Source organism: Ceratotherium simum, chromosome 15 (assembly GCF_057802395.1).
Source record: "Ceratotherium simum simum isolate JZ-2026a chromosome 15, ASM5780239v1, whole genome shotgun sequence".
NCBI classification, from domain to species: domain Eukaryota; kingdom Metazoa; phylum Chordata; class Mammalia; order Perissodactyla; family Rhinocerotidae; genus Ceratotherium; species Ceratotherium simum.
Genome location: NC_141914.1, coordinates 13,836,231 through 14,124,588, shown reverse-complemented (window position 1 = coordinate 14,124,588; position 288,358 = coordinate 13,836,231). Strand labels below are relative to the sequence as shown.

Below are 288,358 nucleotides of genomic sequence, written 5' to 3'. Positions count from 1 at the left end.
CGTCCCATTTGGAACAACATGGATGGGCCTGGAGCGTATTATGTTAAGTGAAATAAGCCAGAAAGCGAAAGACAAACACTGTATGATCTCACTCATATGTGGAATATAAACCAACACATGGACAGAGAAAACTGGACTGTGGTTACCAGGGGCAGTGGGGGTGGGTGGTGGGGACAAGGGGTGAAGGAAGTCATATATTTGGTGATGGACAAACAAAAATGTACAACCCAAAATTTCACAATGTTAGAAACCATTAAAACATCAATTAAAAAAAAAAAAGGCATAATCTTCAAATGAACTTTTATTCAATAGTCTGAGGGGTTTTTATTCCCCAGAAATTCCTCTTACAGCTGAATCCCCTAACCTATTTTTCTCCGGTATACACATAGAAAAACTCTCCTAAACCATCATGTATCTTTTGTGGTTCCGTGGTTTTTAGTGGTTTGCAAAGCATACAAATTGAAGAAAGAAATTGTGACTCAGGCAAAAGTAAAATAGAAAATTAAAAAAAAAGCAGTGAGAGGGAAAATGGCATGAAAAGAATATTGCTGTCGTGGTATGCTCTTCTGTGCCTGTGCTTTTGGATAATTATCATCCTTATTCCTAAGATTTGTATTCAAAGAATATTTGTCATCTTAAATCATGCATCGTTCATTATGTAAGTTGCAAAGTAAGTGCACAGAAAACCCCGCAGCGTGGGAAGGCGCCATTCAACTTTGGTGGAGGCCAGGGACGTGAGAGACCAGTGTAGTGGGATGTGATCACACTCCACTAAATCATTCTGTGGAACCCATTTCTTCTGAGAGGTATTTATAAACCATGAAAATCTCTAATAGAAAAAAATGGCCTATCATTCCTAGAAACTCAGTTCTTCTCATAGGCTGCCTCCATCTTTTTCCTTTGAGAAACATTGATCCACCTTCCTCTTAATTTATTTTTGTCCCAGGCTGTTAGTTGGTCCACAATGAATGGCAAGAATAATCAGGTGATCAATACTGGTTAGTCCACAGTAATAGAGAATTTTCTTACATTCACAGGACCGAGGAAGAAGCAATAACACAATTGCCCTTCTCACTGACAAGTGAGCAAGTCAGGCAATGGCGCACCAAACTCCATTACATTCTGCCTCTTTACCCAAGGAGAAAGCAGCACTGCACCCTCACAAACCCTTAAGTGGACAAGATCTCCTCTCCGTATCCTCCTTTGAATCTCCAAGGTGACTGGGTACATGCCTTCCACTCCTCAATAACTACAACTTTCTCTGTAATAGCTCCTTTCTGTTCTCAAAGTGTATTCACATATATGAGCTTACTTGGTCTTTACCCATTTTGCTCTCTCTAGGTGAAGAAAGTCCCAGAGATAATAAGTGGCTTGCTCAAGATTGCCTGCCCAGTAAGAAGGGGCTCGGGGCCAGGAATCCAGGTTTCTTCACATTATACCCCTGGCTGAACTATACCCACAAAGCTGCTGTGAAAACAGCATTTTGGGCTGGGTAATAGACAAGAAAAAGTCCTCATCTAAAAAAGATCAGCAGGAAATGTAGCTGAGATTAAATCTCTTGGCCCTAGGTATAAGCCCAAAACAAGAGTCGGGGGGGTTGGGAATAATTCTCCGCTTATTCAAAAATAACTTGGTTTCCTTGTTTTTAAATTGATGGAGGGAGTGGAAGAAAGAGTTATGATAGAACTCCTAGTCCCACAAATAAAGTTAATCAGCGCACATTTTAGTGGCTGAAATTTCCTTAAAGCTATGGACAACATACTAGTGTTTTTTAAGTTATGCCCATCGTAATCAAAGATATGATTGTGTGGTTATGCGTGATCAATGAGGAAGAAAGCAATCATGAATTTTTATGTCCCCATTCCTATGGTATATGGAAATTAAATAATTATGAGCTTTATGCAAGAAAGAGTGTACCCCTAGTTGGCACTTCTTCCTACTCTCCTAAGCAAACTCTCTCACCATTACTTAACTTTCTCCCCATCCTTTCACAACCACTGCTTTATCTTATTCTGTTTCTGCTATTGCAAACTGAAATATGCCTTTTCATCAGCCCTTCAGTCAGCATATCTATTTATGGAGAATGTTGCATGCCAGGCACCAAAGGTACAACAGTGATCAAGGCATTAAAAGTCATCATTCCTACCATGATGGAGAGGAAAATATACCTGTTTTACACAAAGTCACTATTATTATCGAAAGTTGTGTGTTTTTGTTTTATTTTGTTTTTTTATCCATCTGGGGATGACTATGCTCCAGGGTTAATAAAAAAGTGGCTATGGTGACCCTGTCCAAGGTACCACCATAAACACTTACCCCTCACCCCCCAAGCAGATAAGTCAATGCTTAGATTAAAGTGCAAAACCTAGCAAGACTAAACACATAGGAACCTTAATTATAAGTACATAAATAAAGTAGATGATGTGGAATAAAATCTCAAACCCTAATAAAGTAGGTATGTACTTCAGGTGGCAACTTCGCCTTCCTTGCGATGCACCACAGACTGCATTTAAAGTTTTCATTCCATCAATAGGAGATTTTTTTTTTGTGAATGGTATATAAATCCATTGATCTGTTATCAATAATAACCCTAGGGATTATTAGAAATTTTTCTTCCAAGTTTCATTCCTTTTGAAGTTTATTGCTGGTAATTATTACAGCACATTCAGCAGAGCAAGAGAAGATGGAGCCAGGTCAGATTCACAAAAACACCCATATTTCAAACATCACGGATTCTCTGGAATTTCTTATTATATTAACTGACTCGATAGCCTTGTGGTTCAGGAGGTGTCTCCTTCATTCCCCCACTTTCATACATTTGAATTTTATCTGCTTCTAAAAAGAATGTTTTATGATTTAAATACAAATACTTAAAACAAAGGTTAAAGAAACAGTTTAGGGGAGAAAGAATAATTTTATCCATACACAGGTTGAGATCATTACTGCTATTAAACACTTTTATCTCCCAGCTTCCTAGAAATCAAGGCTAACATTAAATGCAACATTACATGGTTATCTTAAAAGGAAGCCCACAATTTTACCTGGGGAGATATTTTCATGGCACTAAATTCCTGGACAATGGTTTTCCATTCCGCATCATATAACAAACAGTAAGCTATCAAGTAGGCACAATGAAAAATAACAGTTTTGTGGGGGATCACGAAATAGTCTTCAAATAGTCCTTCCTTATATCAAAATAAAAATTCAACAGCATAAAGTAAAGTTTGACATAGAAGTAGCTTTGTGGGAAGTTAAGACAGCAGTCCTGGTATATAGCATCCTGATAATCTTATTTTATACAAGGATAGAGTTTAAAAAACCTAGAGAAATAAATAGATACCTCTTAGCCTGTCTCTTTCGATTATAATTTGTCAGCTGTGCTTTGAGTGGATGCTTTATAGGGGCCACTTCAAGACCAAGATCTTTTAAACGTGTCTAAAATGGTGATTTTCTGTGCTGTGGATTGATGACGGTCCTGAGGTTTTGATGTGGACATGAGACGGATTTTTGCTAAGTAAAATGGAGGTGAGATTCCCTAATGTTTATTACAAGACGCTAACCTTGACATCCCCTGCTCTTCTGGTATCACAACCAGAATGAGCTGCCCTGTTCAAGAAAGTGATTACCTCCCCCATCACACTGAACGTCATCAAGAAAAAAAAGAAAAATCTTAGTTTTAACAGTATATGTGTTAAGCATCAAATCTCTGTCAATAATTCATTTGTTTTTTAAAAGACCAAATAGCTCAAAGTTATAGTCACAGAACTGGAATCTTAAAATTGGAAGACACTCCTTCAATGTTGAAATGTGAACACCTCCGGTGACAGGTAACTTACTGCTAACTGAGACAGCTTGTCTAGCTTTTAAAACATTCTAAATGTGAGAATGTTCCTTTATATAATGTGCTTCTATAAAATTTACTTCTGCCTAACTTTTAGCTACAATCCTTTCTTCTCCCCTCTAACGCATGTAGGATATGTACGATAAATAGTACGCATCCGTGCAAACGGCCCTATACTGAAATTTTAATTATGCCATGGGTCAAAAGTTCATCTTTGCCCTTAGTGATGTGTAGTGAACCTGTATTATTTTCAACACGGAAATTGTTGCACAGCACTATTGTTTTTCATGGTGTTAATAGTATAATTATGGTATTTTCCCCTATTGACTTAACACTTCTCTTCTTTCCCCTGTGGTGGGAACTCAATCTATATGTTTTGTGCACCTGCCCTTCCTACAGTTCCTAAAAGGTCAGTGCTATGCACTACATGCTTCCACCCCATCCTAGGCTATGACTGCTTGGAATATGAATAGATATCCCAGCAAAAGGGTACCAGTCCATGACCGGAATGCTCTGACTTAAGCAGAGGAACTGGTCCCATAAGACGTTTTCTCTTAGACAAATACCATATGATTTCACACATATCTAGAAGAGAAACAAACACAGGGATACAAAGAACAGATTGCCGGTTACCAGGGGAAAGGAGAGTGGGGGAAGGACAAAAGGGATAAAGGCGCACACGTGTAGGGTGATGGATGAAAATGAGACTTTGGGTAGTGAACATGCTGCAGTCTAGACAGAAGTCAAAATATAATGATGTACACCTGAAATTTATATAATGTTATACACCAATGTGACTTCAATTTAAAAAAAAAAGATTCTCTCTTCTAATATATCAAGCTAAAGTATTTTGTACTTTAGTTTGAAATATTAAAAGTTGTTAGTGGTGAATGTTAGAGTAGGAAGATCGTGAAGATTAGAAAATGTCTTAGCAATTTGAGGGGTCACTGAGAAGCTGATGAATACTTCAAATAAAATGGATATTTGAAGAAAGGAGAATGCAGAGTATGTGCAGAGAAAGACTGAGCTGGTAGTTCATCAGGCCCCAAGTAATGGAGAAAGCAGCTTTGATTCCTGGTGACTTTTGTTTTCAAAAGCCCTAGTTACAGTGTTTCCAATCCTTGGATCCCTATGTGGGCTCTGTATCTTTACAATACCCTCCCACCTTACTTGATCTGATCTGACTGGGTCTCTGTTCCTTAAAAATGATATATCCCTGACTGAAGAAGAATGAAATACAAGCATCCCAGTGTACAGATGGAGAATCTAAGCTACAGAATGAGATTTGAGGTAACTTAAGAGCATGGTTAGCTGTATGCAGCATTGGCAATTGAAATCCTCCCATCTAAGTTCCATTTTACATGGGCTAATTTCAATGACAGATTGTTTTGTATGCTTTTATGCACAATAAAAAGACAGAGAGATGATTAAAACAGATTAACCATGACTCCAGTCGGCTTGTGTGCTCAGAATGCAAGTATATGCATATAAAGAATTAAGTGCACTTTGTACCATAGATCATCATCACCAGGACCTTGACTCTTTCATGGTAAGATGCTGGTCCAACATGCAACTTCTCCCAGTTTCGTACTCTGATAAGCAGGAGTTCAGACTGATGTTAGAAAGCCCCACTTCATGTGAACAGAGCAGATCACAGAGTTTATGGAAACCTCCATGGGGACTCCTCTTCACACACCTTTCATCTTTGGATGTGCTAGAATTCTAGGAGGATAGATTGCATCTGTTTGAGGGACAGTGAGGACAAATGAGGACAGAGCAGGTCATGATTCCTGTGAGAGGAAGATATGGATGACATTTGAGAGCCACTGGTTTGGAACATGATTCATAGTATTTTCTAAAAGGGAGTTAGTACATCATGGAACACACTTTTACACTATGCAGTATGTATTCATTTTCAAGCTCCTTCTCCATTCTATTACAGACTTTCAATGAGTCATTCTTGACAGATGTTGTATTGTTCCAGACACCAGTTATTTTGAAAAACACTATGGAATAAAATGCGCTCTCATCACTCCATATTCCTCAGAGCTATTGGTAATTTCATTTCGTTTGTAATATTTCTTTTTTTGGTTCATAAAATGTACCAATCATTGAAGCCCCAAAGTAATCATGTGTGAAAATAAAAATATTAGAAAGCGAAAATTTACCCCACAAAATTCACATTTTCTCCATACCCAAGGGAGGTTTTCTATGGGGAATTAGAGTGGGAAGCAAGAGGAGAGACAGGAAAGACAAGGACTTCATAGTTAAAGTGATTTCTAGCAGGCACAGGAAAAAAAAAATGGCATAAATTACATTCAGTAAAACCAAAGCAAAAAGGCAGAGCAAAATGAATCACAGAAATAACTTCTGCTCAGATCTGAAAATTAAAATACTGCTCTGAATAGAACAGATATGATTCCCAACTGAACAATGAGCTGAAATCCAGGAAGCTTTCAAAAATAAATAAAAGGAAATCACAGTGAAGAATAAAGATAAGTGCACCTTCTCATTTACATGAGCGGACAGTAGTTCCACAGTCACTTGCTTATTAAAATTGATTATTAACCAGACTGCAAGGAGCAAAATGAAATGGATCATAAAGTTGCTCATTTTAATGCTATGTTCTCTCAATGCAAATGTATTTTTAAATTAAGATATAATGTGCAAGATGAAATCGCAACCTCTGAGTGATCACAGAACTGAGAGGGATTTTGAATTAGCCAACAATCTACTGTTTGGGGCAAAGGGAGTTTTTCTCTAAGTGACCCATCGTTATAATTCAAGAGCTTGTTAGGAGATCCCTGTGTATCCCTCCCTCATAGACAATGGCTGACTCCAGGTAAGTGTTCTTACCTTTTCAGGTAACTGTAGCTCTACCCTCGTTGCTGCAGATGGACTGAATCAGCCATGAGGTTACATATCTAGACACACAGAAGATAAGCCCTAGCCTCAATGAGTGTGCTGTCTGCGAATAAGTTATCTATTGCTGTTCAGCAAACTATTCCAAAACTTAGAGACTTAAAATAAAAACAACTTGTTGGCTCAAGATTCTGCCAATTTGGGCTGGTCTCAGTTGGACAGTTCTTCTGCTCATCTTGCCTAGGGTCACTCATGGTGGCCTGACTAGGGTGGACAGTTCAAGATGGCCTTATTTAACTAGACCTAGGATGTCTCAGTTCTCTTCCAGATGACCTAGCCATGTTTCTTACATGGAGGCAGCAGCATTCCAGGAGGGCAAGCCCCAATACCCAAGTGCACAGTAAGCCTCTGCTTGCAGCATGTTTATCGATGTTCCACTGGCCAAAGTCACACAGCAAGTCACACAGCCAAACTCAGACTCAACATGGGAGAGAAATCACACAAAGTCATGAAATTCCAGAAGCCTTAATTCACCTGGGGCTATTAATGTAACAATATACTAAAACTTCCATTTGAGGTCGAGCATAGAATAAAGTGCAAACTTCTTAGCCTGGCATTCATAGCTCTGTATATTCTTATCCCAAATCATCTTTCCTTTTGTTGTCCCACTGAGTCCCACAGAAATGTTACAATAGCAAAAACAACCGTATGCTTCAACTCAAAGACTAATTTGCACGTCATGTCCAGAATTCTTTCTTTTTCTGTTGCTGAAATGCACTCTCATGGCCTCCACTCTCTCTATCCAGCTCTTTCTATCTACCAAGAATCCTGGCCATTCTTCAGGGCCAAGGTCATAGGTTACCCCTTCCATGAACACTTCCATGATTGGCCCAAATGGGTATTTCTCTCTTCTCTGAACTTAGTATCAAGGTGGAAGTAGAAATGACCCAGGCTTTGGAATCAGACAGATCTAGTTGCAAACCCCAGCTCTTCCAATATTACTTATGTGATTATGGCCACACTCCTTCAGTTTCCTTAACTGTAAACTAGGTCTATTTTGTAGGGTTGTTGTGGGGAGATTAAGAGAGAGAATATGATAAAGCCTCTAGTAGATTAAGTAGCACATGGTAGCCCTGTGGATCTAACTAGCATTAGGAGACAGACACATCAATTTTATGACACTGAGGTTTTGCTTTTTATCCTCTTATTTTGTGAACAAATGTGTCTCATCATAGAATGTGAATAATTAAAGACATTAATAAGTGTTATACACCATTTTATTGCTCAAGCCCACCTCTCTGTCACTCCAGTGTCCAGTGCTTACTCAATGTTAGTTGAAGGTAGAAAAAGAGGAAAGAAGGAAAGTAGAGAAAGAAGAATGGTTGATACTCACTTACTTAAAACAAATGACAGTGAGTGTAGTACTTCTATTTATGAAGGAGGAAGTTAATGATCACTGCCTGGTAAGTATCAAAACTGCTAAGTTGCTAACACATACTAAGTGTCATTGCAGGAAAACATTTTTTTTTTTAATTCTTTTTTTTTTTTTTTGTGAGGAATATCAGCCCTGAGCTAACATCCATGCTAATCCTCCTCTTTTTGCTGAGGAAGACCGGCTCTGAGCTAACATCTATTGCCAATCTTCCTCCTTTTATTTCCCCAAAGTCCCAGTAGATAGTTGTATGTCATAGTTGCACATCCTTCTAGTTGCTGTATGTGGGACGCGGCCTCAGCATGGCCGGAGAAGCGGTGCATCGGTGCGCCCCGGGATCCAAACCCGGGCCGCCAGTAGCAGAGGGTGCGCACTTAACCGCTAAGCCACGGGGCCGGCCCGAAAACATTTTTTTTTTTTAACCATAGTATGTTTCTATTTGATAAGGAAAAATGTCGTGGATTTATAGACCTAGAATGGATGCTAAGTTAACTTAGCGTCTCCCTTCAAATAGAGTTGCACCAGATTCATGAAGACAAAGGCGAGGTGCCTTAGCACTGGAGGAAAGTGAAGATTCTGCTGAGAAGGGGCATGGCAGGCCCATCACCTAGACTGACTCCCATTGCTGAGACACTGTGAGGAAGATGCTGATTGTGGATATGTAATCTTTAGCAGGCCACCGTTAAAACTATTTGTATTTTGCCCAATCACAGGGATTTGTCTACCAGCCTGGTTTGGAGAAGTGCCAGAAAGTTATTGGGGAAATAAGAGGAGGCAAGGAAGCTAACAGGCAGGAAAGCTTAGGAAAATCTGATTCTATTAGGGGGAAAGAGCACTCAGGTAAATGAGTTAAAAAGTTCCAACAGAAGAAAGTTATCAAAACTAAATTTCTTTTTCTATATAGACTTCCAAATATCCTGATCTTGTGCAGAACTATGTAAAAATTTCTAAGGCCATCCATTGATGCAAAAAGACAAATACTGCATGGATCACTTATACGTGGAATCAAAAAAAAAAAAATGTCGAATTCATAGAAACAGAGAGTAGAAAATTGGTTGCCAGGGCCTGAGGAGTGGCGGAAATAGGGAGAGGTTGGTAAAGGGTACAAACTTTCAGCTATAAGATGAATAAGGACTGAGGATCTGATGTATAACTATAGTTGATAACTCTGTACTGTATACTTGAAACTTGCTAAGAGAGTAGAACTTAAATGTTCCCACAAAAAAAAGTAAATATGTGAGGTGATGGATATGTTAATTAACTCGATGGTGGGAATCCTTTCAAAGTGTATACATATATCAAATCATCACATTGTACACTTGAAATATCTTAAAATTGTATTTGTCAATTATACCTCAATAAAGTTGAAAAAAGAAAACAAAAAAATCAGTCTCTAAACATTTCAATATTCCTTATTACAAAGGTCTTCAAGGTAAGATGAAGAAAATTAATTTTAAGAAAGCCTCTTTCTGTTGTAAACCAATGTTACCACAATAAAAAAAAGAAAAAAAAAAGAAAGCCTCTTTCAGCTTTATAGCTCAAATAAATTATTCAACAGGATCATTAGAGCTGACAATTTTGTCAATTATACCTCAAAAAGCTTAAAAAAATATAAAGAAACCATTGCCAAAGCCAATGCCATGAAGATTTTCCTCTTTTCCTCTATGTTTTTTTGTAGGTGTTTCATAGTTTTAGGTCTTATATTTAGATCTTTAATTCATTTTGAGTTAATTTTTTTATATAGCATAAGGTAAGGGTCCAACTTCATTCTTTTACGTGGCTACCCAGTTTTCCCAACACCATTATTGAAGAGAATGTCCTTTCCCCATTGTGTAGTCTTAGAACCTTTGTCAAAGACCATTTGACAGTACACACAGGGGTTTACTTTATTTCTGGGCTCTCTATTCTGTTCCATTGGTCTGTATGTACGTCTTTATTCCAGTACCATGCTGTTTTGATTGCTGTAGGTTTGTCATGTTTTAAAATCAGGAAATGTGAGACCTCCAACTTTGTTCTTCTTTTTCAAAATTGTTTTGGCTATTTGGGGTCCCTTGAAATTTCATATGAATTTAAGAATTTTCTTTTTCTATATCTGCAAAAAAGCCATTGAGATTTTGATAGAGATTGTATTGTATCTATAGACTGCTTTGGGTAGTATGGACCTTTTAACAATATTAAGTCTTCCAATCCATGAGCATGGGATACATTTCCATTTATTTGTGCCTTCTTTAATTTCTTTCAACAATATTTTGCACTTTTCAGTGTACAAGTCTTTCACCTTGGTTAAATTCATTCATAAACATTTTTTGAGACTATTGTAAATGGGATTGTTTCCTTAATTTCATTTTTGGATTGTTCATTGTTAGTGTATCGAAATGCATCTGATTTTTGTGTGTTGATTTTGTATCCTGCTACTTTGCTGTATTTGTTTGTTAATTCTAACAATTTTTTGTGGAATCTTTAGGGCTTTTTACATATAAAATCATGTCATCTGCAAAAAGAGACAATTTTACTTCTTCCTTTCCAATTTGGATGTCTTTTATTTCTTTTTCTTGTCTAATTGTTCTGGTTAAGACTTCCTGTACTATGTTAAATAGAAGTAGTGAGAGTGAGCATCCTTGCCTTGTTCCTGATCTTAGAGGAAATGTTTTCAGTTTTTCCCCACTGGATATGTTGTGAGCTGTGGGCTTGTCGTATATGGCCTTCATTATATTGAGGTAGTTTTTTTCTATTCCTAGTTTGTTGAGTATTTTTATCATGAAAGGGTGTTGAATTTTGTCAAATGCTTTTTCTGCCTCAATTGTAATGATCACGTGGGTTTTGTCCTTTATTCTGTTAATATACTATATCACATTGATAGATTTTTGTATGTTGAAGCATTCTTGCATTCCAGGAATAAATTTCACTTTGTCATGGTGTATAATCCTCTTAATATGCTGTTGAATTCAGTTTGCTATTATTTTGTTGAGGATTTTTGCATTAATGTTTATCAAGGATGTTGGTCTCTAGCTTTCTTTTCTTACCGTATCTTTGTCTGGCTTTGGTATCAGGCTCAGGGTAATGCTGGCCTCATAAAACGAGTTTGGAAGTATTTCCCTTCCTTTTAATTTTTTGGAAGAGTGTGAGGAGGACTGGTGTTAATTCTTCTTTAAATGTTTGGTAGAATTCTCCAGTGAAGCCATCTGAAGCTGGGCTTTTTGGGGGGGGGGGGGGCGGTTGAATACTTACTCAGAATCCTTACTGGTTATAAGTCTGTTCAGATTTTTTATTTCTTCATGATTCATTCTCAGAAGGTTAAATATTTCTAGGAATTTAACCATTTCTTCTATATTATCTATTGTTGACATATAATTGTTCATAGTAGTCACTTACGATCCTCTTCTCCCCCTGTGACATCAGTTGTAATGTCTCCTCTCTCATTTCTGATTTTAGTTATTTGAGTCATCTCCCTTTTTTCTTAACCTAGCTAAAAGTTTGTCAATTTTATTGATCTTTTCCAAAAAACAACTCTTAGCCTTGCTAATTTTTTCTCTTGTTTTTCTACTCTCTATTTTATTTATTTATACCTAATCTTTCTTATTTCCCTCCTTCTGCTAGCTTTGGGTTTACTTCATCTTTTTCTAGTTCCTTGAAGTGTAAAAGTTAGGTTGTTGATTTGAGATAGTCCTTCTTTTTTAATAGATTTATTTACCACTATAAACTTACCTCTTTTTACTGCTTTCACTGTATCTCATAAGTTTTGGTATGTTGTGTTTTCATTTTTATTTGTCTCAAAATATTTTCTAACTTCCTTTGTGATTTCTTCTTTGACCTACTGATTGTTTAAGAGTATGTTGTTTAATTTCCACATAATTGTAAATTTTCCAGTTTTCCTTCTGTTATTGAATTCTAATTTCATTCTATTGTGGTCAGAAAAAATACTTATTGTAATATATTATGAGTTTAAAAAGCCAGTCTCCAAAAGTTACATAGTAGATGATTCCATTTATACAACATTCTTGAAATGACAAAATTACACAAATGGCAAAGAGATTAGTAGTTGCCAGGAGTTAGGGATGGGAGTGAGAGCGAAGTGAGTGCATAAAAGGGTAGCAGGAGGGGTCCTTGTAATGGAACTCTTACGTATCTTGACTGTATCAATGCCAATATCCTGGTTACAATATAGTGTATAGTTTGCAAGGTATTATTGGGGAAACTGGGTAAATGGAACACAGGATTTTCTCTGTATTGTTTCTTACAATTGCATGTAAATCTACCATTATTGCAAATGAAAATTGTAATTAAAAAAATTCTCTAAAAAGGCAAGTATAGAAGTTGAGAATACACAGTTTGTTGTCAGACAGAACAAGTTTCCAGTCCCAATACCATCATTAGTACTTGTTTGACTTTGGCCAACTCTTAATATCCCTGAACTGAAAGTCCCTTGTTGGTTGAATGGAGTAAATAGTAGCAGCTATGTTATAGGGATATGGCAAGGATTCAATGAATTAAGGTATAAGAAGTCTTATCCCAGAGCCAGGCACATGGTAAGTACTCTATAGACTGCAATTCCTAATTATTATTATATATTTCCTCTCTCTCAATATAGCCCATAGTCGGTGAGCATCAATTTAAGGACACAGGAGAAATAGCAAGATAGAGAAATAGAAAGACTTGGTTTTTTTACACTGAAGCTGGGCAAAGATATGGTGTGAATATCTTACATGTATAAATTACGATGAGATACAAGTGCATTTATAATTAAACTAAGCAATTTTATGAACTAGAAACAAAATCACTGCCCAGGTTTATGCATCCCTCTTTTTTTTTCATGAGACAGAGACCCAATTAGACAGCCTGAGTGAAAGCCTGAATGAGCATTAAACAGAGGCACAAACTGATAAAGAGAACTCCTTGCTAGTTTCCCAAATTGCTAGCAATAATAAGCAAAATCAATTAAAATTTTCCTAAGATGAACTTTTCTCTTCCTTGGAAAGAAATTTCTGAGATATTCACACTTATATAAATTGAATTCCCCGGGTTTTTGTGCTGCCTCCCTTTAAGGAGAATTCTTTTCAAAACCAGGAGAGGCTGGAGGCTGACCACGGCATGTGGACCATTGCTTTTCCAGAATAGTGGTGGATGGGGATAACACAGGCAACTGAAGTCCCTTAAAAAAATGTAAATTTGCTTTAGCAATTCTTTTTGTCTTCTCTAACAAACACCTAACCATCAACCTAATGGACTGATTAGCATTTTGCATGTTTATTCTTCCCTGATCACCAATTGCTACAAAGGGAGGAAAAGAAACACTGCAGGTCAGGATGAAATTTAAACAGTCTGTAGAGCTGAGGATATCATGACATCCTTTGTACTTTACACCATCACGGATTCAAGAATTCATAGAACACGAGAATTAAACTATGAAACAGAGAAGAAAAGAATCCTGTATAACATGGAGAATATGATTTTCTCGATGAGGTTTTACTGTTTATGAAGATGAATCTATTACCCTGGTGAAATGGACAGAACACACACTGAAATCAGACACACTTTAGTCAAAGCCCAAGCTCACCAATTACTTGCTGTGTGACTTCAGACAAATTGTTAACCTCTTCGAGCTGCAGATTTTTCATCTGTAAAACTAGGGTTAAAGTAACTGTCTTGCTGGTAGTTCTGGAACCAAGTGAGAGCACGTGGATTACGTGCCTACCTCAGTGCCTAGCTCCTGACAGGAGCTGAGGACAGTGTTAGATCACTTCTTTCTTTGCTCTTGTATCTTTTGTTTCTCTTGTTATTGTTGCTTATTATTGGGCTCAAGTTACTCCCCACCTTTGATTATGAAACCATTCCTCAAGAACCAAATCCTGACTTTTCACGGCAATGCTGAAGGAAGATGCGATGCCGTCAAATCTGAATATTCCATTTCGAGGTTATTATTGACAAGAAACTCCTCTGAATCGGTTGCAACTCACACATACCAAAACTCACGTAACATTCACTCTTTGGAATATTAAAAAGGAGAGAGAGAGAGGTAAAGGGAATAGAGGTTGGAGAAGAGCTCAAATCCACAGAGAGGAGGTGCTTCATAGATCAAAGAGTTCATCACCATAATCTGGTAAGGTGAATGGTCTCTCCTATAACTTAAGTGAGGGTCTTTGACTGATGCAGAAGCTTAAAGATCTGCTTCTAACCCAGTTTCAACCACCCAAAATTCAGAAAACTGATAGTGGCAAGTTATCTCCTTGAAAGAGAGAAAGCAGATGAGTCTCTCGTGAGTCAAGAAGCAGGAATCTGGGTTTAAGCCAAGATCAGAGGCTCCTTTGGTTATCTCTCCACTATGCCTTCACTTCACTTATGCATTAGCTTTTCCTAATTGAACAGAAATGACATGCCATTGTAGGAGGTATTTTGACATGAATAAATGTTAACAATAATGTGCATGAAATAGCACAGATTTAGAAAATTCTAATCCTTTTATAAGTTTCTGGTTGTCCATCCTAGTGCATTGGGTAGATTTTTACAATAATGGCTCCCAATGAATGACGTTTCCATGCTGCACTTCTCTTTGTAATGTGACTTGCCACTCCTCCCATTAAGAAGTAGTATCTACTTCCCCATCATCTGAATGTGGGCTGGCCTTGTGACTTCCTTGGACCAACAGAATGTGGTAAAGTCATCGTGTGTGACTTCCAAGGCTAAGCCTGAAGATGCCTTGCAGCTTGTGAAAACAGAAGCCCATCAAGAGCCAATACCAACCACCAGACATGCAAATGAGGTCATCTAGGAGCAGCTAGCCCTGAGCTGATCAACGAACTTTCTGGGAACATGTAAATGAGTCCAGCTACCACTAGAGGAGCAAAGGATTTCCCAGCTGAGTTCAGTCTTACGATTGATTTAACCAATCATGCCTATGTAATGAAGCATCCATAAAAACCCAAAAGGGTAGGGTTCAGAGCGATTCCGAGTTGGTGAACATGTAGAGGTGCAGGGAGAGTGGCACGCTCTCAGCTCTCAGAGAGGGCATGGAAGCTCTGCGCCCTTTCCTCATATCTTGCCCTACGCATCTCTTCCATCTGGCTGTTCCTGAGTTTTGTCCTTTCATAATAAACTGGTAATGTAGTAAGCAAAATACTTCTCTGAGATCTGCGAGCTGCTTTAGCAAATTAAGTGCACCCAAGGAGGGGGTTGCTGGAACCTCCAATAGTCAGAAGCACATGTGACAACCTGGACTTGCCGTTGGCATCTGACGGGGGTGTGGGCAGTCTTATAGAACTGAGCCCTTAGCCTGTGGGACCTGATGCTGTCTCCAAGTAAATAGTGACAGAATTGAGTTGACTTGTAAGACACCCAGCTGGCATCAGAAAATTGCCTGGTGTTGTGGGAGGAAAACCCACACCTTGTAAATGGGTGCAGAATCATAAGCCCAAATTGCCAATGCACAGAATTGTGACCAAATACACAGTTATAGCTTTAAGCCACCAATTTCTTACCCAGCAATAGGTAACTGACACAGTAGGCAAAAGGACCTTGGTAAACTTTTGATGCAAAATAAAACCGAACACGGAAAATCTATCACCCCCTCACCTCCCATTTTTGTTATATCTAGTTTTTTTCCTTGATATTTCTGCAACTTTTAAGATTGTTGACCACTCTCTTTTTGAGACGCCTCCCTAATTTTCTTCACTGCTCTTTCCTGGGCATCCCCCTACCTCATAGTCTACTCCCTCTCAATCACCTTTGCTAGCTTCCTTTCCTCTAGATTGTCAGCACACCAGTTCTCGCCCCTCTGCTCTTCTCTCCCTGTCTCGCTCCTTTGGTGAACTTGCTCACTCTTATGGCTTTATCCTGAGAATTATGCTCTCCATTCTGAAGACACATAGTGTTAACCTATAGCCTTGATCTCCATATATCGTTGGTTTTCAATAAGTACCTGTGAGCTGCTTTTCATATGGACAATAAAATATGCACATTGACTGTGATTCTCAGAATTACTTTCGACAAAACTGAAAACGTCTGGAAATCTCTTAAGGGGTCCTGATTTTAAAAGATTTCCCACCCGACTGTGAAAATTTGCATCTTAAATTTAGGTCAAAATATTTCTCATCTTCAACGAGGAAGCCAAAAAAAAACCAATAAGAGTTCAACTCTTCTTGCAAACGCAAAGGCACAAGATGAAAGGTTCAAGTATCCCATACTCACATGTAACTGCTGCTTCAACACCTTTTGCAATCCTCACTTACGCATTCAAGGATGCTTCTGCCCGTTCCAAATAAGAATCCCCATGTAGCTCTGAGCTTCAAAGAATGAAATGAAACAATGATTTCAATTTTATAAGTCCTCAGAGTGAAAACAACTGAGATGTAGCCTTTTTCTGGCTGTTGCGTGTTCCAATCCCTGCAGGCCAATTAAGTTCTTTCAGAGCCCAGCAAGGGCTTGAAGGTTAATTAAAATGTGTGATTTAGGAAAAGAGAGAAAAACCAAACTGAGGCTAGTATATAGCGCACATATTCCACCAGCCGCCTTGGAAGCAACATTTAATTAACCAGCAGTGAGGCTGCGCACCTGCTTTCTCCCCCATTCCTGCACAGACTCCACAGATGCACAGCGCCAAGGTCTCAGCAGGTGACGTTTGCAAAGACGCTGAATGGAATGTCTCTCCATTCCCCACTCCCGCTCTATCTCCTCCTCTTAGACAGGGATTCTGCGTTTTGGTGTCTCTATCCTCATACTGTCCTAAGACCTCCTCCCACAAATAGTAGATCCTTTCCCACTGACCCACCTCCAGAACTCCCCAGAGAAAGTTTTCTCTCGTCTCTCGTTCCCCCTCCACACACAACTTGTCCATCTACTATCTGCTTTTCACAGTGGCAACTACCTGGTTAATCAGCTAATATCTTGGTAATATGCTAACCCTCTCTGGAAATACTTTCATTTTAACTGAAGGGCCCATAGGACTTGAAAGCCCATTAGTGGAAAGTGGTAGCCAGCCTCAAAGATAGCCTCAATGACCCCTGCCTCCTGGCATTCACACCCTTGTATAATCCTCTCCACATTCTACCAGGGTTGGTCTGGGTCCTTGATAGCATATCTCAGAAGAGATAGAGTGTCACCTCTAAGATTAGGTGACTAAAAAAATAATTTCCATCTTAGGTTCTTTCTCTCTCTCTTTTGTGTATTACGTGCTCTGGGGGAAACTATACAGCACTAGCCCTGTGGAGAGACCTGCATGGTAAGGAACTGAAGAGCTGCCCAGTGAGCATGACAGTGGTTCCTTTAGCCCCAGTTCAGCCTTCAGAGACTGCAGACTTGATTGATTGCTTGGCTGTGACTTCATAAGAGATATTGATCTAGAACCACTCAGCTAAGCCACTCTCAGATTCCTAACTGACAGGAACCGTGATTCTGTTATTTTAAGCCACTAAGTTTTAGAATAATTTGTTATGCAGCAATACATAGCAAATACAGAAAGTTTGGGTCTTTCCCACAGGGTGGAGCCATGTAGCAGCACACAGAGGTGACTTGCTGAGGTCGAGTGAATTGAGCACCCCATTCTGGGTGCTTCTAGGAGGAAAAGAGAAGGAGAGCCGACACTTCAAGAAAAGTGTCACATGAGGGTTGGGGACCAATAAGGGACTGTGGCTGGACAGAGTTGGCACCCCTGGAGAAGGAGAGGGGTAGTTGTTTGGGAGTCCAGTGTTGTTCCCTTGTCAGGCTGGGCTTTGAAGCCTTCTCTGTCCCACCCTCTCTCTTCTTCAGGCCTCAGCCACCTGAGGCTACAGCCTGGCCACCTGTTGCTCTGTCAGTCTGCCTGTCTCACATTATCTCTGTCAAGGTGTGTATCTCCTTTCTTTCTCTTAAATTTTTTTTGAGGTGATGACACGCGTCTTTGTTCCTTATGCTTGAAATGAGACTTTGTGTGATGATTCCCAAATTGTTAGTCAGGAGGAAGGATCTATGGCATGTCAGAGAGGAAGAGGCCAGTCCTGTTTGGTGGACCAACTGGCAGAATTACATGGGAAGCTTTACTAAAATGCGAATTTCTCAGTCCTATTCACACATTCATTCATTTAACATATCGTTGCCAAAAGGTTACAGGCATTGGTATAGGTGCAAGGATACGCAAGTAAAGGAATCAAATATCTCTGCCTGAACGGAGCTTACATCAGAGATTTTAATTCAGGAGAACTGACTCTTCCTTCTGTGGCTCTGAAGTGCAACCAGGCTGGTCAACTACTGGCCTAATCCAACCTTAGACTCAAAGATGTGACTTTCTTTTTTTAAATTCACTGTTTTTTATTATGCAATATTTGATATTTACTAAAGAATGTAACATATATATGTTATAGAATGTAATAATAGAATGAATGCCTGTGAACCCACTATTGATTTATGTGCTAGAACATCACCAGAACTGTCCCATCTACCTTTGCTTTCACCTCCCACCTTCTCCTACTTCCACCGGAATCTTTAACCTCTTTGGTTAAGTTTATTCCTAAGTATTTTATTCTTTTCGATGCTATTGTAAATGGAATTGTTTTCTTAATTTCTTTTTAGGAAACAATGAACTCATTATTAATGTATAGATAAGCAACTGATTTTTTAATGTTGATTTTATACTCTGCAACTTTACTAAATTCATTTATTATTTCTAACAGTTTAGGACCATACACCATGACCAAATGGGATTTATCTCTGTGATGCAAGTATGATTCAACATACGCAAATCTATCAGTGGGCCATACCACATTAACAGAAACAAGGATGAAAACCACACTATCATCTCAATAGATACAGAAAAAGCATTTGACACAATTCAACACTATTTCATGATAAAAACTCTCAACCAACTAGGTATAGAAGGAACTTATCTCAACACAATAAAGGCCACATATGAAAAACCCACAGCTAACATCATGCTAAAATTGAAAGCTTTTCCTCTAAGATCAGGAACAAGACAAAGATGCCCACTCTTGCTACTTCTGTTCAACACAGCACAGGAGGTTCTAGCCAGAGCAATCAGTTAAGAAAAAGAAATTAAAGGGATTCAAATCGGAAAAGAAGAGGTAAAGTTATCTCTGTTTACAGATGACATGATCTTATATGTAGAAAACTTTAAAGACTCCATAAAAAGAAATGTATTAGAACTAATAAATGAATGCAGTAAAATTTTAGGATACAAAATTAACATATAAAAATCAGTTGCATTTCTATGACTTTCAAGTATGGTAAATTAGTGGCAGTGGGTTACTTTGAGATGTTTTTGGACTGAACTTCAGAGGAAGAAAAGCTGCCTGCCCACCTACGGCATTTTACAGTTGGTTTGGGGTTCAGGTATTTTGTTTTTTTTCCTTTTCTTTTCTTTGGGGGTGGTAGTGCAGGTATTTTAAATAAAGCACTGTGTAGCAGAAATAGCATGGACTTTGGAACCAGGCAGACCTGAGTTCAGATTCTCTTCCTACCACTCCAGAGTTTCTGACTTTGAGAAATCTCTTTTCTCTCCCTGAGCCATTGTTTCTCATCTGTAAGAAGAGGTTATTAATATTTACTTCACAGCCGTGTCAGAATGAGATATGACATGGCATATATGAATACAGAATGCCTAAAATTTAGTAGAGTTCCTTAACATTTGGCTGTGGTGGTGGCAATAGTAGAATAAGGAGTAGATGTACAGGCAAAAACCTTCATCAAGCACCCAAACCTCATGTAAGAATTCCTCCCTCTGAATGCCCAGACTTTGGGGACACTCCTTCTTCTTCAAATTTCTTAGAAGCTCTGGACAGAAGAGAGGATGTGGGCATGCTGGTGTAGAAGGGGCTAACAAGGTACCAATATATCTAATCCACATGGTGTCCTTGAACTTGGTCAAACTCCAGTAGATCCAGGTGTTCGTGATGGAGGAGCAATATGGTAGAGCTAGAAGAGCATGTTGGGTACCAGATGCCTCTGGGTTCTAATATATTCTCTAGAGCTTAGTAGTGGTGTTGGGTGGGTAATTCCTCTGAGTATTGGTTTACTCATCGATAAAATGGAAATAATATCTAGCTCACTGCAAGCATTAAGTGAGATAAACACATAAATCTCCAAACACAGTTCCTGGCATCTAGAAAATGCTCACCAAATAGTAATGTCCTTCCTTTCTATTCTTTCATCTGAATCATTCAGAGCAACTCTAATAGCTCACAGAGATTTAGAACGAACTCCAGGATTTATTTATGATTCAAGAAGGAAAAGAGGTATATTTTAACTTTTGAATGTGCAATCACTTGCCAAGAAAGAGGAAATCATTTGTGTGCCCTAATTTTTATCTTATTTGTGCTCTGTCTCCAGATAATACTTAAAATACACAGGATTCAAATAAATTTACAAAATTATCCAAAGCACAAATGAAGCATAGATGGATTTTCAACCGTTACTTTTATAACAAGGGCTATCTCTACAAAAAAGACTTAGAGATGGAAGGGAACTTAGAGTCTATACCAGCTAAATGCACACCCCAGAGGGAAAATCCATCCAGTACACCTTTTAGAGACAGCATGAGACTGGAATGCCCGGATTCAAATCCCAGCTCTGCTCCTAATTCTCTGAGTCTCAGTCTCCTCCTCTGTAGAATAGAAACAATTATAATACCTAACTTATAGGGCTGTTGTGAGAATTAAAAAAAAAGGAAAAGCATGTATGAAAAGTGCTTTTTTATACCAGTGCCTGGTGATGAGTAAAGGTAAATGGTCACTATCATTTTCAGTTGGCCACTGAGCTCTAGCCTGAAACTTCAGGAAACTCAGTGCCCTGCAAGGCAGGCCTTCCAGTATTGGATAGCGCTGGTTCTGTCCTCTGGGATGGAATAAAGCACGGCTACTCTTTCCCCAGAGAGACAGACCTCCTGGTACTCAGGGCAGCTCAAGCCTCTCTCTGGACTGTGCGACGTGTCATGAAGGGTTTTGAGACCCTCCATTCCCTGGCTGCCCTCCTCTAACTGCTCCTAATTTGTCAGTGACCTTTCTGGGTGTGTCATGCAGCATTAACCCCGTTCTCCAGATGTGGCTAAGTAAAATGGGACTAGAGTTTCATGACTCTCTACCTTTACCAACACGGAATCCCATTGTGTTAGGTTTTTGTGGATTTTTTTTCTGTGTAATATAAGATCAAGCTTATGTGGTGCTAAATATAGGCCTTTATCTCTTGGGTTTTACCTTCTTAGTTGATTCCAGTGTTCTGTCTGTTCTATCCTACTAATAGCACTTCGAATTCTCTTTATTTTTCCCACTTTTGTGTCAGCTACAAATCTGCAAACCAGACAAGAAGCTTTTATCCAAATCATGTGGAGAAGAGCATTTTTTTAAAATGCTAACAGTAAGAAAGGAGCACTACTCCATCCCAGTGTGGAACAGAATGAGGGTGTTGGGCATCTTTTGTACCCACTTACCTACGGATGGTGTGGCCTGGAGAGGTATAATCACTGCAAGACAAGAAAAGCCATTGATCAACACAAAATCAATCAATCATTAGGTAGATGCCTTAAAGAAGAAATACCCAGGCTAAAATTCACACTGGGTGAGAAATGACCAATATCAGATACTTTCTGAGAAAATGTTTTTGTGTGTATGTGTGTGTGTGAGGAAGATTAGCTGTGAGCTAACATCTGCTGTCAAGCCTCTTCTTTTTGCTGAGGAAGATTGGCCCTGGGCTAACATCCGTGCCCATCGTCCTCTACTTTATATGCAGGACACCCGCCACAGCATGGCCTGATAAGCGGTGCGTAGGTCTGTGCCCAGGATCTGAAACTGCGAACCCTGGGCCGCCAAAGCGGAGCACACAAACTTAACCACTAAGCCAGTGATTGGATTCCTGAAGAGGGTAGAAAAGTCTTGCAAAACAGAATAACTGGAACCATTTAACAGAAACCTCAGTTAGTTCACAATTCACTGGGCTCTGCTAATACAAGCAGGACTTCGTTTGTAGAACCATTGAAGGAAAAAGGCATTTTTATCTCATATTAGATATAGATTTTCAGGCTACATGATTTACATCTTCCATATATACAGATAACTAAGAGATAAAAGACATAGATTCCTTTCCTTGAGGAATTTGCTTTAGAATTAAGGAGAGAGAATGAAAACACGCAAATAGAGCCTAATAATATTGAACAGCAACAAGAAGGCATGGGAGACAAAAAAAGGGAAAATGAGGAGGAAACCAAAATACTAATGAGAGCTTACTGTGCACAAAGGGCTTTCCATGCATGATCTCTTTTCTTCCTTCCCAAGATTCTTTAGTGTAAATGACCCATTTTTATAGATGAGAAAACTGATGCTCAATGAGTTTCAGTAATTTTCTCAAGGCACACAGGTAATAAGCCAAATATGGCTCAAACCAGGTTTGTCTGCCTCTAAATCCTCCACTCCCTCAATGCGATGTGTTGCCTCCTTGGGTTACAGTCTATCTGGGGAGAAGAGATATATACCAATTAAACAAAATGAATCATGTTAGAGAGAACTGAATTGACAAATTAATAGTTGATGATGTTGATAATTTTTGTAGCACAGATTAGAAACAGTTTTGGAGTTCAAAAGCAAAGAAAACCAAAGAAATGTGGAAACGTCAGAGAAGTTTGTTTTGCGGCAAAGTTGACTATGTGCTGGGTGTTGAAAGATGAGTACAGAACTTGACTGATGAGGGCAGTGGGTAAGGAAAACAAAAGCATTGTTAGGAAGAAAAGGAGAGTTATTTCTTAAGAAAATGTGTTAAGACCTAGTGTGGCACATGATATGGAGTATGAAGGATAGAGAATAAAAAATGACCACTCCAGAGTGAAATGGTGGAACTACTGATAAGGGCCAAAGAAAGTGGGGAGAAAAGATGCTTTTAGGTAAAAGATGATAAATTATTTTTAGAATTGTTGAATCTAAAGTGATAGTGAATTATCCAAATTAAAATCTCAGCAGAGGAAACACACTAAAACTGATAAGAAAACAGGCCTAAGTAGAGATCTGAGAGATACTTCAACAGTGAGGTAATAATTGAGTTTAAGGATCTTATTGATGAAGAGAAGAGCATAGAACAAGAGACAGTGTATTGCTGAAAATCCAGAGTTATATAATTAGAGGTGCTGGTTCATAAACAAGTCCCCATACACAGAGGGCAAGGAGAGATTGAAGAAAGAGGCAGCCACTCTAGATTGGTAGGTGGCAGGTTTAATGAGCAAGGGAACCTACTTACGAGGCTTGGCTTGGGCACCACAAAACAAGTAGATCTTTGCATCTGCCAGCCAGAATCTTGAAGTTTACCTAGAGGCTTTACCTGGTTTCAGTTACGTATACAGTCCAGATAGTTTCAACAACACGTTGCTCTCTCTGGGCTGTGTCCTTGAAAATGGCTCTGCCTGTGGGAACGGTGGGCAGAACATATATTCCAAGGACAAGGGAGGAGGGGAAAGGCCTCTGATCGCCAGGTCCAGCTTGCAGGTCAACTGGCAGTCATGTCCCCTCAATGACCTCCTCCTACAAGAGGATCCAGTGACAGGTCACCAGAACCTTATAACAGTCTCAGAATAGTGCAGACTCACAAAAGCCAAAGTAGGAGAGGGTTTCAGATGTGGTCAACTGAATGAATGGCTTCAATTCTCCACCACTCCCTACATCCACACCTTTGCTACAGTCTCAACACAGGCAAATGTACTTCCCTGCCCCTAGACTTTGGGTTTATCCGTGTGACTTGTTTTGGCCAATAGCATGTGGGAAGAAGTAACAGTGTGCCAAGTCTAGGCCTTAAAAAGCTTTGCATGTTTCTGTTCAGCTTCCTGTGTCTGTGCCATTACCTTGAGAAGAACATGCCCCAGCTTGCTCACTGATCGTGGGAAAAGGATGAAATAAATGTGGAGAAGAGCCTCCCCGGCTGACCCTAGTGTACTACAGAGCCACCCCAGCAGCCACAGCCTGAAGAAAGAGGCACCAGCCAAATTCATCCTATATCAGATGAACTCCTAACAACCTGCAAAATGAGTGAGCAATAATATCTGATTGTTGTTTTATGTCACTGAGTTTGGGGTTATGCAGTTACTGCTAAGCGTCAGGTTAGTTGACTTTGGCAAATATGTCAGAGATGATATGGCAAAAGAACTATTGAATTTGGAAACAGGGTAGTCACTAGAGATCTTTAAGAATGAATGATAACGTTTCAGGAAAATTGCAAGTGCCAAACCTGGATTTTGAGGAATTAAGAACAGGGAAAGGGGTCAGGAAATGCAGTCATAAGTGAGAGATCATTTAGTTAGGAAGCCTGGAGGTTAAAATAAAAAGGATAATTGTTAGCAACATAACCAAACATCATATCCCAATAGAAGTGCCTTGTGCATATTTGAAAGCATAGGGAAGGAGTCTGCGGGTTGGGATGGGCATAGGGAGGCTGATGATTGTCGAGCATGAGAGCCTCACTTGTGTGAAATCAGAGAGGAATGGGGTACAGCACAGAGCATAAAATAAGTGATTCTGCAATTACCAAGGGGACATAATGAAGGAATCGAAGTCAGTTCCTGAATCAAGAGGCCACATTTCACAGAGGAGGTATTTTTCCAGGGAAATCCTTAGATTGTGTAGATGGCAATTATGGGAGTGTGAACGAGTATTACCTATTTATCTGTGAATTTTCTGTTTTCCTTACATTGAATAGGATTCTGAAGAGTCAAACATCTAACCAAGAGATGTATCCAAAGAATTCTAATACAGTTTTTGTGGCGAGAGAAGGAATTTGACATTCTGTGTAAAATTCAAGTCCATGGTTTTGAGTATTTCAGGGTATTTCTAAGTGACCAATTGTGATGTCAAATGAGGAAGTGAAAGTTCATAGGGTCACCATGAGAGGAGAGAAGCATGCTGTATTGGTGTGTTGGAAGAGAAATATGACACCTAATGCTGTGAGCTGTTACTGGACCACTCCAGGCTAACAAGAGTGGCGCTATCTCAGTGTTCTATTACCCAGGAGTTCATGAGATTTCCTTTTGTTGACCTGACTTCACAATCTCCAGCCGACTATATGAATGTATCTGTCTGAAGGCCTTTTAAAATGACAAAATAGGACCGTGGAAAATGGCTATGAGCAATTCATAGATGAGGCTGGTTCTATTTTTGAACACTGGTTTGCAGTGATGTGCCCGAAACTAGCTGAGACCAATATGTCAGAGGTATCTGAGCAAAACGGAATAGGAGCCATCTTTGGAAGATCCATTCCTGTCAGGGCTGCTGCTGCTGCACCAGGAGAGATGGTGAGCGCCACAGCAACAATGCCATCGCCCGCCAGCGAATCGTTCCGCCTCATTTCTGCTCTAATGGGGAGTCAGGACAATATTTACTTTGCCTGCTCTGACCCCACTGGAGTATTATGAAGGCTTCCTTGAGGCTCAGCACGCCTTCCTGCCTTCTCCCCTCAGGCTGTGTCTGGATTGTCAGTGAAAAGTTGAGATCTGGATGTTTGGTGCTACTGGCCCATTGGCTGCAGCCATACCTGCAAGCAATTGAAGCCAACGTTATTCCCAGAGCACCTGTCAGGTGGGAGAAGCATAGTTGTTAGGGAAGGGGACAGTGCAAGAGGGTGGAGGGAAGCATCTCTTGGGTTTTCCAGTGAAGGGAAAACAAATACACTGTAATTTGAGGAGATGAGAATTCAGTGGTCCAGCATGCTCCTAGACAGTCATTTCCACTGGCACATTTGGAAGCACTACCTGGGGCAGGGAAGAAGCATGTGGACCTAGTGATGTTAGCTAGGATACTCCTAGCTACCCTAGGTTCAAGTTTTAAAATTTGCCATTGCAAATTTCAGGTGGCTTACCATTGGCAGGAATAGACTACACCCACCATAAATTACACTGGTTCACTAATCAATGAGTGAACAATCTGTGCCAGATATGTTTGCTGAAAATCAGAACTTCCTACCTTTCTAAGCTCTCCTCTGTACTGCAGTGATGCAAAGCTCAAAAACTACAGTTCCTAGATTCCCTTGCCAGTAGGCCCAGTTAGATTCGGCCAATGAGAAGCATTTGTTTGAGGTTTCGAGGACAGAAGAGAAGAGCCCTTTATTCCCTAAGTGGCAGCTGCAGATCAGAATGTGAGCATCAGCAGATGACAGATATGGTGGGGATTTTACCTGATGCTTTCAGGCGTCCTGCTGGGAGTCACCCACTTCTCCATGCAGAAGTCAGCTGGTGCCATAGTGATGGCTTCCTATGAGCCTGTTCTTCCTGGTTTCTAGAAAGCAATCTGGCTTGCCTTTACTTCCCCTGCCTTCCAACCTAAGGCTTCACTTACGCAGACTCCAATTCCCTTTATTCAACCTTTCCCTACTTCAAACACTAGAGAGGTTTTTATCGATCAAACGCTGACTGATACACAATGTACATGCTTCTGATTAAAGAGTGTTTGCAAATATTGGGATCTCCTGGTTCTTGACCAAAACTAAGCCCCAACAAGCCACATCCTTATCTCGGTTGTAAAAGCATAGTTCGTGCTCAAGAATCCATGAACAATATATGCCTTCATCCACAGAAAGAATATTTATTGAATGCTTCTTGTTGCTAGCACTGTTTCAGCAGTACAAAGAGCTTACATTGTAGGGAGAAGAGACAGATCATAAACAAGTAAAAATGTAACGTATCAGATGACGATGAGTGTTATGGTAAAGGGGGGGGGGCAGCCCCAAGGCGTAGTGGTTAAGTCCGGTGTGGTCTACTTCAGCGGCCCAGGTTCGTGGGTACGGATCCCGAGCGTGGACCTATACCACTTGTCAAGCCACGTTCTGGTGGCTACCCACATATAAAATAGAGGAAGATTGGCACAGATGTTAGCTCAGAGCAAATCTTCCTCACCAAAAAAAAAAAGGAGAGAGATAGGGAATATATATGCACATGTATAAGGCAGACTAAAGGGGACAGTGTACCGTAGGGAGGGAGTTCTTTAATGTATGGTGGTCAGGAAAGGCCTCATGGATAAGGTGATATTTGAGGAAAGATCTGAAAGAAATGAGATAGTGAGTCATGGAGATATGTATTAGAAGAGCTTTCTCCTGGGGTAGTCTTAAAGGCATGAACATGCTTAGCCTGAATGAGGGAACTATATGCCTGAAGCCAAGTGAATAATAGGGAGAATAGAAAGAGATTCGATTGGAAAAGTGACAGGGGTCCATATTACATAGTGTCTCATTGATCGTGGGAAGGTTTCCAGCTTTTACTCCGAGTGAGATGGGTAACTGCTGAATAGTTTTGAGCATGTATTGCTTTTGTACTAAGGAGACAACAAAGAAAACTTTATTTTTAAAACAATGGAACCATAAAAGGAACCTCACCAAAGAAGATATACAGATGGCAAACAAGCATATGAAAAGATGATTCACATCACATGCCATCAGGGAAATTCAAATTAAAACAACAACGAGATACCACTACATACCTGTTGGAATGGCCAAAATCCAAAACACAGACAACACCGAATGCTGGTGAGGATGTGGAGCAACAGAAACTCTGGTTCATTGCTGGTGAGAACACAAAATGGTATAGCCATTTTGGAAGACAGTTTGGTGGTTTCTTACGAAACTAAACATAGTCCTAACCGTACAATCCAGCAATCACAATCTTTAGTATTTATCTAAAGGAGCTGAAAACTTACGTCCACATGAAAATGTGCATACAGATGTTTATAGCAGCTTTATTCATAGTTGCCAAAGCTTGGAAGCAACCAAGATGTCCAACACTATGTGAGAGAATAAATAAAGTATGATATATCCAGACAATGGAATATTATTCAGCACTAAAAAGAAATGAATATCGAGCCACAAAAAGACATGGAGGAAACTTAAATGCCTATTACTAAGTGAAACAAGCTATCTGAAAAGGCTACATACTGTATGATTCCAACCATATGACATTCCGAAAAAGACAAAACTATAGAGACAGTAAAGAGATCAGTGGGTTGGAGGGGTTGGGGGAGAGGGAGGGATGAATAGATGAAGCAGAGATTTTTTAGGGCAGTGGAAATTCTCTGTATGATACTATAATGGTGGATACATGTCATCATATATTTGTCTAAAGCCTTAGAATGTTCAGCACCAAGAGTGACCCCTAATGTAAACTATGGACTCTGGGTGATGATGATGTGTCAATGTTGGTTCATCAATTGTAACAAATGTATCACTCTGGTGGGGGATATTGATAATGGGGGAGGCTGTGCATGTATGGGAGCAGGGGGTAAATGGAAATCACAGAACCTTCTGCTCAATACTGCTGTAAACCTAAAACTGCTCTAAAAAATAAAGTGTATTTAAAAAATAGAGCATGCGAGAACACAGACACAGCCTTCTATCCTCAAAAGCCACACTGCACTCTACTTCCCACTATCCAGCTTCTCCTCAAATGTAATCTATTGGCTTCTTGGTTTTTGTTTGAAAACATCAGCTTTTGCCATCCTAACAATCTGGCTTATAAAGTGATTATGAATTCTACATCAAGATCTTACCAGAATGTTCTGCAAATTGCAAAATAAAGGCTCAGTTGCCTGGATGTCTACAAGATAATATTGGATTTAAGAAGAAGCAAGAGACTGAAAAACAATAATAACTTAATGCTAAGAGGGAAAATGCCTGTAATTTGGCTGAGATGATTTCCCTGGGAAGAATGCCCGCTTGATATTAAAGAATGTCTCCTTGGAGGAGGCTCCAGCACCACAAGAACCGTGAAAGTTCCCATAGCTGCTCTCCAGATTCCACTGCACTGAAGAAGACATCAAGATAAAGAGGCACTCTCCTCCGAGGAGTTCACTTCAGTTCTTAAGAGCTCACACAAATACTCCGCTGAGATTCGTCCAATCCCAGGGCCTCCTGCACAAAAACAAGCCCCTGAAACAAGCAGCTGAATGCCAAGGAGATTGCAGAGAAATGATAAGAAAAGGAGAGGAGGGGAAGAAGGGGAGGGAAAAGGGGGAGAGGAGAGGAGAAGGGGAAAGGAAAAAGATAAAGAAAAGGAGAATTTAGACTGTCCTAGGTTAATACTCAGGGGTTGTTGTGAGAGAAAAATACCTGAGTTTGCTTAACTGACTTTAGCCAGAACTAACACAGAGAGGAATTCCAGTCTGACTTTAGAGACATTTTTAACTGAATGGACAAGAGAGGTTATCAGAGCTTCTATTTGCTGTTTGGTTCAGTCAAACCCTTTCCCCAACAAGCTTCTCATCTGAAGCCTCATTTGGGAAAATAACATACAGTCATTAAAAAGAAATCTTCCTGCTCTATGTCGGCAGGAAAATAGTTTAAAACAGTAATTGTACAGCCAGAATTCAGAGGGCTGTTGACACACAAATAACCTAGTTTTTAAAAAGGCACTCCTGGCTCTGACAGCACACCTTGTCAAGACCTTCCTGCCCACCCCCACACATACACACAACACACACCTCACTCCTTCCACTCCTCCCATCAGCTTTGGGTTACAATATTTGCAGATCCCCCCACACAAGCTTGTTCCCCTCATCTACTTCGATGCTTGACGCATGTTGAACAGGGGTGTTCAACAGCAGGGGTGACCTTCTGCCTCAGTTACTGTGTTCATGGCATGATTTGAGAAGCATTGAAAGCCTCCTGCCCAAATTACTGGTTTCTGCTCATGTTCTAGAGATTCTTGGTCTTCAGAGTAGGTACATGGACCAGCAGCATCAGCATCACCTGGGAGCTTGTTACAAATAAAGAATCTCGGGTCCCACCCTCAGATCTACTGAATCAGAGCAGGCATTTTAAGAAGACCTGCGAGTGTTCTGTGTGCAACTGAAATCTGAGAAGCACTGTTCCACAGGGACCCACATTTGAAGCCATACAGAGTCAGTCATTGGATAAAGGTGCCGCTCTCATCAGCGCTCTAACTGGAAAGAGACCGGGGGGCCTTCTTTTACATCTTCACCCTGATCTATCTGACTATGGACTTGAGGCAAGTCTAAGGGATGTAAAGGCAAGCTGCTTATGTGATCTTACAGTTTCTAGTAGCCACATCAAAAAGTAAAAGGAAACAGCTGAAAATAATTTTAACAATATATTTTATTTTACCCAACATATAAAAAGTATAATTATTTCAACAGGTAGTCAATATAAAAACTTATTAAAGAGATAGTTTACATTTTCTTTTGTACTGTGTCCTTGAAACTTAGTGTGGATTTTATACTTACAACACATCTCAACGTGGGCTACCCACGTTTCAAGTGCTCGATAGTCCACTGTGGCCAGTGGCTTCAGTACTGCCCTATGTCTCACAAGATTGCTGTGTATGATGAGATAATATATGGGAACACACCTTTAAGCTCTAAGTGCTGTTACATGGATGGAATTCATAAATTCAAAGATCACTTGAGTCTGCCACATATTATGCCAACTATCATGCCTAGTTCCCCATAGTACTTTCCTCTATGACAGTGAGCTGTGAACTGGATACGCTGCCACATGCAGTGTATTTGTTGCCACAGTTGTGGTCTCCTGGAAAGAGCACAGAATGTGGAGTCAGGATACATAGGGTTGGGTTTTGACCACATCCTAGCTATATGACTTTGGGCAAGTCCAATTTCACTTTTCGGCCTCAGTTTCCATTACTGTAACAATAATATCTCTTCTGGGTACACCACAAAGTTGATGTGAAGATAAATGAATATAGTATGTGCAAGTAAACTATTACATATTTTAAAATGCTGGATATTGTCATTCTTGTATTTATTAAACCTAGCATGCCCTCACATAATTGTTGATTGTATACTAGGAACATTGTTAATTATAGATCTTTCAAATTTTTAAACAAATTTCCTACTCATTGCCACCTCTAGCACAGAACTACTTTTAAGGTTTGGTGTGCTGGGCTATGCTCTCAGGTGGGATGCCTGCAAATTCCCCTCTGCTGGAAAATGCACCCCTGTGTCGATCACTTCTGTAGTGGGTAGAGGATGGTCAAGGCAAATTCAGATTAGACAGATGTTAAGAACGTGGGTTCGGAGTCAGAAATAGCCAGGTGAGAATACTGGCAAATGATTTTCATTTTTGAAACCCAGTTTCCCTGTATGTGAAATAAGCTACTGCCTAGAATTGTTGTGAAGCTTACAAGAAAAAGTAGAGTAAAACAGATATAGCACTCTACCTGGCCCTTCATCCACCCCCATTACTTTGTAACTGTTTTTATTATTATCTCAGCATACTAGATGCCCAACACGTCATCCTGGGATAGGGAGGAGCTGCGAGGAGATTCCCAAGTGGCCTGGCCATGCATCTTGTTTGAGGGGTTTGTGTGGAAGCCGTTGGCAGGTTTGTTTAGTGGGGCTGGGCCCTCAGTCGGCACTCAGCTTTATAACTTCAAGCCATTTAGTCACACCTCATTGGACAGACTCATTATTTCTGAAGAGCTAGAGAAGCAGCTCACAAGATTGATGGCTCCTTCCGGTCTGGCTGGCTCCCACAGGGCTTCTTGGGGAGAACCTTTCTTTTTTTATTTTATTTTATTTTATTTATTTATTTATTTATTTATTTATTTATTTTTTATTCCCCCCCCCCCAAAGCCCCAGTAGATAGTTGTACGTCATAGCTGCACATCCTTCTAGTTGCTGTACGTGGGACACGACCTCAGCATGGCCAGAGAAGCGGTGCCCCGGTGCACGCCCGGGATCCGAACCTGGGCCGCCAGCAGCGGAGCGCGTGCGCACTCAACCGCTAAGCCACGGGGCCGACCCGGGAGAACCTTTCTGCTTGATCGACTTGGGCAGAATGAGTCCTGCCTCCTGAGTCCTCATATCTGACACGCACTCTACAAGTTTATGCTAGCAATGGTCATCATTCTGGTTGGATATTTGCAAGAAGTCCTTTCATCCCAAAGGACCTCAAATCACTTTCTATAGCTCACCTCTTGTGAGGAGCCTTATGTGGGAATCCCCTGGTGACAGTGGGAGCCCCGCAGGGAATGGCACAGGGCAGAGAGGTGACCTCTAGGAGGTGTTTACAACTGTAACACCGTGCCTTGGATGACGGAAGGCTGGGCAACCAACTGTCCTCATTTGCCCAAGACTCCGGGGGTTTCCTTGGATGCAGAACTTTCACCAGATTGTTGAGAAGCCTCAACAATAAGTCTCATCCTCAGGGGCAATTAGGTAGAGCAGGGCTCCTCCAACTTTAACACACAGACAAGTCACCTGTGGATCTTGATAACATGCAGATTCTGATTCAGGAGTTTTGAGGTGAGACCCAAGATTCTTCATGTCCAACAAGCTCCCAGGTAATACTGATGCTGTGAGTTCATGGGCCACACTTTGAATACCATTGGTTTAGTGGACCCACCTGAGGCTTTGGGAAGGTCTGGGTTGGCATCCTGGCCACATCTCTTCCCACGTGATGATTCTTTGAACCTCATTTTCCTCACTTGCTTTACCCCTGCTGCCCCTGAGGATGAACCCCACTGTGCAGGCTGCACACAATTCTGTGTTCCTGATCCCCTGATCTTCAGCTCCTACCCCTTCTGTCTCTCACCCTCCCTGGTCATACAGTGCTCACATTTTCTAGGAGGATAGCCATGATCATGTCCAACAAATGTAAACTTCCTCTTTCTATTTCCCACGCCTCCGTCAGTGGTGATTCAAGGTTATAACTGTTAAAACTCCCATTCTCCTCATCCTTAACCAACATAAATTTGGATGATAAAAGCCTGAGTGTGCCACAAACCTTCCCCTCCTACACACAGTGTGTTCCAGTTGTAGGTTTTCCCACTGTGGTACACAGAACTCTAAGATGGCCTCCAAGATTCCTGGTCCCTCTTCTATACACACCTTCTCCCAGAAATTCAAGGAAACACTAATCTGGGTGCTGCTATGAAAGGATTTTGCAGATGTAATTACTTTCCTTAATCTGTTGACTTTAAGATACAGAGACTTTCCTTGGTGGACCTGACCTAGTCAGATGAGCCCTTGAAAGGTACTGAGCCCTTCTTGGCATAAGAGATTGGAAGTGTGAGAGGCAGCTGATGTGAGGAAGATTCTCTATGGCTGGCTTTGAAGTTAGAGGGTGCCATGTGGCAGGGAACTGTAGGGAACTCTAGAAACTGAGAGTGGCCCCTGGCTGACAGCCAGCAAGGAAAGGAAGACCTCAGTCCTCCAACTGAAGGGAACTAATTTGGCCAACCATCTGAATGTTTGGAAGCAGATTTTTCCCTAGAGCCTCCAGATAAGAACCTAGACCAGTCAACATCTTGATTTTGGCTTGTGAGACCCAGAATAGAGGCTCTAGTTAATTCACGCCTGGACTTCTGACCCACAGAAATTGTAGATGATAAACAGGCATTGTAGTAAGCTGCCAAATTTGTGGTTATTTGTTATGCAGCAATGGAAAATGAACACGCTAATACACCCACTCAGATGACCAAAATAGAAGAACTAATGACCACCAGTCCATTTGGCTAGACTTTCTCTGGTACAGTTTTCCCCAGGAATCAAAGCACAAAGTAGGAATGAAATGATACACACATAGCATCTGGAAGAAATGTTACTAAAGTTGAGGAGCATGGTATCAGAACACCCTGATTCCTCTGACCTCACCTCTTCCCATTTTCCCCTCACTTCTCATATTCTAGCCATTCTGGCCTCCTTGCCTTTCCTCAGATACATCAAGTGTGTATCTCCCGCAGGGACTTTGCACATACTGATCCCTCTGCCTACATCGTTCTTCCTCCAGACAGCTACGTGACTCCCTTCCTCATGTTCTATAGGTCTCCACTCACATCCCTCCTTATCACTCATGTTTATAGTGTACGTGATTTGTCACCTGCAGTCAGGCCTTCCCTAACCACATGATTTGGAATAGCCACTCTCCAACCCTTCCCCACCAACACCCTCCGATGTTCATACACACTCCCTATCCCCCTGCTGTATCATCTCTCCTCCTTTTTGTCTCTCCCAACTAGTCATTAACGTCTATTTTATTTCTTTCTTTGCTTTTTGTTTGCCTCTCTCCACTGGATCATAAATTCTGGGAGAGCAGAGGGTGGTCTATTTGCTCCCTGCTGTGGCCCCAGTGCCTGGTAGAGTGCCCATCACACAGCGTGCCCTCCATAAATATGAGTAAATAGATGACGATGGTAAATTGAATGACATACTTAGCCAGATTGATGCATATATCAAGCACAAAAAGCAAATGCATTCTGACTTCAAATCCATTTAAAATTCCTTCTATACTTGTATAACTTGAGCTAATGTACTTAAAAATGCCTATGCGTCTATGAACTCTCACAAGTGTTCGCGGGCACATATTTATACACATACGCACACACACACGCACACGGTGCTTAATAAGAAGTACAAATAATACGCACCATAAATGTGTTTTTTGGGGGGAGAGCGAATTCTCTATGAACCCTGAACAGCATGGCACCCATTGCCTCAGCACAAAGTACTAGAAACTTCTCTTGCAAGGAAAGGTGGTCCTGTGACCGTGCCTCTTCAAATAGCCACCTGACCAACTCAGCCGAACTTGGATGAATTCACCAGATCTCTGTGTCAAGCAGAAAGACAGAGAAGAAAGCGCATTTGTGTCTAAAAGGTGTCTTAACTCTTTCACGATGGCCTTCATTTAGGGATAATGATTTAATTTCCAGGCTGCACATCTTCCCTGCTTAAATAGCACTTAGTGTAATTGATGCCAGGTTAATCACTGTGCCAGCCAAGGAAGTGTCCACGGGGCAGGAGCCACATGCTGTTTTACCTGTGCTTAAAGAGGAACATGTCACGCCTCTCTGATGAAACAGTGCTGCCTGAAAATAGCGCTGAGTCTCAAACGAGATCTTTGAGAACAATAAAGCACAAAGCACAATGTGGCAAAGAGAGAAAGATTCACCACTATCTGAGAATTAAGGTGAAGATCAAGGTGATTATTTTTTCTTCTTTATATTATTAAGTAGTTTCCAAAATTATAAAAATGGATATATATTATTTTATAATTGTTGACAACACAGTGTTATGTAAAAGAAAAGAAAAGACATATTATATGGAAAGTATTCTCAATTTTAGCTGGGACTTGTCTTGGTCCATTCGGCCTGCTATAACAGACAGCCATAGACTGGGCGGCTTACAAACAATAGAAATTCATTTTGCACGGTTCTGGTGGCTGGGAAGTTCAAGCCCAAGGTGCTACCTGATTCGTGTCTGGTGGGACCAGCTTCCTCATTCATAGATGGCCATCCTCTCCCTGTGTTCTCACATGGTGGGAGGGGTGGGGAGCTCTCTGGGGCCTCTTTTATAAGGGCACTGATCCCATTCGTGAGGGCTCCACCCTCATGATCCAATCACTTCCCAAAAGCCCCCACCTCCTAACACCATCACATTGGGGCTTAGGCTTCAACATATAAATTTGGGGAGGGAGGCACAAACATTCAGTCCATGGCAGGACTATAAAAAACTATAAGACTATGGAAGCACACTAGAATGTTGACAGTGGATACCTCTGGACAGTGGGATTATTGCTAAATTTTATCCCTCCCCCTTTGCTTTTTATTATTTTCTAAATTTTTGACAGTGAGTATATGCTACCTTTCTAATTTAAAAAAAGTTGGTTAATTTTCTAAAAATTGCTACTATCCTGTTTTTGTAATAACTAAGCATTTCATTTGTTTGCCTTGGGTTTATTTTAAACAGGTTTCATCTCTGATTCCTGGCATTATACTAAAAGAGGGGAAAGCTTTTATCTTGGAGAAATAAAGGGAGTGTTCCCCTTAAAGTGATTCAGCTTTTAGAAGGAATCTTTCCATCCCCCCTCCTCCTAAGATTTCCCATCACTAGCTGAAACAGGGCAGGCCCAAAGAGCCGCACCCTTGGCCTTACACTCATTTGAATCCAGAGCTGGAGTGACCCTGGGGATCCACCAGCACCACCCTCTTTCACAATGGAGAAAGCAGAGTTCCTGAGAGAGGATGAGATTTACTCAAGGTCACAGTGTGTTGGCAACATCATGACAAACCCAGGGCTAGAATCTCAGAGAGAATCTGTGTTCTCTCCTTTCTGTGTGTTCATGCTACTTATTTCTTAGAGTCGGATATAGAATCCTTATGAATTCCAAGCACAGAGCCTTGTATGTAGTAGACCCTCAATAAATGAAGGTTGGAAGAATAGAAAAATTAACTCAAAAAGTTTTGAACAGTAATGATCAATACTTTACATGGGGAAAAAGAGGTTCTGGAAAAAGCATCAATTCCTTTTTCTTGACTTGACAGGAGAAAAGGAAAAGCAGAGACAAAACTACCTTAGAAGTAGAAGATCTACCACTGTCTGCAACACACGTTGGCATCAGGTGCCAGGACCTGTCCCTGAGAGGAAGTGAAAGTGACTCTGATGATGGAAATGTCCAGGGAGGCCTGCACAGATCCTTCTTTGGGTTGAAGAGGTCCAAAGAACTTGGAAGAAATGTAAATATGTATATCTCTTCCTAGTGGGTAAAGAGAAAACCTAACTCAGTGGCATCAAGGGAGCTCTAGTGAGCAATTGATTGAGGAGCCTCAGAAACCCAATGGGACATCGCTCAGCTCAGCAACAACCAAGCGGCCAACACATGACAAACTTCACCTAGTAAAGGGAGGTTTAAATGCACCCTGGAGGCAGTGAAAGGAACAGAAGGATCATTTAGTCTCAAAAGCAGGGACAGTTTTAGAAGCAAAAGGAACATTTTCAGGATTTAGGAAGGCTTACTAATAACAATGCACAGGCTTCTCCAATGACAGGCTGTACATAACAGGCAGGGCTTGCCTTTCTTCTGCCATTTCTCCATCATTCACACCAACTAGGTCCCCCTCGGTAGAGGGGCTTACTCTGAGAGGAACAGTCACTTCATACAACTCGGTAACCCACATCACTCACAGAACATGGCAGCTGCCAGAGTTGACGGGAATTTCTCCATCATCCCCACTACGTGAGCCTCCAATGCTAGTTTTCATATGTTTCCATCCAGAGATGCCTTTTCTGAAGATTCCAACTTGTCTTTTTAACCTCAGTCTTTGACCCAGGTGAACTGTAATGCGAACATGATAACCTTGGAATACCAGGTATTCTTCCTTTGAACGTTTTCTCTCCCAATTCTGAGATTAAGGATTTGAATTTTCTTTATGGGATGAGAGAATAAAAGGTCACTGAAGACGATCTCGAGGCATCCTGTCCTGTGTATCATGGGGTGGGTGCACCGGGCAAAGATATGCATCTAGTTCGCATAGAGCTCCAATTTACTTAGATGCTTCTCTTATAGGAGGATGGGCTCCTCTTCTCAAGATAATCTCTCTTTCTTTTCATTTACTAAAACTATTAACTAGACTTATTTGGTAAAAAGATGGCTTTCCAGACAGAGTTGTCCGGCTGAAAGGTAATCCCTTTAGAAAAGGGCTTACACACACAAGTTGCTTAACGCCCTTTCATTAGATAAATAATCTGCAGAAGGCACAATGGCTCCCCCAAAGATGTCCATGTCCTCATCCCTGGAACCTGTGAGAATGAAACCTATGGCAAACGGACTTTGCAGATGTGACTAAGTTAAGGATCTTGGGATGGGGAGACTGCTCTGTATTTTCTTGGTGGGTTCTATGTAATCACAAGAGTTCTTACAAGTGAAAGATGGAGGCAGGAAGGTCAGAGTAAGAGAAAGTTTGAAGATGCTACACTGCTGGTTTTGAAGATGGAGGAAGGATCGTGAGTCAAGGAATGCAGGCGTCCTTTAGAAACTGGAAACCGCAAGGAAACGATTCTTCCCTGAAGCCTCCAGATGGAATGCAGCTCTGTTGACACCTTAATTTTAGCCCAGTAAGACCCATTTCAGACTCTGACCTCCAGAACTGTAAGATACTAAATTTGTGTTGTTTTAAGCCACTCAATATGTGGTGATTTGTTGCAGCAGCAACAGGAAGCTGCTGCATAACCCAACTGAAAAGGAACATTTGAGAATTACCCGTTGAAATTATGCCTCACCCCTTTCTCTAAAGAGATGATTCATAAACCGGAAAAGCAACCCCAGAGACTTCTAGTGTGGACTCTTCTGTAGCCTCTTGCAACAAAATCGAACCACAATGTCCTGTGAGCATGAGCACTCATAACCACGGCCACCCTCACTTTGGCTAACACGCATTTCACACAGCCGTATGCAATCAGAACAATCAGTTCTAAATTATAGAGCTTTTTGCTCTGCAAATCAGCTCTCTGGTCTCCTTTTTACTCCAGATTATAACAAATTTAAATACCTCCATAGCACATGAAACAAAGACATTCCTAATGTGTAATTTGGGAGGGAATTTAATGATACATCTGTCTGTTTTGACAAAGCACAGTCTTGAAGTATCTATTTAAAATAAAATCAGCAGATTGGCAGCGATTAAAAATGAAAGGCTATAAAAAGTTTAGGGAAAAAAGCATTAAAGTCTAATAGCTCTTGGTTTCTGTGCCAGCACTATAGTAAATATTTCCAGCACCAAATTTCTCTCTTGAAATCTCGGCATTAGATACTACAAAAGCTACCACCATTAAACACATACCAAAAATCCATCTTTTATAAAGATTAGGCAATGAGTCCATCTGGAACCCAGTAAGACTGAGTATGCATAATATTTCAAGATATTTTATTGGACATTGCTGAGCACTATCTTTCAAATCAGTTAGGCAGAAACAATATGCTATTACTTTGTATAAAGATTGCCATGAAACCTTTTTGATACTTCACTAATGTTAATTTGCCTGAGCAATTTGTTAATGAATTTTGGAAGTTTGTGAGTTTAGGATATTCTATATGATCATTTGGAAATTTACTAAATAACCATATAATGTATTGATATCTCAAAAGCTTTAATATAGTTTACACCTTAAAGCAGCCAGCCCTGGGGTGGTCTAGTGGATAAGATTCAGTGCTGTCACCGCCATGCCCCAGGTTCATTTCCCTGTCAGGGAAGCACATCACCCGTCTGTCCGTTGTCATCCTGTGGCAGCTGCGTGTTGCTGTGATGCTGAAAGCTACACCCCTGGTATTTCAGATCCCAGCTGGGTCACCCATGGTGGACAGGTTACAGCAGAGCTTCCAGACTAAGACAGACTAAGAAGAAGGACCTGGCCACCCACTTCCAAAAAATTGGCCACAAAAACCCCACAAATAGCAGCAGAGCATTGTCTGATATGGCACTGGAGGGTGAGAAGATGGCATAAAAAGACAAGGCAGGGTTCCGCTCTGCTGTGCACAGGGTCACTGGGAGTCAGAATCGACTGAACAGCACTAACAACAACAAACACCTCAAAGCAATAACATGATGACCAGAGACACCTACTACCAAAATGCACTTTTAACTAAAGTCGTCACGAAATCGCAGGAATTACCAGTGACTGAATGACACCAGTAAGAACCCTCGGGGTAAAGCTAATGCGTATGCAACAGCCGTGGACCCAGAGCCCCACCCTGAGGCCCACCCCAGCATAGACCTCAGTTCCCTCCTCAGATTAAGCTTCCCTCACCTTCTGGCTCCAATCACACTTAATGTCTCTATAGGTCCCCTGCTTCCTTTCCCCAACTCAGCTTGTTGAAATTGTTGGGCATTGGAAGAATCTAGTCCTTACCTTATGTATCTCTTACCTGGTATCGACCCAGTGATATAAATTCTCTTGCACGAGTTCCTTACGCTATGGTGAAGCCTTATATTCAGTGACTCTCCCAAGAACTACAACGGGGACTTCGAAACAATCCTACAGCTTTATAAAACTGTTTACTTGTGTAAATGGCTAGAGATGATTTATGGCATGGCATAGGACTGTGCAAATGTGGACCTTTAATACTTCTATGATTATAGCTACTTCCTTAGAATATAGTTGTCCCAAGTGTCTCCAAGACGAAAATAGAGGAAGTAGAGAGTATGATCAAAGAAATCATATTTATTCATTTAGTCAGTAAATATTTATGGTATATCTATTATATGCTATGTCTTGTGTTAAGTGTTGAAATACAGTGAAGGATAAGATGGTCATGGTTGTGGTCTTTTTCCTCATGGTCTAAAATGATTGCTAAAGCTCCAGCCTTCACAAATGTATTCCAGGCATTAGGATATAGGGAGGGATAAAGAAGAGCATGTCTCCTCCCTTTACGGGAGGAATTTTCCACACTATCACTTAAATCTCATTGACAAAAACTTAGTCGCCTATTCACACTAAGCTGCAAATGAGATGAGAAAAATAGACTCTTAGCTATGTGGTCTGTGTCTAGCTCAAATTCAGTGTTCTTATTTCTAAGGAAGAAGAAGAAATGGATCTGGGAGTTTAACTAGCATACTCTGACCAGTATGCTTATTTCTTTTATATTCTTTAGCATATAGCCTGACTTCAAGCATAGGAAATTCTCCATTTAGTCTGAATAATAATAAAGTGTGACAATGTAAGAAAAAGCCACATAAACATAAAATATTATCATTGAAGATAAAAATCTACTAGCTATTAATTCAGGAAGTTGGTACTTTCAACACCCAGAGTCTGAAAGGTGTTTTGGGACAGGACCAAGATCAATCCCATAATATATTGACTTCTTTTCTGTTAAATTAACAGTTATTTCAATTTCAGATTTATTTGGTTGCTAATTTTTGTAGAGTTATTTCTATTCACAGATTGTTTTTCTTTTTAAAATACTTAAATATTATTCCTGTGTAAAACATCTGTCCTCAGGAGTCCTCTTGATGACTCCTCCAACACTCCACCTCTTGTATCCAGCTCTTATAATCTTGTATGCACCCCTCCTCTGCAATGGTCCTGAGCGGTCAGCAAGGGGTTCACTAACACGGAGGAGGCTCCTTTGGCAGATATCCCGCTGCACTGGAGGCAGATACCTCAGCAGCAATAGATGCATGTGCAAGAGAAAACACAGATCAAGATAATGATTTCCAGAATAAGTAACAATTTTTTTCACCAAGAGCCCCATGATCCGGACCACCGATTTATTAAGTCCCCTAGGCTGGGGGTTAAATCACTCAGAGCATTCACTTGTGGTTTTGTGGTGTTTTGTGGTGGGGGGGGGGGTGGCGGGGCGGGGGAGATCAGCCCTGTGCTAACATCTGCCAATCCTCCTCTTTTTTTGCTGGGGAAGACCGGACCTGGGCTAACATCCGTGCCCAACTTCCTCCACTTTATATGGGACGCCGCCACAGCATGGCTTGCCAAGCAGTGCGTTGGTGCGCGCCCGGGGTTCCAAACTGGCAAACCCCCGGCCGCCGCAGCGGAGCGCACGCACTTAACCGCTTGCGCCACCGGCCGGCCCCTCACTTGTGTTTTTATGTGATTTAATAAAGATGATACATTAGCAGATTCATCAGGCGTGAACACACAACATTCTGTTTGGATAATGGCACAGGTGCCTTCTTGTGAGGCAGTAATAATGCCCGAGGCCATTCTATTTTGGAGGACAACTTTTCTCAGTAGAGATATTTCAGTGTTCAGTAAGGACAGGCTTTGTTGGCTATCATTTAAGGCTTGCTGGGTGAATTTAGTAAGGGCTTCTATGTGTGCTATGACGTCCTCCAGGCCAACAGAGGGAACAAAGATGGCAGCACTAATGGAAAACAGAATGTGCCCACCTGGTCTTAAGGGAAGGGAGATTGGCAACTTGTGGGGCAGGTTTTCTCCACAGAAAGCCTAGGGTGTAGGGACCTAACCACCCAGGTAGAAGCCACACCCAAAGATCTATGCCACCCAACCATTCGGTCCCATTCAGGGTTATCCTATAAACACCTGGGTGATGCGACCAGTCAGTGACAAACCATGGGCTGTCCTTCAATGTGACAGAACAACTACACAGTTCTGGAGATATCCACTCCATATCCCTGGTACAATTGTGTTGGTTCTATTTAGAGTGGTTTTTTGGTTCCCAACAAAGGGGTGCACAAGAGTGAAACCCGAGGTAAGTCACATTGAACCCATCCCAAATCTGGCTCTGATGGTAGTAGTTTTTTTTTTTTTTTTGATGAGGAAGATGAGCCATGAGCTAACATCTATTGCCAATCCTCCTCTTTTTGCTCAGGAAGATTGGCCCTGGGCTAGCATCTGTGACCACCCGCCACAGCATGGCTTGATAAGCGGTGAGTAGGTCTGCACCCAGTATCCAAACCGGCAAACCCTGGGCCGCTGAAGCGGAGTGCAGGAACTTAACTGCTACGCCACCGGGCCAGCCCCTGATGGCAATATTTTTAGGACCCTTCCGGTCAGCAGTTTGACAAGCTGCCTGTGTTTGATGGACAGAAAAAGAATAGCCATACCCAATGTTATTGATAGTGTATGCCACAGTCCAGGTTTCTGGGTCAGTATTGGTAATATCTGATGAATTCAGAGTACTAGTCTTAGTTTGTTCTTCCCTAATGTACTGCTTTAGGGCCTTCCAATCCCCTCCCTTGAGTGGTGATGCCACCATGGCAATCCTGATGAGCTAGAGAGGGGCAGCTGCCCACACAACCAACAGCTGGATTGATGTCTTTGTTGGGCATATGAGTGAGCCCACTGTAGATAGGTGTTTCCATCAGGTGCCCATCTCATGACCAGACACCACAGAAACAGCAGAAGTCTAAGGCTGAAAAGACAGATATTTAGTAGGGACTTGTATGGGAAGGTCTTCCCCTTCTAGAAGAATTACACCTCTGGCCTGATCCTTAGATATTAATGTGGCTGCAGCTTTAGGAATTTGACCTGCTTGTGCACACCGTACACATTGGCGGAGGGGGGGCAGCACTGGGTGTGAGGAGATGGACTGGGGGCCAGATATGCCAGGCCAGAACCTCCACCTTCTCCCCTCTTTCAATGTGCGTGTTCCAGTCCAGGTATAGTGCGTTTCCACAGGTCCAGCTTACAGCAGAACAAGGGGATCCCAGTGGAGATTGAGTAGTTTCCCCCTCACCCAGAGGTATGATAACTCACCCATCCCAGTGGGATGTGCCACTGCAAACTCCAGTAGATAAAGCCTCTCCCGGCGTGATGGTGCTTGTGTTCTGAGCAGCACAGCTTGTTGATCCAAGGTTGAGAGTCGGGACCATGGCTGTCTCCTGCAACATCTGTGTGTGCCTTGGCTGGGGTTTCTAGTCTGGCGTATGGGGCAACAGGCCCTACTGGTTGATCATTTAAATGTATTAAAGCCTGGGACAGTGCTTTAGTCCACCCGGCCAAGGCGGTTTTACCTCTTAGTAATTTAATCTGCTGCTTTAATATTCCATTTTTCCTTTCTACTAACCCTGCTGCTTGCATTCAGTGTCATGTTCTTTTGCCTAGTCTTGCACACCATGACCTTTGAAATGTGACCCCTCAATCACTGTCTATTTGACAAGGGTATTTGTACATGGTACTCAGATTCTCTAATCCTCTAATGGCGGCAGTCTGGTTTGCACAATGACAGGGGGAAGCTTGGGTTAAGCCAGATGTGGTGTCCACATGAACCAAGTCATGTTTAGAACCTTCATTTGAAGAGAAAGGGCCCATATAATCAATTTGCCAAGCCCTCATTGGTTGGGATCTCGGGTGGATGACCCCAGACTCCTTTGGCAGTTGCCTCGGGCATTGTTTAGAACATACAGGACATGCTATTACCACGTTAACCACGTCATTGTATTTCAAGGGCAATGTGGCATCCTTGGCAATATGCCATCCCACCTGGGCACTCTGGTGATTGCTCTTTCTATGCACCCAATCTTCTGTATCTACTGAAGGGGCAGTTGCTAGGACACGTATCTGAGCTAGGGCATCAGCTTCCTGATTGTCAAGGAGTATCAGTGCCTTATGAGCTGGGACATGAAAGACAGCGAGGACTGCCTCAGGCCCTTGTAGGTGAACCCAAATATCTTTCCATATATCTTGACCCCACTCGCACTTCTAGAGACAGTGGGCTGGCAGACAGGGTGCTCTTTTGCTGCAAATAGGCATGCCACGTAGTCAAAGTGGGAGTTTGAGCCATGGCAGAGGTGGATCGGTGGAACAAATTCTCAGCCCTATCCTTGCTAGGAAGGGAAGTTCTTATCATGATGTGCTGTTCCTTCATGAGAGGCTCTCCTGGAGGAGTGCTGTATACACTGCTAGGAGCTGTTGCTTTCTGGAGGTATGTCGGGTTTCTGCCCCCTTCCAGACCAAAATCCTAAGGGTACTGTCTCCTTTTGTTGTCTCTGCTACAGTGCCTAATCCATATCTTTTGGAGTAGCAGACACATCTAACTCAAATGGTAGCCCTGCTTGGGAGATGCCCAGAGCTTTAATCTGCTTCCCTAGTATGTTTGCCTTCTCAAAGGCAGCTTGCTGCTCTGATCCCCAGTCCCACACATGCCCCTTCTTTACCACGTGGTATAAGGGATGGAGGCACTGTGCCAGGTGGGGAATAAAAGTCCTCCAAAACTCCAAAATTCCTACAAAGGCTTGCACTTTGTTCACGTTCTTAGGAGTTGTATAGGCTTGTATCTTGTCAATAACAGCCTCTGGGACAACATGCATCTTATCTGGCCATATGATTCACAGAAACTTTACAGTGGTGCCTGTGCCTTGAATTTTGTGAGTTCCCTGCCCAGCCTTTCATTCACAGATATTTCAAGAAAGTCTGCAGAGTGTCCTGCAGTAGACGCAAGTCTTCACATGTCCAGTCAATGCAATTTATTCCTCCATTCATTCAATGTGCTGCTGAGGTAGAGGTAAACAAAATAGACACAGTCCCTGTCCTCGTGTGGTGTCTAGTCTAATAAGGGTTGTGGACATTAAATAGGAACAAAACAAAATATATATCCATAAATTATATATAGCAGTCTGAAGGAAAAGTAAAGACTGTGATAAGAAATTATGACGTGGTCCTGTGTTAAATTGCATGTATGTAGGGGAGGGGGAGTGGTCAGTGGAAACTAAGAGACATCTGAACACAGATCAAAAGAATGAATAGACCTTAGATGGGGGACAAGTGGGCTACTTTTGGGAAAGCATTAAAATTAGAGTTTACTGGTAAGAAAATAGATTTTCAAGACTGAAGTCATTCAAAAACTCCCAATGTCCATGTGCAGATAACTCATTTGAATTTTGATATACATTGTAGAACATTTTCCATTCGTTAGATTTAATATATCCCTAGCCCTGGTGTGCTGGAGCTAGCTCGCACTGGCTCACTAAAACCTACTGTAAGCATCTCTTCCTGAATCTGCACTCAATGATATCAAAATGGTAGCCTGAAATTGGCCATGGTCGGACTATTTACATCATGGAAATTGGTAAAGCTACACCTCAGGGCTTCTGTTTTTCCTTTCAGAGAGCCAGTTGTTAAATATTCACGAGCACATCGCTGCTCTTATGTCAACTAATGCCAGGATGGCTGGCAAGAAACACCTGACATAAGGCCATAAAAAGCAGGAATTTAATTAAGCCATTCTAATTAAAAATTTGATACAGTATTTTGCTATTTCTCTAATGGTTTAACATCTTAGTAGAGAAAGTATCAATATTATTTTGCTAACAAAATAGAATAATCACACATTTAGTTTGCTGGATCCATAGCGAGTTACTTAAAACAATAGTTCTAGAATTTACCTAAGTCTGATAATATCACTTCTAAAGAGAAAGTTGGTAATTCTTTGAAACCTGCAACACAGTTTATTGATTCACATTGCTTTATATCTATTGAACTTTAATCATTCAAAAACTATTTTCTTATTACTAATTATTGTGCCAAGCTCGGCCAGGAAACTGCCAAAGGAAAATAACAATCCTAGGACTCAGAGAATTTTAGTTGGAAAGAGGAAACTTTAAAATAAGAAGTATTTAAATATTGGAAGGTTACAAATGTTAATGAATGGTTCAAATATTATGAGATGTAAGACAGAAAGAGGTAAGCAAAGAGAAAAATGACGAGAGAAGGAAGACATCACTGAGAACTTGAATTGATCTGGGCTATTAGAGGTATGTGAACTGTCATTTTACTATCATCAGAACGATGCAACGTATTGCTGGTGGGAATGCAAAATGGTGCAGCCACTCTAGAAAAGAGTATGGAAGTTTCTTACAAAACTCAATATGCGCCAACCATAAAACCCGCCAATGCACAAAGGTAATATACTGTATGATTCCATTTATATAGCATTCTTGAAATGACAAAAGTATAGAGATGGAGAACAGATTAGTGATTATCAAGGGTTAGGGAGTGAGGAGAGGGAGGGATGTGGCTCTAGCTATAAAGGGACAGTATGAGGAGTCCTTATGATGGAACTGTTTCCTATCTTGACTGCGGTAGACATATATGAATCTATACATGTGATAAAATATAGAACTAAATGCATACACACACACACACAAATAAGTGTGTGTAAAACTGGTGAAATATGAATTATATCAATGACAACTTCTTGTTTGTGACCTTGTATTATAGTTCTTTCAATTTTGTCGTTAGGGTGAAGTGTATACAGACAATCCTCTATATTGTTTCTTCCAAATGCACGTGAATCTATAATTATCTCAAAATAAAATACTAAAACATTATAACATAATAGTAAACAGGAAAGAGAAAATTATCTCCATAATGCCATGACACTATTATAACAATAATGCCCATTGGCATTTTTCACAGAAATAGAACAAACAATCCTAAAATTTGTATGGAACCACAAAAGATCCCAAATATCCAAAGCAATCTTGAGAAAGAAGAACAAAGGGAGGCATCGCACTCCCTGCTTTCAAATCATATAACAAGCCTATAGTCACCAAAACAGTATGGTATTGGCATAAAAACAGACGTATAGATCAATGGAACAGAACAGAGAGCCCAGAGATAAACCCATGCATATATGGTCAATTAATTTCTGACAAAGGAGCTAAGAACACACAATGGAGAAAAGACAGTCTCTTCAATAAGTGGTGTTGGGAAAACTGGACAGCCACATGCAAAAGAATGAAACTGGAACACTATTTTATATCATACACAACAATCAACTCAAAATGAATTAAAGACTTGAATCTAAGACCAAAAACCATAAAACTCCTAGAAGAAAACATGGGTAAGCTCCTTGATCTAAGTCTTGGTGATGATTTTTTTAATCTGACACCAAAAGGAAAGGCAAAAATAAACAAGTAGGACTATATCAAACTAAAAAGCTTCTGCATAGCAAAGGAAACCATCAACAAAATGAAAAGGGAAGCTAGTCAATGGGAAAAATTTTTTGCAAATCGTATATCAGATAAGAAGTTAATATCCAAATTATGTAAAGAACTCACACAACTCAATAGCAAAAAAAAAAGGAAGAAATTTTAATTAAAAAATGGGCAAAGGATCTGAATAGACACTTTTCCAAAGAAGACATACAGATGGCCAACAGGTGCATGAAAAGATGCTCAACATCACTAATTATCAGGGAAACGCAAATTGAAACCACAATGAGATATCACCTCATATCTGTTAGAATGGCTATTTTCAAAAAGACAAGAAATGACAAGTGTTGGCAAGGATGTGGAGAAAAGGGAACCCTCGTGCACTATTGGTGGGGATGCAAATTGTGCAGCCACTATGGAAAACAGTATGGAAGTTCCTCAAAAATTTAAAAATAGAGCTACCATATGATCCAGCAATTCCATTTCTGGGTACTTATCCAAAGACAACGAAAACATTAACTCAAAAAGATATAGGCACTACCATGTTCATTGCAGCATTGTTTACAATAGTCAAGATATGGAAACAACCTAAGTGTCCATTGATGGATGAGTGGATAAAGAAAATGTGAGATACACATACACACACACACACACACACACACAATGGAATATTATTAAGACACAAAAAAGAAAGAAAACCTGCATTTGCAACAACATGGATGGATCTCGAGCACATTATGCTAAGTGAAATAAGTCAGACAGAGAACGACAAATACTGTATGATTTCACTTATATGTGGAATTTAAAAAAACAAAAGACAAAAAATACCAAGCTCATGGACACAGAGAACAGATTGGTGGTTGCCAGAGGCAGGGGCTGTGGGGGTGGGAGAAACGGGTGAAGGGGGTCAAAAGGTACAAACTTCCAGTTATAAAATAAATAAGTCATGGGGATGTAATGTACAGCATGGGGACTATAGTTAATAAAATTGTATTGCATGTTTGAAAGTTGCTAAGAGAGTAGATCTTAAAAGTTCTCATCACAAGAAAAAAAATTTTTTTAACTATGTAAGTTGGCTGATGTTAACTAGAGTTATTATGATGATCACTTTGCAATGTATACAAATATCAAATTATTATGTTGAACACCTGAAACTAATATAATGTTATATGTCAGTTATACCTCAATTAAAAAAAAACCAATAATGCCCATTTCTTTTATTCTTGTAGGTAGTAGTTGGATAAACACAAAAACTAGGATGGGGTTTATTAGAATATCTCAAATAATGAATGATTTTAACAATACAAAAAATTTCAGTCTTATTTATTCTTGTAAACATAAAACGTGAGAAGAAAATAGTACCAAACTGCATTGCTAACTCTGTTTTCTCTCTTATTCATCCTCTCCCACCTTTGATAAATATATCATCCTATCTACATCACCCTTGGCTCTCCTGGGAAGAATCACATGAGAAGTCACAGCTACAACATCCAATCACCATTTAGGGCAGAATGCTATATAAACTGAGTGCTTCTTTCTCTACTTCCTCTTAATTTTTTAAGATACAGTGACAATCAGCAACTTTATTACAGAATGGATTCCAGAGTCTTGGCCTGCTGTTGTGTTGGAATACGAAATCTCAGGCTCAGAATGGGAGTGGAGTATATTTTTCATGTGATAAGGCTCAAACCCATGCATTAATCTGTCTGTTTAGTTGTAAATCAGAATCATCGAGTTTGAATCTTTATGTATAATATTCCCCGTCCCCCCCCGACACATCCAAAATATATATATGTTTTAAGTTCTTCTTATAAATGAACATAGACAATGATGTAGAACTTACTGATGAAACGCTGCACTAATTTGACATTTGAATGCTGTCTCCTGAACAGCCCCAGGTAACTTCCAAAAGCCACAATTTAATTTTAGACCCAGAGTGAAAGGTTTATGATCATGTTATTCAAACAAACACATGTTGCTGTGGAATACCACCCTGGCCAGGCCGTCCACTTATCTGGGAGATTTCACTTAGTACACAGATCTGACGGATAAATCAGCTGCTTTTTAGCATAACAGGGCCTGCAGAGAAGGCCAGAGTCAGTAAGTCAGCTTCCGCTCACCACTGGTCAAGCAAGAAGCCCTAATCAGAGTAGAGTAGCAAACGGCTGATTTGAGACAGCAGGGTCTGGTCTCTATTTCTCAAATCTCTTTCTAGAAGGTCCTTCAAGTTAGATTAGATATACAATTATATGTATGTCTCTGGTGCTTGGATGACCCAACCAGGAATTATCTTGTGAATGTTAATTATATCGTTTATCCCTCCAGATATTTCTCACGCTATTGCCTTCAAAGAAAATGTGTTCAAGATCTCAGGTCAAAACAGAGCAGTGTTAACAGGTCTTGGTTATGTTGTTCAATAAAGATTTCATGTGTAAATTTAATAAATATATATTTTTAAAACGGAAAATCTGGAGAGCAAAACAAATTCGGATATTAGGTCATTTGCCTGTATTTCGTAGTGTAGGATAGTGGAAGGAATACGAATTTGAAATCCAATGACACATCTTCAAATAAATGTTCGCTCTCTTTCTTGAACAGCGGGAACTTGGGCGAGTTACTTCACCTCTCTGAACTTTACCTCTCCGAATCTATTTCCTAATTTGTAAAACAGGGTTAAGGAAAACTACCCCTCAAAGTTTTGTGAGAATTGACCCAATAACGGTGTACACAGTAGGAGCTGGATAAATGCTCCCTCAAGTCTTTTACTGAGATTTTCTTGAGTAACAGATTTCCTTGAGTTGTGAGAATTGGTCCAATAATTGGCGCCCAGTAGGTGCTCAATAAATGCTTGTTCTAGTCCTTTATTGAGATTTTCTCAGGTAACAGAGTGGAACTATTGAACAGGAACTACCATCAATTCAAGGCAGAGTGTGTGTGGTGGTGAAGACCGCAGATCCTAAAGCCAGACTGCTGAGCTATGAATACCAGCTCCAACACTTTCTACGTATATAACTTTGGACAAGTTCTTTCATCTCTCTATTCAGCAGTGTCCTCATCTGTAAAGTGTGCAATAACAATAGCACACCTACTGCATAAGGATTAAATGAGTTAACATAAATATAAAGCACTCAGAGCAATACATGGTACCGAGCAAGTGCGAGATAAGGGTTAGCCATCACTGTTATTACCACGTTTGAAAACTTACATTTCATGGAAAAGAAAGTGAATTCTCAGAGAGGAGTCAAGATGGCGGCGTAAGCAGACTCGGAACTCACCTCCTCCCATGGACACAGCCAATTTACAACTACACGTGGAAAAATTACCCCTGAGACAGAACTGAAAACTGGATGAGAGGAACTCCTGCAACCACGGACAATCCTAACTGAGGTGGAAGAGGCAGAGACTCCCTTCCGGAGAGGAAAACGCCGCCTTCACAAGCCGCCAGCTTCACGGCCGCCGGGAGCAGCGCACAGGTACGCAGCCTCCCTGGAGGCCGGGGCCCTGAGCCGGGGAGCACCCCCGCTGTGGGCATATTGTGGACCCAGCACAATTGAGACCAGCGGCATAATATCTGACTTTGCTGCTACTAAAGCATTGGGGAGCACCCCCAGAAAACCCGGTTCACAAAGAAACTAAAACTGGCTCTTAAAGGGTCCAGGCGCAAACTCACCCGTTTCAGGAAGCACCCTAAAATCACCAGAAAGAAAGGTGTACAGTGCTTTGGTGACAAGAGACTCACCTAATAGGCCCTGAGTGCATCTCGGTGAGGGGTGAGACCTCTCCAGGGACTGGGACATTGGCGCGGCCATTGTTGTGGCCTGGTGTGGGCGTGCTGACACAGACACCATTGGAGTTCTCCCTGAGGCCTGCTAGCCCAGGGTCTGCCCCACCCACTAGAGCACCGATTTAATCCAGCTCAGCCAGGGCAGGCAGCCCACCCTAGAGACTGGCCCCACCCAACAACAAGCCCTCAGGCAACTTGTGGGCCTGCATAGATTGGTGACTGGATTCTCTGCAGCCTGGCAACTGAGCCGACTTGAGCGGGGCAGGGTGTGCACAAGGAGCGGGTGGAGAGTGTGGGGTGGTGGCAGAGTGTGTGGGGCTCCCGCCGTGGAGAGACTGGGTCCACTTGGGGAGGTCGGGGTACTCACATGGGGCAGGACTGTGTTGACTGTGTGTGTGGACCGGTGGGCGGCAGGGCTTCTCAGCAGCAGAAGACTTCTCAAAGACCCACATAGGAGGTTTGCTCCACCTTCCAAAATCTGAAACAATTGGGTGCTCCTGTGCCTGAGGCCAGCCCCACCCAGCTGCAATCCTCAGAGAGCTGACAAGAGACCTAATAGGCTAGAGGCTTACAGCAATTGTAAGGCCCTGAGCCTAACAACCTGCCACGGCGGGGGCCTACTCACTTAAAAGAAATACTGCAACACAGATGTGGTATTAGAACTTGCAGCCAACTGTGCTGGGGCTCCCCACACTTGATAAAGAGACTGAAGGGCCCACAACAACTACAAGCAGCTGAGCATTACAACAGCTGGCCAGGAGCATAACTCAGCCTCCCTGGGCGCCTACAGGGAGGGCAAACAGGCCACAGCAGAAGGATACACGTAGCCCACATAGGGGTCACCCCTGGAACTTTGAGAACTGAGGGAAGCACACTGGAAGCCTCCTAAGTCATCAGTTACATAAGGTCACCTATCCAAGAGCAGGAGACGTAGCTGACCTACCTAATACGTAGACACAAGCACAGGGAAAGAGGCAAAATGAAGAGGCAAAAGAATACATTCCAAGTAAGGGAACAGGACAAAACCCCAGAAAGGGAACTAAGTGAAACAGAAATGAGCAACCTACCTGACAGAGAGTTCAAACTAAGAGTGTTAAGGATGCTCACTGATCTGGGGAGAAGAATAGATGAACTCAGTGAGAACGTCAACAAAGAAATGGAAGATATAAAAAAGAACCAATCAGAAATGAAGACTACAATACTGGAAATGAAAAATTCACTAGAGGGACTCAAAAGCAGAGTAGAGGATACAGAAGAACGGATCTGTGAGCTGGACGAAAGACTAGAAGAAATTACCCGAGGTGAACAGGTAAAAGAGAAAAGAATTAAAAAGACTGAGGACAGTCTAAGGGACCTCTGGGACAACATCAAGCGCACTAACATCCGTGTTATAGGTGTCCCGCAAGGAGAAGAGCGAGACAAGGGGTCAGAGAATCTATTTCAAGAAATAATAGATGAAAACTTCCCTAACCTAAGGAAGGAAACAGACATCCAGGTACAGGAAGCACAGAGAGCCCCAAACAAGATAAACCCAAAGAGGCCCACACCAAGACACATCATAATCAAAATGTCCAGAATTAAAGATAAAGAGAGAATCCTAAAAGCCGCAAGAGAATGTCAAGTTACGTACAAAGGAAACCCCATAAGGCTATCAGCTGACTTCTCTGCAGAAACCTTACAGGCTAGAAGAGAATGGCACGATATATTTAAAGTGCTAAAAGGAAAAAACTTACAGCCAAGAATACTCTACCCAGCAAGGTTATCATTCAAAATGGAAGGAGAGATCAAAATTTTCCCAGATAAGCAAAAATTAAAGGAGTTTGTCACCAAGAAACCAGTGCTACAAGAAATGTTAAAGGGACTGATTTAAGGGGAAAAGAAAAGACCACAAATAGGAAAAATTATCTATTTCCATGATTAGAACGTAATGGGTACAAATGCACAAAAAAGAGGTTAGATATGATATCAAAAACATGAGGGAGGAGGGGAGTTAAAGAGTACAGCTTTCAGACAGAGGTCAAACTAAAGTGACCATCAATTCTGTATAGAAGAAGTAAGGAACAGAGAAGGACTACTAAAACACTGAGAAAAAAAAAAAAAGTTAAAAAATGGCAGTAAGTACATACTTATCAATAGCTACTTTAAACGTCAATGGACTAAATGCTCCAATTAAAAGGCATAGGGTGGCTGACTGGATAAAAAAACAAGACCCATATATATGCTGCATACAAGAGACACACTTCAGACCTAAAGACACTCACAAACTGAAAGTGAAGGGATGGAAAAAGATACTACACGCAAATGGCAATGAAAAGAAAGCTGGGGTAGCAGTACTCATATCAGACAAAATAGACTTTAAAACAAAAACTGTAAAAAGAGACAAAGAAGGGCGTTACATAATGATCAAGGGAACAATCCAACAAGAGGATATAACACTTGTAAATATCTACGCACCCAATGTAGGTGCACCTAAATATATAAAGCAATTATTAACAGACATAAAAACAGAAATAGACAGTAACACAATAATAGTAGGGGACTTTAACACTCCACTTACACCAACGGATAGATCATCCAAACAGAAGATCAATAAGGAAACATTGGCCTTAAACGACACACTACAACAGATGGACCTAGTAGATATATACAGAGCATTCCATCCAAAAACCGAAGAATACACGTTCTTTTCAAAGGCACATGGAACATTCTCCAGGATTGATCACATATTAGGCCACAAAACAAGTCTCCATAAATTTAAGAAGATTGAAATAATACCAAGCATCTTTTCTGACCACAACGGTATGAAACTAGAAATCAACTATAGGAAGAAAATCAGAAAAGCCACAAATACGTGGAGATTAAACAAAATGCTACTGAACAACGACTGGGTCAATGAAGAAATCAAAGAAGAAATCAAAAAATACCTGGAGACAAATGAAAATGAAGATACGACATGCCAGAATTTATGGGATACAGCAAAAGCAGTTCTAAGAGGGAAGTTTATAGCAATACAGGCCTATCTCAACAAACAAGAAAAATCTCAAATAAACAATCTAACAATGCACCTGAAGGAACTGGAAAAAGAAGAACAAACAAAGCCCAAAATCAGTAGAAGAAGGGAAATCATAAAAATCAGAGCAGAAATAAATGAAATAGAGACCAAAAAAACAATAGAAAAAATTAATAAAACCAAGAGCTGGTTCTTTGAAAAGATCAACAAAATTGACAAACCTTTAGCTAGACTCACCAAGAAAAAAAGAGAGAAGGCACAAATAAGTAAAATCAGAAATGAAAGAGGAGAGGTTACAACAGACACCTCAGAAATACAAAAGATTATAAGAGAATACTATGAAAAGCTATATGCCAACCAATTCGACAATCTGAAAGAAATGGATAAATTCTTAGAATCATACAACCTTCCAAAACTGGATCAAGAAGAAGTAGAGAATTTGAATAGACCAATCACCAGTAAGGAGATCGAAACAGTAATCACAAACCTCCACAAAAATAAAAGTCCAGGACCAGACGGCTTCCCTGGTGAATTCTACCAAACATTCAAAGAAGACTTAATACCTATCCTTCTCAAACTCTTCCAAAATTGAGGAGGGGGAAGCTCCTAACTCATTCTACTGAACCTGACATTACCCTGATACCAAAACCAGACAAGGACAACACAAAAAAAGAAAATTATAGGCCAATATCACTGATGAACATCGATGCAAAAATCCTCAATAAAATACTAGCAAATCGCATGCAACAATACGTTAAAAAGATTATACACCATGATCAAGTGGGATTTATTCCAGGGATGCAGGGATGGTTTAACATTCGCAAATCAATCAACGTAATACACCACATTAATAAAATGAAGAATAAAAATCACATGATCATCTCAATAGATGCAGAGAAAGCATTTGACAAGATACAGCATCCATTTATGATAAAAACTCTGAATAAAATGGGTATAGAAGGAAAGTACCTCAACATAATAAAGACCATATATGGGAAACCCACAGCTAATATCATCCTCAATGGTGAAAAACTGAAAGCCATCCCTCTAAGAACAGGAACCAGACAAGGATGCCCACTGTCACCACTCCTATTTAACATAGTACTGGAAGTCCTAGCCAGAGCAATCAGGCAAGAGAAAGAAATAAAAGGGATCCAAATTGGAAAGGAAGAAGTGAAACTGTCACTATTTGCAGATGACATGATTTTATATATAGAAAACCCTAAAGAATCCACCAGAAAACTTTTAGAAGTAATAAACGAATATGGTAAAGTTGCAGGATACAAAATCAACATACAAAAATCAGTTGCATTTCTGTACACTAACAACGAGGTAGCAGAAAGAGAAATTCAGAATACCATCCCATTTACAATGGCAACAAAAAGAATAAAATACCTAGGAATAAACTTAACCAAAGAGGTGAAATATCTGTACACCGAAAACTATAAAACATTTCTGAAAGAAATTGAAGAAGACACAAAGAAATGGAAAGATATTCCGCGCTCTTGGATTGGAAGAATTAACATAGTTAAGAGGTCCATACTTCCTAAAGCCATCTATAGATTCAATGCAATCCCTATCAAAGTTCCAACAACATTTTTCACAGAAATAGAACAAAGAATCCTAAAATTTATATGGAACAACAAAAGACCTCGAATAGCTAAAGGAATCCTAAGAAAAAAGAACAAAGCTGGAGGTATCACACTCCCTGATTTCAAAATATACTACAAAGCTGTAGTAACCAAAACAGCATGGTACTGGCACAAAAACAGACACACAGATCAATGGAATAGAATCGAAAGCCCAGAAATAAACCCACACATCTATGGACAGCTAATCTTTGACAAAGGAGCCAAGAACATACAATGGGGAAAAGAAAGTCTCTTCAACAAATGGTGTTGGGAAAACTGGATAGCCATATGCAAAAAAATGGAAGTAGACCCTTACCTTACACCATACACAAAAATTAACTCCAAATGGATTAAAGACTTGAATGTAAGACCTGAAACTGTGAAACTTCTAGAAGAAAACATAGGCAGTACGCTCTTCGACATCAGTCTTAGCAACATCTTCTCAAACACCACGTCTGACCGGGCAAGAGAAACAATAGAAAAAATAAACAAATGGGACTACATCAAACTAAAAAGCTTATGCACAGCAAAGGAAACCATCAACAAAACGAAAAGACAACCTAACAATTGGGAGAAGATATTTGCAAACCATACTTCTGATAAGGGCTTAATCTCCAAAATATATAAAGAACTCATGCATCTTACCAACAAAAAAACTACCAACCCAATTAAAAAATGGGCAAAGGACCTGAACAGACATTTCTCCAAAGAAGATATACAGATGGCCAACAGACACATGAAAAGATGTTCAAAATCATTAACTATCAGGGAAATGCAAATCAAAACTACAATGAGATATCACCTGATGCCCGTCAGAATGGCTATAATTAACAAGACAGGAAACAACATGTGTTGGAGAGGATGTGGAGAGAAGGGAACTCTCATACACTGCTGGTGGGAGTGCAAACTGGTGCAGCCACTGTGGAAAACAGTATGGAGATTCCTCAAAAAATCAAGGATAGAACTACCATATGATCCAGCCATCCCACTGTTGGGTATTTACCCAAAGAACTTGAAAACACCAATTTGTAAAGGTACATGCACCCATGTGTTCATTGCAGCGTTATTCACAATAGCCAAGACTTGGAAGCAACCTAAGTGCCCATCAAAGGACGGATGGATAAAGAAGCTGTGGTATATATACACAATGGAATACTACTCAGCCATAAGAAATGATGAAATCCAGCCATTTGTGACATCATGGATGGACATTGAGGGTATAATGCAAAGTGAAATAAGTCAGAGGGAGAAGGTCAAATACCGCATGATTTCCTTCATTAAGTAGTAGATAATAACAACAATAAACAAACACATAGGGACAGAGATTGGATTGGTGGTTACCAGAGGGGAAGAGGGGAGGGAGGAGGGTGAAAGGGATAATTCGGTACATGTGTGTGGTGATGGGTTGTATTTAGTATTTTGGTGGTGAACATGATGTAATCTATGCAGAAATAGAAGTACAATGATGTACACCTGAAATTTTTACAATGTTATAAACCAATGTTACTGCAATAAACAAAAAATTAAAAAAAAAAAAAAAAGAAAACTTACATTTCATGGCTTGTATCTACTACTTTAAAGGCCTTTTTTTCCTATTTGTCATTTAATAAAACTGTTTCTTTTTGCACTGTTTTATATTAAAGATACCTGAATAGATATGGCTGTCTTCCTTCCTGCCTCATCAAGTCTTCCTGGGTGAAATTATGCTTCAAATGAGGGGGTCGATGACCTTTCCGAGTCTCTCTCAGGAGAGGGAGCTAGCTCTGAGGTTCTTTTGAATGTCTGAAAAAAGTGGGTTTTTTTTCTGGTAAATCTACCCTCAGGCTTGACATTCTCTAGGGTTCCTTCCTGCATTAAAATTCTGTGAGGAAATCCTTTTCCACTCTTGGAGATGATTAGGGAGAAAGAAACAAGTTTATCTAAATCTCCATGGGAAAGAAATGAATAATAAAAATGGAACTAAGACATCCTTACTCCCTCTTCTTCTTCAATATGAGTCCATTAATGTATTTCAAGGCCATTCTATCACAATAGCTTTAAAGCAAACTTCCTTTTTGCTTTCCATTTTTATGAAACAACACATTTAATTATATTAAATAAAAACTTGTACAACTCAGAAAAATAGCAATGATCTCCTCTGCAGAGAGAAAGGTGGCACTGCTGTTTTCCAACTGCAGGACAAGTATTTTGAGTGAATTTTACTTTGGGGTAACAGATTTGCACTCTTGCTGAATACAGTCATGCATTGCTTAATGATGGGGATACGTTCTGAGAAATGCGTCATTAGGCAATTTCATTATCGTGCGAATATTATAGAATGTACTTAGGAAGAACAAAATTTGCCACCTCAAAATGTGTCTCCTTAACATAAGGATTATTTTAGGCTGATTATCTTTAAGAAACAAAAGACTCAGAAAGTTTTTCTTGTTACCTCCCCCTTAACTGCCTAGAAGACTTCAGATGAAAAAACTTGTCTCAGGTAGCGAGCTATCACCTTAGCATAACATGAGCTAGGTGGTAGACAGGGAGGAACATAGGAAAGCCTGTTTATTGGGCTCCTCTCTGTGTTCTTCTGTTTCTGTGTGGCCAAACACTTGTTATGCAAACATTTGTTCCTTTTCCCCTACCCATGAATTGCCTTCCTTCCCTTTGAAGTCCCTGAATCTCCCCACTTGCAACATCTTCTTTTGTCCTAGGTTGAGGATGGTATTTAAGATGAGGGCTTTAGCCATTTTGGTGAGTTACTCAGTTTTCCCGGGTTTCTCCTATGTATGTGTTACTAAACTTTTGTTTGTTTTTCTCCTGTTAATCTGTCACATGACAATTTAATTCTTAGACCAGCCAGAATAACCTAGAAGAGTGGAGTAAAATTCTTTCTCCCCTACAGTACTCACACAAACCTAGATGGTGTAGCCTACTACTCAACTAGGCTATATGGTGTTAATCTTATTGGACCACTGTCATATATGTGGTCCATAGTTGACTCAAACGTCATTAAGTGGCTCATGACTGACCCCTTAAACTCTGTTTCTCTTTGACCAAGGTAATATGTTTTCAAGATGGCTCCCTCAGATTACAAACATGGGTTTTCTCCATAGCCATGGCACAAATCACAGTTGCCAGTCTACGCTACTAAACCCCTAGATTGATGGTGACAGTTCTGTCTTTATCGACCAGCCACAGACTCAAAGACAGCATGAGCCAAAGGAGGGCAGGGGTGGGGGCTCATCTTGTTCAGTTTGGCTTTCTTCTAAAGTTAAGGTACCAAGACAGGGAATTATCTTTAAAAGAACATCCTGAGACTTTTCTTTCTTTTCTAGGAAAAGTTCCTGCACTCTCATCCTATTTCAGATCCCGTGTCACATCACGACATCCACAGTATTTGAACCCTCCTAGGACTCATGAAAGACAGTTTATAGCTCAAAGAAAGAGTTCTTAGTGGTGAAGCTGACTTTACACGGACGGGGGTGCCCACCCACCCAGTATGGCTCTAGAGGCTGTGAGAAGCCCCTGAAGTGCCTCTCTTCCTGCCTGCTCCCCCATGAGAACTGATTATTCAGATAGTCACTGCAAATAATTTGTAATTTGAGATAAATCGTTTCTGTCTTTAGTTGACCTTTGAGAAAATGAAGCTACCACTGAAAAACAGGAGAGGACAGATTTAATTTTTTTTTTTACTGCTTATCAAATAGATAGACTGTTTTAAAAGCTTAGTAGTGAAAATAATAAAGATCCTTTAGGAATAAGCTTGGAGATGGCTGAAAACTGCTAGCCTCTTAGTTTATAGGTGGCCAAGTAATTCTGCACACAGTTCTCACGGGCACGGGAGCATCAGAGGGGAGAAGGCGCTGCTGCCCCATCTAGGCTGGAGGGACCTGCCCTGGGTTGGGAGAGAGACTCGGGGAAGATTCCACTGATTCTCCAGGGCTTCCTCAGGACAGTCAGCAGAAGTACAGTGACCCTAAGAACCAGATGTGCAGGGACAGCTCAATTTCTTGCATTTTTTCCTCAAAAGAAGCATTTTGCTAAATATAACTAAATATGATCTAATTTTTATAATGAAAAGACTTTTCTAAGACAAATAGAAAAAAAGTGTCCTGTCCCACATGTTCTGGTTTGAGGTTGGGAAAATATAGCCTTTATAGTAAGGAATGCGTAAGTCAGAGCTGGGCAGCTTGGTGCTGAGAGAAGAGAAGCATTGCTGACAGCTACCAAACCAAGACGAGCAAGGAGCTGTGGGGGCAGAGATGCCTCGTCTGCCGAGAGATCTGGGCGGGAAAGGCAAAGAGTTCAAAAAGGCAGCCTGCAAGGCCTTCCAACTGGAGCGAGTCCGCCGGGACAGGGAGGGAGGTGGTATCCTGAAGCAGCATTTTATTCTACAGTTTCAGTGCGGCTCAGAAAACCAAAACCACGTGTGGGACCAGCCCAGGAAGGCGGCTGAGGTTGGCTCCCTTGCCTGCATGCCTGACTCCTCCATCCATTCTCTTCCTCCTCACACAAAAGACTTGAGGGCAGTTTCTCTAGGAAGGTACTCAAAGAAAGTTTGTTTCAGGGAACACAAAGAAATGTTTTAAATAGAAGACACTCATAGTTCTAGGAGTTCAAAATTACTTTCAATCTGCCTATAAATGTTCTGAGCTTATTTGCACCTCCTTTAGTGAAAGTCTCCACACGGTAGACCTAGTCTGCACACTCTCCCTGGAACTCTGGCAGGAATCAGGAGGACACAATGGTCAAAATTAGCTGCTCAGTTTAATTTCCAGCATTTTTGCTGCATGGAGTTCACCTCAACAAACACAATTTTATACCATTATGCTTGTCATGCTCAACCCCTTAATTGTTCCTCTTGAACATGAGAAAATCTGAGTTACATACGTAAGCTCAGAAGCTGAAAGGGTTTAATTTCTCAAGCAATTGTAACAAGAAACCTCCCTGATGTGTGCACATTACTATTCCACTTGAATGTCTCTCCTATCAACATTGGAGGGATCCATTTCTCAATAGCTCTAGTCGCTAGAAATATTTACATTCAACTCAAGTCTAACCACATACGTGTTTTTAACGCTGCTTTTGAGACTATAAAAGTAATACGTGTTTATTATAGAAAATCTGAGAAAACACAACATAAATCTAAAATAAAAATCAATTCTAACCCCATAAAGGAGCACTGTTAACCTTTTAATGCATGTCTCCCAGCCTTATTTATAAAGCACACATACACAAACACGTATACACACCACACCACTTATGACATAATTGAGATCACAGAATATAGTATTTTGAATCTTACTGTTTTCACTTAATATAATTAATATTTTCCTATGATTTAAAATATTCTTTGAAAACATTTCAATGTATGCATAATGTTCCATAGTATAAATATATCGCTATATGTTAACTTTTCTCTATTAATGAGTTTTGTATTTTTTCCAAATATTTGCTCTTTTAAACAATGATTTAATAAACATCTTAATACATGAATCTTTGTCTGATTGTTTTACTATATCCGTAGGGTAGATTGCTAAATGGGAAATCATTGGGTCGGAGAGAATGTGCTTTGTTTTTTTTTTAGAAAGATGCATTAGTTTATATTCCTAGAAGCAGCATATGAGAGTGTTATTTTACTATCCTGTTTTCAATGTTGAATATTATAATTTAAAAATTCTTTATTACTATAAGGAGTGAAAAATGGCTATTTCATTGTTGTTTGAAGCCTAGTAGTGTTTAAGAGGTCTCATTTTTCTAGGAAAAAAGAAGCATGATTGCGTGTATGGTGTGTTTTCTTCACAATACCTACGGTAGGTCTCTCCATAAGGCCTTCCTTACCTCTCATAGATGGAACCATGTAGTGGTAAGTATGAGAGTCGCGGTGCAGAGTTGCGAGAGGAACTCTGAGGCTGTGCCTTGTGGAATCAACACGTCAGAGCACTGGCTGCAAAAGGAGAGGAAGGGGGCAGGTGTGAGGAAGGGGAGGTGCTTGAGCCTGGAGCAGACCACCGACCACGGGAGGGCAGGCCTTGTCAGAGCTGTGCAGCAGCAGGGGGACTTTGGACACTGGGGAGGGAGGTGCTGCAGGGTAGAAAAGAGTCTTGGAGGATGTTAAGGTCTGAGACAAATACTGTCTACCAGCTCATCTTACTGAGGACATTCCTACTGAGAGGAAAGCCTGGAGAAGACACTGGAATGGGCAGAAGTCATCAAACACTCTTATAGCAGTGGGGGTCAGATTGAAATGCTTGCTAGGAATGTAGCAGGTCAGACCTATCCATCGGGTGAGCAGCCTCCTGTCAAGCAGCAGACTGTGGAAAGATGTCCATCCAAGAGGGCAGAGCACGCCATCCAGAGTATAAGGATGTAGACAGCACTTGGCATTGAGAAGTTCCTCGAGGGGTCCCTGGTGGGAGCCCCTGACCTTGATAGGACATTGAGAGCTAAACATATTGTCTGCCCAAACATGAGGCTAGATCAGGGTGTTGCAACATGCAAAGGCAGACCACGGGCCCTTAGTTGCGGTTCAGGGAAGGACTAGCAGGGTAAGGGGGACTCTGGATGATCTGAGGATATGGACAATTTCCGTCAGATCCTTGGGCCCAGACATCCAAACAGGAGGCCAGTTGTGCGCAGAGCATATGCGCAAGGTAAGGGCTGGGCGAGGCTATCATCAAGTCCTCTGACACTGATTTCATACATTCTTCCAGCAAGGCCTGGGATTGAGCCCAGATTCTGCCTCCAGATGGGGGTTGAGAGGTCTCAGCTATGGGGACTGGCAGACTGAGGTGGCGAGGAGCCAGGAATGTCATCAGAGAAACAAGCAGAGAGCTCTTGAGGACACCCCAAATGAAACTCAAAATACTGCATTTCATTCTTGCCATTCAAGTTCATGATCAACTGGAAACTTCAAATGATGAATTGCAAGAGACTTATGGGTACAGAAAAAAATATGTATTAGAAGAGGCCGAGTGGGGAATGAACAAAAACTGTAACTGTTAAAGTAGGCTAAAAGGAATGAAATGAGCAGCCAAAATGAAGTGTATGTTGATACCAGCAAGGGGGGGACTAAAAAGCAAGAGAAGGATTTGTTGGGACACTTTTTTTTTTTGAAGCTAGCTTGTAAACCAAGAGCATGAGATTAATGATGACTTTAAAATGGCTGAGGTATTGAACTGATTTTCTTAACCTGTCTTTAATAAGAGAAATGGAACCAAGCAGCCGTTTCAATTAGGTGGTAATGTGGAGTTTGCAAAAACGTCCACAGCTGGTAAGAAAAACGTGGAGACTGTATAAATAGGCAGCTCAGCAGGTCTTGATAAAATTCATCCTTGAAGTGATGCCTGCAAATAATCCACAGACTGCGGGGAAGGGGTGGGCGGAGCGGGGAGGAGGCGGGAGGAGTGGGGAAGGGAAGAAGGGAAGGTGGCCTGCTATTTAGCACGTAGTAGAGTACGCGCAGCAAGGTGGAGGAGACAGGTTACGTAAGATAGCTGTGAGCCGTCCTCGTTACAGTCCTAGGAAGCGGGCACTAAAGTGTGTCACACGCCAGGAAACACGCATTACGGTAAAGTAGTCGGAACACGGGTAAGGAGTTGTAGGTGGCAGTCAATGTCATCATGTTTTCCCCAGTGTCTTTAACACATTCAACACAGTTTGCCAGATCACTCCGGAAGGCGTTTTTGGAAAGAACTACCTTAGTTTTGAAGAGCATGTGTTATATTTTGTTCGGTCCAGCAAATATTTGCCAAATACATATTACATGCCTCACTTGTGCTGGGGGGAATGGAGGATGTAAAAATACATTCTATCCAGGCCCTGCCTTTGTGGAGCTAATGAATTCATGGAGGCACCAAAAGCCAAATGAGAAAATAGTGCAAAATGGTGTAAGCTAAACTGTCAGCAAGTGAGGGCCAGGCCCTAGGGTCCAGGCCAGAGAACAGAAGTGCTCACGTGGACTGTGGACATTAGGGAAGACAGCTAGAAGGGGGCACGTGAAGAGGGCTTGAAGGATGGGAAGGATCTAGGGAAAGAAGAGAGGTGGGCTCTCCTTGCCAAGGTGGGAATAGCGGGGAGCGTGTGTGTTGGGGGAACAGTAAATCAGCTGGTAGGAATACAGAGCTCATGCTGGAAGGTGAGAGGGGAAAGAGCAGACAGGAAGAATGCCAGCCTGCAAAAGGTTAGAGCACTAGAAAAAGGGATCAGGACATGATGTGGGCAGCCAGGAGTGATTTGGGTATTCTTGAGTAACAGAGTGACCTGAGAAGAGTGGACTTTTAGAAAGAGGGTCAGCCCTGGAGAACGCACGAAGGACTAGAGCAGGGCAGGTGGTTAGGAGGGAATGCCTTCCGTGTACACCTTACTTCTCCTGCCACCACCCTGCGCTAAGCCACCAGAGCCTCTCAGCTAAATGACTGAATTGGCCTCTAAACTGGGCTCCCTGCTGCTGCCTTTGCCCTCTTTGGTCAATTTCAACATGGCAGCCAGAGTGATCCTGTTAACATATAAGCAGACTACGTTGCTCCTCTGTTGAGAACACTTCAATGGCTCCTAAATTATGCAAAGAGAAGCCCACGAAGTAGTACCTGATCCACTGCCCACCTCCCATTCCTTCTCAGACCTCATCTTCCACTTCTTGCCCTCACTCTCTCATTGCTGTTCTTCCAATGTGGTGGCCACAGTCCTGCCTCAGGACCTTTGCACTTGCTGCCCCCTCTGCCTGGATGGTTCTTTCCCCAGATGCATGCTTTCCACCCCTTCACGTCTTTACTTAAATATCACCTTCTCAGTGAGGCCTTCCCTGGCCACCCTATCTGAAACTGTAAACCCTGGACCCTCAATACTTTCTAACTCCCTTCCCTACTCTGTTTTTCATTCATACTTATCGCTCTTAAATTGTTTACTGTCTCTCTCCTCCTCTACCCCCAGGAGGCAGAGATTTTGTCTGTTTTATTCAATGCCGTGTTCCCAGCACCTAGAGCAGAACTTGGCAGACACTCAGTCATATGTACTGAATGGAAGCACGAGTGAATGAATGAATGAACGAATGACTATCACAGAAACCTGAGGAGGGCTGAGGGTGTAGAGCGGCGGAGAGCTGTAAGGATGGAGAAAAGGAAGATGACTATGGAGGGACTGTACAAAGACGCCAGACCCTTTGCATTACCCATGGCGGGATTAAGGAAATGCACGTCTGCCCCACTGTTACTCAAAGTGTCTGAGCCCTGGGCTGTAAGGCCAGGGTTTACAACGAAGATCATCTCCGAAGCATCGACATCTGAATGAGACCCATGAAGAGACCTGCCACATGAATAAATCTCAACTTTTTCTTTCCAGGATATTCCTAATGAGGTTTTGAAACATGTACTTTTTTCCCTTCTATCTTTAATTCTGCTTGATATTACCGCAAAAAATCCATTTTAATACCGGTCAGAATTCTAAAATCAGTATCAGTATGTTCTATTCACTTCAAAAGTTCATTTTTAAAGTAGCATTTTGAGGTTTCTTATGACAAATATTAGAATCCATTGTTTTATAATTAGAAATCTCAAAGAACCTCACATATATGGAAATTGAAAAAAAGAAAAAAGATATGAGGTGAGCGATATGAAGGAAGGGAATATGAACGTGCAAGTGAAAAAAAAAATTGATGCTATAAACAAGAAAGGGGTGGACCCAGGTTTTCTCCTCAAGTGTGGCTATAGGAAAACATGGTGGGATCAGAGCTGAGGTTAGATGGATGGGAGAATGAGCATATGGGGTGGCGGTGGGGACAGTGTGGACCTGCTCGGGCTCTCAGGTGGACAAGGAGGAGCTGGAGGGAGGCTTTGCACAAAGTTCTTAACACTCTCTCAGCATCCATCTGGCAATCTGTGGTCCAGATGGCCTAAGGACACAGAAGGTATGCATGGAAGGAATTGGGAGGCTGAGAGGACCTGACCAATTAAGAGAGGGGGAGGGATGGAGAGATAGACCTGACAGAGTCCTTTACGTGTGTGAAGCAGGTAAGAATCGGTCTACACACTGAGATGTGCACGAAGTCTCACATCTCTTTATTTTCTTCTAGTCAACTTCCAAAGCCATGCTTCCATGCCAACAGGTGAGTTGCAAATTTGAAGCTATTCTTGCAATGTTCTGCTGCTTACCTTTTCTATTGCAGGGTTGTTTCAAAGTCCTGACGTCCTACACGGTGCCGTGGTGGTGGTAGTGGCAGCAGCGATTGGAAGTTACTCCTCAGAGGCCTGCTGGGTCAGCCCACACGTCTCTTCAGGCCACCACTGTGCTGCCTCTGAGCCAGGACAAGGACACAGGACAGTCCTGCCTCCCATATTTACTGGGTAACCATTCCCTCTGAGGCTCTGCTACATACGCAGGGAAATTCCAGAAACGACCTGCATGTCCGTATTTCTTACGGGACCTACCAGGCTGGAGCAGCTTTCTCAGTTTGAGAGAAACTGCCTTCTCTTCACACTCTATTCTCAGAACAACGGTTTTAGGCTTCTAGGGAAAAAATCCAGAAAAGAATAGAATGAACCTCCTCTGAGATGAGGGAGCATCACTGCCCTCTTCAATGGGGAAAGAGAAAGGGGGAAAACACAGGGAGAAAACATAAGTTATAACTTAAACACTATCTTGCCATCTACAGAGTCTCCCTAGCCTATAAATAAATCAATAGTAGCCAATCTAACGACAGGAACTAGCTTCCTTCAGCTTCACTCCTCGTGTGGGCAGTGGAAACACATTGCCCACATCCCTTTTTAAGGAAGGATTTGTTGCCCCAGCTCTCAGCCTCCAGGGTTGCAGAGGGCCTCCTCACCCCAAGAACGTGCCCTTCCCGGGGCAGCCCACGTCTAGCGACTGAGGGATGCAGGGGTATGGCAACCTGCCCATTTCAGCCCAATGCAGGACAACTCTGATGGGCCATATACACCTCAGAACTCCCTGGGCGCGGGAGGGCGGGGGGAAGCTTTGCAGACCTGCCACAGTTCTTCTGTCTCTCTGCCCAATCTTGCTTCTGCTCCCTCCCTTCCACAGGTGTTCATCTCTGTAAAAGGACCCTGCACACCAAAATCCATCTCAGCATCGCTTCCAGAGAACCCAACCCGCCACATTCGTCTAGGAGTGGTCCTAGAAAGTAGTCAATAAAATAGGAGTTTGGAGCCGAATCATTAGCCACCTGGCCATCGAGGAGGATCCATTGGTGACAATTGGAACATGGCATCCCCTGGCCCAGGGCGACAGTCCCGTGGGTCGTGGAATGGAATCATTTATCTATGGGGGGAATGCACTAACAGGTCTCCCTGGTAGTTTACAAAGAGGCTCTCACAGCCTTGCAGCTGAGGCCCAACCCAGGACTCAATCTAGCACTGATTTCCAGAGACAGTAAATACCCAACTAAGCATGCCTGTTACCCAGGCCTGGTTGGGAAAAATGGGACCCTGACACTTAGGACACGAATACTGGGAAGATGCCCCTGAAAATTTTGAATCCCCCAAATCCTAGGGTGATCAGCTGTCCCGGTTTCCAGTGACTGAGGGGTTTCCTGGGAGGTGGGACTTTCCATGCTTAAAGCAGGACAATCCTGGGCAAATCAGGGCTATTGTTCACCCTCTAAATCCTCTGAACTCTCCGAGCCTGCAGAAGTGGGCTACCCTCCCTACATGGAGCTCGCACTCCCCTCTTGCTTGAAAACAAGTCAGTTTCTCCCTCTTTGAGACAGCATGTGTCCCCTCAAGATCTACCCCCACCTCTCCTCCTGGCTTCTAGGCTTATAAGTAGGATTAAATCGCAGCATAATCACCCAGGGACATGCTGGTCCTGATAAGGGAGTAGAAGGACCCTACTCCAAAGGACCTGTAGGCCTAGCCACCATATACTGGCAGATGCCAGGGCCGTACCAGTGGGCCTGGATGCTGAGGCTGCTTAACCACAAGGGCCTGGAACATAAGATTGGAGAAGGGTTCATTGACTTGGGAGCACTTTCTGGAGATACAGGATTTACATCTTGGCAAGAACCCCGGGGTTGGTGTCACCTTGCTACTAGGATGGTTCCTAGAAGCATGGAAAAAGCAATGGCCTCTCCTAAGCGAAGTTGGAAGGCCAAAATTTCCTTGACAGATTGAGGAAGAAAGAATTAAAAGGTTCAGGGACAAGCTGGAGCAGATATATTATATATCATGTGAGGCCCGAAAACCAACCAAAGGATGACATTCCACAGAAAGGCTGGAGGACACACCATTTACCAAGGCCATTGCGAATAGCTGTCAGGAATACGCTGGTGAGAGGGGCTGACGCATCCCTGAAATGTTCAGCAATGAGGAAAGGACCACAAACAGTGATAGGACAGGACCCCAAAATAACAGAGGCCACATGTAACAGCCTGAAGCAAGCCAGGCAGATGCAACCATCCTAGTGAGCAGCAAGGTGAGAGGAGCAGGCGAGGGGGCCTGACCTGCAGCAAGTTCTGGAGAAGATTACAGGGGTTCCTGGACCAGCAGCGGCAGCATCTCCTGGAAACTTCTTAGAAACGCAACTTCTCAGGACTCTCCCCAGGCCTGAATCAGAAACTCTGGCGGAGTGGGACCCGGAAATCTGAGTTTTAACAAGCTCTCCGGGTAATTCTAATGCAAGCTAAACTCTGGGAATCTGAGTTGGTAGAACACAGGTATAACAGGATGCACTTTGGGAAGCGGGACCATGCCAAGAAACCCAGGAAGTCAGAATGAAATTACAGCATTCATCCTGTGCCAGAATGTCTTTTGCATTTTAGAGAGTCTTTGCTTTCTCTTTAGCCAACAGAAGAAAAGGACAGTTTAGAGAGAAGTCGCAGATTCTTCAGGTCCCTTTGCCCTGCATATTTCTACTTAGGAAATCGCAAGTTTGGGGCATTAGCAATTGTGAGTTCTGAGCAATGGAGATCTCTACCCTTGCCACACTGAGCAAGGTAAGATGAGGACCACTTCTGCCAGCAAAGCTGCTTCTCCGCTTTGATTTTAGCTGACAAATCTGGGTCAAAGGCACCATCCCACACTGTAACTTTGGGCTTTACCATAAGCAGGAAGGGAAGTGTTTAGAAAAGGCAGGGGAGCCCCAGGAGACTGTGGACAGGAAGGCTGGGTTATTCTTACACACAGTTCATGAACTAATACCAATCTGGAAACACATTAGACCAGAATGTCAAAGGGCTATTTAAAGTCTGAGATATGAACTACTTATTAACTGGATGATCCATCATCTAATTTCTCTACAACCTTCTTGCAGCAATTTCAGAGGGTGTCGAAGGAAATTTTTTTCCTTACATCGTGCTTTTTGGTGAAAGCATAAATCTAAAGTTGAGGCTTTTCCCAGAAGCTCTGGGGAGAAGAAACTCATGGGGAAAATATCTGATCGCAAGAGTTTGTGATTGCATATCTAACCACCAAGACACATCTTTTCCAACTCTTTTTTCACTCCTAGTTTTGAACTCTTGCACAAACCATCTATACGTTTGGAACACGTCTGGTCTTTTGTTTACCTGGCCACTTCCTATCTATTCGAAACCCAGGTAAAATACATTTTCCAGGAAGTTTTCTGGATGGATCAGAATATGTTCCCCTTTGTTGCTTTGATTTTATTCCAACACTTTTTTTTACATTCTGGGGAGTGGGCATGTGTGTGCAGTTATCGGCCTTGTGGAAACACGGCTACGATTCCAGAGTAACAAGGCTGAGAAAGAGCTCAAGGCTATTCGGGAGTCTAATAACACAATGGGAAACGGCAGGTATTCTCCCTCCTACTGGTTGGTCGTAGGAGTAGAGAAGACGGATGACAGCCTTGATGATGGAGCTGTAGTTCCTGCTCACTATATGTGACGTGCACGCTTAGAGATGGCTGATGTCAGCGATGTGCTAGAGTCAGCCAGCATCAGCTTGCAGTGCCAATTGTCCACGTCCCTTCCCAGCTTCAGTGGTGTCACGTCAATAGCTTGGAATTGGCCATGATGGGAGTATTTACACCACGGGAATCAGCAAATGTTGCAAAACAAGTTGTTGTTTTTTTTAAATCCAGCAAGCAGATTTATCAGCACTCTACCACATGTACTCTTTTTAATGTTCCACATCTCCCTTTAACAGGCTTGTGCTTTCCTCTATGTTCTGGAACAAGAGAGTGTATTTATGACGCCATTTGAATGTATTTGTCTACTAATTCTGTCCTCGAGGTCAGAGGTTGGTTAACTGTGGGTCAAATCCAGCCCGCAGCCTGTTTTCACATGGTTCATGAACTAAACTTAAAGGGTTGTAGAAAACAAACGTCACTAACCGTCAGGGAAATTCAAGAAAAGACACAGTGAGACAGCACTTCACACTTACTAGGATGGCTATAATCACAAAGACAGATAATAGTAAGTGTTGGGGAGGATGTGGAGAAATGGGAACCCTCATAACACTGTTGGTGGGAATGTGAAATGTGCAGCAGCTTTGGAAAACAGTTTGGCAGCCCCTCAAAAGTTTACGCTAGAGAGTTGCCATATGATCCAGCAATTTCACTCCCAGGTATATACGCAAGAAAAATAAACACATATGTTCACACACAGACTTGTACACGAATGCTCATAGCAGCATTGTTCAGTCATTCATAACTATTTCCCCAAAGTGAACACAACCCTAATGTCCATCAACTGATGAATGCATAAAATGTGGTATATCCATACAATGGAATATTATTCAGCAATAAAAAGAAATGAATGATAAATGCTAGAGCATGGATGAACCTTGAAAACATTATGCTAAGTGAAAGAAGGAAGATACAGAGGACCACTTATTATAGATTCCATTTATATGAAATGCCCAGAATAGGCAAATCCACAGAGACAGAGAGTAGACTGGTGGTTGCCAGGGTTTGGGGAGGTGGGTGAGGAGTGGATGACAGTGGGTTTCTTTCTGGAGTGATGAAACTATTCTAAAATTTATTGTGGTGATGATTGCACAACTCTGTGAATATACTAAAAACCACTGAGTTTTATACTTTAAAAGGATGAATTTTATGGTATCTCAATAAAATGTGTTTTTTTAGTGGTTCCCAGACCTTGAGATTTCACAGACCAGTAAAACATACATTTCCTAAAACAAAATTCAAGGATCCATCACACATGCCAGCTTTTTTTTTTTTTGTAAAGAAGAACACTTAAAAAGTCACCATCTAGTACCAAAATTGTTTCATAAAAGAAAGCAAATTTTAACACCCAAGGATTAATCAGGCATGAAAAACAATTCTTTAAGTGGAATAAATTTAGCTTCATAAAAAAAAGTATTAAGTAATTTTCACAAGTAGTTACAACATGTAACTTGTTACATGTTTTAAAAGACATTTCTGATACTGCTTGAAGAATCAAAGTACTTCTGTTACTATTTTTAAAATCTTTTTTAAAAAAGGACTCCAGTATGGAAACTTACCATTTTTATAAAAGATGTTCTTCAAATCTTGAATTTTACAGTTATGTAATTAGGTTATTAATTTACATATATATTTTAATCATAACTGATTTATTGACAGTAATGTAAAGGAAAAACTTTAGTTGATAAAAAACCTTTATTCGAAACACGTCAAGAACTATATAGTTCAAAACTGCAAAAATAAAAGACAATTTCTGGTAACTTAAAGAATACTTAAAAACAACCACATTAACATCCACTGTTTATGATATAATCTCAAAATCAATGCTAATCTTCCTATTTATCTGTTTCACCACATTTGAGCTAGAATCCTCCCCTTACTCCACTACATTGTTATGCAACTCTTTCAGTTTTAACACGTAAAATACAACTTAGGTATTTTCTGACCAACAAGAATATATACTATTGATTTCTTCCTATACCTCAAATTAAAAATAGTTCAAATGACTAGAAACTAATTTTCTGTCTTAAAAAAAAAAAAAGAACAGGTTAGTAAAACATTTCATTTAAGAACAATGAGTGGATGCGTATTCCGAACTGAGCTACACAAGAACCCATTTCTATGCGAGGACTCTCCAGATCATTCACTATGTGTTTATGTGGGGAGAGGACATTTGCAAAATGCTTCCCACCATTCATTAGTCAGGACTCCAACACCCAGGTGCTGTGAAATAGCAGAGTTAACCTCAGTTTACACGGGGAGAACCAAGGCACACGGTGAGATCTCACCAGGGCAGAATGAAACCTCATCAGCTCTGACCTCTTGTGTCGAGAGCCAGATGCCTCTTTATGGAGGACGTTAATTTGCTCTAAGATGGAAGTAAAACTATGTGGGATCTGTTGGGGGAGAACTAGTTTAGGTTCTGTATGTAAAAAGCTCAAAGCATTCAGATAAGGTAAATATCAGTGCGAAAAGGGTTAACGGGAAGAAAGTTAAAACCAGAGTAAAGACTATTCAAACAGAGATCACTTTTCAGAAATAAAAATAGCAAAACAAGAATAGGAAAAAAATAATAGCTATAGAGTTTCTCATTTCTAAGCCAAGAGGCGTTTATAAAATCACTTTAAAAGTAGGACGTCTCTTGAAGACAAACCTTCAACATCTTATTTTTCCCTCCATAAAACCCCTGTGAAGTAGAGAGTGCTAATTTACAGGGGTGAAACTGAGAAGGAAAGAGGTTAAGAGGTTAAGACCACATGGAGAGGGAATAGGCTGGAGCAGATGTTATGTCTTAAAGCATTGGCTTAGAAATAGAAACAGAAGGGAGAGGATAAACAGGAACTTTTCTGGATGGACAAGTGGAATAATCCAGGGGTCCAGTAGCAACACCAGCTACTTAACATTTTTTTTACAAAGGACTTGGAATTCCAAGCACACAATGAAAACTAAGGTGCCAAATGCTCTTCGGGGTATTGAAATGCTTAGCCGAATATACACATTAAGTTCTCATAGGTCCACGTGAAAATGCAGAGGCATACAGGAGCTACAGTGTGGGCAAGTGCAAACTAATGCATTTAGGACAAAATACTGCTGCCTGTAGTTAAAATAGGATGGACACTGAGCCATCAACATGATGTAAGAGAGGAATTTAATTTAGCCTGATCAATGTGTTAGGGTGGATTAAAAAAAAATACTGGTCATCATTGGAAAGAATATTGAAAACCAAAACAGTGGTGCCCCTTCACTTGGAAAATCATGTGCAACCCTGGGCTTCACAGATCCCTTGTGAGTTATTAAGGGACATTGTGAATGTTTGAAGTACATTCCTAACCCCTGGAGGAGAAACATAAAACATCTCTTTTTGGCTGGCAGACCTATTTGTAGAAGGACAGGCCACAGTGCTGAGCCAGTGTAGCAAATCCGATATTCTGGATTCCCAGGAAGGCTTTCCCTCAAGGTCTCCTCTAATCGACTTTCACAGTCCCATCCCACGCCATGATAATAAATACAACCAGTTCGGGCCACGATACCAAGGATCTTGCTGGGCCACAGGGCACCTGATCATACAACTGTAAATGGCAGTGCTGAGAAAAACCTCAAGAGGGCAGCTATTTGGTCTCCCACCTCCAAATGGAGTGAAAGAGTGAACTATCTCAGGAAGCTGGTTTTTGTTTATTGAAGATTGTTTGGGATGGCAGTTATAATCGATTAATAATTTTAAGTCCAAGAGTCTCTCTCCTTGGTTCCAGCTGACATGTCTCCTGTGTAAATCGTGTGCAAGTGGCAACTATAATCAACATAGATCTCAAACGGGAGCACTGAGAGGACAGGGCCCGTCCATTGTTAATTCATGGAGATGTTGCTGTTTTCTGTAAATATTCACAACATTTGTTCCCTGGAAACTCAGGCATTTGTCCCTAAACCTCACAGCTTCAGGAAAAGGATACAGAATATAACTAGTACTTTTTGGTGTAGGAGGGTATGTAATTTGATACACACCATGGCCGTGGCCCCCAAATACTGATTAGACTATTCTGGGGAACGGACCAATGGAAGGCATTTATTCCCAATGGTGGAATGGAGAATCCTTTTATTTGTCAATGGTGGTTTCCTTTCCCTTCATATATAGAAGGAATTTCTACACCATGGTCTCAATGGATAATGTATGATAAAAAAATGTTTAGTGTCATCTCATCTGAATTTTTGACATTCTCTTTTATTCTAGTCTACTCAGCTCCCAATTTCCACAATCAAACTGAAACTTGAGTAGAGAATAACTAAACTAATAATGGAAATACAGTAGAAATAAACCTAATATTTTACATATTTATTTCAGCTGTCAAGGTAAGTATGGCCTCTCTGTTTCCACCTCTAACCTTTTTGCAGAGATAATGTTAAAGCAAATATAAGGAAATAAGACTGAAATAGTGAGATGTTTGCAGATGTGAGGGTTCTCTTGTACATGTGAAATGCAAAATTATTTTAAACTGTAAATTTTAAGTAGGCTCCCCTCCCCTTCTGTCTGTCTGTTTGTCACACACACACACACACACATCCCTAGGAAGGTAAAGGCTGTCACTAAGGAGAAATGTCAGTAAGACTCTACTCAGCAGGTGGTTGACTTTAGAGCAGTGAATACATCTCCCTCACCCCAGTGCGAGGAATCCTTAATAACTTCTGTATATTTGGTGTAATTTAAATTATTTTGGCATATGTTAATTAGTCATCATATATACTCTAGGAGTGGTTAGTTAACATTTAAGGTTGCTAGTCAGCATTTGAAAAGCTCAAGTCACTTCAGAGGCTACTACCACAAGAGCTTTATCTGTAGCTCAACACCAGAGACTTTGTTAATAAGTGATTACTTTCAAGGTCAAATTAGTGGTGTTCAAGGTACACAGATCGGCCCAAATACTGTACGGGACTTCCACGAACAGGGTGTAAGACTCTAGCAAGCCCACTAGCCCTGGGATTCCCAGATTCCTAACCTGTTCTGTGTCTAGAAGTTAAATGCAATCAGGTCACCTGACACTGAATCTGCTGGAATATTATTGGATTCACTTCTAATAACTGTTTTACATAAGATATTGTTGAGTTCCTTAAAAGGACAGAGTGGGGACTTTTTCAAGCTTACAAGACAGGTTGACTGTTACAGGATGTCTGTTCTGGTGCGTGCTTGTTTATAAACAGGAATGATGCAGAAATTGGTCTAAAACCTGATTTCAGTGTAAAGTACCACCTGGTGACATTGTGGGGAGGAGACCTACAGCTCTCACCCACCTCTACCTACTGAAGGCCACCAAAACAACCTCATAATCACAAGTGACCAAAGTGGCCAAGTGCAGCTTACAGCACTTTTCCTTAATGGAGGAAACACAAATAACTTTATAGGTGGTCATGGTCATGGTCTATAGCCGAATAGGCTTGCAAATAGCAGTTGCTAGTTTAGCAGAAGAACTGGAAGTCCCTGGTCCTCCTATAAGGTCTTCAAACATCCAAAGAAGAAGGGCCTTGTCAATTAAGAACAGGAACAAGAGAAAGACAGAGCTGAACCACTAGTGGAGGCCCTGACATTTCTACTTCACACCCTTGCTATTCTTCTTCTGGCTTTCTAGCAAAGCCAGCTTTCTTCCAGCTGTCTACTCTAAGAGTGTCACCACCCCTGAGAATTCAATAAAGGTGAAGCAAACTAGTGATGAAAGACAGAGTGATGAATATGTCAAAGAACTCAGCTGAGGAAGAAGTGTTAGTTTGTGCCCACCCAAGCTGAACTACCTGGGATGGAGTGGTTAATTATTTGGTTGGTTGTTTTTGCAGCTATGATTAATCTAACAGATATGAGAGTTTTTCTGAGCATTTTGAAAAGTTCAAAAACTAAATGAAAATGAGCATATGCACTTGCTCTCATTGTAATAAACATTTCTCACGGTTTTCTTCCATGTACTCTTATACCTCTGCTTAAAAAGAAAAATCAAGAAAACCTCTTCCCTAACACTACTCCTCAAAAGTATATTTGAAAGAAGTAACAGCTGACTGATGATTAGCGTGATCTGTGGGTATGCAGCATAGGAGTGCGAGCCTTTGTCCCCATGGGGGCTCCTGGAAAGGGGACAGAATAGGAGGTGGCCCTAGTCATTGAGACGATTCATGTAAGGTGCTTGCCCTGGAATCCAGTCCCTACTATACACTCAATAACGGTAGCTGTTATTAGTAGTAACCTGTAGAACAAGAGCACCCACTGGTTACGGCAACAAGCATTTTCAATTCTAGATAAAGCTTAAAAGGCTAAGATCCAGATATCAAGCTGCCCATCTGACAAATGTTTATTATGGTAAAAGCAATGTCTCCCACTTGCACTTGGCTATACTCAAATTAGGTCTAACTAAATGTTCATGTTGCCACTTAGTTCTCTCTGGGGACACTAGGGTATTCAAATGTTGGCCAGGACGCTGGGAGTTTAGGTTCAACATACAACAGTCATAGAGTCATAGGCATTTTCAGTTTGAAGAACTTACAGTCCCCATCCATTATTATCTTGTTTAACTCTCCCCACATTTCTGAGAGGCTGACAGGAAGGTGTTGATGTCTGCTTTATGGGTAGGGGCAACTGATGCCCTAGACAGCTTCAATGGTTGCCTAAGTTCCCATGGCTGGACAGGGCTGACGCTGGGAGTAGAACCTGTTCTTTTGATTCTTGGTATAATGGTCTATCCTCTACACACAGGGAAGGCTCCATTGTATATAAAGAACAGCCCTGGGAGACCAGCACAGGGCAGGGAAAGACTGCACAATGAAAAAGAAAACAGTGCATTTTAGACCACTGTGAAAGAGGACCTAGTAAGCGCTCTGGGGACTTATTTCTGTTTCGGTGAGTTTTAGTAAACCAGTTATGGGAAGAGGCTCTAGTATCAGCTGTGGCTTATGTCCCTAAGCCTCACTCACTGACCTTTAAGAGTCTAACTTCCAAATCACTCTCAAAAGATGGACAAAGAAACTACTATCCCAATGAGTAAACAAGGCCATTAAAAATAATGAGGGGACCAGTTCACTTAGTTTACAGCCCTTTCGTTAGTATCTACTATGTGTATGTTACAAGGAAGACTAGCACAGGTAAGAATTTTATATTGCATGCCCCAAAGAGCATGGACTTCCACAAACTTAGAATATACAAGACCAGGGATAGGGGAACCCACATAGAACAGAAAACAAGTTATTACCATTTAAGGATTAATCTAAATTCTTATTCCATTATGTCAGATCAATCCTAAGCAGTGTGGATGATTTATTTTCGTGTGGTGTGCAAAGAACCTGGTGATCTGCTGCTGCAGCAACAATGCACACTCCTGGAGCCTGGGCTGCCTACAAAACAGGCGATAAAGGCTGTGAGGTTAAGATGGAGCGTGCACATCCCGCCTGAAATGCAAAGCCGCGACCATAAGTGGATAAGCGCTCTGGGGACTTATTTCTGTTTCGGTGAGTTTTAGTAAACCAGTTATGGGAAGAGGCTCTAGTATCAGCTGTGGCTTATGTCCCTAAGCCTCACTCACTGACCTTTAAGAGTCTAACTTCCAAATTTAAATAGCCATCGTCAAGTAGTCTAGGCTCCAAATTTAGAGATCAAGAGGCTAATTTTGGATGGCATTTTTAGGTTGAGGGGGCTGGTTGATCAAACCCTTTTAAAGCTCCTTTCTACTCCACTCAGTGTTTAGAGAGAACAGATGAGAGGCACCAAGATAAGCAATCATATAGCTTATGTGACCCATGTTAGGGGCCAAGAGCTATGAAATCCACCAGTTCGTTAAAGAAATATCATAGCTGACAGAGAGGCAAAGGGGATATTGAACTCTCTGGCTGTGAGGGAGGTGTGTACATCCTGAAATTTCTTTTCCATAACTACACTGAGAATGTTAAAAATGCAATACAGGATTCTCCTTGGCAGACAGGGTGCTGCAGACAGGTCAAAGGGCTCCTGAAACCCAGTGCTTCCAAATCTCTCTCCCTAGTGCAAGAGATTTGCACTCCCCCTAGGGGGGAGGAGATGTCTCTACTCCCCCCTAGGTCCAGGGTGAGCTTTTGTGTTGCTAATTCAACCACCTGCTTCCCAGCGGGACCCTAGAAACCATCCCCAATGTGTAAGACATTTTTAAAGCTTTCTAAAGGGGGTGATGCACCACAGTATCTCCTCCTCTGTAACATCAAGCATTTATAAAACACTTCCCTGTCAAGGAGAGCTCTGACCAGTCATCTTTCTGTTGGAAAACAATTTCAAGTTCCTACACATTCAGTTACTCACCGATGGGATTCTAAGTAATAAAGTCAAATATCTTCTTTCTGCATCAGCTTGCTACAAGGGGCAATAATCTCTAACTCTGAGGTAGCACAGCCATACAGTAATGAGTCTCCTTGGAATTTATCCTTTGATCCCATAGAACTATCCCCTTTTAAATTGCTAATTACCTGGCTAAAGCATTGAGTTAGAATTTAATCATCTTTTCTCCCAGAATTATTGGTCACCCAGGTAATAGGGAGAGAGTATATCACTACTGCAGAACCACCGGGATAATTTGTCTGACAAAGCATGGCAACTAAAAAAGGAAACACACAAGCAAGAACTAGAGCCCGCACAACACAAATCATAACGTATCTTTGGTATCTCGTTAGAAATCATGTTAATATTCTCCCATCTCCTTGAAGCTTAGGTTGGAAACGTGTACTGTTTTATGTTAGTGCTCATTTCACTCTTCCTAACATATGACAAGTCTGTAGTGTTTTTTATGTCTGTGACATACCTCTAATCTTCCAGAACACACAGTAAAACAATGCTTTCCTTAAGAAGTGAGGGAGGGTGACTGACATTTGCATGAGTACCTGTGCTCCCCGGCTCACCCCACTATAATTACTACCTTCGATCTCAGCGAAGAAAAGTCGGCAAAGGGAAGCGAGAGGAGTCAAGAGAGACACTGGTGGGCACCAGAGTGTCGCAGGATACACTGGCAGGTAAGTCACTATATTATTTGCTTTTTAGCATCTCATGACTCTTGTGGTTGACCAGGCAAAGTAGGGGAGGAGAGACAAAGGACAACGTGTTGGTTTAGCACATATGTCATACTGAAGTGGCTTTTTTTTTTAAGTTTTCAAATTTTCCACCTGGCTTTTTAAGAGCAGGAGTTATTTCATGGTGATTTTCCAGCAGGCTTTTCTGAGGTAGATAAAACACGAACAGTAAGTAGTCTGACTGAATGCAGAGGGTAGCGAAAGCCTGTGTGGGTAGGATTAGTTTGAAAGAAATGTCAGTGGTGAAAGCTGAGCCTGTCATATACAACACTACAGAAAAGAGGGACAGGGTCAAGGCTGTCTGCCATCTACACAGGGCTTTTAGAATTTAACAGGTGGGAGATAGGCTCATCTGACTAGTAAAGAACAGAGCTGTGGGAACAATACAGAGCAAGAGAAGAGCCTTGGTTAGTGCACAGCTAATCAAGACAAGGCAGATAACAGCAAGAAATAGGTATCCCTCAGGGACTTAGTGATCAAGAAGGAACGTACACTACAATATCTTAAGAGTCTAAAAGCAACCAACAGGCCTGAAGTTTTAAACTGCCTTGTGTTGTTGGCTATGTTTGGATACAGAACAAGTTTTGCCTCCTTCCTGAGGCCTCTCGTTTGTACACAGCTATTGCAATTGAATTAAGCACGCCAGGGAAAACCAAACCCCAACTAAATAATCAGTGACATGGATTTTGAACTCCTTTTTCTGCCCATTTGAGTTGGTGATGAACAGGCTGGCCTGGCTGAGACCCAGCAAGGTTAATACTCCCAGCTGGGGCCCTTCTTTCTGGAGAATCACCATTGTCGTCACAGGCAGATGCTCTACTTTTAAATGAACATGCCATTGTAGGCCAAATGTTAGTAGTTAAACACCATCGTCACAGAAACACACAAAGCTATAGTCAAGTTCACAAACACAGCTGGTGGATAAGAAACTCTTAATGAAAGAAAGAAACTTGCTATTGGCTCCAAGTCACTCATCACGACTTCTGAAACACTTAGACTGAGATGGTTTTATAGGAGAGAGAATAAAATAATAATTATTGGCCTCAGTTTCTCTCCCCGGTCTACGAATAAACATTTGTCAGAACACCCACTAGAACAAGAGGACAATTACACATAGTGTTCTCGTGAGTTGATGTAGACTCTCTGAGGGCTGCTGCTCTGATGACGGCTGTCGGGGCTCCCGTCATGGTGGCACATCTGACTGTAAAGGGGGTACATCTGCTGAATCCCGTCTTCCCCCACTGGATTCTCTGCTTCATAGTCAAATCTCCTGCTATTGAGTCCATTCTGGAAATGCAAACATTGCTTACATTAGCAGAGCAGCTGTTTGCCTTTCTCTAGCACTTTGGTAAAAACAGGTAAGAATAGAATTCATTACAGTCTGTGTCTCTGATTCATTACCCCACGAGCTATTCAATGGCAAGGTAAAGTTCAACAACTTATCATTTTCCAGTCATTTGTTACGTACAATACCTGAAGAAGAGTGATGGCAGCTCTTAAATAGAAAATTGTGACTAATGGGGACTGTAGTCAGTTTCAGGTTTCAAAATTTGGAATTGGTATCGGCTAAGGTAAACTGGAGAAAAACAAGGCTGTGAACTTCAGGAGTCCCTCGGCAAGGTTCAAGCTCGGCAGGAGTGCATGAGACATACAGAGGATTAAATCAAACAACCAAAACAAAACCAAAAGAGACCTCGGGATTCAGCACTGGGGAATCAAGGAAAAGACACAGCGAAATGAACTGGTATTTGACCGTGTGCCTGATACAACTGAGACTAAGAAACGCTGTCAAAAATATCCTTGTCTTGATCTTTTTTCCTTGCTGGACCTTAGGTCACAGTTGACACTATAAAATGAACCCCCCTGATGCTCTGTGGTGTCTCTGATACTGACTCATCTGCCTGATTATTCATCTCATAAAACTTGATTACTTCTAAGAGGGACAAGCAACTCAAGGACTTTACAAAATCATACTATAGATGCTCAAATAGCAGAGTGATGAATAAAGTGAAATTTCATGGAAATCAGATGATATTTTAACAAGCAATGTGGCCACCAGCTACGCCTAGGCTGACCCCCACAACAGGCCCGCGTTACTTACAGAGCGCTGGAGACCGCCAGCCTTTCTTTCTTCGAACTGAATCTGCAAAGGCAAGTGTTCAGTCTGGAGGAAGAAGACAGAAAAAGACATGCACTTTAAAGCACCAAGCACATTATAAAACAGATCAACGAAGACCACGGAGACTCCTATGTTTAAAAGAGCCGATCATCTCTTGTTAAAGGTCTGCCAACTAAGCAAAACATTCCCGATGAGGATGGGAACAACTTCATTTTTTGAGAGCTTGTCTCTCTCTCTCTCTCTCCTGGCTCCAGGCTTCTTCTGGAAGGAAGAAAATAGACAGAACATCTGCTGCAGAAGTTCTCATGCAAACTTGTTTACATCTTACTTGAGCGAGGACTCGGCACAGAAGGTCTCTCGCCTTCTCTCAGCGGAAGAGTCTGAGATTTTGAATCTGCTAAAAGTGGTTTGGGTGAAATGAAAGGTTATTTTTTATTTTTATCTATAGATGTATATATGGTCACGTTTCCCTTCGTGTTGTTACTCCCTGGCCCTCAAACCCACACAGATCACGAAGAGGAAGAACCTTTCTCAGCTTCCCTTTAGTTTACAAACGCATATCACAATTGTGTGGTTATTTGCTTGTCACCTTCACTAGATTGAGGGTGCTGGTTGGAGTATTTTAGAAACATTATCTCATGTAATCTTTTTAATTCTGTAAAACCGATGTCTGTATTTTACAGACGACTAAAACTGAGGCTCCGAGTGGTTAAGTAAGATGTCTCCAGTCACGTAGCTGGGAAGTGGTGGTTTGTGGTTCAAACAGGGCTGTGTCTGATTCCTAATCTTGTATTATTACATCTCCTGCTTCCAGCTCAGTGCCTGGAAAATAGATGTTCAATAAATATAATAAAAGAAGGCCGGAGAGTCTCAGCATGTAGACACACCTATCAACATGCTCTCCATTTTACTGCCTTTGCTTATGTGTCCTTTTGGTCTGGAAGGTCGGCCCCTGAGTCTCTGGCAGTTTAAATGCTACCCATCCATCTCAGCCTGACTAAAGTCATCTTTTCCCCAGAAGGCCTTTCCACATTGCCCATCAAAGTGAATTTCTTTACTCTCAGCTTTCCTCTTGTTCTTGTTTATGCCTCTATTATAGCCCACAGCATGATCTATCTGTTTTGTAGTTCCTAATGTCTGTATCTTTCAAGCCCAGTAAACAGTGAGCCTTTCTTGGCCATCCTCCTCCATCCCCATACCCTAGCCTGAGGTTCTGCGATAGTAATAAGTCAGTAGTTAACTAATGAATTTATTGAAATCTAAATTATCAATTTTTCATATCCCATGTTAGTGTCATCCAAATTATAAACTATCTGTGACAAATTCATTCCCCCTATTGTATTCTGCATGATTCTAGGGTGCTTTCCACATGACCACTTGATACTGACAGTACCCACCGGTACAGTCCAAGGCAGGGCCAGCTTCATGGACGTGTGACCAGACACAGGACCTGGTGCTCAGAAGGGTCCCACTTTGGGGTTTAATGCTCTGTGGTTGCATCTCAGATTTCTTAATTTTATTGTGAATTTGTGTTTTGTAAGGGGTATAATGGGACAATGGAACATTCTTCAGGGACTTGCAGCCTCAGTTCAAGGGTGTCCTGCCTCCTGCTGCCTGTCTTCGATTTGGTTCTTGGTCACCATTCCCCCATCCTGGTGTCCCAGGCCCCCTGGCCTTCCCCTCCCTGCCCTCGTCCAGTGACTACAGCTGCCCTCTGCCCGGGCAGGGCCCCGACCTGATACAGGGGAGGTTGGGGTCAGGGGTGCACGCCCTGCACATCATGGCACAGCTGGCAGGTGTCTGGGGGACACATCTCAGTGAGGGTGAGCCTCCCTCTCACCCCTGATCTAGGGACCCAGTATTGCCATCTTGATATTCTTAATTTTTAAACAAGGGGCCCTGCATTTTCACTTTGCACAGAGCCTCATAATTATGTAGCTGGTCCTGGTCCAAGGAAAAGAGACTCAGAAAAAAATACCTAAAATTAAAATTAGCATTTTCTTTTGTTTCTTTGCTGTGTAAGATTATTCCTGTTGCTGTTCCCCTTCCCTTAATACAGGTAACTGATGAATGATGTTACATCACTGTCTAATTTGACAAGAGGCAGGCCAGTGAGAAGCTTCTCTGTAGAAAGAGCAAGTGCCCTCTTCCCCACTGGTGGCAGTGTGGCAGAAGCAGGAGTGCAGACAACACTAAAAGCAACCACATTCGAGAAATACGGTGATTACAACCTCAAGAGTTCAAGAGAAGACTTGGTTGGACTATGTGCTATTCTATATTTATACTATAAAATTCCAAATGGTAAATTTAATGACCAGAAAATAAATTCTCATTCACACTTTCCTGAACACTCTAGGTAAAATTTGCATTTGATCATTATCAACGAAACACAGTAACAAGCTTTGAGTCCTTAGAAGCCAGTATTCATGGAGGACACAATGGATTATGCAGCAACGTAAGTAACAACACAACCAGTATTAAATCAATAGTGTTGGGGAATTATAGAGGCAGGAAAATCTATTTCATTTCAACACAAAGAGATTTTAAAGAGCCATGGCTTTGTGAGTAATAATGCTAAGAGACATAAAATTAGCCAAAAGTGGTACATTTGACAATAAAGGACAAGAAGAGAGAGTTCCTAGACCTGAACTGGAAGAAGTGGTGCCTGGAGACTATGAACAATCTTCACGTGCACTGACTGGACAATAAGCAAATACCTAAGTTCCTCTTCTCCATCCAATATATAACCTTCATCTACAACCACTGCACCTCACATGAGGTCATGAATTTTGTAATACAGTATTTATTCAAATGGTTTACACAGGAGCCCCATATACTCTAGGGATGGCCCTGCATTAGGGATTAGGGGCTACGGAAAAGAATGCTGTGCTTGCCTTTGCACTGTGTGGCCATCTGTACTGTGTGGCCACAAGATACACAAGGAACTTAATTTCATCTAACAGTGGGTGGGTACATGTGCTCTCTTTCTGCTAGTCCATAAACTACCTGAAGTGTTGCATATTCTGATTTTTAAAAAAACTTAATGACCACAGTATGTAGAAAAGTGTCTTGCATAATACCTCACTTGTTTGGTGCCTAATATATAGGTGCTGAATTAATATATAATACTTCGACGCATACACAGCGTATATTATTCTACTATCTTTGCATTTTTTTTCCTAGAAAGTTTTGGGCTGCTCTGAATCTCTAATACATATTTCAATTTCCCTACTTATGGGGACGATCTTGCAGCAATTTCTATTGAGCTACAACTCATATTCACTTACCTGACTTACCAAAGTCACGTAGACTTTCATTCCTGGCTTCCAAGGTGCTAACAACACTAGCTTTTCAAGTTTTATTATATGTTATCTTAACAAATATTTTACCTTCTCTGACTCATATAAATAAACCAAAACCTTTATTCTTTACTATGTATTATATCTTAACCTGTTTCCATTTAGATAATATTTTAAAATCCCATAAACAGAGTTTTTGGAGTTGTTAAGGTTTATTTTCAGTGATGACAGAACCAAGATTTGAAGTTGCTATTGTCATGAGGTCTACAGTAACTCTGGATACTCTGCTTGCTCTGGCAATGGAAAAACTTCAAATGAGAGTTCCATTTGGATCCATTATCCCCACTACCAAATTTGAGTCCTTTTGGTCTTCTATTTTGCTTCATAATTTCATCCTCAAAATGTTCTGTACTTCCTTCCTTGGAACCAAGTCTCCCTTATGCCCCAACTCTTTCATTGTGATTTATAAACCTTAAACATTGTTCTTTTTAAACACATTCTCCTACCTTCCCAAACTTTTCCCTAACATGTTCCCTCTAATTCCAAGACCAAATGGCATCTGTCTCTTCCAGAATTTTCTTAAGCCTTGAGAAAGCAAGATGCCTTTTAACTACTGCAAATCGCTCCCACATCTACAAGAACTTCCACGTCATTCTCTTATCTTTCAACTCTCTTGCTCTCTTACTTTATTTTGCCATGAATTCCTTCCTCCTGGCATATAAACATGTTAAAGCATCTGCCATCTTAAGAGGGAAATGAAAAGATAATATTTATTAAAACCTCAATTTCTTAAATTCTAAAAGGTCCTTAACTTACCTCTTAAAACCTCAGCTTAACAAGATACTTATATCTCATTACCTGCTGAAGGACCATCCATCTTCCCTCAGTTTCTAAGGTTGTAAGTGAAGACATACTAAACACCCTATACCCTCACACCTAGCATGTAATTGATCTCTCCTCCACTGCTGCCTTCCCAATTCAAGCATTTGCTAAGCTTCCCTGTCACATGCTTGGGTAATTTTTCATTGCCACTTATAGCACACCAGACATAACCAAATATTTTAATGTGCACTCACTATTTTTTATGGAACCAGAGAACCTTAGAGTATAAATTATATGAAGAATGCATGAATAATGACTAAATTACTTAATTACTTTGATTCTACCTAAAACATTGGCCAGTCTCTTAGAAATGGAGCAAATTACTACACATTGCCCTCTTATGCTTGTGAAGAAACTCTGAATCTTTGATAATACAATATTTTGTATGACTCTTTCCTTTTTTTTTTTTTTTTTTTTGGTGAGGAAGATCAGCCCTGAGCTAACATCCAATGCCAATCGTCCTCTTCTTTTTGCTGAGGAACATTGGCCCTGGGCTAACATCCGTGCCCATCTTCCTCTACTTTATATGGGATGCCGCCACAGCACGGTTTGACAAGCGGTGCCTCGGTGCGCGCCTGGGATCTGAACCTGTGAACCCCGGGCCGCCAAGGTGGAGTACGTGCACTTAACCACTGCACCACCGGGCTGGCCCCTGATTCTTTGCTTTTTAGTTTGCTTCTTTTTGTGCTTTTGTTATTCTCTCAATTCCACTGGTGACAATGGGAATCATGTCCGTTTTTCTCCCCCTGCATCAGAATTTCAGGTTAATACCTAGGAATCATGTTGAAATTACTTTCCACTGGACTCTAAATAGAGAAGTTTCTGGAATTGCTGGGTCACAAGACACCCAGTCATTTTCTCTGAGCTGAGTTCTTGCCCCACGACCTTCAGTATTCTTCTGGTCTATTTTATACAATATTCACATCTGTCAGCATTTTCTCTTTCTTCCCATTATGCCCCCACAAGGCATTTTAAAGGGTATCATCCCATTGACATATCTTGCTCCAATGCTGCTTCCTTATACTGACAAGTGATACATTTTTACTTCTGCTTCCAGTCATGATGGGGAACCTATACCAGACTTGTCGTCCTGCCATAAATTACTAGAAATCTACACAAAATATATGAAACAACAGTTTTCAGACACTGGACAACTGTGCTGCAAAGGACTGGGATCTCAGAGAATGGGAACACACACACACGCACACATACACCACATACACACAGTGATCCTCTGATGGCCCTGATTTTTCTGCTGATTCAGAAAGAGGAAAACCCAAGAAGAGCACAGGGTCTTACTGAGCTGAGGAAACAGAGTTCAGGATCCCAGCAAGCTGAGGTGGCTGTAATCTGTAGGACAGGGTATTAAAGAGAAGGACAATTCTCACTGAACAGGTGAGACACTCAGTAGTGCCCAGGGTCATGCGTTAGAAGTAAGGTTAAATTAGCTCTAGAGGATAGACTATTCCAGAACTAGCCTAACAAAGCTTAAAAAGAAACTTCCAGATATCAAGTTGACCTTAAAGTAAATTAACTGACTGCCAGAAAAATAAACCAATTCTTATCAAGGAATGATAGAAAAATTCTAATAATTGACAATATAACATTCATAATGTCCAGCACCCAATTAAAATGTACTGAACAAGAAAAAAAAAAAGGCAGGAAAAAAATAAGTCAATAGAAACAAACCTTGAAATGACAAATATGATGGAATTAGTAGACAAGAATTTTAAAACAGCTATTATAAATATGTCTAAGGATATAAAGGAAAATATGAACATAATATGCAAATTGAAAACTGTGAAAAAGAACCAAAGAGAACTTCTAGAAATGAAAAAATATAATATGTGAAATAAAAAAGTCACCGCATGGCCTTAATAGACACTGCAAAAGAAGAGATCAGTGCACTTGAAGACAGAAACTATCCATACAAAGAGCAGAAGGGAAAAGGCTGAAAATAAATTGAAGATAGCCTTAGTGATCTGTGGAATATTATCAAGACATCTACCATTTGTGTAATTGGAATCACAAAGGGAAGAAAAGACAGGAAAAAATATTTGAAGAATTGTTAAAATTTTCCAAATTCGATGAAAAATATAAATCTAGAATTCTAAGCTCAATGAACCCCAAGAAGGGAAAACATAAGAAAACTACTCCAACACATTTCAAAATCCAATTGCTGAAAAGCAATAATAAAGAAAATCCAAGATGTAGCCAGAGGAAAAAATAAGATACAGCACATGTAGGGAAATAAAAATAAGATACAGTACATATAGGGAAATAAAAATAAGATACAGCACATGTTGGGAAATAAAAATAAGAATTATCACCGGCTCCTCATCAGAAAAAAATGAAGGCCAGGAAATAATGAAGCTACAGCTTTAAAGCACTGAATGAAAAAACAAAGTCAAACTAGAATTCTATATCCCACAAAAATATTCAAAAATGAAGGTGAAATAAGGAAATTTTCAGACAAACGAAAGCTCAGAGAAGTTGTTGTCAGCAGACCGATACCATAAATAATGTTGTGGGAAAGTTCTTCAGGTTGAGGAAAACTTATTCCAAAGAAAACCTCATCAACTTTTTAAATTTTTAACAAAGATACATTACAGTCTAAAACATAAATAAAATGTATAAGAATACTAAGGAAGGCAGGGAGGAAATTGAAGTATATATTGAAGTTCTTACATGATACATGAGGTAGTATAATGTTATATTAAGGCAGATAGGGCTAAGTTAAAAATGCACATACTAAACCCCAGAGAGATCACTAAAAAGGGAGAACAAAGAGGCATAGTTAATAATTCAATAGAGGAGATAAAAAATACTAAAAATACTCAGTTAATGTAAAGGAAGGCAAGAAAAGAGGAGGAAAGGAACACAGAACTGAGGGGGCAATAGAAAACAAAATACAAGATGGTGAACTTAACCCCAAATATAGCAATAAATATATTAATAAGAACAGACTAAACATAGCAATTAAAGTCAGGGATTTTCAGACTGGGTTTACTCAGTCTTTTTGAAAAGCAATACTCAACTAGATGTTATCTATGTGAAATCCATTTTAAATATAAAGATATAGTTGGGTTAAAAGTCAGAGGATGGAATACATGTACCCTGAAAACATGAATCATAAAAAAATGGTTAAAAACTGGAGCAGCTATATTAATATCAGACAAAATGAGTTCATGACAAGCAAAATTACCAGAGATGAAGAACTGTTCATAATGATAAAAGGATCAACTTATCAAGATGACATGACGTAACAATTCTAAATGCGTATGTACCCAATAAGAGAGCTACAAAAACACATGAATAACTGACAAAACTGAAAGGAGAAATAGACACACTCACAATTATAGTTGGAAATAACACTCCTGTCTCAGTAACTGATAGATATGTAAACTGAAAATCATTATGTATAAAGACTTAATACTATCAATCAACATGACCTAATTGACACTTATAGAACACTACACCCAGCAACAGCAAAACGCCTATTTGTTTCAGTGCACATGGAACATTCAGTAAGACAGACTATATGCCAGGCAATAACAGAAATCTCAATACATTTAAAAGGATTGAAATCTCACAGATATATTTTCTAATCATAACAGAATTAGTGAGAAAGTGATAACAAAAACATATTTGAAAAACTGCAAAACATTTGGAAATTAAACAACATACTTCTAAATAACTCAATGGCCAAAGAAGAAATAATAAGGGAAGCTAGAAAATATTTTGAATTGAATGATAATGAAGTCATAACATATCAAACTTTGCAGGATTTCAAAGAAGTGCTTAAAGAAAAATTTATAGCTATAAATTCTTGTATTAGAAAAGAAGAAAGGTCTCAAATTAATGATCTAAGATTCTTCTTTAGGAAGCTGAAAAAAGAAAAGCAAATTAAATCCAAAGGAAGTAGAAAGAAAGACATAATAAAGAGTGAAAAAATCAGTCAATAAATAATGGACAAACATTGAACAAAATTAATGAAATCAAAAGCTGGTTCTTTGAAAAGATTAATACAATTGGAAAACCCCAGTAAGAAAAAAAGAGAAACACACACCAATATCAAAAAAAAAAAGGTGACATTACGACTGATCCCAGAAAAGTTGGAAGCATAAAAAAGATGTTATGAACAGTTTGGTGCCAGTTAATTTTGACAACCGAGATGAAATGGACAGATGTCTTGAAAGACACGATGAAAATCCTTTCCACAGAGAAACTCCAGGCCCAGATGGAATCACTAGTAAATTCTATCAAACATTGAAAGGACTAATACTCTTAAATTCTTTCCGCAAATGAGAGAAAAGAGAACACTTTATAACTCCTTTTATGAGATTAGCATCACTCTGATATCAAAACCAGACAAGGATATTACAAAAACGGAAAATTAAAGATTTTTACTCATAATATCCCAAAACCTTAAACCAAAACAGTCCTCAACAGTTGAATGAATAAACAAATTATGGTATCTTCATAAAATGGGATGCTACACAGTTATTCATGCAACAATATGGATCTCAAAAGCATTATGCTAAGCAAAAGGAACTGGAGACAAAAGAGTACACTGTGATTCCCTTTAGGTGAAGTTCTTTTAAAAAGGCCTAACTAATATATTGTGATAGAATCACCTTAGTAGTTGCCTGAGGCAGGAGCTTCGGGGTGGGGGCAGGAGAGGAGTGGTGGTGGCAGAGGACCTGTACGAAATTTTTCAGACAACAGAAATGTTCTTGATTGGGGTAGCGGTTACATCAATGTACACGTTTGGCAAAGCTTATCAAATTGCAAACTTAAAATGGTGCAAAGTACTATGTAAATTATACCACAATTAAGTTGAGTTTTAACAAAACTATACCTTTCCATTTCATCATTTGGAGAAGCACGCATGGGGAGGTGAAGTAGGATGCGAAGTCAATGACCATCTGGAACCCGGCACGATACACGTACATAATAAACCCTCAATAAATGCTTTATAGCAGATTGTCCTTGATGCAGTTTCTTGGCTATAGAATCCAACTGTCTGTGTTCTAGTGACTGAGTTCCTAATCTATAGAGATGACTTTACCACACTAAAGGAGTAACACATAAAGAAATGCCTACCTTACATAATTCACCAAGTATGGACTCCTCCAGGCATAGGGATATTACATTCCTATCTAGTAAGTACCTCTCTGAAAGAAGTTATAAAACATTACTAAAACTGTGAACCAAAGGTCAATTTTCCCTTCCACTTTTTTAATAGTTGTGAGAGTAGCTGGCCGTGTCGCATGAGTAACAACTATAAAGATGGTGTTCTAATCAAGTAAAATTTACAATATTAATTAGGCACTTGCTTAATGAGATACATAATTGTTACTGTTCTCCAAGTTAATTACCCATAAGGGTAAGCTATTCACATGAATGTCTCTTATTATTCTAGCAGACCCTTGGCATTCACAGATTTAACATTGCTGGTTTTAACCATTTATAAGTGAGTTTAAAAAGGTTATGACAGGTTGTAATTTGTAATTTTATTGACACACAACTTTGAATCAAGACCTAGGAGGTTTTTGTGACAGGTTAATCATTTAGCTAGTTAATGAGCTTAGCAACCACTCAATATCCATCTTTCAATGTGTTTCTGTTATTCTCAACTCTTATATATGAGTTTTATAAAAGATAGGGGTATTTAGGAATGTACAGTTTCTCAAAAGCCTGTGAAGTATCCTCTATGAATGTCAAGGGAGGGACTATATTATTAATCAACCTTTTTCTTTTAAATTTAGAAATGTTTCCTTATTATTTTTTAGTTAATCCTTAGTTCTCTGGTATCTACAATCAGTCATGACGAATGCAGATTGCCACTACACATTAGACTGGTGGAATATATAAAGTCTGTCTGGCTCTTATTCCCCAAGACTTGAGATTTATTTGCTTACAACTCCTCTTTCCCAGTGTCTGAGAAGTGAGGTTCACTTCTGTGTTCTGTCCATGCATCCTATCCTAGAAATCCTTTTCTGTTAATCCCTAAGCGGCTGACAAAGAGGTTTCCCCCAAGCCTCACCTGGTGCATCACGGAGCAGATGCTCAGTGAACACTTGCTGACATAGTATCCGTGCACAGGATCTGTTCTGACTCCCACTCTTAGTCAGGGATCCCCACCGAGGCCTTGGGAGCTGGAGTATGTTGGGAAACCTGTGACACTTGGACTAGAAACCTTGGTGTCTGAATTCCTAACTGTAAGGAACAGGCAGAGTTAGATCTGAATTGGTTCATGAGAAGGGAGTGAACACCATGAAAATAGGTTCTAGATCCTTGCTACTCAGGAATCTTGTAAAGACTGGAGGAGAGGGTCTAGGTTAAAGGAGGCAAGACAGGGCACAGAAGTTGGCTCAATAATGCCCACAGGGGTAAAACAGACATCATGAGGCTCCCCTTAGGCAAAAGAACAACTGCAGCTTGTAAGGACTGACAGACTCTTCTCCTACTCCCTGCCTCTTAAGGTAGGTGTTGTACAAGATGCTTTAGATGTGCTCATATCCTTATACTACCTGCTTGAGGTAACGTTACCTTTGTTCTCATAATAAAGACAACGAAGCTGACGCTTAGAGGGATAATGCAATGTTCCCAAGTTCATAGAGCTAAGATTCAAACTCATGTTTATGTAATTCTAAAGTCTGTGTCTTAAACCATCACACAGGACTGCCTATCTTGAGTATATCCAGTCTTTTCTTAATTTAACTGCACAAGGGGATTGAAAAGCAGGGAGAAATGAGCATCCGAGAGGGGAGAGGGCATAAATCTGAGGGGAAAGACTGGTGACACTCAGTACTTGCCAGCTTTGCCACCTACTCTGAGATATCTTCATCTGAACTGGCCAAAGAGCAGCTATGCCTTAAGTTACTTCACCTCCTGATTGGGCTCCAGCCTCGACTAAAGGAAAACAAAGGCAAGGCTTTTCTTTTTTTTTTTTTTTTTAATTTTTATTTATTTATTTTTTTCCCCCAAAGCCCCAGTAGATAGTTGTATGTCATAGCTGCACAGCCTTCTAGTTGCTGTATGTGGGACGTGGCCTCAGCATGGCTGGAGAAGCGGCACGTCGGTGCGCGCCTGGGATCCGAACCCGGGCCGCCAGCAGCGGAGCGTGCGCACTTAACCACTGAGCCACGGGGCCGGCCCAAGGCAAGGCTTTTCTATTTTGTTTTCTTTTTTTTTTACTGCAGTAACATTGGTTTATAGCATTATATAAATTTCAGGTGTACATCATATTTTGATTTCTGTATAGATTACATCAACTTCACCACCCAAAGACTAATTACAATCCATCACCACATACATGTGCTTCATCATCCCTTTCGCCCTCCTCCGTTCCTCCTTCCCCTCTGGTAACCACCAATCCAATCTCTGTCTCTAAGTGATTGTTTGTTGTTGCTGCTGTTGTTGTTTTGGTGAGCAAGATTAGCCCTGAGCTAACATCTGTTGCCAATCCTCCTCATTTTTGCTGAGGGAGATTGGCCCTGGGCTAATATCCATGCCCATCTTCTTCTACTTGACATGTGAGACGCCTGCCACAGCAAGGCTCAATAAGGGGTGCTTATCCAAACCTGCGAACCCCAGGCTACTGAAGCGGAGTGCACGAACCTAACCACTACACCGCCAGGCCAGCCCTTGTTTGTGTGTTTTTATCTTCTACTTATGAGTGAGATTGTATGGTATTTGACTTTCTCCCTCTGACTTGTTTCACTTAGCATAATACCCCCAAGGTACATCCATGTTGTCACAAATGGCTGGATTTCATCGTTTCTTATGGCTGAGTAGTATTCCACTGCGTATATATACCAAATCTTCTTATCATTTGTCCCTTGAGGGGCACCTAGGTTGCTTCCAATTCTTGGCTATTGTGAATAATGCTGCAATGAACATAGGGGTGCACGTATCTTTACACATTTGTGTTTTCATGTTCTTTGGATAAATACCCAGCAGTAGAATAGCTGGATCATATGGTAGTTCTATTCTTTATTTTTTGAGGTATCTCCATACTGCTTGCCATAGTGGCTGCACCAGTTTGTACTCCCACCAGCAGAGTATGAGAGTTCCCTTCTCTCCACATCCTCTCCAACACTTGTTGTTTCCTGTCTTAATTACAGCCATTCTGACAAGAGTGAGGTGATATCTCATTGTAGTTTTGATTTGCATTTCCCCAATAGTTAATGATATTGAACATCTTTTCATGTGCCTGTTGGTCATCTGTATATCTTCTTTGGAGAAATGTCTGTTCAGATCTTTTGCCCATTTTTTAACTGAGTTGTTAGTTTTTTTGTTGTTGAAATATATGAGTTCTTTATATGTTTTGGATATTAACCCCTTATCAGATATATGGTTTGCAAATATCTTCTCCCAGTTGTTGTTAAGTTGTCTTTTCGTTTTGTTGATTGTTTCCTTTGCTGTGCAGAAGATTTTAGCTTGATGAAGTCTCATTCGTTTATTTTTTCTATTGTTTCCCTTGCCTGGTCAGACATAGTACTTGAAAATATGTTGCTTAGACGGATGATGAAGAGTGTACTGCCTATGTTTTCTTCTAGAAGTTCCATGGTTTCAGGTCTTACATTCAAGTTTTTAATCCATTTTGAGTTAATTTTTGTGTATGGTGTAAGACAATGGCCTACTTTCATTCTTTTGCATATGGCTGTCCAGTTTTCCCAACACGATTTATTGAAGAGACTTTCATTTTCCATTGTATGTTCTTGGCTCTCTTGTCGAAAATTAGCAGTGGGTTTATTTCTGGGCTCTCGATTCTGTTCTATTGATCTGTGTGTCTGTTTTTGTGCCAGTACCATGCTGTTTTGGTTACTATAGCTTTGTAGTATATGTTGAAATCGGGGAGTGTGATTCCTCCAGCTTTGTTCTTTTTTCTCAGGATTCCTTTGGCTATTCTGGGTCTTTTGTTGTTCCATATAAATTTTAGGATTCTTTGTTCTATTTCTGTGAAAAATGTTGGTGGGACTTTGATGGGGATTGCATTGGGTAAATGAAGAAATGAAAGAAGAAATCAAAAAATACCTGGAGACAAATGAAAATGAAAATACGACATGCCAGAATTTATGGGATACAGCAAAAGTGGTTCTAAGAGGGAAGTTTATAGCAATACAGGCCTATCTCAACAAACAAGAAAAATCTCAAATAAACAATCTAACAGTGCACCTAAAGGAATTGGAAAAAGAAGAAAAAACAAAGCCCCAAATCAGTAGAAGTACGGAAATAATAAAAATCAGAGCAGAAATAAATGAAATAGAGACTAAAAAAACGATAGAAAAAAAAATCAATGAAACCAAGAGCTGGTTCTTTGAAACGATAAACAAAATTGATAAACCTTTAGCTAGACTCACCAAGAAATAAAGAGAGAAAACTCAAATAAATAAAATCAGAAATGAAAGAGGAGAAATTACAATGGACACTTCAGAAATACAAATATAAGAGAATACTACAGAAAGCTATATGCCAACAAATTGGATAACCTAGAAGAAATGGATAAATTCTTAGACTCATACAACCTTCCAAAACTGAATCAAGAAGAAACAGAGAATTTGAATAGACCAATCACCAGTAAGGAGATCGAAACAGTAATAAAAAACCTCCCAAAATATAAAAGTTCAGGACCAGACAGCTTCCCTGGTGAATTCTACCAAACATTCAAAGAAGACTTAATACCTATCCTTTTCACACTCTTCCAAAAAATTGAAGAGGAGGGGAAGCTTCCTAACTCATTCTACGGAGCCAACATTACCCTGACACCAAAACCAGACAAGGACAACACAAAAAAATAAAATTATAGGCCAATATCACTGACGAACGTTGATGCAAAAATCCTCAACAAAATACTAGCAAATCGAATACTACAATACATTAAAAACGCCATACACCATGATCAAGTGGTATTTATTCCAGGGATGTAGGGATGGTTCAACATCCACAAATCAATCAACATGATACACCACATTAATAAAATGAAGAATAAAAATCACATGATCATCTCAGTAGATGCAGAGAAAGCATTAGACAAGATACAGCATCGATTTGTGATAAAAACTCTGAATAAAATGGGTCTAGAAGGAAAGCACCTCAACATAATAAAGACCATATATGACAAACCCCCAGCTACTATCATTCTCAATGGTGAAAATTTGAAAGCTATCCCTCTAAGAACAGGGACCAGACAAGGATTCCCACTCTCACCATTCGTATTTAACACAGTATTGGAATTCCTAGCCAGAGCAATCAGGCAAGTAAAAGAAATAAAAGGGATCCAGATTGGAAAGAAAGAAGCAAAACTGTCACTATTTACAGATGACATGATTTTATATATAGAAAACCCTAAAGAATCCACCAAAAAACTTCTAGAAATGATAAACGAATATAACAAAGTTGCAGGATACAAAACCAACAAACAAAAATCAGTTGCGTTTCTATACACTAACAAAAACGAAGCAGCAGAAAGAGAAATTAAGAATACAATCCCATCTACAATTGCAACAAAAAGAATAAAATACCTAGGAATAAACTTAACCAAAGAGGTAAAAGATCTGTACACTGAAAACTATAAAACATTATTGAAAGCAACTGAAGAAGACCCAAAGAAATGGAAAGATATTCCGCGCTCTTGGATTGGAAGAATTAACGTAGTTAAGATGCCTATACTTCTTAAAGCAATCTATAGATTCAAGGCAAGGCTTTTCTTGAGCAAGTTGAGCCTCAGTGTTTTTCTCTGACCCAGCCCAGGGCTGAACACATAATGGTCATTTGCTGTTGGATAATACTTAAAAAAAATCAATTTAAAGGGTATTTTTCCCTCCTGTTTTATTGTTTGTTTACACCCAGCAGTGATATAGTTAGTACCTTAAAATGCAATGCCCAGTCTCCTAATTTGTAATATTAAAGATTGCAATGAGGCAGTTACAAGCAGAAATGACTACAGAATGTCCTCAATGCAAACTTTTCAAATGTAGGCTTAAATCACGGTTTATTTATAAGACAGAAGAATGTTAGATATTTTATCCCACGAGGTAACATTGGATTTTTCTCAAGTCACCACAGAATTACAATAGCCTAGTTGTTGCTGAAAATGTTGTCTTACCCCAAGGGGGACAGTGCTCCTTCCTGTCACTGGTAAACGAAATTTATTACTTCTACTGAGTATACATTCTAGATTTTAATTTTTCAAAGTGAAATTGGATATGACACATTTTAATGAAATTTCTTGTCTTGGTTTCGGTATCACTTAATCCTTACATTAAAATAACACAAGAAGGGGATACCTCACCTAAATTGTAATATGTATGCAAAGAAAAGTACCTAATTAAAGCAGACAGAGGATAAAGGTGATAGAAAATTATTTGCAGGCAAACTAGATACCCATATACAATACTAAGATGTCCCCAAACATAAATCCTACCCATTTCCAGGGCACAAATGAAACGATTATGCATTCATATGCGCTATTTTCCATAACTAACAAATACCTGCACATTTTAACACCAGAATGTTGTGCTGTCCTTGTCACAGTGGGCATCTTTGCTCTTCAACCCCTTGTCCTAATGCTGTACCAGATTACCCACTCAGTCCACTTCATCTCCAAAACTGACCAGAAGGTAAATCTTCAATGCAGAGCTGTTAATGTAATTTGATCCACACACCCAAACACCCTCAAAAAAAATATTAACTGCCTCTTCTGTATCAGGCACAGCACTGTACCCCAAGCCACTATGTGCAAAAATATTATTCAACATACTACCATATATGACCTTGTGAAAAGATGTGTTCTTGGAGAAAATATGACAAAAATCATCCCATTTCTGGCTTAGTTGTTGTAATGGTCAAAATTCTACATGCTAAAACAAGAACCAAACTCTAATTCCTCTCTAGAAATTATTAATATGGACCTTCCCAAATCTCATATTTAACCCAGCATCTAAGTTCCTTAACTCACAACACTGGAAAAAGATATTCCGGTAAGAACTTCTATGTGGTTAATAATTTACATTATTCTTAAAGAAAAAGATAAAAAAAAAAAACCTAAAAAATGCCTCCTAAAATCTTTAACACTAAACTTATTTCAGATGGTGAAACAAAAGGCAATATACTAAATGTAGAACACCACTATCCTTATGTTCTTTCCTATTGAAAGGTGAGATAATACCAACAATCTACTTTTTCTATTGAGGATGTAACTAAAAGGTAGAAAATGAATATGGAAAGGTCTTTATCCATTTACTTAATGGTTACTATCCCATAAACCACCTAAGGAATTCCTTGAACATATTTAGTTAATAATTACATGTACTTTTCTTTGGGGTCTTAAATTTAATTGAATGGTCTTTTTCACCATTTTCCTGAAGGGAAAAAAGAAAATATAGATGACGTATAGTATTTCTCCTTCTGAAGGAAGATAACCTAATAAGGGTAAAGTAGGTGAGACAGAAAGAGAAATCACCTGCTCTGGAAAGCTAATATTAACCTTCAGAGACACCAATTTTGTAAATATAAACCCCAAAGTAGGCAGTTTTGTTTGAATTAGAGACATAAGTGGAACCCGTTTGGCATTTCCTTGCATCCAGCAACTAAAGTCTTAAGCGACCTGCATGAAGGCACCTCGGGCTGGAATCGAGCTCATGAGTCAAGCACAACCACAACGCATTAGTGATCGGAATGAAGGTTCAGAGCATCAGCGGTTTGAGGAGGAAAGTGAAGCAGATGACACAAAAGGAGGAGAATCCCTCCAGGGGAGATACGTTGCTTAGCTAATAAAATGAGTCAAAGATCTTTTTTATATCTTCAATTTACCCTACAGTGTCAGTATTGAAAGTTTACATAGTGATATGCTCTTATTAGATGCTACTTTTCTATGAGGCAAGAAACACTGGTTACTAAAACTAAACAACAGTTCAAATAGCATTTTAGCTTTATGCACACATAATTTAAATGGCCAAACAGAGCTTGGGTATTTTCTATTAGCCACTAGAACCGGCTAACAACTATAAATAACAACAGGTCATCTACTTAGTCTGGGATTCATAAATGCCACTGCAAGATGACATTCCTTTACTTGATGGTGACAGGAGTCAGTCACTCTGCTATGACACCAGCATTTCCATTACATAAAACAAAGAACTAAATGCAGACTTTGGGGGCAACAGTAGAGAGAGTAAATAAAATTTAAAAAATATCAACTCAAAAGTATTTACATTAATTAAATACTAACAGTATTTAAGGTGACACAAGTTATCTACTCCCTGCCCCTGCCGGAATGGTCCTAGGCTGAGGACAACCCTGGCTGGAATTGATCACACCTAGAGAGGCTTCCTTGGGAGCCATCAGAAGTGCTGCTGAATCGCTGTGGCGGCCTGGGGTTCACCGGTTCGGATCCCGGGCACGCACCGATTCACTGCTTGGCAAGCCATGCTGTGGCGGTGTCCCATATAAAGTGGAGGAAGATGGGCACGAATGTTAGCCCAGGGCCAGTCTTCCTCAGCAAAGACAGAGGAGGATTGGAAGATGTTAGCACACGGCTGATCTCCTCACAAAAAAAAAAAAAAGTGCTGCTGTAGCCATAGCAGCCCTTTCCTCAGTCCCATGCAGTTAGCCAGCTCAGACAGTGTTTCTGAGAAGTGCCATCATGTTTGGGATATCTGGCTTGAGATCTGATGGGATTTTTTTTGTTCTGCTTTCTATGAGAACTGAGCTCTACAGAGGTGAACTTAAGTCTTCTCTAAATAGACCAGAAATTAATAGTCTGTCCTGTGAAATAACCTCATCATTAGCAATACTCTACTAATGGGGATGCAAAAGAACTTATGGGCCCCTGCTCTCCAGGATTTACAACATTGTTTCATGTGGCTTGTCTTCCAAACAGTTAAACAACAAAGCAAGGCAGTTTGAATGTAAGTTCCTTCAAAGTGGGAAGCCTATCTTCCACTTTTACTTTTTCTTTTCTATCATAGTATCCAGCACACTGAGTGCATATAACCACCTGTTGATCTGATCTGATTATATGCCCAAATCACTACAGGTCCACAATTTCTTATCTAAAACTTTTAGGAACAGACATATTTTAGAGTTCAGAATTTTTCAGATTTGTAGAAATGTGATAGGTACATATTTCATATATTTATAAAACATCTCCAGCAGGCTCTGGTATAGAACTTGATAATCAAGCATATAAATATTTCTGCAGTGGAAAATGAATATTCACATTAAAGAAAGAAAGTAATGACTATATATAACCTCATGAGAGTCAGCAGTTTAGGTCAGATTTTGGTGCAAAATGAGTTAGGGAAAACTTCAGGTTTTTAGAGATTTTTAGAAATGTAGATAACAGATTGAGGACCTATAATACACATCACAGGAATGACAGGAGTCCAGAGGCTAGAGCAATCAAGATAAGCTATGAAGAGGTGGAGGTTAAACAGTGTTAGTGAGGACCCAGACCTTATTTGTGGGATGGGAGGACTCACGAGAGCACACTGAGGTACTGGGCTAGGTGTGGTGGGGTCCAATCACGGAGTGCCAGACTGAGAGTGCCAAGCCTTCAGAGCCATCCAAATCCTCGGTTATGGGAGCAACATGGTGAAAGCAAGGCCTGAGAAATATTAATCTGATCGATGAGGATGATGATGATGATGGTGATGGTGAGGGTGGCTAGGCTGTCAGAGCACAGGAGAATCCAGGATTTGACCTTCAATAGTAGGGAGCAGAGAAGGGGAAATGAGAGAAGACAGAAAACACCAACAGACCCATAGACCTAAGTCAAGTCTGCAGATGCAAGCATGTACAAAAAGAGAGAATAAGAGGAAAAAAGAATAAACGTAGGCCATATACTTCATTAGAGGTTTATGGGACAGAAGATACATTTTTCTGTGAAAAGCATAGCAGTGTGGATAACAGCAGAGACTATTACTATAGACTGAGTCGAATCGTGAGAACGAACACACTCCGTTCAGGATAAAAGGACACAGATTTTTCAAAAGCACACCAAAAGGAGAAAGGAATACAGGCTCAAATGTAGGAGGGAGTATATTATAGGGGCTGGCGAAGGGGGAAAATGATTGTTCTTGAAGAGAAGACAAAGACTGTAAAATCCCCAGGTGGTGAGTGAGCAGCTCATGTTACAGACATTGAACTAACTGTGAGATTGGGGAGGAGGAGGAGAAGGAATAAGGCTGCTGTGCACCAAGAAGATGGGTAAGACCTTATGGGCCCCAATAAAAGATAAAGGCAAATCAAAGTTGAATCAAGGACTCCTGATTGAAAGGATCATGCATGACTACAGGTGAAAGACACAGAAGAGGTGAAAGCTGCTCAAGGCAGAAAATGACAAGAGGCAACCCAACAGGAGGGGTTAAATGTTATCACACGGAGGAAAACACTGCTGCTCATGTGAAGATGAGGAGCAGCTGCAGGTTCAGAAATAGCCCTTCCTTGTTCACAGCGATGAAGCATGTTGCATTAAAGAAGAGTGGCATGCACTTGGAAGAGGAGTCATGTTTTCCTAAGAGACCCCGAATGGGTAACACATCAAAGAGAGTGAGCACCATGTGTGTATTAAAGGAAAAGGCATAAAGTTTGCTTTTGATCGTAGCCTGGTTTTTAAAAAAATATTGCATTTATGTAAGTTTCTTGGAGGAGAGGAGGGAATGAACATACTCAATGCAAGTGGCTTCAAAAGCTGTAAAAATCTATCACTTTTCCTCCAAAGAAGCTCAGAGTGCTTTGCTAGAATCTCATTTTTAGTTCAAAAGGATTTGGGGAAACTCAGCAATATAGGTAGAACAGACAAGGGTTCTCAGAAAGACGTGTGCAGGATTTCACAGTAAGTCTAGGTGCTCAATTGTGTTCATGAAACAAATAAGGCCTCCGACCAATGTGGATGGTACACGGCAGATCAAAGAAACAGGCCAACAGGAAAAATACCTCCTAATAACCATTTGTGGGTCGAGAATTCTCTAACCAATATCACGGCACCATTAAGGATGAAAGTTTTACTTCTTAGCATGTTCAATAATTGAACCTAAGGACTTACTTTAATTTTCTCCCTCTAAAATCAATTCTGAATATCTTATATTTAGTATGGTTTGGGGAAATACATTTTTTTTTAAATAAGTACATAAAGAAGCTAGGTAATCCAAATTTCTTTTCTGTGAAGTAGAACCCAGGCTAACTTTAGACCCTTTAAATGTGTAGAAGTAGATGGAAAGGATCTTGTTTTTATTTCCAACCTTCCTCATCTAGATTTAAACGTGTTTGTGACATTTCAAGCTCACGTTCATTTATGAATATGTATGTTAACTTAGCATCATTTAGGCTTCTGCATCAAAGTGACAAGGACCCAGAACGACACACGATGTGCGCACATGCCTGAGTGTATGTGTAGCTGGGGTGGGGAACAATGGCAAGAGGCGCTAGAGGAAGGAAGGAAGAGGATCAGGGAAAGAAGCAGCTGCCGCACACACAAGGGAAAAAGATAAGCACCAAGATTATAGGGCTTACATGCTACTCGTAGAACCCACGGAGAAAAGTCATAAAAAATGGCAACTGTCCGAAAGAAAAAGGATGTGTACTAGTACAAAGACCTCAACTTATTTATTTTAAAATATCATTTTTGTTGAATCTGCATTCAGTTCAAAACAAGAAGAGAAGGCTCAGAATATTTAGAGGATTAATGCCAGCAAAATGCCAGAATGTTTCCCTATTTTGTGAAATGCTGAGAAAAAATATCTACCTCAAGTACTTGGCTACAAATCTTGGCAATAGAACTTTAACAGGGCAAGCTGGATGATGAAGTGAGTTGTTCTGAGAAAATACATGTATTTCACATTGTAGTTGAACTTTTTTTTTAACTTACCAGGAGATGACATATACACACACACACACACACACACACACACACATATATATATATATATTTCAACTGTTTTTAAGTTAAGATTTTTTTTTTCCTTATGAGGTTCCACCCATATATGCAGTGGGGTCATATGATATCTTCCTATAAATAGCTCTCAAATGGCAACATGCAGTGGAGTACAGAGCCCTGTTCTATACAGATGCAGAGGCACCTGATGTGTTGGAAAGGATGATATATTTAATTGCAGCAGCTGAGCATCTTCTGGGTACAATTCCAGAGGTTGTGGGATAGCACAGCTACTAAAGTCTAAGATGGTCCTTAATAATTTACGAATCAGAAGCAGCAGACTTGCTTAGCTCTTTTCATCTAAGGAATTCTAAAATGTTAGTGCAAGAAGGGCCTCAGGAATCATCCAGAAACAAACGCTCTCGCTTTCACATATGAGGGTACAGAGTTCCAGAGAGGTCGAGGGATCTCCCCAAGGATTCACTCATGACAGAGCTGGGACACAAATCTGGATCTATGTTTCTTGACTCCCAGGCCAGTGATCTTTGCAGTATTTGCAATAAGGTGTGGACTCACGAGCAAGACTGCCTGGGTTCTGATCGCTGCTCATGGCTGAGGGATGCTGGTAAAGCTGTCTAATGCTCTGAGCTTCAGTTTGCTCATCTGAAAGATGAAGATAACGCTAGCATATGCCTCACAAGATTGTGCTGAGGACTATGTGAGTTAATACATATAAAGCACGTAGGACAATGCCTTGCATTTAACAAATGATAACTAAATGTAAGCACTAACGAGTTGGTGTTCACATATGTTCTCTCTGTTGGTAGGCAGCAAGGAATAGAAGGGCCCAAACCTAGAAGTGACCTTTGGGAAATCAGTACTTAACTCCTTTACGAGAAATGACCTTGGGGAAATCAGTACTTAAGTCCTCAAAGCCTTAGTTTCCTCATCTCTAGAATGGTGAAAATAATAATTCCTGCCTGAGAAGGTGACTGTAAGGATTAAATAAGATAGTTCATGTGAAATGTTAACAATAGTACCTAGCATATAAGTGAGGCTCAATAAATAATAGATATTACTAACAAATAATAATTCAATGAAAACTTCTAACTTTCTGTAATCAACCTACTTCCTCCCTACTCACTACTGTCTTCCTCTGCCTTTCACCTTTCTCCATCCCTATGCCCAATAAAGAAGAAAAGAGTGGGATTTACTCTTCAACAGTAAGTAAGGGAAGGAAGGAAAAAAGTTAAAAGAGAGAGGATTTCATTTAAGATATAAATAGCCAAATTTACCCAATATATCAGTGGATAAGAGCTGACGCTTTGGAGAGAGGAAAAAGTGGATGCACGAGAGCACTTTCACCTCACCAGCATACCATTTAGGGCCCTAACACAGTACGGCAGTAATTCTGTTAAAAGCAGAACTAGGTAATAAATGGACTAAAAGACATGCTTTCCTCTCATACCTTGTTGGTGAAAAAACAGTGTACATTGGTACAAAGTGTAAGTTTGTTGGCAATAACCATCAAAATAAAAATCAGTATATCCATTAATTTTCTCTTCTTAGGAATTCATCTAATAGATATGCTTCTACATGTATGACAATTTGTACTTACAAGCTAATCATTGCAGCTGAACATAAAACTGTTTCCCTAATTCTTAGTTCAAGATTCTAAGTATATTTTCAGTATCTAGTTACATGTACCTATCATTGAGGGTTTTAATGGAGAAGTAATATCTTCACATTAGACCCTAGAAGTTAACTAAATGTAAAAATATAAACAACTTTAAAATAGGCTCTGATAACCATGCCTAGAATCTATTAATTTTCTATGTTAGTGTATTTTACTTAATCCTGAGCACAATTTACTAGGGGAAAAAAAAATGCTTACTGACAATATTGTAGTATCATGTTTGATGCCAAATTTTGATTTTAAAGAATTAAGCACTTTGGGGAATGATATCACTAAGATGGCAAAGTAGGAGAGCCCAGCCTCCATCCCCCCCCAAAGATCAACAATTAGGCAGCTATCTATAAACAAAAACAGCTCTGGGACAGCTCAGGAGTCCAGTTAAGAAACTTCAGCAACACAGTGGAACAAAATACCTGAGAATAACTGCACAAAAAGGGAAGGAAGAACAGCTTCATTTTGCTGCATCACTCCGTCCCCCAGGCCAGTGCCACTCAGTACCAAGAGGGAACTTCCCATCTAGAGAGCTCCCCTTGCTGGGAAAGGGAGGGTGCAGTGAATGAGCAGCTTCCCCAGCCTTTCGGGGCACTACACAATGGATCTACTTTGGTTTCATTCCACTCAGAGATGAGCAAAGCTGAGACTTATCGAGATGAACAGGAACAAGGAAGAAGAGCAGGAGGCTACAATATCACCCCGGCAGTGGGAGCACCCACAGTTCCCAGTGACCTGCTCTGCAGAAGACCCCAGTAGCTTTTGCCACTGAAGAAACCAATGGCCAACGCAGCCACCACAGGACTCCTGCAGATTTTACCAGTTTTCACCCCAAAGTATTAGGGTGTGGAGACACTGTGGCCTGAGTACTTCCCCATTTGCTCCCCTCCTGCCCCACCACAGCCCAGGATCCTCACCGGCAGCCAACCTAAGCTGCTGAGGCTGCATGAGTGCAAGATACCAGCATAGCCCCCACAGCTGACCCCTACCATCGTGCATGTACTTGGGGCTAGTCTCTCCAGCTGTGCATTTGCACACAGCCAGCCTGGCACCCATCACTGGCCTCCACTGCTGGGTGTGTGCCTGTGGCAAGATCCTGCAGTCATGGAAGTATACACTGATAGCCAAGGCCCCCACAACAGCTTGTGGGCCCAGATTCAGCTCTATCTCTAGTCACTGGCCTGTATCACTGGGCTCATCTGCAGCTAGCCCCACAGCTGTGCACCTGCAACTCCCAGCCCAACTCTCATCACTGGTCTCCACTGCCATGTGCATGCCTGTGACGAGACCCAGCGGGCACAGTAGTGCACACTGACAGCCAGGGCGCCTGAAGCTGCCAGTGTGCCTGCAGTTGGCCCCGACCCTTGCTGCCTGCCTTGGACCCCACCACCATGTGTGTGTCTGCAACCCGCTCCTGCCACTACACAGGCACCTGCAGCAGGACCTGCAGCCTAGTGTGTGCACATCACTGTCTCTGGCCACCACTGCTGTCTGCCCTGGTCACTAGCTGCTGGACCTGGAGGTGCTAATGAGGACCTCAATAATCCTTGCAGCCACTGCCAGACACAGTGCTGCCACATGCCTCAACACTTGGCACCCTGAACCAATAAACTAAGAGTCACAGCATGCTCAGCATGTCCCTACCTGCAGGTGAAAGTCTTCCCTTATCAAAGTCAGTCCTTAGAGTCTGGAAGAGGTGACTGCTTCTTCAAAAAGGCTACAGGGATCACAAAGAATCAGGGAAACATGACTCCAGCAAAGGAGCACAGTAAACATCCAGTAACTGGCCCCAAAGAAACGGAGATCCAGGAATCGCCCAACAAAGAATTCAAAATAATTGTTCTAAAGATACTCAGAGAGCTACAAGAGGACACAGATAACCAGTTTAATGATATCAGGAAAACCATATAAGAACAAAATGAAAAGTTCAACAAAGAGATAGAAAACATAAAAAAGAACCAAACAGAAATGTTGGAGCTGGAGAATACAATGAATAAAGTGAAGAAGAATTTAAAAGAGAGCTTCAACAGCAGACTGAAACAAGCAGAAGAATCAGTGAGCTCGAAGGCAGATCTTTTGAAATTATCTACTCAGAGGAGCCGAAAACAAAAAAAAAGAGAGAAAGAGGGGTTGACCTGGTGGTGTACCAGTTAAGTTTGCACACTCCACTTCAGTGGCCTGGGGTTCGTGGGTTTGGACCCTGGGTGTGGACCAACATACCGCTTGTCAAGCCATGCTGTGGTGGTGTCCCACACAAAGTAGAGGAAGATGGGCATGGATGTTAGCCCAGGGCAAATCTTCCTCAGCAAAAAGAGGAGGACTGGCAACAGACATTAGCTCAGGGATAATCTTCCTCACCAAAAAAAAAAAGAAACAAAGAAAAGGAAGGGAGAAAGCATATGGGGACTTATTGGACACCATTAAGAGAAATAATCTATGCATTACTGGAGTCCCAGAAGGAAAAGAGAGGGAGAAAGGGGCAGAAAGCTTATTTAAAGAAATAATGGCCGAGAATTACTAAACATGGGAACAAATTTAGATATCTAAGTTTATGAAGGTAATAAGTTACCTCATAATTTCAATCCAAAACAATTTTATCCAAGTCACATTATAATAAAACTACCTAAAGTCAAAGACAAAGAGAGAATTTTAAAAGCAGCAAGAGAAAAACATTTCTTTCATACAAGCCAACTCCCACAATGCTATAAGCAGATTTCTCAGCAGAAACTTTGCAGGCCGGGAGAGAGTGGAATGATATATTCAAAGTGCTGAAAGAAAAAAAACTGCCAACCAAGAGTACTTTATCCAGCAAAGTTGTCCACCAGAAAAGAAGGTGAGATACTTTCCCAAACAAATAAAAGCTCAGGGAGTTCATCACCACCAGATTTGCCTTACAAGAAATGCCAAAAGGAGTTTTTAAAGTTGAGATGAAAGGATGTTAATTACCTACATGAAAACATATAAAAATATACAACACTGGTAAAGGTAAGTACATAGTCAGATTGAGAATACTCTATTACTGTAATATGGTGGTGTGTTAACCACTTAACTCCAGTAAAAAGGTTAAAGGACAAAAGTATTAAAAATAGTTTAACTACAGTAATTTATTAATGGATACACAATATAAAAAGATGTATATTGTGACATCAAAAACATAAAATCACAAGATCGGGAACAAGACAAGGGTACTCACTCTCATTACTCCAATTCAACAGTGTATGAGAAGTCCTAGCCAGAGCATTTAGGCAAGAAAAAGAAATGAAAGGCATGCAAATTGGAAAGGAAGCAGTAAAATTATCTCTGTTTGCTAATGACATGATCTCGTACATAGAAAATCCTAAAGACTCAATCAAAAAACTGTTACAACTGACAAATGAATTAGTAGGGTTTAGGATACAAAATCAACATACGCAAATCAGCTGCATTTCTATATACTAACAAGAAAGTATCTGAAAAAGAAATAAAACAATTCCATTTACAATAGCATCAAAATTGTAGGAATAAACTTAACCAAGGAAGTGAAAGCTCTATACACTGAAAACTATAAGACATTGGTGAAAAAAATTAAAGACACAAATGCATGGAAAGTTATCCCATATTCATGGATCAGAAGAATTAATATTGCTAAAATGTTCATGCCACTCAAAGCCATCCATAGATTAAATGTAATCCCTATCAAAATTCCAAAGGCATTTTTCACAGAAATAGAACAAACAATTGTAAAATTTGTTCATTGTCAGTGTCGTTGAGTCAGTTCTGACTCCTAGCCACCCTGTGTACAGCAGAGCAGAACCCTGCCCAGTCTTTTTGTACCATCTTCTCACCTTCAGGTGTTATATTAGGCAATGCTCTGCTACTATTCATAGGGTTTTCATGGCCAATTTTTTCAGAAGTGGGTGGCCAGGTCCTTCTTCCTAGTTTGGAAGCTCTGCTGAAAACTGTTCACCATGGGTGACCCTGCTGGTGTTTGAAATACTGGTAGCATAACTTTCAGCATCACAGCAACATGCAGCCATCACCGTATGACAAACGAGAGATGGGTGGTGTGGTTCCCTGACTGGAAAACAAACCTGGCATGTGGCAGTGAGAGCACTGAATCCTAACCTCTAGACTACCACGGCTGGCTTCTAAAATTTGATGGAACTACAAAAGACCCTTAATAGCCAAAGCAATCTTGAGAAAGAACAAAGCTGAAGGCATCACACTTTCCGATTCCAAACTATACTACAAAGCTACAGTAATCAAAACATTATGGTATTGGCATAAAAACAGACACATAGATCAATGGAACAGAATAGAGAGTCCAGAAATAAATCCATGTATATATGGTCAATTAATTTTCAAGGAAGGAGCCAAGAATATACAATGGGGAAAGGAGAATCTCTTCAATAAGTAATGCTGGGAAAACTGGCCAGCCACATGCAAAAGAATGACTCTGAACCACTATCTTACACTACATACAAAAATTAACTCAAATGGATTAAAGACTTGAAGGTAAGACCTGGAACCATAAAATTCCTAGAAGAAGACACAGGAGGGCAGCCCCTTGACACTGGTCTTGGCAATGATTTTTTGGATTTGATACCAAAAGCAAAGGCAATTAAAGCAAAAATAAACAAATGGCACTACATCAAACTAAAAAGCTTGTGCATAGCAAAGGAAACCATCAACAAAATGGAAAGGCAACCTATGGAATGGGAGAAAATATTTACAAACCACATATTCCATAAGGGGTTAAATCTAAAATATACAAGAAACTCATAAAACTCAATAGCAAAAAACAAATAACAACTGTCGGGATGGCTGTTATAAAAAAGACAAGAGAAAACAAATGCCAGTGAGGATGTAGAGAAAAGGGAACCCTTGTGCACTGTTGCTGGGAATGTAAACTGGTGCAGCCACTATGGAAAGCAGTATAGAAGTTCCTAAATATATTAAAAATAGAATGATGACCATATGATCCAGCAATCCCACTTCTGAGTCTATATCTAAAGGAAACAAAATCACTATCTTGAAGAGATATCTATACTCCCATGTTCATTGCAGCATATTGTAATAGCCAGGATATGGAAATAGCCTAAGTGTTCATCAAGAGATGAATAAATAAAGAAGATATGGTATATATATATAAACACACACACAGTGGAATATTATTCAGCCTTAAAAAAGAAGGAAATCCAGCCATTTACAACATGGATGAAACTGGAAAGCATTATGCTAAATGAAATAAGCCAGACAAAGGCAAATACTGTATGGTATCACTTATATGTGGAATCTAAAATAATAAAATAATTTTTAAAAAGTCAAACTCATAGAAGCAGAGAGTAGAAGTGGTGTTGCCAGAGCCTGGGGGCTGGTGGAAATAGGGAGTGGTTGGTAACAGACTACAAACTGTCAGTTATCAGATGAATAAGGTCTGAGGATGCAATGTACAACATGGTGACTATAGTTGATAATATTGTAGCATATAATTGAAATTTGTTAAAAGAATAGAACTTAAGTGTTCAAACCAAAAAACAAAAGATTAATACGTGAGGTGACAGACGTGTTACCTAGCTCAATGGTGAGAATCCTTTCACGGTGTACAGGTATATCAAATCATCATGTTGAACACATTAAATATATCACAATTTTATTTATCAATTATACCTCAACAAAGCTGAAAAATAAATAAATAAAAGCATGAAAGTGGAAAAAAAAAAGAAAATAAGGCCACCTAAAAAACTCTTCATGGGCCTGCCCCGTGGCATAGTGGTTAAGTTTGGCGTGCTCTGCTTTGGCAGCCTGGGTTCACGGGTTTGGATCCCAGGCACAGACCTACACCACTAATCAGCCATGCTGTGGCGGAGACCCACATGCAAAATAGAGGAAGACTGGCACGGATGTTAGCTCTGGGCTAACCTTCCCCAAGAAAAAAAGGGGAAGATTGGCAACAGATGTTGGCTCAGGGTGAATCTGCTCCAGAAAAAAAAAAAATCCTTCATGAAGATAAACATAAATAAATACACATTTTAATTACATATTTACATATGATATATATGTATATAATCACATATATAGATACAGATGTAATTTCAGTATCAGAAGAGCTTTAAAATTATTTTATTCAACACATTTGTCTACAATTCAGACCACGCAATTTCCCAAATATTGTTCTTGAAATACATAGCATCTTAATCATTACTAATTCATTATTCCATAACTCTAGTCTCCCATTGTGCAGCTAAAACTTATGAGGTAGGGATGTTCATTCAAAGTAGCTAAGTTACTTATTTATGCAAGTTTTTTTATTTCATAAGCATGTGTGAAGCATCCAAATTAGCCCTCTGGAAATTTCAGAATTTCAAAGGCTTCCTCTGCTCTCCGCCAACGGCTAGTCTGTCCCTTCTTCACAATAAACAGGCAATGTGGGTCAATTTCAAACATTGTGTCTGTAGTATGTTATTTAGGTTCTTTTAGGAAAGCCATTCTAAAGAAATCCCTCATTCTCAAAGTAGTAAAGATCTAACAAATCATGTGAACAACTCCTTTAGGCTGAAAAACTTCATTGGCAAAGGTTCTACAGTATGGACAGTAAAAATAATGCTTTTAAAGAATGATCTGCTTCCTAATTAAAGTTAAACTTAGCTGTTTGAATAGTAAAAGTTTCAGCAATAAAGGATGAAACAGGCATGAAATGTCCTATCATTTAAATATGCCTTTGCTGTAAGTCCATCACTTGTGTTACAGGGTATTGTGGGTTGAATTGCATCTCCCAAAAGGACACGTTGAAGTCCTAATCCCTGGTACCTCTGCACGTGACCTTATTTGGAAATAGGGTCTTTGCTGATGTAATCAAGTTGAAACGAGGTCATACTGGATTAGAGTGGCCAATGATCTAATGACTGGTGCCCTTACAAGAAGACAGAAGTTAGGACACAGAGACAGAGAACCTTATGTGAAGAAGACTACAAGCCAAGGAATGCCAAGGATTGCTGGCAATTGCCAGAAGCTAGGAGAGAGGTATGGAATGGATTCTTCTTCAGAGCCTCAGACACCTTGCAGGCACCTTAATTTGGGACTTGTCCCTCCAAAACTGTGAAAAAATAAATTTCCCTTGTTTTAAGCCACCCAGTTAGTGGTACAGGCACACCTCAGAGATACTGTGGGTTTGGTTCCAGACCACCGCAATAAAGCAAATATCACAATAAAGCAAGTCACACAAATTTTTCGGTTTCCCAGCGCATATAAGTTATTTTTACATTATACTATAGTCTACTGAGTGTGAATTATGTCTATAAAACGATATACATACCTTAATTAAAAAATACTTTATGGGCTGGCCCAGTGGCATAGTGGTTAAGTTCGCGCGCTCCACTTTGGCAGCCTGGGGTTCGCAGTTTCGAATCCCGGGCGTGGACTGATGCACTGCTCATCAGGCCATACTGTGGTGGCATCCCACATACAAAATGGAGGAAGATGGGCACAGATGTTAGCTAAGAGCCAATCTTCCTCAGCAAAAAGAGGAAGATTGGCAACAGATGTTCACTCAGGGCCAATCTTCCTCACCAAAAAAACAATAATAATAATGATACTTGATTGCTAAAAAATGCTAAACACCATCTGAGCCTTCAGTGAGTCATAATCTTTTTGCTAATGGAGGGTCTTGTCTTGATGTTGATGGCTGCTGATTGATCAGGGTGGTGGTTGCTGAAGGTTGGGGTGGCTGTGGTATTTCTTAAAATAAGACAACAAGGAAGTTTGCTGCATCAATTAACTCTTGCTTTCACAAACGATTTCTCTGTGGCATGCGAGGATGTTTGATAGCATTTTACCCACAGTAGAACTTCTTTCAAAATTGGAGTCAATCCTCTCAAACCCTGCCGCTGCTTTATCAACTAAGTTTCTGCAATATTCTAAGTCCTTTGTTGTCGTTTCAACAATCTTCACAGAATCTTCACCAGGAGTAGATTCCATTTCAAGAAATCATTTTCTTTGCTCATCCACAAGAAGCAACCCCTCATACACCAAAGTTTTATTATGAGATTGCAGCAATTCAGTCACATCTTCAGGCTCCACTTGTAACTCTAGTTCTCTTGCTATTTCCATCACATCTGCAGTTATTTCCTTCACTGCAGTCTTGAACCCCTCAAAGTCATCCAGGAGAGTTGGAATCAACTTTTTCCAAACTCCTGTTTAGGCTGATATTTTGACCTCTTCCCATGAATCACAAGTGTTCTTAATGGCATCCAGAATGGTGAATCCTTTCTAGAAGGTTTTCAATTTACTTTGCCCAGGTCCATCAGAGGAATCACTATCTATCGCAGCTATAGCCTTACGAAATGTATTTCTTAAATAATGAGACTTGAAAGTCAAAATTGTTCCTTGATAGATGGGCAGCAGAATGGATGTTGTGTTAGCACAACATTAATCTCATTGTACCTCTCCATCAGAACTCTTGAGTGACCAGGTGCATTGTCAATGAGCAGTAATATTTTGAAAGGAATCTATTTTTCTGAGCAGCAGGTCTCAACAGTGGGCTTAAAATATTCAGTAAACTGTGTTGTAAACAGATCCAGGCCTTGTTGTTCCATTTATAAAAGCACAGGCAGGGTAGATTTAGCATAACTCTTAAGGGCCTTAGGATTTTCAGAATGGTAAATGAGCACTGAACAGCCAGCCCTGGTAGTCTAGTGGCTAAGATTTAGTGTTCTCACTGCCATGACCTGGGTTCATTTCCCTGTCAGGGAACCACACCACCCATCTGTTAGTTGTCATACTGTGGTGGCTGCATGTTGCTGTGATGCTGAAAGCTATGCCACTGGTATTTAAAATACCAACAGGGTCACCCACAGTAGACAGGTTTCAGTGGAGCTTCCAGACTAAGACAGACTAGGAAGAAGGACCTGGCCACCCAATTCTGAAAAAAATTGGCCACAAACACTCTATGAATAGCAGCGGAGCATTGTCTGATACAGTACTGGAAGGTGAGAGGATGGTGCAAAAAGACCAGGCAGGGTTCTGCTCTGCTGTACACGTAGGGTCGCTAAGAGTGAGAATTGACTTGATGGCACTAACAACAACAAAAATGAGCACTGGTTTCAACTTAAAGTCACCAGCTGCATTAGCCCCTAACAAGACAGTCAGCCTGTCCTTTGAAGCTTAGGAGCCAGGCATTACTTTTCCTCCCTGTCTATGAAAGTTCTAGATGGCATCTTCTTCCAATATAAGGCTTTTTCATCTACATTGAAAATCTGTTATTTAATGTAGCCACCTTCATTAATTATCTTAACTAAATCTTCTAGAAAACTTGCTGCTTCATCTTGCACTTTTATTTTATGGCTTCTTTCCTTAATCCTCAAGAACCAACCTCTGCTAGCTTCAAACTTTTCTTCTGCAGCTTCCTCACCTCTCTCAGCCTTCAGAGAATTGAAGGGAGTTAGGGCCCTGCTCTGGATGAGGCTTTGCCTTATGGGAATGTTGTGGTTTGTTTGATCTTCTATCCAGACCTCTAAAACTTTCTCCATATCAGTAATAAGGCTATTTTGCTTTCTTATCATTCGTGTGTTCATGGGAGTAGCACTTTTCATTTCCTTCAAGAACTTTTCCTTTGCATTCACAACTTGGCTAACTTTTGGCACAAGACGCCTAGCTTTTGGCCTAGCTTGGCTTTTAACATGCCTTCCTCACTAAGCTTAATCATTTCTGGCTTTTGATTTAAAGTGAGAGACGTGTGACTCTTCCTTTCACTTGAACACTTAATTGGCCTAATTTCAATATTGTTGTGTCTTAGCGAATAGGAAGGGAGAGGGAGAGAGATGGAGGAATGGCCGGTCAGTGGAGCAGTGAGAACACACACAACATTTATCGATTAAGTTCACCATCTTATAACAGTTCATGGTGCCCCAAAAGAATTACAATAGTAACATCAAAGATCACTGATGACAGATCACCATAAAAAATATAATAATAACAAAAGAGTTTGAAATATTGCAAGAATTACCAAAATGTGACATAGAGACATGAAGTGAGCAAATGCTGTTGGAAAAATGGCGCCAATAGTCTTGTTTGATGCAGGGTTGCCAGAAACCTTCAATTTGTAAAAAACGCTGTATCTGTGAAGTGCAATAAAGCAAAGTGCAATAAAATGAGGTATGCCTGTAATTTATTAAGGCAACCCTAGAAAACTAATACACATGGTTATGTACTTATATTTCAGTCACCGTATTTGTGCGTGGTGGGAACAAATCTTTGCCTTCATCTCTCATTGGTCACAAAATGTTGTGGCCATCCAACAATGTATTGCAAATACAATGTAAATTGATTGTAAAGTGACATTGAAAGTCTTGCAAAGATTTACTTGCCTATATTGATATCTACCTGCCTTTTAGTTTTATATGTACATGCTTCAAAAGGCTCTGGATACAAGAGAACACACAGATAAAGCAAACCGTATTTTCCAAAAATAGCTGTAACATTATTTCCAATCACACACGCTTTTCCTGAATATCGCCACTCCCTCATCAAGAAGAAAAGTCTATGTCACCTTGTCTTGCATCCTTGATCTTGAGCTGCAGAGTAAGAAGTCTGGCTACCTTGACACCACCATGCTAGAGACACTATGCTCAGAGACCTAAGAGAGAGATTCTTAGGGAGCTGGAATATAAACTGTCCAAGCCACCAGCTCTCTGAGTCTTCCCAGCTCATGAACCAGACAAGTGAGTGAATTTTCAGGAGTCTACAGTCCCAGCCACCATCTGACTGAAACCTTTGTGAGAAACCCTCAGTGAGAACCACCTAGCGGCACCTAATCAATCATAGGACGTGATAATAATAGAATGATTGTTGTTTGTTTAAGCCACTAACTTTGGGTGGTTTGTTACCCAGCAATAGAAAAACAACAGATTTTGGTACCTGGAAGTCAGATGCTGCATTAACAAAACATGTGGCAGCGGCTTTGGGACCAGGCTACAAGCAACAGCTGGGAGGACCTTGAAGAGAGAGCTAATAGAAGCTTGATAGCCTTCAAGGAGGCTATTGGTGCAAGTTTAAAAGACAGGAAAATGCTACTGAAACTGAAGGAAAGGGAACCCTATTATATAGTGGGATAAAGTTTAGCAACAGTGTTGCCTATGATGATGTGGAAAAAATTATATACATAATAAAATGGTAGATTTATCTAAGGGGATTTCTAGGCAGCATGCTGTAAGTGTAAACTATTTTCTTTTAGCTGCACATGATTTTTTTTAAACAAAAGTAATTGTTTAATTTTCTACTTCAATTTGCCTGAGGGTAAGCGACAAAGTGTGGCCCCCCAAATTGTAAGATTTTGCCAGTTTACAGAGACAGGAATCTTAAGAACCTACATGGAAATAAGAGAACCTAAGGGTTTTGGATCAGGTGGAAGGAACATAATGTTGAATCAAACAAAATTTGTTTATACAGATGTACTAAGTCAAGATTCTGGATTCAATACGTTAATTCGAGTGGCTGGTAGCGGCTCTAACAGTTTGGTTAGAGGACTAAAATCCAGGCCCAAAGGTGGACTACGCTACACGAAGGTGAAATTCTAGAATTTTCTTGGTATACTGTAGGGGAAAGTATCCAAAGGCTTAAGGAGATCAAATGTTAAGGTGGATTTATCACATAAGACCTGTTTAGCCACTCCTTAACTGTGCCATCCTGGAGAGTCCTGAGAACATTCTCTTGACCAATTCTGTATGAAATGTATTCACGAAGGGAGCTGTGGCATCCTTGAAAAGCTCTGAGGCGGCTGTTCTCCATAGGCCAAGAATGACAGTGGGGACTGCAGCCAATGAACTGGGCTCCCTGAATTAAGTGGAGAAAATGGCATCCTGGGGTGGCAGAGGCCAACTGGCAGCACTTCACCACCAGAAAAAGCAGGGTGTGGGACCAGTCTACCAACCCTTGGACAACAATTTTTGTTTGAAACTCTAATTACCTCACAAGGATAACACACCCTGGGTCATCAGATTGTGTTTGAAAAGCTTTAGAATCCATACATATTTTACATTTCTCTCCAGTCCACTTTTACTCCACACCCTCACTTTCAAGATTACTAGAGATGCAAGTTCATTCTTTCTCTACTTCTGTACTTAACAACTGCTCCTCCCTATACACTATTCTAATTTTTTTCTCATATCAGTTCTAATTTCTTAATTGATTTTAAAGTTAGAAAATACGTGCCTATCATTTTAAAAATCTACACAGTAGAAACTATATAAAGTTAAAAAAAAAATCATGTAAAAAAGGATTGACATGGAACCTGGGGAAAATAGCAGGAGATTGTCTTGAAATATGGAGGCATGAATGTTACAATAACTGATTTTGATAATCCAACTAGGTCTTGCCATCTCCTTTTACTTGTTTGGAGTCATACCACTTTGGCTTCCTATTTCTCACACCAGCTCAGGGCACTAAGAATCAAAATTTCTGAATTTTTATTGTATTAGTTAAACAAAAAATTTAAAATAGATTAGAATATTAATCTAAAATAAAGGTTGAATTTAATGGAAAGAAATATAATTGGGTTAAGGAAACCAATATAACTGAAAGGAAGATGTTTGGATTGAGAGGACAATCCTTTGTAGCTGGCTGTCAAACACACACACACACACACACGAGCGCATGGAAGCAGACCTTTTAACAGAAGTACAGGGATTAGATAAGAGGGGGTTATAGTCTAAGTTCATTTGGCACTTACCATTCTGGAATACTGTATTTTGTTCCAGAAAACATATTTCATGAGAAATATTAAACTAGAATTTGCTCAGAGGAGAGAGACCAGGGAGGGAAGATGAACTATATCATCTAAGGAATGGTTGAAAACACTCAAGTTGGTTTTCAAAAATACTGACAGCAAGTCAGAGAACTTTAAATATTTGAAAAGCTATCAAACAATTCCTGAAGGGTTGTTGTAATCATCTGAGGTATGTATGAAAAGCATCTGGATTAAAAGAAATATATGTTCTCAATAGTTGCAGCTTAAAAGAATTTTAAGAATTACAGAAATCAGAATCAGGACTAATTAGGTTGAAAGGAGGCTAGATTTCTAATTTTCTACAATTTTGGCTATCAAAAATAAAATATAATGCCTTGTGAGGTAGTGAAATTGTTAACGCAAGTGTTTTAGGTTGAGGCTGGATGACTACCTTCTTGGGATATTATTGACGGAAATTTTGCCTTTATGGGAGGCTGGGCTATGAGACCTCAGATGGTGTTTTCAACTCCAGGGCAATGACTCAGATTTGCCATATGCTGCCCTGACAACTCTCTCCTTTGGCAAGTTAGGTAATCCATAATATCACATTCCTCATTTTTAAAAAATTAAGTATTATGAATCATAGTTCATTATGGAAAAAAACTACTATCAAGAACAGTCTTCAGCTGTAGAGGACTTTAAAATAAAAATACAAACTTGAGTCAATTCTTGTTGAGCAAAAACCACACCACGTATTCATTATAAATCCTCATATATAAGAATTGTAATGGGGATGAGGGTGAGGGAATACTCTCTGAGAACAATTTTAATGTTTGGACTTCTAATTACATACAATACTTTGAGACATAAGGACAAAAAATAATAATGAAAATTAACCTAGTAGAACAAAAATGGAAAACAAATTTAAGCATAAATTGCTTTTATATAAACTAAACAAATTTTGGCATATAGTGGCATTTCATTATGGTTTAATCTGTATTTCTCTGAAGACTAATGATGCTGAGCATCTTTGCATATGCTAATTGTCTATTAGCATATCTTTGATGAAAAGTCTATACAAATCTTCTGTCCATTTTTAAAAATTGTGTTGTTGTCTTCCTATCATTGAGTTGCAAGACTACTTTATTTACTGTGGATACAATTCCTTTGTCTGATATACATGTTACAAATACGTTCTCCCAGCCAGTGATTTGCTTTTGTTTTCTTAATGGTATCTTTTGAAGATCACTTTTTTCCTTTTATATTCATGCTTTTGTGTTCTAGTATAATTAATCTGCTTGGAGTGTGTGTGTGTGTGTGCACATGCATACACGGTCTTACAATTTTAAATGCAGTTCATATCTCAGCAGGAAGTAACCACAAAAATTTTCAACTTGCTAACTACCTTTTCTTGAATACAGCATGCAATTTCTCAGGTTCTACTTAAAAGTAAAGCCACTATTTTACATCATTTTTCTAAAGGAGTATTTGTGGTTTCCATGGGAACACATACATCAGTAATAAGGCATTTAAAATGTTTCAAACAAATACATTTACATGGCATTTCTTTTAATAAACAGGATAGCCTAAATAATTACTGCCCACCAAACATTTGAAATTGAGATTATTACCTTCTGTAAAGTGCCAATGAATTTAAAATAGGAATCATTATAAAGCTATTTCCTTTTAAAGACCTTTAACAATTCTCATTCTTCCAAAGTTACTTATGTGCATGAAATATTCTGCAAGTTAGCAAGTTTTATATCTCATCTGATATTCATTGTAGTTAAAGCTACTGTAAAGATATCATTTAAAGTGTATTTTAAGCTTTAGGATCTATGTGAGCAGTCAAACAGTCATAATTGTAAACCAACCATAAAACAATGTATAATTTCATTTTAAGAAAAAAATCTTTTTCTTCTTTAAAAAAAGGTGAAAAAAATTTTAAAGTAACTTTTGCTCATGTCAAATTGCTTTTTATAAAGACTCAATAACATCTGGAAATGGCAACAGATCTTGAAATTCAACTCAATGAAAACACATATAGAATAGAGTCAGTTAACTCTAATGTGTTTGCTTTTAGTAACTCATTAGCTATCTAATCAATTATATTGTTAAATATTACACTCAGAATCACATTAAGATATCTATGTAGAACATTGGTCCCAAGTAACACCAATGTTGTTTTTCAATCTACCACCTATATTATTTTCTCAGGGAGAACAACAGTTAAGAGATAGGACTAGAAGGGACCTTAAAATTCAACTTTATTCCCAATGCAGAAATGCCTCCTATAATGTAGAACAAAGGACAACAGCTGAGTCCTTTAAACAAGGCCGATTAGGAAACGTATCACTTCTTGTTGAGGTATCAGCCCCATTATCAGACAGACCTAATTATTGGAAAGGTCTTCTTTATACTGACCATTCAAATCTATTTCCTATGACATTCACCTTCTGTTCTTAGCTCTGTTTTCTAAAACTACAAAGAAAAATTATACTCCTCAAATCAAGGAACAATAGGAAATCATCATGGTGCTTGGCTTTGTGGAAAAAACAGACGAGCAACTATGTAATCAGAGAAATGCTAAATGAACTGAAGCTGGTCTCTTGAAAAACAAGAAATAGGTCTAAAAGAATTTATATAAGGGATTATCCTGAATGTGTTACACATGTATTTGCTAGCAATCAGCACACAAAGGTAAAGAAAGTAAGTTGTGACATGTTTGTAAACATGGAAATGATCTCAACAGGCCTAATGATTTTTGAAAAATATTTGTAAGGCAGCATCAATGATTCAAACTAAAGTACCACTTCAGATAAGTTTTTTTCCCCCTAAACAATGGGTCTTATTAATTCCTCAATAATAAAATGCTGTTTAGTCTGAATCATAAGATTAACTTTTTAATTTACATGCCCAAGGAAACACATGCGTCACTTTGGGGGCTCATTCATTCTCGGAATCAGATTCCCAAATAGCAAGCAACACATTAAAAAAGCATTGAGTCAGCAATAGGCTGATTGCTTGTCCTGCATATATTCCTAATTAACCAAATGTCAGTAAAGCAAACAAAGGGAGATTACTATACATAAAACTGAGGGGACAAACATCTTGGTTTGAGAATAATATGTGTCAAAGAACCAACAAAATAAATTTGGAATCATGCCACTACCAAACTTAACCAGGTGAAAATATGTCTCTGGGGAAAGAGAGTGGTAACTGTGTGTACTATCATGCTTAGAAATAGGACATTTGTACTATGGTAGCTTGGTAACTACAGAAATTCATGTGACAAGTTGCCAAGGCAGACTGGGTGCAAGATTCCCACTTATATAAGAAAATGGGATAATTTAGTGGCTCTAGGTCAAATGACTAAGGTTAACTCACCCAAGGATAAACTGTGGTCTTCACTACTTTACCCTAAATAAATCCTTTTCAAGGTTTTTCCATCTGTTAGATTTTTTTTTTAATTTCTTAATTTTTGGCATTTTAAATATTTCCAAACCAACAAAGCATCTTGAATTTAATTTAGTACTTCTAACCAATTTCTAATTTGCAGCATTGTAAAAACAATTATGGCCTGTGCTTTATTGTTGAAGGTTTTTTTAAACCAATGAACTCTTTAGAAACGTTAAAATTAGTTCAAACATGCTTTCTCCAAATTTAAGGTTTCAAAGTTAAAATTTTATTTTACTGAAAATGTTCATTCTAATTTCATTTTAAGACATCTGAATAGATTTTAAAACTATCAAAAGTGTGTTACGTATTCAGTAAATCTGTCATTAAACGAACTTGTTTTAAATGAAGTGATCAATTATCCATTTTTTGGCTCTTCCTAAAAATATATATATATTTTTTTTGTGAGGAAGATCAGCCCTGAGCTAACATCCATGCTAATCCTCCTCATTTTGCTGAGGAAGACTGGCTCTGAACTAACATCTATTGCCAATACTCCTCCTTTTTTTTTTTCCTTTTTCTCCCCAAAGCCCCAGTAGATAGTTGTATGTCATAGTTGCACATCCTTCTAGTTGTTGTATATGGGATGCAGCCTCAGCATGGCCAGAGAAGTGGTGCGTCAGTGCGCACCCGGGATCTGAACCCGGGCCGCCAGTAGCAGAGCGCGCACACTTAACTGCTAAGCCACGGGTCCGGCCCCCTAAAAATATCTTATGCTGCTTTCTAGTTACTCTACCATTTCATGAAACAGAAAATAAAAATGAAATATTAAATAAATTATACAATACATAGCAAATCTCAAATTTAGAACCCAGGTTACTCTCCACTTCAAAGTTTTCCAAGTAAGATTACTATCTCCAGGGCCGGCCCCCTGGCTTAACGGTTAAGTGCACGCGCTCCACTGCTGGTGGCCCAGGTTCGGATCCCGGGCGCACAGCGACGCGCCGCTTCTCCGGCCATGCTGAGGCCGCGTCCCACATACAGCAACTAGAAGGATGTGCAGCTATGACATACAGCTATCTACTGGGGCTTTGGGGGGGAAAAAAAATAAACAAAATCTTAAAAAAAAAAAAAGATTACTATCTCCAATTACACTTTGGAAAGTGACTATCACAATAACAAGTACTTTTACTAGAGTTCATATTGGTATATTTTATTCTTAATCAGACATTCTTCTAATTATTTTAGGAAGATTTTTTAAAGGAGGATAAGATATAGGAGCCATTTTAATTATGGGAAGAAAATACTTTGAATTGGAATGATCAGAAATGGAGAAAGAGACTATTTAAGGAATTGGAGAAAAGGCACAGGAATAAGAGTAAGAAGTGCTAGAGTCTCTTAGAGAAACGGCAGTCTCCAAATTGGGGTAGGTGCACTTATATGCATACTGACACTAGGGCACAAATATGTGAAATTAGGGCCATCCTGGAAATTCTAGGATATAAGATTGCTGTGTCAATACATAAGGAGGGTTTTGATAATAATCAATAGCCTGAGATAGTCTCCCCAAAGTGTTTTCATGTTAAGAGGTAGCAACAGATATTAGTAAATTAATCTCTATTATTAATCTCTATTATTATCCTCTGGTGGGCAGTAAGGCACTATGGCAGGCATGGAGGCCTCACTGGCATTGCAGCACACATCACAATATGAAGATAGCTGCCTATAGCAACTCTCCATTTAGGTCAGCTTAATGTAACCAAGGTCTCCATAACTGACTCCACTTTAAAGGAAGAACCTAAAAAGAAAAATCACTCAGTAATGCTTACTATAATTCACTGAGTGAATGAATGAACATTATAAGTTTAGACATATGGGTAACATTTATCTTTAATATATTATGTACATTATTCTCTCAAAAGTCTGTATGTGGCCTTTACCCATTTTTAATGTGTCAAAAGAACTTCAAAAAAATTTGCCAGGATTAAAATCAAGACTAAGTAGTCAAATTCAAAATAAAATTAGATTGATAATGTCTGTAAAATTCAATTCCCAAATAATGAATCAGTCTGTTCTCTGAAAAGAATTTAGTTGCTTTGTTCTGAACATTTAAAATAACTCAGCTCTTTGTCCAGCCTCCTCTGTAGTATTAAAAAAGAATCACTCGCAGTAAAGAAAATCATGAGTGCCTTTACACAAAGAAAGCTATTAGGTCCTCTAACATCTGGGAGGAAATTTCATTGTGCTTAGCTTACTGTATTTAACTTCAATAATTCTTTTCCTTCTACTTACTCATGAGTCAATCAAGAGACACCCCTAATAAGACTTACAGTTCCCTGATGGTGGTGTGAATTTAACACCAGGTCTCATAAACTACTCAAGATTTAATGTTCTGATTGCATCTCAAGTATGAACAGTCTAAATTTAATTCCGCAAAAATTAATGCAAAAAACACAATTTAAGTCAATTAATGGTTAGGATAATACCTTTTTGCATGAGTTCCCAAGTAGCACTGAGCCATTAAAATAGTTTTTTTCCCCCAAAGTTTAGCATTACATCTGAGTTAATGCATCAGCTTTTAACACGGTTTATGAGGTGCTTTAAAAATATTTTGGTGGTAATATTAAAAAGTTGAGGTTCATTTCCAGTTATTAAGAGTTGATAGTGATAATTCTTTGGAAATGATAAGATAGTATAGATTGGCACCTTGTTACATCATCTTGTTCAAAAACAAGCTATAAAAATTTCCAAGTTGCTTAAAATAAACTTTCTAGGTGTTACACAGACCTAAGGACGAGGAGGTGATACTGTATGCAGATTCTGTCTTCCCTGTTCCACCAAAATTCCTGGAATTACCCTCAGCTATCTTGGGAAATTGTAATATTATAAACAATTAATTCCACTATCACTGCAACTCAACAATTACTGAGTAGCCTCTGTACAGGGCAGTTTATTAGATATCAAGAAAGATTACAAAGGCAGTAGTAGTCACAGTTTCCATTTCTAAAGAGCTTAGAATTAAGAAAATAGAAAAACCACAAATATACATATATAAGTAAAAACAGTGAGACTGTAATTTTTTATAATGACTCAGTTCTTATAACTCAGTGCTAAGGATTCAAAAGGAAGAAAGAAGATAATATGTTTACAACATAGAACCAAGTGGAATTATACTATAAAAAGCCTTATGTAAAGGTGTAAATAAGATGTTCTCCTCTCTGGATTTCTCAGAACATCTTAACTGGCCAAGATTTAATCTTTTATTTTAATCATATAGTTTTTTTTTGGTATTGAGTATTGGTGACTAGAATGAAGCTGGCTCTTTTTGATTATTTCATCTGCATAAAATAATTCAATCAGTATTAGAAATAGCTCTGAAGAAACTATTGCATAACTTAGTTTTTTTTAAATTTTCTTAAGAAAGTCATAACTCTCCCACTCAGGCAGTTCAGCTACAAGTCAAACAGACAGCAATGAGAATCGAGGTCAGAAGATTCCAACTCCTTTCTGAAAAATCACATAATTAATGCACTGATGCTGGCAATACCATTCAAAACACTGAAATGCAATTAAACTCAGAATCTTTCTTGCCTAGAAATCATCACTCCAGGTTTCCCAGGTCGTTGCTGGTTTACATATATACAGTAAGTCTCAAATAAACTTTCATAGAGTATTCCTACAATTTACATCAAGTCAAAATAAATGAATCTCAGTCTTCTTAATTATAACAAGATTGTTAGATCCCATTTGATTCTACTAAAAATAAGAGTTAACAACATGAATCTAAAATATTTTTCCTTTATGTACCACTTACTTATGTCCTATTTAAAATTTTTATTAAGCATCTTTTCTGTGCTAATTACTGTGTGATACAGAGGTGAACAGAACATACAAAGAGATAATGGCTACTTCCGTGCCACAGGCCACAAAACACTAGTAGAGAGGCAACTCTTCCTAATTTCCATATTTCTCAGATGAGATGAGAATTACTTGTACTATTTATGTTGTACTATTTACGTCTCCTGAGGATACTAGATACTGAAGGAGTTCTAGAGAGCAAGAAAAACTGCTGTCTGAATTATTTCCTATTTAATGATGAATTTTATACAGGAAAAATAAAGAAAATGATGTATCATAAAAATATATTAACCATACTAATAGCAACTAACAAAAATAGATATTACTCCCCACATTCCAGAAAGAAAGCATGGCATGACATTGTCATCATAGAAACTGGACTTCATCAAAATTGAGAACTTCTGCTTTTCAAAAATCACTGTTAAAAGAATGACAACCAAAAGAATGGGAGAAAATATTTTCAAATCACATATCTGACAAAGTACTTGTATCCAAAACGTCTTATTCTGGTGGGGCTACTATAACAAATTGCCAGGGACTGGGTGTTTTAAAGAACAAACATTTTTCTCAGAGTTCTGGAAGCTGGGAAGTCCAAGCCTAATATTTGTCTAAGATTTTGGTTCTCCGTGAGGGCCCTCTTCCTGGTTTGCAAAGGGCTGTCTTCTTGTATCCTCACACGGCAGAGAGCAGAGAGGGAAATAAGCTCTCCCCTGTCTTTCTTACGAGGGCACTAATCCCATCACGAGGGCTCCACCTTCGTGACCTAATTACCTCCCAAATACCGTCACACTGGGGATTAGGGTTTCAACATATGAATTTTGGGGGGACACAAACATGCAGTCCGTAACACAAAATATATAAAGAACTCTCAAAATTCAACAATAAGAAAACAATCCAATAAAAAATGAGCAAATATTTAAAGACAGACTTCACCAAAGAAGATAAACAGATGACAAATCAGCAAGTGAAAAAAATGTTCCACATATTAGTAACTAGGGAAAAAAACACAAATTAAAATCATAATGAAATACAACCACACACTTTTAGAGGGTCTAAAATTTAAAAAGTCTGATCATAAGAAATGGTAGTGAGGGTATGGAGCAACTCATACACTGGTGGTAGGAACATAAATGGTAAAACCATGTAGGATGACAGTTTGGCATTTTCTTAAAAAGTTACACTTTCTAAGTTACATTTACCTATGACCCACCATTCCACACCTAATTATTTACCCAAGAGAAATGAAAGCATATGTTTACACAAAGACATATATAAATGTTCACAGCAGCATTGTTTGTAATAGCCCAAAACTGCAAACAATGTAAATGTCCATCAACAGGTAAATAAACAAAATGTAGTGTATCTACAAGGTATACCTATCTAAAAGGAATGAACTATTGATCAACACAACATGGAGGAATCTCAAAATCATTATATGGAGTGAAAGAAGCGAGAACAAAGAAGAGAACATACTGTATGATTCTATTATATAAAATTCAAGAATATGTAAACTAATATACACAGACTGAAAGCAGATCAGTGGTTGGTTCCCTGGGGATGTGGAGGGGGAAGATTATAAAGGGGCACCAGGAAACTTTTGAAAATGATCGGTATGTGCATTATCTTGATTGCGGTGATGTTTCCAGGGTATGTATGTATGTGTTTGTGTATTTTATGTAAAATGTATCAAACTCACACTTTAAATATGTGCAGTTTGTTGTATGCCAATTATACTTCAATGTAAGTTCCATAAAGTTCCATAAAGACAATATGTTTTTTTGTCTGTTTTATTAACTATGTATTCCCAGTACTAGCACATATACTCAAAAAATATTTGTTTGATAAATGACAGAGAAGAAAAAACAGAACTATGAATCAAAAAATGTAGACTCCACACATTTTAATTTCAAGTACTGCTTATAATAATAAAGTATCAATAATTCACAAAAGAAATATATGCTGAGTTTACATGAGTCAAAGTGGTATCAGTTTTATTCTTCTAACGACATAATTTCACTGCTTGGTCTCTTTAATATTTTTATTAAGAATTATATAGCTTTTTTTTTTCATAGCTTCTTTTTTAATAATAATGATAACAGCAGCAAACACACAGTACTTAGTATGTGTCAGGCACTGTTCTAAGAATGTAACATATGATAATTTACTAATCCTTATAAAACATTATACAGTAGGTTTATTTTTTTCTCATTTATAAGATCAATTAGTAAGGGCTTTGATTTAGTAAAGACAGCAATCCTTTATACTTTAAATGTTGCATCTATATTTCATTTGAATATATTATTTCAGTATTATTAGTTTATAAATCATCATTTCGTCCAAACTTTGTTGATCATAAAACTTTTTCCCTAATCAGACTAGAATAAGGCCCCACAATTCTTTCACTACTTGTCTCAATAATTGCCAGTATCCATCAACTGGAGGCCACATGCAAGTTGAAACACTTTTTGCTATTCGAGGGCAAAACCATGCTAGAAATACTCAGTACTCATTTACTTGAATAATCCACTCAGTCACATATTTTCCTCTAATTTGAAAGAAAAATGTTAACTCTTCTATCATCTTCCTCTCTCCCTTCTCCCTGATCCCAAAGCCCATAAGCACAGGTAGTATCTGGAAACATGTTAAAATATTCAGATCCTGGGAGAAAATCAGATCATTGATGATAATTAACAAAAGCAGCTTATCTAAAAATACTTTTGGAAAATGGCAGTGATGTGTTAGAAACATGAGTATTGAGAAGAAATAATGGGAATCTATAAAACTATAAAGAGTTCTAGGGTGAACAGGTTCAAGAAAGTCTTAAATGAAATATGGCATGATTGGTGACTGAAATTAAGATACCTGGAGGACATATCTCTAACTCTAGAACCTGATAACAAAGTAGGACCATCATATGTTTCTAAAACCACATAGTTTGATAACATTTGAGCTCTAGTCATAACACAATTTTCTCTTTTTTATCTTCTTATTTTATAATATAAATCAATAGGAATATATGATTCATCTTACTAAATTTTCTGTACCACAAATTTGGATACCAAGGAGCAATGTATATACTATTTATGCTGGAATCAAAACAAAAAGTTTCATATCTACTTATAAAATGTTTAAATGGTCATCATAATTTTGTCCAATAAGTAAGCACACAAAAGAACGGCAGCTTGCAGAAAAAAAAATGGCCTTCTAACCACTGGAAAAGATGCTGAAACTCACTAATAATGAGATTGCAAAATTACAATTACATGTACTATATACTATTTTTTACTGATCAGATTACCAATAATCAAGTGGTATACATATGCTGTTGGTGAGGATGTGGAGAAGAAGGCACTTTCAAGCATTACTCATAGGAGTACAAAAAAAACAATATTTACAGAGGACAATTTAACAACATCTATCAAAAGTATAAACACATTTACTCTTCGTTGTAGCAAGATCAAGTCAAAAATTTATCCTGCAGATTATACTTGCAAGATACAAAGGCCTATATAGACAAAGCTATTAATTACAGCATTATTGGTTTATTAAAATGTTTTGACATTACAAACTATGTAAGTATATAGTATATATATTAGAATCCTATGTAAACATAAAAAAGAATGAGAATGCTCTGCATCCCAGTAAAGATCTCCAGTATATCTTAGGAGGAAAAGGCAAGATGTGTAACAGCGTATATATGTTAACTTTTGTATAAGTAAAGATAAAACGTGTGTGTGTGTTGCCTTGTCTATGCTTAAATAAACCATATTAAAACAAACAAGAAATTTATAAAAGTGGTTTTCTGAAGGAGGTGGTGGAGGTAGGGTAAATCGGAATGGAAATGGAAGTGAAACTTTAGAAATTACTCTTGAATATTGTTTTGTATACATTATCTACTAAAGAAATATGTAGAAACACTCTTCCTCCACAACACTCTACCATAAACATTTACAAAAATTTACTAAAGAATGGTGATATACGATAGTAAATTATTAGGGGAAAACAATCATAAGTTTTCCAGACAGTAAATTCTGCTGAAGTACTGCCACAGCCAGTATGACTGATTAAACGTTCCAGTCCAATAACTCAGGTTTTCAAAAGGTCTATGTTTTCTTACGCTAAAAGGCCACTGACAGAGGGGGAAAAAAACACTGTAGAAAAGTCAGAAACTACAGGAAAATATAACATCAAACATAATATTCACCGAGAAATCTAATACACAGATAATCATCGCTAACATTTTGGAATAGTTCTATAGAGTCTCTCGTTCTCTCTCTTCTTTTTCATACATGATATATTGATATCTGATACACTGATATTAGATATACTGACATTAAATATACTGAAACATAGTATCTGGGATACAGATATTCTAGAATAAGCAATGCAGAAATTTTAACAGACTGTAGACTAAAGAGAATATAAAGAGGGGCTTGATTCTTTCACTTATTCATTCAGTACATTTTTACTAGGAGCCTACAATGTGCCAAGTACTGTGCTGTTCCCTGGGACTACAGGACTAAGCAAGGTGACATGATCCCCGCCTTCACACTGCTCACGGTCCAGAGCAGAGGTTCTCAAATCTGGGGCCTCAGGACCCCTTTATACTTTTAAATTTTGAGGACCCAAAGCACTTTAATTTATATGGGTAATAGCTATCTATGTTTATCACATTAAACATTAAAATTAAGGAATTTTTAAAATAATTCATTTAAAAAGAGTACTAAACCCATAATATAGTAATATAAATAGCATCTTTCAAATGAAAAAATAACCATGTTTTCCAAAACAAAGGTTAGTGAGAAGAGTGGCCTTATATTGCTTTTTTTACATTTTGAAAATCTTTTTAATATCTGAGTCAAAAGAAGAAAGCTTGACTTTCATATCTGCTACAGCATTCAATCTGTTGCAATATGTCGTTTGGTTGAAATATATGAAGGAAAAATGGCCTCACATAGATACATAGCTGGAAAAGGGAATAATATTTCAATAGTCTTTTCAGATAATCAGGAAAATTCTCCTCTGATACAATACCAAAACAGGACAAGTGGTAGTTTCTTAAGGTTAGTTGCTATGTGAAATCTGAAAACATACCAATAAACTTTTCATACTCTGTTACACGAAAACCCATACATCTATCTTGCACTTTGAATGGATATTTAACCCATGAGTGATTTTGTACAGCACGCATTGGTCATTTGGAAATTACTGGTTCACTAAGTTATGCAGATCTTCCAAACATTGGCACTTTTCATTTTCAATATTTAAAAAAAATAATATTCATTAATTTCTCCACCAATGTCAATCTCATGATGGCAGAGATCAGTTTTATAAAAATTATAATTTTCACTTGGAACCTCAAATTTTTTCATTGACAACAAATACTATCAGTTGTTTGCTTTGAGTGACAGGTTCATTGCATTGATTTTCGAGATAATGTCTGCAAAATACTCAAGCTGAATGACCATAGTTTGTTATTCATTCTTTTAAGTAATGGTATCCCACAAAAACAGCAGTTAGGTCAGCTTGGAATTCAGTCATACAAGCACTTTATGCATATATCCCATTTCATCACACAGAATATTAATACACACACATATTTACATAAATATATAAAACAAATGTTTTAAATCATGAAAATTAATCTCTGTATTGCAACATCTGAAATACTGTTCATAAAACATTTTCAAGGTTGTTAAAAACTAAAAATTTACCAAAATTCATCTGACAGATAACTACTGCTGCAAATGTGGATCTCAAGGGGAAAAAAATCTCATGATTTTTCAAGAGACTATAAAGCTTTTAATAATACGATATGTCAGCATTGTAAAAATAACTTCAAAAGCCACATTCCCTATAATATTGCTGCTTGACTAAAATTCCTGTTATGATCCTCAGTAGAGTCAAGTAACAGTATCTATTCCAAGGAATCTACTAGTCCTGACTTTCCAAGAATAAATGCTATTTTAGGCTAAAACACTGAGTATTCCAAAAGATTTACATTTATTTCTCATATCAGAAATCAAACTGTATTCATTACATATTTTTTTCCTGAAAATGTCCTCTGAATCATCTTGGTTGGGGAAATATTTTTTCACATTAGAGGATACAACTCTTCTAATAGAAGGCTAAAAAACAGCTTATTCATAGAATACACAGTGTTGTCCAAAATTTTAATACTAAGAATTTTTTTTTTTTTTTATGAGGAATATGGGCCCTGAACTAACATCTGCCAATCCTCCTCTTTTTGCTGAGGAAGACTGGCCCTGGGCTAACATCCGTGCCCATCTTCCCCACTTTATATGGGAGGCCGCCACAGCATGGCTTGACAAGTGGTGCTTCGGTGTGCACCCAGAATCCGAACTGGCTAACCCCGGGCCACAGCAGTGGAGCGCGCGCACTTAACCGCTTGCACCACCAGGCTGGCCCCACGAAATTTTATATCAGTGTTTAGCACTTCATGTGGACTTGAAGCTGAATGAGACAAAGAAGGCCCCTACAACTTGTCAACATTTGGCACTCTGCTGGAGGTCCTAATCATTACAAAAGAATTAAGAAATCACAATAAACAAGGAATAAAAAAGATATCTGTTGTCATTTGCATATATATCTAGAAAATTCAAGAAAACAAACTGAAAAACTGTTAGAATGAATAAGAAATTTGAGAAAAGAAGCTAGATACAAGATTCATATTAAAAAGCCAAAGTGTTTCAATATGCTAATAACAACCAATTAGAAAAAGCCATGGGGGTATGGTGGGGGAACCCGACTGAAAATCAAAATATTTAAAATGCCCATAATAAATGCAGTAAGAAACGTGGAAAACATACACCAAAAAAAAAAAAAAAAAAAAGACTTAATTCCAGTACATAAAATAATACCAAGATAGAGGCTTACCTGGTTTCTGGATAGGGAGAATTTACATTATCAAGTTGTCATTCTCACTAAATTAATAAGTTCAATATGATTTTTTTTATTGTGGTAACATTGGTATATAACATTATATAAATCAATAGGATTTTTATGGAACCTGGGAAGTCAATTCTAAAGCTGATAGGGAAAAGAAAAGCCAAGAAAATTTTGGAAAGGAAGCATAGAGATGAGGAAATTTGCTCCACTAAATATCAAATCATATGATAAAGCTACAGTAATTAAGACACTGTTATCTTGGTTTAAGAGGAGAAACACAGAGCAATGTAACAGAATTAAAAGTTCAGAAATACACCTAATACATATGGGAATTTATTTTGTGATAAAAGTGCTCTCATATCATGGAAAAGGACAGACAATTCAATAGTTTTTGGATAACTGGTTATTCCATTGGGGGAAAAAAATCATCACTACCTTACATCATAAACAAAAATAAGTTTCAGATTACTTAAAATAAAATAAAACAAATCCCATACAACGATTAGAGTTTTATATGTTTTTTTTAACACTCTAGATCAAAGAGAGAGGGGGAATGAAAGCAAGTCTTTTTAGACAAGATACAACTTCCAGAAACTATAAGAAAAAAGACAAACAGATTTGGAATACAGAAAAACTTAAACTTTCTGTATAAGACACTCTATCAAGTTAAAAAATGAGATGGTTATAAGTCAAAAGATTACTGCCCATATCAAAGAGCTGCTAAAAAATTATCAAGTTCAAAATATAACTGAAAATGTAAAAAGTGAGGCAAATAGGTAGTGTATGGAACTACAAACAGGCAATCAATTGTGAAACTTCATTCAGGAATCTACAAAGCTTTTAAATGAGCTATTTTTCCAGTTTTACTAAACTGGCAAAAAAAAAGTTCTACTAAACAGTATTAGAGAGGGAAATGGGTTTTAATATACTATTTGGGGGAATATAAATTGATACAGCTAGTTTGACCAGAAATATGGCACCTATTTAAATGTAAAAAATGTTCACAGTAATTCTATTTCTCTGCATATATTTTATAAATACACATTTACAATAAAGTATATAAAAGTACCCTCACTGCAACAATTATTATAATATAAAAAAATTAGAAACAACCTAGGAAAATCATTAGGTAACTTGTAGTATACCAACACAATAGAATATTATTACAGCCATTAAGAATGAGATAGAGACACAGCAATACTTGTCAAACTTGAATGTGCATTAAAATTCACGTGGTGAGCTAGTAAAATGCCCACTGGTTTCTAATCCCAGGGATTCTGATTCAGTAAACCTGAAATTGTGTTCAAGAATCTTCATTTTTAATAACCCATAGGATTTTAATAAAGGTGGCAACATTGGCTACTCTGAAAAATATTAGTCTGTAATAGAGTGGGAAAAGCAATTTCTAGAACAATATGTAACCTATAACCACATTTATGTTTTTAAAAATTATCTGTAAATGTAAATATGGATGATGTACACATGAAAGTAAATTCATGGAAAAAAGTCTGGAAGGATATTTAAATTCATAACAGTGGTGATCTCTGAGGAAGAGAAGGATATATCCAGGGATGGGGGAGTGAAAGAGGACTTTCACAGTTGACTCTATGAATTTCTGTAGTATTTGATTTTTTTTGGTACCGAGAATATACTTATGGGGACCGGCCAGGTGGCACAGGCGGTTAAGTGCACGCGCTCCACTGCGGCGGCCCAGGGTTTGTCGGTTTGGATCCGGGCGCGCACTGGCGCACTGCTCGTCAGTCCACACTGTGGCAGCGTCCCATATAAAGTGGAGGAAGATGGGCACGGATGTTAGCCCAGGGACAGTCTTCCTCAGCAAAAAGAAGAGGATTGGCAGATGTTAGCTCAGGGCTGATCTTCCTCACAAAAAAAAAGAATATACTTATTACCCATATAATGTTAAGAAAATAAAACATAATAAAAAGGTAAAATACATCTTAATGTCATGAGTTAATATTTGTTTCCTAAATGAAGACTCACTTTTGTAGGATTATCATCTAGTAAGACAAACTGGTGGTATTTCTTAATCACTCTTTGCCTTCAGTCAAGATATACCTTTTGGTTTCCCTCATACGTATGCAAGCCTCCATGCATCCTCTCTGCAGTATGCTAATAGTTCCACTCAAGGAAATTGTCTCTTCACAATACCAGGCCTCACTCTCCTGACTAACTTATATTTAGAGTGAAAATTCTCAGGGATAAGTTTTGGCACTATTACCACCAAAGCAATGGTTAAGCAAGGTGGACAAATGTGGGTCACGAGGTACTGTTTCTTTCTGTGGTTTCCCAAGGGTAGAGCACTGATGGGTAGAACAGTGGTTCTCTCTTCCTTTAAGCCCTGGTGGCACTTGGGGGCATGGCCTGGCTCACTAGGTCACTAGGCCTGGCTGCGAGGGCTGAGGACTAATGACTTCAAGTAGGAATTACCTTTTGAGTTTCAAGTTGACAAGTTATCTAGTGAAGTGGAACATTACAAAGGCATTTACAATTACAATATATCATTGTATGAAACTAATTAGATAGTAATTACACACTTACAGACTTCTTGGTAGCCTGGAAACACTTTTCTATATTTTGCATTTTGACATCACAACATTAATTAAAACACGAACAGCCATATAGTTAACATATGACACTATAATGTATGAATCATAATAAATTATCTTACTGATGGATGATTTTAGCCTAAATCATTTTTAAAATCTTTGTAGAAGAATTATTTCATCTCCAACTCAAGTTCTGACTCTCCTAAGCAAAATGACAGCAACTAGCTGACGCTTAGCAATATTTTATAGAATCAGTTTTATAGCCAGAAGAGGGAAACAATCAATCATGTTTTTCACCTGCTTAATTTTACAGAGGAGGAAAAAATCACAATGTTACTAAATGTTCTCTGACTCCCGAAGTCCAACAATATTTGTTACCCATTGCAGATGCTCTCACTTCAAATATATTTCTAAAATTTCTTTTCCACACAACTCCTCATTTCCATCCAGGCTTATGCTTTTGATTACGCAATTTACTATAAATCAAATTACTCTAAGCAACAACTGAGTAATTTAGTCACATGCTTCAAAACTTCTACCTGCAAAATCCATCCATCCAGGAATCCCTCTCTGACTCCAAGGACACTAAAAATTGCAGTTTGTACCAGTGTCAACTCAAATCATCCTAGAAAAATCTTCCTTTTGTGTTTATTTAGCAGTGCCTACATATATGGCAACCATATTTTCTTAACTAAAACCCAGGACACTTGATCTGGACCAAATAATTTTTTTCCAATTCATAAGCTTCTCTACATATTTAATTTGAACATATTAAATAACAACAAGTTATATAATCAATTGATTTTTATAGACAAGAATAAAATTATATGCAATTAGGATGGTCCTAGAAAATCATTAACAATGTTCTAAAAAAATTCCCAAAACTGAATCTAGAAATCCTCTGGTTAATGACTAGCGTTGTGGAGGCAGGAAGCCAGCTTTCCTTCTGCAGCAGTTAACAACAGCTCTAGCTAAATATTTTGCTGACATTTCACACTACTTAAGTTCATTTATTTGCCAAAAGAGATGTGAGGCTACACTCTTTATGTGTAAACCAAGAGGTCTGAAAAGATGGCACATCTTCACTCCTAAGACACCAAACTTGTGTAAGATGACAGAGTTGGTATCCATTATCAGTGAGAGCACATGTCAGGGAATGCTCCTCCCTGCCCCGTGCTCCGGCAGTAGACTGACTATACAGTCAACTAAGGGATAGAAGCTGAGAATATCTGAACAGAATAAATTCCCTTGGTGTTTTCCCACCAAATTAAATTAATTAATTGGTGGGCAAATGATTTGCCTTATTCAAGGTGAAGATACAAGACCTATTTTAGGAGAAAAATATTATAGAATATTCCCACAGGTAGTAAACCCCAGGATAGGGTTGAGCCCCAATAGGCCACATGAGTGATAGAGGAAAAAAATACAAAATAACAAAAACAAAACTAAAGCTAAGAATAAAAGTATTCAAATATTCTGATGGTTTAAATTTTCCCAAATAGAGTATATTAATCTAGGTGTAGAACATGAGATAGATGCATTGAAAGCAATACTTTTACAACAATTACTGTAAACTGATTCCAAAAGAAATTTTAAAGTTATCATAAATGTAATATGGGCCCCAATATCCACACCCAGACTTTTAAATTGGAATATAAACCTTTCGTTGCCAAATAAAGGAATGCTAAAATTTAGACCTTGAGCATACTGAAAAGAAACAAAAAATAAAAGACATACTCCAGGGAGAAAAAGATCTTCATTATACCATATCAAAGACATTCAATTTTTCTACTTTTTATTTTATAGAAAAATGCATATTTTACAATGAATCTATATGTCAATAAAATAAGTCTTCAGTTATAAACTTTTAGTAAAAATTTGTACTCCTAATACAGTGTTGATTTATCTTAGCTAAACTAACCATAACTTCTTGTCTTAGCAATTTGTAGACAAAATTTGATCCCCTAAATGTTTCAGAGAAATGATTACATAATATTATGCAATATTCAAAGTAAAATGACTTAACACTTTGAAACAAATAATATACATTGCTTAGTATTTTTTATTTCATTTCATTTAAGTGTACTCATGAACACTTACCTTACATAGAAGGTCTTTTTGAGGCAAAGGAGGGGATCGTTCTTCATACATAGGAGGTGGTTTATGTGTGGGTGGAAGGTCGATCCTGTACCAAAAAGTTTAAAAACTGTGATTGCCGAAAAAAAAAATGGAGGAAAGACAATCAAGTTTCTCTTAAGTTTTGAGGATATTTTCCTCATACTAATATTTTTATTAGTGTACATGTTTAATTAAGTTCTTATATTTCCATTAACGTATCATAGAGGGAAAAAAAAGGTAAACTGGTTTTAAAAGTTCCAAAGTTTAGGACCAATTTAATTGATTCATATTTAAAGAAGCAAATGAAATAGAAGCATTTTTTGAAAATTATTATTAAGCAAGGAATCTAGCACATACCAATTTACTTAAGTATTTCACATTTTTACATCTAACTATGCCTATCAACATTTTAAAGATAGCCAAACGAGTGTAATGGAAGGCACTTTCCTCTAAAGTGTCATAAAAGCAATTTGAAGGTTATATCTTAAAACGATAATGAAAAAAGTTTATACTGTATTTTGGAAATACTTCCAAAACTAATTTTCAAAAGCCATGGTCACTCTTAGAATATTCATCATGCAAATAATGATTTTCAATCTACAGACTATTATAAAGCTTGCCACCTGAAATAAACGGACCATTACATCCTGAGAGAATGCATTTATTTTTCCAAAATGACCTAATCTATTAAAAAAACACAATATTTTCTTTTTTTTTTTAATTTTATTTATTTATTTTTCCCCCAAAGCCCCACTAGATAGTTGTGTGTCATTGTTGCACATCCTTCTAGTTGCTGTATGTGGGACACGGCCTCAGCATGGCCAGAGAAGCGGTGCGTCGGTGCTCACCCGGGATCCGAACCCGGGCCGCCAGCAGCGGAGCGCGCGCACTTAACCGCTAAGCCATGGGGCCGGCCCAATATTTTCTTTTTTATTTTATTTTTTTTGGTTTATTATGGTAACATTGGTTTATAACATTGTATAAATTTCAGGTGTACCTCATTATAATTCTATTTCTGCATGGATTACATTATGTTCTCATGTTCACCACCCAAATACTAATTACAATCCATCACCATACACATGTGCCTAATTATCCCTTTCACCCTCCTCCCTCCCCCCCTTCTCCTCTGGTAACCACCAATCCAATCTCTGTCACTGTGTGTTTGTTTGTTGTTATTATCTACTACTTAATGAGTGAGATCATACGGTATTTGACCTTCCCGCTAGGACTTATGTCACCTTGCATAATACCGTCAATGTCCATCCATGTTGTCACAAATGGCTGGATTTCATCGTTTCTTATGGCCGAGTAGTATTCCATTCTGTATAAATACCACATCTTCTTTATCCATTCGTCCCTTGATGGGCACTTAGGTTGCTTCCACGTCTTAGCTAATGTGAATAATGCTGCAATGAATAGAGGGGTGTATGTATCTTTATGCATTGGTGTTTTCAAGTTCTTTGGATAAATACCCAGCAGTGGAATAGCTGGGTCGTATGGTAGTTCTATCCTTAATTTTTTGAGGAATCTCCATACTGTTTTCCATAGTGGCTGTACCAGTTTGCACTCCCACCAGCAGTGTATGAGAGTTCCCTTCTCTCCACACCCTCTCCAACACTTGTTGTTTCCTGTCTTGTTAATTATAGCCATTCTGATGGGCGTGAGGTGATATCTCATTGTAGTTTTGATTTGCATTTCCCTGATAATTAATGATGCTGAACATCTTTTCATGTGCCTGTTGGCCATCTGTATATCTTCTTTGGAGAAATGTCTGTTCAGGTCTTTTGCCCATTTTTTAATTGGGCTGTTAGTTTTTTTCTTGTTGAGATGCATATGTTCTTTATATATTTTTGATATTAATCCCTTATCAGATGTATGGTATGCAAATATGTTCTCTCAGTTGTTAGGTTGTCTTTTCGTTTTGTTGATGGTTTCCTTTGCTGTGCATAAGCTTTTTAGTTTGATGTAGTCCCATTTGTTTATTTTTTCTATCATTTCTCTTTCCCGGTCAGACATGGTGCTTGAAAATATGTTGCTACGACCGATGTCCAAGAGCATACTGCCTATGTTTTCTTCTAGAAGTTTCATAGTTTCAGGTCTTACCTTCAAGTTTTTAAACCATTTTGAGTTAATTTTTGTGTATGGTGTAAGGTAATGGTCTATTTTCACTTTTTTGCATGTGGCTGTCAACTTTTCCCAACACCATTTGTTGAAGAGACTTTCCTTTCTCCATCGTATGTTCTTGGCTCCTTTGTTGAAGATAAGCTGTCCACAGATGTGTGGGTTTATTTCTGGGCTTTTGATTCTATTCTATTGATCTGTGTGTCTGCTTTTGTGCCAGTACTATGCTGCTTTGGTTACTATAGCTTTGTAGTATATTTTGAAATCGGGGAGTGTGATACCTCCAGCTTTGTTCATTTTTCTCAGGACTCCTTTAGCTATTCAGGGTCTTTTGTTGTTCCATATAAATTTTAGGATAATTTGTTCTATTTCTGCCAAAAATGTTGTTGGAACTTTGAAAGGAATTGCATTGAATCTATAGATTGCTTTAGGAAGTATGGACATCTTAATTATGTTAATTCTTCCAATCCAAGAGCATGGAATATCTTTCTATTTCTTTGACTCTTCTTCAATTTCTTTCAGCAATGTTTTATAGTTTTCATGTACAGATCTTTCACCTCTTTGGTTAAGTTTATTCCTAGGTATTTTATTCTTTTTGTTGCAATTGTAAATGGGATTCTATTCTTAATTTCTTCTTCTGCTACTTTGTTGTTAGTGTATAGAAATGCAACTGATTTTTTTATGTTGATTTTGTATCCTGCAACTTTACCGTATTCGTTTATTACCTCTAAAAGATTTTGGTGGATTCTTTAGTGTTTTCTATATATAAACTCATGTCCTCTGCAAATAGTGACAGTTTCACTTCTTCCTTTCCAATTTGGATTCCTTTTATTTCTTTTTCTTGCCTGATTGCTCTGGCTAGGACTTCCAACACTACGTTAAATAGGAGTGGTGAGAGTGGGCATCCTTGTCTGGTTCCTGTTCTTAGAGGGATAGCTTTCAGTTTTTCACCATTGAGGATGATATTAGCTGTGGGTTTGTCATGTATGGCCTTTATTATGTTGAGGTACTTTCGTTCTATACCCATTTTATTCAGAGTTTTTATCATAAATGGATGCTGTATCTTGTCAAATGCTTTCTCTGCATCTATTGAGATGATCATGTGATTTTTTTTCTTCATTTTATTAATGTGGTGTATCACATTGATTGATTTGGAATGTTGAACCATCCCTCCATCCCTGGAATAAATCCCACCTGATCATGGTGTATAATCTTTTTAATATATTGTTGTACGCGATTTGCTAGTATTTTGTTGAGGATTTTTGCATCGATGTTCATCAGTGATATTGGCCTGTAATTTTTTTTCCGTGTGTTGTCCTTGTCTGGTTTTGGTATCAGGGTAATGTCACCTTCGTAGAATGAGTTAGGGAGCTTCCCCCCCTCCTCAATTTTTTGGGAGAGTTTGAGAAGGATAGGTATTAAGTCTTCTTTGAATGTTTGGTAGAATTCACCAGGGAAGCCGTCTGGTCCTGGACTTTTATTTTTGGGGAGGTTTTTGATTATAGTTTTGGTCTCCTTACTGGTGATTGGTCTATTCAAATTCTCTATTTCTTCTTGCTCCAGTTTTGGAAGGTTGTATCATTCTAAGAATTTATCCATTTCTTCCAGATTGTCAAATTGGTTGGCATATACCTTTTCATAGTATTCTCTTATAATCTTTTGTATTTCTGAGGTGTCCGTTGTAATTTCTCCTCTTTCACTTCTGATTTTACTTATTTGAGCCCTCTCTATTTTTTTTTTTTGGTGAGTCTACCTAAAGGTTTGTCAATTTTATCTTTTCAAAGAACCAGCTCTTGGTTTTATTAATTTTTTGTTTTTTTTTTTTAGTCTCTATTTCATTTACTTCTGCTCTTATTTTTATTATTTCCCTTCTTCTACTGATTTTGGGCTTTGTTCTTCTTTTTCCATTTCCTTGGGGTGCATTCTTAGATTGTTTATTTGAGTTTCTCTTGTTTGTTGAGATAGGCCTGTATTGCCATAAACTTCCCTCTTAGAACCGCTTTTGCTGTATCCCATAAATTCTGGCATGTCATATTTTCATTTTCATTTGTCTCCAAGTATTTTTTGCTTTCTCCTTTGATTTCTTCATTGACCAATCATTGCTCAGTAGCATTTTGTTTAATCTCCACATATTTGTGGCTTTTCTGATTTTCTTCCTATAGTTGATTTCCACTTTCATATCGTTGTGGTCAGAAAAGATGCTTGGTATTAGTTCAATCTTAAATTTATGGAGACTTGTTTTGTGGCCTAATATGTGATCAATCCTGGAGAATGTTCCATGTGCATTTGAAAAGAATGTGTATTCTTCAGTTTTTGGATGCAATGTTCGGTATATGTCTCTTAGGTCCATCTCTTCTAGTGTGTCATTTAAGGCCAATGTTTCCTTATTGATCTTCTGTTTGGATGATCTATCCATTGGTGTAAGTGGAGTGTTAAAGCCCCCTACTTTTATTGTGTTGCTGTCTATTTCTCCTTTTATGTCTGTTAATAATTGCTTTATATATTTAGGTGCTCCTGCATTGGGTGCAGTTTAACGCTCCTGTGTTTAAAGTAGCAATTGATAAGTATGTACTTACTGCCATTTTTTAACTTTTTTTCTTGGTGTTTTAGTAGTTCTTCTCTGTTCCTTTCTTCTTCCCTTGCTCTCTTCCCTTGTGGTTTGATGGCTTTCTTTAGTATTATGTTCGGGTTCCTTTCTCTTAGTTTTTTGTGTATTTATTATAGGTTTCTTGTTTGTGATTACCATGGGGTTCATATATAGTAACCTACATATATAGCAGTCTATATTAAGTTGATAGTCTCTTTAATTTGACCTCTGTCTGAAAGCTCCTCTTTAACTCCCCTCCTCCCACATTTTAAGGTTTTGATACCGTGTCTAACCTCTTTTTTGTGCATTTGTATCCATTACCCTCTTATCATGGAGATAGATAATTTTTCCTATTTGTGACCTTCTCTTTTCCGCCTAAATATCTCCCTTTAGCATTTCTTATAGTACTGCTTTCTTGGTGACAAACTCCTTTAATTTCTCCTTGTCTAGGAAACTTTTTATCTCTCCTTCCAATTTGAAACATAACCTTGCTGGGTAGAGTATTCTTGGCTGTAGGTTTTTTCCTTTTAGCACTTTAAATATATCATGCCACTCTCTTCTAGGCTGTAAGGTTTCTGCTGAGAAGTCAGCTGATAGCCTTACGGGGTTTCCTTTGTATATAACTTGTCTTTCTCTTATGAATTTTTAGATTCTCTCTTTAACTCTGGACATTTTAATTATGATGTGTCTTGGTGTGGGCCTCTTTGGGTTTATCTTGTTTGGTGCTCTCTGTGCTTCCTGTACCTGGATGTCTGTTTCCTTCCTTAGGTTAGGGAAGTTTTCACCTATTATTTCTTCAAATAGATTCTCTGCCCCTTTGTCTCACTCTTCTCCCTCTGGGACACCTATAACACGGATGTTAGTGCGCTTGATGTTGTCCCAGAGGTCCCTTAGACTGTCTTCACTCTTTTTAATTCTTTTTTCTTTTACCTGTTCAGCTTGGGTGATTTCTTCGAGTCTTTCATCCAGCTTGCAGATCTGTTCTTCTGTATCCTCTCCTCTGCTTTTGAGTCCCTCTAGTGCATTTTTCATTTCAAGTATTGTATTCTTCATGTCTGACTGGTTCTTTTTTATATGTTCCATTTCTTTGTTGACATTCTCACTGAGTTCATCCATTCTTCTCAAGATCAGTGAGCATCCTTAGCACTCTTTGTTTGAACTCTCTGTCGGGTAGGTTGCTCATTTCTGTTTCGCTTATTTCCTTTTCTGGGGTTTTGTCCTGTCCCCTTATTTGGAACAAATTCCTTTGCCTCCTCATTTTGCCTCTTTCCCTGTGCTTGTGTCTATGTATTAGGTAGGTCGGCTACGTCTCCTGCTCTTGCAGAGTTGACCTTATATAAGTGATGCTTTAGGAGGCCTGGCAGTGTGCTTCCCTCTCCTCTCCAGTTGCAAATGTTCCAGGAGTGACCCCTGTGTGGGCTACATGTGTCCTTCTGTTGTGGTGGGGTTGTTCTTCCCGTAGGTTCTTCCCAGGGAGGCTGAGGTATGTCCCTGGCCAGCTGTTGTAATGCTCAGCTGCATGTAGTTTTTGTGGGCCCTTCAGTCTCTTTATTGGGTGTGGGGTGTCCCAGCACAGTTGGCTGCAAGGTCTAACAGCACATTCCTGTTGCTGTATTTCTATTACGTGAGTCGGCCCGCAGCATGGCAGGTTGTTAGGCTCAGGGGCTTACAATCGCTATAAGCCTCCAGCCTTTAAGTCCCTTGTCAGCTCTCTGAGGATTGCAGCCTGATGGGGCTGGCCTCAGGCACAGGAGCACCCAATTATTTCAGGCTTTGGAAGGTGGGGCCAAACCCCTATGTCGCTCTTTGAGAAGCACAAGTCTTCTGCAGTTGACAAGCCCCACCGCCTACAGGTCCACACACAGCCATCACAGTCTTGCCCCATGCGCGCACCCCGACCTCCTTAAGTGGACCCAGTCTCTCCAAGGCGATAGCCCCACACTCTCCACCACTGCCCCACACTCTCCACCCACTCCTTGCACACACCCTGCCCTACAGAGGCAGACCCAGGCACCAGGCTGTGGAGAATCCAGGCAGCTCCCTTAGCAGGCCCACAAGTTGCCCGAGGACTTGTTGGGTGGGGCCAGTCCCTAGAGTGGGCTGCTTGCCCTGGCTCAGCTGAATTAAATCGGTGCTCTAGTGGGTGGGGCAGACCCTGGGCTAGCAGGCCCCAGGGAGAACTCCAATGGCGTCTGCTAGCACCTGTGTCAGCACGCCCATACCAGGGCACCACAGTGGCTGCCGCCAATGTCCCAGTCCCTGGAGAGGTCTCACCTCTCACTGAGATGCACTCAGAGCCTATCAGGTGAGTCTCTTTTCCCCAAAGGGCTGTGCACCTTTCTTTCTGCTGATTTTATGTTGCTTTCTGAAACGGCTGAGTTTGTGCATGGGCCCTTTAAGAGCCGGTTTTAATTTCTTTGTGAACCAGCTTTTCTGGGGGTACTCCCCAATCTTTTAGTAGCAAGCAAAGTCAGATATTATGCCACTCATCTCAGTTGTGCTGGATCCACAAAATGCCCACAGCGAGGGTGCTCCCCGCCTCAGGGCTCCGCTCCTCCAGGGAGGGCTGCACACCTTTGGGCTGCTCCTGGGCGGCCGTGAAGCCCTGCGGCTAGTGAAGGTGGCGTTTTTTCTCTCCAGAAGGGAATTTCTCCCTCTTCCACCTCAATTAGGATTGTCATTTGTTGCAAGAGGTCCTCATATCCAGTTTTCAGTTCTCTCTCAGGGGTAATTTTTCCAAGAGTAGTTGTAAATTGGCTGTGCCCACAGGAGGAGGTGAGTTCAGAGTCTGCCTATGCCGCCATCTTGACTTCTCTCCTCAGACTTTTCTCTTTTTCAATATTTTCATATATATATATATATATTTTTTTTTAAGTAGCATTTGAACTTTTTTTTTTTGAGGAAGATTGGCCTTGTGCTAACACCTGTTGCTAATCTTCCTCTTCCTTTTTCTCCCCAAAGCCCCAGTACATAGTTGTGTATCATACTTGTAGAGTTGTAGCTCTTCTGTATGGGACACCACCTCAGCATGGCTTGATGGGCCGTCAGTAGGTCTGCACCCAGGATCCAAACCAGTGAACCTCGGGCAGCCGAAGCGGAATGCATGAACTTAACCATTATGCCACTGTGCCGGCCCCGTATTTTCAAATATTTTAAATATTGTTGAATTCCAACAAAAATAGAGTTAAATATAACTTGTAGCTCTCTGCATTCTGGAAAAGAATTTTTTATGTATTCTCATACTTTTGAAGATCACAGATAACTAATTTTTAGTATTTGTGATTAGTAAATGAAACAGAAATTTACCTATATTAAAAGATAAAAAGAATGAAAGCTACAGAGGCCAAAGTAATTACAAATTCTCTGTGGTCTAATAACTTCTCAATGTGGGCATGAAATATTTTAAATGAACAGAATTCAAACAGTACATGAAATGGTTACAGGGATTTACTAGCCTACTAGTATATTACGTTTTTGAAATTATAGAAAAGCCTGAGGTAATTTGGGAACTAAGATGAAGTTAACCACATGCTAGTTACTCTTGAAATATTAAAGAATTCCAGTCTTACAGGTATTGCACTGAAAGAGTACTTTACAGTCCTTGTATTTAAAGTAATTGTTTCCTTTCATCAAACAAAAATCACAGCAAGTTTATAACTCCTAGGTGCCATAGGTCATTTAGGTGAGAAAACCAAGGCTCATGGAGGCGATGTGACTTGTTCATGGTCATACCACTAATTTGATCATGATAAAGCTGAGAGTAACACTCAGGTGTCTTCCGTCTTAAAAGATCAGTGCTGCCACTGTGCCAGATTAGGGAGACAGACACACAAAGCATTTACAAACACAGAAGAAATACATTCTTTGAGAGCCAGCCTTATTTCCTAACACAAAACATTAATAACTACACAAGAAATAATGTCATTTGTATAGAACTTCACTGTGTATAAACATTATTTTATTCTACTCTCATCATAACCATGTGAGGTAAGTAGGAAAAGTATTATTCACATTTCACAGATGAAGCAACAAAGCTGTTGATGGAATTAAGAGAATTGGGACATTAGTCTTTTGATTCTACAGTAAAGTGCAATTTCTGCTTTATAATTCTATCTCAATGATTATGCCAAAAACATTGCTTTCTCTTTAAGCGTTCCTTTTATTTTTTTTTTTTTTGTGAGGAAGATCAGCCCTGAGCTAACATCCATGCCAATCCTCCTCTTTTTGCTGAGGAAGACCGGCCCTGAGCTAACATCTATTGCCAATCCTCCTTTTTTTTTTTTTTTTTTTTTTTTCTCTTTTTCTCCCCAGTAGATAGTTGTATGTCATAGTTGCACATCCTTCTAGTTGCTGTATGTGGGACACTGCCTCAGCATGGCTGGACAAGCAGTGCATCGATGCATGCCCAGGATTTGAACCCAGGCCGCCAGTAGCAGAGCGTGTGCACTTAACCGCTAAGGCACGGGGCTGGCCCCTGCTTTCTCTTTAAATAAAGAAGATGTACATTTTATAATTCATCAAAACCAAAATTCTTTAAGGAGAAAGCTTTAAAACTCAATGTATTTAATAACTCTAGGCAGTCGAAAGTTAAGTTATATCTATACATAAGACAGGCATATACAATCGGAAGCAATTAAATTGCTAAGATTTTTTATATCTGTCTTTCAACTGCTTCATCAAAGACCAGCATTTTTATTCAGAGGGCAGAACAACATAAAGTGTCACTATGTTACCATTTGGAAAGATGTCTCATATACTGTAGGTGAAAAAGGTATCTAATATATTTGTCTCCAGCAGCCCCTGGACACTGTTTATTTACCAGATGTAGTTTGAGACATTCAGATGAAACCATGGTCATCTCACAAAGCTCTAACAGTATCTGGACTTCCATCTCTTAGGCACTTTACACATGAATAGCTGTAAAGATATAAAGACTGACGCATACTGAATATTCATATTTGAACACAAGCAAAAAGGTTACCTACACTTTGTCAAGATAGGATGGTCTCTTTTCTCGAGGCGTCAGCAGCACAGTCACAAAGACAGCGATGATGAAAAGGGCAAGGACAGCTCCAATGACAGCTCCAGCTACGGCTATGGAAGAGGTCTGCTTAAATGGGACATCTGTAAAGTAACAAAAATTAGGCTTTTCAAACAATTTTAAACAGAGGTCTTGAATTTGCATACCCTAATTTCTACAATGTGCAAGGACTATTTGATCGAAGTATATTATCCAATAGCAAGTTTAGAGGACCCCAAATTTGCTTCATTAGTTTTTGTAGCCTTATGCTAACACCCTTCTTCCTTGTAAGATGTCACCTTAGCATTCCAGGTTTGCTTTTTTCAAGTTATGAAAAGAATATCCCCAGTTAGGTACCAATGAGTGAATCTACTCCCTATGGGCAAAGAATGCCTGGAGGAGAAAAGAAGATAGAGAAAAGTGCGAAAACTATTCTTAGTCTAAAAGGTGATAAAACAAACAAAAAATTTAGTATTCTTTAATAGAGTTAACCAACAATACAGACATTTATCTTTATTTTTTTGCTGAGGAAGATTCCCCGAGTTCACATCTGTTGCCAATCTTCCTCTTTTTTTTTTGCTTGAGGAAGATTAGCTCTGAGCTAACATCTGTGCCTATCTTCCTCTACTTTATATGTGGGACACTGCCGCAGCACCGCTGGTGAGTGGAATAGGGCCTTGCCCAAGATCCAAACCCGTGAACCTGGGCTGCTGAAGCGGAACGTGCAGAATTTTAACCCCTAGGCCATGGGGCCAGGCCCAACATTTATCATTTTTATCCTATTAAAATATAAAAGAAATTCTATTAAGGAAACCAACAACCTTCAAGAAGGGGCAAAACGAAAACACAAAAAATATCCCAGATCTAATAAATATAGTCAAAAAGTAACATTGTAAAATTTAAAAGTTTTAAAAATAGAAGTATTATTAAAACAGTACTTGCTGCAGATAATTTCCCTTAATTCATGCACATTTAATACAAATTATACTTAAGATAGTGTCTCTACTATAAAATTAAATGGAAATTCTTCCCTATCTCCTGGCTATAGACGTACTATATCATTTTTGAATAACAATTTCTCTTTCCCAGCCTGCCTCACAAATTTTACAAGGATTTTAAAAACATATTTAGCAGTTCGCATTTCGCACAGTTCTGAAAAATTGTCACCCTATTTTATGAACTCTCAAATAAGGGAATTTACTAAAATTTTAACTATGTTTTCAAATATAAGTATTTGGATATGACAAAACCATCAATCCTTATGTGTAAGTATTATTTTGACCATGTCAGCCACATCGAATCCAGTAACTAAATTTTGTGGGGTGAACCATCAGTTACAAACTACCTTTAATATACACGATTTTGTTTTATCTTTCTATCCAATGAGAAAGATACAACATTCTATTAAGTGAAGATACTACAGTCCTAAATATTCTGCCCACACTCAATGAGTAGTGGAGAACACAGAGTGAAATAAAGCGAGGTTGGGGTAGCAGAGGAGCTTCCCCCCTTACGCCCTCGTTGGGAGAGACTGGTTTTCTGCAATGTCTAACATAGATTCTCCTTTTGGGTCCCCTATTCAGTAATGAAGAACTCTTAGTTTTCACTTAAATTGACATTCACATATACTCTTAAATAGTTGCAATTACTGTTGGGATCCAGATGTGGCCAATTTAAATGAAATTAAAGCACTATCAGTTTTGAAATATGTTTCACCTACTTTAGCATCATAGTATTTCCATATAAATACATATTTAGAAGTATTTTCCAACTCTGTTTTTATTAAAATGTGAGTCACATGGTGTTTTAGATTGCTAAGAGGAATGTTTTACTTTCTTTCTAACTATAAAAATTTCTTTAGCAAACTAACAATCTTGGGTTTATTAATGGGTCATTTTATTGCCTCATTCTACAGGAAAAATCTTACACCGATGAGAGCCAAGTAACCCATTTCAATAACCCTTCAAATACTGCAAGAATCTAAAAATAGTGAAATACACAATTATTTTAAACAATATAACCAGTTCAGTCATTCAGGATGTTACCTTCATTTGCCAATATACATCTGGTTTATCTTTCTATTGTTGCTCATTTCTCTAATCCCTACTATCTCCATTTGAATATGTGATAGATGAGAAAAAGATTTGAAACCCAACCTAGTCAAATATTACGCTGCTCTTGTAAAAGCAAGAGAGATTTGGGATGATTTGGGGTAATCTTCTATTCTATACTCAGCAGTTATCATTTTTGCCCAAGTGTACAGAATTTAAAGGGTTCTTGTTTTGATGGAATGACAAAGTGAATGCCATATTTACAGTAATACTTCTGAAATTATTTTTCAAAAACACAGGTTACTCTTTGAATCAGCCCAAATTAAGATTCTCAATGTACAAATCATTATAAATTCATCAAACCTCACACTTCCTCCAAGCCTTTCATTTAATCTTAGGAATAATATTAAATTTGGTAGTGCTTTGTAAGTAATATAATGACAGATTTTTAAAACACTAATTCCCAACTCTGAATATATATTTTTAATATCCTGAAATAATTCTCAAGTCTAAATAGATATTATTTTTTAAACATTTAATTATAGTCTACTTTATCTAGTAGACTATCCATTAGTCTTATAATTTCTAGCTCTAGGATTCTATAACTGAGAGCTGACTGTATATATACCAAAACACTTCCTTCTGTCTTAATTTGGGCATATTTATTTCACCTGGCTCCATTCATTCTTTATTCTTATTTATCCTCTCTTTTTTGCACATTTCTTCTTAGTATCAAAACAGTTTAGAAAGTACAGAAACAAGCAACTGGAAGAAAAGCTAGGTATGAATCCAATTACCAATTGGCTAATCTATATATAGGTAAATTGACTGTTAAATACATATATGGGATACATTTCATATTTCCTTTTCTGATTCTTCTACTAATTTAGAAAAAAGAAAAGAATATACTTGAGTATTAATATTTTAAGGGTGTTAACAGGTGATGAACACTAGTAAGAAATGCAAAGGAAGAGCTGAAATTTCCTGCATTCAAGTCAAAGAACTTTGATGAAAATTGAGAATTTAGCTCCAACATTACCTCTCCCACATCCCTGCCCACAAAATCTACATACATAGATTCTATATTCCAACAAAACCACTACAAGGAGAAAAAAATTAAGCAAGCAAATGTATAAAAATTCGGCATTTTTCAACGTTAAGCTAGTTTACTGAATGAATGACATGAAACAACATTACCATCACCTAAGGAGATGTTCTACTAAATCTTATTATATGCTTACAAGCAACAGGAAACAAAAAGACAAAAGCATTAAAATATTTAGCATTAAAGGATGTCTCTCTCAAAAGAACAGCTTCCTGTTATCACATTAGCTATATTAACCCACATACATTGGAAATTCACCTCTAAAAACAGAAAAATAGCCTTCCCCAATACAACAAAAGTATACTCCCCATAATTAAAGATATCGTGCATATGTCTTATGGGGAAAATGTTCAAAAATCAGTTACAAATCATACCAAAAAAATTCAGTACAGATATAAGAAATAACTTTCATTACTTTTTAAAAATATATATACATGTATAAATATTACAGATACTAAACTGAATTAGTTTGTCTTTATTACTGATACAAATGAATAAAAAGTACGTGAAAGCTATTCGAACATGTGCTCACCTAACTCACATCTGAAACTGAGTCATGACAATATTTTTAAATACTATTAAACACACTAAAATACTTGTTTACAGCAATTTGCTAAAACCATTCAAAATGGGTGAGTATAGAAATCTATAGTCCCTTTTCAGTTACATTGAAACACTAAGTCCTAATAATTAATTAAAACGTTAAGTTTCATCCTTCTTTTTTTTCCTCTTCATTCCCTTCACCAAAACCTCAATGATATCATCATATGATTCACAGGTTAATGTGATACCCTACAAACTTATCTTCCCACCTTTTATTTGCTCCCATAATACATATCACTGTATTACCAATTTTCCCTATATCCCACTCTTTTCTTTTTAAATAGCCCCTTTTAATGCTTATCTTTTCCATATGACATCTAATTCTTGACAACCATGCAAATATTTATCTATTTTTTAATAAAATTCCTCTACTGGGGTCAGGTCAGTCCCCTCAGCCTCTCATCCAACAAATGACCAATAGTAACCTAACATGCACCAGCCCTTGTGCTTAGTGCTAGGAATACAAAGATGAACTTTACATAGTCCCTGTCCTCACAATAGAGAGCAAAATTCCCCAAAGTGGGGTCACAGAATCCTTAAAAATATTTTTTTCCAACACAGTATAAAAAGAGATTATCACTTATCTTAAAAAAGTGGGACGGAAGGCATTTAACAAAAAAGTAAACGGTGCACTAGTATTAAAACTAGTGGATACTAATATACTTGCTAATACTAATGGATTGGCACTGCTAGCCCCACTTGGTCCGTGTGTCAGGTGTTCATCTGCCACACAGGGCACTCACAATATCCTATGGGAAGTGTGGCAAGGAATAGTTTCAGAATGAAATCGAGTAGACAGTTACAACTTCCCTTGGTTGTTCCCTCAGCGCAGTCAGCATCTTGTGACACATTGTGATGTATGAGAGCTCAGCTGAGTGAACTAATAACTTATCTAGATTTAACAAATATGTTAAGGAAGCACGACATGGGTGCCCTGTGACAGGTGAACATCTGACACATGGACCAAGTGAGGGTATGAGTGCTAATCTGTGTTATGTACTAGGAAGCATTCCTTCCTAGTAAATGTCATTCTTGCAAAGAATTGGCAGAATGAAGATAACACCAATGATGTAGGCATAAATAATGACAAAACCCAAAAAACTGACAATACAAATATCTTACTCCTAATACACGAACTTTTTCACTTCCATTATGAAGTAAAACCATGGCAATCTAATCAGATGTGACAAGTCAACTCCAAACATTCAAATACATTAGGAGAACAAATAAAATAGAGATTTACATTCACTCTTATTAACAATAAACCTCACACTAACCCATACTGTGCTGAAATAGCAGCTAATGTGAGAGGTGAGCTTATTGTGATTAGCAAGACTGAAAAACCAAACATCTTGAACATGAAGACAAAGCTCTAAAAACAGTGGTTGGGATGAAAACTGTTAGTGTCTCCAACAATGTACTTCTTCCATTTGAATTTACTTGTTTTTGAGAGGTAGCATTTTAGCTCTCATATCTAAAAACCAAGTATCAAAATATACTGGAATCAAACCTTTGAATCACTGAATCAAAAAGTATAAAACCAAGATTAAAAGACCAAATGAAGAACATTCAATGATGTGGTTTGCTCAAAAATGTTTCAGTGAGAAAAAAAGTTTACTTTTAAAATGAAGCACAATCACATTGTTTTCCCAAATATTGCTTTAGTGAGAGAAACATTAGTATTTTTAAAATAGTATTTCGTTAGATGTTAAAATTACCATTTTTGAATATTTTAAAATGCATATAGCAAACTTCTTTAGTAGCACTTATGTAATTTACAAACTTGTACATATTAGGAGTACATACTAATTTTTAACTGATAGGTACAGTCAAAAGTTTTGAAGAGCACTGATCTAGAGAAGATAAGTAAAAATGAGAATAAAGTGTAAAGTTATGGTAGAGTAGACATAAGTTTATATAAAAGAATATGGGCAGCAGTTATTAATTCTAAAGAAGAAAGGTAGCTTCCATAAAGTTATCCGTTTGAGCTGGAGCTTGAATATGGATTGGTTTCCCAGTGTGGAAAATAGAGGGAAGCGAATTTCAGATAAAGGGAGCAGCATGGACATAATTATTCAGCTATCAAAGCACATGGTATGGTAAAAGAACAGAGTTAATAGATCTAGACATTAAGTAGGTTCCCTGTTAGATCTAGGCTTTGAGCATCAAATGGCTGCTAATATCAAAAGAAAAGCAGGCGTTATATGCCTTCTGATGGAATAACATACCACAACTTAAGAAGTCATCTTGCCTCCCAAAATTAAACATTAATCTTATCAAGGCTCTAGATCTCACTACCAATTGACAAAAAATACAGAGGTGCAATAGGCACAATCCAAACTAGGAAACTGCAGGACAAATGAAGCCGTTTCTTCAACAAATAAATCACAAGGGAAAAACGGGAATGGGGCAGTGGTGTGGAGAACACATCGATTAAAAGACATTTCAACTAATCACAATGTATGGACCTTATTTGGATACTAATTAAACCTGCAAAAATATGTGATATACAAATTTGAACACTCACTAGATACTTGCTATTTGGAATTACTAATTTTTGGTGTAATAATGATCTGTGGTTACTTTTTATAAATGCTCCCTATCTTTTAGAGCTACATACTAATATATTTACAGATGAACTAATGACAGGAGAGATTATGTGGGTGGGAGTTTAAAGGAAACAAGATTGACCATGAGTTGATAATAACTGAAGCAGGTAAATGGAGGCTCATTTCATAATTCTATTTTACTTTTGTATAATCTTCCATAATAGAATGTATTTTAAAAAGGGAGGCTAAGGACTAGATCTCATTACCTCTGGCTTTTAGATCAAACCATCCCTTCAAGACTAGATTTTCTCTGAGATATTTCTCACAACTGAGACTGTGAAATTAGGTATCACGTCTATAAAGAAATATTATGTATGTAAGGAAATGAGGCCTTGAACTATTCTCAAGTTTTGAGGATTATCTACATTTTAAAGTTATTCCACTAAACTTAAATTTCACTTTGCTTCATCCATAGTACCCAGCTAGAAGAAACAGCAGCTATTAACTAAAGGCAAGTGAAATAAGACACCTCAAAATTGAACAAAGTTTTATCCTTCCAAATTTAAATGAACATGATAAAATAACAATTATCAAGGTTGAAGTAAAGAAATGACCCCTCAGGGTAAATACAGCAAAAGCTTTTATAAGCAATGTTTGGTTTCAAGCTCTTGATGCAAACCTACCACTACTCAACTAAAAGTAGATATGTACCAAAAAAAAAAGTGAAGTTTACTGGAATAGAAGAAATATATAAACAGAAAGCATTTTTTAAAAACATAGAAAAGTTGGTATACTGTGCACACTATTCCAAAGATTCTTTCATGCATGAATTTTTATTGGTATAACAAGAGGGAAACCAAACTTAATCCACTCAAATTGTGTTATATATAATATAAAAAACCCCTGCTGCTTGCTCTAAAATAAAGTCTAGAAAAAATGTATCATAATTTTAAATGTCAGATAGCAAACAGGGAGAAGGTAATTACAAAAAATTAGAAACAATGGCATTTCTAATCAAAGCAGCTCACAAGCAGTAAGTGAAAAACACTAAATGCCAACTTAAAAAATATCTTACAAAATATGTTCTTCCAAGCTGAAATATATAAAATTTGACTTATGTCAAAGTCACAGCAAAAACATTCAAAATTTGTTTTAACTGCTAGGGCTAGAGAGACAAAATAATTCATGATTGTGGAGAATGTTATTCATGATGTGTATGTACGAGATAGGAATTAAATGGTTAATCAAAAGCAAATTCTGTAATGGCTAAATGCCAACTTAGATGCCTCCTCAAACTTTATTTAACTGCATCCTTAACCTGATACAGCCTTGCTTGGGAAGAGAAATAAAATAGGTTTCAAATTCCCACAAAACATCGTTAATTAAAAGAAACTAGGTCACACACACACACACACACACACACTCTCACTCCAGCAAATATGATGACAGGGACAAAGAAGGTAATACAGAGCCACAGGCTTGTTACAGAAATATGCCTCTAAAGAATTTTTTTTTAAACTTTTATTTAAAGATTTGTTGCACAGCTACTGGGGCTACCACCTGATAAGTAACTTGGTAAAAAAAACCAAAAAACATAAAACACTGGTACAAATTAAAATTAAATCCAAACTCAACATACCAAAATTTGAGAAAAGAGCTTTTTAAGGATGATACATTTCTTTTTTGTGTGTGTGAGGAAGATTAGCCCTGAGCTAACATCTGTGCCCATCTTCCTCTATTTTATGTGGGACGCCTGCCACAAGCACGGCTTGATAAGCGGCGCCTAGGTCCGCGTCCAGGATCCAAATCTGCGAACCCCAGGCCACTGAAGCGGAGTGCACGAACTTAACCACTATGCCACCGGGCCAGCACCTGATACATTTCTAATTAACAAATAAACAGGAAAAACAATTCACTTTGTAAATCATTCCCCTATTAGAATTAAAAATTCAATATGGGTACTATTTCTTCCTTTCTTATATTTTACATTGATTACTTTCACACATTAGCAACTTCTTATTTGTTCATATACTTTGTTTTAGTCATATTTACCAAAAGCAAAATCAAACTCAGATGATTTTGAATATGCTACATTACTCTCAATTTTTATACTTATACAGTGTATTTCCTATAGCCCCTTATGCTAAACATTTAGCCAGGGTTATCTTTATAAACTTTCCTATATATGGCTATCAGAAGCAATATCTACTACTAAAAAATATTAATGGTTTCTTTAATGTCAGACATCAAATAGAAACCTTTCAGGCACATGGGAAAATACTAAACCTTTTAACTATAAAGTACTTCTCAAATATCACATCTAAAGTTAGTCGCTACCCTATTAAAGTTTCATTGTATTTTAATAAAAATGGTAGGAAAGAATAAGAGCTGCACTCATCTCCACTGTATTATTGAAATATTTTAACCAATGAGAAAGAAAACCCTAAAGTGAATATAAAAATGAAAAAGTTTAAAGAATATGAAATAAATAAATATAAACATGGCCCAAATAAAGGAAAACTATTCTTCCACCTTTTCCAAGAAGCAAGTAGGATATATAATGGATACACCTATCAATTAGCTGTGCACATCACTGATATCCAAAATTAATTAACAAGAATGTTTACTATGACTATTCATCTTTACAAACAAGTCTCTATGTACAGTAAATATACATAAGTTCTAATAAACAGTGCAATGCTTCAGAAAGTCTTAAGCATTAGTATCAGATACTTAAAATCTGAACTCTTTTAGTTTGCCAAATGATATAGATTAAGGATACAGAATACATCAAATACTCACATGCAGTTTTCCATGTCACCCTCTCCCACCAAAAAAAAAAGAAACAAAACCTAACCGCACAATGGCCACAACATAAAAGGCAGTTCATAATCACTAAGTAGATATTTATATTTTTGAAATACAGCTCTTGAAATACACTGCGAATTTCCTTCAGATTATAATCAAATTGAGATTTATACAGTATTCTAAATGTGATTGGTCTTCTCAGATTCATACTATATTTCGAACCATTGTCTAAAGATGAAATTTTGATCAAAAAAGCCACAAACTTACATCTTCCAGGGTAAGAAATTTTATACCCATTTTTCTCATGGCCATATTACTGCTGATATTTAAATTAAAAAAATAAAGCCACTTCAAATCATAGGGTAGTATCAAGAAAGTTTTTCTTCCAATGACTTGGACCAAAGAGTCTTAATATTTGTATAGCAGTGGTTAATTATACTTAAAACCAGATATTTTTAACAAGATATTCATGAACTTTAGTTAACTGTATCCTTAACCAACATTATAGTCTTATATTAAGTGTTTGAGAAGAGAAATAAAATAGGTTTCTAATTTCCACAAAATACTGCTAGTTAAAATAAATTAGGTTATAATCATTTAGAATAAAGCCTTCACTATTTGCAAAATTCTATAAACATGTTAGAACTTTGCCTTATAAAACATTTTTTTAGATTTGACAAGGATCAGGAGGGGGTAGTTGGAAGGGTAAAAAAAAATACCTACTTTGCCTTTTTATTAACAAAATAATTTATTTAATTTATGATTCTCCTACTAATTTCCACTTCAATTCCCTGGCAAAACACCTAAGGCAATTCTACACAGTCCTTTTTTCAAACAAATCAACAGACAAAACATATTCTTTGTGCTTCAAAATAGTTGTCATTATTACAATTTTATAGGACTTCACTGTAGAAGCAATTTACCTCAAAAAGAAGATCTACATTTGAAGATTTAGATAACATTTCTTTCTCAAAAATTACATGATTTCTGGAAAGAATACACTTAATTACGTAAAAAACAAAAACAAAACACCTCATGATGTTTCCAGTTTTAATTGGAAAAACAAAAATCTTGAAACACACACATACATTTAGGAGTAAAAACATGAGGATGATTCGCCAATACCCATCAGCAAGCATTAGTGATTGGTTCTATAATTCAGATTTTTCTTGTTAAATCTCAAATTTCCAAGTTTATTCTATTTTTTTCTGTATATTTACCCGTTTGAATAACATCAATATTAAATGACTAAAACAAGATGGTCTAGAAAATTCTTTGTATAGATTTTTGGCTGACACGTCTCATTTCTAAAGCTGGCACTCCAACGCTAGTTTACCCACGTTTTTTGATATACTGAAATACCCTGTCTGTACTACATTTAACTGTGTCCCATCTTTTCATTATTATTCTTATATTTAGGACATAAAGCATTAAAGTTACCACTTAATGCATCAAACTCCATGTTCACATGACAATATAAGACTTGTCCTCCGGAGATGAAAGAGATTGTCATAATTATCATGTTTAAAAGGCGCTTTTATTACTCTCGTATGTATTTTGGACAAAACATTGATCAGCTCATATGCTCTTCCACACATCATGTCACTGCATTTACTACTAGAGTCTTAGTGCAACAAAACACCTTTGAAAAGCCACTCTACAATAACTATGGCAAGGCTCATTAAAATGCAGAGGTAAAGATTCCATTTGTATAGAAACTTAGAAAATAATGTTTGAAAAGGAAAGGTGTTTCATCAGACTGAATATTTTTTGTATACTAAAAATATATATAAACATTTCTTGAATTACTTTATCGTCAATTTTGATGTAGTATCATTTAGTGGTGATCAATTTTGAGAGGTATATATTTAACAAACATTATACTTGAGATTATAGTCTTAGGTAAACATTTAATACACAATGCCAAGGTAGTTTCCTTTTTTTTTTTAATTTTTGTACCAAAAAAGTCATACATTTAATGTTGACATTTCTTCTTACCTGTGTGCCTCAGACCAATAAAGTACTCTGCATTAAAATTTAAATCTTGAGACAGTAGTACAGCATTGAAAATAAATTGTAAAGCAGCTCAGATACATTGAACCCAGATTTTACATTTTCATTTGTCAAATTAGAATATAAAAAGTATGCTTGAAAATCAAGTTGAAAAAGCTTATTCCTCCTCAAGAAAAAGTATGAACAATCTGAAAATGATCAACTAGTATGAATGAAACAATATACATTGTTAAGTCACATTTAGTGATTGCTAAACATACCACTCCCTCCTGGAAATTACGGAACCATCTACATGTGAAACTAAATCATCTTCATTTTCGTCATAATGTCCATCGCTGACAAACTTCATTTCCATTTTTTGATCTTCATAATAACCCATTGGTCTTTCAAATCTATTGAGATTTTCTACATTGTTCCACTGCGTTTTTTCAGGCTCTTCTAAATAGTCTTTCCGTATTAGATTGTTCACTGGATTTTTGTTTTCTTTTTTTACACTGTCTGGGTAAGAATCAAGCTCATCTTGTTGAAGAACATCTATTTGTGATTCTTTTTGCATATCTGATGGTGGAATGTAGTTCTTGGCAAAGTAGTCTCCACGAAACGTCCGTCTTCTCCTATAGCAGAATATTCCAGCCAAAACACTTACAAGTACTATGAAGAGAGCCCCACCCACTACACTAGCAATGATCGTGCCAATTGTATCATCCTTAATTGTTGCCAAAGTTGACAATGGGAAGGGCAATTTTTTTGGTTCTGTTGCTAGATCCTCGATGTCAGCAGTTGAGGGATGCCACTGAATTGTAGGCTGAAGGGTGGTAGTAGTAGGAGGATCTAATGGAAACAGTAAAGATAGACAAGACACAGAAAGGCAAAGAACGTCAATGCAGGCTGATTCAGGAGCAAGTCGAACAGACAGCACAGTTAATGAATATATATTCAAAGTAACAATAGTTTTTCATTCTTAATTTAAGATTAGAATGTAGTACTACTTACATATTTTTTAAAAATGAACTGACACTTAGTCAGTTACCAATGAAGTAAAAGGAATGAAAAATTACCTCTAGTGTAGATCCTAAATTATTCTATTCCAAGTTTTCACACAATATTGTACTCTGAAGAATACTTTTTTTTTAATGAAGAGTATTACTTAAGTGTCCTATATAGAGCTGGCTTAAGAATGATCATACCAAAAAATTAAATTGAATCAAATAATGCAAATGTGCACTTTCTTAGCCAGCAGAACCAGGAAATAAAATGAAAGAATGAAAAAATTAAAATATGTTTTCTTAATATTCATCTTTACCTAATATAGTTTACTTTTGTAAGATCTGAACTTTTCTTTAAAAGAATGAAAAACTATAGATTCTTGTTAAGTGGCCATAGTATAAGCTGTTGGTTTAATAATTCTCTCAAAAATATTTTCCTTAAATAAAGAGAACTCTTCCATTTTTAGAAAGGATACATGTAGTACACACCATTATTTAGTAATTTAAAAAATAAAAAGCATGTTTAAACTGTGTTAGCCAAATGGACTATTATCAAATGAGACTAACAGACAAAGCAAAAACACGTTATAAAGTGCTATAAAAATGTCACCATCGTGTCTATAAACCATGGGTAGGATATCTGAACATTTAGAAAATTGAAGAATTTCAACCATATCTGCAAAATTTAATGTCACACTGCTTTACGATGGAGTTTCAAAAAGAGGAGCTAATATTTTAGAGAGAACATTCTAATAATACTTGAATATTAGATGCAAATGATCCTGTGTATTGCCATTAGATTACAGAGTAAATAGCCATTAATATTAAAAAGCAACTAAACATAAATAGTAAAAATTAAAGATTGGTTAATCATCAATTAAGTGGTATCTGTAGGTCATATACAAAATTCTAGAGTCTGAAGAAAGAATGAGTTAAAAAATCTTGAATTTCTTCATCGATAAAAATAAATGACCCAAATGATAATCTCCTATAATTAATTTTTAAATGAGTGGTACTGATAGAGCTTTTAAAAAATGATTGTTAGAAAAATACTAAATCTACATGGGATAAGTTATTCTAAAATTACAAGCTAAAGAAAAATACTTACTGAAACAGGTTTCATCACGGAATGCCATATGTATAGAATGTGGTAAAAATTTAGCAAGTACAATGTAAAATTTAACAAGTACAGTATAACTAATTTCCTACGAGCTTAAACCAATATGAGGCAATCCTGTCAAGTACCTTTAAGTGAATATTAGTTATCATATTATATGTAAGTAAGTGAATCAACAAAGAGTTTTAATTTGTGAAAACAAATTCACTAGCTGAACAAATCAATCTTAAAAAAAAAATTGTGGAATTGTAGGATCATTTCTACTATAAAAGTAGTAAAGCCTTATATAATCCAACTTCACAGAACCAGAATATTAAAGAAATAGACTAAAAATTAATCATTTGTAATAAACTCATGTATTTTCTGAGAGGGAAGGACTAACGGAAAAGTTTTCAGTATTAAATGTGATCTTTACAATGATTCCCGAAGAAGAAAGTATTATAAGGCTGGCATCAGCATGTTTAAACGAAATTACAAATCACCTAAGTAATTATTTATAATTCACACAGTTTTGTACATGTAAAGATTTTAAAAGTTCTTGATAGCTCTTAATGAAATGCTGTTTTTTTCTCAGAAGAGTGCATACACCTAAGGTCTCACCAAGTATAAGATATATAACTGAACATTTTTACCAAGTATCCTGAAAATAAAAAAAAAATATTTCCTATTTCTACTTGCAATGTTCTTTATGTGAACACAAATAGATGTCTACTGTCTCTCTAACTTAGATTTAACAAAATACAGCTTTAAGAAAATCTAACCAAAGAAAAAGAGTAACCAAAAAAAAAACCTATTTAAAAATCTTATGTTATTTCTGTCAGTGGTTCTAGAAATTTTTTAACCTACCATCCCCTTCTCAACCAGTGTTAAAAATAGCACAGCCTCACTATTAACATGACTCCATGAAAGAGGGACTACTGTCAATCCTTTATTTTGTATTTTAAGCAATGGACATATGACAATGCATAGAAGACATTTATTCATGTTTTATAATTCTTGCTGTGTTCCAAGATAATTACAATGAGAGTCAAAATTCATGTAAAGAGGCCAGAGATTATTTTGTAATCACTAGTAGCTACTTATTTATCACGACTTAAAATCCTTCCCAACAGTATTCCTTATTTTTTCAGTCAGACATTATTTTTTTATATTCTTTGCCACATGTGTGATAAACGAGTATATAACCAACGTAATGAACGAGTGGATTGCGTTTTAAACGCCCAAATGAAGAACTTCTTAAGTTTCTTTTTCAAATTAATGAAGTCTGCCAAATAGGAAAACAAATAGTCCAGTAAGGCCTCTGTAGCTAAAAAGTATGTTTTAGCCTAATAAATACTGTGTTAAGAAAAATTAAATCAATTTATTTTTCTTTTAGACTTTATATGAATGGTTCAAATAAACAAAATCCATGGATTTTCAAGTTTAAGGACTGCTTAGTAAGTGTGTATTCTTAAGTCTGATATTATGTCTGTATCTGAAAATCAATGATTTGAAATTCAAGATTTGCATAGGCATATACTTTGAGTTTTAGGCATGGCGGAACTTATGTGATATATAAAATTTGCTTCTTGGGGCCGGCCCGGTGGCACAAGCAGTTAAGTGCGCGTGCTCCACTTCAGTGGCCCGGGGTTCATGGGTTCGGATCCTGAGCAAGCACCGACACACCACTTGTCACGCCATGCTGTGGCGGCGTCCCATATACAGTAGAGGAAGATGGGCAAAGATGTTAGCTCAGGGACAATCTTTCTCGGCAAAAAAAGAAGATCAGCATCGGATGTTAGCCTAGGGCTGATTTTCCTCACAAAAAAAAAAAAAAATTTGCTCCTCTATTCTCAAAGAGAAGTAAGAGGTATCGGTTAAGGAAAAAACCCATATATCAAAAGCAACTAGAAAAACACAATTTCCAGCAGTTGGTTAGCTGGACAAAGAGCCACTGTACCCCTACAATAATTAAAGTTGAATACGTATTGCAATCTTGAATCAATCACCTCTTGTCCAAAACCTTATGCTTACCAATGTGGCAAAACGTGTAATAAAATTGTGAACAATTTCCCTCAAACAGAGTTGCTAACTCTACTCTGTTCTGAGGAGAACTTTTAGTCTCCAGTCATAAGATACATTTCTTTAACAAATATTTTTAAAAATTATTTCTGAAATTTTAAAATATCAATTTTAATAGCGAGGTAAAATTATTTTCCTAGAGCAAAGAGTAAATATAAATTATAATAAAAAAGACTAACGGTTTGATATGGCCTTTTATTCTGATAAAAGCCTAGAAGGCTTTACTAGTCATTTTAGAAATGCAATATTATATCTAGGATACTTGATATACTCCAAGAAGCTATTAGAGAAGTTAACTAAACTCAACATAGGGTACTGTATTAATAACTCTGGACAGAAAGGTCAAGTTTAATTCTTGATGATTACTTGAAGAAAACCATCTCATATAATGCTATCTTTTTCTGAAGTACTTAGTGGTAACTAACTGTAATTTTTCATATTTACTCAAAATTTGATTTCCCCTCTCATACGACTCAGTAGAGGCTGATCAAAAAATGCGTCAAGTTCATCACCAGGGTTAGATTAGTTCCCTTGTCAAAGAAAATAAACATAAAAGCAGATTCTGGATTTTTAATTCTTTCCTGATTGTTTTCTTCTCAAATTTATTCATTCACACAACAGAAGTTTACTGAACACCTATTACATGCGACACATTATTGCAGACGGTGGGAATACAGGACAGAACAAAAATTCTGTCTTCTTAGAACTTATGTTCTAGTGGGGGTAAAAACAGACAATCATATAAATAAAAGATATAGCATACCACATGGCAATAAGTACTGTAGAGAAAACACGGCAGAGGACAGAAAGTAGTAAAGGGGTGAGAAGAGAGAGGTTTGAATCTTAAATACAGTCGTAAAGGTGACATATGAGCAAAGATCTAAAGGAAGTAAGGGAAAGAGCTATGAGGATATCTGAATAGCACTCCAGACAGTGGGAATAGTCACGTGCAAAGACTGAGATAGGAATGTGCCTGTTGTGTCCAAAGAACAGCAAGCAGGCCAGTGTGGCTGAAGCCAAGTGAGCAAGGGAGATAATAAGAGATGAGGGCAGAGAGAGAACCTAGGACCAGAACATGTACAGAGCCTTATAGGTCACTGTAAAGATATGCTTTTCACTGTGGGTAAAATGGGAAGTCCAGAGAAGGTTTGGAGGAGAAGTGACATCATCTGGCATGCCCTTTAAAAGGATCATTCTGGCTGCTCATTTGATAACAGATTGAAAGTAGAAGATTAAATGGCTGTTCTAATAGTGAAGTAAGGGTTGCTGATGGCTTGGACCGAAATACTAGCAGTGGAGAACTGTTAAGTTCTGTATATAACATAATGGGAGAGCTGGCATCGATTTGTTGATGGAGTGGGTGGGGTACAAAAGAAAAATCAAAATCAAAGGTAAGTATCAAGGATTATACCCTGAGCAAATGGAAAGATGGAGCTCCCAATAACTGAAAGGAGGAAGACTGTTGGAGGAAGAGGTTTGGTGGCAAGGGGCAGGATAAAGATTAGGACCTCAGTTTTGAATGTTAAGTTGTAAATGCCTATTATATTTCTACATAGGGTTAATGATCATTTATAGGCAGTTAGACACACAAGTCAAGAGCACTGGGATGTGGACCCAGAATACCAAAAGGTATCAATTTAGGATATCACCAATGAAATCGGTATATATAAGAATGCCCAAATTGAGCCTTTATTTAAATGATTATGTAATTATAACACACTACGCCTAAGATTTACAAGTAATATCTCACACCAATTTTGTACAATAGAAATAAAAAGTAAGCAGTCTTTAGGTAACTACATTTTAAAAATATGCATTTCCTGTGGCTTTAAGATTTTTTTTTTTTTTTTTTAAATAAACGACCTCTAAGGGAAGAAAGGGAAACGAATATACTAACATTTAATCTCATTCAGATTTCCACCAAAGCAATGCTGCTGGCAGAAAGGGCTAGCTCAGGATGTACGTAGCTTTAGGCTTCTTATGAGATTCATACAAAAAAATATTTGAGTCCCTATCATGTGTCAGGCACTAGCTGAGTATACAGTGGTAAATAAAGCAGACACAAACTGCTTAAACGAGAATAGATAATAAGCAAATAAATGAGAATAGATAATAAGCAAATAAATGGGCACACAACTATCAATGGTGGTGTAAGTGCCACGAGAAAATGATATGGGGGACTGTTCTTAGATTGAGTGATCATATAAGGAATGAGAATATAACATTACAGCCAACTTGCGATTTCTCTAAAATCTCTAGTTTATTTAGTTTTAGATTTGAACTGAGATAAAAATCTTAACTAGTACATAATTCCCATACAAACCTGCATTTTTCAAGGTTCTCTTCCTTTTTCCTTTAATTTTCCATTTATTAGACATGAAGATTGCTACATTCTTGTAGTCATTAGGAGATGCTCAAAATATTTTATAAATTTTTATAAGCATTCCATTGGGATAATTTATTATTTATAGCCACATCCAGAAAAGAATATATTTTTAGCTCGAACTAAATTTTGTAAATACCCAAATTTATACTCAAACTAACAAAAACGTTCACAGTGAAACAAATAGAATGTGAAAAATCTAAGTTCCTAGTGGCTTAAGGATTGACAATAAGAAACATCTTAAATTTTATTTCATTAGAACATTTTCAGTAGTATTCCTACTTCACCTCTCAGTAACCCAATATAGTATAGTCCCACGCTGAGTGACAAACAATGTTATTTAACAAGCCAGGTCATCAAAGTTGATACCCCATTTTATTTATCAGATATTTGTGTGTAGAGTAGCCACCAAAACCAACCAACCAACCAACCAAACCCAATGTTTGTTCTTGGTGTGAAGATGAAAGAACACACTACCTATAAAAGGAATAGTCAATACTATTTAACTGAAAAATTAACTATATGCATAGGTCTTAAAATATAAACTGCATAGAAATTGTATTTCAGGTAGCGTTACTTTATTTTATCTCTTTTAGATTATTTGGAAAACATCACCCTGAGGCATCTGTATCTTCACAAGTATAAATTATCACCTAGATCATAGTATTATTGTTATGATTGTCATTATAGGAATAATTTAAGTAACTCATTTTTCGAGTAGATAGTAACTTACCTGAAATGTAGATGACCTTTTGATCACTTCTTTGACCAAGGGAATTAGTCACTTTACAGACATAAACACCAGAATAATTGAAAGTCAGTGGATGGACAAAATGAAGAGTAGTGTCTGAAGCCAATAAACCATCAGGCCACTGTCCATCCAACCTGGATTTTAAAAAGCATGAAATTACTTTAAATATCCTCAGACACTATTCATTGACAGCTATTTAAATAAGATATTACACTTTTGAGATGTCAGTGAAAGAACCAGCATCCTTCAGGTAAAATTCACTATGAAATGAAAGCATATAATAAGTTATGAATTTTCATTTTAATAAAGATGAGCCACTAGATAAAGTCCACTAAGAGCACTCATTCTTTCAAAATATCAACTCATATAGGTGTAGCTAGGCAAACATATTTAGAAGAGGAGAGAAGGAGAGAAAAAAATTATATGATTTTAAAGAATTATATTCAGAAAACTGGAAAATTAGAAAAGTATAGTAATGGAAGACATACCCACAGTATCAAAGGAATTAAAATAATTCCCAGTGAATTATGGATCTATTCATGATATATCTACATTTTTCTTAATGAAAAGTCATCTAAGTACATGATAATGTTTTAATACCTTCTGTAACATATTTAAAAAGCATCATTTAATACTGAGCAAATCTGTACTGTGCCCCATCCAAAGATGGTTAGTTTCTAAAGCACCAAGAAAAACCAAGGCACCATTTAGTATCAATAATAACTCTTTTCAAACAGTGCCTATACTAATTTGGCGAAGAGGTTCTATCTAGTGTATACATTACTATAAACCATAATAGGAATAAAATCCCACTATAAGAACTCTAAAGCCACTCACTGCAACGGAACTAAGTATACTGTTATATATCATTTTGCCAACCTTAGAGTACCAAAAAAAAAAAAAAAAACCACCACCAATAGGTCTTTATTTTGAAACTGTTTTTAAAGCCCATAAGTTATTTTTCAAGATAAGAGGATAAAAAGTCAAGTAAACCCAGGCACTCAACTACTACAATTTGAGGTAATCAGATTTTCAAAAAGCTCATTCACTCATCCATCCATTATTTACTTACTAGGAACTTACTATTTACCATGCAGTTGTTAGTAGTTTAATTTAGCATTGAAGGATAAAGGTAATATTCTTAAACGGTTTAAAAAATAAAAAAACACCCAACCTTCTTCTTAAGAGGACTTTGGAAAGAACATTTTTTACATGCATCAGTTTTCAAAAGGCAAACTCTTTCTAGAAGGATAAGAATGAATATACATATCTTATCAATTATCTCTGTACTTTGGGCCCTTTAATTCTCAGAAATATAAAAATGGCTTATAATCCTTTAAAGTTGTTTATTCAAATAAGCCTCAGTCAGAAATATCTAAATATCACATTAAACTCACAACAAATGACAAGCTAAGCATCTTCTATGCTCTTTTACTTATGTTACATGATTTATATCCATTGTCTCTACCCTCTATGAAGTACCACTAGCAATAGGAAACAAAGGACCAGAGAGATTAAACGACTTAAACAAATATCTCCAAGTACAGACACTAGGATGAGAACTCAGAATTGTATGACTTTTAGAAATAACCTATCACACATCTTAACCAACAACTTTTCCCCACTTTTAAGAAAATGTAAATGAAAAGGCCTTCTCTACTTTTAAAATTCCATCTTTGCTTAAAGACAACAGATTGACCAAATATACTGTTTCCTTGCTCCCACAAAATCCCACGTAAAACAAGAGTAAAGGAATTAAAAAGCTATTAAAAATCCATGAGGAGAAAGAGAACAGAAGGCAGAATTCATCAGACAAGATGTTTCAACAAACTTTTAGAAGACAGAAAACAGATGGAGAAAACAATATATAGAAAACAATTGGTTTTAGGCCAATGTTTCTCAATCAAGAGTCATTTTGTCTCCAGGGGACATTTGGCATGTCTGGAGACATTTTTGCTTGGCAGCATGTCTGAAGACATTTGTGGTTGCCACAACTCTGGGGGGTGCGGGGGTGCGAAGCAAGCTGCTACTTCTCTAGAGAATAGAGGCCAGGGATGCTACTAAACATCCTACAAGTCACAGGACTGCCTCCCACAACACAGATTTAACCAGCACAAAATGTCAACAGTACCAAGGCTGGAAAGCTCTGCTTTGGGCTGAAGAATTGCTTGCATAGGAGGCACACAGACGAGAAAGCAGCCAATTTGGTCCAAAGAACCCAAGAAAAATTGGGAGTTTGACTCACCTGACTGCAGAAGGCCAGAGTGAAGCAGAGGGCTAGAAATAAGATTAATTGAAAGCTGAAAAAAACAAAACAATAGACTCCTCCCAACTCTGTACAGTTACCAGGCATTTGTGTTTTAGGCAAAAGAATGAAGGTTAATTCAATAAATAAACTGAATGGCCATAAAAAAAGACTTCCACTCTTCCGTAAGTGACATCTGAAGCTTCCCCAGGGAAACGACCACCTCTCTACCTGAACGCTCTAAGTGGAATCTACTAATGAGTAATCTCCATTAAAGAGACAGAGCTTCCTTCCACTCAGCATTCTATTTTAATGCATCAATGTGAAATGACTGGACAACTAGGAAAATTAAGGAATACCTACAAAATAAAAGACCAAACAAAAAAACCTGGAGGAAAAATATAGACAATATGTAGAAAGTAGAAAAACTCTCTGCAGAGGAAATAACTCTAGCATCCCTAGGAAGAAACAAGACATTACCATCCAGAAAATAAGAAAAGGATGCTATGAAAAATGAACAGAGAATAAGAAAATGTTCTTAGAAATTGAAAATATGCCAAAAAAATTTTTAAATCAGTAAATCAATGGGGGGAAATCAAGAAAATCTTCTGGAAAAACAACAACTGTTTGAAAAATAAGAAAAGATATGTAGTATACAATAAATAGGAGTTCTACTAAGAGCAAACAGGAAAAAAAAAGGAGAAAAAATGATGAAAAAATAAGAAAGTTATCCACAGTTGACAGATACATGTCTCTAGATTGAAGAAGAGCCCCAAATACTGAGAAATACAAATGAAAACTTTAGTATAACAGTTTGAAATTTCATAAAGAGAATTAAGGATATTCAGATAGTAAACTACTACACAAGTAAAAAGAAGCAATTATTAGGATCAGGGAAAACAAGTAGCTTTAGACAAAAGAAAACTGAATTCCAGTATACTACTTAGCTCTCAGTAAATAATATTTACCAGTCATTGGGAGGCAAACAATGATTACAGAGTTTAACTAAAAGTAGCTTAATTTCATTGGGACTATGAAGGGTAGGAATATATATGAGTATGCTTGTGTATGAAGGGATAAATATAAAATTAAATTGTCATTTACCATAATAAGTTGATACTGTTAAAAATTAGTAAATTAAGAAGTAGCAGTTTAAGACCTATGATGGTTACTACCAGAAGCAATTGCTAAGATTGCTAAAGTAGCCTTTGAGGAGCAGAACTGTGGGGGAAGGAAGGTGGGGAGAGGTAGCGCAGAACACTTAGAAACCCTTAATTTAATTTTCAGCTATTACTATTTTATCATGTATTACACTCATAAAAAATAACTTCAAATATACATTTAAGAATATTTTTCACTTGTCAATAATTTCTCTTTAGAAGTATCTAACATTATTACCTGCTCCACACAGATTTGAAGGGTGGTGGATTTGCATCAGCATTACACTTGAGATTAACACCTTTTCTTCCTACAAACCAATTTCCATCATAGCCTGTTACTGAAACCTCAGGAGCATCTATAAAATAAATGCATGACAAGACAGATTACCTTTAGTTAACGATAAATGCAATATACAACGATAAAGCATTAACATAATAGACTAAACTTTAAAAGAACAGAAATCATTTTTCCTTTTCTCAATATACATAACCAATGTGAAAGACAGTACTCAATAAATATTAGTTAACTAAAAGAATGTGTGAATGAATGGACAATGAGTACCCAAACACTAGACAACTATAAGCACGTACAGTTCTAGTTATTATGAACGCTGAATGTAAGAACATTCATAAACCTATAATCACCAAAAGCAAAATATAAGAGTCCTATTATGAGATCTGTAGAGATGTATGAACAAAGAAAATACATTATAGAACTTAATTTGATAATGAGACATGGCATTTAAGCACCAAGTCACCATATAAAACTGTTTTTAAAGAAATGTTTAATCTGAAAGGAAATAACCCCTAAGAGATATCAAGTCAATTATAGAGATTAGATGCCTTATATTACAATTAATTAATATTCTGTGGACATGTAGTGATGTGACACAAACTTTCTAAGACTATAATTACAACTAAAGTAAATTATCCAAGGCTCCAACTGTTCTAAAACATGAATTTTTATCCATTCAATGTACCCAAAGGTCTTTTAGCATAAGTGTAATATAATTAGGTAAAAAGTAATTATCCATATCTACCAGCAAAAAAATTCATGCCTTCAAACTATCAAATCCAATACTAATCATTCATTCAACCATTACACTGTTTAGCTCCTAATAAGTCACAGGCACTGTTTTAGGTATTTGGTATACATATAAACTCTGTATTCATAAAATTTATGTTCTAACAGTAATAGGAAAGATGACATTTTAAAAATATTTAACTAAAATCAATTACGAGGGCCAAGAAGGAAAAATAGGATGTTAAGAAAAAAGAGAAAGGGTCTAATTTATACTGGGCATGGGGCTAGGAAGGTCATAAAAGACTTCCCCAAGGAAATGCTACTTATGCATGGTGCCGGGACCCTCCATCTTTCTGTGAGCTATATAGTAAACTAGATAATAGCACATGGGAAATGTGAAGTTAGAGAGAGACCAGGTCAGTCTTTAACTCTGCCAGGAAAGCGTGACCTACTGTCAAGAAAGGTTTACAAAAAAGCAGTAAAAAATTAAACTTTTACTAAGGTACAATTACCTTAGTAATTTTAAAAAGAAATGCCTGGGGCTGGCCTGGTAGCATAGTGGTTGAGTTCGTGCACTCCGCTTTGGCAGCCTGGGGTTCACAGGTTCAGATGCCGGGCACGTACATATGCACCGGTCATCAAGCCATGCTGTGGTGGCGTTCCATATACAAAGTAGAGGAAGACTGGCACAGATGTTAGTTCAGGGACCATCTTTCTCAAGCAAAAAGAGGAAGACTGGCAACGATGTTAGCTCAGGGTCAATCTTCCTCACCAAAAAAAAAAAAAAAAAAAAAAAAGAGAAGAAATGCCTGCCTCTCATAAATATCAAGAATTAACAAACATTTTTGTAACTTAAAATTGGTACTAAAAAATGTTGCCAAACAGTACAGATACCTGTGAGTTTAACTTCTTTTAAAAGGAGGAGAGGATAGGTATTAAAGTATCCCAAAGAACACTGCCAAATTTTGAGATACAAATCTTGGATGTAAGATTTTTATCTCCTTAAACTTCATTCACATGTTTTATAGGTCCCAATTAAAAAGAGGAAAAAAGTCATGAGTACTCTAAGAACATTTTAGGAGTAAGCCAATAAATCTAAGCCATAATTATAAAGTCTTACATTAGAAGAAATATTTTTATACAGTTAGGGTTGCATTCAAGCAAACAAAAAAAATAATATACATAATACAAATTGAAGAAAATTTCAGTCATTAGACACAGGGAAGGAAAAATATGAGAAAAATATTAATAGTACTTACAATTGGGATCTGAATTTTACAAGAAAAAGGAAAAAGTTAAAAGTCTGTGAAAGCAAGGTAGGAAAAGGAAAAAGAAAAATTTTAATTGAATTCTCCACAGAAGGAGAAAAAAAGGGATTTGAACTCAAGAATATAATGGTAACAATATTCATGTAAGACAGCTTCTCAAGTTTGACCCTATAAATGGTGAAAAAGATCCTTAGAATTAACTTTAGAAACCATCATACCAAGTGTAATGAATATGTGTAATTTAAAATTCCATGCATGTCATATCAAAAAACAAAAACAATAACAATGAAAAATAGAACATCTCCTTCAAAAACCTACCTAGATTTATGATCTGTTCATGGATGGAAATGACAACAGAACCTAAACACTTCTAATTTTCTCTCTAATCTTCTTAATTTTCATTATCCTTGCTATAAACTACCTACACCATCACTTTTTCTCTTGCACAAAATTCTTAAATACTACATGAAGAATGTAACAAAAACTGAGAAACTTTATAGAAAAGGGAAATGTATACACACACACACATATACACACAAACACATACACACAAGAGAGTATCGCTTAACAAAAAAATAAAAGTACAAGATGGGTCAGCTTTGAACCTTATCTATAATGGTTATTATCTCAACGATGTCTTTAAAATATTGTTTTACTTATAGAAGAATCTTATAACATGATCAATAAAATCAGATTAGAAATAATATTGAAAAAATACAGATTTTCAAACTAATTAAAATGCATCTAGGAAGTAAAAGATTCTTGCTAAAAACATCCTGGGTAGCATCAATAAAACTGAATAATAGCTAAGTTAATTGGATTGGAGAAGTAGTTGTTTGTTTCTACGTATCGCACATTTTGAGGCATAAACTTCCACAATTCGCTTAAGTCCAGTCTATTTTTAAGGTCTAAAAAGGATAGGGTTAAATAATTTTGTTGGAGAACAACTTTAAAGTCATTGTCCATTTTTACAAACTGATAAAAAATGTTCTGGTTTAATGAAATTTCCATAAAAATATTTTTAAAATTAAGAAAAATGTCAACAAGGAAAAGCTATAAGAATATTTGAACACTAAATATTCAAACTAAAAACAGTTTGTTATCAAATTACATCAAAGGAAGAAAATTAAAATGCATGATGTTTAAAAAGCAAATGCTATTTACTTACACTGTATATCTAATATGAAAGAATATCGGATGTCCTTTTCCAAGGCTGGATGTTTTACAACACAAGTAATTCGCCTTCCTCTAGCAAATCTTGTGGGAAACAGTTTGTACTGGCTGACAATTGTTGCTGTTTCATTTGGAAAAGAAGTTGTAGTGGATTCCATTTCACCAAGATCACCTTCCCAGTCAATGTGTGCAACTGGTTTTCCAGTGGCTGCAATACAAATGGCTGCTACTGTTTCATTTCCTCCATCAATTAAAGAATCTGGCCCTTTTATCAGGCTCACAGTGGGTTCAACTGTTTAAATAAAAAAAACATTAGTTATATTTCAATTAAGAATATTTTTACATCCTTATAAGCCACATCTAGCCATATTTCATAAACTTAGGGGCAACTGCCTATAAAATCTACACACATACTTTTTAGGTAATGCCAACATCAACAGGATTCTTGGAAGAAGAGATCATGACCCAGGACAAACAAGAAGCCAAGACTATATATATAACCACTACAAACATGGCTCTTCCTGGTAGAGATACACTCTTCTTTATAGTTGTATATGAGTTCTCCCCAAAATTAGTATTATATACAAAAAATTCCTGTGAATGAGATCATAATTTCCATTATGAGATTAAAGATATTATTACTTTGAAAAAAAAAAAGCAGTCAATATATAATGCTTCATTTTTCAGCAAAAATGTTTAAAGAAAATACATTTTAAAATAAGTTACCAGTATGTAACCTACACTGTTAAAATGTAACATCATTAAGAGCTATGTTTATTGGAATGTACATCACCTATCTTTTTCTGGTAAAAGAAAGCTCCTCAGCACGGGAAAGTAATCTTAATGTTAGACCCTTTCAATCTACCCTCCATATATCCTATCTCTTCATATTTTCCAGCAAATTTTATGCGCTTGTTTCTGTATAAATTCCTCAGTACTCACTTCATGAATTCTTCGGTTTAAGCCTATAGTTTATTCTGTGCATTAAGTTTTTATGTCAAAGACTTTTTTCATTTCCAAGATTTCCTACTGGTTCTTCCAGTGCCATCTGTTCTTCATTTGTATCTACCCATTTTTGTTTCATAATTTACTTTAAGGGATATTAATATTTTCCTTATGTATTTCCTCTTTTATGAGGCATTATTGTAAAATAAAAGGGAAAAGTGCATACAACACATGTAATGAATAATTTACAGCAAACATCCATGTAACCACCATATACCTTAAAAAAGAACATTAGCACCTCCCAAGATCCTCATATGCCTCTTCTTGATCTTTTTTTTTTCTTTTTTGTGAGGAAGATCAGTCCTGTGCTAACATCTGCCAATCCTCCTCTTTTTTTGCTGAGGAAGACTGGCCCTGGGCTAACATCCGTGCCCATCTTCCTCTACTTTATGTGGGACGCCACCACAGCATGGTTTTCCAAGCGGTGCGTCGGTGCGTGCCCGGGATCCGAACCGGTGAAGCCTGGGCCGCCACAGCAGAGCGTGCGCACTTAACCACTTGCGCCACCAGGCCAGCCCCAACCTCTTCTTGATCTTAACACGCTACTTGCCCAAACGTGAAAACCATTACACTGACATTAGAAATTTTTGCTTACTTTCCATGATAGTTCTATAACCAATAAATACAAACCTAAACAAGTTTCACTTCACCTGTTTCTGAACTTTATATGAATTGAGTTGGACTAATTGTGTGTATGAATTATCTAATGAATATGTATTTTTGTATAGTTTTTCTTTGACTTAACTTTGTGTTCTTGAGATTCATTTAGGAAGGAACATTTAGCCTTAGTTTACTGTCTTAGAATTCATTTCTTTAATTTTTATTTTGACATCATTTAGACTTACATGCAAATGTATAAATTATTAGCTTTAAGTGCTGTACGGTTTATTTACTGTTAGACACCAGTGTTGTTCCCTGCTTGGTATAAACAATTTTATAAGCATTCTCACTTATGTATCTGGGTATATTTATGCTCAAGTTTCTCAAGTTTATCCCTTGCAGTGGAATTGCTACTACTGTGTTTATTTTCAACTTTACCAGGTAATGCAAAAACCTTTCCAAAGTACCAATTTACTCCCAATCTTAGAGCTCCTATTGGTCCATATACTCACTACAACTGATATTGTCAGACTGCTCAAGGTTTGCCAATCTTGTAGGTATGTAATGGCATATCACTGAGACTTTAACTTCTCAGATTACAAATGAGGTTAAGGATCTTTTCATGATTATGGGCCATCTGGAATTGCTTCTTCTGAAAAATGCCTATTAAAGCCAATCGTTTTTTTCTCATTGATTTGGAAGGAGAGTCGTTTTTTGATTATATGTGGTACAAATATCTCCTACCAGTTTAGGGCTTGTCTTTTTACCCTACTGTGTGGTGTGCACTGAATTTCTGATGAGCAAAAATTAAAATGTACTGAAACTTACCAATTTTTATTTTCCTTTTATGTTAAGTGCTTTTATATACTAAGAAATACTTCTCAACTTTGAGGCCAATTGCTATGTGATATTTTTTATATATAGTTTCTTGGTCTCTGCAGAAATTTTATAGATTGATTTATCTACTCAAATGGCAAGTGTTGTTGTTTAACAGTCTGTGTCTCATAATTCCAACATCTTATATCTTTGCAAGTCTATTTCTGTTGTCTTGTTTGTGCTGGCTACTGCTTGTGGGGTCGTCTTTGCTTATTCAAGCAGACTATATGCCTGTGTTTGAATAATTAAGGTAGAAATAGTTTGAGGTCTAGAATAAAGGCACCTTTCCTCCAGAAAAGATCTGTGTTTTCTTCTGCCAAGCTCCTGAAAACACTAACCAGTCCAGCATCTCCTTAATTTAAATTCAGATTAGCTGGGTGACATAAACCAGGCCTAGAAGTCTATAAGAAGGCTGGTTTACCTCTGGTTTACAACTATTCTGAAAATGCAAGCCTTTGGGTACCAGATGAATATGAGAAGGGTTATTACACATCCCATCTTGAGCAGAATTGCACTTAGACATTTTTCCCTCTCACTTCTCAAGGCTCCCAAAATCTTAGCTCAGCATCTCCGGTGTTTCTTCTGAATTGTCAAATGTTCTCAGGTTGAATGCAACTCTCAGCTTTCAGTGCTAGGCTTATTTCTATGTTTTCATCTTCTCCTAGATTTTGCTCTAGTTATAGTCCTCAGTATGTTGTTATTTCTTTGAAGCTTTCAATGGTGATTTTTATATTTCACCCCCTGTGGGAGAGTTGGTCTGAGTAACTTACATCATCATCACTAGAAGTTTTTATCTTGAGGAACTTAAAAAATTTATTTTAAAGACAATTTTAAATTATGTTCTTTCTATTTCTTCTGAAGGGAATCAATCTCCCTGCTATAGATTTTATTAGCTTTCTAAAGTTAGTTTTCTTGGGGGCCAGCCCCATGGCTTAGTGGTTAAGTTCGGCGTGCTCCGCTTTGGCGGGCCGAGTTCAGTTCCCAGGCATGGACCTACACCACTTGTCAGCAGCCATGCTCTGGTAGTGACCCACATACAAAATGGAGGAAGACTGGCACAGATGTTAGGTCAAGGCGAATCTTCCTCAAGCAAAAGAGGAAGATTGGCAACAGATGTTAGCTCAGGGTGAATCCTCCTCAGCAAAAAATTAATTAATTAATTAATTAAACTTACTTTTCTCATATACCTCAACACTTAGTTAACTTCTCTGTGCCCTCCTTCCTGTCTAGCAGTTTTGCTGTTGCTTCCTTTAAGATGCTGCCCAATGCCCTGTGTACTCTGACTGGGAGGAACAAGATGCTTTTCCAGCCCTATGTGAATGCCAGGATTGTTAGGCCTTCTGCTTTCTGTTGCTTCTTTCCTCCACCTCAAAAGTTTCCTCTCACATGCACACAGATCAGTACTAAACCAAAGACTTCAGAGAGCCCTTCTGTACATCTCCAAAGTCACTCTCCTTCTTTCCTTCTCCCTCTCTGATGCTCCCTTCTGTCTAGTATTCTGCTCCACAAATTCTAATCACCTGTCCTCCCTGAGTTCTAATCTGTCTCTTCAACTCAGTGAGATCACCATGCATTGCTTCAACTCCTTGCCACTGAGCTGTAGCCTGGAAACTGCCTAAGGAGGAAGCTGGAGCAATTGTAGGACTCACCTTGTTTGAGATCGTAATCCTACACTGCCTTTGTCCAATGAATAAAAATTGTTTCTTATTTGCCTAGTTTTTTTGTTCCTAGAGAGGGTAAATCCAGTCCCTGTTACTCCAACACGTCCAGCAATGGAAGTCTATTTTTCAATGGCAAAAGTAATATTACCAAAAATTGGGAAGATAGGGAAAAATTATCCATAATTGCAATATCCTAAATACAGTCATTACCATATTCTTCCATTTCCCTCTCTTTTTCTATTTCTACTTTCTACATAGATGTAGTCATGGCATACCATCAATTTTGAGGCTTTTTTTTTTTCAAGCAGCAATACTTCTCTTGATCATAATTTTAACAACTGTGTAATATTCCATCAAGAGGAAGTAACCAACTGTGTAACAACTCTTCCTATAGGGCATTTATTGTTCAATCTTCCCAAAGCTCTTTGTTACATCACATTCCCTTAATTTGGTTTCTATTACTACCACTCCATTGAAACTCTAACATTACCACCTAATCTACAGGCTCAATACTTTGCTATTCTCTTGAATAACTGTAGAATTTGATACTTCAGCGCAGTTCTTCCCAATCAGTTCCAAAAGAATTAAGTACTAATGCCTTAAGGTTGTAACGAATTAATTTCTGGGCTATGCATTTAGAATGATACTATCCGTGTGCCATCCTTGGGAGAACTGAAAAAATGGTCACATATCATTTTCTGTAGCACTCAACTCTCACTGTGGAAAAAAGCTGCTAGAGTAATCTTAAAAAACTTTATCTTCTCTTGATATGAACAATATGACTTCGCCCAAGTTTTTCTCAAAGCTCTCTTTCAGCTCTGCATCTCTATTTCTTCCAAACTTTGCCCTAATAGCTCTAGGCCTTCAGTTACTTTTTGTATCTCCCTTAAAAACTTTTATCTGATAAACGCTACTTCCCAGATGATCCCTAATTGTCTCCAATTTTGAAACAAGGCTTGACTCCACAGTTTCTAACCACCTGCCTTGTATTTTTTGCCTATATATCCTCAAACTCAATAAACCAAATGCTGAACTCATCATCTCATCCTCCCAATCCCCAACCCCTGTTTTTCACTCAGACATGCCCATTTAAATTAATGGTAATAAAATTTACTCATCACCAAGGTTCAAAACCTGTTATTGTTCAAACCTCCCTCGTTTCTTATATCCAGTCAGTTACAAAGTCCTGCTAGTTATTCCTTTTAACAGCTTCTTGCTTTGCTCAAGTGGTAGAAATTAGAAAATTAATTTCAAGGCTTCATGGCCTCATGGCTGAGGCATTATGATTTCAGGACCTCTTCATTTCAATCCATCAAAAACACCAGATTGACCAGCCCCTTGGCCTAGTGGTCAAGTTCGGTGCGCTCTGCCTCAGCAGCCCGGGTGCATGGGTTCAGAGCCCAGGCACAGACCTACACCACTCATCAGCCATGCTGTGGTGGTCCCATATACAAAAGAGAGGAAAACTGGCACAGATGTTAGCTCAGGGCTAACCCTCCTCAAGCAATAAAAGAGGAAGATTGGTAACAGATGTTAGCGCAGGGCCAATCTTCCTCAAAACAAACCAGCAGGAGCCTGAGAGTAGAAGAAGGGAAGTAAGAAGAAACACAATACTGTATACTAAGTTCACATTCCCAGTAACAGAAAGCTCAAATTTCCCATCCTAACATTCAAGTTACTTTAATGTGGTCTACCTTTCTAGCCTTTAATTCTTGTACTTTATATAAATCTTTTAAACAATCAATAAATTATTCAATAGTTCCACTAATGAAGGCTCTCAACAGTGACTGATCTCTTCCATCCTTCCCCAGAGGACACTTGGCAATGTCCTTAGAATGGAGCATTCTAAGTTGTCACAACCAAGGGACTGTTATTAGCATCTAGTAGGTAGAGGCCATGGACACTGCTAAATAGTCTACAATAGACAGAACAGCTCACCATAACAAAGAATTCCCACCCAAAATTTCAACTATGCCAACGTTGAAGAAACTCTGCCCTAATGCGTGTTTTCTGCCTCCCTGCACTGGCACATTATTACTCTCCCTATGCTGCTTTGCTTTTTGCCCACCCAAAACTTACCCACCATTCAAGGACTTGCTCAAGTATTTTTTCTACAAAACATTTCTAGACTACAAAGTTTACCAATCCATTACTATACCTTACTTAAATAACATTTAGTGTATGACTGCTATATACCAGGAACTCTTATAGGCTTTAGAAATATAAAGTTAAATTTTAAAGCTCAGAGTTGCAGTCCACCATGTGTTTATAGTAGAGAAAACATATAATAAACAGGATGGTAACTGCTACAATAAAAATATACTTAGGGGGCCGGCCCCGTGGCTTGGCGGTTAAGTGCGTGCGCTCCGCTGCCAGCGGCCCGGGTTCGGATCCCGGGTGCGCACCGAGGCACCACTCCTCCAGCCATGCTGAGGCCGCGTCCCACATACAGCAACTAGAAGGATGTGCAGCTATGACAGACAACTATGTACTGGGGCTTTGGGGGAAAAATAAATAAATAAAATCTTTAAAAAAAAAAAAAAATATACTTAGGATACAATGGCAAAAGAGCAAAAGAACATAAAATTGTGTGGGAGCTAGATATTTCAAGTATGGCTTCCAAAGGATGTAGTTTGATGAACTACTTAAATAGAAGAATGTAGGGAGAGACAGGAGGAAAAAGGTGGCATTCCAGGCAAGAGGAAAAACACATGTAAAAACACAGACAGGTGTTAACAGAACTACAAACAGTTTATTAAGATTATAAAATTTATGCTGTTGGGAGAGGTGGAGCAAAGTATGGAATAGATCAAGCTAGAGAAGTAGGCACTGGTAAAATCATAACTAGTCTTATACTATAAACAATCCTGAGTTTTAAACCATTGAGTACTATATTAATTTAGGGGGAATAACTAAAATTTAAAGCAAAAAAAAAGTTTATTCCTATGAGTTCTCTCTTCCATCTGCAAACTATATTATTTTCTTGGCACTGAACTTTTTTTGTGACCTCTTTTTACCTGATGGCCTGCACTTGATTTTTCAGATATTTATGCCTTGCCTTCCAATCAAAACATTTCTCAAAAGTATCAATTTCATAAATGTAAGTTATATTTCCCCATAGCTCTTAGAGCAGTGTCTTAAACATATAAAGTCCTCAAATATTTAATTTTATTTCTATTTTTAAATTCTCTCTCTCATCATGAAAAAATATAAATAACAAATTTGGATAAAACTGCTTTCCTGCATTTCAGAGACCCTGAGATTATACCATTAAATAATAAAGGCTATGTACTTGTTTGGTTCTCTGGAAGAAGACACGGAGAACAAGTGAGGAATACAAAGGCTTATTAGGCAGTAACATCTGGGAGGAAAGTGAAGAAGGATTAAGCAGCAGGAGCTATTAGCAGACCTGACAAAGTCCCTGACAGGCAAAAGAGAAGAGTTGAAGCAAAGACTATCCATTAAAGGAGTCCCACACTTTGGGTAGAAATGGCTAAAATTACTATTACTCCTTAATCCTTGTTCTACTATTTCAAAAGTACTCATCAGCATTTCCAAATTGGTTTACCTTTCACTGCAAGTGGCTATCTTAATGCTAATAAGCTCATTCTAAACTCCACTATAAACAGTTATCAGATAGGAAGAGGTAGAAGACCATTCATTCCGAGCAATAGCCCAAGAGTCAAACAGCTATGCAAATCCACAATGGCAGAAATAAAATTTGATTTAAACACCAAACATGAGGTGTCAATGGCTCCCAGACAACAATCATTTAAAAAAATGGAAAAGCTTAATTAATGATGACAAATTAAAGTTGAAAATTTGAAGGAAAATAATGAAAATAAATATGTCAAAGAAACTCAGCACTCAGTATTACAAATAAAAAACAATCTTTCATGAAGAAAGTAAAATAGCTAAGAACTACATAGCATTATATAGATAGGTAAGTAGATACAGACATTGTTTAAATTAAGAGAGCCTAGAATCACAGAACTTTAAGTCAAGTTTAAAAATCACATATGAATTCTTTTATTTTAAACCTAAATTTATACATAACTTCAATCATTTTAAATTCTTAAAAATATTTTTATTATAATCCTTACCACTACCACCAAAATACACAATTCAAGCATACCTACCTAATACAGTTACCGTTGTAGAGGACTGAGCATTTCCAAGTGGGAATGTAGCAGCTTTGCATATGTATTTTCCAGAATCCGAGAATCCTATGTTATGTAGAGTAATCGTTGCATCATTAAGTGAATAGTTTTTAAACAAGACTCTTCCCTGATATTCTCCTTGAACAGAGAATCCATATTGAGGATGATGAACTGCAACAGTCTGTGAACTTTTGCCATGTATCTTCTCCCATGAAATCTGTGTTATAGTTTCATTTACTTCAATTAAACACTTCAATGAAACATTCTTTCCCCATACTGCTGTAACATGCGGCTCCACAATAACTGGTCCAGCTAAGGCACCTATGGGGAAAAAAAGTATAGGTCTTAAAATGGAAAAAAGTTATGCTAACTTATGATCATTCTCCCCACTTTCCTGTTTTCCACCTCTTCCTCCTTTCTTCCCTTCCTACAGGTATACACACACACACAGGTTTATGACGGAATAACAGGAAGGACCAAAAAGAGCTAGATATTCCTGGGGCTGTCTATAAGACCCAAAGAGTGACTCTCAAATAAATCAACTACCCGCTGATATGTGTTGCAGTGGAAAAAGCACTAGATTGGTCCAAGAGTAAGCTTGGAAGCAGATCCTTCCCCAGTCAAGTCTTCAGATGAGATCCCAGCCCTATTGACACCTTGACTACAGTCTTGTGAGAGACTCAAGCAAAAGACCCAATGAGCCATGCCTGGATTCCTGACCCAAAGAAACTAAGAAATAATAAATAGTAGTTTTACAGCTACTAAGTTTTACAGTAATTTGTTACTCAGCAACAGATAACTAATACATGTAGGATCTGTCCAAAGTATTTTCTTTTAGAGGAATCCTCTATCAAAAATCTTTATAAAAAACCTCATTTAAGATAGACCAACTGCCAAAAAAAATTAATTAAAAAAACACTTATATAAATGTAAAATCAATTTTTTCCATTTCATGGATGAAGAAAAAAAGTTCCACGAGAAAACTTAAAATAAAATGACATCAACTTCTCCCTTATAATACTGGTTTCCTTCATAAAAGCAATGGACCAAATTGAAATCATTTTAAGGGAAATAAGTCTAATAGTCATGAATACTAAAGTAAAGCAAGATGCTGCTCATTGACAAGTATATTAGAACATATATAACAAATCCATGGTGGGTTTATGACTCACATATGTGTTCTGACAAAATAAATACTCAAATTAAGAAATAAATCAATATTGGGGCCGGCCCCGTGACTTAGCGGTTAAGTGCGCGTGCTCCGTTGCTGGCGGCCCGGGGTTCACATCCCAGGCATGCATCGATGCACCGCTTGTCCGGCCATGTTGAGGTGGCATCCCACATACAGTAAGTAGAAGGATGTACAACTATGACATACAACTAACTACTGGGGCTTTGGGGAGAAAAGGGGAAAAAAAAAAAAAGGAGGAGGATTGGCAATAGATGTTAGCTCTGGGCCAGTCTTCCTCAGCAAAAAGAGGAGGATTGGCATGGATGTTAGCTCAGGGCTGATCTTCCTCACAAAAAAAAAAAAAAAAAAAAGTAAACCAATATAAACACTCAAAAATGGAAATTGTATAAACAATACCTTTAAAATTTAGTTATGTCTAATTAATATTTTTAAATACATACAAAATGCAGAAGGGTATCACTTAAAAGATAATCAAGAAAAATGTGTTTAAACGTGTTCAAACAGTTTTAAACAATAACAAAAACTACACAGTATTATTCCATGAACGTTTTTGGGGGGGGGGAACCCATAAATTAAATAAACAAATAAGAGGGAAAATTTTACCATCCAAGAGATGACTGAGGACGTTACAAAAAAGGACTAACAATTCACACTAACTATATTTAACAGCTATGGAAGAAAAAGGTTTTTTTAAGCATTGCCCTCAAAAAGTATCAAGCCCAAAAAATGTACCACCATGCTCTATCATGCTTTCAAGTATAGATAATTACTAAGCTTTTATAATTAATGCAAGATATATAAAATATATAAGTATTCTGATGTATTTTAGCAAGTTAGCATAAGCCTGATACTAAAACAGAAAATATACAAACAAATGAAAGAGCAGTTTATGAATATTAATTAAAAATTTCATATAATATTATGAAATAATACCCAGCTCTGTATTTAAAGAAAAAGACACAGTGACCAAGTAGGATATTCCAAGAATTTAAGAATATTTTTAGACTATTCATCACACTGTAAGCTCACAAGACTTTCTCATTTGACACTGAAAAGGCATTTAGTAAAGTTTAACATTCACTATCTGATTTTTAAAAAAACCTAACAACTGAGAAAAGGATTCTTAATAATAAAGTAATTCTTCTCAAATCAATGGTGATCACAATACTAAAACAGAAAAAGGGGGCATGGCTATTAAAGAAAGATCAAGACAAGATGGTGCACTATCATTATCATTGTTCAACTGAGACTGGACATTCCAGTGCAATGAGATAAGAAAGAGAAACAGGGAAGGATAAGTATTAGAAAGGAATAGACAGAATTATTATTTGAAAAACCTAATACCTGAAAAACCTAAGAAGGGCTATTAGAACAAATAACAGGGTTGCCTACAAACCATGCAAAATGTATAGAAAATATATAATTAGCATGTTATAAATAGGTGATAACTTTTACAGATTTATTGCAGAAAAACACAATTAATATTTGCAAAATATTAATATTTAAAACATCCATGAATAAAGTTGTAAAGAACCTATAAACCTAAGCAGTTGACTTGAATAAATGGAAGATATGTCATGTTCCTGGCCAGGAAAACTTAATACTATACAGACATCAAATCTCCCCATATTTAACACACAAATTCAATGCAACTGCAGTGAAAACCCTGAAAAAATTTTTGAAACTAGATTAGGAACAATAGCTAAGAAATATTTCAAAACCGATGGCCTAGTAGGAGGGAGTGGAAATACTAAAGTAAAAATAATAAACAGCTTACTATCATTATCTTAAAACAATTGAAAGTATAGAAACACATCAACACATATGCTGGCATATGGTATAGAATAAAGTTAATATTTTGTATGAGTGGGAAAAAAATTAGTAAAAAAGTTAATATTTTGTCTGAGCAGGGAAATAATGAATTAGTCAAGACATGTTGAAAAGACAAAGAGCTAAATATTTGGAAATAGATGGATCTCCACTTTATACTAAACGCACACACACAAATCCAGATGGACTGACTAAAGATATAAATGTAAAAAATTAGTCACATGGGGGCTGGCCCTGTGGCTTAGTGCTTAGGTGTGTACACTCCGCTACTGGCGGCCCAGGTTCTGATCCCGGGCGCACACCAACGCACCACTTATCCAGCCATGCTGAGGTGGCATCCCATATACAGCAACTAGAAGGATGTGCAACTATGACATACAACTATCTACTGGGGCTTTGGGGAGAAAAAGGGAAAAAAAAGGAGGATTGGCAATAGATGTTAGCTCAGGGCCAGTCTTCCTCAGCAAAACAAAAAAAAGGAGGAGGAGGATTGGCATGGATGTTAGCTCAGGGCTGATCTTCCTCACCAAAAAAAAAAAAAAATTAGTCACATACACCTGCATATATACTGACAATAACTTTTTGTATATTCTGGCAGATATTATTTGTTACTCCTATGGTGTGGGATTATTAAGGATTAAATAAGAACTTTTAGTTTTTACTTTGTGCTCTTCTTTGGCATCAGAATAATTTACAATAAGTGATATTAGTAATAAAAGCAAATTAAAAATAAAAATAAACAGAATTCTCCTCTTCAGGTAGAAGTGGAGAAGAGATAGGATGAGGAAAGTGTTATGAACTGAATGTCTGTGTCCCTCCAAAATTTATGTTGAAGCCCTACCCTCTAAAGTGATGGTATCTGGAGGAGAAGCCTTTGTGTGGTAATTAGGTTTATATGAGCTCATGAGGGCGGGGCCCCCAAGCTGGCATTAATGTCCTTATGAGCAAAGGAAGAGAGGGGCCAGCCCAATGGCGTAGCAGTTAAGTGCACACGCTCCGCTTCGGTGGCGCAGGGTTCGCATGTTCGGATCTCGGGTGCAGACCGACACGTCGTTTGTCAAGCCATGCTGTGGTGGCATCCCATATAAAGTAGAGGAAGATGGGCACGGATGTTAGCCCAGGGCCAATCTTCCTTCGCAAAAAGAGGAGGATTGGCATCGGATGTTAGCTCTCAGGGCTAATCTTCCTCACAAAAAAAAAAAAAAAAAGAAAGAAAGAAAGAAAGAAAAAGAAAAGGAAGAGAGACTAGAACTCTCTCTCTCTCCACCATGTGAGGACAAAGCGAGAAGGTGGCTGTCTACAAATTAGGAAGAGGGTCCTCACCAGAAACCGACTCTGCCTACAGGACTGTGAGAAATAAATTTCTGTCGTTTAAGTCAGTCTATAGTGTTTTGTTGTAGCAATCTGAACTAAGACACTATGCATCAGAATAACCCGGGAGGGACACAGCTAATTATATCTTCTCACAACCTATAAGAACCATGGCCTACTGGGCCACCATTACTAAAGAGAATATTTGGAGATAGGAAAAAGAAAAAACAGATCCACTGAATCAAAAACACATAAAAAATATTCTACAACATTTAAATGGTGAAAGCCACTCTCAGCATAACAGCAAAGATAGAAAAACCACCAAGAAAAAGGTTGATAGATTTGACCAGAAAAACTAACCCCCTAATAAACAAAGAGCTTGACTAGACTAAAAAACCTATAAATGGATATTTTTAATAAGTGTTCTACTTTACCAGTAAATAAATATTAATGTAACTATCAGGTTTTTCTTCTTCATTCTTTGTTTTAATTTCTAGGAGGTAATGAGTGATTTTTTACTTTCTAATTTTTCTACAAAAATATTCTGAGTAGTTTTTGCCTGTTGCAAAAGTAAATTTTGGTGTAATTTTTTTGTTTCAATCCTTAAACCTTTGAGCAAGGCTTTATATTACCCTTCAAGTCTTGATAATCTGGCTTTCCCTTAGATTCTATGAGCTTCTAATGATATATCTCCTTTCTTGTGTTTTACTTACGCCAGAGTTAGTTTCTGTTGCTTGCAAAGTTGTCTAACACACTTCGAATCCTAAACCAAACCCAAAAGTTAAAAACACTTCCGAAAATGATTTTCCCCATGGGATCTTAAAACCGTGGAGAAACAGATTTTCCACTGTGGTTCTTTGACCAAAGAATATTAGAATGCCTCACTACTCAAGGTCTCCCAAACATTAAGCCTACTCCCTCCTGCCACTTTCCCATGTGAAGCTGGGTATGACTGGAGAGCAGAAGTGTGTCTTGGAGAAACATAAATATTGATTACTAAAGACCTAAATATGTGAAGTAAGTTCTTCATTAATGGTGACAGAAGCCTAAAATATAAAGAGGCTACGGAAGAGCAAAGACTTGAACCTTCATACCTGGCAAAACCCTAACCTTGTCATAAGGTGTTCCTGGCTAGTGAACACACCAGGGACCAAGGAAAAACATGATAAGATATGATGCTCTGTTTCTCCTCTCTGCGTCTATTTGATTCATAAGTTAAGTTTTGCATCATTAGCTAATTAATTAAATTGAATTTATTATCCTTTCAGAGAGAAAGAGAAAGAGAGAAAGGAGTAGTTTTCCCCTACCTGTAGCTCCCAAGAAAACACTACAACTATGAAAATACAACTCTTTGGAGTTTTCATGTGTATTTGAATAGTCATTCAGTCAGGATGCAGAGTGTCCAGAGGACACAAATCATTTGGAAATATATATATTCAACAAGAAGCTTGTGACAGAAAAAGAAAATATAATGACTCATGTACTATTACGTCTATGAGTTATTTAAAAACAAAAACAAAAACACTTGAGATTCATATTAGAGATCAGATTAAAGTGTTTGAAATGCAAGTATGAATCAAGTGGCAACAGTTCACTTTCTTATCTCTGTCTCCCAGCAATAAACCAAGAAGTAGTAGAAGTCATCACAAACCTGTCTTTAATACTATCCTTTCTGACACTTTGATACTATCTCTTACCACATCTTACTTCTCAACCTACAGGAAATGGCAGGCATCTTGGACATTTTAGGTCCAAGAATCTTTCAAATATTTGTCAGGATCTACAAAATAGGTATAGGCAAATATTCTACAAATGAAACATTTATTGTACTCTATGTCCAACTACAAATCTCCAAAGATCTCTGAGGTGTGGATTCTTTCAGACTCCTCTGAATTTAGAACAGTTTTTTTAAGCAACAATTGAAGCTAGTATACATTTTCAAGAAACTAGCAAAATCACAGCATCTAGGTATCCTCAACAACTTCAGCATAAACACATTTTAAATGAATCAAATTTATCACCGGCACATTCAATAATTAATGTGAACTGTTTTAAACTGATAAATGTTTAAGTCATGTCAACTTTGAAAATGTTAACAAAAAAGTCTTTTCAACAAAATCCCCTAACAACACAAAACAAATAAGCAAAGAAGAGTAGAGCAAAGTGAATTAAATAGTAAAATGTGAAACTATTTATAAACTGCAAACTCAAATTCTATTAGAGTTCTATGAAAGAATCTCCAACTTCCCGTCATATCATAACAAGAAAAGATAACTCTGGGATCACAGGACATCCTATATTCTAAGGAGAAACCTGGATCACATACCAAAAATGGTGGAGAGAATCCAGGGCATTCATTTATCAGTATGTATCAGGTATGTGCTTTGTGCGAGGCACTGTTACAGATCCTGGGAATAGTACTGAACAGATGTCCCTGCCTTTATGTCCTTGACATTTTAATCAGAGAAAGAGAACTAACAAGAAAATAAAAAGATATCAGAAGTAAGAACTATGGAGGAAAGTAAAGGAAGGTAAGAGGAACAGTAATTGCTTTATGGTAGCACCATAGTTTTTGATGGAAAAATGATAAAAGAAGACCATTTTTTTTTTTTAAAGATTTTATTTATTTATTTTTTTCCCCTTAAAGCCCCAGTAGATAGTTGTATGTCATAGCTGCACATGCTTCTAGTTGCTGTATGTGGGACGCGGCCTCAGCATAGCCAGAGAAGCAGTGCGTCGGTGCGCGCCCAGGATCCGAACCCAGGCCGCCAGCAGCGGAGCGCGCGCACTTAACTGCTAAGCCACGGGGCCGGCCCCAAGAAGATCTTTTTAAGAAGACATTAAAGCAGAGACTTGAAAAAAGTGAGAGAGTGAGAAGAAAGAACCTTTCAGTGTCCCTAGAGTGAAATGGGAGGAAGAATGACAGGAGATGATGCCACAGAGTTAAGAGGGGACTAGACCTATACAGGTCATTGTAAGATTTTGCTTTAATTCTGAATAAGATGGGAAGCCACTAGAAAATTTTTAGCAGAAATGTGACATATTCTAACTTAGCTTTTAAAAGCATCACTCTGCTCTGTTGGGAAATGACAGGGAGGCAAGGACTAAAACAAGGATACCAGTTAAGAACCTATTTTGTTAATGTAGGTTAGAGACCATGTGGTTTGGACCAGTGTAATCAAAGTGGTAGTGTCAAGCATTAGTCAGCTTCTGGATATACTATATTTTGAAAGCAGAGCAAACAGGATTTGTTGATGGAACAAAAAATTGGGTCTGAGAGAAACAGAGAAGTCAAAATTACTCCCAAGTTTTTGGTCTGAGCAAATAGAAGGATGGAGTTGCCATTTATCAAAATGAGAACTAGCAAGCAGAGGATCTGTAAGGATTAGAGGTAGAGAGGAGTTAGGAGTGCAGTTTTGGAGTTTTAGACTTGTTAAGTTTGTGATGCCTATTTCACAACCAAACGGATATGTTGAATAAGAAGCGAGATATATAAAAGTATGCTCTTCTGGAGACAGAGGTGGACTGGACATACAAATTTAGAGTAATCAACATATAATAAGTATATAAGGTCATGAGACTGAAGGAAACCATCTATAAGGTATTAATAGCATAAAGAGCAAGCACCCATGGTGCACATTCAAACATTTAAAGGTTTGGAAGTTGAGTAGAATTCAAAAAAGAAGATAGCAAAAGAGTTGCCAGGGAAGAAGGAAGAGTACCAAGAATTATCCTGCACATTAAGTGAAGCAAGCACCTAAAAAGAGAGTGATCAATTACTCCAAATGCTGCTAATAAGCCAAAAAAGAGAAAGACTGATACATAATCAATGAATTTAACAACTGTCACAGTGATTGGTGAGGATAAAAGCCTGATTGGAATGAATTTATAATAGTATAGAGACTAGCTTCTAGCCAAGGAGGAGTAACAGGATTTACTCTCCTGCTTGAAAACAACCATTTCAAGACAATGATCAACAGGCAAGAAAAGATATTGATCCCTGAGAGACAGTAAACACACAAGGTGAGCCTGATAAATGGCCTCAGCTTACCACCTGGAGTGAATTCCAAGGCTTAACACAGGGAGAGAGAACCTAAAGAGCCAGCCAGTCTCCCTGAGTTCTATCCAACATTGGTTCTAGCCAGTACAATCAGGCAAGAAAAAGAAATGAAAGGCATCCAATTAGAAAAGAATAAAATTGTCTTTATTCACAGAAAACACAATCACTTGTGTAGAAAACCTGATGGAATCTACAAAAAAGCTACCCAAGGTATTCAGCAAGAACACTAGTAGTCCTTACATAGGACCTAAGACCAATATACAAAAATCAATTGTATTTCTATGTATTAGCAGTGACAAATTGGGGAAAAAACTTTAAAACACTGCTGTTTAGAATAGCATCAAAATTTTAAAAAGATGAAATAGGGATAAATCTGATAAAAGCTATGAAAAACCTGTACAGTTAAAACTACAAAACTTGTTGAGAGAAATTAAAGACCTAAATAAATGGACAGATATACTTTATTCACAGGTTACAAGACTCAATATTCTTAAAACATTAATATTCTCTAAATTGATCTATAGGTTCAACACAATCCCAATCAAATCCAATCACTTTTCATAAAAAGTGACAAGCTGTTTCTAAAATTCATATGGATAAGCAAACGTAAATGTCTGTGACCTTGGGTTGGCAAATATTTCTTAGACATGTAACCAAAAGCACAATCAGTGGATTTCATCAAAATTAAAACTTTCTGATCTTCAAAAGACACTTAAGACAAGCCGCTTAACAGGAAGAAAATCTTTGCAAAACATATCTGATAAAGAACTTGAATCCAAAATACATAAAGAACTCTCAAAACTCCATACAAAGAAAAAAAACAGCCAATAAAAAAATGGGCAAAGGATCTGAATAGACACATCACCAAATAGTATATGAAAAGATGTTCAACAAAGATACCACTACACATTGATTAGAGTGGATAAAATTAAAAAGACTGACAATACCAATTGTTGGAGAGAATGTGGGAACAAAAATTCTCCTACATTGCTGGCTGAACCATAAAATAGTACAACCAAATTGGAAGACACTTGGACAATTTCTTAAAGTTAACCATACAAGCACCATATCAACCACTCATTTCACTCCTGGGTCCTTACTCATTAGAAAATAAAGCAAGTGTCTATACAAAGACTTGTTCACAAATGTTCATAGCAGCTTTACTTGTAACAGCCAAAAACCGGAACCAACCCAAATGTCCATTACAGGTGAATGAATAAACAAATTTTGGTATACTCATACAACGAAATACTATTCAGCAGTAAAAAAGAATACCCAACTAGTAATAGAGGGGCTCTTCTTCAACTTGATATAGAATTTCTATTAAAAAAAACCTACAGCTAACATCATACTTAATGGTGAGAAACTAGCAGCTTTCCCAGTAAGATCAGGAACAAGGCAAAGATGTCTCCTCTGTGGTACCTTTTCAACATCATAAACATTCTAGCTAATGCAATAAGACAAGAAAAGGAAATAAAAGGTATATTGATTGGAAAGGGAGAAATAAAACTTTGTTCACAGATGACATGATTGTCTATGTAGAAACTCAGAGAAAATTGACAAAAAATTCCTCAAACTAATAAGCGATTATGGCAAAGTTGCCGGGTACAAACATTTTCCTATATACTGGCAAAGGACAACTAGAATTTGAAATTAAAAACACGATTATCATTTAAATTAGCATCCAAAAAATTAAATATTTAGGTATAAATCTAACAAAATATGTACACGATTTATATGAGTAAAACTACAAAACGGATCAAAGAAATCAAAGAACTAAATAAATATAGAGCTATTTCATGTTCGAGGATAAGACAACTCAATATTGTCAACACGTCAGTTCTTCCCAACTCGATCTATAGATTCAACACAATACCAGTCAAAATCCTAGCAAGTTACTTTGTGAATATCAACAACCAAATTCTAAAATGTATATGGAGAAATAAAAGACGCAGAACAGCCAACACAATATTGAAGGAGAACAAAGTCAGAGGACTAAGACTTCAAGACTTACTATAAAGCTACAGTTATCAAGTCAGTGTGGCACTGGCAAAGGAATAGACAAATAAATCAACGGAACAGAACAGAGAGCCCAGAAATAGATTCATATAATTACAGTCAACTGATCTTCGACAAAAGAGTAAAGGCAATATAATGGAGCAAAGAGAGTCTTTTCAACAAATGGTGCTGGAACAACTGGACATCAACATGTAAAACTATGAATCTAGACACAGACTTTATACTCTTCACAAAAATTAACTCAAAATGGATCACAGACCAAAATGTAACACACAAAACTATAAAACTCCTAGAAGATAACATTGGAAAAAAATCTAGATGACCTTGGGTATGGCAATGACTTTTTAGATACAACACCGAAGACAGGATCCATGAAAGAAATAATGGATAAGCTGGACATCACCAAAATTAAAATTTCTGCTCTGCAAAAGACACCATCAAGGGAATGAGAAGACAACTCACAGACTGGGAGCATTTGCAAAAGACCATTGCCCAAAATATGTAAAGAACTTTTAAAACTAAACAATAAGAAAACAAACAACTTGATTAAAAAATGGGTCAAAGACCTTAATAGGCACCTCACCAAAGAAGATGTATGGATGGCAAATAAGCATATGAAAATATGCTTAACATTATATCATTAAGAAAGTGATAATTAAAACAACAATGAGATACATTACACACCTATTACAACAGCCAAAAACCAAACACTGACCAACACCAAATGCTGACAAAGAGGTGGAGCAATAGGAACTCCCATTCATTGCTGTGGGAATGAAAACAGGTGCAGTCACTTGGGAAGACAGCTTGGCAGTTTCTTACAAAACCAAATGTACTCTTACCATATGATCCAGCAATTGTGCTCCTTGTATTTACCCAAATGAGTAGAAAACTTATGTCCACACAGAAACCTGCACATGGACGTTTACAGCAGCTTTATTCATAAGTCCCAAAACTTGGAAGCAACCAAGGTGTCCTTCAGTAGGCAAATGGATAAATAAATTGTGGTACATCCAGACAATGGAATATTATGCAGTGCTAAAAATAAATGAACTATCAAGCCATGAAAAGACATGGAGGAACCTTAAATGCATATGGTTAAGTTAAAAAAGCAAATCTGTAAAGGCTATTTACTGAATGATTCCAACTATATGATACTGTGGAAAAGGCAAAACTACGGAGACAGTAGGAAGATCAGTGGTTGCCATGGGTCAGAGGGGAAGGAGAACGGAATAGGTGGAACACAGAGGATTTTTAGGGCAGTGAAACTACTCTGTATGATACTATAATGGTAGATGTAAGTCATTATACATTTGTCAAAACCCACAGAATGTACAACACCAAGAGTGAACCCTAATGTAAACTATGGCCTTTGGATGATTATGATGTGTTAAGCTGGGTTCACAGATAGTAACAAATGGACCACTCTGCTGGAGGATGTTTGTGTGTGTGGGTGCACTGTGGGGAAGGGGAACCAGGGGGTAATACGGGAACTCTCTGTACTTTCCATTCAATTTTGCTGTGAACTAAAACTGCTCCAAAAAATAAAGTCTATTAAAAAATTTAAAAAGGAATACTCATACAACCAAATACTACTCAGAAATAAAAGGAAATATACATGTAACAAAATGGATGAATTTCAAAATAAAGATAAAAGACAGAAAAAAGTACATAGAGTATGATTCCATTTATATACAACTCTAGAAAATAAAAATTACTTTATAGTGACAGAAAGCAGATCAGTGCTTGCTTGGGGGAAAAAGGGTAGGAAGGAATGAGATAGATGATTTACAGAGGACATAAGGAAACTTTCAGGGGTGATGGATAACATTCACTATCTTCACTGTAGTGATGATTTAACAGGGGCATACCTTTGTTAAAACTTATCAAATGGTACACCTTAAATATGCGCAGCTTATTATATGTCACTTATACCCAATAAAGCTGTTTTATAAAAAAATGAGGTAGGAGAGGGATTGGAGAATATTTAGTATATAGGTATAACTTTTGTGGGAATTTTTACTATAAAGGCAGGCAAAGAGATTGACAATAGCTCAAAAGAGATGATGGGTCAGGGAGAGTATTTTTTTAATGCGAGATATTGCAGCATATTTTTATGCTGACTGAAAAGGAAAATTTACAAGACAAGAGAAGGAAGGGACAATTGTCGAAGTGCTATCTTTGAGGAGAAGAGACAGTATGGGACAGGACTGGAAAGGATATCATTGGCCATTCACTGTGCATCAGTTGTGCCAGGCAGAGTCTACCAGTACAGATAGGTAGGTTGATAGATATAGAAGTGAAAGTTCTTTTCTGACTACTGCTATTTGCTTTTTAATACAGGAAGCAAGGATTTCATGTGAGAATAAGAGGAGACGAGGTTCTAGAGGCTTAAAAAGAAATAAGGTGTGAAATAGTTGTGAGGAAAGAATAGATGAACTGAAGCAGTAATACTCAAAGCATGACCCTTGAGAGTCCCCAAGACCTTTTCAGGTGGTTAATAAAGTCAAAACTATTTTCACAGTCATACTATGACGTTATTTGTCTTTTTCATTCTCATTCTGTCGTGAGTATACAGTGGATCTTCCAGAGGCTACATAACATATGATATTCAGCAGGCTGAATGCAGAAGCAGATATGAAAATCCAGTTTTTGTCTATTAAGACAGACACTAAAGACATCTGCAAAATAAAAAACAATGCAACTCTTATCACTAATTTTTCACAGAAAATACTTATTTTTCATAAACATATCAGTTAATATGTAATGGGTTTATTATTATTTCTGAAGGAATTAAAGCACTTTTTAAATTTTCCAGTTTTAATTTTTAACCAATACTGATAGATAACACTCACATTAACAAAAGCTTGCTGTAGTCCTCAATAATTGTTAAAAGTATAAAAAGGTTTGATACCAAAGAGTTTGAGAACCACTGACTAGGAAAATGTAGGATTTCAAGGTAGTGCCAAGAGCCCCTTGCAGTTACTAACCTTGAATTACAGTGACATCACTCAGCACTCAGTTGCCTCCGTGGAGGTATGGAGAAGGCAGAGAGTAAGCCTTAACCTAAGTTGACAGTTTCACCAGGCTAGCACAATTAAAAGAAAGATAAGCAAGGAGTTGATGGTCCAGGCAAAGAAGTGATTTCAATGACAGACTATAGACTTTAAGCTGGTCAAGAAGGGAAGAAAAGGAAGTAGGATCAAAGGATTATAGAAACTAACGTAGCTAAAGAATCACTGGAATTGAAGTACTAACTAGAGTGAGATGGAAAATGTGAGACGGTGGGAAAGTCAATTTCCCTGAGACTCAGTTTTCATATTTACAAAATGTCTCATATCACCTTATAGTTGTATATTCTTCAAAATTGTCAAAGAGTTTTTACATACACCATTTCATTTGATCCCCACACCCCACTCCCTCTCAAAATATCACACTGTGAGGTAGACAGGTAATTTCTCTTTCCATATGACAGATCAAGAATCAAAAGCGTTTTTAAAAGACTTACCCTGGGTCATATAAATAAGAGACAGTGCCATTTGCCATAGTCCAGAGGATCAGGGAAAGCTTTACAAGAGGCGGCATTTACGCCGTGCCTTGAAGGCTAAGATTTTCATAGGCTTGGAGGACCATTCCAGGATAAGCAAAGATCCAGTGTGAGGCCAAAATACAGAAATAAGACTTGAGGGAAGGCTGAATCCAAACTAAGTAGAGGGCAGTAATTAGAAATGACACAGTAGAGAACTAGAACTAAAGTCTTCTAATTATCCTCTGGCACAGTGCTTAGCATTTCCTAGAACAGCACTGTCCCCAGCCACTAGCCACAAGCGGCTATTTACATTTAAATTAATTAAAAATAAATAAAATTTAAAATTCAGGTTATCAGTTACACTAGTCACATTTCAAGTGCTCAACTGCCACATGTGGCTAATGACTATAATGCTGAAGAGTACAGCTATATAGCATTTGCTTCATTGTAGAAAGTTCTAGATAGTGCAGTTCTAGAATGGAAGTTCAACAAAGGTTAACTTCTAACTACAGGTCTCAGTTTTCTACAAAGCTAAAAAAAAAATCAGTCTCAAAGAGTTAATTTTTAAAAGGTTAGGTTTCTATAATAATAATTTATAGGTAACCAACACAGGGAATAACAGGTGCAAGAGATAGCAAACTTCTAGTACAATATTTCCTATACGTTAGCACTAAATATAAATTTTATCCCACTGTAACATACCATCTTTACTAACCTTTAAGTAGCAATTTCAACCTTTAAAAAATGCTCTTTATAAAATGTCATTTCCACCATATATTCTCAATCACTACCTTTTAATTTCAAATAAAAAAAATATCTTGGTTTAACCAATACATAACGGTTCTCTTTAGTCGAATTTACTTTATGCTTAAAAGCACAATTCCTTCATATTTTCAGAACAGAAGCATAAAATTTATATCAGGAAGAAAACTTACAGGATATCTGATCTAACCTCATTTTACAGAGACAGCGAAGCGAATTGCCCTTATCATATGGCTAGTGGCAAAACACAGACAAGAAGAAGCCTCCTGGCTTCGAAAAGTAATCTTTCCAACTCCATCACGCTGAGCACATTACGAATAAATTCTAAACATTTCACAGAAAGAAAACCTAGAAGGATTATTAGTGGAGACATTCAAAAGCTTAGTGATTTTCAAAATAAAAAGTGAAGGGGAGCTGTATTTCTTAAATCAGCACTACTTCCACTAGAGGTGGAATGCATGGAGAATGGGTTTTCATAACAATTACTAACAACTTGCTCTTTCAATTCCATTTCAACCTGTGAAACTGTGGCAATTTTTAAACACTAATAAACTATGAGTTTTAATCATAATAATGAAATTTACTCCCCAAAATACTATAATAATTATATTATCTTAGGCTTTACTGTTATTCCAGCAGTAAAATTTATAATCAACAGTAAACAATTTTCAACCAACGGAATTGTTTTTTTAACCATACTAATGAATTTACTTCTGATCCTTTAACTTTATTATAAATGATACATAAAAACAGAAGGCCTGTGAACATGTAAACGTTCTCAGATGAAGTACAAATGGCAAAGACAGTGCTTCGAAGACACTGATCTATTATTCTCATAAATGATAGCCCTCTATAATGACCCACGTAAAACTTTATACACACATTTATACAATATGCATTAATAATCCAAAAATCTCAAACTTACTGTTTTAAAAGAGGTATCTCTAAACAAGCACATGGAGCTTATGGTTCAGTAGTATAATACTTCTCAGACCTAAGAAGGAGACTTAAAATTGTGAACCGTAACATGGTAGAATAAAAAAGCAAGAACTTTGGAGCTAGACTAACCTAGATTTAAGAACACACAGACCTCCAAATTATTACCAGTGTGACCCTGGGTACTTGAAAGCCTGTTTTATCACCTATAAAATGGGACTATTATCACCTAATTAACAAGGTTTCAGTAAAATTTAAAAGAAAAAATTCAAACATGGGAGCATGCACTAAGCACCAAAGGAGGAACTGCTAGAATAACTGTTTGAAGTCCATTTGAAGCTAAAGCCTGACTCTGTAGGGGCACCAATCTGTGTGGTTATATGATTTTTTTCCACCCAAGCACCAGCAGTAGCTGAGAGGTAAGCATAAAGAATTGGTACAGCTAGACTGATTTAGCGTTAAGATTTCACCATGCTGGTGTAAGTGAAAAACACTGGGGGATTAGATATTACAAAACAAGTCTAGGTTGAAAAAATAAGTGAGCTAATATGGACAAAATACAGTATGTATGGCACATAGTAAGTGCTCAAATATTTACTGAGTTTCACTCACTGAATATTAAGCACTAGGTACTATAAGGTAGAAAATAGTATAGCGTGAGACTTCCAAGAGCTGAGGATCTAGAAGAGAAGATAAGACCTACAAGGCAGTGGATATTACAGGTAAAGTGACCATATAATTTGTTACCCAAGTCAAAACAGTTTTTAGAGTGAAAGGGAAGTGGAGAAGCATTACTGATAATTATGCCAGAATAACAGCTGTAAACCTAGACATTCCAAGGCAAACTAGGATATGTCACCTTTATGAGAGCCACGCTAGTTAAGGGTGCAAACTTATATAGACTTGGGAGAAGGAATGACAGAAGAAATTGTGAAGTGAGAAAAGTTCCATCTACAAAGTGAAATTTTCCTTCAGCTAAGCCTAAACCAGTGGTTCTAATTTTATTTGGGTAAATTTGTGGAAGAATAGTGGAATTTAAGCTGGATCTTAGGCAAGGTGAGTTTTTTCCAAGCAGAGAAAGGGCACTGTAGGAAGAACAAAAGCAAAGAGATTTACAAGTACAGAAAATGCAAGGGCAGTTTGGAGAAGTCAGAAAAACCCAAGTATTGGTAACAAAATAAGAGAGATGGAGCCAGAAAGGCAAATTCTTAATTCAGTTTGTTTGCACATCCATTTTTTTCACTAACACTTATTTAACACCTACCTGTATTGACCAGGCTTTACGCTGAGGAAGGACAAGGAGGAGGCAGGCACATTCCTTACCCTTCAAGAGCTTAAAGCCAAGTCAGGGAGAGTGTAAATAAGTGGGAGGGAAAAAATAAGGAATATCATAGCGTGAAAATATAAGAAGTCAAAAAATTAGCTAGGAAAATTCATCTAGCAGAGGTTCACATATTACAGTGGAAAAAAAGAAAGCAGAGATACAGAAAAAACAATTAGGAGGTGTGACCCTGTGAATGTGACCTTATTTGAAAAAAGGGTCTTTGCAGATGTAACTAAATTAAAGAGCTCAGGATGAGAATATCCTGGATTATCCAGGTGGACCCTAAATCCAACGACAAATGTCCTTATAAGTGACACACCAAGGAAAGACAGAAGAGAAGGCCATGTAAAGACAGAGACTGGAGTTACGCAGCCACAAGACAAGGAACATCTGTAGCCACCAGAAGCTGGAAGAAGCGAGGAACAGAAGCTCCCCTAGAGCTTTCTGGAGGAAAAGTGGCCCTTCAGACACCTAGATTTTGGACTTCTGTACTCCAGAACTGTGAGAGAATAAATTTGTTGTTTTAAGCCACTAAGTTTGTGGTAATTTGTTATGGCGGCCCTAGGAAACTAATATAGAAGGCTATTGCACTAAACTAGGCATGAGATAATAACTGCCCAGAACAAGAGTAGTGACAATACAAATGGAAACAGGGAAGATGTTTAGACTTACAGACCACTCAGAAGTCCCAGAATCACTGTATTTTTCTTCTCTGTTCCAAATCCAGAGAAGAATTTCACAAATTAAGACCAAAAAAAAAGCACAATTATAACCCTGATAGGTCTGATTCCTCATCTAGAAAAGGAAGAATCTAGACTAGAAAAGCAATTTCAAACTGTTCTCCACGTCCAATTCTAATAACGTAACTCAAGGAAGGAGTGGGGAGAAACTACTAAAAGAGAATTTCAAAGTACAGGGCTTAGAACTTCTCTAAGAGCAGCTTCACTTTTTAAATACATGTAAAATTGTTGAAGGGAGAAGAGTAAGGGGTCTGAATGTTACCAGACTAGATGTCTCGAGTCATTTTCAGCACTGTTTGGCTATTTGTCCTTTCTTCTGCATTCTGGACAAAAGATGGTGAAAGCTAGACCCCAAAAATTTATACTATAATCCAACCACTCACTCTACTCTCTTCCACCAAAATTTCCATAAAAATCATCTCAGCAGCAAATATTCACTATTCTTTGAATCTGGTTAAATTCTTCAATACAGCATTCAATATAGCAAGCAATCTCAAAAAGAGAAATTTTTAGGCTACTTTTTTCCACTGACTCCAAGATGCAGATTTTTCCCACATCTCTAAAATTGGGGTACAGGTCACCTGTGCATATGCAAACTTGGTTAATATTCCTGGTGGCGTTACTGATGGTATGAACCCTATGACCTTTAACACAACAAGATCTATACATTCCTCTAATTCCTTCTGGTAAGATCAGGATAGCACCAGAATGAAAACTTGCAGGATGGATATTAGAGGTTTGTAAAAAAAAATCTCAGAGACAATGGTCTTTTGCATTAAAGGGTTAACAAAGACACGTTAAATTGCTATCCTTGAAAAGGCCTTTTTGCAAGGATGGCCTTTGGCTAGTGGTAAGGAACTCAGATTTGGGGAAAGTTCCCACCATTAATTGATAATAGTGGCTCACTGTGCCTAAACTATTTGTACAAACACTACGATATACAAACCTACTTTCCTTCTGAGAGTCTGGAATTTGGGTATGTGCTAGGCAGGGAGTGCCTACGTGATCAGTCTCCAATAAAAACTCTGTGCACTGAGTCTCTAATGAGCTTCCATGGTTGGCAACATTTCATACATATTGTCACAAGTCATTCTTGGGGGAATTAAGTGTGTCCTATGTGACTCCACTGGGACTCTGGAAGCTTGCGCCTGGTTTTCCCCAGACTTTGCCTCATGCCCCTTTGCTGACTGTGGGAGCTTTCGCTGTAACAAATCATAGCCTTGAGCAGAATTATATGCTGAGTCCTGTGAGTCTTACTTATTAGAGAATTATTGAATCTAACGGTGGTCTTGGGGACCCTACAACACATCTTTGAAGAAAGACAGCATCAAAGAGTTCTTTATGGCACAGAGGCAAAAAGCAATACAAAGTAGGACTCAACATGAAGAAGTAAGAGGAATACCTTAAACATTTTCTCTACTTATATTTTGCTTTTCGTGCATGATTATGATGATTTTATGATGATTTTAAAAAACTATGCCTATGAATATAATATTGATAAGTATGAAATAAAAGTTCAATAAGTATAAATCAATACATATAAAATAAAAACTCTAAGTGATAGAAGAGTAGTGTCATAATTTGTTTTTTTCTTCTGTAATGGTATATAAAATTATGATGTATCTCTTATCAATGAGCTCTTATATTTGACGAAATATAGTAATTGTCAAAATTTGGTATCCTAAAGCAGTAAATAAGCATCCTAAAGAATAAGTATCTCATATAAGTCAGAAGTTAATGCAAGTTACAACACTCAAAAAACATAGTAGAGATTTGAAAAGAATTACGTTATTTCTACATTCCATATACTTTCTAGATATTTAAATTAAAATATTTTATTTACATGAATCTATAATTCTCAAAGTTTCTAGAAAAGCTTTAATATAGACATTTTTCATTTCATTTAGCTTAAGAGATACACAAAACACATAATACTTAGCTTCTAATCTTATGCAGGAACTGCTTTTAAGTACCTTTATGCTATGGAGGTACATGTGTTATCAATTTATTGCCTCTCAACTCGAAATGTGCCTTCCATATATGCTCTGTGATAAATGGAATTCCTTTAAGTATTTCTCCTTTAATGTGAACACGGTGTTAAGCTTTCTCAGGAGATGGCGCTATAGGGATACTGCAGGAGGAAGAGGCTCTCCTGCCACGTCCACTGCAGACTAGCAGTCGGCAGTGTGGATGTGAGGACGGTGGGTAGAGCCAGTGTGGGTGTAAGGATATCAGATAGAACCAGCCCAAGCCATGAGCCCACAACTCAGTCCCTCTACAATCTTGTAGCTTCTGCCTGGCAATAATTATTCCTCAGTGCTCACAACACAGAAACCAGAAACTCCAGGCACCCCAAATGTTTTCAAGTCTACTGCCCCCGCTAGCACCAGAACTCCCACACACACTCACACCACCTGCACTTCCAGAAGATAGCTTATTCCTTGCCTAATAACTCCAGACCAATCCCAGCCTTCTCTGCTATCAGGTGGGCTGAACTATACCTTCTCAACCAAGTCTGAACCCCTTCCAAGTTTGTCCTTCCTTGGGTGCACCCCCTCAGTTCTGGCATACCATAGAGTCTCCTTATACTGCATAGTTTTCCTTTTATCAAAGTTAACAATTCTTTAAGTTAAACTCTCTGATTAACTATTGTGTAGTTTCTGCCTCCCGAACAGACCAAAACTACTTATGAACATAAAGAGGAATTTATCTTGAAGGTATTAACAATATAGTACTCAAATCACAGATGTTAGAGCATTATTTAACATTTTTTATTTCTGTAATGCAAGTACACAGGAAGATCTCCAATTCTACCCGTGGAATTAAGCTCTTCTAGAAAGTAACATGTGAAGCTAATGGCAACCTATAGGAAATATTCATAACTGAATGTGTTTAAAAGCACACAGAAATATAGTACCTAGTATAACATGCAGCAGTTAGAAAAAGCAATTCAAATGATCTCTCAACCCAATAAAAAGTATCTACAAAAATCCATACCATCATACTTAATGGTAAAAGACTTAATGGTGAAATAAAAAGCTTCCAGATTGATAAGAAATAAAACTGTCTCTATTTACAGAATATATGACCTTGTATACAGAAAATTCTAAGAAACCCACCCACAAAAACCATTAGAGCTAATAAAAGAGTTTACCAAAGTTTCAGGATATAAGAGCAATACACAAAATTCAACTGTATTTCAATAAAATTAGCAACGAACAATTGAAAATGAAATTAAGAAAACAATTCTATTGACAACAGCATCAGAAAGAAATATTTATGAATAAATTTAACAATGAAGTACAAAAATTACCCCCTGAATATTATAAAACAGTGTTAAAAGACATTAAAGAAAATCTAAAGTAAGGGGAAGTCATTCCATGTTCATACATCAGAACACTTAATACTGTTAAAACGTCAACGTTTCCTAAATTGATCTAGAGATTCAACACAATCTCCAAATCCCAGCTGGCATCATTGCTGAAAATGACAAGTTCACCTTAAATTCACATGGATATTAAAAGGTCTAGGAACAACCAAATGAAAGAACAAAGTTGGAAGATTAACACTTCCAAATTTCAAGACTCTGCAAAACTATAGTAATAAAAAACATGTGTTGAAACTACAGTAATCAAAACTGTGTGAAACTAGCATAAGATAGACATATAGATCAATGGAATAGTATGGAGAGTCCAGTAATAAACCATCACATTTATGGTCAATGGATTTTCAACAAGGGTGCCAAGACAATTCAATGGGGGAAGAAAAGTCTTTTCAACAAATGGACCTGGAAAACTGGATATCCACATATAAAAAAATGAAGTTGTACCCCTTTCCTAACAGCTTACACAAAAATTAATTCAAAATAGATCATAAACCTAAATTTAAGAGCTAAAAGTATAAAACCCCAAAATAAAGTATAGTAGTAAATTTTCATGAACTTCTGTTAGGCAAAACCTTCTTAGATATGACACCAAAAAGCACAAGCAACAAAAGGATAAAAAAGAGACAAACTGGACTTCATTAAAATCAAAAACTGTTGTGCTAAAATGGACATCAAGAGAATGAAAATACAGCTTACAGACTGGAAGGAAATATTTGCACGTCATATATCTAAGGTATTTGTACCTAGAATATAAAAAGAACTCTTATAACTGAAGAATAAAAATATAAATAAACCAATTAAATAATGAGTAAAGGATGTGAATAGACATATATTGAAAGAAGATATATAAATGGCCAATAAGCACAGGAAAATTTGTTCAACATTATTAGCCATTAGGGAAATGCAAATCAAAACGACGACATACCACCTCACACCCACTAGAAGGGCTACAATCAAAAAGTCAGATAATAACAAGTGTTTGTAAGGATGTAGAGAAGCCTCCTCTGGTGCCGGTGGGAATGTATAACAGTACAGCCACTTTGGAAAACAAACTGGCAGTTCCTCGAAAGGTTATAGTTAACCATAAGACTGAGCAATTCCACTCCTACTTAAATACCCAAGTGAAAAAAAATATATATGTCCACACAAAAAACTTGTACATGAATGTACACAGCAGCATTATTCATAACAGGCAAAAAGTGGAATAATCCAAATGTCCATCAACTGATGAACAGATAAATAAAATGTGATATATCCATACAACGGAATATCATCTGGCAATAAGAAGGAATGAAGTACTAATAAACGCACAACATGGATGAACCTTGAAACTATTATGCTAAATGAAATAAACCAGACATAAAAGACTACGTAGTTTATAAAATTTATTTGAAATATACAGAATAGGTAAATCTATAAAGACATAAAGTAAATTAATGGTTGCCTAGTATTGTGAGGGGTGAGGAGAAATGGGACAATGATTGCTTTTGTGGGAGCAGACAGTGATGAAAATGTTTTAAAATTGACTGTGGTGATGGTTGCACAATTCTGTGAATATACAAAAAACCACTGAATTATACACTTTAAGTCAGTGAAGTGTATGAATGTGAATTATATCAATAAAGCTGTTACATATTTAAAAAGAAAACAAAAATTTCAGACAAAAAAACCACAAAATTTTAATCAACAGATTCACACTAAAGAAAATACAAAGGATGCTCTTCAGGCAGAAGAAAAAGGATTCCAGATGGAAACTATAAGATGCAGAAAGAAATGAAGAACTACAGAAAAGGTAAATACATAGGGAAAACTAAATAAACACTTATCGTATAAAACAATAATAACGTCTTACGGGATACATACACACACCACACACACACACTCTAGCACTAATGGCAAAATGAGGATAGAGCTAAAGTATTTGATGGTCCTTATATTGTCTGGGAAGAAATTACATATTTATTAATTTATACTGGGTGTTTAATAAGTCAAGGACATATTTTATAATCTCTAAAGTGGCCACTAAATGAAGAGTAAAAGACTATAACACTAACAATTCAACAAGGGGAAAAATGGAATTAAAAATGATTAATACAAAGGAAAGCAATGAATAAATAGGCATAAAACAAAAAACATACAGATAAGTAAAAAGCAAAAAGTAAGATAGTAGATTTAAACCCAAATATGTAAGTGATTAAATTAATTATAAATAACTAAACATGCCAAACAAAACACAAACTTAGCAGACTGGATTTAAAAATTACATACTGTTTACAAGAGACACACCTTGAAGGACACAGAAAGGTTGAAAGTAAAGGTTGGGGAAAAGATATATGCAAACACTAACCAACATAAACCTAATGTAGCTATAGTAAAAGCAGACAAATCATACTTTAAGGCAAGAAGTACTGCTACAGATAGAGGGCTATTTAATAATGATAAAACGGTCAAGTCCCAGAAAGATGTAACAATTTCAAATTTGACTGTACCTCATAACCTAATCTCAAACTGTACAGAGCAAAATTTCACAGAATCAAAAAATAGACAAGTCTACATCATGGTATATGATTTTAATACACCTCTCAGTAATTAACTGAAAAAGCAGAAAAAACATCAGAAGGGATAAAGAAGACCTGAACAATGCAATCAACTTGACCTATTTGATAGATATAGAGAGAGGGAACAATTAACCCAAAAAGGGCAATGTACATTCTTTTCAAGTATATGTGAATTGCCAAAATTGACTGCATGCATCCAAAAACTGAAATCAGACACAAGTTCTCTGACACATGTAATTAAGCTAAAAATCAATAACTTAGGTAACTAAAATATCTCCATATGTTTAGTTAAATAATAAATTTAAAAATAATCCAAGAGTCAAAAAAGATCACAAGGAAACTTAAAAATGTTTTGAACATTTATCTGCACATAATGCAGATAAAGTCATGATTAGAGAGAAATATATAGGCTCAAATGCATATATAAGAAAAAGAGAAAGGCTGAAAATCAATAATCTAACCATCTCAAGAAACAGAAAAGAAACAGGAAATAAACCCTCCAAAAAGAGCAGAAGAAAATATAAACAGAAAATAATAGAATAGAAAACAAACATAAAATAGGGGATTAACAATGAGTCAAAGGTGGGTTCTTTGAAAAGTCCAATAAAATTGATAAACTCCTGCCAAGATTGATCCCCAAAACAAAGAAGATATAAAATACAAATATGAGGAATGAAAAGGGGGGCATCACTACAGATCCTGCAGGCATTAAAAAGATAATAAGAGGACATTATGAACAACTTCACCTCAATAGATTTGAAAGCATGAAATCAACAAATTCCTATAAAAACGTGCCAAAAGTGACACAAGAGGAAAGAAAATCTAAATAGTATGATAATTATTAAAAAACTGAAACTAAAAATTCTTCAGCAAAGAATTTTTTAAAAATACATAAAAAAAAAAAAACCTCCAGGCCCAGATGGCTTTATATCTATGAATTCTACCAAACAGTACAAGGAAAAAAATAGTACCAATCTTAAACTCTTACACAGGATAGAAAAAGATGCAACATTTCTCAATTTTTTTGAGTCCAGCATAACCTTGATACCAATACATGGCAAGAACATTTTATAAGAAAGGAAAATTGCAGGCCAATTTAATTGATAAACATAGATGAGGAAAAAAAGAAAGAAAATAACAGTCAATTGAATCCAGTGATATGATAAAGGACATATTCATCAAAAACAAACTGGAATTACTCCAGAAACACAAAGATGGATTAATATTTTTTAAAATGTAATTCACCACATTATAAAAAAGGAAAAAAAAATCCTATGATCATCTCAAAATTAAGATAAAGCATTTGATAAAATTAAAACACCATTCATGATAAAAATTCTTAGCAAAGCAGAAATAGAAACTTTCCTAATCTGATAAAAAGGGTTCTATTAAAAAAAAAAAAACTACAGCAAATATCATACTTAATTTTGAAATGTTGAACACTTTTTTACCTCTGAGATTAGGAATGAGACAATGATGCCTGCAGTCACCACTGTAATGCAGCATCATAGTGGAGGTCCTAGCCAGTGCAATAAGCAAAGGAAAAGAAAAGAAAAGCATAAGGATTGGAGAGAAAAAAGGCTTTCATTATTCACAGAGGGTATGACTGCACAGATGGAAAATCCAGAAGATTCAGCAAAGTATCAGTAATAAATGAAGTTTAGTAAGGTCTACGGATATAAGGTCACCATACCAAAATCAATTAAATTTTTATATGCCTGCAAACAATTAGTAATATTTTTAAATATTATTTACAATAACATCAAAAAAAAACAACTTGAAATCTATAATTCAAATAACTTAGATTAAATTTAATCTAAAATTTATACTTATGCAAGACCTCTACACAGAAAAACTAGAAAGTTTTATGGAAAGAAAGTAAAGAAAACCTCAGTAAATGGAGAGATAAACCAGGTTCATGCATTTGGAAGCTTTAGTACTATAAATCTCAATGTAGGCCCACATTAATTCATACAGATCTGTACTCATAATAAAAATCCCTGCAGGTTTTTTGTGGAAATTGATAAACTGCTACTAAAACGTATATGGAAAGGAAAAGGACCAAAACTAGCCATGATAAACTTGAACAAACAGGTGGACTTACTCTAACCAATACCAGGATACAAAGCTATAATGAGACATTGTGGTATTTGCGCAAAGATAGTAAAATAGACCAATGGAACAAAGAAGAGAGTCCGAAAACAAACCCAGATATGTGGCTACTTGATTTATTATAAAGGCAGCATTGCACAGTAGAGGGTTTTTTCTATAAATGGTGATGGTCGACTGGATAGTAAAAGAAGAAAAAATACAGATCCTACCTCATAATCACAAAAATAAATTCTAGATGTATTATAGTAAAGGCAAAATAATGAAGCTTCCAGGGGAAAATGTTTTCATGATGGTATACTAAAGATTTTGTAAATAAGACACAAAGAATTATTTGTAAAGAAAAAGATTGGTTTTGACTACATGGATAGATATTAAGCAACTTCTGTTCATCTACTGACACCATTAATACAGTGAAAAGGCCAGAGTGGGAGAAGATATTTGCAATACATATAACGACAAAGGGTTCACACCTAGCATATACAAACAACTCCTACAAATCCATAAAAAGACAATCCAACTTAATAAAATGGGAAGAAAATTAATAGGCTCTTCACAAGAGGATATTCAAACGGCCCATAATCCTTAGATCTCAGTTATCAGGTAAATACAAATTTAATCACAAGTTACATCATTACATACTGATTAGAATGGTTAAAAGAAAAATTCTGATATTACAAAGGGCTGGTGAAGATGTACAGCAACTGAAACTCTTATACACTATTGGTGGGAAGTGTAATTTGTTACGAACACTTTGGAAAACTTTTTCAACAAAAACATGCAATAATAAACCAACAATTTCACCACCAAAAGAGAGGTACAATGATGTTCATAGCAGTACTATGCATAAAAGCCTGAGAGTGAAAACAACCGAAATGTCTGCCCAACATTAAAATTGATAAATTATGGATTAGTCATAAAACAGAATACTGTACAGCGGTATAAAAAAAAAAGAACAAGCTACTGCTTGCTACATGCAACAACATGGATGAATTTCACAATATCAGCAAAGTAGTACTAGATCAAGTTCAAAAACAGGTAAAACTTACGATGGTAGAAGTCAGAATTGTTATTACTGAGGAAGAGAAGGAAGAGAAGGATTAGTGACTGGAAAGGAGTGTGAGAGGGGCTTCTGGAGTGCTGGTAAAGATTTTGATGGTTCATGGATATGCTCAGTTTCTAATAGTTCATCCGACTGCACACCTACCGACTGCACACTATTGCACACATACTTTTCTGTGTGTATATATGTCAACAAAAAAGTTTTAATATTTCATGATTTCACAATATCTCAAGTATTGTTCAAACCAGCTCATACCTCCTATCTTCAAATGCTGTATTTACCTGGCACTTTGACTTGAATCAAGCCTGAAATCTCACAGTCAACACAGTTAAAACCAAAATCATTATCCCTTTGTTATGAGTTGAGTTGTGTTCCCCTTAAAAGACTTGTTGAAGCCCTAACTTCAAGTACCTGTGAATATGACCTTATTTGGAAATATGGTTTTGCAGATGTAATTAAGATATAAGTTAAGATGAAGTCATACTGGAGTAGAGTGGGCTTAATCCAATACGACTGCTATCCTTATAAGAAGAGGAACATGTCATGAGAGAAACACATGGGGAGAACACCATGTGATGACAGAGGCAGAGATGGGAGTGATACAGCTGCAAACCAAGGGATGCCAAGGACTGATGGCCACCACCAGAAGCTAGGATGAGGCAAAGAAGGATTGCACCCCGAATCTCAGAGGGAGCATGGTCCTGCTGACACCTTGATTTCAGACTTCTAAGCTCCAGAACTAATGTCTAATTCTTACCTCAACCTCCCGTTCAGCAGTATTTACACTGATCTCCCATCTGTCTAATACAAAAACTCCAAATGCACTAATTTTTCCCCATTCCTCTTATCCTGGGATCATCAAGAGGTATTATTTTGCCTTTCAATTATCTCGTTTTTAAACGTTTCCCTTTCATTTCTACTATCACCATCCTAATTCAGTCCTTAATAACTCTACATCTAGACTATCCTACTTATGATCAATCAGTATTTCTTAAATACTACTTTCCCTATATCATTTCTCTGTTCTCAAACTTCCTATAACACCCTATTACATCATATTCAAAAGACAATCCATAGTTGGCTCTATTCTGCTTCCTTCAATACATAATTAAAACTGGTCCCCAAGAAGACATTTTATTCTTTATCACCTAGTTTTTCACAGTACCTAGAATAACTCTGGTAGACAGAGTGCTCAACTGAATACTAACAACCACCAACATAAACTTATTACTATCTCCACACCATCATTCATATTTTACAAGTTCATGCATGTTATGCCAACACATGCATTCAATACTGATCCATCATTTTATTCATTCTTAGTTGATGCCTTATCCCATTTCTGCCCAAAGATTCTACTACTAAGACTCAACATCACCCTGTACTCATTTATTCTCAAAATATATCATTTAAATCACTAAAGATCAAAGCCTCTCCATAACTTCCCTCTCTTATATGTGGAAGTGTCTCTATATCTTCACGTATCATTTTCTTTTTCCCTATCTAGTAGAAGAGACTCTCATCTCTTCTAAGACTAGCCTCTCTCATCTGTGTTTTTTTTTTTTTTTTTGTGAGGAGGACCAGCCCTGAGCTAACATCCAATGCCAAGTTTCCTCTTTTTTGCTGAGGAAGACTGGCCCTGGGCTAACATCCATGCCCATCTTCCTCTACTTTATATGGGGCGCCGCCACAGCATGGCTTAACAAGCGGTGCATCAGTGCGCGCCTGGAATCCGAACCGGTGAACCTCAGGCCGCCGCGGCAGAGCGCGCTCACTTAACTGCTTGCGCCACCTGGCCAGCCCCCTCTCATCTGTGTTTTTAACGTTTCCACTTACTTTCTGTCTCTGGACCTTGCCATATCAATGTGCTTCTCCCACCCCACTCCAAAAGACAGAGAAGTCTCCTCCCAAAAGTTAAAAAGCTTTTCTTCAACTTTCTGCAATGGACACCCACAGAAAATATATTCTCTTGGGCCATGACAACAACAATATCCAGTTTCTCAGAGCAGCAACACCAGTGTAAGAGACAAAGCTACAATACCCAGTGTCTCAAGGGGCAACAAGCAATGACCATGACAGATTGCCTCTCAACATTATCTTGGCTGTGGTTCTGGATATGGTTCCAGATGCCTTAGCTTCCTTTGGTTCCTGATTTCCATAACTGAACCACCCAATATCCTCCAATAAACTTGGTTTTAACCAAAATTAAGTTTCTGATGTTTGTAATTAAGTACCTTGACTGATGTCTTAGTCAGCTCAGGCTGCTATAACAAAATACTACAGACTCGGTAGCTTAAACAATAAACATATATTCTCACAGTGTTAGAGGATACGAAGTCCGAGATCAGGGTGCTAGCATGGTCAGGTTCTGGTGAGAACCATTCCTGGCTTGCAGATGGCTGCCTTCTGGCTGTATCCTCAACATGGTGAAGAGAGGAAGCTGTGGTGTCTCTTCCTCTTCTTATAAGGGCACTAAGCCCATCACAGAGGCTCTAACCTCATGACCTCAGCTAAATCTACTTACCTCCAAAAGAACCTTTTCTAGGGGCCAGCCCAGTGATGCAAGCGGTTAAGTGCGTGCGCTCTGCTTCCGCAGCCCAGGGTTCACAAGTTCGGATCCCGGGTGTGCACTGACGCACCACTTGTCAAGCCATGCTGTGGCGGGGTCCCATGTAAAGTAGAGAAAGATGGGCACATTAGCCCAGGGCCAATCTTCCTCAGCAAAAAAGAGGAGGATTGGCCTCGGATGTTACCTCCAGGCTGATCTTCCTCACAAAAAAAAAAAAAAAAAAGAACCTTTTTCTAATACCATCAAATTGGGAGTTAGGACTTCAACATATGAGTTTTGGGACAGCACAAACGTTCAGTCCATAACAACTGATACATTGTTCTTCCCCCTCATATTATTCTCTCATCTTTCTCTTTCTCAACTTTCCCAAGAGTAGGCCCTACCCTACTACTTCTTCACTATCCCCTCATTTGTAAATTTTTTGGAATTTGACTTCTTTCTCCTAAACACTTTTACCAAATTGCTGAGTCATCAATGCACTCCTCTTAACTACTAAATGTACTGGTTTATTTATCAAGATTTTTTTCCAGATTATTTCTTATCTCCCTCCTTCCCTCTTATCCAATCAAAAACACCTCAATCTTGAAAATTTTTCCCAGTCCTCTCCCCACTTCCCGTTCCTCCCTTCTTTCTTCTCTTCTCCCTCCTTTCTCTCCTCCCCATCTGCCTCCTCTCTCTCTCAAACAGCACACTGAATCCAAAGACGTCAATCCTGATAATTCCCAATTCCACATCCTATCCCCTACTTTCTCATAACAAATTTCCAACTACAGATCTAAAATATGCCCCAGAGGCACTGCAATTAAAATGCCTCCAAAAAGTTACTGAAATGATTAATCAATCCTTTTACCATCATTTTCTAGTCATTCAACAGAGAAACATAAGTTCATATCCAACTCTTCCTTCCCCACTCACAATAATATTCAAACACCACGTAATCTACTTCTCAGATCTAACCTCTCTTCAAATTCTTCTGCCAAACTGCCATTTATCTCCACAATCCTCTCTTCTCATGGATGACTGCAATGGTTTTTCCCTTTTGCTTGTTTCTCATATCCCCAACGTATCTTTTACACTGCTGTCAGAGCTATATAATATTCTCAAATCACAATCAGTAGTTACCTGCCTTCAAAAGATCCTCACTGCCTACCACACAAAGTCTAATCTTCTCAGCATCAGCAAAGTACTTAAAAATCCATGACTTCCTTCCATAAAGCTCATGCTTGAACCACATGGGAACATTAAATCCTTCCACAGAGTCCTTAGTCCAGCAATCTTTTCAGCCTGGAATGTCCTCTTTTTCACTGACCTTCCCTCACAAATGGAAATCTAAACTCTTCCTTCAGGGTTCAGCTGGAAAATCAGGTCCTGTGTCAAGTCTTCCTCCATTCCCAGTTAAACTGCTCTTTCTTCTATAATCCCACACTTTGTCTATATTTCTAAGACAATTCATTTCCCTTGCATTATTGTTAGTTGTATTTGTAAAGCACTTGATTGCAGTTTAAGAAGTATTTCATTTAATTTTCACAGCAACTCTGTAAAAGAAGTATTATTTAGCCAACTGTACAGGAAACATAACAGGTAGAGAGGTTAAGTAACTGGATTTAAAACAAACACACTCACACGCAATTTTTTAATTCCAAATCTCCTAACAATTAAATTTTACATTTCTTAAGGGCAAAGACTTCAAGGGGCCTAGCATAGTCCTGTGTAACCGATGCTTTGTGTTTTAATAAACATTCTCTTCTCTGTTTGAAATAACCCTGTTTTACCTGTCTGAACTCTAATCTATTCTTGAAGACATAGCTCAAAATAATCTACCTTCATCTCTTCTAATCAGCTTTCCTTGACTCTTCCAGGCATTAGTGATTTTTTTTCAGGCTGAATCATACTACTTGGTATGTTGTTACAAATATCCTTTTTTATGTATATATTCTAACATGCAGTTAGTTTTACTAATGGGTTTATAAGCTTCAGAGCAGCCACCATGTCTTATTCCACTGTGGTACCCTTTATACTACCTAGCACTTGGTTGGCTTAAGTTCAGCAAATCACAGAGGATGCTGGGTCTTTCTCCCCCAGTTTTAGGATCCACACCAAAAATCCCACAGACATCATCAAGGGCATGAAAAATACACTATGGAGAAGGAATTATGTAGAGGTAACTTATTCCTCGATTGATGCTCAATAGTCCCCAATCTATCCCCCGCTCCAATTTCTAAGCCCTTTATTTTCTGCATTACAGGTATAGATCAACTGTTATGACTAAATAAACGTTATGATATTTTAATAATAAATATCATTCAACCCACTCCTGAAATTTAACACTCACAGGTTAAGGAAATATTTTAATCATCTGATGGGAAAAAAATCTAGAGTGACTATTTTAAACGACTGTAGAGGGCAGCAAAGCAACAGCAGAATCTTCAAAGAAAAATGTGTATTTTTCTTAGGGAACTTCAGATTTGTTTTTATATTTTAACAGATGCTGTTAGGATTAAAGCTTTTAGAACACAAGAGAATTTCGGCATGCTATATACAAATTTCACCAGCTACTTGTATATTTAAACATTTTCACTATCAGTTATAAATATAATCGAAATGTATCAAGGCCCACATTCATATGAAAAAATAAGTTTGATAAACAATGCACGGCTTCAAAATAGCCATCATAACTGCTGACTCTTTTATGAATCTAAAAGTTGAAAATGTTTTTCCATTGAAAAGTGTAAAAATAATCTAGCTTAAATAAAGAAAAGAATGCCAATAGTCTAACTAGTCTTATTTCTTGCTAAGAAAGAATAGATGACTTTATTATTAACATTACTAATTCTAACTTTGATATGCCTTCTTTTTGTTATTCAAAATCAGTCAGTCAACTGTAGGGGTTATTCCAGCTTTAAAAGAATAAATAAATCTTTTGACATTGTACTAGTGTACAACAAACAGAAGGTAACAACTTGAAAGAGAATATGAGTTCCTTACTGTTATTTCAACATTAAAGTTCATTCCGGTTTTAATATGAACTAGGCAACTGAAACTGTATCATCAAAATAATCATCTGTTTATAATCTTAGAATTGCTTATAGGAATGAGGAAACTACTATAAAAGTTGATATTCAATATGACTGTATTATTTGCTTATGTTTCTCAAGGTTTTTGTCAGTGGTAATTTTTTACCTCTTTTAAGTTTAACAAGCAGAAATCAGAGATTTAGAGTAGCTGCTACAGCCATTAACATATGCAGACTCACACTTCAGTGAGAAATCCTATGATGTTCTAGCCCTGCGTCCTTAATGAGAAGGATAGAACTGTTAAGCTATGTATCTTCTCCCATTTGAGTCTCTTCAATTAAAAAATAAATATAAAAAAACAGAGAAGTTTTTAAATTTTGCATTTAAAATAAAGGAACCAGGGTATCTCTAAGCAGATTTAAAAACTAGATAGTTTACTGTCTTAGTATTAAATTGAACTTACAGCCATGAATAACTATGTCTAATCTAAATCAGATTAGAAGGGAGTTTGGAGTTCATAGTGACAGGATACTTGTGAAGTGAATCTTAATCTAGCCCACAGTATATATGACTAAATTAGAAATCGTACTAATAAGTTTCAAAAATGGTGGCCTAAGATATTTTAGTAATGACAATCATGTCTATCATGGATAACTCACAGAAACTGTTACTACATGAAACTGATCTCACCACAGTTTACCAATGCTAACATTTCATTGATATTTTTGTTTTTTGTCTGAATTGAAGCCATTAGAAGGGCCAAGCATACTCTTAATTATATACAACATTTTCAAAGGCTGAGTTGGAGTCCTAGCTGTATGCATCTATTTTTATATTTGCCTCTTGGTTTTTTCATGCCTTTCCAATAACAGCACTGGCATATTTCCATTACAAAATAAATTAGCTGTCTTAAATTTACCCACTTTATTCCTAAAACTCAAACCAGAATGAGATGTGTTATACACAAAGTGAGGTACATCCCACAGAAGCGGCTTAAATTACATATATACTGGGGTAAATAATACACAGCCAATTCTGCAATACCAAAGAGGAAAAACTGTATTCCTCCCAGAAAGTCAATTTTGCAAACACCTCAAATTCAAAATGATTAGACAATGGGGAATAAATAAACAAAACTAAAGAGAGCAAAAATAATTTTTAGAAAAAAGAAAAACCAATGAAGAACTATCTCATCAAACAACATCTTTAAAACCTATCAAGTTTTTCTAATTTATTAAATAAATATATATATTTATTCAATATATTTATTTTCCCCCTATTTTGGAAGGTAGGAATAGGAATAATGTCAAGATACGAATAATATCAAGTATACAAACCTCTCTAAGGATGTATAGTGTGTTCTGCACAACACACCTTCTGCAACATAACAGGTATTACACAAAAAAGAATTTAATTAGTTTCTAAAACAGGATATTTTACTGAAGAATTTCTTAGACCACTAATAAATCTAATACACATAGTGACTTTCCATGAGGGGGTTATATGGTTAGTCCAAGTATCTCTTGATACTATTTTATGGTATAACAAATTTGGTCAATTCCTTAAACAGTTATTAATGGGGAAAAAAGCAAACGTTAAAATCAATATACTTTAAAAAATAATTTGTGTTTATTCTATGATACATACAATGAAGCCTGAGGCAAGGTCTTTACCACAAAGAGCACACATCACAAAACAACTAATAATTAAATACTAGTAATGAATATAAAGAGTAATTACTTTAGAAAGAAGAAAAGCTCATTCACTGTAGGCAAGAAGTGGTGAGGGAAGGCTTCAAAGAGAAAATTAATCTTAAACTGGGCACTTCAGATTTTGACTAGGTAGGAAGCAAAATTTGAAGCCTTACGAGTAAGGACTAGAGAAGGGTATAACCTATCAGAGACCATGAATAGCTTATACCTGCATTGTCCAATACTGTAGTCACCAGCCCCACTTGACTACTGAGCACATGAAATACAGCTAGTCCAAATAACCATCCGTAAGTGTAATATACACACCAGATTTTGAAGACTTACTACAAAAGAAAATGTAAAATATTTCAATTTTTTAATATCAATTGCATGCTGAAATTATAACATTTTGGTTATATTGTGTTAAAGTAAAATATATTAAGCATTAATTTCACCTATTTCTTTTATTACTTTTTTAATGTGGCATCAGGATAATTTAAAATTATGTTAATAGCTCACATTATATTTCTATTGGATAGTGCTGGTTTAGACTAAATTTGATTTTGCTGTTCAACTCTTGAAACAAAACTGTTGTAATAAATAGGACCCATCGAGGAAAGAAACAATCATCTGAAGATGTCTCTCAAAACACAATGCCCCAATCCCCAGGCTCCACTCCCCACTCCTCTTGTAAAAATTGTTGGTCCAGTGAGTCCACAGTGGGGTCTGGAGTGTTGTTTTGACAGATTCCCTAGTAACTAGGATCTGAATCCACCACACACCCTACTTGCCCAACCCTGGCTAGCTGAGAATAATGATTTATAGCCCCTCCCCCCTTTTTAAATTTTATTCTGAAGAAATAAAGAAACCTAGGCTGAGAGCCTAAAGAACCTCTACTGGGTGCCAACAGCAACCTATTTAAAATAAGAACAAAATTGATTTTTTTTTAACCATTAAAGTTAAAGGAAACCAAATAAAGTTTAAAAAAAAAAACTATTATAACCTCTCCTATCTATAGAGTCACATGTATAATTAACTATCTTACACCTACAAAATCATCATCTGAAGTGTTGAAAAGCAGACTGTCAATTCTTAGCCCCTTAATTCAGTTATGAGCTGGTATGTTTTTACAGAAGACTCAAATTCCAGTTTACGAATATCTACTCACAATGCAACAGGTAGTTCTTTCCTACTCATCTTAATAAGGAGAATGAGGGTGGGGCAGTCAATAGACTTGCAAGAAAAACAATCTCTCTGGAGGCTATATTAAAGAGAACATGTAAAATTCACAATATAAGTATGCAGTACAATATCCTTTCTAAAACCACTATGGTACCTACAATATGGCTATATCTAGACTCATAGGAGGCAGCTCTCACTAAAATTTTTTTTTCCCCCCAAAGCCCCAGTAGATAGTTGTATGTCATAGCTGCACAACCTTCTAGTTGCTGTATGTGGGACGCGCCCTCAGCATGGCTGGAGAAGCGGTACGTCGGTGCGAGCCCGGGATCCGAACCCAGGCCTCCAGCAGCAGAGTGGTGCGCACTTAACCGCTAAGCCACGGGGCCGGCCCTAAAATTTTTAATTAATGACCTATGCTATAATAAGTGAGTTATTTAGGAAAAAGCTTAAAGCTCACCCTTGATAAAGATTCACAACAAATTTTATTTAAATAAATGATTAAACTATTTCAGATCCTATTGTAAATAAAAATCATAAGTTTTATGAAATTCAGGAAAGGATATAGGTTCAAGACTTTAAGGACAATTTTAGATAAACATATAAAAGGTAATCAAAACTATGACATTAATGGCGCTTAGATTTTTGGATCTGAGTGGATCTAAGTGCATACATATAAATATATGTAAGCAGAAGTGACATAGGGCCGGCCCCGTGGCTTAGCGGTTAAGTGCGCGCGCTCTGCTGCTGGCGGCCCGGGTTCGGATCCCGGGCGCGCACCGATGCACCGCTTCTCCGGCCATGCTGAGGCCGCGTCCCACATACAGCAACTAGAAGGATGTGCAGCTATGACATACAACTATCTACTGGGGCTTTGGGGGGAAAAAATAAATAAATAAAATTTTAAAAAAAAAGAAGTGACATAAACAAGGTAAGACAGTAAATACACACACCACAAATACATAATTTCCCAGCTTTTTCCAATTCCTATTTCTGATGCTGTAGCTAAATGCAAGAAAGGAAGATTTCGTCTTTTTTGCTTGCTTTTAAATTTGGTTCACTTTCCAATTATATCTGTTTATGATGCAGAAGATTCATATGGGCAATATGTATTACAGGCTCCAACCTGATACTATCAGTAACTTGATAAAGTAGAAGCGAAACTGCAATTCCCCTCTTCAATTCCACATTTTATATATAATCACTAGCATTCTAAGTGACCTTAATGGAACTGCCAAGTTCTAAAATGCAATCCACATTATTAAGGGAAGATTCGACTAGGTTCCATACAACCACACAGTTGAGTTAATTTCACTGTATCCTAATATTCTGAAAACTAGTCATCTGTATATTTAACTGAAGTAAATTTAACAAATATTTAAAGAGCACTGACTAGGCTGTACACTCAAAATAAAGATGTAAACTTCAAATACACCAAGTCAGTTAACCTGAAAATTCAATTATTCAAGACATCAGGATAGAATTTAAGAATGATGAATACCAGGCTGGTTGGTTTATAATATGCAATATAACAAGTGCTAACATTTGAATGTTTACTATATTCCATGCACTCTGCTAAGTGCTTTTATTTTATTCTTTCATTTAATCCTCAAAAGAACTCTATAGGCAAGATGATAATATTATCCATTTTTTAAAAGATGAGAAACTTTAAGTTTACTGAGGTTAAATAACTTGCCAACAATCCACACAGCTAGTTAAGCGGCAGTCTTTTTTCAGAATCAAACTGCCTAGTTAGTATCTAAACCATAAAGTGCAGAGACAGAGAACAAACTTGTACCACCTACCACAATGTCTAATCTCAATAAGAAGATGTGACTCAACTGATATTTTAAAAAGTAATTTTTCTTTTCTCAGTTCACATTCATTTATCTTTACCTAACAGGTTCGGTATCCCTCTTTTGGGCAACCCACAGTACCTCAAGCAGATCTCTACCATCAACACCGAACTGTCCTATAATCATCTCCTTCTTTTATGTCTACCACAATGCTGTAAGCTTCTTGAAGCCAGGACTCTGCCTTATTCATGTTTTATGTCCCCAAGTGCCTATCAAGTGGTAGGGATATAGAAAGTACTGACAGTGCTGTTAAATGTTCAATATCACATTAGCTCTTCTTTTCCATCATCTTCTAAACATCCATCTTTAGATAAAACCTCGCTGAAAAAGTGGAAAGAGTTGTAGAATCCTAGATTCAAACAGGAACTTACAAAGGTCAAATAGTCTACCTTCTCTTACATTAAAACCATATCCCTGCTAATATGCTCTACACCTCAAGAAAAATGTTGAAACGAAAAGTGAGATAAATCTGATCACTTATGAATTGATTATTGCCATCACAAAGAAATATGGAATCCCAGAATTAAATAAAGTTTATCAAGTCACACGGTGTTGTAAATCTAGTCGCCTTGTACCTAGCAATTTCTTAGACAAAAAAAAAAATAAAACTGACAGTTTGTTAACCTGTGAAATTCTCATTCTAAAAGTTCAGTTCTTCAAATAAGACATTAATGTACACCCTCAAAACAGCAAATCTGATGTAATTTTTTTCATAGCTTTTGAAATATCAAGTCTACCTGTTGAGAGGGTTTTTTTAGCAGTCAAATTAACATGATATAAAAATTATCCTGTGCTAATAGATGATATTGCAGAAGTGGAGCATACCTAAGGCCATGCTAAATGTAAGCAGCATATCAAAAATAGCAGCAAAAAGGAAAAAAAAAATCTGTATGTGATAAAAACAAGTAAAGCATTCAGATTAACAAATCATCAGTCACCTCTTTAAAGCCTAAAAATCTCTTCGACTCTAAAACTGACTACTTAGTCAAGTATTAGTACATGCCAAACCTTGTAAGTCTGGCTTGTAAGGCATACTATGAATGCTAGATGAACAAACAGGTTATATGCAGAAAATTTTCTTTCCATACTTATTAAGCATCCATAAGACACAACAACTGTGCCCTACTCAAAGACTGAATTCTAAAATAGAGAAAAGTTCATGGAAAAAACCTGTCATAAGCATTCACAAATTAGGGTGTTATAACACTTATAAGCCAAAAAAGGAAGCTCTTCAAATGAGCAGTGCACAGTAACACAAAGCTAGTCTGTCTCTACAACTACAAGCAGAGTTGACCCTAATAACTTCAATTTACACTTTCTTTAAATCACAGTCCATTTGCCTATACTGCTTGAATTTTCAGGACTCTAAAGTAAAATATCAAGTCCATCCCTCCAACAGCACAGTATTAAAGAAATTTTATTTAAAATAAAAAGTTTCTTCTTCCATGTGAAAACCACTGTGTTCCTTCAAAAAGTAATTAATACTTCACTTGCACACTGTGAAATTCTTCCCCAAATTCTATTTCCCTGTATTAGTTGTCCATATTAGCCAGCTTCAGTTTTCCATAGGGCTTTGCCTAGCTAGATAAGCCTTTATTCAAAGTACAAATAATATTCTCTCAGTCCTTAACACAATCTAAGTCAGGATAGTAAACTGTTAACACCCCCTCCAACTTTCCTCCCACCGGATTGTAATCCACCATCCTCTTCAATGGAAAAGAACAGTACACAAATTCAGTCTAGAATCTTGCATCAATTTAAAGAGGTAATAGCATCAAAAATTGGGTCGTAGAACTAAACATCTGGGGCGCGGGGCTGCAGAATCAATGTAGATCAGATAACATGCCATTTATCATACTATACGCTGTAAATCAGAAACTTTCATTACAGTGCTTGAAACGTGGTGGCGAATTGGAAGTGGAAATTCTCCACCTGCAAGGGGCACTCAATCTCTTGAAAACTTTGCCTCCCTCATAACCAACTACCCTGACACACCTACCAGGAACAGGATTCTCTTTCTTCTAAATCCCACTACCCAAGAAATCCGCACACATCTCTCCTTTTAATAAATACTGGTCAAACTTCTGGTTTCATTTAAGATTTCCTTAAACACTGAGATCCAACAGCAGCTGTATGTACTAGGAAAAATGTCTTAGGCAAACCAATCTTTGAGCAAGCTTAAGTTCTGCTTCTCCACCTTCTCCACCAAGAAAGAGTCTTCGAACGACTAACGTCCTGCACTGTTCGGTATTACCAAAAGACAGAGCTAATCCCCAAAGACTGGCGGTCTTAGTTTCCCAAACCACCGCCTTCCATTAATGATCACTTACGTCCATCTCTCTTGCATGAAAGGCAGATTTTTTTTTTTACACGATCCTTAACAAGGAGGCTTCTACTCTCCAGTACCTAGGAACAGAACTTACAGACTACCTCCCAAATGTGACATGAAAACTGGAACATACCAGGAAGGAGGAAAGAGATGGGGAAGAGACGTGGGGGTTGTTTTGATCAGAACAGCCGGGGCACAGTAGATGCAATCAGGTATTGAACACGTAAATCGAAGTCCTGAGGACAAACACGCCTTGCTAAAATAAACGCGGACAGGGTGAGAGACGTCCCACAGACTGGAAGGCAGCGACCGGCTCGATGCAAAGCGATGAGAGGCTGCCCGGGCAGAGCGGGGCCAGAGGACCGAGGACAAGGACCGCAGGGGATGCTGCGGAGGGGGCTAACGTGGGGCCTCGTCCCGGGCGGCAGACGAGGAGGGGTGGGGACGCGAAGGCTTCACTCCGTAGGGCTCCGGTCCCTAAAGGTATCCGGGCTCACAGCTCAAGTTTCACCCGGGAAAAAGGAGGCGGCAGACGGCATCCCGGCACCTCGGCCCCAGCCCGCAAGTCCGCGCTCTCGGCTGCCTCCGCGACGCCGCGAGCAAGTAACGGTCCCCGGCGCCACCGCGGAGAAGCCCGCGCACGCAGCTCCGGTCCGGGCAGAAGGCACCACCGCCGACCCCGCCGTCAGCTCGACCGGCGGCGCGGGGAGCGGAGGGAGGGACGCGAGGGGACGGCCCCGCACCCGCCGGCCCCGGCCCTCCGCGGCCTCGCCCCGGGCGCGGCGAAAAGTTTCCACCCAAAGTCCGCGGCGCCCGCTCGCGCAGCCAACCGCCGAACACAGCCGCCGCGCCGCCCGGGCCCCGGCCGCGCCGCCCTCCGCCCGCGCCGGCGGCCGCGGTCACCTACCACAGAGCCGGGAGAAGAGCAGCAGCGGGAAGAGCAGCAGCAGCAGCAGCGGCGGCGGCGTCGGGGGCGGCAGCAGCAGCCCGGCCCCGGGGGGAGAGGCGGAGGAAAGTTGGGCTTTGCCGCCTCCGGGCCACAGCGGGGCCGGCCCCGGGGTCCGCGCCATCCCCCACCCTCCCCCCGGCCCGCTCGCCCGCCCCCCGGCTCCCCCGGCCCCCGCGCCTCAGGCTCTGGGCGGCGGCGGCGGCAGCGGCCGCGGTGGGGCGGCGGAAGGTCCGGGGCGCGCGCCCCCAACTCCCAGCTCTCGAGCCGTCGCCGCCGGCTGCCTCTCAGCCGAGCGCTCGCGGCTGCCTCGACTCCGCCGCCGCCGACGCCACTGCCGAAGCTGAGGCGGGAGCCGCCCGCCGCCGCCGCCGCCGCCACTCCCCTCCCCCCGGCACCCGCCCGCCTCGAACTCCTGGGAACTCGGAACGCACCACCCCGGCCCGCGCGGGAGGGGGAGAGGAAGCCGACCCTCCGAGCGGGCGCCGGGACTCGCCCACCCTCCCCGCGCAACTCCCCGCTCCCGTCTGATCCCGGAGTGCCAGCCGCGGCTCCTCCCACCCCGCCCTCCTACACACGCTCCACCCCTTTCAAAAAAAAAAAATCTCTTCTCTCCACTTTGATAACGGGGTTTCTCCCACAGCAGGGCTTTAGAAAGGACGGAGAAATCTGGACCAGGTTAGTAGGCCCCGCCCCTCGTTCCCGCCTCGTCCCCCCTTCCCAGCGGTTCCAATGGTCTCGCCCACTCCGCCCCTCGCGGGTCCAGCGCGGCTCCGGCGCAGACGGAGGCGGAGGGCGGCGGGACCGTCGTGGTCGCCGCTCGCCTCGCCCGGGAGGCGGCCTCCCTCTGTCTGGACCCGGCACGAGCGGGGGGATGGGGAGGGGAAGGCAGAATGAGGCTGCCCTTCCGTTGCCCATGCTAAAGGTCTGGGAAGCTGGACGCGGTGTTCTAGACTAGTCCCCTCTGTCCTCGCCGGGGGCGCAGGGGGCTGAAAGGAGAGACTTTCTCCTCCTTCCTGCTTCCCGGGACGGCTGTACTCGCCGAATGCTGCCCTCTTCCCCAGCCCACTCCCCCAGCCCGCCGAGGCACGTTTGCACGGGCGTTTTCCTTGCTCCTTTCTCTAGGAGGGCAGCATGGTGGAAGGGTCAGCGGAGCCGGGCGAGGAGAGGGGCCCCGGAAGGTTTGCTTTCTCGCTCTTGCGTCTCCGGCCGCCGGGCTGTCCGCTGTCCTCGCCGGGCGACTGGCAACAGGAAGCCATGGATTTCCCCAGTCGGAGCGCCTAGAGTGCGGTGGTGTTTTTCTTTGGTTTTGTTTCATTTGCATGTTCGCACGTGTAATTTTATTTTCATTGCCTGCTTGCCTTTGAACTGATCGCGGGAAAGCGACCTCGGGAAGTATTAAACATTTGCCTGTAAGACGAGCGTCCGTGATCCACCACGACCCTCCCTCACCCCAGATGGCTGCGCGCCCTGCCCTCTTCATCCCCCCGCCAAGCACAGCCCTGGTGGCCTGACCTTGGCGCCGCAGCCACCGGCGGTTCTGTGGGGGTGGTGGACAGTTTGGACTGTCCCGAGGGCGACTGGAGGCGGAGGACATACGTCCTCAGTCCTGACACCATTAATTGTATGTAGGTCCTGCCATCTCCACCAGAGAGCCACAAATGTGCTCCAATAAGAAAGTCGAACAAGGATTTAGACGCCTGTCTCTACTAAACTAATGCTTGCCTGCCGCCAAGATCACGCTGTCCTCCCCCTTCAATCACTAGGTTCTTCCCACCCTCCACCCGCTGGCTTACACAATGTTTTACTCACCTCCACGGCTATACACCATTCTACTCCTGCCCACCTCTCTTCTTTCTTTCTTAACTTCCGCCTCTCATCCTGTCTGCCTGCTCTGGGTTTGGTACCTCTTTTCCTCCACCCTATTCCTCTTCTCTCTCCCTCTCTAAGCCTGCCTGCCTCCTGCAGCCACTCCTTTCCATCACCTATCCTCGGGATGCTCTTGTGAATAAACCTTGTCCTGCATCGCTCCGGGTGATCCCCTGATGATGATCATAATTGACGACATGTAGCTATTGTGACATTCCTCAGCTGTGCTGACACCACCGTTTTCCCTTGAGAAAATTTCTTTTCCTATTTTCGCATTCCCTAAACCTAATTTCACTGCTAAATTTAGAGAGAGCCCACTGCGCAGCGACTAGCTAATTATCTGTTTAGATAGCACTTTAACACGTTGTTGATACTCAGTTAAATGTTAAACAACCGAAATTTTAATATCGCTAGCCAATTTCATTCCCCCAGCCTTTCACTGACGGTTCCAGTCTCCAGAAAAAGTAATTTAGCCAACATTTGAAAACATGCCAAAGGTTTAATATGGGGGCCATCATGGGATTGCTACAGGGACCGTGAGGGATTAGCAGGTTTAGTGCTTCTCAAAAGGATGATATGGAGCTTTAAGAAATATATTTCCTCCATATTTTGAGAAATTGGATTAGTGGCATGCTATGAATATATTCTCCTCTGACCTAAAGAGAAGAGAGATCATAGAAGAGCTGTATTTATAGATGTTACATGAGCATTAAAAGAGCACCATGCTGGTGTTTTATGTGCATACATGTATTATGTTCTAATAATAATAATTTGTGTTGATATAGCATCTTCACCCAGGGATGTCAAAGCACACGCTTACTTCCCACGGAAGGTAGCAATTACTATTATTCCCTACTTGACAGCCGGAGGAACCTAGGCACGGAGGTTAAGTGCAAATACTACGAGCCCTGGGTGATGGTTTTCCTGCCTTCCACTGGGCACCACTGACCTCTCAAGAGTCCTTTTAAAGTTAAAAACAAATTTACTGAGGTAACTCAAATTTCTACTTTCTAAGTGTCTAGTCTTAAATCACTTCTCTTCAAATGAAGACATAGCCACCCCCAGACAACCCAGGCCACCCAAAGACATTCCACTTTCCTGTTGGAAATTATGACTAGCTACAGAAAAAGATTTTACATTATGTGTTAATTTTTTTCCCAAGGACCAGAATTATTGTTGATTTTTTAAACCTTTAACATGAGAGTCTTACTCGGTTTTATACCATTTTTAGGTTGTCTAACTTTACAGGTGTGTTCACCTTTATTGTTTGAGAGACAAACTAGTTGAAGAAATAATTATAGCTAACTTATTAATATTTCTGGCACCATTGAATCCAAAGTATGCATGTATTTTCCGAGAAAAAAATGATTTGAACAAAAAGCAACATGATCCTAATGCCAACAATGATTTCATTGTTTTGAGTTAAGAGTACCGATGGTGTCCATCCCACTTTCTGCCTCAAAGACTGTTGGCCAGTAATCAAGGTTCATTAACTCTTAACCAAAAAACAAAGGTTGACATCTTAACAAAGGAGTAATCATGTATAGTGCTGGACATCTTACATTTCTCAAATAATCCAAATTAAAGGTTTGTGACTATTGTTAGAATTGCATAGCTGACTCTGTAACAAAGGAAGTATGTTATAGTAGAGATAGGCCATTATGTACTTCAGCTAGTTCCCCTTACCATCAGCAAATTTTTTATAACCTGCTGCATGAAGAAGTATAGCTTTTCCCTCAGTGGAAGAGATGAGCAATGCTTTGTGGAATGTTTGAACTTGGTATGATATTTGACAATAAGTTAATGTTATCCAGCTAGACTCATAGTCTTCTAAAGCAGAACTGTGCGAATAGTGAAAAACAAGCTGCAACCCACAAAAAAAGTCCACCCACTTGCAAACTCTTCACCAACCTCACATTTATCAAATGCAACTATTTCCTACTGAAAAGATCTTCCCGCATATGTTCATACTGCTTTCTCCCTCATATTTCCTTAGGGTCTTTGCTCAAATTTCACTCTGTCATTGAGACCTTCCATGACTACCCTATATGAAAGAGCTGTTCCCACCCCCAATCCCTATCCCCCTTAAGTTGCTTTATTTCCTCCATTGCACTTACCATCTGACATGTTATGTCTTTATTTATTATCTGTTTTCCCTTCACTAGAATGAAAGTTCCACTAGGGCTGGCAGGGACCTATCTATTTTTCACTGTTGAAACCCAACGACCTAGAACAGTATCTGCCATACAGGTCCCAGACTGGAGGATCAAATGATAAGTATGGTGACATAGCATACTCGAGTGCTTGTCTAATGGCAGACAACTCAACAGAAGCATATTAATTTTTTAAAGTCTTGAGAATATGATCATGCTGAGTTTGTTGAGCTGGAAGATGATTACTCTAACAGACCATTGCTTAAGACTCTCGATTTAATTGCTCTTAGTGCTGCTTATTAAGCTATCACCTCTCCACTCCATATTCATACTTCCACATTTGCGGTGTGTAATACTGGGGCTGGGGCTCTGGAAACTATATGTCTCCTTTGCATGCTGGCTTCCTGGTAGGTTCTATCAGAAGCCACTGGAGGAGGGGTGGGAGGCAGGGGTAGAGCAGAAGATGCTTGGTCCTTTCTGGTTTCTTCCTGCTCCCATCTGCGTCACCTCAGCAGTGATAGCCCTTCACCCTGCCGTCAGCAGTTGTTTCCAGCCTCGCACTTCTTTAACATTCTAAGAACCAGACTTATCATGATCCCTCAGAGGTACCAGCACCAGCTAGGCGGTGCCCACTTCTCCAAGGTCCAAACCATCATCAGAGGATCCCTCCTCTGAGCTTCTGAGTTCTAATATCCCAGACTTTCCCCTTTGCTCCCCCAGCGCTAAGGGTGGTAAAGGCTCTCTACAGTTCCTATCTCTGGATCATCTCAGTATTCCCCTTTTTGGTGTGGGTTCCCTCCCACCTCTGTGTAACAATACTCTATTACTAAGCTCCCTCGGGAACATGGGATGTTTCTGTTTTCCTGATTGAACCTTGACTAATGCTCTATTTTTCAGTGACTATTTCCCAAAACCTTCCCTTGTAACAGTTATTTTTCTGTCAAACTGTTTAAAATCACAGAGCCAACATCAGTCTGTCAATTAATGTAAATAAAAGCAATAAAGCAAATGAGCAAAATTTGTTCTATTTCACTGGCAGTAATTCAGGTTAGGCAGAGGCGAGTATGAAATAAGTAAATTTGGAGATAATTATGTTGGTGTTTTAATCATATATACATATGATTCGTGTTTCTTGTTGATGTTCCTCATCTAGATCATGGTAAAAACAAATAGAAGTTTCTAATTTTAGGTGGTTTAGGTGATTTATTTCATTTTACACGGCTTGCTGGCACTTGAGACTCATTATGGAACTAGAAGATAAGAGGATTATATAGGAAAAGAAGAATTGGACTTCTCTCTTAAACCTACAATAAAAACAAACATACATTTCACACAGCTATCTAAAGCCTGACTCTGTTTATAATATGAATCTATAATATATTTATAATGTAACTCTTTTGTAGGGACACTAGGATTCCAAAGAATACAGTTTGAGGGACTGATAGGCAGGAAGAAGAGCTATGTCATAGCAATATGGTAGGTTAATTTAGCAAAGATGATTGAGCTACTATGTGCAGGAGTCTATGATGGGTGTTGAGAATGGAAAAATCCAAGTCCTGATCCCAAATACCAATAACAATATTCTTGCAAACAATGGAAGGATGCACAGTATAGGAGAGAGCAGAGGAGGAGTCTCAAGTGTGCCTGAAAGAGACTGGGAAGGCCTAACTGCAAAGATAACATTTGAACAGTCTTCAAGAATGACTAGGAGTTTTCCATATGAGGGGGGTAGAAGCAGCAGAGGAAGGTGAAAGGTTACAGAGTATGATGTGTTTTGGAAACCGTAAGTATTTCTCTGCTGCTGGAGGGTAATGTGCAAAGGGGAATTAGGGGAAGAGTAAAAATGAAGTTAGGTGGGTAGGCAGGGAGTTTTTAAACCTTATAAAGAAGTTTGGATTTCATCTGGTAGATCATGGGACTACTGAAGAATTTTGAGTAAGGGAATGACAAGATTAGCTTTGCTAGAAAACTCAGAAAACAGTGTAAAGGTGAGGATGAATGGATTGTCAGGGGATTTGGGAGAATTATGAGCAGAAATTTAGTAAGAAAGTTGTGAGGAGCAGAGAGAATGAAAATCTGAACTTGAGGAGTGATAAAGTAGATAGAAAACAGAAAATGAATTCAGGAGAATTTTAGGGTTTTAAAACAAGAGTTTCTTTCCACAGTAGTTTGAATATGGGGTGGCTAGCTAAGAGATAGTAATCTAGGCAGCTGAAGCAAGAGGCAAAAGACACATGAGCAAAATGATGACAAAGGATGGAAAGAGAAGCACTCAAAAGAAGGTAATGAAAACATGGGTACAGGCAGAGTGATATTAAAAGAAGAGAGATCATGGAGAAGAAAATGGGGGGAGGGATCAAATGACAAAGGTTACAATAAGGTAATTGATGGTTTTATAAATTATCGGGCAAATTTTATAATATACTTCTATTTTATATTATTCCTTTGTCTTGTGTCTCAGGTTCATGTAATGTCCAGTACAGTTTCTTTTATATTGTCATTAATCAATAAATATTTATTGAATGGAAGGCAAGGAAAAGAAAGAGTAACTTTGTGGATGGTTTTCCAGTTGTATTTAAATGGAACTGAACTAAAGAAATCTGGCGTCTGTGTAGGTTCAGTACAATGAAGAGACATTCCTCCCCACCCCTACACCACCATTCATGTTTTAACAGATCCTGCCCTAATTAATTGCCTGAAGCTTTGTTTCTAACTTGTACCCCGTGGTATCTAACCCCAAACAGAAACTCCTCAGCTATCCAAGTCTCCCAACCTAGACAGCTGCTTGGAGGGAGGCTGTATGATGTAACCTTAAACGCCCTGGAGCTCCCCTGCCTGGGTTTCAGGTCAAGATCTCTACTTTGCGACCTTGGGCAAGTGACCAGTTCTCTTAGTTTCCTCATGTGAAAATAGGGAAAATGATTATTCCTTCCTCCCAGTGTTGTCAAAGGATAAAATTAGTTCATGTAATGACCTTAGAACAGGCCTGATGTAGAAAGCCCAAGAGGTGTTAGTTTTTGTTGTTGTTAGTAGTAGTAGTTAGTAGCAGTGTTAGTATTTTTAGACATAGATTTAGGAATTGCATATCAATCATCAGCAATCTGGGAGTGGAATTTTGATAAGGCTCATGTTCCCACCTCCAACTGAAATCTTGAAACTACTTCTGATCAACTCTGCCTTCTATTAACCAGATTGTGCTAACTCAGCATCCTTCTTTATTGCTTACAAACCTCTGCACTGTACCTCTTGTGGTAGGCAGAATAATGGTCCCCCGAAGATATACACATTCTAATCTCCAAAACCTGCGGATATGTCAGGTCACACGGCGAAAGAGAATTGTTTGCAAATAGTTAAGGTTGCTAATTAGCTGACTTTAAAAATAGGTAGAGGTGGGCCAGCCTGGTGGTGTAGTGGTTAAGTGGGCACTGCTTGTCAAGCCATGCTGTGGTGGCGTCCCATATAAAGTAGAGGAAGATGGGCACAGATGTTAGCCCAGGGCCAGTCTTCCACAGCAAAGAGGAGGATTGGCGACAGATGTTAGCTCAGGGCTGATCTTCCTCACACACACACACACACACACACACACACACACACAAAATAATATGCAAAAAAATAAAAATAGGTAGAGGATCCTGGATTATTCAGGTGAGCCCATTGTAATCACAAAGGTCCTTAAAAGTCAAAAGGGAAGGCAGAAGCGTCAGAGGGAGATGTGACTACAGAAAATGGTCAGAGAGACGCTCCATTACTGGCTTTGATGATGGAGGAAAGACAATAAGCCAAGGAATATGCAATGTTTAGCAGATGGAAAAGGCAAAGACACAGATTCTCCCCTAGAGTCTCCAGAAAGGACTGCAGCTCTGCCCAAGCCTTGATTGTCGCCAGCTAAGACCTGGGTTAGACTCATAACCTAGAGAACTGTAAGATAATAAATTTGTGTTGTAAGCCATTGAGTCTATGGTAATTTGTCACAGCAGCAGTAGAAAACTAATTGTGATATAATTGTGAGAAAAAAATTTTTGATCTTTGTCTCTCCAGTTCCTGGCACAGAACTCCTATAACCCCCGTGGAATTTCCTGAGTGATAGAGGTGAGAGGAGTGGCTTTTGTTATTTATAATAAGCCCCTTTCAACCATATCTGCATTTATGCTAATAAGGTGGCTCTTTGCGGATCCTGGACTGGTTGCCAGAGAAACCAACCATGTGATTAGAGGGTTAGAACTTTCAGCCCCACCCCCCCAAACTCCAGGGTGGGGAGAGGGGCTGGAGATGGACTTAATCATCAATGGCCAATGACTTCATCAATCATGCCTACATAATGAATCCTCCATTAAAATTTCTAAGGAAGTGATTCAGAAAGCTTCCAGATTGGTGAACACATGGAGGTGCTGGGAGGGTGGTGCACTCAGAGAGGACGTGGAAGGTCTGCTCCCCTTCCACATAGATTGCCCTCTGTATCTTTTCCATTTCACTGTTCCTGAGTTGTATCATTTATAGTAAACTGGTAAATGAAAGTGTTTCCCTGAGTTCTGAGAGGACTTCTAGCAAAATATTGAAACCTAGGAGGGGGTTGTGGAAACCTTAAATGTGTAGCAAGTTGGTCAGAAGTACAGGTGACAACCTGGGACTTGTGATTGGCATCTGAAATGGGAGCAATCTTGTGGGACTGGGCCCTTAACCTGTGGGGTCTGTGCTAACTCCAGGTAGTGTCAAAATTGAATTGTAGGACACCCAGTTGGTCTAGACAGTTGGAAAATTGTTTGGTGTGGGAAGCCCCCCCACCCCACCCCACACACACACATTTTGTGTCAGAAGTTGGTGTGAGTAGAGAGGAAATAGGAGTTTTCTTTGACCAGCACTCAAGGACCTTAGCATAAAACTCAGCATTACTTCTAACCACCTTATCTAGCTTGCCTTAACACCACCCTAGGCCCACTCCATTCCTGACCAGTCTTTTTGTTTTCTTCATGAGACTCTTTAGAATCTCTGTTCCACCATGAGCAAACATCCCTGTATCCTTGCCTTTAACATTCCTACCTTCTCATAAACATAACGTGGATTTTTCTTTTAAAATTTAAGACCTTTTGCATCATCTTCTACAGAAAGCTTCTGTTTTTTCCCACTTCCCATGCCACCTGGAACAGGGCTGGGTGTATCTACTTCTAGATCATTGTTCTGTGGCTTTCATTCAACAACCTGTCTTCTTTCGAACCTCTGTGTACACTGTTTTACTCTGCTTCTACTTGAAGTCCTTGACAAATCAATACTTTTCAACCTCCCGTGGACCTTTGGTCTCTGTGGGAATTTCTCATTGAAGAGCTTTTTCTAACTTAGCTGCCTGTTTTCCTACCAGTATACCATTACTGTTGAATTTACTCTTCGTCTTCCAATTTTTGTCTTCTAACACTTATCTACAAATTTGTTACTCCTATTCTGGCTTCTCTGCCTTCCTATCCAGACTGGACTGCATGGTAAACTTTCAACAATGCACTCACCAGCCTTTGTCTGCTTTGCTGACCCTCACTAACCACATTTAGCATTCCTGCCGTAGATTAGGAGTTGCTTGATAAAACTGCAACTGGGCACTAGTTATAATTTCTGAAATTTTACGGTATCAAACTTACCCTCAGGTTCTCAAAGCTACTCAACAACTCTTATAGTCATCTTTATTGAAACCTTTACAGTGACTGCTCCAAATCTTTTCCTTTCTCCTCAAGCCTCCATCCTTTTCCTTAGCCCGTGCACTCCCATTGGAAAATACTGCTGCTTATTTCTCTGAAAAAATTGAAGCTCTCCTAGATGAATTGCATCAATTGCCTTCTTTTTTTTCTTTTTTTTTTGCGAGGAAGATCAGCCCTGAGCTAACATCTGTGCTAATCCTCCTCTTTTTGCTGAGGACGACCGGCTCTGAGCTAACATCTATTGCCAATCCTCCTCCTTTTTTTTTTCTCCCCAAAGCCCCAGTAGATAGTTGTATGTCATATTTGCATGTCCTTCTAGTTGCTGTATGTGGGACGCGGCCTCAGCATGGCCGGGAGAAGCGGTGCGTCGGCGCACGCCCGGGATCCGAACCCCGGGGCGCCAGCGGCGGAGTGCGCGTACTTAACCGCTAAGCCACGGGACCGGCCCAATTGCCTTCTAATTTAACTTATGTTGTCACCCTTTCCTCTCTCTTAGCAAAAATTTAAAATTTCATCGACACTAACCTCGTCTCCACCCTCCCCCACAAATCAGAAACTAGAGATGATTCTCTTCTAAGCAGACGAGGATGGAAGAGCATAGATACAATTCACCTCTTAGAAACAGATCAAACACTTTGAGTATTAAAATTCTTAAAATCCAATTTCAGAATCAGGAACCAGCTTTAAAGATAACAGACTGCTGATAGCTCTGATGCCCTCTTGTACCCTACAGTCTTTCTGTTATGGGCATAAAACGCCAAACAAAGGAGTTGACCTAATGAATAGAACTAAATTGAGGAGCTACCATCCAGTTTGTAAAGAGAATCAGTTCTATCCCTCTCGTGATCAAATACTTTAATGCTTAGCTGTTGCCATTCACTGCCCTTTACACATTTCATAAGAGTTCCATCCATTTAATTCCTTGAATTTGTCTTTTCCTATCTATTTCCATAGCTATCTCCATGGTTACTTAAATTACTGTGAAATATACTATATTATTGAAAAAGATGTAGACATTCACATTTCCAATACAACTCACCTAGAGAAACTAACATGTCATTTCTGCCAATTTCTGTATTTATAACAACATAAGAGAAATCCCTGAGAAACTGATTCTTTTGCCTATTGATAAAATAACCTTTCAGAACTATTAAATGTTTTGTCCCTGGAGGGATTATTGACAATGAGTGAAGGAACTACCCTTTCAAATGCTATGATAGAAGATACATGTCATTTATTCAGCAAATATTTATTCCAGATCGTCCATACTCCATGCAGTGGAGATATAACAATAAGTAAAACATAGAAGTCCTTCTCTTCAATGACTTTTCAGTTTAGCAGGGGAGGCAGATATTAAATGAATAATTATGCAATTTTTTTAGTCACAATTTTATTAATGTTGTGAGAGAAAGGCACAAGGTGCTGGAGAGCATATATTGGGAGACCCAGATTAATATGTGGGCTCAAAAATAGCTTCACTGGGGCAGGCCCCATTGTGTAGTGGTTAAGTTTGGCATGCTCCACTTCAGTGGCCCGGATTCATGGTTTTTGATCCCGGGCACAGACCTACACCACTCAGCAGCCATGCTGTGGCGGAGACCCACACCACTCAGCAGCAACAAAATAGAGGAAGATTGGCAACAGATGTTAGCTGAGGGCCAATGTTCCTCAGCAACAACAACAACAAAAAGCTTCACTGATGGACTGTTATTTAAGCTAAGACCCAGAAAATAAATTGGTATTAACCTATGAAAACTATGGGAGTGTGTGTGTGTCTTGGAAGTGTTCAGTGTACAGCCCACAGTTTGGTCATTTGAAAACTTCAAATAGGAGCTTGTGCCAGTATTTGTGTGTAGCTCTCAGCTCCATTCCTGACCTGTGGCTGGAAGCCAGCAAACTACATTTTGCACACTCCTTTGTCAGCACATTTCCTGTTAATTTCTGCCACTAGGCAGCACTGGCAGAACATTTAGAGTAGGAGAAATGAAGAAGCCATTTTTTTTTCTGCTTTTGGTGGAGCCTCTGGGTCACAGCAATAGATGTGGTAGAAGACTCTGGGGTTGAGTAGTCCGTAGAGGTTTTCAGCAGCATCTGTAGAGAGGCAGTGCCTGTTTAGTTCCAACAGCAGTAGGAACAGGTATGTGTCTCCAGCAATCAAAGAGAAGTAAAGGTTGGTGGGCTGCAGTCCAGGGGGAATAGCTTCCTGATCTTCAGGCAATATCTCACTCATTGAAATGGTCTTTCAATTTCAATTGGTTTCTGTCTTTCTGGCTGTATACTGACTAATACAGAATAAGAGAATGGCATAAGAGCCTAGAGAGGTAGAAAGGGTCCAGGTAAAGGAGAATCTTATAGGTCATATTAAGTATTTTGGACTTCATCCTAACAGTAATGGGAAGCCATTGACAATTCTCAATAGAGAAGTGACATGATCAACTATCTGTTCCTAAAAAGAGCAATCTGGGGGCTGGCCTGGTGGTGTAGTGGTTAAGTTCTCGTGCTCCACTTCAGCAGCCCGGCATTCACAGGTTTGGATTCCAGGCGAAGACTGATGCACTGCTTGTCAAGCCATGCTGTGGCAGCGTCCCACATATAAAGTAGAGGAAGATGGGCACAGATGTTAGCCCAGGGCCAATCTTCCTCAGCAAAGAGGAGGATTGGCAACAGATGTTAGCTCAGAGCTAGTCTTCCTCACAAAAAAAAAAAAGCAATCTGGAGCCAGCCCTGATGGCCTAGGGGTTAAAGTTCAGCGCTCTCCCTGCTTCGGCAGCCCAGGTTCGTTTCCCGGTCATGGAACCACACCACCCATCTGTCAGCTGCTCTGCTGTGGCAGCAGCTCACATAGAAGAACTACTAGGACTTACAACTAGGATATATAACCATGCACTGGGGCTTTGGGGAGGGAAAAAAAAGAGGCAGATTGGCAACAGATGTTAGCTCAGTGCAAAGCTTTTCCTGAAAAAAAAAAAAAAAGAGCAATCTGACTATCAGAGAGAGAATGGATTAGTAAGAATAAGTATAAATTCAAAGATTGGTTAAGCAGATATAGGAATTCAAGCAAGAAGTGATGGTAGCTAGAGCCGAAGTGATGAAAATAGAGAAGTTGGCAGAGTTGAAAAGGAATTGGGAGGACTTGGGGATTAACTGGATTTTGAGGGTAAGAGGAACGAAGTTAAGAATGAGTCTAAGGTTTCTGACGTGACTACATGGTGATCCATTGACTGAGATAAGACAATTTTAGGGGAAAATATTGTAACTTTGAGTTTGAGGTGCATATAGACATCCAAGCAGATATATTGAGTAGTTAGTTAGGTATGCAGATATAGAACTCATAACTTTGGTCTGTTCTGGGGAAATAAGTTTAGAAGGGGTCAGCAAATTGATTGTATTTCAAGCCGTGTAAGTATATGAGTTCACTTAGGACATGAGTGCAGAGTGGGATGATAAGGTCTAATTCTGAGAAGTGGGAATATTTAGATGACAGGTTAAAGAAAAGGCAGCTCTAGCAAAAGAGACTGAGGAGTTGCCAGAGAGGAAAAAGGGAAACTACAAATGTGATATCATAGAAACTGAGGGACAAGAATGTTTTAGAGAGAGGGAAAGATCGATTAGGTTGAATGTTATGATTAAAATGAGGACATTGGTAATCTCAAGAAGAGCAAGTCACAGAAACCAACTGTGGCTAATATAAGCAGAATTTATTATACTACTAATAAAATAATGGCATTTATTAAAAGGATATTGGGTTATTAAATCTCTGGGAGGTCACTGAATCTCTGGGAGGCTTGGCAAACTAGATCAGGCACTAGCAGCCAGAAACAATGTCCAAAATCCCATGGCAGGGGTCATCAAGAGGGATATTGTTGCTGAGCCACCGGACACTAGATGCCACATTTGGCACCAAGGAGAATGCTCGAACTGTACAGTAGACATGTGGGGGAGAAAAAAGTTTTCCTCAACCCTCTTAGAGTCCCTGGCTGGGTCTGAAAATTAAACTTAAAAAGACAGATTAACAGGAGAAAAGCATACAATAAATTTTTGTAAAAGCATACAATGTAAGTTTTACGTGACATGGGAGCCATTATAAGGAGATAAAGACCCAAAGAAACAGTTAAACCTGAGTGTTTTTGTCCTAGGTTTGATGAAGAGTCGATGGTCATGGAGAAATATGATAGGGCAAAGAGTATGAGGTAAGGATGGTAAACTGAGGAGAATGAGAGAGGCCTGTTTGATTCTTCTCGGTGTCCCCTTGTCTTTGGAGATAAGGATGCTTCTCTCCTATAGGGAGGGCACCTCTCACAAGAGGGTCTTATGACCTCCTTCAGGGGAGAAGGATAAGGGGAGTGTCAGAGGGACCTTCTTGTTTCCACTATTTCTTTAAACTCCTTCAGCTTAAAGTATCTAATATGCCAAGGTGCCATATTTGGGGATAGCGTGTTTTCTGAACCCCACCACACACCATGTCTTGCACTGCTACCACTGTCACCTCAGGAACTCAGTCTTCCTGCAACCATCACCACCACAGAGAGTTTCTTGAGTACCATATGTGTTCATAGGCCAGTGTATCTGATCTACCAGTGGTGGAAACAGAAACTAGACTGAAATTAACGGAGCAATGAACAGAAGAGGCAGATATGGGAAGAACAAGTATACGCAATGTTTTCAAGGTAGTTGGCTGTGAAAGAAAACTGAGGGAGCAGTAGTTGGTGTGCAGCGTGGTGTCCACACAGATTTTTTTCAAGATTAGAAGGATCTAGGAGACAGGGAGAAGCTGATGATATTAGGAAGTTAGAAGATAATCTACAATCTAAGATTACCTGAATAACAAGACAAGAATGCCTAGGATCTCACTATTGTCTAACATTATCCTTGGGGTACTAATAGAGAAAATGAAAAAGAGAAAAAAATTTGAGGTTTAAACATTAAGGAAGAAGTTGAATTATCACTATTTTCAGGTAATATAATTGTACACTTGAAAATCCTAAGACAATTAACTAAAAACCTATTACAATCAGAGAATTCAGTAAGGTGACTGACTACAAAATTAATGCACAGAAATTAGCAGACTTCATATATTGAAACAAGTTAGGAGATCTAATAAAAGACAGGATCCACTTACAATAACAATAAAAAAATGATAAAATACCTAGAAATGATCTTAGCAAGAAATATGTAAAATTTGTATAAAGTAAACTTTAAACTAGAAATCACAAAAGCAGTCGAGGAAACCATAAAAATTTTTTTCCCATAAACTTGGAGTAGGGAAGATCTCTCTAAGTATATCACAAAAGCCAGAAGCCATAAACATAAAACCCTAATAAATTTGACTATAAAAATATTTTCTACATGGCCAAAAAAAATTGCAACTCATTACAAAAGTTGTCTTTCTCTACAAATCAATTTTTAAAAAACAGAACAATGTGGGAAAATAGAAAAAGGATATGAACAAAGAGTTCATAGAAAAGGAATTACAAATGGCTTTTAAATATTTGAAAAGATGCTCAATCTTTCTTATAATAAAATACTAATTAAAGTTATGAGATCAGCAAAAAACCTTGTGGTGGCCTTCTCACTAGGCATTATCACTCTCATACATTTTTGGAGGAACTATAGTTTGGTTTGACATCTACAGAGAATAATTTGGCAATATCTATCAAAATTACAACTGCGTTTGCTCTTTAACCCTGCAATCCCACTAATATGAATTTAACCTATAGGTATATTTTCATGTGTGAAATAATGTACAAAATTATTTGTTGCAATGTTGTTCATAATAATAAGAGTTTGGAGACAAGTTGAATGTCCATCAGTGAGGTCAGGTTATATCATTTATGGGACATTCATAATTAATGCTATGTGGTTAAAAAAGAATGAATCAATATTTATGAATTAATATTGTCTCCAAGATACATTTTTAACCAAAAAAAGCAAGATATGTAACAGTGTGTAAAATGTATCACTTTTTTTTTTTTTAAAGACTTAATAAAGAATGCATTTGTGTACATTGACTCGTTTGTACACAGGATATTTCTGGCAGGACATTTGCCCCAAGGAGAAGATAGGTGACTGGGACTAGGAATGGAAGAGACTTTTCATCATATTTCTCTTTGCAATTTTTGAACTTTGAACCATTTATATATATATTGCACTCAAATATATTGAACTCAAAACAGTTCAAACTTGAGAACAGAAAGCCTGTGAGTTTCCTGGAAATATAGAAAGGGAACACAATCCACAGAATATGTGGAGAGATTGGCCCTGAATAATAAGAGAAAACCTTTCCTCCATTTTTACAGTTCAGAAAGAAGGGAAGATGTAGCATTGATTTAATGGCAGGAGATTGAAGAGTTGAAGAAATTTTCTGTTTGAAGCTTTTTGAAAAAAAATTAATTTTTTTAAAGGAGAGTGTGAAGTCCTGAGAGTATAAGGGGTACAGAACAGGATGGAATCTGAGAAGCAGAAGTTAGAAAAAATTATTAAGGCATGTGAGCGAGTGAGATGACCACAGGAATGTGGTCAGATTGCAAGGCAGTGCTGAGGGCCCAGCAGAGGTCAGACAGTGGAGATCCAGACTAGTTCCTGTCTGCTCTGTTGTCTGATTTATCTCCAGCTCCCAGCTGGTTGGAGTGAGAGGTTAAGGAGAGTGAAATGTATAACTTTCACTTTTGTTTTCTCCCTAATAGTAAGACTGAGGAAGAGATGATTTCTGCGAGTTGAAAGACACCCTAAGAATGGGTGATTAGGCTGCCTGGAAGAGCCACCTGGTGAGGAAAATTACCTTCTCACTGTTGCCATCATCTGTCACTCAGAGGCAGGAACACATTTACAAGGATTTGCTTACACAGAAGCAACACGAATTCTATTTGATTTTCTTAAGTTCTCAGAAATTTTGTGAGATTCTGACTAGTTCAAGCTCCATCTATAAAAAGTATAAACAAGTTGTCAGCTTAGTGTAAACTCTTTTTTTACTTATTTATTACTCATGTTAAATCCAGTATAATATGCATCTATCTTGAGAAGTTGTGAAAAGGAACTTAAAAAAGAATAAAATACGAAACAGAATTTTTAAAATAGTCTATCATTTAAGCCAAACTTAAAAGTTGAACTACATCAGGAATCATGCTGACTTATAATTATTAAAATGTTAAGAGCAGAAAGACTGTATCTGCTGTTTTTGACATATTAACTGTTAAAAAATTGAAGCACATAAAAATACGTTGTTTTTAAGCTTTTCACTCCAAATTTGTACTCTTAAAGATTCTGCTCGTTAGAATTGCTTTTAAAAATCTTAATTTTTAAGATTGAAAATAAATATAATTTCTCAGGAACTTAATCTTCAGACGTAGCTAAGACCCTTCTATCATTTAAAACTCTTAAAATTATATGTGAGAAGACAGTAGTTTTTGTTATAACACAGTCTCCTATTGAAAATGAAGGTACTATTCATCCCCTGAAAGTCCTTTGTTGCAAATCTACTTAGGAAGTGCTTTAAAAATTCCTTACTTTCATTCTTTTGCCTATGGAGATAGTTCCTTTTCAATGACACCAAGCAATATCTCCTATAGTGATCTTTAAATAGAAAAGGTATTTTCCTTGTGCTGGGCTCAGAGTAAGGACTAGATTGATAGGCCTTTTGTAATTAAGTCTTAGTCCTCTTAAAATAGATACTCTTCAGTGATGGGCCAATAGTTCTGAAACTATGTGAATGGGGGAATATAAATTGTGCATTTTTGGCTTTTCATATAAGTTCAGTGGAATATCCCCATTGCATTGACTAGGACCCATGCTTGTGAAGAATCACGAAAACACAAAACACTTTCCGTTAAAGTGGTATAATCATTTCAGCAGTAAACAAATAATAGCAAAATATGTTTAAAATATGTACTGTTTCATATTCCTATGTCACTACAAAGATAATACTATTTGTAAAATTGAAAACAGAAGCTTGAAATGTGCGCTGTATCTTTTTAAAAAAAATTTGTTTCTTAATATAATAGGGCCAATGTACTTTTTGAATCTGAGAATTCTTAGATCTAAAAGTGTTCAACCTTCTTATATTTTATGTACCAGGAAACTTAGGTTCAAACCACTTAAGTGGGACTGGCCTGGTGGCGTAGTGGTTAAGTTCAGCGCAGTCTGCTTTGGCAGCCCAGGGTTCACAGGTTCAGATCCCGGGCATGGACCTACACCACTCATCAAGCCGTGCTGTGGCAAGTGTCCCACATACGAAATAGAGGGAGATTGGCACAGATGTTAGCTCAGGGCCAATTTGCCTCATCAAAAAAAAAACCTTTTAAGAAACTAGCTCAAAGTTACGCAGTTGAATACTTTCAGCTGCACGTTACAGATAATCTCAGGAATAGTAGCTTAAACAAAGAGGGATTTACTTTCTCACATAAGGGGAAGGCTGGGAGTGGCCAATTGCTGGTGTTACTTCAGCTGATTAACAGTGCCATCTAAGGCCCAGGCTCTTTCAGTCTTTCTACCATGGTCTCCATAGACATCTGGCTCTTCACCACCATGACCTCAATGCTCACAGTCACATAAAGGCTGTGACAGCTCCAGGCATCACGGCCAAGTTAAAGGCAAGAAGAAGAGAGAATTGGAAGTCAGCCACCATCTCTTCAAGAGTATATTGAAACTTCCCCCTGAAGCCTTCCAAGACACTTCCCTCATGTTTCCTTGGCTAGGACTGGGTTCCATCGCTACTCCTAGTGTGGGCCTTTGCAAGAATCATTTTAGGAATGATTACAGGGTTGGCTAACCAACAATGTCAGCCACTCACAGCTATTGTGATTTTAGAAAACAATTTTTCTTAGGAATTAGCTATATTCTACCTAAATACTCTGAGATGGAAAAAAAAATCAAAGACGTTTAAGTTGCCTAAAGTGAAGTTATTTCAGTATAATGGAGACAAAATAAGTAAAAGTGTCTTATTCTTCACACTGTCATTATTATTATTATTATTATTATTATTATTATTATTATTACTATTATCATCATCTTGCTTGAGGGCAGGAACTTGGTTTTCTTTAACTGTTGAAATTGTTGGGGCACACACACACACCTCTTTTCAGAGGATTTTAGGTCTCCTTTAAAGAGTGAATCAGGCTGTGAAGAACCCTATCCACTGAGTATTGTTCTGGGAAGAGATCTTCTCAGCACACTTACAAGTCCTCCCCTTGCTCAGGGACCTCTATCCCTTTCTTTTGTATCCTTCTTTATGAAAGACACTCATGGCAGAAATGCACATATGAGACTTTGGGTCTCACCTGAGACCTGAGCAGGGTCCACCTCCTTCCACAGGCTCTAGCCACAAAGTGCCTCAAAACCATGTTCAAAGTAAAGATTTCTCTGCCCCTCTGCTTTTGAATGTGAGATCCCGTAACAGGTATCTGAAGAAAACTAGGATGAGATGAGGTCGTGACCCCTTGGTCTCCATGAAGTGACACACAGAAAGTGTGATTGTCCAGCTGACATCGTACTGTGTGAAATCTGTCTGTCACTCCTCTCGGGACAGCCTCAGGGACTCTGACTTATAATAAGGCTTAGCGGCGTGATACAGCAACAGGCCACAGGCATCGGTGTCAGAAAACCAAATTCTGAAGCTCAGTTTCTCCACTTACTCGTTCACTATGAGCACATCACCTAAACTCTATTTCTTCTTTAAAATGGGGATAATAATAATAATACTTATTTCAAAGATCTGTTTTGAGAATCAGGTGGGACGTTAATTAAGCATTTTACAAATGAGAAAGCAAGTTATAAATGTGGTATCTTGTCAACTCAGTAATTTCCTTGGGGGTGGGTCAAATGTGGGCCTACTTTGAGGTAGACGGTATTGTGTGGATTTATAACAACGTTGTAAAGTTTAACCAAGACAGTGTCTAGAAAAATTTCTCCTTCACGTTTGTAGGTTCTTTCTCCTCTCTGCATTGCTTGCAATAACAACAAAGGTGTAGTCAGAAAAGGGTTTGAGTATATGTATAATATTAAGCAGACTCCCTCTCTTATTCATATTGAGGTTTTAAATCCTAACACATCTAAAGGAAAGTGCATCTGGTCCACTGCTTTTGTCTATCACTTTGTTTAGTAAGCCCCACTGACATCAAATATGAAGTATTTTTATCTGGGCTTTTTTCTCATAGAACTAGAAAAGGCAAGTTTGCCGGATGAAACTAGTTTCAATTCTAGAAAAATGAATAGACCTCACTTACAAATAAATGTTCACATTTTTCCATTACATTTATTTTGTAGATATGCTCAGAGATTTTTGTATCAGAAGACTTAGGAGAATAATTTGTCCAGAATACCTAGAATCATCATCAAATATTTTTCCGATGTTTCTTATGCGTTACTCCCTCAGAGAAGCCTTCTCTGACCCTCCAGTCTAAATTAGGTGCCCCTGGTTACTTCTTCACAGAGTAAATACATATTTGATTTGACATCTAACTCATAGAGTGGAAGCTTCATTAAGACCCTGTCTATTTTGTTGACTACTGCACACATACCCAGCACTTAGCCACTACACAGATGCATTCAAAGAATATCTGTCAAATGAACAAATAAATAAAAGCAAAGAACAGATAATGCTTTTAATGAATATCTTCCATATTTATTTAAATAATTCCCCCTTCCATAAATTGGGAGGTAGAAAAAAGGGGAAAGAAGAGAAAAAGAGCAATTTAAAAGGCATTCTTGCATTGAGATTTTCCTTTATTTTCAAGTTTCAGATCCCAAACCTGAAAATCTGGTCCAGCTGACGTGGCGTCAGGCAGTTCTTGAAAATCCAGTTTAATTGTCCAGCATTTGTGGCAGGGTTAGAAGCACCTCTTTGCCTATCTGTGCAAACAGTCCAAGTTTAAAGGAAAAGATGAATCAGGCAGGAGTGTCAGAGGCATCTGGGAAGCAAGTGGAAGAGTGAGTGCTGACTAGTCCTCCCCTTCCCTGCCCCTCACGAGGAACAGTAGGCTTGCTCTCACCCTCTCCATCAGCTCCGTTTGTTTGCCCTGGTGAGAACGGGGCACATTCTACTTCATACAAAGTGTTCCCCAAAGGAAGGCGATGCTGCCAGCTATGAAACTGATTGATGCTTTTGAAGCTCCCAAGTAGCCTGTCCTGGTAGCTGTACTTATTATCTGGAAATATAAAAAATAAGTGTATCGGAAGCAATATTTTCTTGAGTTTTTTTCTCTCACAGTATATGTGCATGTGCGTGTGTATATTGAACACTGTGGAGTAAGGAGAATTAGCAATATTTTTGCAAATGTGATTTCTGATTGTATAAACCATAACTCTAAGTTTCTCTCCTAGGTCTGTAAAATAAACAATCTCAGATGTGTTAATCATTAGTGGGATTCTGTTTAAACAATGGTTTCTAGATATTCAAGGATTGTGCCTCCAATTTTATTTTTTCCCTAGGATACTGGATTTCCTATTACACTATACAAAGATTATAATACTTGGTGTTTGAAGCATACCTTTGTTCTCAAGAATACCTGCTGTATGTAGTCTTTGGCTCAGGGGATAAAGAGGAAAGAACGTGTACCCAAAGGCCTTCTCACAAGGCAAAACAGCCCACAGTGACCTACTGTGTCACTAATCTTCACAATTCAAAGAGGGACACAGAGACATTAGAGCCAGCAGCCAGGAATTGCCTGTTGGCTACAGGACGGCAACTCAGCTCCTGGCAGTTTGTTTTTCTCAAAATTGGAGAGTATATTGAAAAGCAGTCTTCCTTGCATGATGGAGAATATAAGCCATGGAGTTGAGGAAGTGTAAAAGATAGAATAATTTACCAGGCTTCTTAAAGCCCCTCCCAGACCTTTCTGCCAGGCAGAAAGGAGGATGAGAGCTTATCATCCCAATTGTGAGAGGTAAGACAGCCATACAGAAGGTATTTAATATGTACAAAGGGAATTATATAAAACTACACTCACATGAAGTAGGAATGATGACTCTAACAGCTATTTACAGCCTGAATGCTCTGCATTTATGCCAGTGTGTGTATTTTGTTAACTAAAACCCTACTCTTGAAGGAATAGTTGGGTGGAAGGTGAAGTGATAGGCTAGTCTACCTGCAAAAGACGAGACCACATGAGAGCCTCCTGGTGCCTGCAGTGACATGCAGAGTGACTCTAGAAGTCCCTTTTTGGACCAGCTAGTCTAATTTCCATAGGCATGCTGGATCAAATATATTTTATTTCCTTGTTTGTTTTAGAGTTAAGAGAAAGGGGGAGAAAAAAATCAAAACCAAATCCTACTATGTCTTCCCCCTCACCCACTCCCACCCACCCACGTGCAGTTCACTAACTGGTAGAATCACAGAGCTGGAAGGGACTGTGGAGATCCTCCCATTTAACATACTTGCTTTTTGTTGATATAGGCCAAGGATACGCAGAACCAAATCAACTGACCTAAGGTAACATGATGTGAAAGGAAGGATGCTGTATAGGACAGGAGAAATGGATTCAAGTCCAGAACCTGTCACTAAAGAGCTTGGGCAAATCAACCAATGTCTTCATCTTAAAATGAAGAAACTAAGTTTAGATTACACTAACAGCTCTCAGCCGAGTGGGTGGGTGCAAGCTTCCCAGTTGAGACCCAATGGAATAGAATAATTAAGTCAATGCCTTGAAGTGCTAACACTGCAATATTCTAAATCTGTGGCATAACAAAGCCAGTGTCTACATATGTTCTCATTCATTTTCTTTTTGTTATGCAGTAACTTATTTCAAAAACATAATAATAAAGAAGAAGGAGGAGGAGGAGAAAAAGAACTTTTAGAATGTCCTTGCAGAGCAAACATGAAGGACAAGTAAGTCACTCTTTTCCTGTTTTAACATCATGAAAATGTCATTACATTATTATATGAACAACCCTGGGTTGATTTAATTACTCTGAAGATAATGACCCAAGGACCACTATATAATCAGTATAGCTTTAGAGATCAGTATTCATTTCCTAGGGGATTGAAACATCTGGGTTGGTGATGATGTGGTTCATTTGGCAGTCTTGTATGTATAGTCTCCAGCCATTTGCCATAGAATCAGTGAGTGTGTGTTGAATCCACATTATGGTACAAAACCTCTGTCAATTACAAAAGACCAATCTCACCGATAATGCCAACCACCAACAGATCAAATTTCACTAGGAAACACGGTGGAAAACTGTGTATCAGTTTCAAGCAATTCCCTTTTTAAAAGTGAAATTTTTTTTCATTTCTTTACTGATTTTTAAATTGATTTTTAAAACATTCTCACAATTTTTTTTCAGAAGCAAACAGTAATATTCACTCTAAATCTGGGTTGGCATTTAGTCATTTGTGCATTTTCTAAGAATATATTTTCCAGTGGAGCTCCACTGAGGGAGCAAATTGGCAATTTTGATTTTGTAGCCTCACAATAGGTTACTGGTGGATCTTTTCGCCAATATAATTAAAAATATAATTAATACAATTAAAAATATAATATAATACAATTAAAAAAATAATTGAAACTTTATTGTTTTGAGCAGTTTTATGTTTGTAGAAAAATTGAGCAGAAAATACAGAGTTCCCATATGTTCCATCCTCCCCACTTCCCCCTATTATTAACATATTGCATTAGTGTGGTACATTTGATGAGCCAACATTGATACATTATTATTGATTAAAGTTCATAGTTTATATTAGGATTCACTCTTTGTGTTGTATAATCTATGCATTTTGACAAATGTATAATGACAACTCTTTTTTTTTTTTTTAAAGATTTTATTTATTCAGTTTTTTCCCCCCAAAGCCCCAGTAGATAGTTGTACGTCATAGGTTCACATCCTTCTAGTTAATGACAACTCTTTTTATTATAACAGATCCAGTAGGCTGAATAAATTGATATCAATTTATAATAGCAATAAACAGAAATATCTTACATAGAGTTGCTTACTTGCAAAGATTTTCAACTGCCTACTAGAATCACCAATTACATGTTTCACTACCCACTATGTTTAAAATTCAAATTTATTATCTTTTGCCCCAAGAAAAATTCTCTGTCCGAGTATCTAGTTCTGTCAGTGGTACAATTTTGCCACCAGGCAGAATGGCTCCTGCTTTATCTGCTGCGGGCACCAGGGTACAATTAGTGCTGATGTGGTTATGTGTTATAAAGTGCTTTAACTAGCTTTGTCTTTTACTGTCTATTGCAATCTCAAAATAATAAAATTTAGTGACAATTACATTATATTAAGACTTGGAAAACTTAGATGGTGATCTTAACCTGATATTAACCAGATGTTAAATTTCAAATCCAGTCCTTTACCACTCTGGGCTTCAGTTCCCTATAAAATAGGGGCTTGAGATTAGATGATCTCGCAGTTCCTTTCCAGCTCTAATGTAATTCCTCATTCTCTTTCTTTCCCTATCTTGGTGTCTTTTTCTTCACTTTCTCTCCATCCTGCAACCATCATCCACCCAAGTCAATTTATCTCATGCTTATGACAGCATAACCAAATCTGGATTAGTCTCTCTGGAACCAGGCTCTTCCCCACTCCAAATCATTACACGTAACACTGGCAGGTTAATCTCCCTGAGATACTACTTTTATCATTGTATACTTGTGCTTAAAATACTGAATAGTTTCCTGTTACCGTCATACTAAGTAACAAATTTAATTCACTGGCTTATTTCAGGGCAGAAGTTGCAAACTTAAATGCCTCCACAGCCAAGCAGGCAAGGGAAAGTGAAGTCAACTGGGTGGATCCTGTAGCAAACCAGAAAATATATGTCTTACCAAAAGAAAGTTGCTAAAACTTTGTTTCCTCAGATGGCTGCATGTGGGAAAGTAAAGTCAGTGATGCCAGCCAGATGTCTGAATATTTCCAGAAAAAGAAAATTTAAATTTCTTTGTAAAGTATCCCGATTTTTAAATATTGACAACTAAATCAATTTTTTCCTTTGTGACTTCATTTTGCTCATCAATTATGTCAAAACTATATTCCAAAGTCAAAACAATATTACAAACTACATTGACAGAAATCTTGGTTCTATTCCTGTTCATTACACCCTGTTTCATCCCGCCCCTTATAAGTAACTGCTTTCATTAGTTTTTGGTTTATGCTTCTATCATTTCTTTTTGAAAATATAAGCATTATACATATATACACATATTTCCTTCAATTTCTTACAGAAGCAAAAGCATACTATAAACACTATTCTGCCCCTTGTTTTTTTCACTTACTATGTTCCGGATCCATATCAGTATATAGATATCTTCTTCATTTCTTTATGCAACTATCTAGGATTCCATTGTGGGGATGTACCATAGTCTACTCCAGGGATTGAAAACTACAGTCAGAGGGCCCAGTCTAGCCTGCCAGCTGGTTTTGTATGAACTTCAAGCTAAGAATGAATTTTGTTTTTAAATGGCTGAAAACAAAATCAAGAGAAGAATAATATTTTGTGACACGAAAGTTATATAAAAGTCAAACTTCAGTGTCCACAAATAAAGTTTTATTGAAACAGAGCTAGCCACACTCATTCGTTTATTGTTTGTGGCTGCTTTTGTGCTACGATGGTAGAGTTGAGTACTGAGATAGAGACCATATGCCCACAAAGCCTAAAGTATTTACTGTTGGCCTTTTATAGGAAATCTTTGCCAATCCTGGTTTATTCAGCTGGTCTACTATTAATAGATGTTTTGGTTGTTTCCAATTTACTGCTATTCTAAATAATGCCTCAAAGGATAGCCTTGGGCATAAGTCATTTTGTATTTTTGCCAGGGTATCTTTACAGCAGATGCCTGGAATTGAAATTGCTGTGTCAAAGGCTAAATGCATAAGTGATTGTACTAGAATTTGGCAAATTCCTCTCTGTAGGGATTGTACAATTTTTGCTTTCCTGCCAACAACCTATAAGAATACCTGTTTAGCTACAGCCTCACCAACAGAGCATATTGTCAAACGTTAATTTCAGTTGTTTTAACACACTGGAAGATTCCAACAAAATATGTCTAAACATAAGATGCAGCTGGGGATCCACCTGTCTCAGATCTGCAATGTATTGTTGGTCGGGTTGTGTTGTGTGTGAGGGTGTTTGGCTTTAGGGGTGCAAATGGTGACTGAAAGCCATCCCTGTCCCCCTAAGTTTGTGGCCTAGTGCAGGCCTGCCTGCCTCGCTGGAGGAGGGAGCACTTTTACCCAACTGGTCCAGCCAGAGAGTCGCCATTTTCTAGTCCACTCAGTGGAGGGGCCTTTTTGCAGTTTATTGCTATGGGGAGTAGGTGGCAGGACAGTGGTGACGGAAGGTAGGAGACTGGGGAGGGAGGCAGCTCCACAGTTCGTGACCCCTATTGTGGGGTGTTCAGATGCAGAACTCACTTCACCTACCCTTTTATTTTTCTTACCCTCCACTAATGTGCACTCTCCAAATCCACACCATCATTTACGGCCTCACTAGCTTAGAACCTATCTTCTCAGGGAAGTCTTTCTCAATCTCTCTCATTAATCCCTCATTTATTTCTTGAATTATTTATTTATTCAGTCAGTCAGTCAGTCAGTCAATCAGTCAGTCAGTCATTCTGCCTTATAGTCTGTCACTGAACTAGTTCATCCTTTAAGGCCTAGCTAGCTCAGTTCCTATCTTCTCAGCAAATTCTTTCTCAGTAACTCCCATTAATCCCTTATTTATTTATTCATTAATTCAGTCTGTCATTCTGCGCCTTATAGTCTATCACTAAACTGGTTCATTTTCTCAATTGTTGTATCTCACTATCTTCCTTTGTCCCTTTCTCTCCATCTTCTAGCCCCCTCCCTCTTACATAGAGTGCTAGGTACATAGCAGATGTTTAATATCCATAGTGGATAAGCATGAAAATATACACAGTGAAGATATGCACCAAATTTTCCAAAATTGCATCCAGACAACACATGAAGATTCTTACTGGATTAGCTGCTGGGGTGGGGTTTTGCATCCGAATGGGATCTGCTGGTCTTTTCTCTCTGATTAGCAAGAGCAGATGTCATGTCAGAGGTATGTGTGAGCTGTGGTTGAGACAGGAAGCTGAGGTCAGAGCCACCAGAGCAGCAGCAGATATCAGGAGATGGTGAGATATCAGGAGCTGGGGCGTCAGGATGGTTTGACTGGTGGAATGCCGGGTGCTGCAGGGTGATCTATTTCCAGATAGAGGGGCAACAACGTGAGGGTGCTAGGATGGTCTTGTTGGGTTGTGGCCATGCAGTGAGAAGTCAGGAGTGATGGTCTAACAGGGGGTTGGCAAACTTTTAAAATCCAGAGAGTAAATATTTTAGGCTTTGCAGGCCATAAGCTTTCTGTCCCAAACTCAACTGCTTTTGTAGTGCAAAAGCAGCCACAGACAATATGTAAATGAATGTGTGTCTGTGTTTTTGATAAAACTATGGACACTGAAATTTAAATTTTATATAATTTTCAGGTGTCACAAAATTTTATTTTATTTTTCAACCGTGTAAAGTGTGTTATAGACAACAAAACTACTTGCTAAGAGACTAGATCTTACTTGTTCCCGACACTAGAAGAAATGATAACGTGACACGATAGAGATGATAACTAATGCTTCAGTAGCAATCATATTGTAGTACAAATGTCTCAAATGACTACGTTGTATACCTTAAACTTACACAATGTTGTATGTCGAGAATAGCTCAATAAAGAAAAATGAAAAGTATAAAATCATTCTGAGCTCAAAAGCTGTACAAAAACAGGCAGTGGTTGTGGATCCCTGGGCTAAAGGCTCAGAGCTCATCTAGCAAGAAGCTGTATACTCATTTCTGTTCATGAAACAATACATTGGCATGTTTGAATTAGGCTATTTTTGAAATAATCTTCTTGTACAAAAATTGGTATGCTTGGTTATTTGAAAAATAAAATTATTATTCCTATTCTTCTTTATAAGATAATAACATTAGTGGTAACCATTTGCTGAGCATCTATTATGGGTCTGAAATCTTACATACTTTAGCTAATCTCCACAACAACCCTATGAGGCTTGAAAAATTGCATAATTTACTTGATGTCACAAAGCTGGTTAGAGACTAATCCAGGATTCAAACACCAAAACAGAGCATCTGCATACTTACCAATGATTATAGCTTGAGATTGGGTAAAAGCTTATCATTTTTTTTTTTTTTGGCAATGAAGATTAGCCCTGAGCTAACATCTGTTGCCAGTCCTCCTCTTTTTGCTGAGAAAGATTGGCCCTGGGCTAACATCCATGACCATCTTCCTCTACTTTATATGTGGGATGCCTACCACAGCATGGCTTGATAAGTGGTGCATAGGTCTGCGCCTGGGATCTGAACCCGCGAACCCCAGACTGCCAAAGTAGAGTGTGTGAACTTAGCCACTAGGCCACTGGGCCGGCCCCAAGGCTTATCATTTTAATAGCGTCACCAGATGAAACACAGGGCAGAATAATAGTAAATCAGACTCTCAGTTACCACCTGTGTTTCACAACTTAAGGCTGACTTAAGCGTTGACTCAAATGCTATTTGAAAGGTGAAATTAGTAGAAAACTTTCAGTTAAAAAGTCGTCTTGGGGCCAGCCCAGTGACGTAGTGGTTAAGTTCGCATGTTCCGCTTCGGCAGCCTGGGGTTCGTAGGTTCAGATCCTGGGTGCTGACCTATGTGCCACTCATCAAGCCATGCTGTGGTGGCAACCCACATACAAAAGAGAGGAAGACTGGCACAGATGTTAGCTCAGGGACAATCTTCCTCATCAGAAAAAAAAAGTTCATTATTTTAGAGATTCATGTTATGATATGATCATCAACGAGTTGTAGCTTCTCTTGTATAAAACTCTATTGTTGGAGTGGCTCTAAAAAATATATTTGAAGCTATGAAATGTCTACATCAGTTATCCATCCATAAAAGAGGATACAATGAAGCACATGCCAACCTGACACTTTTTATCAATGATACAGGAAAATATTCCATATATACTTACGCTTCTTTACACTCCTCTGATTTACATAGTGCTTACACATATATTATTTTTACCATGTTATACAGTAGTCCCCCCTTATCCATGGGGGATACATTCCAAGACCCCCACGCTTGAAACCGAGGATAGTACCGAACCCTATATACACTAAGTTTTTTCCTCTGCATATATATTTGATGTGTGATAGCAAAATTAGCACAAATTTCTTTTTCCTTCTTCACAGTTTCACGGATAGAAGATTTGTTCTTACCGTAGATTTTAGCAACCCCAGCATATGATTTTTTTCTTATTAAGTCAAGAACTTTCACCTTTTCATTGAAAGGAAGCACTTTATGGCTTCTCTTTGGCATATCCAAATTGCCAGGATCACTACTCTTGGGCTTGGGGCCATTATTAAGTAAAATAAGAGTGACTTGAACACAAACACTGTGATACCTCGACAGTGGGTCTGATAACCCAGATGGCTGCTAAGTGACTAACAGGCAGGTGGCAAATACACTGTGGATGCACTGGACAAAGGGATAATTCATGTCCTGGGCAGCATGGAGCAGAACCACGTGAGATTTCATTATGCTACTCAGAACCACGCTCAATTTAAAACTTATGGATTATTTCTGGAATTCCCCATTTAATATTTTTGGACTGTGGTTGACTGTGGGTAACTGAAACCACAGAAAGTGAAACCACAGATGAAGGGGGACTACTGTATATAACTTACCACAACCCTAGATGGTTGGAAGGACAGATGTTATTGTTCCTGTTTCATAAATGGGACTATAAGGTGCAGTGAAGTTAAGTGAGGGGTTGAAGATTAAGGAGATGGTCTATAGAGCCAGATCTTAAACCAGGGCCAGCTTCCCAGGTGTGCTACCGTGCAGCTGTGCAGGACCCAGCACTTCAAAGGCCCTGGTGCTTGGTTTGATGCCCTACTGTCATTGCTTTGAAATTCCTAATACTTTATTAACAAAGGGCCGCACATTTTCATTTTGTGCTGGGCCCCTCAAATTATGTAGCCAGTTCTGCCTTCAACAAAATCTTGTTACCATGTGATCTATACTCTTCTTCCATTCTCCAAGAATTCTTAAGATGCTTATATATGGGGACACCAAACTAGACCGTGGCATGTGTAATCCATTCCCTTTGAGTTTATTCACAGTCAGTCACTTATTGTCTTTAGAAGACAACAAACAAATTCCTTCAAAATTCTGATGGAAAATGATTTTCTACCTAGAATTCTGTACCTATATAAAGTATCTAACGAATGTGGGATATAGAGTGGATGAAAAACATTTCAGTCATCAAAGACTCAGAAAATTTGCCTCTAGCAATACAGGGAGTAGACTAGGAAACAGAAAGCCATGGATTCCAGGAAATAGTGGCCACAACCCAGGAGAGTAGTCAAGGGCAGTCCTAGGACAGCTATGCAGCAGGTCTGGAGAGCAGAAACCCCAAAGGGAGCAGAACATTGACATAGAAACTTTCTGTGTTTGGGGTGGGAGAGACAGGGGGACTCATTTGATAAATACCTGATGTGATGGGTCTTCAGAAAAAAAATAAGGATGGTTATAAGAAGAAATTTCAAGAACAAAGTAAAATAATTAGGAATTCCAGGAACAAAACTAAAAAGCTGTGGAAGAAAAGAAATGTAACCATAGTACAACTGATTGATAGTACAACTACTGGACTCGGCAGTGAACGTTTATACCAACTCAAAATACTCTAAACACTGTTAGGTTATTTAATTAAAAGTGATATAACTACAGCGGAAGAAATGGGGAGGGTGGTGGTTGTGCTATAATAGCTAAATCTTCATTTATCATAGAAAGGCATAAATAGTATCTAACATTGGTCAATCAAAAAGAGCAATATAAGCATACTATTTATAAATACAGAAGCTAGTAGTTAAAGAGAGGTTGTTTCTAGGATACAGGACTTGGGGTGGGGGAGGTATGGAGAAGGAAATTGTTGGTGTTCATTATAACTCTTTCAGTCCTACTGGATTTTTGTAAGCGTATGCATGCATTACTTTTATGTAAATATGATTTTTTTTTTAAAAAAACCTATTTCAAAGTTGGAGTTCCACATCAGTCATTAAAATGATAGAAAGGAACGGACTGGCTGTGCTGTAATCTTTTCAGTTTACTCTGATAGATCTAGTATGAGCCCCTATTTCTTAAAGTATGCTATGTGGTTCTAGTCCATGTGTTCTAATTCTTACTTTCCTGGTGGAGGTGTTTTAAAGCTTAATTATCTACCGCCTATAAAGGGATTCCAGGTTCCTGGACGAAAGGCTTAGTCAATGTTGAAGCTATTTTTTCTAATGAGAAATTTTAGGGTACATTTAGCTATGACTTTTATTTGCCATGAAATGACAAGGAAATAGTATAGGAAACTGAACATTAGAACTACCACTGTAACATTCTATATAGTCTGCTTTAATTTTTAAAACTAGATATTTTGAAAAATTAGCATTTTTACACTTCCTAGAAGCCACTAAAATGAAGGAAGAATAAAATGTAGACAATAAAGTTAAATCAGTTTTTAAATAAAACTAAATGCAGTCTGAAGACATATACAAGATTAAAAAGTTTAATGATTTTAACATCTCAATACTTGGTATCAGATAGCATTAAAAAAGAGGAGAGTACTGTGATATAAAAATTTTAATAACATTTATTGAGCAGTGACTATATGCCAGACCTCTTTGCTATTTTCTTTCAAATACATAACCTCTTCCAATCCATCTCATCTCTATTGTGCAGATAAGAAAATAAGTTTCAGAAATGGTATACGAGTTGTTCAAAAGTAGACAGGTAATGTGGTAAATTTATAGTTTAAACTCATGGAATCTAATTCTAACTTTGTGCCCAGTTCAACACACCATGAGAGTTTCAGATAAAGCATGTGAAACAAAAATGAAGATAATGAGAGCAATAATACTAATAGGGTACAGTAGCAGCTGTCTCAAATTGCTACCAAATTTAAAAAGCTGTGAGTTGGCAAGTTGGGCCTGAAACATTCACAGTAACATTGAATTTAGTTTGGACAAAGCAGAGGTTGAAGCTGAAAAAAGAATTTGGGGAGATTTGGACCCAGGCTTTTTTGTTAGCAGGAATAATAACTTGAACTTCTAGATCAGTGGTTCTCAAAGTGCGGTCCCTGGACCAGCAGCATCAACATCACCTGAAAACTTAGTAGAAAGGCAAATGATTGGGCCCAATCCAGACCAAGACTAAGTGCTTCTCAAACTTTAGGAGCATAAGAATCACATGGACAGGTAGTTACAACACGGATTCCTGGTCCCAGCAGGGATTCTGATTCAGCTGGTCTGTGGTGGGGACTAGGAACTTGCCTTTCTAGCAAACTCCTAGGTTTCTGCAGACCATATTTGTACTTGAATTATAGATCATTGAATCCCACTGTAGACTACCAATTAATTTTTGTTCAAAGAGTGATCAAATGAATGAATGAGTGAACTTTTCACCAGGACAAGAAATTAGGACAGAGAAGTGGATAGATAGAGAGGATAGTTAGAACTGAAGAATCAGGGGAGATAGGTTGAGCAGAGAGCTCAAAGTCAAGACTTGGTAGTCAGGGTTATCCCTAGAGGGGTTGAGGTCTGCATCAAGTACTTTATGTTGGGAGATGATCTGGAATTCCCCTTAGCAGCCCCTTTGGTTTTATCTATCCTGCATCTATTAGAATCAGACATGGCAAGGGAGGAGACCTTTTTGTCAATGATTGCAACTGGTTTTATCCAAGAGTCCAAGAATCATTGGAGGGGAGAGGGAACAGGTGGAAATTAATTTCTAATTTTCAGCATCATATTTTTTTTCTCAAATGCATTCTCAAAATGGGAGGTTTGACCAATACCTTGACAGCATCTTCTCTAAACTCTCTCTTGCTTTCATGTCAGCAGAAAGGAGCAGTAGCTGAGAATACAGAATAATAGTAATTTTAAAAAATCAAGTTTCATGGTATAAAAAATAAAATTCTAAAAAAAATATTTAAAACTTAGAAGTCAAGTATAAAATATTATTTGGTCTTAAAAAAAATCCAATACTCTACTACACCTTTCCACCATTTCCATTATCTTTCCCAAACCTGGAAAGAAATGTTAAGTCACATTTTCAGATTCAGTTGAACATACTTGTTTTCCAGAACAAAGGATCAGAAATACATTGTGTAAGTTCTTTGTAATTTGAGGATCATATTTAACAAAAACACCTCCATAGCAGAATTCAGAAATCCAGAGAAAATTATTGTATCTTGTGGTAATAGATATAGAATAACTTTTTCTTTCAGGAAGAGGCCAGGAGATTCACAGAATTATAGAGTGGGGAGGCCCCTTGGGGAGCTCCAACCCTTTGCCTTCAAATCAGAGAAGGAGGAAATAAAGACAGGGGAGTGACTAGGTTTGGTTATGCATCCAAGATAGTAAAAGGCAAACAAAAATACAACCCACAAAGCCTCTGAATTACAGAGAAGCCTATGGAAGAAAGGACCCCACTCCACTGGAGATAGTTATTTTTCAATTAGTTAAGGATATTGGAAATATCTCCAATGTTGGCTTATGAATCTATCTTACTTTGGGTCTCTCCAGAAACAGACTCAAGGATTCAAATCCAAGTGGTTTATTTGGAAGGTGATCTTAGGAAGCACCAGTGGGGAAGTGAGAGAGAGAACGGAAGGCAGCTGATAGAGCCTTATCAAGCAAGTTACCACATGATAAAAGGAGCTGGATCCTGCTGATCTCTGGAGCCAATGGAGAACACGTGCCTCATAGTTCTCCCACCAACTCCAACCATCAGTCATTAGTCATTAGGGGTGAAGGGGGTGGGGTAGATATCCATTCTTTTGTGCTGCTGGTCTGCCATGGCGCCTATGGGCAGAGAGGGTTCCACTCAGAGTTAACTATTGGATTTGCGTGGCCCAGAACAAAATGAGAATGTGGAGCTCCTTGCCCCAAAAGCCAGAATAAGGTGCCTCTCTCTCTCTCTGTCATGGTGCGTGTGTGGGTGTGTGAGTGAGTGTGTGTGTTTGCTGTTTATTTCATGTCATGCTCCCTCTGGCACAGGCATACTTATGAGGCAACTGCAGATCCTCACAGTTGCCTGGTCCTTCCCCCATCCCGTCCCACAACTGGGCACATGGGATGGATTGTATGCATGCACCTGACCCTGACTCTCACCCAACTTGTGCCCAGGCCCTCGCCATGGGCTGAGGGTGCCAGAGGTCACTGGGTCAGGGTAGGGGAGAGGCAGGGAGGCAGAGGAAGAGGGAGTGCATATGAGTGGAGGCTTCAAGGCCCTGTAAATGTTTTATTGTCCCATTGGACTTCACTTACAGAACACAGAATTAAGGATAAACTTACTGAGAATTTCAATATAGCGACACAGAGAATTAAACCCCAAGCATGAGGCCCCCTTCTGAGTACAAGAACTTGTAAGACAGCATTGGTCATAAACCCAAGAAGCCAGCCCTGAGTCTGCCAGCCAGATGAGCCCTCTGGCAAAGAGATGAAGATGATGACACCTGGAGACTAGAATGGACCACAGGGGGAAAAGCTCAAGGAGATATGGGTGGGACACCAACAGTGCATGCCACAGGTTCAAAGATTTAAACTGTAGACTCCTTTGCCTGTAATTAATTTTACTTTTCAAATGTGATTATAGGAAGTTCCTTAATTGGCCCTGAAGAGAGTTACTACAACACTTCCAGATAATCTCTCCTTTTGGCTCACTCCCACATATCAGGGACGCACCGTGTCATACATCTAACATGTATAGTTTCCTAAATAGGCTCAATCATGTATTGAATATATTTGTTGAGCTCCTAATAAGTACCAGACACTGTTGCAGGTGCTAAAGATATAACGATGAACAAGACCAATAGGATCCCCTACTACAATGGAGATTATGTTCCAAGTTGCACTCAAGGAATCTTCTACTTGCATCTCACTGAAATTCTCCCCGCATCTTGGAAGCAGTGCTAGTATTTGGAAAGGAGAAGTGATATCCTTATTTCATGTCAATTGCAGCCCTTGAGAGTTATTCATGAAAATGCAATAGCTACATTCACCCTCCTTTTAAATCCATTTAGAATCCTTACTAAGCTATAAATTCAGTGGCAAGTCCCTTGGGTTAATTACAGGTTTTGTAAAAATGGTTCTTTCTATTCCTTTTCACAGTGACAAGCTCACCAGCATATCATCCAGGATAAACACATAAGCAGTTGTTTTTAATGTACTGTGGTTTCTAATTGTCATAAGGTTGCTCTAAAGAGCAAAGCTTTGTAATAAGTCATCTGTACTTCCCCGTCTAACTCATACAGTTCACTTTTTCTTATCAAAGTGAATTAAACCATAAATCCCAGTCTTCCATCTGGGACTCCATCAGTTATCATCTTAAAACTGCTCCTGAACATTTGGATCTTAATTTCTCTTCAGTGCTCCTTTAAAATATAAAAATAGCGCTATATTGATGGCTTCTCTCTGTTTTTACTCTATCTTTGTTGTAAAGAGGATTTTAAGAAATAACTCCTCCACACCAACAAGGCTTTCAGAGCTGAGAAAGAAAAATCACATCATGAAACAAAGTAATTCTCACTTTGTTCCTGGAAGAAAATGGTCATTGTTTCTTATCTCTGAGGTAGTTCTTGGTATGATGGGTGACATGGCAAGAATAATTGAGAAAAATAGCTGTGTGTATCACAAAAGCCAAAATGCATCTTTTCCATTACATAAATAAGCATCAGCTCTGTGACTGTTGATATTGTATATTCAGAGAAGAGCTGTTTATATTCCTAGATATGATATGGAAACCCTCTTATCTCTCCTTCACCATATTTGTAGTGACTTAAATACCATTTGCAGCATGCAGTACATATACCATACACAGAAAGATGTAATATATCTTAGAACAAAACTATTTAAATAAACCTGTTGGTAGACTATCTTTATACATCTGATTCTAGAAGATCACTAATAGCTTGCCAAAGAAATACCAAAATAAATAAAATAAGATAGAAAACTGATTTTTTATTAGTGTTGAAATATATATTGATAGTTGTATATATATTTTATTGATAAAATCATATAGAAAGGTTTTAGACATTTAAAATGCCATTTTGCCCCATTTGAGAACTTTTATTTTCTATATCATAATATAGAAAAATAATTGCAAAACATTCCACTATTGAAAAATGGCAGCAATGAAAGCAGTTTCCCATTTCTCATTTATGAAATCTCTAAAACCAAAGAAACAAGTAAGAAATCCTAGATTAGTCATGCTCTATTTGAATGAAATAAATATTAAACTAACTTGAACCTGTGTTTTGACAGCTCCTTTTCGCATTTGCTGTTGCAGAAGCTCCAGCCCCCTGCAAACTTTCCCACGGTTATTTCTGAAGGTTCCCTGGGGAGGTTTTATCATTATTCCCAAACTCTATCAGTTATTATTATACAGTGTCACTATTTTCTTTATCTCCATTTTCCTTGTCTCCAACTCTGACTGCAAGTGAGGGTGCTGAGGCTGAGTGCTCTGTTGTCCACAAGGCACACGCAGGTGGCCCACGGCAAGCGACAAGCATTTCTGACTCCCACAGACGTCCTGCTCCTCTCTCGCAGGCTGCTCCGATGGGAATGGCCCTCCTTCTTTCTGCACATTGCTCTCTCTTGCCCATTATTTCCTTCTCCTTTAAGTTCTCCTTCAGTGGATGTGACAGAGTCCTCCAAGAAGTCGAACTTGCCACTAATCATCAAGTACCTTCTCTTGCTCCTGCCATGAGTATACTCTCTGCTGAGCCTGCTCCAGTCTCAAACCCTGAATCATACCTGACTCCCTCCTTTCTTTCCCACTCCATATCTAACCCATAAGTAAACTCTCTCGGCTCTACCTTTAAATATATCCAAAATGTGACCACTTTTCACCCCATCTGCCTCTACCATCTTAATCCAAGTCTCCATCACCTCTGGCCTGGGCTGTTCTAATAGTTTCCTTGCTTCCAACTTTGCCGCTAATACAGCAGCCAGAGTGATCATTTAAAAGTCCATGTCACGCTTCCACTCTAAACACTTCGATATTTTCTATCCCACTCAGAATGAAACCCAGAGGATTCACCTTGTTTTTCACAGCCCTTCGTGATCTGGTTCTTGGCTACCTAATATTTCATCTTCTTCAACTCCCCCTCATTCACTTACCCCTCTCTCCCAATCCTTATGTTCATAAAGCTTCTTCCTTCACTTAATTTTCTCCTCTCTGCAGCTGTCACCTTCTCAGAGAGGCCTTTCCTAACCTGACCACCTACTAGAAAAAGAGTACCTTTCCTTGTTCACTTATATCCCACTCACTCTCTAGTCCCTTAACTGACTTTTTCATCTCAGCGCTTTTGGCCATTTGATAAGTTAAATAATTATTTGGTATATTTGTTTATGACCTGTCACTCCAAGTAGAAGCTCAGTTCCATGAAAGTAGCAATGTGATTTCTTACGTCCCTTACTATATCCCAGAAGCTGGCAAATAGTAGGCACTCAATAAATATGTATTGACTAAATAAATGGATATGTCATCCCTCCTGTAGTGAAGGGTGGCTACTGGGACAAAACTCTGGTATTTCTGGATCTTTGACTAAATATTAAAATAATAGCATTGCACTCCAAGCCATTATATCCAAGAATAATACTACCACCAGTGATTGAGAAATATATATTTGGTACTGAATGAATAGCTTCAAATATTTGGCTATCTTTTAGGGAAAGTTTGGCTATACAACTCTGGGCAGCTGTAATGAGAATATCTTAAGATATGTGATATCTAAATTATATTTATCATAAAATTCATATAGAGGAAAATTTTTAGCTATTAATTTTCAATTCAATAATATATAAGGTTTTTCTCAAAAGTTATATTTTATATACTTTTTCTTTCCAAGTTAAGTAACTGAGAATATATACTGAAGAGGAACAGAGATCTAAAAAAAGAAAATTTCTGGGGGCCGGCCTGGTGGCACAGTGATTAAGTTCAGCGCACTCTGCTTTGGTGGCCCAGGTTTGTGGGTTTGGATCCTGGGCGTGGACCTACACCACTCATTGAGCCATGCTGTGGCGGCAAACCACATACAAAATAGAGGAAGACTGGCACAGATGTTAGCTCAGGACCAATCTTCCTCGCAAAAAAAAAAAAAAAAATTCTTATTCTATTTGTAAGCCCAAAAAGGAAAAATTTTTGTAAATGAATAGGGCTTTATTTTTTTACACAGCTTACATAGTTTTATGTAAGCGTGGATGTGTTTTCCTGCCTTTGTCTTCAATGTCTTTCTCCTTTCTAATCAAAGTAATAATTTATTGTCTGTATAAATGACAGTGCATTTAAAACTCTCCTTCAGAATAATGTAAATTAAATAAGTTTCCTTAAAAAGGGGCTATATGTCTGCAGGAAAGCTTGATTAGGCCTAAAAATCTATCCAAAGGCAGATTTTTGTGAAAAGTCTTGTAAAAGTTTTATCTATATCCTCAGTAACTCAAATTGGCTTTCTAACCTATAATTAGCTTCATTAATCCCTGGACAATATTACTAGCCTCTAAAGGGCTCTTGTGGATCAACAAGGGGGATCTGAAAAGCCTGGAGAGAGATGTAGGAAAGAGAAATAGAGCAATTAGGCCATAAAAGATAGCAATCAATGCCCTAAGCTAACTAGCATTTATAAGACCCTTTGAAGTCCTCAGAAGTTTCATGTGTGGGAAAAATATGAAGGTGAGGAAAATGAAGTATGAATGAAGGATGATCTTTTGGCCCCCAGAATACCAGTATAAAAGTCTTTAGACTAGGGGAAAACTTACTCTGAAAATTTCAATTCCAGTTCCTGAATTAGACGACCTCCTTCAACAAGCATTCTCTGTCATTACCAGAGTATCATTTCTGTATTGCTATGATTACAGAGAATGTCATAATTAGAATCTTCAATTGCAAAAGAAAAATTATTGTAATATTATTGTAATACCTTTCACGTGAAAAATGGAAACTTGCCTTCTTTTATCTAACATAATGTAATGCTTAAAGGCTGCTGAATTGCAATTATTTTGGTTAATCTTTACATCCCAGGCTGGAGGATTAATCCATCAAGCCTTAAAAACACATTTGTTGGTGTTTTGATGGGGAATTCATTTCCATCAATGGCCTGGATTTTTTCCTGTTTTCAATAAAGGTCATCAGACTAGAATAGTTTAAATCTGCGGTTCTCAAACTTCAGTGTGCGTGTGAGTCATGCGGAAGGCTTGTTAAAATTGTTGGGCCCCACCACCAGGCTTTCTGATTCAGGAGGTCTAGGGTGGGGCTTAAAATTTTGTATTTCCAAGAAGTTTCTAGGTGGTGCTTAGAATTTGTTGGAATTTATTAATTTGTTGGAATTCATGCCTAGTCTTTAATTGGAAAGATGTTATTTATCATGCAAGAAAAAATGTTTAAAATAGATTGTTTAGACATGATTTTTAAAATGCACTGAGCTCTGTGCTGTTTTACTGAATCTTACTCGGGGCTTACTGATGGCACAGGTCTCAAGACTGCAGGCCTATGCCAGGTTCGAAATCCTAGCTATAGGGGAACATCTATATATTTAAAAAGCGATTGGCCCATGACTTCCATCTCCTAATACCAATAAAATTAATTAACTCAAGAGAAGTATAGATAATATTAAATAAACTCTTCTAGATTGGATTATATTCATTGATTGTCTAATACTTAATTTACTGGAACTCTTAATTTTTGGAACTCTTTATTAATCCATTGAACCTAGCTGACTTTGAAAATGTCCTTGATCTCGTCTGTACTTTTTCTTATCTCTCTTGCCTGAAAAAAATGTGTATGATCAGGTTTACAATGCCAAACTATTAAGATATGATTCACAATGGATAGATTCTCATTGTAAATACATTTCTCTCATCTCAACTATCTTTTGTTCAATCAAATATCCACTTTGAAGGAAGGTACCGCTGAAATAAAGATGAGAAACAAAGGAGCAGACAATCCATTTCTAGCATCACAGCAATAAAAAGGAAATTGTCCTCTCGAAGGTTTTTTTGTTAATTTGATCTAATTCCATTTGTCTCTCTATACATAATAGTGGAACTTTTCAGTTTTATGTTAGAAAATGGTTTCTGTTGCTCATTTTCCATACATTATCTTCACAAATCTACCTAACATAATGACCTCTGCTCTCAGCCTTTCTCTCCACCTCAGACATTCAGCAAAACACCAGAGACAGTCTGTCTTGTCCGGAGGAGACTGGCGGCATCTGCATGGACACACTACCACGGAGGTTATCTGGAACTGCTGGCCTGCCATCTTCCTCATCATCCCAGGGGGACTTTTGTTATTTTCACCTTTCTGGATGGCATGGATATTTTACGTCCACCAGGCTTCTCCCAGGGTTTGGAGCTTGCAGAGGTACTTCTGATTTATAGAGCAGCCCATATCCTTTCCAGTGTATCTTTTCTGAATAATCTGGATAGAAATTTCCATGGATAAAACAGTCTGATGAAAATTCAAATGTAATATTACTTTAAAAATCATGTATACATATTATAAATATATATGGCATTGAACCTTGAAACATATGGAGAGGACAGCATATTCCCCTAAGTTAAATCTCAGCAGGCCATTACAATGAGTTAGGACCCTTTGGAAAAGATGCTATTCTTCCCTTCCTGCCCCACATTCCATCTTAGAGAACCTGCCCATTTCCCATTCTCAAAGCTCTCCCACCATCCCTGTGAAGTGAAGAAACAGACATGTTAATCTAACACTCTGGTACAGAGGATTGACTTCAGGGGGAAATCTGGGATTGGAAAATGTGATTTAGAATTTTTAGGTAGTTGGCTGTAGAAGCTAGTCTTGGAAAATAATCTAGATTCAGAGATGGAGGACATCATCTCTTGTGCACAGAAAAATAGAAGAAAATTGTTCACACATAGGAAAAGAGAAGAGTAAAGCAAATAAGCACAGAGGAGCAGGGAAAAGAGAATATTTGAGCTGGAGATTTCCTGTCAGCTTTCCAGTTCCTGGCCAGCCCAGATGTACTTTCTGTCCTCTGGAAAGCTTTGCTTAAGCTAGCCCAAGTGAATTTCTATTTCTCAAAACTAAACAATGCTTACTAAGACAATGCTTATGGTTAAAAGTTCCTTATTTCCAATTGGAGGGATAATAGGGTAATAGAGATAACAGACTTACTATCGGAGCCACCACACTGTCCTACCCAAATGTTCCCTATTACAATTTTTTCTCTGTTAATAATTTAAATTAGAAAATTAAAAAGAAATCCACGCTCATTGTAAAAAAAAAAATCAATACAGAAGGATAGAAAGTTAAAGATGCATATCCCAAGTCTTGCTCTCTTCTGATGCCATTTTTCGGAAGTAAATTCCCGTTAACTGTTGCTGCAGATCCTTCCAGATTTAGGTATTAACAAACAAAAACATATTAATGTACATGTATATATTTCTTTGTATCTATCTATCTTAGTCCTATTTCAGTTTAAATACAATGTCTCTTGTTGATTCTTCTCCAGACATAGGAAACATCTGCTCAGGGTTCTCCTATATAAACCCTCCTGGGTCTGAGGCCAGCCATTAATTGTTTTTTAGTTTTCCTTTCTCGAGGTTAAGCATTCCCCATTCCATTACCTTTTCCCGCTTAATCTATTTAAAAATCATTTTTTTCTCTTTGTCATTACAAAAGAAAAACTGGTCTCTGAATTAAGTGCTCTAATAAAAAATTTTAAACATCTCTAATATTATATTTTTAATGCTGGCCAGCTCTGTATCAAAGTCTCACCATCTGTATAATGGGTGATTGGCTTCTCCAGTCAGTTCCGAGGCTAAATTTCGTTTGACATTCAGTTGATTACTCTCAGCTAATAAATATGATAGTCACGTATAGTGGGATGTCATCTCAGTTAATTCATTGTCTCTTTTTAAATTTATACTAAATAGAAACATGAGTTTCTTATTTACCAAGATGTGACTATTTTAAAGCCAGAGATGGAGAACAGCTTTTCTTGTCAGATGCTCCCCATTTCTCCACATTCCCCCCCAATCATCTAAATTACCCATTACATCCACATCTGAATACTTACAAACCTAGCGAAAGTTCTTTTTAAGAGTAGCTAATTAAAATATGTTTTATAGATTTGATATTTCTGAGATAACCAAATAGAAAAAATATCCCCCAGTGGCTTCTCCTTCAATTTTTTTTTTGTGTGTGTGAGGAGTACCAGCCCTGAGCTAACATCCAATGCCAATCCTCCTCCCTTTTTTTTGCTGAGGAAGACTGGCCCTGGGCTAACATCCATGCCCATCTTCCTCTACTTTATATGGGACACTGCCATAGCATGGCTTAACAAGCAGTGTGTTGGTGCGTGCCCAGCATCTGAAGCGGTAAACCCTGGGCCGCCACAGCAGAGCACACGCACTTAACCACTTGCACCACCGGGCTGGCCCCTCCTTCAATTATTTTTTAAACCTCTGTTTTAAAAATAATTTTTTTTGTGAGAAAGATTAGCCCTGAGCCAACATCTGTTGCCAATCCTCCTCTTTTTGCTGAGGAAGATTGGCCCTGGGCTAACATCCGTGCCCATCTTCCTCCACTTTACATGTGGGACACCACCACAGCATGGCTTGATAAGCAGTATGTAGGTCTGCACCTGGGATCTGAACCTGTGAACCCCAGGCCGCTGAAGCAGAGCGTGTGAACTTAAACCACTACACCACCAGGCTGGCCCCTTAAAAATAATTTTTAAAATATATCATACATACAAAAAAGTATATAAAACCTATCTGTAAAGTTTAAATAATAGTAAAATAAATATCTCTGTATCCACCACTCAGTGTTAGGAACAGGACATTACCAGCACGTTGGAGGCACCTGTCCCAATGTACCCCTTTTACTCTCTCCCAGAGGTAACCTCTGTCCTAAATTTTTATTCCCCTTGCTTTTCTTTGTAGTTTTGCCATCTAGATATCTATCCTTAAACATTATTATATTGTTTAGTTTCCCTAAATCTTAAACTTTATACCAATTGAATCATACTCATGAATTTGTCTGTGGCTTCAGCAAGATGATTTTGAGATTCATTCATGTTGATGAGTATAGGTAGAGTTCATTTATTTCATTGATGAATAACATTTCATTGTGTGAATATTCTACAATTTATTTGTCCATTATACTATTGATGAATTTGGAGTTGCTTCCAGTTTTTGCTATTATTGACAAGGCTCATGGACATTCTCAGATATTTGCCTAGCAGAGGGATTGCTTGCTTCTATCAAAAAAATTTTTTTTAACACAAAGGAAAGGTCCTTGCACATAGTGGTCCCTAAAAAATGCTTGAGTGAATTAATTTCAATAATTTGATGGTTGATTTAAAATCTTTTTAATACTTCCTAGCAAATATGTACTGAAGAACAAATATGAAGAATACATTTGCAGATGGAATGTCAGGTGAAGATTTAATAATTGTTTAATTTGATTTAACCGTTCCAGAAGGAACTACACCCTTGCTGAAGAAAACATGACACAACTAGAAAGGGATAGCTCATTTCCATCATGTGTGTTCCTTGCTAGGCAAGCTAGAACACATTTGCCCAGCTAAGCCCTCTTAAAACTTCTGAGACAAGGACAGATAGAAACAAATACAGTAAGCCAAATATTTGCCCAGCTGACTTTCTGTCAAGTTGGTCTCTATATGGGTGGCAGTCAATGTTCCCTTCTGGCCCTTCTATTACCATCCAAAACATTCCCATTCCCATCAAAAAGCATTCATTAAGCACTTAGTTATTCACTGTATTGCAAATGATGTCATAGTTGCAAAATGGATTAGTGCAAAAGGGCCGTATCCTTTGCTACTGAAGAAAGCTGAGTGACTTTGTTTAACCTAGTTATCTTATGTTAGGACTTGAGTTGTAATACCAATTCTTTCCATACAGTTTGAATGATTTATATGCCAACAAAGGCCTAGACATTAGGATCACAAGGGTAACTATGATAATGTCCCTGCAGTCACCTGTAGCCCCAGTGAGCCCTGAATTTACTCACCATCTTCCTCCTTCAACAGAAAATAGTAAAAAAGGTCAAGCATTTCCTGCCTTGGAATTAGGCAGGAATAATGAATCCATGTTCTCATGGCAGAGTTTTTTATTATGACACAGTTTTCTAGATTCCAGATTTGCTTGCCCTGACATCAGTGACCTATGTGATTTCCCTCCCTTTTCTTACCTGAATTCCTGACTTCCATAAGGTTGGCTTATTTCTTTTGTTTCTTAATAACCATTATTCTTTATTGCCCAAGTAACAAATGATCATTGCAGATGTAATTGGGGGTGTCCCAGTTTTCAGTCGAGGTGTGAATAACTGCCTGGAGCAGTGAACCACATTTCCAAGTATTCTATCTACCTACTTAGATTAGCAGGTTACCGAGAAATCCAATCTCTTTTTCCCTGACACATCTCCTCCCCAACATCCCTTTCATATTCCAAGGGCCAGTCCTGTTTGTTCCTGTCTTGTTGCCAGCTCTATTGCTCTTATATTTCTTACAATTAAACAATGCCTAAAACAATTCCTGTGGCTAAAAGTTCTTCTTTAAATCCAATTTGTAGAGACTTCTAGCTCAACGGTAATAGGAACCCTCTTACTAGAAGAGCGCCCTAGGTTAGCTGTCTTCTCCCATCTTTTTTCTTCTTTGTAATATCTATCTGCTAAGACATTACAGCTGCAGTGAGGTGTACTCAAATGTTTCCCATCATAATATTTTATTTAGCAACATTTTAAGTTAGAAAAATGAGAAGTAATATATGATTATCCTGTTAGAGTGGGGATTTGCACTCATCACCCTGATAGGATTCCCAATTAAACATGAACTTCAGATAAACAATGAATACTTTTCAGTATAAGTTTGTCCCAAATGAGACCAACTTATACTAGAAAAGTATTCATTGTTTACCTGAAATTCAAATTTAACTGGGCATCCTGTATTTTAGTTTTCTAAATCTGGCAACTCTACCCCTTGAGTTGGTGGACTTCACAACTGCCAGCAGATGTTGGTTGCTCTTTAAAAAGCCACTACCTCCTCTGACACCATTCTGCTGCTTTGTGGCTGGTGTTGCAGCAAAGTTGGAGGCAACCGGAAGTCTGGTAATCATTAAGAGTGGCTGGTGTCCAAGAGGATAAGGCTTAGGATGGACTTTATGCTCCAGTACCTTTTGCATCAGCCAGTGCAGATCATTGTCCAGTGACTCTTCAAGATTTCAGAGAAGGATCATCTTTCTCCCCAACACCTTCCTCGGTGCTCCACTAGGACCATGATGATCCATGGTAAAATTATCCCGAGGTTCTTGTACTCTAGCTTTTTAGATTCAGTCACATGATTACTTCAGGAAGACACAGCCTGCCTGTAGGAAGACTGATTTGGGACAGGTTCACTTATGCAGAACCTCCCTTCTGTCAGCCATGCCACTTGGTCCTGGCTTTTCTGCCCTCATGGTGACTTTATTTCTGTGGCTTTTTTGCCTTTCCTTGTCACTGGGCCTCTGTCAGGGTTATCCTAATCTATTCTAACAGACAGATTTCAATAATGTTGAATCTTGGGGCAAAATGGTTTGAGGTCCTGTACTCTTATATCCCAGGAAGCCTCTAATCTTATGCAGATAAGGTTCCCTAAAGCAATTTCAAAGATATCGATAATAGCAATTGTTTCTCTCCAAAAGGAAGGAAGGAAGGGCAGGAGAGGGCGAGAGGGAGAAATGAAGGAAGAGAGGGAGGGAAGGAAAGATGGAGGGAGGGAGGGAGGGAGGAGGGAGAGAGAAGAGGAAGAAGAAGAGGAAGAAAAAAACATACACATTTCCACCTCCCCATTGGGCATAAAAAAAGAAGAAAGAAAGAAAAAGTTTGAAGTTCACTGGACACAGTTAAATCATAAAATACAATACATTTTAAAATTAAAGGAAAATAAAGTAGCACTGATCCCCAAATCTAGCAATAATCCCTGTTAACATAACATCTTTGGTCTTCCAAAGATTTTTCTGTGCATGTTTGTGTGTGTGTGTGTGTGTGTGTATTTCTGTGGAAGGGTATTTATAATCACACACACAAATCGGTTCATACTCCACAGACTATTTTCAAATCTATTTTTTTTCCACTTAATAGTATATTATAAATATTTTTCCAAATCATTAAAAATACTTCTAAAATATCATTTTAATAGCTGTGAAATATGCCATTGATTGTAATGCTTTATTATATTTAACCAATCACCTATTTTGTACATTTATTTCCAATTAACTGCTTTGTGGCTAAATCTTTGCATACATCTTAAGTTATTTCCTTAGAATAAATTATCAGTATTAGAATTTCTGGAATGAGGTAAAGGATATTTTTTTCATACAGTTTAAAAATTGTTTTATTTTGAATAATTTCAGATTTACAGAAGAGTTGTAAAGAGTACTTGTACAGAAAGTTCCTGTCTACCCTTCAACCAGCTTCCCCTAATGTTAACGTCTTACGTAACCATAGCACATTTACCAATACTAAGAATTAACATTGGTAAATATTGAGCTACGGTATTAACATTTTTTTTCTGTTCCAGATTTCAATCCATAAAACTATGTTGCATTTAGTTGTCATGTCTCCTTAATCTTTTCCAAATTGCTTTCCAAACTCTTGACACCTTTGAAGAGTACCAATTAGCTATTTTATAGAATGTCCCTCGGTTTGTATTTGTCTGATGTTTTCTCATTATTAGATTGGTAATGTGACCATACGGTTTTAGGGTTTTTGACATATACATTAGAAGCCCTCTTGCCCAATATAAGTGACAGGCTAATTGAAAGAAGTTGTTTAAAGCAGGAAATCTTTTAAAATGATTCATGCATACCTTATTCATTATATTTGCTTTCTGTACCTTCACTTGCCAATATTTAAATATTGGGTCAAAGTTTTGTTTGTTTTGTTTTCTGATTTTAGTACGTTCTACTCATTGGAATTCTGAATCACATTTCTTTCATAAATCACAACTATAATGAATACATCATTTATTATTCTTGTTTCACTTTGTTTAAAATGGACACAGAACCTAAAGCACATGAAAAGCAGCTCTTCAAGATTTTTAGAATTTTCTTTTGGATTTGACTCACCCACATCTAATTTGACAGCAATTTTGTTTCCTTTTTTTAAAATTTATATTCATTGAGTCTTTTCAAAGCACTTGGTTTCCATTAAAAAAACAAATCATTTTTATTTCATCAGATTATATAATATTAATTAAATAACAATATAATAATGAATAGAACTGAAATAAGTTTAGGAAAAACGTAACTGACTCTTGGTAGATAAATCTTTTTTGTTACTACATATTGCAAAGCAGCTGTGCTTAGGTGAATTTGAGAGAAGCCCCCTAGCTTCAAGCATTCAGTGTGCAGAGGGTCAATGTGCTTTGTAGAGGGATTGATGAGTGCTGATTAATCCAGAACACTGGTTAAGAAGAGGCCAGTTAAGGGAGCTGCTGATGTATTGCCAAATTGCCTTCCAGTAAAGTTGTAACCTATTTATGCTTCCAATTATACGGTAGGAGAATTTGTTTCCCTACCCTTAATAACACCAAGACTAGTCTGTCAAACTTGAATATCAAACTAGCCTATATAGAAACAATCTATGTTGATAGTAGAAAATTATATCCTGGTGATTACTAACAAGACTGAATTTTCTTTTTTATCATTTTGCTTATGGATCCTTTGTATTCCTTTATTTTTTTACGATCTTGATGTATTTCTATACGGTTGGCAACTCAATTTACTGACCTGCCTTGATTTTAAGATTTCTAGATGGTGGCCTGCTTCAATTATCAGGTAACAATTGTTCTATTACCTGCTGTATTACTAATGTGGGACTGAACTATTTCCTGCCTCCCTCCAATCAGTCCCCGTCTGGTGACTCCCACCACGAACACTATAAGGGTCTCCTTTATTTAAAAAGCCAGAGACAAAAGGGGGGATCATCCACCAGTAGAAGGGGGACTCGGCATGGGGGTTAGAAGCCCTGCTACTTATACTCATATGATCTCCCACCTCATCCCTTGCCTCTCTAACATCCACTCCTACTGCTCTCCCTTTTGCTGGCTTTTGTACTGTTCATGGAACACACTGAGCACATTTCTACCCAGGGCCTTTCTGCTGGCTGTTCCCTTGGCCAGGAACAGTCTTGCCCCAGTTACCTGCATGGCTAGCTCCCGTACCACCTCCAAGTCTTTCCTCAGATGTCACCTTTGCTCTGGAGTCTACACTGACTGCCATACTTAAAACTGTACCTTACCATCCCCACCACTCTGCCTCCTCTTACTGTTTCTTTTTTTCTGTAGCATGTACCACTTTCCTTATTCTATATCATTTACTTATTTATCGCACATATTGCTTAATTCTGTCTCCCATTACTAGAATGAAAACTCCATACTACAGGAAGGGATCTCTGTCTGTTTTGTGTTCTGATATATTCCAACATCCCAGGACAGTGTCTGCATGTGGTAAGCACTCAATACATGTTTGTTAAATGAATGGATCAATTGAAAAAAAGGCCTTCAGATATGCAAAGGAGAGACACAAGAAAGGGAAGTCTCTACTAGGGTACTCTGTTTATCTGGGAAAACATAAGTGTGTTTTAATCAAAGTGTTGTGAAGATGTTGCTGCCCTCTTTGTTGACCATCCCCTAGGAGTGACTTTGGATCTTCAAGCTGCATAGAGCCATCCTTTGTAGCTCTTCAAATGGCCTGGTTCACTCATGCAAGCCTATGCTGGGTTATACAAAAAGTCACTCCATAATTAAAACCTCTCTAGATTAGAGATTCCCACACTCCAGTGCCAAATCATAACAGTTTTCACTGGTTTAAGGAATTTCTCTCAGATAATTCCTGATTGCTCAATACTGGGTGAACTAGTCAGCTCTTGCTGTTACAACAAAATACTATAGACTATGTGGTTTAAACAACAGACATGTATTTCTCACAGTTCTGGAGGCTAGGAAGTCTAAGATCAAGGTGTTGGCAAGGTAGGTTTCATTCTGAAGCCTCTTCTTTTGGCTTGGAGGTGGTTGCCACCTTGCTGTGTGCTCACATGACCTCCTCTTCGTGTACCAGAAGTGAGGAGAGCAAGATCTCTTATAAGGGCACTAATCCCATCATGAGAGCCCCACCCTTATGACCTCATCTAACCCTAATTACCTCTCAAAGGATCCATTTCCAAATACCATCACATTAAGGGTTAGAGCTTCAACACATTAATCTGGGGGGACACAAACATTCAGTCCATAACACTGGGTGATCAGGACCCTGAGTTCTGCAGCCCTGAGTATCAGAAGCTTTAGGGAACATTTCCTATAACCTTTTTTCATAGTTCACCAGCCAGATATCTGGCCTAAGGCAATAATCTTTTTACCCAACCCTTGAAGGGAAAAGCCAGAGAAATTACTGGAAGCAAAGGCACTGTTTGTCCTCATTTTCTTTCAATCCACTGAGACTATTATGATTTAAAAAAGAATTTAAGGAAGTTTTAAGGATGTTTTGTTTTAGACAATAATGAGAAACTAGAGGTTCCATTTTTGCTTTGGACATAGAAAGCCACAAAAAAGTCACCCCCATACTAACAACAGAAACAATCCAGATAGATAGTCTAAAAAAGCATATCTTTTCTTAAACCCATCAGAGAACGGAAGTTGCAAGGCAGCTAAGCAAACTGAATCTCAAAGAGTGACAAAGCCCTCTGAGGAGGGACAGGACACATAAAATCTTTCACCGTCAGTAGAGCATGAGAGGAAGAGGTGGCCTTCACGGAAGCAGGTGAGAGGAGATCAGCTAAAATGTCAACAGATTCCTACAGGCCAAGTGTGGGCTAGCATACCAGTTTAGAATAACCAGGACCCCTATTCACAAGGGGAGTTCACGGTCATTTGCAAACTCTTCTCCATGGCCTTACCCTGGACGCTCACAAGAAAAACTGGGGTCAGGATAGGAGACCACAGAGAGCTGCTCTTGGAGCCTCAGAAACAAGGGGAAGTTTGATTTCCATGGGACAGAGAGACAGGAACACTGAAAAGCCCCCTTCCCAAGGCCCACGTGCACAGACTCTGCCTACGCTGGGGCTGGACTAGGAGAATCAAGAACCACCCCAGTCCCAGCAGGAGCCCAGCACCAAATAATAAGCAACAGCAGCCTACTGCTGAGGCGGGGGCAAGAGCTCGGAGAGAAATGCTCTCTGAGGCGCAGGTGCACACGGACTGATGAAAGCTGGGGTGGAACCAGATCACTGAGAGAAGCCCTCCGGCACCCCCAGGCCTCACACTACGCACAAACCCACCACTGGAGGAACATGAAGACTTTGGTGTGCTGAGACGATGAGAGCAGCAATACAACTCCACCAGGACACTCAGATGGGTGTAGAAAGGTTGAGAGAGCACATAGCTGATATTAAGCCTTTTCAATCCTCCCTGCCTACACCCGGCTCAAGGCTTTTGATCTTAGAAAAATGAGTGTTGGAGATTTGTGGTAACTCCACTGTTGGCCACCATAAAGTAGTGAGTGTCTTCCCATAAAGTGGCCCAAGTGGTGAGATGGTGACTAGGAAAACAGAGGGTGCAGGGAAGGAGCAATTAAGTAATTATTCTGCTGCACTCATCTCTTTGGTCCTCAGTTTGACCATAAGCTGTAACATTCCATGATTCTAAATCAACCTTTGTGAGTGGTTATGTGTTCTGCCCACACGAAGGGAAAAATCTCATTTTGGTCCTATGCCTATGAGTTATGCCTGCAGTCCTCTGCCTGCTCCCACTCGTTGCTATGGTTGTTGTGGCTTGGTTTTGTATCCACCTCCTGGTCCTTGCACCAATATTCAGGCTAGTTCAGCCAGACTAAGTAGCTATGGCCAGTGTGAATTATAGGAAAATTCATTTATCATCATTTCCAGTGGGATAATTTTTTTCAAATATTACATACTGGAAAATGTGTGCAGGCAATTTGGCTTTATGGAACTTCTGCTAAGAAAATCAATATAACATAGACAATGTTAGATGTTAAGGTTATTTTTTTAAAAAAATATTTCCCTAGATTCTGCAGCACATTCTCTAGCAATTCATCTATGAATTCTGTAAACATTCACAAGAGGCTATAGAATAGTTGAAGAGACAATTCATTTTTCAAGCTTAAATTTACTTACACTACCTTCTTCTTAGAAGGGCCTCTACTTTGTATTCCGCATGTAAACATAATTGTAGAGTTAGGAAACACAAATTCAAATATGTTGATTACAATATAATTTCTATCACTTCATATATGAATTGCCCAAGATTTCAACTTCAAATTTAAATACAACACATATCTCAAAGAGAAAGAAAACAGTAAGATTCACTCACACTGTTCCTCACAATTTTAACTGAAAACATGTTGATTACTGAATCAAACTTGGAATTCAAGATTACCTCGAATGCATACAGATGCAATTTTTCTTAAAAAAGCAACAACCACCTCAAACAACTGTTTTCTACCTAAATAATGAGTAAAAAGCAACTGACAATTTTGTTGTTTATAAATTATAACATAGACCTGTTCTGTGAAAAGTAGAAAAAAATGCTTCAATCGCAACTCAAAAAGCTGGAAAAAGGTAACATAAGCAAGTTAACATTTCTTTTGTTTGTAGGTGATGATGGTCCTAAATAATAAAGGCAATTGCTACCTATATTATAGCTTTGGTGCAAGATTCTGGTGATTTGTCAGTAACCCAGGGAAAAGTCAGAAGGATAAAAGACAAAGAAAGGAGACCACAAGGCATCCCTTCTCTCTGTCCTTCTATCTTCAGATACAAGCTTTCACCAAACAGAAGTTGGTGGGATTATACACTCTTTCCCGTGTTCTCCTCAGGATAAGGATGGTATTTTTGTGTCAATTTTTTTTCTTTTTAAGATAATCCTGGATTTTCTTTTTAAGGTATTTTAATATGCAGAAAAATGTAGCGCACAGTTGGCTTGATTTGCTGGGGCCCACACAGTAGTTCAGAGCTAGCCCTTGTAACCAAGACCATTAGATTCAAAAATTTGTTTGCTACACACTTTGTGGATTAGTAGAACTTCAACTTTATTTCAGTGTAATTTGAACATCTAGCGAATTCTGTATATATTTTTTCTTAGGTTTTTTTTTCATTTTTATCATGCTTTCTTTTTGTTCTGAGCACAAGAGTAATACATGGTCATTATATAAAATCCAAATATTACAGAAGTATGTATCCCACAAGATTTCCCAAAGATATTAATAGTTTAGATCAGTGGACTTTTCATTATGTAGCTTAAAACAGTCGATTGACAGTCTATGCTACTGAGAAAGATCATACAGAAAATTAAAATGTAGTTAGGTTTCTCTGAAATTGCCACGAGATATGGGGTCCTAAAGTTTAATATATTTCTTTTAACCCTTCTCAGTCCTCATTCTGAGTCTCTTCTCTCCTCATTAATTATGATACCACCATTTTCAACCCAGTGTAAAGAATAGCTCCAGGCTCAGCTCAAAGATCCAATGATGCTGTCAGCAGTAGCCCAAAAGAAACTTATTTTGTTTTAATTTAGATCTTGGCTCATTAAAAATATCTTTAGTTTACTTTCCAAATGATGAACAAATATATAGAACAAAAAGAAGACATCAGAATTGAAAAAGTTTTGGTTTAATATCATTCATTTTAAATTTACTAAAGGTTAATTAAATATTTAAATAAATTATATTTAATAATTTTACTATATTGCTTATATACAGTAACACCTTACCTATCTGGAAATTAGTTAACTAGCAACCTCAACCAGCCAGAACATAGCTTGAAAGCAAAAATAAAACGAAAATAGATCATATGAACAAAAGTTCTTGCTCCTCATTTGTAGAAAGCCTTCTCAGCCCTCTCTCAAAATCAATCTGCTCTTATGTAGCACATAATTTTATAAAGTTTTATACAGCCTATGAATTTAATAAGCTTGGCTATCTGGTTTATAACCCTCTTCCAGGTTAGAAGAAACACCTTAGGGGAGGGGAGAGGTGGTTCTACATTCAAAGACATTGGCAACTGTGGGAACTAAGAACTGTGAACTTGAAAACAAAGGGAAAAGAGTCAAAATATCTATAAATAAAAGACCTAATTACTCAAAAATTTCAGTTTAGGTTTGGAGTAATAGGTCCTTGAGTGGTCCATCATAGACCCTAAGAACCACATAAACCTCCCCTACAAGCCACGGCCTTTATAGAACATTCATCAACATGATTATATTAACTGATATCTTGCTCTTTTTTGAGGGTAAAAGATCTCTTTCCAGCTCTCTCAACCCTCTCAGTGAGAGGTACCTACGGTCCTATTCTAGTCTCCTGGGGGCTAGGAGTGGATTGTCCACATTTCTGACCCTCTGGCCTCTTCCTGACCAACACCATTCCTCCTTCACATTCCTTGTCACTTAGAGCCCAGGTTATCTGGCTGTTAATATGATATGGTAGAAAGGACACTAACGTTTCATTCAAGCAGATACGGTTTTGAATCCAGCCCTGCCATGCACAAACTCTACAACCTGGGGCAAATTACTTGACTTCTGTGAACTTCCATTTAATCATCTATGAAATGAGGATGAGGATAATATCATAGGGGTATTCTGAAAATTGACTGTGAAAATGCCTAACCATGCATGGTGTATAATAAGTGTCCACTATACCATTATAAACTAGTTACTTTCACTCTCCTCTGCTGAATTTGTGATTATTCCATAATCATAGAAAGTTTTGGAACCTGGCTCACTGGCTTCCCTTTCTCCTCAGTCCCTGCCATCATCCACTCACTACGCCATTATTACTTCACTGTTTTTCAGCAGCCCATCGCCAGGGTCTGATGCACTATTAGTCAGATCTGTTTCATCTCACCATTTCCCAGGTCTGCTCTACCTCTGAAATCTTAAATTCCAAGTAATGCTCTTTCTGATTATTGTCTCCTTTTCCTCCACCCTCATTCTTTGCTTGCATCTGTATTTGCTTTCAGAAAGCATATAACCTCTAGTCCAATAATGGCTTAATTGTCTTCCATTATATAAAGTCCACTTTCTTACTTTTTTTCCTATCCGGTCTACACCTGGTGACCCAAGACTTCAAACACTCATGTAGTACTCTCTTCTCTCTTGCCCCTTGTCCTTCTAAAAACTCCTGATCTATGTACAATCTAGCTTTTCTGCTCATACAAGTCCTTTATCAGATATATTTGTTGCAAATATTTTCTCTCAATCTATGTCTTGCTTTTTCATTTTCTTACATAGTGCCTTTTGATGAGCAGAAGTTTTTAATTATAAAGTCTAATTATCAAATTTTCTTATATGGTTAGTGCTTTCTGTGTCCTAAAAAATCTTTGCCTCCTCCATAGTCATGAAGAATTTCTCATATATTTTCATTGGAAGTCATTTAGGTCAGAAATCCATCTCCAATTAATCATTGTGTATTGTGTGAAGTAGGGGGAAAGGTCCATTTTTTTTTTTTCATATAGATACCCAGTTGTTTTGGCACCATTTGTTGGAAAGACTTTTCTTCCCCCATTGAATTGTTTTGGCACCTTTACGGAAGATCAGTTGATCAAATGTATGTATCTCTTTGTGGATGCTCTATTCTATTACATTCATCTATTTGCCTATCTTTATGCCATTACCACTGTTAGAAAACACATCTCTAGGGATCTCTTGCATTTCTGCACGTCTTGTGAGCAGAGGTACTGATGGCCTTTGTTCTGGATATCTTTTCAAGGATATTTATATAGCAAACAATCTTGGAAAACAGAGATAGTGTCTCCCTCCAGAATAAAACGCAGGCTTATTTATTGTCCACTATAATAAATATAATAAAGATAATGTCTCCCTACTAGGCAAAGGTCTGGCAGGCTTACTGCCTATTATAAAAAGATTTGGGTTCCCTAACTCAGGGTTCCTCTCCTGTAATGCACTGTACTGTGTGTGCAGTTATCATCTGATCCTCCTGTGTCCTCCTGTGGGAACCGGTGCTCAGTGAACTGGAACTGATGCTGATACTCTGGCTATGGCTATCCATGAGTAATAAAGTCCTTTATCTCTGACCCTAGAGTGTTTTGTCTTCTGCCAGCATCCTTGAAACTGTGGCAGGCTATGGGGTCCAGCATATGCTCTGCCTTGGTGAATATTCCATGTGTATTTGTAAAGAATGTATGTTCTCCCAATGTTGGATATCGTGTTCTATAAAATCAATTAGTTTAAGTTGGTAACTACTATTGTTCCAATCTTCCAAATGTTTACTTTTTTTTCATCTAGTTCTATCAATGACTTAAGGAGAAGTTTTAGAATCTCACACTCTAATTTGTCTATTTCTATTTCATTTTGTCAGTATTTGCTTCATGCATTTCAAACTTCTGTTATTAGGTGCATACACATTAACAACTGTTATGTCTTTTTAGTGAATTGATTCCTTTTTAATATGAAATGTCTCTCTATATTTATGGTAATGCTTCTTGTCCCAGCGTCTATTTTGTCTGCTAACAATATAGCCACTTAAACTTCAGTTTACCATGTTTTCATGGTATTTCTTTTCTCATTATTTTACTTTTAATTCTGTGTCTACTTATTTCAATGACATTTTCTTTAAATATATATATATATATATAATTATTATTATTTTTTTGCAGGGAAAGATTTGCCCTGAGCTAACATTTGTTGCCAACCTTCCTCTCTCTTTTTTGTTCCCTCCCAAAGTCTCCAGTGCATGGTTGTATATCCTAGTTGTAAGTCCTTCTAGTACTTCTACGTGAGCTGCTGCCACAGCATGGCAACTGACAGACGGGTGGTGTGGTTCCATGACCAGGAAACGAACCCAGGCCACCAAAGCAGAGTGCTGCACTTTAACCACTAGGCCATCATGTTAAATATATATATAATTATAGATAATATATATAATACAATAGAATAGAATAGATTTTGATCTTACTTTTTTATTGTGTTTGACAATCTCTGCTTTTTAAGTTCAGTGCTACTATATTTAATACAATTATTGATACTTTGGTGTTTAAGTCTCCCATTCATTTTTCATTTTCTATTTATTCCATTTGTTCTTTGTTCATTTTTTTCCTTCTTTCCCTTTTTTGGGATTAATTTAGTATTTATAAGTATTCCATTGTATCTCTTCTCTTGGCTTTTCACTGTAACTCTTTCTTTTTTGTGTGTATGTGGTTTCTTTAGGGTTTACTATGTGCATCCTTAACATCAGTCTACTTGGATTAATATAATATCATGGGATATCTAATTACAGAATATTATACCTGTATTTACTCCCTTCCAGATTATTGTGCCATTGTCCTCATCCATTTTACTTTTACATTTATGAGATTCCTCACAATTCATATTACTTGTTCTTTTAAAAAGTAAATTATCTTTTAAAGATACTAAGAAACAAGTACAAAAATGTTATATTTTTACCTGAATATTAACCATTTCTAGTGCTCTTCATTCTTTGGTATGTCTGAGTTTTCATCCGATCTCATTTCACTTCAGCCTAAGAAACTTCCTTTGTGATTTCTTGTAGTACAGATTTACTGATAAAAAAGTTTTTATTAGCTTTTATTTGAAAATGTATTTATTTTGCCTTCATTTTTGAAGGATTTTTTTGGAGAACATGAAATTCTAGACTGATAGTTGTTTATTTCAGTGCTTTACAGATTCCATTCTCTTGTCTTCTGGCTTACACTGGACCTAAGGAGAGGTCAGCGATCATTCCTATTGCTATTCTTCTGTATGTCTTTTGTTTCTTGATTGCCTCTAACATTTTCTCTTTATGTTTCGTTTTTAGCCTTTTGACTATTATTGGTTTATTGAGTTTCGTGGCTTTGTAGGTTGATTTTTAAATTAAATTTGGGAAAATTCTGGTCATTATTTATTCAAATATTTTTCTGTCCATTCTCTTTATCTTCTTCTGATTACTTATATGCCAGACTTCTTGATAATCTTCCATAGGTCATTGTCTTGTTTTGTTTTGCTTTTTTTATTCGCTCCTTTTCCTTTGTGTCCTTCAGTTTGGCTGTTTTCTATCGACTTGTGTTCAAGTTTACTGGTGTTTTTTCCTGCAGAGTCCAATCTGCTATTAAGACCAGCTAGCAATTTTCTCCCTATTATATATATGTACTTTTGAGATCTAAAATTAATTTCAGTATTTTTTAGAGTTTCCATTTATCTCTTGAGATCTTCTATCTCTCCATTCATTATGTCCTCATTTTTCTTTTAATCTTCGAACATATTTATACTTGTTTTAAAATCCTTGTTTGGTCATTCTAACATCTTTGTAATCTCTCTTCTGTTTCCACTGCTTTTTTTTGGAGGAGTGGGAGTCATGTGTCACATTTTCCTGCTGCATCACAAGTATTATAATTTTTGATTGCATGCTTAATGTTGTGGAAGATACATTGTGGAGAATCTGGATTATGTTTTTTTTCTTTAAAGAGTGTTGATTTAAATTTAAATTTTGGGGAGACACTACTCAACTCAGTAAGGGGCCTAATATTTCTTTGGACAAGATTAATCCTTTACTGCACAGATATGTTTTGCAAATATATTCTAGGAAGGGCTTGCCTTTTCATTTTTACACCAGTGTCTTTTGAAGAGCAAAATTTTTAATTTTGATAAAGTCCAACTTAGTGATTTATTGCTTTTATAGTTTGTCCTTTCTGCGTTGTGTTTAAAAAATATATATCAAACTCAAGATCAATTTCATTTTTCTCCTATAATCTTCTAGAATTTTTCCAGATTTAGGTCTATGAATCATTTTAAGTTAATTTTTGTATACTGTGAGGTAAGAATAGAGGCTTGTTTTTGTTTATTTTGTATATAGTTAGCCAATTGTTCTAGCACCATTTGTTGAAAATATTATTCTTTTCTCCTGTAATTAAAAATTGGTAATTTACTGCGTTCTGTTGTTGATCTATTTTTTTATCTTTTTTTTTTTTTTTTTTTTATTGCAGTAACATTGGTTTATAACATTGCAAAAATTTCAGGTGTACATCATTGTACTTCTATTTCTGCATGGACTACATCATGTTCACCACCAAAATACTAATTACAACCCATCACCAAATCCACTCAGAACCCATAAATGTGACTTTATTTGGCAATAGAGTTTATGCAGATGTAATCTAGTTAAGATAAGACCATATTTGATTAAAGCGGGCCCTAAATCTAATATGACTGCTGTTCGTATAAGAAGAGGGAAATTTGGACACAGCAACAAGCACACAGGAGAGAAAGCCATATGAAGACAGAAGCAGAGAATGCAGTGATCCATCTACAAGCCAAGGAATGCCCAAAATGCCAAGAAACGCTAGAATCTAGAAGAAGCAAAGAAGGATTTTTCTCTACAGCCTTTGGAGGGATCATGACAACACCTTGGACTTCTAGCCTCCAGAACTGTGGGAGAATCGATTTCTGTTGTTTTAAGCCACCCAGTTTGTGGTACTTTGTCACAGCAGCCCTAGAAACTAATAGGGATACCTAAGTATTTACACAGGAGAAATAAAAGCATGTATCCCCACAAATACTTACACAAATGTGCATAGTAGCTTTATTTGTAATGGCCCCAAACTGGAAACAACACAAACGTCTATCAACAGGTGAATGGATAAACAAATCTTGGTATAACCACACAATGGAATACTACTCAGAAATAAAAATGAATAAACTATTGATACATGCAACGACATCGATGAATCTTAAAATAATTATGCTGAGTGAAAAAAGCCAGAAATAAAAGGGTACATATTGTACGGTTCCATTTATATAAAATTCTAGGCAATCCAAACTAATCTATCATGATAGAAAGCAGATCAGTGGTAGCCTGGGGATGCACAGGGAGGGTGGAGAGGGATAGGAGGAAATACAAAGGGATGTGAAGAAATTTTTGTGGGTAATGGAAAAAGTTCATTATCTTGATTTGTGGTGATGGTTTCATGGCTGTATACATATGTCAAAGCTCATTAAATTATACACTTTAAAATGTGCAGTTTATTGTATATCAATTAAACTTCAATAAAGCTAAAAAAAATGAAAAAAAAATAAAAATAAAAAATAAATAAATAAAAAATAAAGAGTGTTGACCCCTTGAGGGGTGAGTTAATTTACTGGCAACTTTGCTTTCTAAATATTTACTTTTTGTTTTAGACTTTATTGAGATGGATCTAGAGCAATCCTTACTTTAGGATTGGAAAAGCCCTACTCCTAAGTGTGGCCTTTCTGAGACCTCAAAACGCCCAGAGTGTTCAACAATGGCTCACTACTTCTGTTGGTCTGAACTGCAATTATCTTCCAGTATTATGCAATTTTGATATCTAAGGATCCCAGTACTTGTTCTTTGCTAGGTTTAATTTACTCTCTTCTTGTGCTCGTGCTGCTTAGAATACAGCCAAAGATTGAAGGGGAACTCTGCAAATTTTTACACCTCTATCTCTACATAGTTCCCTGCTCTCTGGTAGCCTGACTGACTAATTCTAGCCACTTCAGAATCTGTAAATTTTAATGTCTCTTCTCACCAGCAAGATACCTTCTCTCTATGTGGGCTCTACGAATCTGTATTAGAGTTTGGCAAGTGTCCTCAGCCAGAAGCCTGGAGGGAATGTAAGCTTATGTCATCTATTTCCTTTCTCTCTAGGATCACAGCTCTCTCTCTCACCTAACGCCAGAGAAAAAAATTGCTTCATATATTTTTCTAGTTTAATAGGTATTTACAGTGGAGAATATGTCCAATACCCCTTACTCTGTAACTGCTGGGACCAGAAGTCAGTTCTTTTCTTAACTCCTGGATTCTATTCTTAACTCCCAAATTTATCCCTTTCTTTTTATGCCCACAGCCACTACCACACTTCCAGGCTCATCAGAACTTGCATCACCAGGAATACTGCAGTAGGCTCCCAATTTGTCTTTTTATCACTAGTTTCATTTTCCTGCTATATAGTCTTCAAATTTCTATCAGAATAATCCTTCCAAAATATGAGTCTGATCATCTAAGTCTCTCCTTAAAGTCTCCAATGGCACCTAATAGCCTTCAGGAGAAATGTCAAACTCTTAATCCTGTCATTCAAAATTCTTCATTGTCTGGTCTATGCTTACCTCTCCATCATTAAATACCTTGCCATTCTGCCACCTGCACCCCATTATAATGCCAAACCAAACTCCTTTGAGTTCCTAGAATTCTCTATGCCCTTCCGTCTTCTCTAGCTGGCTAACTTCTCTTTATTCTTTGGAAATAGTCTGTTTTGGGGAAACTTTTCCTACCCCTTATCCCAAATCATACATCTCTGCTTTGAATTAGGTGCACCATCTCTGAGCTCCTACAGTACCTGGTGGTGATGTACAGCATAGTTATTGTAAAGTTGCTCTATAACTTTTAATTCTCTTGTTTATCTCTTATACTATAGTGTAAGTTCATCAACAAAAGGAATTTTCCTTTCATTGAGGTACTCAATAATTGTTTATTGAAAGAATGAATAGAGCATGATCCAATAGTTGCTCACAATAAAGATTATGGATCACTAAACAGATTTTAAATTATATTCCATATACTCTATTTAAGAAGGCAGGAAAGTATGTAATATGGCTTAAAAATGCTTCTTTCCAAAACACTTAACATTTTAAACATGATGCCTATCCTCAGCAATGCAGAAAAACTTGTTATCCAGAATAATACAAGTTAGGAAAGTTTGCTATGATTTGTTATTAGCTCTGTATTTTTAGCAACAAAGACAACGATTTTTTTAAATATACGGAGTAAAAATAAATAAGAAAAAATTAGGTTATCAGGCAAAATTACAAACTACTGTCTAAAATATAGAACAGAAGGGAATAGGACAGATTTCTCCTGAAGAAATCTGTCGAAATTTCTCTTCACCTAAATGCATCTCCTTCAAGACAGGCAGGTTCCTGCCTTTTTGACCAGGGACCAGCAAGTCTTGGCCCATTAACTGCTACTTCTGTTGTATAAGTTAATAAGAGTCTCCATTTGTTATTTGCCATGACCTGGTGCCTTTACTAATATCAACAAACTGAGAAATGAAGCAATTTGCCTCAGGCTAAACAGCTTAGAGCTAGTAAACCAGTATTTAACCTCAGGCCCGTGTGACTAAAGCCTGCAAGTATCGCACGAAGCACCCGGAATACCAGAACCCTTTCTGTTTCCATGCTGTAGACTATTGTTAACCTAGACACTATCCTACTCTTGGCGATAACCATGGATCACAAACACAGAACCTAACGTAAGTATTGTTGCTACCTGTTTTAGAACAAAGCTTTTCTACTGGTGAATAAGACCTCCATCACTATTTCAGTTTTCTTATCTGTAACATTTTATTGATAATTATTCCTTATGGGAAGAATAAAAATTGTTTGTAATAAAAGTAATGTCTGGTATTTGTAAAATTTTATAAGACATTTATAATAAAAACAAATATCTTATAAACTCCTTTGAGCTGCTTGAAGAGATGTGTAATATGAAGGCAAGTTATTAGTGGTTGAAATGTGTTTTCCACAAATCCCACCAGTTGTTTTAAACGCAGTCTCACGGTAACAGTTTGTTCAGCCAAGATTAACATAAGCCAATATACACATTTGTAGAAAAATTCAACCCAATCACTTTGAGAAACACTGACATATTTTAGATCAAAATGCCAACAACTCTAATTTTCTTAATTATTAGTTTCAAAAATGACATCTTTTAGAGAAAAACTGTCCTTAAAAACACTTCTATGCCCTTGTGTTACATCTATTATACCAGATATTGAGTTACATAAATGGGCAAAAATAAGAAAAGCAACTAATCTCAATAGTTATAGCTCATGTTTTTCTTTTAGTTGACATATGAAGCAAGTTGTCTTAAAGGTCATTAGCCATGTGTTCTGCAGATAAACCTCAAAACTGTTGCTGTTTAACTTGGCAGGGCTGTAAAATATTAGAAAGCTGTGATTGAAATTCTGTAAGTCTCTATAAAGCCATAAAACGTTAAAACTTCAAGCTAAGACAGGACTTGTTCATGTTTTTATTTTGTAAAATCAAACAATAGCAACTGTGGCTCTTTTTACCTCCGCAAATACAGGTACGCATATCCCTTTCTTGATCTAGAGAAACATATCTACACCTATATACCAGATAAGAATTCAATGTGTATTTGCAATTTTTATTGGGACTTTGGGAGAATGGGGAGAAAGTCATCAGAAATATTCCTATTATATTACTTTACTTTTTAGTCAGAAGATTAAGGAAAAAAGTAAGAGACTATAAGGGTAGATGAGTAAGTTTTAACGAAACATTTTAGAGATAAATAATAGGCAGGGACTAGCTAAAAATTATTACAATTTCAGATGCTAGCTGCATGAAAAATTTAAACTACAATATTTCAGCAAGTCAATTAAAGAATTTTAGGAGTTGTATATGCTGACGGGTAGGAGAAAGAACTTTAGGAAGAAATCAATAGATCAAATAGATCAGCATAAAACACACACTGGAATTTGGAGTGTGGAATTTGGAACCTGGAAATTGGATGGAATTTTCTTATTCCGTCACAACTTGGTGCAATGTTTCAGACACATAGTTCTTTCAGTTCCATGGGCCTGGGACACAGTCTCCCTTCTTTCTGAATACCCACAGCCTCTTGATTCTTCAACATCAGGGTCACATATCATCCAATCTTTCATTTAAACAACCATATTGCTTCTAGTCTATACCATTTATTTGTACTGCCTTTTGGCCATTCCTGAACTATTATCACAAAATGCAATTTAATTCTTAAGATTTTCAGGGCAGAAACCAAATCCTTTGCTGCTTGGTATGTCCCCATATGCCTAGCAGACTATAGGCACTTTAAAATTCACTGAAACCTGTCAGGTAAACATGGCTGATTGAACAAATGCATTCATCTCCAAATGTGTTCATCCGTCCCAAATTTCCAGAAAAATTACAAAACAGGCATAAAAAAGGTACTGATTTATACAATACAAGACAATTAGAATGGGAGAGAAGACAGCAATGAAAAGAAACATAAAAATTGGGGAAAATCTGGCAGATGGATGGAAGAAACACTTAATAGGGCAGGGGAAGATAAATATTAAAAGCAAGCAGAGGGAGATAATAAAGTGCAAACTTATTCATTTGTAAAATTATGGAAAGGCTCAGACATTGGAGGTACCAGTTAATCAGAAGGAGGGGTGCTATGGTCTGAATGATTGTGTCCTCCCAAAATTCACCTAATCCCCAAGGTAATGTTATCAAGAAGTGGGGGTTTTGGAAAGTGATTAGTTTATGAGGGTGAAGCCCCCATGAATGGGATTAGTGCCACTAAAAAAGTTCCTAGGCAGCTCTCTTGCCTCTTTCACCATGTGAGGACACAATGAGAAATCTGTAACCCAGAAGAGGGCTCTCACCAGAACCTGACCATGCTGGCACCCTACCTCCAGAACCCATGCTGGCGCCTAGCCTCCAGAACTGTGAGCAATAAATTTCTGCTATTTATAAGCCACCCAGTCTATGGTATTTTGTTATATCAGCCCGAATGACAAGGGGTACGATGGGGACTAAAAATGAATGAATTGGTTTAAGACATGATTTAGGATTAGACATCTAATCTAAAATTTAACCATAAGGACTCTAGGCTTGTGGTTGTCAGGCACAAAGATGGATGTGGGTAAACTGGTTAATTCAAAGCAGAATTGATTAAGTGAAAGTATATACAATGAATGATGAGAACACACCCCTCCCCTTCCCCTGCTCAAATCCCAGAAAATCAGCAGTTAACTCCTCCCCGAGGCAAGAATCAGGAGGATCCTTCTCTGAGGAAATTGAAGAGCCACAGAGAAAATAACCATAGATATTGACTTTTTTGTATGACCTAGCAAAAATGCTAGCTGGCCACCCAATCCCCAAGTGAAGCGCACACTCTGAACAAGCCTCGTCTATTCATGGAATTTCTATAAGTCTTATAGTACATCACTTTCAAACATGAATGAGTCATCAAGGATCACCTGCCAGTGCAGGAATTCCTCCAACGTGAAAGAGAGCAAAAGAAAGAAAAAGAACTTGATGAAAATAAAAGCAATGCAGGAATCAGAAGAAAAATTAAAAAAAAATTATGATTCACACCCTCAGAGAGATGAAATGATGCTATTATCATGAAATAAGAACTAGATGCTAAAAAATTAAATGATTGAAAATTAAGAATGAAGTCTTAAAAATTAAAAACATGATACTTGAAATAAGAAAAATATGCAGTATACTGGTTGGAAAATAAAGTCAAGGAAATATCTCAGAAAATATAATAAAAGGGTAAAAGGAGAGAAAAGATAAGAAAAATCAGGGATCAATCCAGTAGGTTTTTTTTTTTTTTTTTTTGGTGAGAAAGATTAGCCTTGAGCTAAGATCTGTGCCTATCTTCTGCTATTTTATATGTGGGACATCTGCCACAGCACGGCTTGATAAGCAGTGCATAGATCCATGCCTGGGATCCAAACCTGCGAACCCTGGCCTGCGGTAGTGAAGCTCACGAACTTAACCACTACACCACCAGGCTGGCCCCTCAATCCAGTAGTTTTAATGTTTGAATAATAGATGGTCCAGAAAGAGAGTATAGAGAAAATGGAAAGAAAAATTCTTAATTCAATAATACAAGAAAATTTCCATTAATGAAAGATATGAATCTCCAGATTGAAAGTGCCTCTTGAGGTTCCAGGATAATTAGTTTAAAAAAGAAGAAGAAGAAAGTTAGATAGATCCAAACCAAGGTACTTCCTCATGAAATTCAGACCACCAGGGTAATGAGAAAATCCTAAAATTCTCCACAGAAGAAAAGAAAACAAGTTGAATACAAATTATCAGGATTAACAGTGACATCAGATTTTTCAACAGCCATCAAAGCAGGAATGCCTTAAAAACTCTGACGAAAATGATTTTCAACCCTTATACTCTATCCACAGACAAATTATAAAGAAATTATGAGAACAGCATAATGTCACTTTCAAACATGTAAGATCTAAAAACTTTTACTTCCCATTCTTTAATTTTTAGGCCAATCCTCTAAAATAAGGGGTTAATTCAAGGAAAATAAGAAGACATGGAATCTGGAAACAAGAGATCCAACACTAGAGAGAAGAGAAAGCAGATCTCAAGACGATGGCAAAGGCAAGTGCCAGGATGAGAGCTGTGCAGAAAACCTAGAGAGCAACAGGTTAAAATGGTTCAGAGTGACTTCAGGAAAAGCATAGAACTGACAGATATTTTAAAAACGAGTTTTGACGATGTGGAAAAGTGAAACAAGAGCCTTTTGGAAGTTGTGAGAAAAATAAGCAATGGATAATAAAGAAAACTTAAAATTGTAAAAACAAAAGTGAAGAAATTGTTAACTCTAGGGGGAAAATGAAATTTGATTAGAAAAAAATGTAATAGTGCATGATCTGGCACAAACATTACTGTAGATACTAAATACTGACAATAAAAAGTTATAATATTTTTAATTTTGTGGGATGGGGAGGGAGAAAGCAGGGTAAGACTGCTACTGTCTCCAAATATGAGGAAGTTAAGAACTAATGTTTAACTTGATAAATCAAGACATAACCAATTAGGCATATTTTTCAATGTGAAGTTAAGTGCCATAAAAAAAGAGCCACAAGGTTGAAAGTGACTATCTTTGGTTGTAGGATGGGTTGGAGGCAGGGGATCCCTGTTTCCCTTATAAGCCTTTAAACTCTGCATACAGGACTGTGATAAATATGAAAATTAACAATTACTTTTTGGAGTTTGAGATTTACCTTATTTCCAATGAGAAGGCTCGATCTATTTTACCTTGGTGCTTAAAGTGTCCAAATGTCTCTGGTACCCGTAATGGTCCTCGGAGAAAATAAGAGCACCCTGTCTCCTTTCACCCTGAAATGTTACCTGGAGTGGAAACTACAGGCTTCCATAGTACCTGCATACTATGATCTCAAATATCACCCCAGAGAAATATTCTTCCAAATATTTTCTGTAAAGGCAGCATTGATGTTAAGAGCGGCAAGGCTAAGGCTCCCTGTTGGGAGGAATCTTTATTTCCCGCTCCTCTAGTTTCCGGAAGGAAGGCTTTTCTCTTAACGCTTCCGTTATTCTCTACCCCCTCATTGGCTCCTGTCTCAGCAAGGAGGAAGGACTTCATCTTATTGGTGGACTTGAGGGAGGGGCGAAACTGGGCTTGCCTGGGTCTGCTCCTTCCGCTCATCTTGGGAGTGCTCACGCTTGAGGGTGTGCAAGTCGAGGCCTGCTCCTCCTGCCCGCCAGGTAGAGTCTGTCTTTTACCGGGGAGGCTCCTGAGTGGGGAAGTCTGGCCGTCTATCCAGTGCTGCCCCTTAACTGTGTGGGGTTAGTCTGCCCAGGCCTAAGTTCACATTAGGAAGTCCACTGTTGCTCCATATACCTCTACTCAGGCTTTCAGTAGCAGTAAAGGTGACATTTTGGTTCCGTTAGCCAGCTATCCTGTTGTCCTTAGTTGTTATTTATAGGGCTGAATCTAATTCAACATTAACTCTATCAGGTATCTGCCTGTGGTGCCTTTGGTTTTCTCAGTTCTGTGGGATTTTCTGTGGTCAACCTGGTGGCAGTGTATAAACACCGTTTACCTAAATTCTAATTTAATGGCCTTAACTTCTTCTTTGCATTATTGGTGTAATAAGTCAACTATGTAATGAGAAAAATGAAGAGATTAAGTTAAATTTCCTTGATTTGCAAGCTACCCACATTGAAAATATAAATAAAAGTTGTTAGTTGAGATATAGAATATAGGAATATGAAGATTCAGTAAAGTGGAAAGTTAATGAAAATAATGTATACTTTCCAAGAGAATGAGTTCAACTCATATTAGAAAATTGATTTATACAACAAATGTGCTTTGTAATTATTGAGTAACTTGTGCGTACCAGGCAATGTTTGTATGCTGGGGATACAATAGTCAACAAAACAGAAGAACAAGCCTACCCTTGTGGAAATTTCTTTCTTTCTTTTTTCTTCAGCTTTATTGAGATATAATTGACAAATAAGATGACTTTCTAAGGGGCAAGACAGATAATGAAACATAAATAGGTAAAATATATGTATGTTAGAAGGTGATGAGTGTTTTGAAGAAAAAAATCAAGTAGGAAAGGTGAACATGGAGTGTTGAGGTTGAGGATGAGAATTGCAGTTTTAAAATAGTGCATCATTTGAGTAAAGACATGGAGGATGTAGATGCAACAAATCATATTATCATCACCTTCCAACCTGCTATTTATGTTACTCACTAAGGGAGTGAGAGAGATAGAGAAGGGGTTAAAAGACTGAGCTAGGGACACTCCAAGAGTAAGTGTTGGAGATGAAGAAGAAACAAGGCAGTTTGTAGGAAATGTGGAAGCACCATCAGAGGCCCATTACCATCTAGGCATGGGGAAATAGAGGAAGGCTCACGAAGACTTAATGAAGCTGTTAACTGAACTTGGCATGACAGAATAAGCAGCACATTAATGGGCAGAGTATTTTAGACAGGTCAAAGTGAGCACAAAGGCAATGACGTGGCGGAAGTGAAAGAAAATCAGATTTGGAGATTGATGACTATTTGAGTGTTCCTGGAAGGAGGGTTGGTTGTGGTAGGGGCCAGGAGCAAGGTTTGCTGGGGGGAATTGGGAGAAGAAAGATGAAAATTGGAAGCTGAAAAGATGACCATCTATAAAGAGCTGGGGATGCCATGATTCCTAATCAGGTGTGTGAACATTATTATGGAGACAATAAAGAGCCATCAAAGCCAGGGTAATGATGTTTTAGTAATGTTACTCTGGTGACCCTGTAGTTTTGAAGTTGGGTAGGATTGGAAGTTTAGAACTTGAGGCGATTCTCACCGTCATATCCAGAGATGGTGAAAAATAATGCAAATCTGGATTCCATGAAATTGGCTCTGTGCATGACTGTATCCAAATTTCTCACGGCTTGACAAAGGCACTTGACCTTCTAGTACCTTGACCTCTGATAATCTCTCCCCTCAGTTTACCTAAATTCCACTCACTCGTTAAGGCCTACTTTGAGTTCCATGTATCCTCTGTGGCTTCCAATCTCCACTGATCTCTGCTCTTTATGATTTATCACATTGAAAAGAAAAGAAGAACTTTGGGTTTTTTTCAGTTTTCACTATGGTTGAAAATTTCTTTGTTGTTATTGGAGAATTTTAAAGCCTGCAAAAATGTAATTTATTTCCTGTATATTTCTTTCCAACATGCTGTAGCGTGCTTGGCACTCAATTTTATTATAGATTTATCATCGTGAACAGAGATTATGTTTATGAAATCCAGTCACCTGCGTACTAGAACTCTTTCATGGGCTCTGCACCACATACACAAAAATATTCAAAATTATTTGTGTCCTCAGCCTACATTTATAGTTTTCTCTCCTGTCATTCCCCATCATTTCCATGGTTCAAATAGTTAGGTTTTGGAAAGATAGACAAACTTTCAGCCAGATGTGCCATTCCCCCATCACCCAAGCTGCAAGCCTCTTTCCTTGACAGCTTTATCATTTTGGCTGTGGCTATCTCGGGTACTTGGATGCTTTTCTTCTTTTGGGGGGAAGGGAACAATTTAATTGATATGTAACTTCCATATCATAAAATTTACCTTTTTAAATTATGCAGCTCAGTGAGGTTTAGTATATTCATAGAGTTGTGCAACCATACAGTATCTATTTGCAGAGTAGTTTTATTGCACTAAAAAAACCCCCTGTATCCTTTAATAGTCACTCCCTATTGCTTCTCCCTCCAGTTCCTGTCAGCCACTAGTCTACTTTCTGTTTCTAGGGATTTGCCTATTCTGGACATTTCATATAAATGGAATAATACAATATGTGGTCTTTTGTGTGTGGCTTCTTTCACATAGCATGGTCTTTTCAAGGTTCATTCATGTTGCAGTACTTATCAATACTACATTCCTTTTAGTGGCTGAATAGTATTCCACTGTATGAATATACCACATTTTGTTTATCCATTTATCAGTTGATAGACATTTGGGTTGTTTCTACTTTTCACAATTTTGAATAATGCTGCTGTGAACATTTGTATATAACTTATTACATGGACATATGTTATCATTTCTCTTGGGTATATACCTAGGAGTGGAATTTCTGGGTCCTATGGTAACTATATCTTTAACCTTTTGAGAAACTGCCAAACAGTTCTCCAAAGTGGCTGTACTATCTTATAATCCTACTAGCAATATATGAGGGTTCCAATTTCTCCAAATTCTTGATAACACTTGTTATCTTCTTTTTGATTTTAGCCCTCCTAGTGGATATGAAGTGGTACCTTATTGTACTTTTGATTTGACTTTCCCTGATGGCTAATGATGTTGGGCATCTTTTCATGTGTTTATTGGCCGTTTATCTTTTTTCAAGACATATCTATTCAGATCCTTTGCTCATTTTTCAGTTGAGTTAATTGTATTTTTATTATTGAGCTTTTATTATAAGATTCTTTTTATATTCTGAATACAAATCCCTTATGAGATATATGATCTTCAGATATTTTCTCTAATTCTTTGGGTTGAGTTATCACTTTTTTGATGGTGTGATTTAAAGCACAAAAATTTAACTTTTCAGCTCTTATATTTAGGTCTGTGCTCAATTTTGAGTTAATTTGTGTGTGTGGTGTGAGGCAGGGATGCAAATTAATTTCCTTCTATGTGGATACCTAGTTGTTCTAGCACCATTTGTTGAAAAGACTGTTCTTTCCCCATTACATTGTCTTAGCACCCTTGTCTAAAATCAGTTGATCATAAATGTATGATTTTTTTAAAAACCTCAATTCTATTCCATTGATCTATATGTCTGTCTTTATACCAACACCACACAATCTTGATTACTATAGCTTTGTAGTAAGTTCT

The 288,358-nt window shown here is 38.1% G+C and overlaps 1 protein-coding gene and 1 long non-coding RNA gene across 3 annotated transcripts; one reads left to right on the top strand and one right to left on the bottom strand.

Annotated features, from left to right (window-relative positions):
- Positions 1-71,187: 71,187 nt before the first annotated feature.
- NECTIN3 (nectin cell adhesion molecule 3) lies at positions 71,188-218,848 on the bottom strand. 2 transcript variants are annotated; one of them, XM_087439575.1, is made up of 9 exons: positions 218,679-218,848; positions 178,295-178,636; positions 170,009-170,305; positions 166,787-166,904; positions 163,126-163,277; positions 144,682-144,820; positions 134,968-135,052; positions 80,667-80,729; positions 71,188-79,852 (listed from the first exon to the last, which is right to left on the bottom strand). In XM_087439575.1, the coding sequence occupies exons 1-9, from the start codon at positions 218,839-218,841 to the stop codon at positions 79,673-79,675; spliced, it is 1,539 nt and encodes a 512-aa protein (XP_087295701.1). In that variant the 5' UTR covers positions 218,842-218,848; the 3' UTR covers positions 71,188-79,672. The 2 variants fall into 2 exon arrangements, with proteins under 2 accessions (XP_087295701.1, XP_087295700.1); XM_087439574.1 differs by lacking the exons at positions 71,188-79,852; positions 80,667-80,729; positions 134,968-135,052; positions 144,682-144,820 and adding an exon at positions 154,562-156,676.
- A 489-nt stretch (positions 218,849-219,337) lies between these two features.
- On the top strand, positions 219,338-277,524 carry LOC147915125 (uncharacterized). Its single transcript, XR_015554430.1, has 4 exons — positions 219,338-219,395; positions 241,145-241,237; positions 258,587-258,811; positions 276,428-277,524. It is a non-coding gene; the product is annotated as an uncharacterized LOC147915125 (long non-coding RNA).
- The last annotated feature ends 10,834 nt before the right edge of the window (positions 277,525-288,358 follow it).

Bases quoted from the DNA above. Each gene is read 5' to 3' on its own strand.
- NECTIN3 (XM_087439574.1), bottom strand. From the start codon at position 218,841: ATGGCGCGGACCCCGGGGCCGGCCCCGCTGTGGCCCGGAGGCGGCAAA. The intron at 178,637-218,678 runs GTAGGTGACCGC...TTTTCCCCATAG, and splicing joins GCTCTTCTCCCGGCTCTGTG to GTGCCTTAGCTGGACCAGTT. The intron at 163,278-166,786 runs GTAATAATGTTA...TTTAAAATCCAG, and splicing joins TTCAAATCTGTGTGGAGCAG to GTTGGATGGACAGTGGCCTG.